We start from the raw sequence: 256,046 nt of genomic DNA, 5'->3' as shown, positions 1-256,046 counted from the left end.
CTTATTATTATCTAACATTTACTTTGGAATTGTGCAGGGGAGTGGAGGGCTAACTGCTAATTGTGCAGGGAATTAGACTTACGGAGGAAAAAATTTGATATTAGGCTCCAAGTGTATCACAATCAAGAGGTATTCCTCTCTCTGAGCAAATAACAGTCACTAGAAACTACAGCCTTTGCCTTTCACATCCCTACATTCTACACAATTCCCAGTGGGCCTTTACAATAAAGGTAATCGTTTGGTAAAAAATAACTTCCAATATCTTCATAAAATACAGTTCTTGAAAGTGCCTTGAATTATTACCTAATCCACACAAGGACACACACACGCAACACCTTGATTTCTGAGATAGAGACATCCTAAGCTTTCTAATTCTTGTGTTTCCTTGTAAATAGAGAAAGGGTTACAGGAGAATAGCTATCGCATGGTGTGTAATTATTAATACTCATTTCACTTCTTTTTTTTTTTTTTTTTTGAGACGGAGTCTCACTCTGTCACCAGGCTGGAGTGCAGTGGCACAATCTCGGCTCACCGCAACCTCTGCCTCCCAGGTTCAAGTGATTCTCCTGCCTCAGCCTCCCAAGTAGCTGGGATTACAAGCATGCGCCATCGCTCCCAGCTAATTTTTGTATTTTTAGTAGAGATGGGGTTTCACCATGTTGGCCAGGATGGTCTCGACCTCTTGACCTCTTGATCCGCCCGCCTCGGCTTCCCAAAGTGTTGAGATTACAGGCGTGAGCCACCGCACCCGGCCAACTCATTTCACTTCTAAGGAATCAACCTTTTACCTTTATTTGAAAATAAGACAGGCAGGGTGAGGCGGCTCACTTGCTCGTAATGCCAGCATTTTAGGAGGCTTGAGGCGGGAGGATCCCTTGAGCCAAGGAGTTAGAGACCAGCCTATGCAGCACAGTGAGACCCCTATCTCTATTTTATTAAAAAAAAAAAAAAAAAGTAGGCGGGAGTGGTGGTGCACACCTGTAGTCCCAGCTACTTGGAAGGCTGAGGTGGGAGAATCTCTTGAGACAAGGAGGTGGAGACCAGCCTATGCAGCATAGCGAGGCCCTGTTTCTATTTTATTTTCTTTTATTTTTTAAAAATTAGCTGGGCGTGGTGGTGCACACTTGTAGTTCCAGCTGCTTGGAAGGCTGAGGCGGGAGGATCTCTTGAGACCAGGAGGTCGAGGCTGCAGTGAGCAGTGATCATGCCACTGCACTTCAGCCTGAGCAACAGAGGGAGACCTTGTCTCTAACAACAACAACAAAAAACCCATAATGTTCTTATCGTGATTTTTATTTATTTCTTTTTAAATGGTCATGCAACGTAAATCATAGCACACACATTTTAAAATTATTATTATTAATTTTTTTTTGAGACGGAGTCTCGCTCTGCGCCCAGACTGGAGTGCAGCTCACTGCAGCCTCCCGGGTTCAAGCGATTCTTCCGCCTCAGCCTCCCGAGTAGCTGGGATTACAGGCACCCGCCATCATGCCCAGCTAATTTTTGTATTTTTGTAGAGACAGGGTTTCACCATGTTGGCCAGGCTGGTCTTGAACTGCAGAGATTACAGGTGTGAGCCACCGTGCCTGGCCTAAAATTAATTTTTTAAATCATGCGCTAATCATTGAGTTATTGAAAACCAAGTAAACCAGTTCTCTTCTAAACATTTCTCAAAAAAAGGCAATCCAGTTACGTCTGAGGAAACCTCAGTGTGGTTTCCTGTGGCTTTTCACATGGATTTGTAGTGGAGGGCTATATAGTCTCCAGAAGACACTGGCACACAGACATTTGTAATTAAAAGATAACTAGATAACATTGAACAAGCCTACTAAAGCAACGTGGTCTGGTAGGAGAATGTTTCCTTATAATTTGCTCACTTTCTATTATCTTGATGAACAAAATCCATACCAAATCTTGCAATTTCTTTCCATTAGCCAAGGAGGAAGATTTTGATTTCAGTAAAGAGATTATAGTGCGGATTCTAGGAGTGATACGGTGTTCATGACATTCTAAGTACAAAGAACATTTATATAAAGTACTCTGAGAGCAAATGTTATTAGAGTACTTTAAATACATTTAAAGCATGGGTTGCATATGTTATTATGCAGCTCTGCTTACTAAAATAGAATGTAATTTTATATATATAACCAATTGTGGCAGACACTGTTGCCAGCTCACCCGTTTCCCATGCCCCATCCTCATTCTCTTTTCTTCCTGACTAAAGAGGCTAGAAGAGCTAAATGCATGTTTTCCCAGGCTTCATTGCAGTAGAGGTGGCACTGTGACACTGTTCTGCAGATAAGATGTAAACAGAAGTCAGCTGGGATGGTTTCTGAGGGTGCTATACTTTTCCTATCAGAGAGGTTTGTTCTAGTTACTATTGCCGCATGAAAAACTATCCAAAACACCCATTCATTGTGGCAATAAAGGTCCGTTTTATTATACCCTTGGATCCTGTAGGTAAGAAATTCAGGCTTGGCCTGGTGGCTCACGCCTGTAATCCCAGCACTTTAGGAGGCCAAGGAGGGCGGATCACTTGAGGTTAGGAGTTCGAGACCAGCCTGGCCAACATGGCAAAACCCCGTCTCTACTAAAAATACAAAAAAATTAGCCAGGCACGGTGGTTTGTGCCTGTAATCCCAGCTACTCAGGAAGCTGAGGCAGGAGAATCACTTGAACCCAGGAGGCAAAGGTTGCAGTGAGCCAAGATAGCATCACTGCACTCCAGCCTGGGTGACAGAGACTCCGTCTTAAAAAAAAAAAAAAAAAAAAAATTCAGACAGGGCACACGGGTATGGATAGCTTATCTCTGCTCCACGGTGTCTGGAACCTCAGCTGGAAAGGCTCAAATGCTCAAGTATCATCTGAAGCAGGTCTAACAGAACTTCCTCCAGTGATGGGAATATGCCGTGTCTGTGCTTTCAAATATAATAGCTACATGCGGCTCTTGAGCACTTGAAATGTGGCCAGTATGACTGAGGAACTGAATTTTTACTTTAATTTAGTTTTAATGAAATTTAGATTTAAATAACCACATGTGGACAGCAGCTTCTGAATTGGACAGCACGGATCTGGAGGCTTTTTCAAAGCACATGTCTAGCACCTGGGCTGCAGTGACTCAAGGGCTGGGCTTAGTTGGCACTGTTGTTTGGAGCATTTCCACATGGCCGCTGAATTGCCCCTGTGGTTTGGGTTTCTTACAGCGTGGCAGTTGAGAGGAAGCAGAGCAGTTTCTGGAGAGTGAACTTTTTAAAAATTAAAACCATTTTTTAAAAGTTTTTTGTAGAGATAGGGTCTTGCTGTGTTGCCCAGGCTGGTCTCAAACTCCTGGCCTCAAACAATCCTCCTGCCTTCGCCTCCCAAAGCAGTGGGATTACAGGCATGAGCTACCATGCCTGGCCACCATGGAAGCTGCCACCATGGAAGCTGCATGGTCTTTTATGACCCAGTCTCATAAGTCACAATGCACCGCTTCCATTACACCCTAATGGTCAAAGTAACCACCAGCCAGATTCAAGGGGAGGGGACATAACCACCACCTCTCAAGGAGGAGTTTCAAAGAATTTGAGGCCATTTTAAAAATCACCACTGCATCACTTCTCTCTTCTTCCTGCCTTGAACATGGATCTCATAGCAGGAGCTGCAGCAGCTCCTGCTGAATAAACCATGAATAAAATGCAAGTTAATCACAGGGATAGGGGTTCTCACCAATGCTAGGCACTGCCTAGTTCTGGTCCACTTTGTAACCGACATTAAGTGTTCCATGACTTGCAGCTGAAGTATTTCCAGCAAAAACACTAATTTTACATCTTTTAAGGAAACCTGAACTTGATTTTCAAAAAAGCCAAAATAAATTTTTCCTGTAATCTAAAATATCAGGGCTTCTTTCTCATTATAAAACCTGGAAATGCTCATTATAGCAGATTTGGAACACATAGAAATAAAGAAGAAAATAGCAATCATCTTTAATCTCTCCACGCAGTGCTAACCATCTTGCTCCATTTCTTTCTGAATGAGTTTCTATCACACACGCAATTTTCTATCCTGCGGTTCACTTAACATTACATTTTTCCTATTTTCTCCTGACATTAAGCATTTGTCACAATCATCATTTTTAATGACTGCATTTATATTCCACTCTATGGATTTAGAATAATTTATTTAACCATTGCTGGGCATGTCAGTTGTTGAAAACGTTTCTGTATTAAAAACAAACATATTTAACAGACATTTTTATATGTAAATCTTTAGCTACCTCTCTATTTCCCTGGGCTAGATTCTATAAGCAAACTTAGCGGGTGGAAGAGAGGGAACGTTTTTGAAGGCTCGTAACATAATGACAATCCACTTTCCAGAGAGATTGTACTTTTTTACCTTCCCAGAGGATACGCACTGCAAAATCACTACATTTTTAGCCAGCATTGCCTACTAAAAAATTTTTTTTATCCTTGGCTAATTTGGTAGGTAAAATGATATCTGTTGTTTAATTTTTATTTCTTTGATTACATGTAGGATGAACAGAGTTTGACATGTTTGTCAGCTCGTTGTACTACTGTTTTTATAAATTTTTTATCTATGCCTTTTCTCCATGTTTCTCTTAGAGGTCTTTGTGTTTTGCTTCAATTTGTATGAGTATCTTGCATATTGTGCACCAGATATGTGGCTGAACAGAATCCTGGTCATAAACCTCACTCTAGAACTTGCCCAAACATTTTAAATATGTGATTTTGATGCCTAGAACCTTGATTTTCAATCTACTGTTTCACTTTATAAGGTCCTGACTAACTCCTGGGTTATCAATAAATGCTTTAAAAAAAAAAAAAAAAAGCAAGCCAGGTACAGTAGCACCTATAATCCTAGCACTTTGGGAGGCTGAGACGGGAGAGAGGATCATTTGAGGCCATGAGGTTGAGACCAGCCTGGGCAACATAGCGAGACCCCTGTCTCTACAAAAAAAATAAAAATATTAGCAGGGTGTAGTGGCAAGCACCTGTAGTCCCAGCTACTCAGGAAGTTTGAGGTGGGAGTATCCCTTGAGCCCAGGAGTTCCAAGCGGCAAGTGATCATTCCACAGCACTCCAGCCTGGGTGACAGAGCAAGACCTTTTCTCAAAAACAAACAAACAAACAAAAACAGTTCTAATAGTCTTTACTTAGGCCTCTGTCTTCTTGACCTTTCTGTCACATTTCACACTGTTTACTAATAACTACTTCAAATATTTCCTTTTGACTTTTAAGACTTTGCCCATTGTATCAACATTGGATGTCCCAACACGGCCCCCACTTCCTATCTCAGCTGCAGTGGAGCATACAAGAAAAATTATGAATTCAAAATTAGAGAATTTGTGTTTGGGTCTTGCCACCTGGTATTAGTTGGGTATGGCTGCTCTGAGTCAAAGCCCTCATCTTATAAATAATTAGAAGCAATAATTACGCTCAGAGTTGTGTGAGAATCAAATGAGGTGACGCCTGTGAAAACGCTCTATGAACCGTCAAGCCCCCCATAAATGTGAATATTTTCTTCCTTCCTCTCCCCCTCCCTCTTCCCCTCCTTCCCTACTCTCTCCTCCTCCTCTCCTCCTTCTCTTCCTTCTTTGCTTCTTACATCTGGCAGAAATTCAAGTATCATTTGATTCAGCTCAAGTAAAAATACATGTGAAATTGCTTTTAAACTACAAACAAGTATTATTAACACTCTCTTCTGTCAGATACAGTGTTGCCAACTCAGTCCTTTTCACCTTCAAAAAACCTCTCAGAATCCCATGCCTTGATGTTTTATATTATTATTTAATTATTAGTTTATTTAGCCTTCCGTGTGTTTATGTCCTAGCCTTTGTTGGATTCCAAGCTTTTTAAGAGCAGAAAGCATGTACCTTCACACGAGCTTTATAGTGCCTTGCAGTCAATCAGTATTGACTGATGGCTTTGCTAGGTCACTGCTTAATCCAATGAAAGAACACAGAATATTTGAGGAAGGGTAAGCGGCTCAGAGTGGCTGCTGTGGATGGTTCAGAGGTGAGAATCTAGAGAGGAGGCTGGTTGGTAGGCAGAGGCCAGATTACCAAGGGTCTTATATTAGGAAATCTGGAATTTTGCCTTTAACAGATGGGAAGATGTTGGGTGATTTTTCAGTTGGGAAATGACATTATTGGAATTCTGTTTGGAGCACATTTTATTTATCTCTAAATGCCCCAGAGCCTAGTACAGTACTTGATACTCAGGAATTGCCCTGCCAATGTGTGTTCAATTGCTAGACGTAGTTTTATCACCCAATGGAATATTCTTCAATTGTTTGGTTGTTCTGAAGAAGAAATACTTACTGTCTTTTAAGGAAGATATAGACCCTACCTGGAGACCAATACTTCTATCCACCTGGGAACAAAAGGAAAAGTTTTGGCCGGGCGCAGTGGTTCACGCCTGTCATCCCAACACTTTGGGAGGCTGAGGTGGATGAATCACTTGAGGCCAGGAGTTTGAGATCAGCCTGGCCAACATGGTAAAATCCCATCTCTACTAAAAATACAAAAATTAGCCAGCTGTTGTGGTGCACGCCTGTGGTTCCAGCTACTTGGGAGGCTGAGGCATGAGAATTGCTTGAACCCAGGAGACAGAGGTTGCAGAGAGCCGAGATCATGCCACTGCACTACAGCCTGGGTGACAGAACGAGACTGTCTCAAAAAAAAAAAAAGAAAAGAAAAAATAAAAGATTATGTGGCAAGGTATTAAGTCAAAAAAACTTTTGGTTTCTGAAAAAACTAAAACCTTTCTGTAGAAAATTCTACTGTGGTACCAGGAGGGTTGATTTCTCCCACCTTTCCTTGTTGTTAGCCTAGACAGCATCTATTCCCCTTTCTTCCAGCAACGGTTGCGATTTTTGTTTGAGAACCTATACCTCTCCCACTCTTCATCCATGAGCTTCCAGTGGAACTCTTGCCAAGGCAAAAGCCAGCAAAAGCATTGCATTCTCCTAACTACTGTGATGGGTTTAGGGATGGCTGATCAGAGCCAATAACCCAATTCTTGGACTTCTGTCTGAGGTCTTGGGATAAGGACTCTTTCCCATGAAATATGAACCTGGAAGTATTCATTGTTGAGGCTCCCAGGGCCATCTTAGTACCACAAGGAGAGAGCCTGTCAGAGAATGCAGCTAACCCAGGTAAAACCAAGAAAAACCAAGTCCTGGAAACAGCCTTTTGAGCAGCCCCTGAATTAACTTTACCTGGACTTTCAGCTACAGGCTGTCTTAGCATAGGTTCCTAAATAAGCAGAGCCCGAGGCAAAGGGCTTTGTGCTACCACTTTATTTTATTTATTTATTTATTTATTTATTTATTTTGCTCTGTCGCCCAGGCTGGAGTGCAATGGTACTATCTCGGCTCACTGCAACCTCCGCTTCCCGGGTTCAAGCGATTCTCCTGCCTCAGCCTCCTGAGTAGCTGGGATTACAGTCGCGCCACCACTCCCAACTAATTTTGTATTTTTAGTAGAGACAGAGTTTCGCCATGTTGGTCAGGCTGGTCTTGAACTCTTGATCTCAGGCGATCCACCTGCCTTGGCCTCCCAAAGTGCTGGGATTACAGGTGAGAGCCACTGCGCCCGACCTTATTTTATTTTTTTTGAGATGGGTCTTACTCTGTCCTCAATCAGGCTGGAGTGCAGTGGTATGATCTCAGCTTACTGCAACCTCTGCCTCCCAGGTTCAAGGGATTCTCCTGCCTCAGCCTCCCTAGTGGCTGGGATTACAGGTGCCCGCCACCATGCCCAGCTAATATTTGTATATTTAGAAGAGACGGGGTTTCACCATGTTGGCCAGGCTGGTCTCGAACTCCTAACCTCAGTTTGCTACCACTTTAATAGGGAGTGAAATCCCAGGAAGCAGGAGAGAGGGGCAAAGAGAGTAAAACAGCAAAGGAAGAGAACCTATTCCAGGTTGCACTATTAAACCAACTGCTGTTAAGTAAAATTGCTTGATTCCATGGATTAGTCCTCCAAGAAGCCCTATAAACTGTATCCCTTTATGTGAGAAAAGAAAGGGGAGAATTCATCCATTGGTTCCCATCTCCCTCTGGTCAAAGAATTTATGCCATGTTGCATAACTGTATTGTATGGGTGTGTGTCCCGTCTCTCCAAGAGGCCTGCATTGTCATAAGAGCCGGCCAGTAGCTTCTACTGCCCTGTGCCTACACCATCCACAGAATGCTTAGTAAATATTTGACTGAACTGACTTTTCATAAAGTTCAGCATTCTGCTGTTTGATCATTTGCATCCCAATGTGCTTTCCCCAATTTGTGCTGTTTTATTAACCTGTTAAATGTTATCATTTGAGTAGTACTTACACAATCGATTGCCAGCTGATTTTGCATACTCAGTGGCATTTGGATTCTAAAGCCAAATCATTATCCTTCTAGTCTCAATATGGTTAAAATAAAAAAGTGTTAAATGACATGCAAACTAGCTCCAAGAGATTTGACGTTGACCAACACAGGGATTCCAGAAACTAAGAATGGAGAGACCAAGGGGAAGGAAATAACTAAAGAACTCAGAGGAGAAAAAATTGATATATCAGTTAAGTAACAATTAAAGTTTTGGCTAACATAATTAATAAACTTGACTTGGTAGATATCGGTATTCTTATAGGACTTTCCACATTTAGACATTCTTTTCAACAACCTATGGACTAGTTTTAAAATTGCCTGTGTAATATGTAACCAAGAAAATTTACATAAATTCCCCCAAATAAAAACCTTATGACCCATACTGTTCATAGATCATTAAAGCTAGAAATTAACAACAAATATAGCAAAACATCTCTTTACTTGCATTTTTTTCTTTTTTCAGACAGAGTCTCACCCTATGCCCAGGCTGGAATGCAACGGTGTGATCACAATACTTTGGAAGGTTAAGGCAGGAGGATCGCTTGGGCCCAGGATTTTGAGACCAGCCTGGGCAACATGGTGTGACCCTGCCTTTACAAATATTTTTAAAAACTAAAAAACTAAAAAAAAAGAAACAGAGCTTATTAAATGATTGAGAGCATACTATGCACAACTACATTAAATTTACAATCCTTAGGGAAAATGTAAATCATCTAAATTGATTTAAGAAATAGTATCAAACCTAAATAGACCACGAATAATGGAAAAAAACTGGTTTAAGATCTACCTCCAAAAAGACACAAAGCCAAGGTGGTTTTATGGTAAGCTCTGCCAAAAAAATTCCTGTGTTTGAACTTTCAGAGCTTAGGGAAGCATGAAGGTCTTACAAACTCACTCTACGAGTTGGTATAACACTGATATCAAAGTGGACAATGATTTGAGCAACAACAGAAGATAAAACCAGGCACGGTGGCTCACGCCTATAATCCTAGCACTTTGGGAGGCCGAGACAGGCAGATGGCTTGAGCTCAGGAGTTTGAGACCAGCCTAGGAAACATAGCAAAACCCTGTCTCTGTAAAAAAAAAATACAAAAATTGGCTGGGTGTGGTGGTGCGCACCTGTAATCCCAGCTACTTGGGGGGCTGAGGCAGGAGGATCACTTGAACCTGGGAGGTCAAGGTTGCAGTGAACCAAGATCACACCATTGCACTTCAGCCTGGGTAACAAAGTGAGACCCTGTCTCAATCAATCAATCAATCAATCAATAACCAAAGCCTAAATTTGCTTATGAATACAGATTTTAAAATCCTAAATGAAATATTAGCAAATTGGATCAGTGTATTAAAAGTATAATGCAAGGATGGCTCAACATTAGGATATCTGTTAATGCAATTCACTATATTAATAAACCAAAAGGGAGGAATGACCTTTTCAACTGATGCAACCAAAAAAGCATTTAATGAAATCGAATACTCTTTCATGATTAAAAACAAAACAAAACTCTTTTTTTGTTTTGAAATAGAGAATGACATGTCTTTAACTTGATAAAGTATCCATCAGAAACCTATAGCAAAGGTTGTACTAATGGGGAAGTGTTAGAAACTTTTCTCTTTTTTTGAGATGGATTCTCACTCTATCACCCAGGCTGGAGTGCAGTGGCGTGATCTCGGCTCACTGCAGCCTCCACCTCACAGGTTCAGGCAATTCTCTTGCCTCAGCCTCCCAAGTAGCTGGGATTACAGGTGCCTGCCACCACGGCTGGCTAATTTTTGTATTTTAGTAGAGATGGGGTTTCACCATGTTGGCCAGGCTGGTCTCGAACTCCTTACCTCAAGTAATCTGCCCACCTCTGCCTCCCAAAGTGCTGGGATTACAGGTGTGAGCCACCATGCCCGGCCTAGAAACATCTTAAAGTCAGTATTGAGACAAGCAGGGTTGATACCATTGCCATTAGTCAGTATTGAGACAAACAGTGTTGGTACCATTGCCATTATTAAACAAGCCTGGAGTACCTAGCCATTTTAATAAGACAAGAAAAGGAAATAAGAGGTATACATTATAAGAGGATGAGGTGGGAGGATCACTTGAGCCTGAGAGGTCAAGGCTACAGTGAGCTGTGATTGCCCCACTTCCCTCAGTCTGGGTGACAGAACGAGACTTTGTCTCAAAATAATAAGAATAAAATATATATATATATATATATATATATTTTTTTTTTTTTTTTTTTTTTGAGACAGAGTCTTGCTCTGTTGCCCAGGCTGGAGTGCAGTGGCACAATCTCGGCTCACTGCAACCTCCATCTCCTGGGTTCAAGCAATTCTTCTGCCTAGGCCTCCCAAGTAGCTGGGATTACAGACACATACCACCATGCCCAGCTAATTTTTGTATTTTTAGTAGAGACGAGGTTTCACCATGTTGGCCAGGCTGGTCTCAAACTCCTTTCAGGTGATCTACCCACCTCAGCCTCCCAAAGTGGTGGGATTACAGGCATGAGCCACTGCACTCGGCCTAGAAGAATAATATTTTTTAATATGGCTGAATAATTTTGATGCATCTTGTACTTTGTGGCTGTTGGTGAGTTGGATTCATATAGATGGAGAAGATACTATGTACCAGGCATTGTTCTTCCTGCTTTACATTTAAATCTTCACAAAAACCCTATGAAGAAGATACCATAATTAATGCTATTTTATAGATGAGGGAACTGAGGCACAGTGGGGTATGCACTGGGCCTCATATAAAAGCACACAGCCGGTAAGTGGCAGACCTGAGATTTGAACCTCAACCATTTTGCTATAGAGCCTATGGCTTAACCACATGATATGATATCCTTGGAAGATAAGAAACCCACAGAAAAAGAGTAATCTCACCTTTATTAAAAGTAGGCTGAGTGCAGTGGCTCATACCTGCAATCCAGCCCTTGGGGAGGATGAGAGGGAGAATTGCTTGAGGCCAGGAGTTCGAGACCAGCCTGGGCAACACAATGAAGCCGTGTCTCTACAAATATATATTTTTAATCCATCTGGTTAGATAGATGGTAAGAACAAAAACAAGCAAACAAAAAACAGGTGTGGTGGCGTGCACTTGCAGTCACAGCTACTTGGGTGGCTGAGGTAGGAGGATCTACTGAGCCCAGGAATTCAAGTTTACAGTGAAGTATGATTGCACCACTGTACTCTAGCCTAGGTGACAGAGCAAGACCCTGCTGCTAAAAAGAAAAAAAGTAGGCCGGGCACGGTGGCTCACGCCTGTAATCCCAACACTTTGGGAGGCCGAGGCAGGCGGATCACGAGGTCAGGAGATTTGAGACCATCCTGGTTAACACGGTGAAACCCCGTTTCTACTAAAAATACAAAAACAAAATTAGCCAGGTGTGGTGGCGGGTGCCTGTAGTCCCAGCTACTTGAGAGGCTGAGGCGGGAGAATGGCGCGAACCCAGGAAGGGGAGCTTGCAGTGAGCAGAGATCATGCCACTGCACTCCAGCCTGGGCGACAGAGCGAGACTCTGTCTCAAAAAAAAAAAAAAAGAAAGAAAGAAAGTAGACAACATGTTTTGGTGCATAGGAGAAAGTAGTTACATTTGGCGAGGTGTAGCTCTGCGGGTGAGTGAAGTGACACTTCACTTTTGACTCCTCTCTTTATATGTTGCTTGGATTTTCCATAGTGGTCAGTTACCTTTGCAATTAAAAAGAAATTTTTTTTATTTTGTTTTTTTTTTGAGACAAGGTCTCACTCTGTCGCCCAGACTGGGGTGCAGTGGCATGATCACGGCTCACTGCAGCCTCAGCCTTCTGGGCTCAAGTGATCCTCCTGCCTCAGCCTCCTGAGTAACTGGGACTAGAGGTATGTCTAGTCCTCCATGCCTGGCTAATTTTTTTTTCTATATTGCCCAGGCTGGTTTGAACTCTTGGGCTCAAGCAATCCTCCCACCTTGGTCTCCCAAAGTGCTGAGATTATAGGTGTGAGCCACCATACCTGGCCTAAAATAAAATATTAAATACATTTTAACATTTATTATATTTATATATTATACATACTTTTTGTACAATTTGAATATATACATATATCATCTTTATATTTGGGGCTCACTTCTTTGTTTATGTAGTGTTTGTTTCCAAAAGCTTCCTTTATTATCTCTCACAAAAATGAGAACAGAATGTACACACCACACCTATCTGCCCTACATTCCAAAAGCATTAATTTATCACATTGGAAGAGATCTGTTTTGTTTTTTTTCTCTAGACCTCTTCTGTGAACAGAGATCTGATTTTTGTGCATTCTGAAATACCTATTTATTACAAGAACTCTGTAAATGGTTGGCTAAAATGGCTTTAATTCAATCCTAACATACTCCCTAATAGAGAGTTAGCCCTTTTGTCCTATTTCCCCACATCTGGATTCCCATTCCATAAGCATCGCTCACAGGACGACTCTACTGGGTGCAGGAGAATAGGAGGCTGAGTAAGCCCCAGGCTGGTGGGACAGACACTTCCCAAGCCAGAAACCCAGGAGTCTTCTGAGACACCCCCTTTTGCTCACTCCGTCCCTAATTTCAAGCTGCCACTGGACCCATCTGCTTGACCTGCTACCTATTGATCTTGTCCCTTCGCCACCCCGAGGCCATGAGCACCAGGTCCTCCTCCCTGGACCACCGCACCAGCTGCCTACTGGTTTCCCTGCCTTGACTCCTGCCTCCATTGCTAACACCTTCTCCACCCTACAAACAAGGGATGGATCTTTTAAAAATGCAAATCAAGCCTAGGCAACATAGCAGGATCCTGTCTCTACAAAAAACAAACACACAAACAAACAAACAAATATATATATATAAATTAACCAGGTGTGGTGGCGTGCACCTGTAGTTCCAGGTACTTGGAAGGCTGAGGCAAGAGGACCGCTTAAGCCCAGGGGTTTGAGGCTGCAGTGAGCTATGATCGCACCACTGCACTCCAGCTTGGGAGACAGAGGAAGACCCTGTATTAGAAAAAAAAAATGCAATCCAGGCGTGGAGGCTTATGCCTGTAATCCCAGCACTTTGGGAGGCTGAGGTGTGCGGATCACTTGAGGTCAGGAGTTTGAGGCCAGCCTGGCCAACATGGTGAAACCCTGTCTCTACTGAAAATACAAAAATTAGCCAGGTGTGGTGGTGCACACCTGTAGTCCCAGCTACTCAGGAGGCTGAGGCACGAGAATTGCTTGAACCCAGGAGGCAGATGTTGCAGTGAGCCAAGATGGTGCCACTGCACTCCAGCCTGAGCAATAGAGCAGACTCCTTCTCAAAAAAAAAAAAAAAAAAAAAAAAAAAAAAAAAAAATGCAAATCAGTCATGTTCCCGTCACCCTGCCCCCACTGGGGTGAACTCATCAGTGTCTCCCATGACTTTTAGGGTGAGGACCAAAGCCCTCACTGCAGTCTACAGACCCTCAAGGATCTGCTGCCTGCCTGCCTACCCAGCAGCAGGCCAGAGCTTGCCCAAGCTTCTTCCACCCTCTCTTACTTCCTCAAATACACCAGGTTCCCTCCCACTTCAGGGCCTTCTGCTAGTCCTGCTTGCAGCCTCTCACTCCTCTCACCTCATTCATCCCTACTGAGCTTAGCATTCAGCTTTTATTTCCCTTCTTCAGGGGAAGCTGCCCCAGTCCTATTACAGCAAACCCCCAGCTATTTGTTCCCATAGTTCCTATGCAGTTATTTATTCAGTAGCTGTCTCCACCACTGAGCAATGAAGTCCAAAGGGATAGGATCTGTGTCTACTTTGTTCCTTGCAGTATCCTGGGACCCCAGCACAGAGCCTGGTTCATACAGGACTTAATGAATGAGTGAGTGAATGAATGAATGAGTGATCCTGCTGTATTACGAGACAGATTGTGGCAGGGGCAACAGTTGCTGTGGGGTTTTGGGAGGCTGTCTTTTCCTGGGAGGTGGGGAAGGCAGGGCAGAGCCTAAAGAAGCCTTGAAGGGAGAGTGTTGCTTCATGGGCAGGGAAGGGAAAATGACATTCCAGACTCAGCCCCTACACAAGTGTGAGGCAGATTCCCATGGTTGTCAGGTCAGAGTAGGGAGAGGCAGAGATAAGGCTGCGATTGTGGGTGAGCTCAGCCTGGGAGGAGCTCTGCATACCAAAATAAGGACTGAACCTTGTGTAGGTAGTGGGGGAACCTGGGAAAGTGTGTTAGGCAATCTTTCCCCACCCCCTCCCTCTTTCCACCTCTCCCCTGCTTTCCTTCCTCCTGGAGATAGGGAGCAAGGTCTCCAGGGGCCAGGCAGGTGCTTCTGGTTGGAAAGGCCGTGACCAGGACTTGTTGGGTCCATTTGACTCACGGACTCCTTTCTTGGCCCTGTCCCCAGATGTATAGGGCAGAGCTAGAGTCGTAGAAAAAGGGAGGCACACTCCTCAGGGCCACCACACTCACCCAGCAGGGGTCTGGGAGCCCCTGAAGCACCCGGGACCCCAGCCTCAAAGGTGGATGCTGGAGGGAGGATTTGAGGGAGCAGGCACCCATCAGTGAGAATGACGAGTTGACGGCACGGCTGACAAGTGTCTGGGGGTGTGCCACCTCCCTGTGCCGCTTCTGAGCTGTTTGCTTTGCCTTGGTACACTTGAGGGGTTGGAAGTCCTCAGCCTTCAGAGCTCCAGGTTTGAGGCACAGACAGGTTCCACTTTGCCCAAAGCCAGGCAAAGGCTCCTCTCTCTGAGCAGAGGTTGCTGAGTCAAGGGGGTTCAGGGTGGCACTGCACTCAGGATTCGCAGCTGCCTTGACATCACCAGTGTCCCAGGTGAAGGCACAAACTCCTGGCCTGAGGTGAGGCTGAGGGAAACAACAGCCCACCAGGCTAGGCCAGCACTTCCCATGGGCTTAGACCCCTGCTTTCCTGCCTCCTCTGATATTTCAAATCTTTCAGGATTTCAAAACCATGGGACCTATTGGCTTCTAAGCTCCCCACTCTGCTCTTTGGGCTTAAATTGTGCTTTATCTCAACAGCATTCATTGAGTGCCAGTTCTGTGCAAAGCCCTGTGCTAATGTGCTAGCCTCTAGAGTCATAAAGATGAAAATTTTTCTTTTTTTAAAATAGAGAATAGTCAGTCTCACTTTGTTGCCCAGGCTGGTCTCGAACTCCTGGCTTCAACTGATCCTCCCACATTGGCCTCCCAAATACTGGGATTATAGGTGTGAGGCACCTTGCCCAGCCAATGAATACTTTATGATATGATCCCTGCTTTCAAGAGACTTACAGTCTAGTTAGGGAAATGGACACAAACAGACCCTTTCAGAACAATGTAAAGACCTCAGAAGAGGTCAAATTCTATTGGAATCCATCTGCTGTTTTTTTTTTTTTTTTTTGAGATGGAGTCTCACTCTGTCACCCAGGCTGAAGTGCAGTGGCACCATCTCGGCTCACTTTAACCTCCATCTCCGGGTTCAAGTGATTCTTCTGCCTCAGCCTCCCCAGTAGCTGGGACTACAGGCGCGTGCCACCATGCCCAGCTAATTTTTGTATTTTTAGTAGAGAAAGGGTTTCACCATGTTGGCCAGGCTGGTCTCAAACTCCTGACCTCAAGTGATCTACCCGCCTCAGCCTCCCAAAGTGCTGGGATTACAGGTGTGACTTTTTACTATCTGTAGGTAACTGCTATATATAATGCATGATCTATAATGCACGACCTAACATTTTGTCATCTTTGCAATCCTTGATTTTATTTTTTTTCCTGTAATATTTTGGGGTTTGAGATTATTTCATTTGGTTTGGCTACAAGGAAGCCTAGATGTGCTTCAGAGTCGCCTTGAAATTTCTTCTGCATTATCAACCAGCTCAATCTCCTCTGAATTAGACCTGCCTTCTCATCTGGGAAAGGCAGATCTTTAACAAGCGGCTGGAAGCTATTGAAGGAAGAAGCCAAGATGTGGTTTCTGAAGAGCAGGCAGGAGGGTCCCTGGCCATAAATATGTCCTTGATAAGGCCTGAAATCCCACTCTTAGAATTTTATTTTTTTGAAGTTGCACGAGCACCTGGGAAGAATACCGCCTTAAATCCTGACCACTTATCAACTCCGGGAAGATTTGTTTATAGCCAAGAGTTCCCACGATGGGCCGAGGAAGAGCAGGGGGCAGCCAGCTTTCCAGGCAGGCCCTAACATATTATCCAGATTTTGAGGTTGTTTTAGCTACCTGTTTGTAACAAACCACCACAAACACAATGGCTTAAAACAATGATTTATTGTTTCTCACAATGCTGTGCGTTGGCTAGTGCGACAGTTCTATTGGTCTCACCTGGGGTCACTCAGATGGCTACAGTCATTGTAGATTAACTGAACTTCATCAAGGTGCAGTGGTCTCAAGTTTATGAGAAGGTGATCACAGAAGCAGGAAGACCTGTGACCAGGCGTGGTGGCTCACGCCTGTAATCTCAGCACTTTGGGAGGCCGAGGTGGGTGGATCACTTGAGGTCAGTTTTCCACTTTCTTGTGCCCTTCTGCTTAAACAACCTTTGTGCTTCAGCAAATTAAGCACAAGTCCAATAAAATGTAGCTTGAAAACAAGTATCAGCAAATTAACGAAAATAACACACAAAGGGCAGCCTTGTCTTGCCATGGGAGGAGAAGATGCTTGTTTTTAAGGAAAGGTCTTGTCATTTAGGATGAATACGGAAGCAGGGTCAGGGAGAAGAGCACCTGCAGACCAAGACAAATGGAGAATTGAAGGGAAAAAACCCTGTAAAACAAAAAGTGCTGGCGATGCTGTCTCCTCCCCCAGCTCAAAGCTGTGTTAAGAGCTGAATGGGACAAGCTGGAGCCCCAGTGGGGAGATTTCTTTTTCAGGCTAGGCTGACCCACAGGGGCCATCACCCAATCACTTGGAAGTGAAACCAGTTTAGCCCAGCCTTCATACATTTCTTGAAGCAGTCTGTATTTTCCACGTTACTTCTAGCTCCCTGGGTGTGTGTGACCTCTTCCTTGTCACACTGAAGCCTCTTTGAGGGCGGTGTCTGGGGGGCCGGAGCTTGCAGTGAGCCGAGATCGTGCCACTGCACTCCAGCCTGGGTGACAGAGTGAGACTGTCTCAAAATAATAATAATAAATAATAAAAAAATTCAAAGCAACAAATATATTGTAAATGAGCTTACTAGTTTTTTGGGGGAGGGGTGAACATGGAGCGTTGGAAGGAGGAAGGAAATAAAAAAATGAAAAGATGATCTGAATACATCCCTGCCTTAGAGAGCTTCCAGGTAAGTCCCAGAGACTGACTTCAACACAGACCTGGGCTAATTACCCATTTCGCTCCTTGCCCTGGGGCCTATTGTTTTCCACAAATTGCGTCCCCACTTGAGACTCAGTCTTCTCTCCCTCATCGCCATGCAGTCATTTCAGCCCAGTTGCAGAACAGGAGAACATGAATGGAAAAACGATTGAGTCCACACTGTGGTGGCCTCGAGAGGTGATTCAAGATCTAACATTCTGAGTAGTTTCCAGACAGTTGAGGACAGCCCAGGCTGGGGTCCAGAGGTGGGAATCAGGCAGGAGGAGCAGGAGCAGCCAGAAGGCAGGATCAGCCAAAGCCCTTGAAGAATGCCAAAGGGCAAACTGCAGAAAGCGAGTTCAGGTGTCAGGTCCCAAAGGCGAGAGGAGGGCTGTAAGTGGGAGATGACCCAGGGGGCCCTGGAATGGAGTGGGAGCAGGTTGGGCCAGAAGTGGGAAAGCCATCACCTTCACTAGTGACTGGGAGAATTCCCAGAAGGACAGCAGAAGTGCCCACTGTGATGGCGTGGATGGGCTAGGTCAGCACAGGTGCTCAGGCCAGGACAGATGCTTCATCCCCGGCCACCCAGCCTTGGCCATGGTCCTCACAACCAAGCCCCACAAGGTAGCCCCAAGCCTGGGCAGAGAAGCCCTTGGCATGAATGCATCCTAAACTCTGCCCATCAGCCCTGATCCATGACAGAGTTTTTGTCCATCTGCTACAAACTGGAAAAAACAACAACAACAACAACAACAAAAATAAATGAGCTTTTAATAACGTTAATTGTTGTTTCTAGTTTAAATTCTGATACGATGGCTGTTTTACTTTTGGGGATAAGATAGTTTTTGTTTTATGAAGACATGGTGATGGGAGGTGATAGGGCTTTTTCTGGTTGTTTGAATTGCCTCACTAGGTCGGGAGCGGTGGCTCACGCCTGTAATCCTAGCATTTTTGGGAAGCCAAGGTGGGTGGATCACCTGAGGTCAGGAGTTCAAGACCAGCCTGGCCAACATACTGACACCCCATCTCTACTAAAACACAAAAATTGGCCAGGCATGGTGGCAGGTACCTGTAATCCCAGCTACTCGGGAGGCTAAGGCAGGAGAATCGCTTGAACCCGGAAGGCAAATGTTGCAGTGAGCTGAGATTGTGCCATTGTACTCCAGCCTGGGTGACAGAGATGGTGTCTCCCCCCAAAAAAAAAAAGGGGAATTGCCTCACTTGGCTAAATTTAAAGTTGACAATATTGGTTCCCAGATTTGAGGAAATTTTCTTTCTTTTTTTTTTTTTTTTTTTTTTGAGACAGAGTCTCACTCTGTTACCCAGGCTGGAGTACAGTAGCACAATCTCAGTTCACTGCAACCTCTGCCTCCCAGGTTCAAGCAATTCTCCTACCTCAGCCTCCTGAGTAGCTGGGATTACATGTGTGTGCCACCACGCCTGGCTAATTTTTGTATTTTTAGTAGAGACAGCGTTTCTCCATGTTGGTCAGGCTGGTTTCAAAATCCTGACTTCAGGTGATCTGCCTGCCTCGACCTCCCAAAGTGCTGGGGTTACAGGCGTGAGCCACCACATCCTGCCCAAAAAATTTTGATAAAGCATCAAATCCCAGTCTGGTCACCTCTGCTCTAAGAAACTAAGAAATCCTGTCCCTGAAACCCAGATCCTGGCTGCCAAAATAACACCATCATCCTCGCCATCAGCCACCACAAGGGCACTTACAGGGCATGCACTTTGAGCCAAGCTCAATCTACGCCTTTGTGTATGCTAATGAACTCCTTCCCTGTTTTGACCTCTTGCCCACTTACTGTCTGCCAGATATCTTGATTTGGCCCTCCCAGCTCTGAGCTCTGACAGATCCCACTGAATACCAGTTCCAATGGCTCCCTTGCTACAGGTTTCTGCAGGTCATATCATGAGATTAGTTGCTATCTTAAATGGAAGCACGTGAAAGTGCTTCTCCGCTAAGGTAGAAGGAACCTCCATTTCAAACTCTCTTTGTCACTGCTGCTAAATGTCCCTTTTCCCAATGCTGTTGGGAATCTGACCCATGGACTTCTACGGACCTTCAGCAAATATGTGTTCCCTGGACTCTGGCTGCCTACCTGGAGGCTGACTTTGCCTGGAACTTTGCCTGGAACTTCTCATACCTACTAACACCCAATTGCATCCTTCATTCTTTCCTAGCTTTATCCAAATGACAGTCAAGCTGCCTGGGGCTAAAGGGGATGATCTCTGAGTCCTGCATATAGATGGTGTATGAGATTTAAAGAAGGTGTGATTTAAAAAAAAAAGAAAGTGTGATTTGAGGGATGCTATTTATTTTATTTTACATAAAAAAGAAGAACCAGGATGCTGAAAATGAGGCTATTGATTATAAATAGGAAGAAAACGCTAGTCAGTTGAAATAGCCAGTATGGTCTTGGTCATTCATAAGGAAAGAATGGCCCCTGTCCTGGGAGCTGGCTTTAGAAGAACCCACTGTGGCAGAACTGGTCAAACCCTCCACCATCTAGTACCTATAGGCTTTCAATTTCCTGCCGATAAGGCACCAAGGTCTGCCTGAGACTTGACGTCTAAAAAGCTCATAATTGGCCAGATGCGGTGGCTCATGCCTGTAATCCCAACACTTTGGGAGGCTGAGGCAGGCAGATCACTTGAGGCCAGGAGTTCGAGACCAGCCTGGCCAACATGGAGAAACCCCGTCTCTACTAAAAATACAAAAATTAGCCGGGCATGGTGGCTGGAGCCCGTAATCCCAGCTACTCAGGTGGCTGAGGCTCAAGAATCCCTTGAACCTGGCAGGCGGAGGTTGCAGTAAGCCGAGATCAAGCCACTGTACTCCAGCCTAGGCGACAGAGTGAGACTCCGTCTCAATAAATAAATAAATACATAAATAGCCCACGATTAAGCCAGGCATGCTGTGGTCCCAGCTACTCAGGAGACTGAGGCAGGAGAATCCCTCGCGCCTAGGAGTTCAAGGATGCAGTGCACAATGATTATGCCTGTAAATAGCCCCAGCACTCCAGCCTGTGCAATATAGGAAGACCTCATCTCTAAAAAATAAGATAAAAGCCAAATAGCCCACAATGTGACTCACCAAAAGGTGTGTATTTAAGGCGTTGTCTGAAGTGCCTGGCTGAACCTATTGAAGCCCGAGGAAAAAGGAAAAATCAATAATACAGGCTCTGTCTTTATTGAAAATTTTGATATTTTGCTTCTCATGGATTTTTTGCGCTAATTTGGATGTTGAAAATATTGCATTAAAATATTATTTATCTAGAGTATTGGGTGTTTTAGGCACTCCCTTAAATTTTGTGCCTAAGGTGAGTGCCTCACTCTCCTGGTCATAGTCCTGGAGCAGTGATGTCTACAAAGACTAATAAGATTTACCTGTTACCAAGCTCCTACTCTAATAAACATACTTAACTCATTAGATTAGCTAGTTGATACCAGCCCCATCAGCTCACATACTTGCTTCCCTGGCCCTTGTTTATCCAGAAAGTGGAGTCCTGCCTCAAAGTTCTTAGCCAGTGGCCATGTCTGTACTCTTTGCTGCCAAACCCTTTCCAGACCCTTATACTGACTGCCTGGTTGGGCCTCCTACCGACACTGTCGACCCTCTGAACACTGTGCACAACCCTAGGAAGGAGCACTAGGTGCTGCCTAACTCTGGGTCCCCGACACTAACTCTCTGGCCCAACTAGACTCTTTCCCATTTATCTGCGTCTGAGTCTCCCCGGCCTCATTCCACCCTCCCAGAAGTTCTTCCTTTACTGCTTGCCTCCTGGTCAGGTCTTCCCTGAAAAAATACCCCACCTGTGTATGAATCTTTCTGGTTTCTGGGTCTCGTGCCTCCCCTAAGCAATGCAAACCTTGAGTCAAGTACTACGCTCTTGCCCCAGGCCTGGGATTGTTACGTTAATAACCACTGAGAGCATACCATGTACTACTGACCTGTGCTTTCCTTGTGTTAACCCACAGGCACCTCATCGTAACCTTATGAGTAGATACTATTGTCATCTCCATTTTACAAATGAGCAAACCAAAGCCCAGAGAGGCAAAGTTATTTGCCCAGGGTCACACAGCTAAGAAGTGGCAGAAATGGGCTACGAACTCAGTTTCTAGAGCCCAACTCTTAACTATCATGTTACCTAGCTTCTCCTTACAGTCTAAGAAGCCCTGCGTGGAAAGTTTGGAATCAGATGAGTCTCAAATTCAAATCCTGGATGTTCAGTGTATGAGCTTCATGGCTGTGGGGTGTCACTTTAGTTCTCCTGGTCTCAGCTCCCTCATCTTGCATGGCTTTGTAAGAAGTGACATTAGGCCCTCAGTACACAGTAGATACAACCATCTCCCCCAACCTTTCCTGCATGAAAACCCTAGCAACCACAAACATGCCGTGAGCAGGGCCTGAGGCACTTAATTCCACACTCTGGAAATGTCAGTAACCGTTGAAAAGAATAAAGCCAGTTCTATTTGTAAAGCATTTTACTGCCGATGGAGGAGGTGAAGTGCGTGCTGCGTTTGAAGGTTTGCAGCATGAACTCTAGAGGTCGGCTACCGAAGCTGAAGCCTGGATTCCAAAATCATGTGTGACTTTGGGCAAGTTTCTTTCTCTTTTTTCTTCCTTTTTTTTTTTTTTTTTTTTTTTGGAGACAGAGTCTTGCTCTGTCTCCCAGGCTGGAGTGCAGTGGCACAATCATGGCTCACTGCAGCCTTGACCTCCCAGGTTCAAGAGATCCTCCCACCTCAGCCTCCCAAGTAGGTGAGACTATAGGCATGCACAATCACACCTGGCTAACTTTTTTTTTTTTTTTCCAGAGATAGGGGTCTTGCTATGTTGCCAGGTCTTAAACTCCTGGGCTCAAGTGATCTCCCCAGCTTGGCCTCCCAAAGTGCTGGGATTACAGGCATGAGCCACCGTGTCCGGCCTGGGCAAGTTTCTTAAATTCCCTATTGCTTAGTTATCTCATCTTTAATGGAGGGACACTAATAGTAATAATAATGATAATAATCATAGCACCTACCTTGCATAGGGTTGTTGCTGATTATAGAGTTAATACACATGTAACACCCTTAGAATAGTGCCCTGAACACACAGTGAGCTCTTCAAAGTGGAAACTGATTGATCTCTAAGATAAGGGGAACTGGTATGTCACCACCATTTTGCAGTCCAGGAAACAAAGACACTGAGGGGTTGAAGGATTTGCTCAATAGCCCTCAGCTTTTGCAGAGTGGACCCCAAATTGAAATTCAGAACCTCTGGTTAGAGGGTTGCTGGCTCCTCCATTTCATCCAGGAGTTTTTTATTTCCATTTCTGACATGTCTGCAATTGGCTCTGATTCCCAAGCCACGGGTTTCCAACCTTATTAATGTGCTCCTGCAAAAGCCAGGCTCCTCCTCACAGGCTCTGCTGCTGTTTGGAGCAGGCCCGGGCTGCTGTGTACCTCACAGCTCCCCGACAAAGTGCTGCACAATGACGACCTTCGGTGGGGCAGACATTCACCTCCATCAGGCGCCTAATTATGCAAACCCTGAACATGAGACTGAAGAGGAGACTGGCCTGCCCAAGGATGATTGATGAGGCTGGCTGGTTTTATCTTCCCCATTGTATAGGCCAGAGGCTTCATGATGGGAGCAGCTCAGCTGCAGTATCTCGGTTGCTTTGTTGCAGGCGGTGGGGCAACGGAGGGTGAACTGGGTTAATAAAATGTGCTGGTGACTCACTCCTAGAAAAGAACCTGTGATGGATCATTAAGCTGTCTTGGAACTTATTTCAGGCCCACACCCGCAAGATGAACGCTCTCAATTTGTTTATCAGGTCTCCAACAATAGGCCACTATTCTTCCCCACAACTCAGTTACACAATCTTTCCCCTCGTGTCTTTCAGCCACCTACTGAAAATCTGTCTGTGCGCTGAGCACGCGCTCCCCATCCCTCTACCAAATGCCTGGCTGGCGCGTCATCCCCGGCTTTGATGGGTACATTCACTTCCCTAGCGCTGGCTTCCCCTAAGATGGAGGGACTTACCCTCCTGCCTGAGCCCTCATGCTGGCAGATTTGGTTCTTTCCATCTCCCTCTCCGCTGAAGTCTTCTCACCCTCACTGACTCCACTGCTGGATCTAGACCTCTGAATGGTCCATCCTAGTGCCTGTCCTGGCTCTCCCAATTCCCCTTTAATCCAAAGTTCTTGGGTTGATCCTTTTTAAAAAGAAATTATTTTATTCTTTAAAACTATATATAAATAATTCATGTTTATTATAGAAAAAAGAAATCACTTATAATCTTGCCACTCAGAAATAATCTCTGTTAACGTTTTTGTGGTGGGGCATGGTGGCTCACGCCTGTAATCCCAGCATTTTGGGAGGCCGAGGTGGGAGGACTGCTTGAGCCCAGGACTTCAAGACCAGCCTGGGCAACAAAATGAGACTCCATCTCTTCAAAAAATAAAATAAAAAATAAGCCAGGCATGGTGGTGTGCGTCTGTGGTCCCAGCTACTTAGGAGGCTGAGGTGGGAGGATTGCTTGAGCCTAGGAGGTCAAGGCTGCAGTGAGCTGTAATCGCACCACTGCACTCCAGCCTAGGTAACAGAGCAAGACCTGGTCTCAAACAACAACAACAACAGAAGCACGTTTTTCGGGTATAATCTCTTGGACCTCCCCTCATTCCAGAATTTACCTCTGTGCCCATCTTTGCTGGGACACTTCTGATAGGTGCCCCCGTGGTGTACTAGAAGTATGCAAATGTCACTTCAACTAGTTTTTTTTCTTTTAAAGTCAGTAAGATAGGTACCCGGCAAATGCCACTTCTTAGTGAGCATCTACTGCAGAATAAGGTGTATTTGCCAGCTTGCATGTGGATCTAGATTGTGGAATCACCTTCCTTGTGGCCTTTGCACATCTCCAAGTGAGAATGTCTTGCCTGCATTTTTGGAATAGCCTCCTCCTAGTTATGTGGCCTCCAGAGTGAGCAGAAAAAGATGCTAATGCATCGGATCACTCCTCTGATTGCAACCTTCCGTGGCTTTGCGTCCTGATTTGGGACAGACTCGGGCCACCTGCCTCCTGTGTCTCTTCAGGACGCGAGGCTTGTTTGCCTTTCCAGTTTCTTCACTTGCCTCCTTACTGGGGGTGTTCATGCTGTAGCCTCATCAGACAATTTGCTCTTCTTAGAATGGGGTGGCTCTTTGCACCCAAGGATCGTTGTACGGGCTGCTCCAGCTGCCTGGAGTCAGTTTTCCTTCCCCGTTTCTTGTCTGACTAGTATTCCTACGCTTCCTTCAAGGCTTAGTCCAAATATCATCTCCCCTAACTACCCTGCCCCGTCTTGTCTCCTGTCACTTATGCGCGTCTCCTCTGTGGAGACATAACAGGCCACTGTTAGACTTTGACTCATTAAAAATCTGTCATCTGTCTCCCTCACCAGACTATGAGCTACCTGAGGGCAGATATTGTATTTTTTCTTTTTTTAGACAGGGTCTCGCTCTGTCATCCAGGCTGGAGTGCAGTGGCACAATCACGGCTCACTGCAGCCTTAACCTCCTGGGCTCAAGTGATCCTCCTACCTCAGTCTCCCAAGTAGCTGGGATTACAGTCACACACCACCGCACCCAGCTAATTTTTTTATTTTTTGTAGAGACAGGATTTCGTCATGTTGCCCAGGCTGGTCTCAAACTCATGGGCTTAAGCGATCCACCCATCTTGGCCTCCCAAAGTGCTGGGATTATAGGCGTGAGCCACCATCCCTAGCTAATTTTTGCATTTTTTGTAGAGACAGGGTCTCACCATCTTGCCCAGGCTGGTCTTGAATTCCTGGGCTCAAGCAATTCACCTGCCTCGGACTCTCAAAGTGCTAGGATTACAGGCGTGAGCCACCACTAGGGATTGTATTTTTTAACACTTTTTTTTTCTTCAGCCAGTCACAAAAAATCTGGTCCACAATGCATATTGAGTTCAAGAGGATTTTTTTTTTAACTGACTAGAATAAAAGAATAAAAACTATACCCATAGCTGCTCAATGTTATTGTTGCTTAAGAGGTAAGCATTTTTATTAGATCCAGGTATAGAATAAATTTCAAAATTGACTCGGACAACAAGCTTGTACACACCTATGATCTTAATGCTTTACATTATGTAAATTACCTCATGTGAATTACTTAATTTAGTCCCATCTCAACCTCACAACAGCCGCCTGAGATAGGAGTAATTTTAAGTTATAGATTAGCCAGACTCAGGGATATATCAGGATCTTACAAATATCAAATAATAGGACCAGAAATTGAACCAAGATCAAAATTATGATCATTCTCTAAACCAAAATGATTAGGATTCAATTGTCTTTAAAGTTTTCTGGGGCCAGGCACAGTGGCTCACTCTGGGAGGCCGAGGCCGGTGGATCCCTTGAGCTCAGGAGTTTGAGATCAGCCTGAGCAGCATAGAGAGACCCCCGCCTCTACAAAAATATACAAAAATTGGCCGGGTGTGGTGGCATGGACCTGTATTCTCAGCTACTTGGGGGGCTGAGGTGGGAGGATCACTTGAGTCGGGGAGGCTGCAGTGAGCTGAGATTGAGCCACTGCACTCCAGCCTGGGTGACAGAGTGAGACTCTGTCTCAAAAATAAATAAATAAATAAATAAATAAATAAATAAATAAATATTTTTGGATGCAGAAATTTGTTTCCAAAAGGAATATCCCCAAACCGGGCCCCTTAGTCGCCTGGTTCCTCTTAATTTAGCAGCTGATTAATCACGGGTTCACATCCTTCTCAAAGGGTACTGGGTGTGGTGGCACATTCCTATAATCTCAGCTACTCGGGAGGCTGAGATGGGATGATTGCTTGAGCCCAGGAGTTTGTGCCCAGCTGGGCAACACAGTAAGACCCTGTCTCTTAAAAAAACTTAACTAGGGGACTTATGACTAAATCTTTTCCCTTCCTTCATCTCAGCTATGATAAACTTTCTCCAGTCATCTTTCCTCAACCAAACATTTTCTGCATAACTTGGAAAAGTGGTAGACTGTTACCCACAAACAAAGGACTGCTCATCCAGGTAGTATATGGGGTGCACTGATGTCTTGAAGATCTTAACAGAAGGACTCTGATACTGGATGTTCTTTATGTGTAGAAAAGTGCCTTGTTCTACTTAAAGTTCTCATTAACTCAAAAACATTTACAGAGGACTTAATAATCACAGATAATAACAGTAGCTAACATTTATTGAGGGCTTAGTATGTGAGAGGCACTGCTCTACCTGCTTTATGAATAGTAACTCATTTAATCCTCAACAACCCTCAGGCAGGAACTATTGTTAAGACAGTCTGTAGATGAGCAAACTGAGACAGAGAAGGCGAGTAACTTGCCCAAGGCCATGGAGCCTATGGTATATTGCCTCTCCCCCCATGCACAGGGCTGTCAGCCAGCTTAGGGTAGATGACACAGGCCCTGCCCTCATGGAGCTTAAGGGCTCGTGCAAGAGAGACATGGAACAAGGAACTTCGGTACTTGGTGCTGGGGACACATACAAGGTGATAAGAGGTATAAGAAAGAAATGTTGGGCCGGGTATGGTGGCTCACACCTGTAATCCCAGCACTTTGGGAGGCTGAGGAGGGCAGATTGCTTGAGGTCATGAGTTCGAGACCAGCCTGGCCAACATGGTGAAACCCCATCTCTAATAAAAATACAAAAAATTAGCTGGGTATGGTAGCACACACCTGTAGTCCTAGCTACTCAGGAGGCTGAGGCAGGAGAATCGCTTGAACCTGGGAGGCAGAGGTTGCAGTGAGCCGAGATTGCACCACTGCACTCCAGCCTGGGTGACAGAGTGAGACTCCATCTCAAAAAAAAAAAAAAAGTTGGACTGCTGGACTGCTAGCTGATGACTTCAGAGGAATCAGAGGAGGTGACATTTTAGCTGGATCCTAAAGGATAAGTAGGAGTTCGGTAGGCTGACAAGGGTGAGGTTTGTTGCAGAGAGTAACCTTTGCAAAGAGGATAAAACATGTAAAATGTGGAGGTGGAAGAAGAATAACTTGCTTGAAGAACAGTGAGAATTTCTGAGTGATTGTCTCCCAGGGTCCACAGGGGAAGCAGCAGGAAGAAGGCTGGAAAAGTAGGTTGGGCCAAATCATGGAGGGGCTAAAGGAACTGTACATTAGTTGGTGAGAAAGGAAGACTTACTGGAGATATTTAAACAGAGGAGCAGCATGATTACATTTGTGTTATACTTTGAGCAATGGGGAAGATGGACAGGTAGGTGAGAGTTTAAAAAGGAAACCAGAAAATCAATCAAAAGGCAGTTGGAGGCTCACACCTGTAATCCCAACACTTGGGAAGGCCAAGGCAGGAGGATCGCTGGGGTCCAGGAATTTGAGACCAGACTGGGCAACATAGTGAGACCCCATCTCTAAAAAAAGAAGTTAGCTGGTATAGTGGTGCATGCCTGTGGTCCCAGCTACTCAGGAGGCTGAGATGGGAGGATCGCTTGTGCCTGGGAGGTCGAGGCTACAGTGAGCCATGATCACACCAATGAATTCCAGCCTGGGTGACAGAGCAAAAGCCTATCTCAAAAATAAATAAATAAATAAATAAATTACAGTTCGAATTAGCTAAGAAACACATAGTCCCCCAAAGAAGGAATTGGTTGGCAAAGTATTTTAAGAAGCAGAATCAATAAAACTCAGTGACCCTAAAGCTTCTCACCTGGGCCTGTGTGAATGGGGAGGACATTAACCTTGGCAGGGAATAAAGGAGGAAGGGCTCATTTGTTCATCTATTTATTTGTTCAACAGACACTTGGTCAGAGCACAGGAACCTGCCTCAGGTACTGGGGCTACAGTGGCGATTCAGACACAGGCCTGCTCTTACAGAGCTCATAGCCTCATGAGCAAGGCAGACGAGTAAACACACTGATTACAAGGCAAAGTAGTGTGTGGGCCGCCCCCTGAGTCAGAGTCTAATGGTGACGTCTTGACATCTCGCCCTCGCTGGCATGGCCAGCCCTAGAGGCAGCACTGGTTCCTCTGGTCACTCTGCCACCCCCTCACTGAAGAGGTCCACTCTGGTTTCCGCAGGGCACAGGGGAAGAGCCTGATGTGGACATTTGGTGATGGCAGAACTGGAGCCAGGGCACAGCTTCTATGAAGGCAGGGCAAAAACTGGGCCTCCCAGTGGGTGAGCCACATCAGTGCCCACCTGGGAAATCCAAGAGCCAATGCTGGTAGAACTGGATAGAAACCCCTAATCAAGGCTATGGGGGGGAACAGAGCCAAGAGTTTATTTTTAATTTATTTTTATTGTTTTAGAGACAGGGTCTCACCCTGTTGCCCAGGTTTAAGTGCAGTGGTGCAATCGCAGCTCACTGCAGCCTCAAATTCCCAGGCTCAAGCGATCTTCCCACCTCAGCCTCCTAAGTAGCTGGGACCACAGGTGTGCACCACCACACTCAGCTAGTTTTAAATTTTTTTTGTAGAGACGGGGTCTCCCTATGTTGCCCAGGCTGGTCTTGAACTCCTGGGTTCAAGCGATCCTCCCAGCTCGGCCTCCCAGAGTGCTGGGATTAGAGGCATGAGCCACTGTGCTCAGCCAAGAACCAAGAGTTTAAAGCTGGGCAGATATGAGACAAGAACAAGCCAGAATATCCAGGGATGATTGCCCTAAACCCCAGGGAACTCGCTGTTTTTCCCTGATGGCTGGTATGCGCATGGTACTCGGGTTCTAGGGGCTGGTAAAGAGGGTCAGAAGTAGCCCTCTAACCAGTGCGCTGGTTTCTACATGCTGCAGAGAAGTGGCCCAGTCATCACATCCTTTTCCGTCCTCCCAGGTAACCCGCATCAGTTCATCTGGGTGTGCTGTGGATTGCAAGGCATGAAGATTGACTATCTGTAATTGTTTCTGCAGGAGGCAAGCTGCAGGAGACAGAGGGAGGTAGAGCGAGGGGCCAAGTACGCAGACAGCAGGGCCTGTGAGGAGAGGATTGTTCCCCACTCTCCCTCTCCAGTTTCCTCTCTTTAGAAAGAAAAAGGAATGGATAGGGTCAGCAGAATCTGGAGGCTGCGTTGAAGCTGCCCGTGCTTCTGAACGAAGCAGCCAGTGCTGCTCGACCATATGGGACACCCGTGGAATTCAGGGCCCCTCTCAGAACATTCAGGCCATGTGGACAAGGTCAGCCTCAGGGTGAGGGAAGTGGGTAGAGAAAAAGATAACAGGAAATGAACAAGAAAGGGAGCTGCAAAGAGAAAAAAGAGAGCAGGAGAGGAGTAAAGAGGTGAGGGCCCTGTTTCCTGTCCCTGGATTCTTACAGCTCTGCTCACAGCAGCTTCATTTTACACAGTGGCACCGACAGCTGATGTGGCCCCTTGGGGAGTCAGTAGTGGCAGGAGAAGGCTGGGTTGGGGACCAACTGGGTACGGCATGAGTTTCTGAACCTAGAGAACCTGAAGCCTGATGGTCCCTGATGGGAGATGACAATGGGTGGACTGAGCCACTGAGGGGAGGGAGGCGAGGTGGGAGGGAAGGGGGGTGCCATGGCAAGCATGTGAATGAGGACACTGGTGGCTGGAGTCCTGGGAGCACCGCAGTCTCCTTTTGGGGTTGATCGGAGCCCTTGGCAGCTTGGGCAGCAGCCATTCATTGCTGTCTTTTCATTTTATTAACTTTAATTTGTAACTGGGTTGATCAGCAACTGTTCTTCCTGGAGGGTGTAATTAGGGTTATAAATAAAGCCAAGTGGAGAGTTTGGACAACCAAGGGCTGTGCATTCTGTGCTATACTGAGCCCGGGGTCCCCCACGACACCCTCCCTGGAGGACGCCATTTTCCAGCAATAGGTTTATTGCCTCATTGACTCAAAGGGAAGGCTGAAGTTGCACAGAACCTCATACTTCATGATTTGGAAGGAGTCAGCTTTGGCAATCTTGATCTTCTAGAAATCAGCCATTTGGGGTATTTCCTGGTGGAGCCTTTTTAATTTAGAGCCCACAGCATTCAGTTGATCCCAGATGTCCCAGCTCTTCCTTGACACCATCTAGGTATAGTGCATGCTCCTCCCCACCTACCTCGTCCAGGCTGGACCCAAGGTCCCTCAGATCTGACTGCTTCTCTCCACCCCTACTGCCCAGGCTTTAGTTCAAGGACAACTCAGTTTCCCTCTGGATTATTCCTTGGTCCTCCTGGTCTCCCCATGGACCTCTCACTGTCTCCAAAGTAACCATCCTAAAGTACAAATATCTCCTTGTTATAGCGCTCCAGGACAACACCAAACAGTCAGCCCCTCACATCTCTTGCCTTTGCACATGCAATTTCCTTCTCTTTGAATTTGTGTCTCTCTCTTGCTCTTACACGTCCATCATTGCTGGGTCTGAAATTGGTCCTCTACCTCTTAAATCCTGTGTGTCAGTGTCATTCTGGATTTGGAGATGCATTTTGGACAGGGATCGTATCTCTGAATTTTTTTTCTCCAAGGTCTATCCCAGATAAGGCCCATATATAGATGTTCTAGGTGATAAGGTTCTAAATGTTCTACATGATAAAGCTGCTGCTGTATATGTGGCTAAGTGTTGAAACCAACACTGTCCAATAAAACTTTATGTGGCGATGGAAATGTCCTATATCTGCCATGTCCAATATGGTAGCCACTAACAACACGTGGCAATTGAGCATTTCAAATGTGACTATTGCAATGAAGGAACGAAATTAATTGTATTGAATTTTAACTTAAGTAATTTAAATTCAAATAGCCACATGTGGCTAGTGGCTACCATATTGGACAGCACAGGTTTGGCTTAAGCCAACTCGGAATAAGGGTTAGTTAACAAGACTTCCTGCCTGTATCAAATTCAGCACCTCACAGCTACTTTTCAATCTTTGAATAAAATAAATAGCAGTAACAACAATATTTAATCCAGGATTAAGTATTGTTTTGATAGCTCAGACTGGGGCAGTGTCACAGGCTTATCATCCCAGGCAAACTTTTGATAGTCCAGGGCAATTTCATCTGTTTAAAACATGCTGAGGCTGGTGGGATCTTGCCAGCAAATGCCTTCTAAAGACGGTGGAACATGTCCGGGTGTGGTGGCTCATGCCTGTAATCCCAGCACTTTGGGAGGCCGAGGCGGGTGGATCACTTGAGGTCAGGAATTTGAGACTAGCCTGGCCAACATGGTGAAACCCCATCTCTACTAAAAATACAAAAATTACCTGGGTATGGTGGTGCATGCCTGTAGTACCAGCTACTTGGGAGGCTGAGCCAGGAGAATCACTTGGACCTGGGAGTCAGAGGTTGCAGTACACTGAGATAGCACCGCTGCACCTGCACCTGCACCCCAGCCTGGGCAATAGAGTGAGGCCCTGTCTCAAAAAAAAAAAAAGAAGAAGAAGGAGGTGGAGCATGATGAACCCAGCTAAGTGAGCTGCTCCAGGCATGAGTAGTGGTATTCCCCAAGCAGGGGAGAATGGTTTCTTAGGTATCCTGAAATGTGAGAGAAACTATATCCCGAGAGTCTTACAGTGAAGATCTGAATTTATCCTAAAAAGGTTATTTATTGGCCCAGCCCTAAAAACTTTAAAACTGGGGTAGAAATAGGACTAGTTCAGCAGATGTGCAGTGCCAGGCTATTAGGTTTCCTTAACTCTTGCTCCAAGGGTAGATCCTTTCTTCTGCCTGTACTTTCTTGGCAATTAGCAATGTGTCTGAATACAAAAAGAAAGCTTAATCCTTTCTTTCTGGGCAGCTGCATCCTTTGAGTTAGGGAAGCCCAGAGCTCTCTGGTGACTGATGGCAGGGTGGAACAATGGGTCAGACAGGGAGGTGAGAGCAGGGGTGGGACACTGACAGCAAAAATACAAAGTTCTCCAGCTCCAGTGCCTACCCCAGTTATCAGCCTGTGCTAATGAAAAGTGAAGACTCAGGAAAAGAAACTCTCAGCTGCCTTGGCCTCTAGAAGAAATGGTTTTGATGGGGGTCGGGGGAGCAGCAGGCCGGGGAATAGGATGAGGCTGCCAGCATGGCAGTAGCTCTGTTTAAAAACACACTTGGCCAGGCGCATGGCTCACGTCTGTAATCCCAGCACTTTGGGAGGCTGAGGTGTGTCAATCACCTGAGGAGTTTGAGACCGGCCTGACCAACATGGTGAAACCCCGTCTCTACTAAAAATACAAAAATTAACCGGGTGTGGTGGCGTGTACCCGGCACTCAGGAGGCTGAGACAGGAGAATTGCTTGAACCTGGGAGGCAGAAGTTGCAGTGAGCTGAGATCGCATCACTGCACTCCAGCCTAAGCCACAGAGCTAGACTCCGTCTAAAAAAAACAAAAACACTCTCACAGGATGGGAAGAGCTAGCAAAAGGAAAATAATTACAGCATTTTAGCCAACACTGTATCTGCTTAAACTCACATATAAATAGATCCTTAAGCCCTTCTCTACTTGGCATAGCCACTTTAACCTCATCCATTAGCAGGGACTTTGAGGGGGCAGGAGTATGTTTTCTGGTGAAGCAAAGAACCACCCCCACAACCAAAGCACCGTACAAACTTACGAAAAAAACAAACAACAAAAAAAAAACAAACAAACAAAAAACCCCTGCTCAGTCCCTGGGGAAGAGAAAAGGCCAGGATATGGAACAGAGAGGGAAGGGCTGCATTCAAAATCCCGTCCTACCCATACATTGTAAAATGGTACAACCACTTTAGGAAACAGTTGGGTGGTTTCTTTAAAAGTGAAACATACACTTACCACGTGACCCAGCAATCCCTCTTCCAGTTACTAATGCGAGAGAAATGAACACATGCATCCACATGATGATTTATATACAAATGTTCATAGCTGCTTTATTCATAATAGCTGCCAACTGGAAACAACCCAGATGTCCAAACACAGGTGAATGGATACACAAACTATAACATATCCATATAATGGAATATATTACTCTGCAATAACAAGGAAAGAACTACGATAGACACAACAATATGAACGAATCTTGAAATCATTAGGCTGAGGGGGAAAAGTCAGAGGTAAGAGTAGAGTAGAAACTGTATGGTAACGTTTACGAAACATGCAAATCTGATCTGTCATGACGGAAAGCAGATTGGTGCTTGCCTGGGGCCAGGGAAGGGGCGTGACTGACTCAGAAGGGGCCACAGGGAACCTTTCAGGGTAACGGAAATGTTCTCTACCTTGGTTATTGTGGTAGGTATGCAAACATGCAACAGTGCACCTAAAATGGGCACATTTTGTTGTGCGTAAGTTAGACCTCAACAAAGTTGACTTAAGAAATAATTCCTTCCCGAAAGCCTGGCCTACGAGGTGCGGGCAAAGAGAGAGGCCTCCCTCAAGGCACTGGCGATACTGCCAAGCTGGAAAAACGGCTCGCTGGCAGCCTGGAAAAGGCCGTTCTCTGGCTCTTGATCCTTAAAAGGCTGGAATTTCTGGCTGAACAAGAAGGCCTGGGCCCAGTCCCCAGTGGGCAGCTTCTCCTCAGCTCTGGGCAGGGTGCCCGGCCACCCCTCACACAGGTGCTGGCTTGCTGCCCAAACACAGGACCAGGGGGCATGGGCAGGCCCCCACAGCCCTGCTGGGGGAAGAGGAGGAGACCAGCCCATAGCCAGCCCAGCCTCAGCCCCAGCAGCCTGTGGCTGGCAGGGCCTCTGCCTACACAGCAAGCTCTGAGTGGGGGGATGGGAGCAGCGCCCAGGCACCCACCCAGCTCCCCCAACCCAGAGTGTCACCAGGGACCTTTACCCTGAATGGGGATGGTTTTAACAGCCCCTAGAGAGGGTCAGGGCATCTGTGACAGGACAGGGTCTGAGCCCCGGACTTTCACCTCTCAGCCCAGTGCCCTTTTCCCCACACCAGCCCAAGCTCCCAGTGATTCGCTGGGGGAGGGATTTCTAACGGGGCTGGTTCTGAAGAAAAGCTCTCCAGGGCAGGGCCTGTGAAACCCAAGGACTGACTGCTGTGGGGGCTGGATAGCCTTTGGGGACAGAGGAGGGGAGAGGGTGGCGGAACCTAAACAGCTGCTTTGTCCTAGGGCAACCCAGCTTCCCAGGTGTGACCATCACCTCTGCCTCTGACCTGAGTCTCAGACCAGAGCCAGCTGAGGCCTGGGTGCTCCCTTCAGCCCCTTCTGGTTCTGCAATTCAAGGCCCAGTTAACCCCCTGTGGGGTCATAGAGAAGCTTGCAGAGGGTGGAGCCTGGGACCTGATTCTGCTCACCCTGGACTCTGGCACAGCCAGTGCCTTCTGGCAACAGGGACCCTCCGGGGTCCCAGGAGCCCTGGAACCTCCTCTGCTCCCTCTGGCTCTGGCTCTGGCTCTGTCTCCCGCCCCACCCCCTTCCCTGTTGCCACCTGCACCTGTTTTTCCGGCCTCGCTCAATCTCTCCAATCCACAGGCTGTTTGTTCCCAGGGGTCGCCTCCCCTTATCTCCCAGGCAGCTGTTGGCCATGGCCTGAAGGTACAGAATTCATTGTTAACTCTTCAGCTTCCCTCACACACTCCACCCCCAAAAACCATAGCAGCAAAGAGCACCAGGGAGAGCCCAGGGTTGGGGGCTTAGGTAGTCTGGGGTCTGGCCCTCCCTGCTGTGTGAACTTGCCTCATTGTGTGACCTTGAGCTGGTCACTTAACCCCTACATTTCTGTTTTCTCATTGGTAAAATGAGAGCATTTTACCTTATTACCCCAGCTCTGTACCTCTTCCCCCGCCACACACACACACTCACACACTCTTTCTCTCTGTCTGTCTCTCTGTTCTTAAAATGTAGGGCTATCAAATAACACTCATCCAATAATTATTAATTCAGGAGCTGATTTTTTTTTCTTTTTCAGACAGAGTCTTGCTCTTGTCCCCCAGGCTGGAGTGCAGTGGCGTGATCTTGGCTCACTGCAACCTCTGCCTCCCAGGTTCAAGCAATTCTCCTGCCTCAGTCTCCCAAGTAGCTGGGATTACAGGCACCTGCCACTACGCCCGGCTAATTTTTGTATTTTTAGTAAAGATGGGGTTTCCCCATGTTGGCCACGCTGGTCTCAAACTCCTGACCTCGTGATCTGCCTATCTTGGCCTCCCAAAGTGCTGGGATTACAGGCATGAGCCACCATACCCGGCCAGGAGCTGATTTTGTATGAAGCAAAACTAATCAGAGCTTCTGAGCAGCATGTCCTGGTTTTGTTTCATACAAAACAGAATCCTGAATTAGTAATTACTGAATAAATGTACATTTATCATGTTCCTCATTATAATTCCAGCAATGAAACTTGACATTTTAGTTAAGCCACTGTACCCTTCTCACAGATAAATGTTCTATTTTCTGTTAGGGTTTTATAAAGATAAAAAACAGCAACAGGTCTCTTTCTCTCTGCTCTTTTCGGATCTGGGGTGGGGCGTGGGGAGCCAGGAACAGGTGACCTTCCAGACCCCTTGTATTGCTGGGTTAGGAGGCTCACGTGTATTCCATTGGCGAATACACTAGTCAATCATTAGGCCCATTATCAGTCCCACCTACCAATGCCTGGCCCCTATCAAAGACCAGTACAGAATAGAAAAGGGCCAGCAGGACCGGGGTGGAAAACCCTGCTCCCATCACAAACCCTTCTGCCTCTGCCCGCCCAGCCCACAATGAACACCAGACTTCAGAGCTACTGCCAGTGGAAATGGGAAGGGACCACTTCTGCGAGCACTTTAGGATTTCTCCAAGGGATGAGAAAGACTGGTTAAGAGTTCAGGGGGGCACAGTGGCTCACACCTGTAATCCCAGCACTTTGGGAGACCGAGGCAGGAGGATCACCTGAGGCCAGGAGTTTGAGACCAGCCTGGCCAACAGGGTGAAACTCCGTCTCTACTAAAAATACAAAAATTAGCCGGGCATGGTGGCAGGGACCTGTAATCCCAGCTACTGGGGAGGCTGAGGCAGGAGAATCGCTGGAACCTGGGAGGCGGATGCTGCAGTGAGCCAAGATTGGGCCACTGCACTCCAGCCTGGGCGACAGAGTGAGACTCTGTCTCAAAAAAAAAAAAAGGCTGGGCACAGTGGCTCACGCCGGTTATCCCTGCACTTTGGGAGGCTGAGGCGGGTGGACCGTGAGGTCAAGAGATCAAGACCATTCTGGCCAACGTGGTGAAACCCTGTCTCTACTAAAAAAAAAAAAAAAAAAAAAAAAAAAAAAACTCTACTAAAAAACAAAAACAAAATACAAAAAATTAGCTGGGCATGGTGGCGTGTGCCTGTAGTCCCAGCTACTCAGGAGGCTGAGGCAGGAGAATCGCTTGAACCCGGGAGGCGGAGGTTGCAGTGAGCCGAGATTGCACCACTGCACTCTAGCCTGGGGCGAGACTCCGTCTCAAAAAAGAAAAAAAAAATCCATTCCCTACTGGACACTCTACCATGATGTCTTAGAGGTGCCTCAAATTCAATTTGTTTAACCAACCCATTATTCTCCCTCTGGGGATGGGAGAGATGCCCCTCTGGCTGAACCCCCAACCTATACATCTGACTGTCAATCACCCAGGCTCTGCCTTCTGACCCCTAACTCCCCTCAGCCCCTGTCAGGACTTCTAGGCCAGAGCTCCAGTTCCTAATGGTGTTTTCTCCTTCACCTCCCTCAGCCCAGGCCTCACCAGGGCCCTCATGGCTCATGGTGGGGGCCTCCCATCTTCCTACCCATCACCACACTGGAGCCAGGGGGCTTTTTCACATCACCTGTGACTGATCATCCGTAGCATTGGTCAAAACCTTCAGTGACTTCATGCAAAGACACAGCATGTGTGCGAGACAATGGGGAGAAAAACAGGGAGTAACTAAAGTTCTTGGGGGAAAGGTGGTGAACCATTGATCACTCCAGACCTTTAATTTCACAAATGAGAAATATAAGACTCAGAGACACAGAATACCCCACTCAAGGTCACCCAGCAAGGCAGAGGCAGATGGTATATTTGGGGGACAGTGACGCTCTGTCCCACCTGGCATGCTGTCCACCCCCCATGTCTCCACTGGGCACTGTACTCCAGCCACATGGAGCTTCTGTGTGCCCTAAACTTGAACACCTCTTTCACCCTACTTCCTTCTTCATGTAGGCATATCCTTCCTCTCCTCCCCACATCCACAGTCCTAGCCACCCGCCCAGGCCCAGCTCAAGTGCTGCCTCCTCCAGGAAGGCTTCCCTGAATGCCTGTGCTGACCTCCTCTGCATGCCTCCCCTCCCATCACTCAGCATTCTCAGGTTTGGTTAGAATCATTCTTGGGCATGTCCTCCAGGCGGGGTGGGACTTGTCTTACTCACCTTCGTATCTTCAAGAGCACCCTGCACAGTGCCTGGCCTGTCACAGGTGCTCAACAGGTATTTCTGGAAGGAATTATCATTACATTTATATTGTCGTTATGCATGTCTGGCACTGACAGTTGAGTCAGCCACTGTTCTCAGTGTACGAGTCAGAAGACATGTGTCTTCAAAACAGTCCCAATGATTAGCCCCATTTCACAGACGAGGAAACTCAGGCTCAAAGGAAATTGATTGCTTGCCTTGGGTCTCACTGCCAGAAGAAGGCAGAGTTGAAACTTGACCCCAAGTGCGGCTGATTCTAAAGCCTGTGACTCTTTTTTTTTCTAAAGACGGAGTCTTGCTGTGTTGCCCAGGCTGGAGTGCAGTGGCACGATCTCTGCTCACTTCAACCTCCGCCTCCTGAGTTCAAGCGATTCTCCTGCCTCAGCTTCCCAAGCAGCTGGATTACAGGTGCGTGCCACCATGCCCGGCTAATTTTTGTAATTTTAGTAGAGACGGGGTTTCACCATGTTGGCCAGGCTGGTCTCAAACTCCTGACCTCAGGTGATCTGCCTGCCTCTGCCTCCCAAAGTACTGGGATTACAGGTGTGAGCCTTATAGCATCTGGCCCAGCCAAGCCTATAACTCTTAATCTCTGTGTTCTCTCTGCAGCAGAGATGATAGCGCTCCTGGAGGCTGGCTGGGAAGCTGGTCAGGGTCCCGGGACTCTGCCACCCCCAACGGCCCTTGTAGCCTTGGGGAGTCCTGTGATCCAAGGCTGGAGGATTGAGTCCCCTCCAGGTCTCATAGCAGACGAATAGGAGGTTCACCCAGGCCTGTTTTGTCGTGGCCCCATTGAGGGGCCGCCCTCCTCTGTGGTTTAGAGCATGCCGTGGAATCCCTAGCACAGCCGGGTGACGAGCGTTCCCCGCTGGCCCCCTGCCACAGGAACACAAAGTACCTTTGCACATAACCTTTCTTTGTCCCCTGCTGGTGACGGCAAATAGGGCAGGCCCAGGGCAACGTGGTAAGGTGGCAGAAGTTTGTTTTGGACAGTGTTTGCAGTTTCTCTGTTCCCTTTCCACCAGGGGTTACCTCCTGCTGGCTGACCCCTTCCTGTGCTGCAGGCTGGAATATAGGGTTTAACCCTGTTATAACCCAGAGGAACGCAAAAGGAGGAACATCAGGCTTTATGGAGAGACTGGAAATGAACTGGAGGTTTTCCTTGCTCATGAAACCTGGCTCACCCTACAGGTAGTCCCAAAGAGAGCTTGTGATTTTCTTTCCCCTTTGGTCCCCCCACCCCTTCAGAGCTCTCTGGGAAGCTATGCTCTTTCACTGCTTTCCCTCCCCTGATCAGAGTCCCTGTGCCAAGGCTCCTGGATACTGGGGCTGGAAAACCTCCTGTCCCTTCCACCACTCCTGTGCCCTCCAGGGAAGGGGTCTGGGGTCTCGGGGCTCACCCCCACCTGTGTGCCAGCCCCGGTCCTAGGCCTGCACAGACATCAGCTCGCTGATCACTACCAGAACCTCAACTCTTCTCCTCATTTCATGAGGACACCGAGGCTCAGAGGCGTTCGTGATACTCAAGATCACACTGCCAGAGCCTGAGTTACTGGGATTTGAACTTTGGTCCGTGTGGCTGCAAAGCCCTTGCTGCTATGATTCTCTTTCCACTTGCTATAGCCCATGTCCCTCTGGGCAAGTCTGACACCCTAGCTGCCCTCAACTACCTGGCCCCATGGCGTCTGAGAGGGCGAGGGGAGCACAGGGACTGGGCACAGAGGCCAGTTGGGGTCAAGGCAAGGGGGCTGCCCAGCACAGTGGTTCTGCTCCAGAGGTGTAGTCAGACTGCCTGGGTTGGCTCATGCCTGGGTCTGTCATCGTGGGCAGCGTGACCAGCCTAAACCTCAGTTTTCTCTTTTGTCACCTATGTGCTAAAAATACCTATTTCTGGAGATTCTTGTGAGGATTAAATGAGATCTTCCAAGCCAAGTGCTTTGCATAGTGACGCAGGGTAGGTGCTCAAGAAAAGTTTGTTGTCTGCCTGTGGTCTGGGTGGGGGCAGGGTGGGGCTGCGACGGTGAAGAAATGACACAGAAACCCACAGGAAACTTCATCATCTAGATGGTACATGGATGGCACATTCAAGGGAAGTAACAAAACGAGAAGAAAAAACTTTTACATTTTGGCTGAGCAAAGGCAACAATATAATTACCATCATTTATAAAAACCGCCTCCCATTAATGTCTAATTCCCACAAAGCGCAACAATGATTATCTCATTAACTATGTGTCAGATTAACTTTGTTGCAGGTTTTATTTGATTAAAACAGTGAACTCACAACACATATGCTCATTCTTCATAGTCTGTGGTTTCTGGAGCATAGTCCTCTGTTGGCAACTTTTTCTAAATTAGAGGGCATGTTTCTGGGTAAGTTGTTTTTTTGAAATTTAGTTATCTGGAGTCCCAAAGCACCCAGGGTGGAGGGAAGGGCTCAGAGCTTCCTATTAGCTTCCACCTTTGGATTTGCTAAGGCCAGTGATGAAAGATGAATTATGTATCCATATTTTCGAGACTTTGGGGGCTGGGCTTGGGCTTGGGCCGGCCACCGTGGCTCATGCCTGTAATCCCTGCACTTTGGGAGGCCGAGACAGGTGCATCACATGAGGCCAGGTGTTCGAGACCAGCCTGGCCAACGTGGTGAAACCCTGTCTCTACTAAAAATACAAAAATTAGCCAGTCATGGTGGCAGCACCTGTAATCCCAGCTACTCAGGAGGCTGAGCCAGGAGAATCACTTGAACCCAGAAGGTGGAGGTTGCAGTGAGCCAAGATCATGCCACTGCACTCCAGCTTAGCCAACAGAGCAAAACTCTGTCTCAAAAAAAAAAAAAAAAGTCTTATTCGAATATTTTACTGTGTGCATTTGTATTACTTTTGTGACATATATAATTTTTTAATGTCTGGTAGTGGAAGATACTGTTTTTGTTCCCTCCCCCTCCCCCTGGCTCCGATACATTGAAAACTCGAAAGTTGTTATATCTTGGATTCTGTTTCCTCCATGAGGAGAAAAATTTGTTATCTGTCATATGCACTTAAGCACCTGATGTTTTTCTCATTTTCTGGTAGGTGGTGCAGACCCCCGTCCCCTCCTCCTCACCCCTACCTTAACAGGGAGAAGCTGCTTGTGGACAGCTCCCAGCTGCACAGGGAAATCGCTGAAGATTTCTAATAGGGAAGTGTCACACTTTGCCAACTCTGGAGAAGACAGAATAATTGGCTGGAATCGCAGACCAGATCAGTGGTACAAGAGAAGGCAGAAGCTCGGTGGGGAGGGGTTGGTTCCCCAGCAGTTGGCTGGGCATCTCCCACAATGCCAGACCAGTATCATTGTATCCTGAGGCTCGGGCCATTCCGTGGCCCCTGGTCATCCCCAGGAGCTGGAGTATGTGTCTGCTGCACTGTGGGAGAGCCCCTGCACCCACACTGAACCCAAGGGTGACCCTTTCCCTGAGATCAAGTGATGTAGGGGCTCAGGAAGAGCCCAGTTGCAGTGCTCAACTCCACCGGAAGGGAAGGGGAGGGAAGGGGGCAACAGAAAACCCTGTTGTCATGCCAGAAAAGGAAAGCTCGAGATCGTCTGGGAAAGGGTGTCCGCACTGTCCTTCTTCCCCAGGGCTGTGCAGACCGATGGTCTGCAGGTACAAGTACCAAGCAGAGAGGCCCTGCTCTGATTCATACTTAGCTCTCTGGGAGAGAGACAAGGGCAAGCTTGGATCCTGGAGGACCAGAGAGGGAAGCCCCTGACCTAGGAGCTAGGAAGGGGAGGGCATTTATTTGTTCTATCTGCTCCTGATCAAAATGTAGACTCCACATGTGGCCTGTGGAAACAGACCCCTCACCTCCAGCTCAAGGCTCCTGTGTACTGTCCTCCTCTAGTCCCTTCTCTGTGGTCTAGCTACTTTGCCTCAGCCACTGGGCATCAGATCTAGGCGGCATGGTCTAATAGAAATATAACCCGAGCCACACATAGAATATAATATTTTCTTTTTTCTTGTTTTTTTGAGATGGAGTCTTGCTCTGTCACCCAGGCTGGAGTGCAGTGGCGTGATCTCGGCTTACTGCTTGCTGCAACCTCTACCTCCTGGGTTCAAGCAATTCTCATGCCTCAGCCTCCCAAGTAGCTGGGATTACAGGCGTGTACCACCATGCCTGGCTAATTTTTTTATTTTTAGTAAAGATAGAGTTTCACCATGTTGGCCAGGCTGGTCTCAAACTCCTGACCTCAGGTGTTCCACCTGCCTCAGCCTCCCAAAGTGCTGGGATTATAGGCATGAGCCACTGCACCCAGCCAGAATATAATATTTTCTACTAGCCACATTTAAAACAAGGAAACAGGTAAAATTAATTTTTTGAATATATTTTGCTTAACCCAATATGTCTAGAATATTATAATTTCAACACGTAAACAATTTAAAAAGTAAAGAGATCTTTTATATTCTTTTTTCATACTAAATTTTCAAGATCTGATTGGTATGTAGTTTGCGCTTGTGGCACATCTCAGTGTGGACTAACTGTTCCAGTGCCCATGGGCACATGGCCATGGTTACCATATTGGAGAGTGCAGGTCTAGCACTTTCCTTGTGCCCTCCACTCCCCACAGGGGAGGTCGTAGGCCTCCTCAGAGGCCCCTGTCCAGACCCCTTTGCCTTTCCCTGACCCAGGAGCAAATCATCCTTTGGTCCGGGGTGCCCATTTATGTTTCCTTAGTGGACAGTGGGGAAGGCAAGAGTCCTGGACTGGGCATCAGAAGGCTCTGCCACTCAGCCTGCTGTGTGACCTGGAGCAAGTTATCTCCCCTCTCTGGGCACTGGCCTCATTCTCTGTCAGATGAATTTTCATTAGATTTGTGACTTTCAAACTGTGGAACCTGTTCTTCCAAGGCAATCTCATGCCGAACTCCCATGTATAAATCACAGGAGAGTGGAGCTGCTCAAGGCACTGTGAGCTGCTGCCTCCAGCTCCCAGCCTGGAGATCACTCAATGGCCAGGCCCTGGAGCACAGTGGGTGAAAACCTGGCACTATCAGTCTGCAACTCACATTTTCAGACCTAATTTTCTTTTTTTTTTTTTCTTTCTTTCTTTCTTTCTTTTTTTTTTTTTTTGTGACAGACTCTCGCTGTGTCGCCCAGGCTGGAATACAGTCTCAGCTCACTGCAACCTCCGCCCCCCTCCCAGTTCAAGCGATTCTCCTGCCTCAGCCTCCTGAATAGCTGGGACTACAGGTGCCTGCCATCATACCGGCTAATTTTTGTTTTAGTAGAGACAGGGTTTTGCCATGCTGGCCAGGCTGGTCTCAAACTCCTGACCTAAGGTGATCCACCTGCCTCTGCCTCCCAAAGTGCTGGGATTACAGGCATGAGCCACCGTCCCGGCCTCACATCTAATTTTCTAAACCTGCAAATGACACTGTAGGTTGCTTATGGGCCCGTGTACATAGTAAAAGTATGAAAACATGCATAGGAAATGCGCTGGTTTCAAGTTAGTGGTCTCCTCTGATGAGGGAGGAAGGAGGATGGGCTAGGGATGTCACTTCAGTTCTATTGCCAAAATTTAATTTTTTTATTGAAAGAGACCTAAAGAGAATAGAGTGAAATATTAACATGTGTCCAAATTTAGTGGTGGGTTTGTAGCTGAGATATTACTCTGTACTTTTCTGTATATTTGAAATCTTTTACAACTTTAATTTGAAACTTTAAGAAGGACAAATAAATATAATCTGATCTCACCTTAGGCATAGAATTTATTTATTTATTTATTTATTTATTTTAGACGGAGTCTCGCTCTGTCTCCCAGGCTGGAGTGCAGTGGCGCAATCTTGGCTCACTGCAACCTCCACCTCCCAGATTCGAGTGATTCTTCTGCCTCGGCCACCCAAGTAGCTGGGACTACAGGCACGTGCCACCAAGCCCGGCTGATTTTTATATTTTTAGTAGAGACGAGGTTTCACCATGTTGGTCAGGCTGGTCTCGAACTCCTGACCTTGTGATCAGCCCACCTTGGCCTCCCAAAGTGCTGGGATTACAGGCGTGAGCCACTGCATCCAGCCAGGCATAGAATATTTTTAAATGGTCAAGTAAAATGTAACTTTCCCTCCCCACAACACACTTGGTAATCCCTAAGACCCCCCCCCCCACCACCTCCCTGCTCTGGTAGTTCTGGAATGTAGGTGCTCAATTGACCAAGGGTCAGGAGTTCTGAGGAAGCAGACAGCAGCTGAGCAGTTATTCGGTAAGTATCGACTCTACCTTTGGGGTATCAGGTATGTGGGGGTCCCAGGGAATTGAGACCCAACCCTGGTTCAAGAGGAGCCTGAGACGGGTGAGACCTTTCATGGTTAACCTGGCCTCAGGGATGGCTGTGAGGGGCTGAGGGAGGAGGAGGGATCTGCACCTCTCTGGCTCCCATGCCCCCAGCCTGTGGTCTCTGGGTGGAGGGAGGCCCCTCCTCTCCATCACTCACTGCTCTTCCCTCTCCTATCGCAGCTTGACTCTCCAATGCACTGCGGATTGCCTTGGGCCCCTCTGGCCGAGTTTTGGGGGGCTCAGCTCACCCCTCTGAATGTGTGTGTGTTCTCCCCTGGGCTCCATTGCTGGTTCCTCCCAGTCACCGTTTCCCCCACATCCACTGATGAGGCCCCAAGCTCAGAAAGTTTAGGAGACCTGCCAGGGTCACCCTTCTGGGCTGGGCATGGCAGGAGGAGGGTTGTGGGAGCGCAGCCAGGTACCAAGTCCAGTGAGGTTATTTGACCCCAGCAAACAGGTCCTGCTGGTTTGCCATTTGGAGAGAGTTTGGCCCCAATTCTCATGGGCTGGTTAAATGGTAACTTGTCTTCAGTTGTTTGTGGAAATGTGACAGGGCACAGGATGTGAAATGTGACCAGCTAGGCCAGAAAAGCCGTGTGAGGCCCAGCTAGCTCTGGGCATTGGACAGCAAGCCATGCTTCCCTCCCCTCCCCTCCCCTCCCCTCTCCTCTCCTCTCTTTCGAGACAGAGTCTCACTCTGTCACCCAGGCTGGAGTGCAGTGTCGTGATCTTGGCTCACCATGACTTCTGCCTCCCAGGTTCAAGCAATTCTCCTGCCTCAGCCTCTTGAGTAGCTGGGATTACAGGCACCCGCCACCATGCCCAGCTAATTTTGTATTTTTAGTAGAAACAGGGATTTACCATGTTGGCCAGGCTGGTCTCAAACTCCTGACCTCAAGAGATCCACCCGCCTCAGCCTCCCAAAGTGTTGGGATTACAGGCATGAGCCACTGTGCCTGGCTCTTTTCTTTCTTTCTTTTTCTTTTCTTTTCTTCCTTTCTTTTTTCCCCCCAAGGTTTCACCCTGTTGCCCAGGCTGGAGTACAGTGGCATGATTACGGCTCACTATAACCCTGAACTCCCAGGCTCAGGTGATCCTCCGGCCTCAGCCTCAGCCTCCCAAGTACTAGAAGTACTAGGACTACAGACACATGCCACACCTGGCTAATTTTTTTTTCTTTTTTTTTTTTTGGAGACTGGGTCTGGCTATGCTGCCCAGGCTAAGCAATACTTATTTTCCTTATTTTTATTCTAATAAGATTCCAGAATCTTCCCATTTCACATGTCTTCCTAGCCAGATGAGTAAGAGCAAGGAGGAGTGGTGATGTTAATAACAGAGTGACACAGCCATTGAGGGCCTTTCATTGGCAGAGTTCTTAACCAAGAGCAGCTGTGCCCATTTTACAGGAGGAACAACTGAGACAAAGAGGAGTGAGGTCACTATGAGTCACTGGCCTTTCTGGCCTAACTCAGACTAGGCTCAATATGGCTAAGCCAAAGAGACAGAGCAGGCTGGGGGTGGGGATGGAAAGAAACTCTGGTTCTTCAAAGAGAGTTGACTGTCCTTGCTGGCCTTAGACATCTCACCCCTTCCCTTTATTCAGTGCCTGCCTGATTAGAGCTGGACATATAGGATCTCATCTGCTCCCACAACCACCATCTAAAATAGGCAGAGCAGGTTTTACTTGCCCTGTGTTACAGACAAGGAAACAGAGTTACAGACAAGGAAACAGAGTCAGCAAGATTAGGAGCCTTGTCCAGTTCCACAGTTGGTCAGGCCCAGGGAGACCAGGCCTCTGGACACCAGCTCAAGATGCAGGCTTATCTGCGATTCCCAAGCTTATACCAGGCCTGACTCTGTTTCCAGCGAAAGAACCCCAGGACATAATGTTTCTGAGCTGAGTGTTAGATGGATCAGGGGCTAAGGATTTGGGAGGACCTTTCTTGAAATTAACAGCTGCTTCGAGAGTGAGGCTTCCGACCAGCCCTTTCTTTATTTCATCTGGGCCTAGTTTGGCAGACCTCCACCCCCAGCCCACAATCCCAGGTGGACAGAGGTAGTTCTCTCCAGCTTTTGGAGACCTCGGGGAGGAAGAAGCCTCGATCACCCACTCCTAGACAGTGTGTGTGAGCCCTCAGGCACCCAGGGTGGGCAATGCTTCCCAGACAGAGAGGGCATGCAATGCAAGTGAGGTGTCCATTAGACAGACCCAGGGCACTCCAAACCCCATAGAGTGACTCACTTTCTTTCTTGGCACCCCCAAACGACCCTACCTTCCTCAGCAGGTCTTGTGAAGGTGCAGTGACACAATGTGCATGAAAGAGGCTCGAGCAGGGCCTGGTGCACAGTAGGTGCTCAACAGCTCCACCCCGCCGTGCCCCGGCCTCTCGCCACGGCTTCCTGTGCCCCTGTGCTGTGATTTCAGCCTCAGAGGAATGGAAGACCCCAGGATTTCCCCCAAGAGGGAGTCTGGCATCCTCGCCATCGTGGTTGGCCCCTGTGCTCACCCATTGAGGCCACTCAGTGCTGTGCTGGGGTGGGAGATTCTTTATTGAGGAATCTGCAGAGGTCAGGGGAAGGCAGGAGCCAGGCCGGCCAAGGACAGCTGCCCACAGCAGGCCACAGCTGGGGCCCTCCCCACACTGCATGCTGGCTTGTTTTTCATGCAAAACCATGTTATGTAAATCAGTGCTGGGTTGAGCACACTCAAGTCAGAGTCAAGAATTGGGCTCCTCACCGCCCATCCAGGGTGTCTGAAGGCCTAGGCCAGCATACTCATTATTCAGCCAGAGCAGGTGGCCGAGCCAGCTGGGCTCTTCCCCAAATACTTTCAGGGAGGGACACTAGGCCTAGGACCTGGGGTCCACAGCCCTGAGGGGAAGGGGCAGAGGATGCAGACTCGGAAAGCCCAGTACCTGGTGAGTAGGGAAGGGTCCTCCCAGATGGTTCCAACCTTTAGCCCAATTCCTCTGTCTCGGAGGCAAAGGGAAAGGACGTGGCTGATCCCTGCAGAGCCCAAGGCCAGCCACCATCCTTTCATGGAGCCAGGCAACTTCGAGAAGCCACTGAGGCTCCTTGTGCTCCTTGTGTGGGCACAAAGTGTGGACTCCTGGAGGGGGTCTTTGGACCTCTATCTCAGCAGGGACATTCCTCCTCCCCCCGCCTTCCAGACCTCCTGCTCCAGATGCCTGGCTTCTCCAGGGCACCCCGATGGGTGGCTCTGCCACCCCAGGACACTGGACTGGGGCCACCCTTACAGAACCGGTTCGAAGCCAAACAATGGCACGTCACAGTGCAGCTGAGCCGGAGGCCTCAGCAGGGTAAGCACGAGTGAGGCTGTGGCCAAGAGGGGCATAGGTGCCAGGGACTCAGAGGCGGGCGCACGCGAGTGCCAGCAAGCCCTCACTGCCTAACATGGCAGCCCATGGCTTCCTCTCTTCCCTGTGACCTGACCGCAGCTTTGAGGACAGCACTTGCCCTCCCCTCCCAGGCAGCAGGCCCCTTCCCTGGCCCCAGAGGTGAAGGAGAGTGACTTCCCTGGGGAGAGGAAGCAGAATGATGGCCTGCAGGCTTCCTGCCGCGGGAGGGGCACTTCAGGTCAGAATGGCCGCCTCAACCTCATGGAAGCCTCCCTCTGGACTGACGAGTGACCGCTGTTGTGGCGGGAGGTCCACCTTCCCGCAAAGGGAGCCAAGAGCCCAGAGGGGTCCCTTGGCCCAGGGAGGGTGGGACACAGACATCTGGGTGGAAGTTGGACAAAGTCTGGCAGAATGGGGCACCAGGGCACAGTAAGACCCTGGCTGGGACACCGAGTGGGGACAGTCCCCAGCAATTCCCTTGGAGATAAAGAGCCTGCGGCAGGTCCCAGACTCTGGCAGAGGACAGACGGGAGGGGACAAGCTGGTGGTGGGGGTGAGCTGGCTAGGCAGAAAGCTCTGTGGACACCTGAGGCCTCCTCCTGGAATTGCCCCAAGCCATGTGGCTAAGGCCTAGGGAGACCCTCACCATGTGGGGTGGGGTGGGGTGGGGGCCCCTAGCCAAAGCTGGGAAAGGGCAGGGCCTTCAGAGAGCCTCCTGGGGATGGCAGCAGAGAGGAAGCCCGCGAGGCCTTTCCGAGCTCCCCGCTGCCCGGCTCTACTCCTGCCCAGCACACCGTGGGTGGACTCCAACCTACAGCTTCACTGATCTCAGAAGGTCCCACCCTCTCCCGCCTTGTGCTTCTGACTGTTTATTTCCTGCAGAGGAGTCAGTGTTACTGCCACTGAGAACAGAGATGGCTCCACCCAGAGGGCCCGCCCGCAGGGCACAGGGGACCCTTGCCCGTACCCCCCGCACCCTGGCTCCATCCTAATGCGGGGATATGAGCTTGGGCCTGTGTCACAGCTGCTTCCTGGGCCTCTGAATCCTCATCCTTGAGCTGAGGGCGTGAGACCGGAAAATCCAAGCCACCATCCAGCCCCAATGTCTCCCCATCCCATGACTCTCTTCCCCAAATAACACGTCTCCCCAAATACCTCTCCTCCTCCCCAGTGAGAGGAGGTGCAGTCTGGTGGGGAGCAGGGGAGGTTGTTGGATAACTGTGCCTTCTCCTCCCCAAATCTCAGCCTCTCCTTCTGGATCCCACACCCAGGGGCCCGGCAGTCACGGGGCTCAGGGTGCTCCCCAGCCTTTTCAGGTTACCCATCCCTGCACAGTAGCCATGATTTCATTTCCTCCTCACTGCAAGGTAAAGATCGTTAGTTCTCTTTTATATGTGAAGAGACTTAGACTCAGACAGACCTTGTGTCTTGCTCAAAGTCACCCGGCCAGTCAGGGGTAGGGCTGGGTTTCGAACCCAGGGGCAGGCCCTCTCCGCCCCCGGCATCGGTGCAGAGCCCTGGGTCGCCCTCCTCCAATGTCGTTGTGGTGTGAACAGCCAGGCGCCTTCATTCAGGGCCTGACTCTGCAGCCGCCAGAGCCTGGTGATGTCAGCGTTGCCATGGAAACCCTTCCCCAGGCGTCGGGCAGGACCAGCCTCCCCAGCACAGTTTCCCTTTGTGTGGACTTTGCAATGCGTTGCCAAGGCAGTGGGGCCTGCTGGGCGGGTTGGCATGGGGTGGGGAAGGCAGACAAAAACCCACACTGCAACTGGCAGCTCACAACAGGGCCCACGGTGCTTGTGGGAGGGAGGGGCCGCAGGCTGGTGGCCTAAGGCGTGAGAGTCAGTGGGCGAAGGGTACCCATACCCCTGCTCAGGACCCCCGTCTGGCAACAGTCTTTTGGCGTCTTTAGTGCTATTTTGGGGTCCTGCTGCCTAAGAATCACCTGGGCCTGGGTGTTGTGAAAAAGGCAGACCTGCTGGGCTGGGGTGGAGAGGAGTCAGTAGTTTAAACAAACCCCCAAGGCAATTTGGGTATGCCACCAATTCTGAGGACACCTTCAGGGAAGAATGACATTTATTGAGCACCTAGCTATGCCAGGCAGGCCCTTCTGCCTATTTTCTTTCTTTCTTTCTTTTTTCTTTTTTTCAGACAGTCTCACTCTGTTCCCCAGGCTGGAGTGCAGAAGTGCAATCTCAGCTCACTGCAACCTCTGCCTCCCGGATTCAAGCAATTCTCCTGCCTCAGCCTCCCGAGTAGCTGGGACTACAGGTGTGTGCCACCACGCCTGGCTAATTTCTGTATTTTTAGTAGAGACAGGGTTTCACCATGTTGGCCAGGCTGGTCTCTAACTCCTGACCTCAAATGATCTGCCTGCCTCAGCCTCCCAAAGTGCTGGGATTACAAGCGTGAGCGACTGCACCCAGCCCCCTTCTGCTTATTTTCTCTTGTATTATAATCCTCACAGCAACCCTGAGTGGGAGAAGGGGACAGAAGAGAATTTTTTTTGTGGTTTTTAAAAAAAAATCCTCATTTCCCAGAGAAAGATGCTGAAACTCAGAGAGGTTAAATCTCTGCTTGCCCACGGTCACTTGGCTTAGACGTGGCTGAGTCCAGATTCTAACACTGTAGCCTCCTCGCCATCCAAGCTGGGCCTGTGGCCTGGCAGTGTTCGCTTCCTCCTCCTGCTGGTTTTCCAGGAAGAATCCTAAAGTACCTTTGGAGAGTGGGCCAGCTCTGTCCGAAGCCTCCCACGAGCTCCCGGATCTAAGAGAGGATTGAGCCAAGTGAGAATCTCCAAGCCCAGGCCCCTCCCCACACTGGCTGCCTGCAGAGGCTTAGAAAGCCTGCCCAGCCTAGTAAGGAAAACCAGTGCCCTGGCCAAAGTCTCTCCTGTCCTCCAGCCACCTCGGCCCTCCAGCCACACCCTCCTCTGTCCTGCAGGCTGCCCTGGCCTTCGTGCTCCCTGAAAGAGCTCCTGAAGCCTCTGCTTCCTCCCCCCGCCCAGGGATAGGTGGCCTCTGACCCAGTCCGTGGAGATGCCCCCTTCTTGGAAGTTTCCAGGAAGAGAAATTCGGTGACCTTTGCTGGTGATGTTGCAGAGCCTCCTCTTACAACCGACAGCCTTCCTGTGTCCACCCTCCACACTTCTGCTTTCTCCGAAGCCTGGTTCCTTAAGAACTGTCTCTCTCTTTCTTTCTTTTCTTTTTCTTTTTTTTGAGATGGAGTCTTGCTCTGTTGCCCAGCCTGGAGTGCAGTGGCACAATCTCTGCTCACTGCAAACTCCGCCTCCCAGGTTCAAGTGATTCTCCTGCCTCGGCCTCCCTAGTAGTTGGGGTTACAGGCGTGCACCACCACACCCAGATAATTTTTGTGTTTTTAGTACAGACAGGGTTTCACCATGTTGGCCAGGTTGGTCTCAAATTCCTGACCTTAGGTGATCTGCCTGCCTCAGCCTACCAAAGTGCTGGGATTACAGGTGTGAGCCACTGCACCTGGCCTCTCTCTTTCTTAACAACTTCTCTGTGGGCTGAAGGGGAAGGAAACCTACCCTTCAGCCCTGGGGCCCTATTTTGCCTGCTGACTCTGAAGCTGAGACTCTGCTTGATGCCACAGCCCCAGGATCCAGGCCCCTCCCTCTCCACCTGCATCTCCTTTATTTCTCATTTATTTATTTATTCATTTCTTTTGAGACAGGGTCTCGCTCAGTCACTTGGGCTGGAGTACTGTGGCACCATCACAGCTCACTGCAGCCTCAACCTCCCAGGCTCAAGCAATCCTCCTGTCTCAGCCTCCCAAGCAGCTGGGACCACAAGTGCCCACCACCAGGCCCAGCTAATTTGTAAATTGTTTTGTAGAGAGAGGGTCTCCCTATGTTTCCCAGGCTGGTCTCCAACCCTCAGGCTTGAGTGATCCTCCTGCCTTGGCCTCCCAAAATGTTGGAGTTACAGGCACCATGCCCAGCTGTGAATCTCCCTTACTGAGGTCAACAAATATTAGTGATCTCCACTGAGAGCTGGTGAGAGCTGACCTCATGCCAGGGATGCCAGGAATGGTTGGATGGTGAATGGTGTTGGGGTTCAGCTTGTGTTGGGCACACCTAAAGCCAGCCAGGGTTCCAGTCCCAATGATGACCAGGCCCTGCCTGTCCCTTCATTGAACAAGTATTTCCTGAAGTCTGTGCTATGTAATAGGAAGCGTTTTGTTTTTTTAAAGTCCCCAAACAAGCCAAGGATGGAGGAGAATTAATAAAAGCCAAACAACGGAATAACTGTGACCCCTGTGTCCCCATTGTAGAAGAGTACAACCTAGTCACAACCTAGTCATAGTTCATGTTTGACTTTGGGATGAAGAGGAGGCATACTCCTGAATGCTGACAATAGTCATCGCTAGCTGGTGGCCTTTTAGGTGACTTTTATATACATTTGCTGTGCTTTCCAAACTTTCTATGCTGTAAGATGGAATTTTTATAAGCAGAGGAGCCCCAGCAAGCCTGAGTATTTGTTGAGAGCCTCTTAAGGAAAGCTCGTCGTCTACAGCCTCTGGGTCTGGAGGATGGGGCAGAGGTCAGCTGGTCCTTGCCTTCTCCTCCCTACAGGGGCACACCCAGATCAGTCGATAAGTTCCCTGGCCCCACCTGTGCAGGCTGGGTGAGGCTGCCTGGGTGGAGAGCCCAGGCTCAGGGGGCCGCTGGAGACTGTGACCCCAGCCAGAGTCCATAACAACCACAGGACCAGAAGGCAATGAATGGGTAACATCCACCACAGGCCTCATAACCTCCTCCCTGGCCCAGCCAGGCTGGGAAGCAGAGGAGAAGAGATGGGGGTGCTGGTTGTCTCAAGGAGAGGGACACCAATGTGGAACAATAATGCCTCTTGCACAGGCTGTTGGGGGAATTAAATGTGATGACTGGCCCACAGGCCACAGAGGAGACGCTCAGTAAACATTGTTGGGCATGTGGATAAATGCACAAGCTGGCCGTGCTCCCTTATGGGGTTGGAAATCCTCTCCACACTGCAGAGTTGTAAAATATCCTCTCCTTTACGATCTGGGTGGGAAGCACTCTCTGTTCCTGAATTCCCCCACACAGGCTGCAGCAGGATGTCCATGGCTGAAGCAGCCACAACCACTCTGGATATCTGGCTCCCGAAGGTCTCTCGGTGCCCCGGGGCCCAGGCAGCCCCTGTTGGAAGTGCCACGTCCAGTCCTACCAGAGCCCAAGCTGTAGTCACAGAAACGAAAAGGATGATATCTTTGTAGGAAACTCAAACATTAAAAAGAATAAAAAATTAAAAAACTGTGAAGGCCAAAAGAAGTCCATCTGTGGGCTGCAATCTCTGCTCTAAATTTTAGCATTGATCTTACTGAAATAACACCTTTGCATTTTTATCAGGGCCTTTCTGTGGAATGATTTCCTCCAAAGAGAGAGACCCTAGTGGTGGGAAGCTCAGGCCCTTTGGCTGTGTCCAGGTCGCACTAGGCATCTGTGGGTCCTGTGCTGACTGACCAGCTGTGCTCCCCAGAATCCATCCTCAGGCACCAGTGGATCTGAGATTTTGGCAACAGTCCAAGGCATTGAGGTTTTGCCAGAAAATAAGGTAGAGGCCTCTCTGGAAGCAGAGGGCGTCAGCTATGCCCTGTGTTTGCAGAGATCATCTGCTACAAGGCTGTGGTTTGGGATTCTGGGGCAGGTGGAGTCCCAGAAACATCCTCTCCCCAGGCTAAGCAGATTAAGGTTTCCACCTGTTCTTCCCTTCAATAATCCCTGCATTTGATTCTCTAACCAAACAGGAACCAGGCCAGGTAGAGATGATCATGATTTCCATTTTGCAAATGAAGAAACTGAGGCTCAGCAAGTGACTTACCTGAGGTTGCACAGGGACTAAGTTCAAACCCTAAGAATTAGGACCATTTTATAGCAGATCTCCTAGAGGCCATAGGTATCTTATGATATTCTCCCCCAGGAGACTTTGTGGCTCTTGTGGCTAATGAAATTTCTTTCTCTTTGTAAACTTTATTTTTTAATCATTACGCAAACTTCATGTTAATATCTATTACAAGAACCCTCAAAGACCAAAAGATAATCCATAACCCATGAACGTCATTATATTGTATTTTCACATTCTACCCTCCAATCATCGTTCATAGGAAAATCCTTTCCCTTGCCTCTGAGATACACAGTTTTCAAATTTCTAAACTATAAAGGTGCATTTGTTTGTTTGTTTTGAGACAGGGTCTCACTCTGTTGCCCAGGCTGGAGTGCAATGACACCATCATGGCTCACTGTAGCCTCAGCCTTCTGGGTTGAAGCGATCCTCCCACTCAGCTTCCCAAGTAGCTGGGACTACAGGCACGCACCACCATGTCTGGCATTTAAAAAAACTTTTTTTGTGGGGGAGAGATGGGGATCTCACTGTGTTGCCCAGCTGGTCTCTAACTCCTGGATTCAAGCGATCCTCCAACCCAGGCCTCCCAAATTGCTGGGATTACCAGCATGAGCCACTGCACTGAGCACAAATGTGCCTCGTAGTTGATGTATACACACAATGTGCCTGCAAATGTATGCATTTTCTTTCTACCAAAACAAAAACCTGTCTTTGTAAATCAATTATGTGTCATATAATCAAGGAAACAGGATAGATCATTTTGTAGAGATGTAAGAAAATCATCAGTATGATTCGCTTCCCACTTCATTCACTTCCCTTTATATTCCCTGGCATTGACCAAGAGTTTAAAATAAAGACAATTCAGTATTTCCTAATCCCTGGCCAGCTGGCCACCTGGCCACCCCCACCCCAGGCACTTGGGCACTGGAACTAACTTTAATATAAATCAAAACAGCAAGAGGATGTGTGTAAGCCTCTGCTCTAGAAATTCCAAGGGGAAATGGGAAGGAGAGAAACTAATGCTTAATGAGCATCTGCTACGTGCCAGCCTTGTGCGATGGAATTGGAGGAGTGAGGAGGGCTTCTGTCTCCGGATTGTAAAGGAGAGGATGTTTCACAATTCTGAAGTCCGAGGGAGAAACGTTTCCAACTGAATTAAGATAGAAGAGCCGAACTTGCAGTGTTCCCTGGCCCCTGGTAATTAATTAATCAAAGTAAGGTTTTCTTTTCAAAAAGTGTCCTTAAATTGACTATCTCTTGTAAAGCTGGTTATTTTCAGATGTGCCATGTTCCTGTAGGCACCAGCTTCACCTCACACTGCCTCGGTCTGAGATTGTGCGCCTCAAATTGTATTGAGTCAGAATCACCTGGTGGGCTTGTTAAACTGCAGCTGGCTGGGCCCCACCCCCCAGAGATTCTGATTCAGCAGGTCTAAGGTGGGGTCTGAGATTTTGCATTTCTACAAGCTACCAGTGATGCTGATGCCACTGGTGCACTTTCGGATCACCTGAGGAGCTTTTTTTCAAAAAGGCTGGTGCCTGACTCCCACCCCCAGGATCTGATTTCACTGGCCTGGGTGCACCCTGGCATTAGGAATGCCATGGCTCCACAGGTGATTCTTATGTGCTGCCCAGCCTAACGGCCACTGCGTTTACCGAAAATAAGCCAGCAGACATGATGAGCCTTTCCTGAGCCTATGAGATTCCTTGGATTTCAGGGACAACTTCCTCAGTCTTCCCAGATCAGGGCCTGCCAGGCAGAGAGTCTCTGAGGGATGGAGGGAAGCTGTCCTATACGAGCCGTACTTCCACACCTGTATCTTTCATACCAAGTCAACTGGTTGCTAATGCTAGTGGGGAAAACCATGTGAACTGATTACTAAGATTTCTGGCTTCTCTGGCCAAGCTCCTGGACCACATGGCTGTTGCCAGTGCTCCCTCAGATGGCACACACTTGCTAGCTTGCACAGTCCCTATCACCCCCTAGTGTGTTACCCTCCTTGGCCTGAGACTCACTGATTTGAGCTACCTGGCGCCATTGATTGGTCCATCTTCCTGTTTGTGGTTGGGTGTGAATGGATAGGTGCTTTAGGAACGGGAACTCCGATCAGTACTTTCAAAGGAAGACAGGAGACACGGGGAAAGGACCCTGTGTGTGCTTTGAGGATGATGGTGAGCTCAGGCCCTGCTCTTAGCCTAGGAGGGGTGGGGGATGTTAGACTGAAACCCAAGAGACCTGTAATCTCACCCCAGCTCTGTTGCTAATTTGCAGAGTGACTTTAGGTAACTAATACCGTCTCTCTATGCCTCAGTTTCCTCATCTGCAAAATGATTGAGGGTAAGACGTGCTGGGCACCCGTGTCCTTCCTATTCTAGGAGCTGGAGAGAAAAGAGTCCAAGTCTTATAACTAAGAGTTGGGAGGAGGGGGACCCTGAAGCCTAGGGAGGGAGAGAGCTGGGCCCCAGGATGTGGGCTGGGAAGGAGGCACGGCTTGTGTCTGGTTTAACCACAGGCCCAGCCATCCCCAGCTCCTCAAAGCTGGACTCTGTGCCCCCACTCATGTGTGCAGGTGAAGCCTAATTCTTATACCAACTCTGATGCGAGGCGCTGTGGGTAGTGGTTGAACCCTGGACTCTGGAGCCGATGTGGCCCAGTCCTGTGACTCTGCCACTTCCTGGCTGTGTGGTCTCAGGCAGGTCACCAACCCCTCTGGAGTCTCAGTATCTCACATGTAGCATGGGCTAGTAATGGGTTGCTGTGGGGATCAAATGAGCTGCGCCTGGAAAGCATTTAGCTCTGTGTGTGGCAGATGCTCAGGGGTCACAATCATCATCATTAAGAGGAGGCACTCAAGTTGTACCTGGGGCCTCGTTTATGCCCCAAAATCTCAGCCCCAACCCCAAGATGTGTCTTTTTTTTTCTTTGAGACGGAGTCTGTCTCTGTTGCCCAGGCTGAAGTGCAGTGGCACGATCTCACTGTAACCTCTACCTCCTGGTGTCACACAATTCTCCTGTCTCAGCCTCCCGAGTAGCTGGGATTACAGGTGTGTGCCACCACTCCTGGCTAAGTTTTGTATTTTTAGTGGAGACAGGGTTTCACCATTTTGGCCAGGCTGGTCTCGAACTCCTGACCTCAGGTGATCCACCAGCCTTGCCCTCCCAAAGTGCTAGGATTATAGGCATGAGCCACCGCACCCAGCCCCAAGATATGGGTCTTGATAATAGGGATCCCACTGCCCTCCTAAATTCCTATGATTGAGCCCAGCTTCCTCGAAATAGGGGTCTGGCCCAGCCCAAGTTCACTGAATGGCTTTCAGACTCCCTACAGACCTGAGCTCTTGCAATCAGGTCGCCCTCTGCCCCTGCCCTAGTTTCCTCTGCCAGCTGCCACACTCAGGTGCCCTGAAGCATCTGGGACATGGAGTCAGACAGTATAATCTCGCCTAGCTGTGTGACCTTGGGCAGATTACTTAATCTCTCTGTGCTTTTGTAAAAGGGGAATAATAACCTCCACTACTAGATCCTAAGCTCCTCGAGGGAAGGGATGGTGTTTGCTTTATCCACCAGTGTATACCCGGCATCTAGACCAGTGCCTGGCACATAGTAGGTGCTCAAAAAATATTTGTTGGATCAATGAATGGGTGGCCTAAGGACTAAATTGAATAATATATGTGAAGCACAGTGCCAGGCACACAGTAGCCCCTAAATTAATGTTTCTTGGAACCGAACCTATCTGACTCCCTGAACTTCTGTATTTTCCTTTGTGCTTTCTTGTGGCCTACATGTTGGGACACATTCCAGGAACTTGGACCATGAATTGTTAAGACCTTGGTCATCACACTTGGCCCCTACAAATACCTCTCCATTTCAGCAATAGAGCCAGCCCCAGGGCCTGTCCAACAACCCTGGCCCACCTTATCTATCCTAACGAACTCAACAACCACGTGTGTGTGTACATCCATCCACCCATCCACTCACTCATTCATTCATTCAACACATTTTACTATCTCCGTACTTCCTCCCCAGGCTCCCCTAAAGCTATGGATTCCTACATATCATGGGTTACTGGATGTCTCCACCTGGGCCTGCCATGATGTTGTAAAAGGCCAAACCAGACCTTCCTTTTCTCATACCCACTTTTCCTCCAGGGCTCTCTAAGCTGATGGCGCCACTGCCAGCCTGGTCACCCAAAAGGGGAGCCCAAGAGTTGCCCATGATACCCCCAGATGGGCACCCAGGCCTGACTATTTATTTCCTATGTTCTTCTCAGATATTGTCCCTCCCAAACTTTTCTGCTCCATTAGCCTGGGGATCTCCAAGCTCTTTTTCCTGAGATTCTCTCTCCTCACTGCTCTATCCCCATTTCTCTCTCCCTCCTGTCTATCCTCTCAATGCTGCTCCCAGGAGGCTCCATTTCCTGCCCCCACCTTCAAGCCTCCCAATTGCTTTCTGTCCAACCTGTTGGCCTGTTCTGAAGATTCTCACAATCTGGGGGCCCTGCGACCTGCTCAGCCTCATCTCCTGCTCTCTGTCTCATATGTCATAAAGAGTCCCCTGACCAGTATCATTCCATGTCTCACCTCCAGGGCTTACTCCTTCTGCCTGGAATGCCTTTCTTTCCTCAGCTAACCCCTTTACTTGGCCAACCCTTACTCACCATTCAAAGCCAGTTCAATGTCACCTGCTCCAAGAAAACTTTTCAGACCACACCCAGCCTAGATTACAGACTCTTCAGCTCTGCTCCCATCTGACCCATGCCTGACTCCATCGTTGTAGTTACCACATTATTTCATAATTATCTGCTTATGTGTCTGGCTTCTGCATGCTTATTCATTGTTCTACCCTTCTGTGCACAGTGCCTGGCACAAAGTAACTCCCTTTGCAGATACTATTGCTTGGTAACAAATCACCCCATAATTTAGTGGCTTAAAAGTGCTATTTAATTTTGCTCATGGTTTTGTGGGTGTAGAATTTGGGAAGGTCTCAGCCAGTCAGTTCTTATTTGGGTTCTTCCATGGGCTGGAGTCACCCAAAGTCTCAAGGGGGTGCATGCAAATGGGCTTGGGTTCTGCCATGGCTGCATTGGATGCTGGCAATTGGCTGGGAGTTGGCCGGGCTTTCCACTGAGGTGTTACCTGTGGCCTCTTGAGCACGGCAATCTCAGGGTAATCAGACTTCCCCGGAACCAGCGTCCCAAAAAAGCCAGAAGGGAGATGCATAGGCTTTTCTAATCTAACCTTGAAAGTCAGGCAGTATTGCTTTTACCACATTCTATGTGTTACAAGTGAGTGGCTAAGGTCAGCCCAGATTCGAGGGGAGGGGACAGAAGCCCTGCCTTTCAATGGGAAGAGTGTTAAAAAAATTTGCAGACATGCTTTAAAACCACCAGAACCCTCAACACATGTTTGTTGCATGGATGCTTGAAGAGATGGATGCCAAATTGCTTCCCACCTATCCCTATCCTGTCCCATGAATACCTAGTTCTGTTTTTTTTTTTTTTTTTTTTTTGAGACGGAGTCTTGCTCTGTTGCCCAGGCTGGAGTACAGTGGTGCCTTCTTGGCTCACTGCAACTTCCACCTCCCAGGCTCAAGACGAGGTCTCATTATATTGCCTAGGCTGGTCTGGAACCCCTGGGCTCTAGCAGTTCTCCCACCTTGGCCTACCAAAGTGCTGCGATTACAGACGTGACCCACTGCATCCGGCCAATACTTCGTTCTTTTCTTCCTGCCTCTTTCTCCTGCACCACCGTGACTCCAGCACATTTGAGGGTTGGCAGAGTGGCCTGGTGGTAGAAGAACACAGGCTAGCAACCTATAGCTTCTGCCTCCATGTGCCTGCTGCCAGCTGGTGTGAGATGCTAAGACAAGTCCCTCTCCTGTCCTAGGCTTCAGTTTCCCTACCCAAATAATGAAGTGCTGGGCCAGATATTCTCTAAGATCCTCCCCACCTCCCACCTTCTGCTCTAACTTTAGGCGTCTCTATAATTCCTACTTGCTTTCTGAAAAGGCAGCTGGAAACACAGGCCAGCCCCATGCTGCAAAGCTGCCCCCAGCCATCATGTCTTTGGGAGTTAGCATCTTAATGACACAAGCACACACAGTACACTGTGGTGTGAGAAACTCAAATACTACAGAAGTATGCAGAGTAAAACGTGAAAGTCCCCACGACCTTCCTTTACGCCCTGCCTCCCTCCGAAGGTGACTGCCTCCATAGTTCAGCAATTGCCCCAGCAGCCTTTTATATACCTACTGTCCGGCAACGTGCAGCTTTCTCAGAAGGAGAAAGCTTTGCTGGGGATATGTGGTTCATTTTATCTTTTAACAAATAAAATCATACTGTTCATATTTCTGCAGCTCTTTTTCATGTAATTCTATGTCTAGGACACCTTTCCACCACGTCCCCCAGCCTTTTTTTTTTTTTTTTTTCTTTTTCTTTTTCCTTTTTTTGGTGGGGGGGAATGGAGTCTCACTCTTTCCCCCAGGCTGGAGTGAAGTGGCACAATCGCGGCTCACCGCAACCTCTGCCTCCCGGGTTCCGGCGATTCTCCTGCCTCAGCCTCCAGAGTAGTTGGATTACAGGCATTCGCCACCACGCCTGGCTGATTTTTGTATTTTTAGTAGAGACGGGGTTTCAGCATATTGGCCAGGCTGGTCTCGAACTCCTGAGCTCGGGTGATCTGCCTGCCTCGGCCTCCCAAAGTGCTGGGATTACAGGCGTGAGCCACCGCGCCCAGCCTTTTAAAAAAGATGCTCTATAATTTGAGATGGTATGGATGCTGCAAAGTTCATGTGACCATTCTCCACATTGTCAAATATTTTGGTAACTTCCCATTTTAGTTATTTTATACAATCTTGCAAAGGGCCGTGTTCAGTGCTCCACGGAATTGCAGGGCTGGGGGACACTCCATTCCTGCGTCCTAGAGAGCCTCTTTCAAGCAAGCTCTTTCAAGCAAGCAAGGAGTGCAAATCCTCCTGCCTGCAAATTGCGGGCTATGAGGCCTGAGCCAACTCACTGGAGCTCTCTGAGAACGGCTGTGACGAGCCGAGCTAACAATAGCCCTGCTTAGCAGCCCCGCGGCGGCTGACTTGGTGAGGCCCGCAGGCCCGCCCCAGCCCGCCCTCCCTCCGCCGTCCGGGCAGGAGGTGCAGGGGCAGCAGGGCCCGCCTGGCTCGCTGCGGCCGCTTATCAGAGCCGGCTGTGGCGCCGGTTACGTAACCGGGCGGCTAATGCTGTTTTACTTGTCGATGAAACCCAAATTAAAAGAGGAAATTATTGTCCTGATGCTCAACTCGCCTAATCCCCATCTGTCTCTTCTCTGGTCCCCCGCGCTGCCGAGCGCTCGCATCTAAAGGTCTTGAACGCGTTCCAGATTTCTAATTTCGTTTGCTTATGCAACCAAAAATATTATGGCCGCGTTTCCTGGGGGTGATGAAGTCTATATTCTGGGCTACAGGCACACTAAAAACGGCAGCGCCAGGGCCCAGCGCCGCTCGCGCGTGCACCACGCGCCGGCTTTTTTTGGTTCCTCCGAGGCGCGGGCAGCTCTGCAGCCGCGGGGGCCGCAGGAGGTGGGGGCTGGACCCGCCCGGAGCTCGGGAGGGCCCGGGATGGCCCCGGGGAGCGCAGGCCCCAGAGCCAGGAGGCAGGGGCCGAGCGAACAAGGGCCGGCCTGGGGCGCCCGGAGACGCGGGGGACCGTTCTGGTCGCAGCTGCCTGGGTGACCTCTTGGAACCTCAGCTTCCTCCTTGTTTTTTTTCTGATTCTGACTCTGATTCCTGTGTGCTGAATCCAGGCTGTAGTGAGCTGTGATCACACCACTGCATTCCAGCCTGGGTGGCAAAGGGAAGATCGAGAGAGAGAGAGAGAGAAATGAGGGAGACATCAACACCCTGGAATATTGTGTAGATGATTTTTTAAAAAAACAGGGTAGATCAAGATGTATTAACATGTATCAGATTGTTAAATTTCTTTAAGAAATAAAGTCATTGAAAAATAGAAAAATACAGAATATGGTTCAACTTGAGTTTTTAAAAATCCATGGGGTGGTGAGAAGCAAAACAGACTTCAGTGTTTTTACCCCACTTCTGTATTGTCTGAATCATCTGAAGAGACGCTGTTCATGTATTTCCTGCATAATTTTAAGTATCTGATTTTAATGGTATGAGGGACGGGATAGCAGGGGCCTTCCTGACCCTGTAATTCTCTGGAAGCAGTGGTCAGATCAGGAGTGGGACTGGCTGCAAGGCTTCTGCCCCCGACCCCCGACCCCAGGCTGGGGCTTCAGGATGCCTGACCACAGTGTTCTGAGGGCCTCTGACCATCAGGAGGCCACTGGAAGTCTTAGGGCTGAGGGAGGCATGGGTACTGGGCGTGGGAGGGCAAACACTGAGGGCAGAGCAAGGGCCCTGGAGTCAGAACCCAGGCTTCTAGTCCCTGGAGCATTGGCTCAAATGGCAGAGTCTCCCTTGTTCCTGCGGCTACTCTGGGTCTTGAGACTGGTGGCATCCTCTGCCCTGACAGCCAGGCCAGGACCAGTGCGAGGAGGAGCCAATGGACCCTGGCTGGCTCCGAGGCTGCGGGGCTGGGTGAGAGGCCTCACGTTAGCCAATTCTGGAGACGTGCCCCTTGACGTGGCTTCTCCGGGTGAGGCCAGGCTCCCTGTGGGCCCCAGATGCAGAGAGCCAGGATTGATTCCTAAGCCACGAGGTACCCCCCATCCCTGAGATAGGCCCAGCCTATTGCGTGGCCCTCATCAGCCAGACACTTGGAAACATCCGCACAGTTGCTGGAGAAGCAGCGAACAGGTCGCTTGAACACAGGGAGCCATCTCCCAGCACACCACAGACTTCCCCGGGTGCGCGCCGAGGAGCACGGATTCTGACAAGGTGTTACACCTTCAAATCAGGTTCTAATAGCCAAGAATTGCAGGAACCCCTGTGATGAACTAACTTAAGCAGGTTTCTTTACTTCAGGACTTCTCAGGACCTTTCCTATGCTTGGGTACATGATGAGTCTCCATGAAGGTGTAAAGAGTGCAACTTTTACTCGAAACCCACGGACTCAGGAGCCCTTTCCTTCCAGAGCATCTCACAGGGCTAGGGGGCTCCAAAACCACTGAGCCAGTGAAGGTGGGGAACAAGCACTGAGGGTGCAGGACCATTGCAGACAGAGTTTGGGAAAACTTAAGAGGAGGATGAGGCCTGGCGCAGTGGCTCACACCTGTAATCCCAGCACTTTGGGAAGCCGAGGCGGGTGGATCACGAGGTCAGAAGTTCGAGACCAGCATGGCCAACATGGTGAAATCCCATCTCTACTAAAAATACAAAAATTAGCCGGACGTGGTGGTGGGTGCCCGTAATCCCAGCTACTCGGGAGGCTGAGGCAGGAGAATCGCTTGAATCTGGGAGGTGGAGGTTGCAGTGAGCCAAGATTGCGCAACTGCATTCCAGCCTGGGTGACAGAGCAAGACTCTATCTTGGGAAAAAAAAAAAAAAAGAGGATGAGTAAGCACTGTCCTGCATCACTCAACAAGGGGGATACGTCCTGAGAAATGCGTCCTCAGGCAATTTCATCATTGTATGAACATCATAGAGTGCACTTACACAAACCCAGATGGTAGTATGGCCTACCACACACCCAGGCTACTGCTCCCAGGCTACACACTCGGAGAGCTTGTTACTGTACTGAATACTGTAGGCAATTGTGGCACAATGGTAAGTATTTGTGTATCTAAACATATCTATACATAGAAAAGGTAGAGTTAAAATACAGTATTATAATCTTGTGGGGCTGGGCACAGTGGCTCATGCCTGTACTCCCAGCACTTTGGGAGGTTGAGGCAGGTGGATCACTTGAGGTCAGGAGTTCAAGGCCAGCCTGAATAACATGGTGAAACCCCATCTCTACTAAAAATACAAAAAATTAGCTGGGTATGGTTGCAGGTGCCTGTAATGCCAGCTACTCAGGAGGCTGAGGCAGGAGAATCGCTTGAACCCGGGAGGCAGAGGTTGCAGTGAGCCGAGGTTGTGCCAGGGCACTCCAGGCTGGGCGACACAAGCAAGACTCTGTTTCAAAAATAATAATAATAATAACAATAATCGTATGGGCCCACTGCTTTAGCTGCAGTCTGTAGTTGACTGAAACGTTGTGAGGTGTATGACTGTATAAGAAGGTGTGAGAAAAGTGGAGGCCACCTCACCTGTGAGAGATTTGTTTAAAGACCAGTCCTACCAATAGAATGCAGGTGGGTAGCGGGTGGTGGAAGCCCGTCAACAGAGCAGGTGTGGGACTAACATTCATCTCTTTTCTCAGAGTTTGACACCTGGGCTTGTGCACATATGTGCACCTACCTGGGCACATACCCAAAGGTACACACACAAAAAGCTCACATACAAGCATGTGCTCACATGAAACACATACAAGCACACATGGAAGAACATATTTCCTCATGGGCACACTCACATACAGCAAAGCACACACCCATGCACACCCCCAGGTGTGTGCCCACACAGACCCACCTGCCAAGGCAAACCCATACAAAACACATGGAAACACAGATGGAGGCACGCATATCCACACACGTGAGCCGGAGCACGCACAGACATGCACTCAGCGCAGCACACATCAACACTCGCGTACACGCACTGGGGTGTGCATGTGGAAGACAGGTGCGGGCGCATGCTCAGAGCATGCACCTGCATCCACACACTACGCATTCACAAGCACAGCGTATCTAAGGCCATAACAGCTTCCCTGCCTCTTTGTGGAGGTGGGGCCAGTGGGGGTGGGAGTGACACTGTGTTTTAGAGGGAAGCTGAAGGACTCCCAAGCACGTTGAGTAAAGCAGTTCACAGAAGGCATATGTCCTTTGAGTATTTTTATCTTTAGCACTCATATGTCTAGCAGAGTCTGGGTGGCTCCATATTGCTACCAGGAAGGAGGACAAGTGGCTGGATTTGAAAGCAGATGGCCCCTGGGTGCAGAGGAAGGATACCCCTTGCTCCCTCCCCCGCCACACCACAGCGTTTCCTACCTCAACATATGGGGTCCCCCAAAGGCCTGTGCAAGCCACCTGCTTCCCACCAGGAAAACAGCTGGCAGAGCAGATTCCCCAGCCCCTAGCTGGGTGCCTGGAGAGAGGTTCTGACAGCCCCCATCCTCCAACCTACCCCCCGTCTCGGGAGCTCAGGTCTCCAGAGCACTTTGGGCCAGGACCATCAGTCTTGGGCCTGGGCTGTGACCCACTGTGGGGGGCTCTCTGCAACTGCCTCGAATGTGTGCATGGATGGTGTTTTCCCCTATCCCTGAGCTGGCAGGAGGTCTGGGCACGTGCCCTGGCCCTCTGGCTGGTCAAGGACAAGCTGATGGATTTCGAAAGCTATTTAATCCGTGGGTTCTGACGCACCCGGTTCACCACCAAGCGGGATCTAGTGCCCACAATCTGATGTCAGAGGGCGGGAATGGCCTTGGCCAGGCCTTGGCATGACTCCATCCCCCTGCCCACATGGCACTGTGGTGGAGCCGGCAGGGAGCAAGAGGCGCCCAGAGCCTTCGCCTCTTGAATCACAACCATTTGTTAGGCTCGCAAACATCAGCATGGCCTAGAAAATGAGGTAAAACAATAACAAGGAAAAATAATCAGGTGCTATTAAGGGAAAAGAGCAGATAAGCAAAACATTATAATCGTGTTTATTTGAGAACAGTAATAAATATATTTAGGCAGAGGGAAAAAACTGGAAAAACCAACAGTGACTATCTTTAGAAATGTACCATTCAACAAATATTTACTGAGTACCTGCTATTGGTCAGATTGTTGTAGGTGCTGGGCATATAGTAGTGAAGAGACAAAACCCTTTAAGAAGCTTATATTCTAGAGAGTTAACAGGCAATAAACAAAATATACAAGTTCAATATATAGTCAATTAGCCAGGCGCGGTGGCTCAGACCTGTAATCCCAGCACTTTGAGAGGCCGAGATGGGCAGATTGCTTGAGTCCAGGAGTTGGAGACCAGCCTGAGCAACATAATGAAATGCCATTTCTGCTAAAAATACAAAAATTAGCCGGGTGTGGTGGCTCATGCTTGTAGTCCCAGCTACTTGGGGGGCTGAGGTGAGAGAGTTACTCGATCCTGGGAGGTCAAGGCTGCCGTGAGCCGAGATCGAGCCACTGCACTCCAGCCTGGGTGACAGAGTGAGACCTTGTCTCAAAAAAAAAAAAAAGTTAGTTAAATGGTGTAAATGGTGTTAAGTATAAATGGTGTTAAGCACAATGGGGAAAGGCTGGTTTGGGTTTGGGAATTGTGGGTTGGGGACTGTAATTTTTAATAGATTCAATTTTTTAAGCTCAGTTCCAGTTTTACAGAAAAATTAAGAAGACAATATAGTTACCCCCAAACCCTCCCTCCTCCTGCACCCAGTTTCTCTCATCAGTGACAACTTACATTAGTATGGTACATTTGTTGTAATGAATGAACCAATATTGATACATTCTTCTTCTTCTTCTTCTTCTTCTTCTTCTTCTTCTTATTAGAGACAGAGTCTTGCTCTGTCTTTCTGTGTGGTGGTGAGGTAATGGCTCACTGCAGCCTCAACCTCCTAGGCCCAAGCCATCCTCCTGCCTCAGCCTCCAGAGTAGCTGGGACCACAGGTATGTACCACCACACCTAGCTAATTTTTGTATTTTTTGTAGAGATAGGGTTTTGTAGAGATAGGAGTTGCCCAGGCTGGTCTAGAATTCCTGGGCTCAAGCAATCATCTCGCCTTGGCCTCCCAGAGTGCTGGGATTATAGACATGAGCCACTGCACCAGGCCTTGATACACTATTATTTACCAAAGTCTATAGTTTATTTAGATTTTCTGGGTTTACCTAATGTCCTTTTTCTGTTCCAGGATCCCATCCAGGATCTCACATTCTATGTCACTGTCATTGTCATTGTCTTGCCTCCTGAGGCTCCTCTTGGCTGTGACCATTTCTCGGACTTTTATTTTGATGAAAATATTTTGATGACCCTGACAGTTTTGAGAAGTCCTGGTTTGGTGTCTTGGAGGATGCTGCTATATTGGAATTTGTTTCGTGTTTTTCTCATGTTTAGACAGGGGTTATGGGTTTTTGGGCGTCTGATCACAAAGCCGAGGTGCCGTTTTCATCATGTATCCTATCAGAGGTCCTATCAACTGGAGTTACAAAGATGCTGACTTTATGACGGGTAGCCACTGTGTTTCTGCACCGCAGAATGAGCCCCCTTCTCCCTTTCCACACTGTACTCTTTGGAAGGAAGTCACTACGTGCAGCCACACGTAAGGCCTGGGACTTATGCTTTCAGCCCCAGCTCATTTACGGTGAAATAGTGACATAAATTGGCCTGGTGTGGTGGCTCATGCCTGTAATCCCAGCACTTTGGGAGGCTGAGGCGAGCGGATCACCTGAGGTCAAGAGATGGAGACACTCCTGGCCAACATGGTGAAACCTTGTGTCTACTAAAAATACAAAAATTAGCTGGGCATGGTGGTAGGCGCCTGTAATCTCAGCTACTTGGGAGACTGAGGCAGGAGAATCGCTTGAACCCGGGAGGCGGAGGTTGCAGTGAGCTGGGATTGCGCCACTGCACTCCAGTCCGGCAACAGAGTGAGATCCTGTCTCAAAAAAAAAAAAAAAAAAAAAAAAAAAATCGACATAAATTATTTGAAATTCTTCTGCGTGGGTTTTTTTGTGTGTGTCTTCTCCCCCATTTATTAATTAATCCAAGCACCTATTTATAATGGACTCATGGATATTTATTTTTACATTTGGGTTATAATACTACTTCATTTTACTGCTCAATTGTTCCAGCATTTGGTTGTTGGGAACTCTTTCAGTCGGCTCCTTCATCCCTTTGATACCCTTCTCTCCAGCACCAATGTGGTTCTTTTCTTTTTGAGCCCTTCCTTACTCTCTGGCACTACATGATGCTCCTGTCCCAGTCCTGGAATCAGCCATCTCTCCCAGGAGCCCCGGATCCTTTCACTGGAGAATGAATGGTATTAGAAACCAAGGTACTAGGTGTGATCTTTTTGTTGTTGTTTTGAGACAGAGTTTTGCTCTTGTTGCCCAGGCTGGAGTCCAACGGTGTGATCTCAGCTCACTGCAACCTCGGCCTCCCGGGTTCAAGCGATTCTCCTGCCTCAGCCTCCTGAGTAGCTGGGATTATAGGCGCCCGCCACGATGCCCGGCTAATTTTTTTTTTTTTTGTACTTTTAGTAGAAACGGGGTTTTGCCATGTTGGCCAGGCTGGTCTTGAACTCCTGACCTCAGGTGATCCGCCCACCTCGGCCTCCCGAAGTGCTGGGAGTACAGGCATGAGCCACTGTGCCCAGCCTGATCTTTACTTTTTAACGTGGTGGTTAGTGAAGGCTCTTCTGAGAAGATAACACGTGAATGAAGATGTAAAGAAGGTGAGGGACAAACCATGGGGAGCTTCAAGGAGGGGACTTCAGGAAGAAGGGATACCCCTTGCTCCCTCCCCTGCCACCCCACAGCCTTCCCTCCTCCAACATACTGGGTCCCCCAGAGGCGTGCCCAAGCCACCTGCTTCCCACCGGAAAAATAGCCAGCAGGGCAGCAGGTGCAAAGGCCCCAAGGCCGACGCGTGCACTGCGTAGTCAAGGAACAGAGGCCAGTGAGGCTGGAGCAAATGGGCTGTGGAAAGAGATGGTGTAGGAGAGGTGGGGTAGGAGCAGATGATAGAGGGGCCACCCGACAGGACCTCGGCATTGCCTTAGACTGCAGGGGAAGCAGACAAGTGACACTATCAACTCACTTTTTAATCAAACCACTTTGGCTACCATGCTGGGGATAGCATGAAAGGGCAAGGGCCGATGCTATTTTAAGAATCTAATGAGTGATGATGTTGGCTTAGATTGGATGGTAGCAATGGAGGTTGGGTGAGGGGCTCAGTTTCTGAAGGCAGAGCCAACAAGCATTTTCTGACAGCTTGGATGCTGGGTGAGAGAGAGAGGGATGGTGCTAAGGTTTTGCCTGATCATTCGGAAGGAGGCAGTTGTGATTAGTCACACTGGGGGAAGACTGGAGGAGCTCACATGTTGGACACATTAAGTTTGAGATGCCCATCATCCATCCAAGCAGAGACGCTGAGTTTGTGGCCGTGTGTAGGTCTGGAGTTCAGGGGAGAGGGTGGGCTGGAGGGATAACAAGAGAACAGGCTCCCAGCTCAGCTCTGTTCCCCGACACAGATGTCTCCAGGCAATGGATTTACACCTGTGGGCTTAGGCTGAATCCAACACAGGACCTTGACCAAGGGGCCAGCCTGTAACTACATGGGGAGAGGGGCAGCTTTGAGAAAACCTGGCCCCAAGTCCCGGCAGGTGGAGCAAACGCTGCATGCGGCTCTTGGTCAGCTTCCCAAGGTCCCCCTGCCTTGCTCTGCATGGGGGTGCACCGCAAGCACCCAGGGCTCAGGTCGTGGAGAGGCCCCAGGATGAGGACTGGGCTTTCCCTCCATCTGAGCTGCTCTCCAGGCCAGAACTTGGGGGCCACATCTACTTTTTCTTCAGCTCCCAGCCTCTGGGTCCTGGCCAGTCATCAGAACTGCTAAGTGAAAAAAGGCACAAGGCCATATCCAGAGGGCAGCCTCTCTGACCTTTGGGAGGTGACAGCACCAGGTCACTGGACTCCTGAAACAGGAGGAATGGACAGGAGAGGAGGAGGGGGAGAAGGGGGTGAGGAAGGAGAGGCCAGTGGACAGGACAGGAGAGAAGGAGAGGGAGGAGGGGGGGAGGGTCCAGAGGTGAGGGGAGGTAGGAAGATGCTGGTGTCCTGGGCTGTGTCCTGGTCCCACAGCCTGGTGAAGGGGCAGCTGACAGCAGAGGTCCTTCTTGCCACCTACCTGTCTCTCGCATGCCACATCTAGTCCACCAGCCCATGCTGTGTCCACCAGCCATGCCGTGGGCTCCCCCTCTTCCCTCGCTGATGCCTCCACCCTCGTCCAGGCCATCCCTCTCTCTGACCTGTGCCTCTGGAAGAGCCTCCTCCCACTTCTGTCCTCTACAGTCTGTTCTCAGAGCAGCCAGAATGACCCTTCTCAAACAAAACCCAGATGAGGCCATCGCTTCAGAAACCCTCTCCCTTCCCCAGAGTGAAAGGCCCCCTCTCGGGCCACCGAGTCTGCCCTCTGGTCTGCAGTTCTCCCTTCAGTCCTCCCACAGCGGCCTCCCTGCCGCTCCTCCAGCAGCCCAAGCAGGCTCACAGCTGCCGCAGGGCCTCTGCACTTGCTGTGCCCTCCGCCCAGCCTGCTCTGCCCAGCAGGTGCCTTGCTCCTATGCTTCCTTCAGGTCAGCACTGAAGTCTCCTAAGAGAGGCCGCCCTGACCACCCAATCTGAAATAGACCCTTCCCACCACCGCCACTGTTCCCTTCCCCAGCTTACTTTTTCTTAAGACTTATACCACTTTATATGTACATAAATATATATATATATATATATATATTTTTTTTTTTTAGATAAGGTCTCCCTCTGTTGCCCAGGCTGGAGTGCAATGGTGCGATCTTAGCTCACTGTAACCTCCACCTCCCAGGTTCAAGCAATTCTCGTGCCTCAGCCTCCTGAGTAGCTGGGATTACAGGTGTGGGCCACCACACCCGGCTAATTTTTGTATTTTTAGTAGAGACGGGGCTTAGCCATGTTGGCCAGGCTTATATAAGTATTAACTCTTCCCCACTGGAGTAGAAGCTCCCTGAGGACCAGGCATTTGTTTTGTCCACCAATGAATCCCAGCACCTGGAACAAGCTCCAGCAGGTGTGGGCTCCATGGATACCTTGGAATGAATGCATGGCCATGCCTCACCTTCTACGGTTCCCTAGGGCTGGCTCAGGGAAATTGGTTGGGCTTGGCTGTCCTCCTCAGGCCCAACCAATTTGGCTCTCAGAAGTTCTTAGAACAAAGCGGAACCTATCACACGAAAGATGGGAAGGACACCAGGCGCAGTGGCCCATGCCTGTAATCTTAGCACTTTGGGAGGCCAAGGTGGGCAGATCACTTGAGGCCAGGAGTTCGAGACCAGCCTGGCCGACATGGTGAAACCCTGTCCATACTTAAAATACAAAAAATTAGTTAAGCATTGTAACGCGTACCTGTAATCCCAGCTACTCTGGAAGCTGAGGCAGAGATTGCAGTGAGCCGAGATCGTGCCATTGCACTCCAGCCTCAGCGACAAAGTGAGACTCTGTCTTAAAAAAAAAAAAAAGAAAGAAAAAAGAAACATGGGAACATGGGAAGGAAATTCACCAAAACCTCTGCGAGCGAATGACTCCTTTCTCCCAAATCTGTAATTCCACCATGTCTTCCCCAATCCATTCCTCACACCTTCCTGATGCCTCCTCTTCCCCCGTTCCCCAGAGCCTGCTATGCCCCAGGTCCTTCCAGGACACCTCTTTTATTTTTATTTTTTAATTTTTGAGATAGAGTGTTGGTCTGTTGCCAGGCTGGAGTGCAATGGCGTGATCTCGGCTCACTGCAACCTCCATCTCCCAGGTTTAAGCGATTCTCATGCCTCAGACTCCCAAGTAGCTGGGATTACAGGTGCCCACCACCACACTCAGCTAATTTTTGTATTTTAGTAGAGATGAGGTTTTGCCATATTGGCCAGGCTGGTCTTGAACTCCTGGCCTCAAGTGATCCACCTGCCTCGGCCTCCCAAAGTGCTGGGATTACAGGCGTGAGCCACCGCACCCAACCCAGGACACCTCTTAAACATCTCTCCTCTCTCCGGCCCACTGCCTCAGTGCTTATCAGCAAACCCCATTGGTCTCAGGGTTTGCCCTCATCACCACAAGGCAGTTTTCACAGAGATCCAGAATGATCTTGCTAAAAAAGCACGTCTGATCTGCTCACTCCCAGGCTTAACCCCCTTCATTGGCCCTCAGGATTAGGTCCAGAGTCCAGAGCCATCTGCCCCTGCCCTGTCTCCACGCTCCTGCTCCCTCCTGGGCTCCTCCTGCTGACAGCCTCCTGTCTGACTCAGCCGCATACCTGCCGCCAGCCCCTCGTGCCCACAGCACCTGCTCCTCCTCTCTCAGCCCTCTTCTTACTTGATTGTGATTCATTGTGTTACTGCCATCCAGACTGCCCATTTCGAGTTCCCGCGTGCAGCCTGCCTGGACAGGGGCCTTAGCCTCTGCCCTGAGTCCCGGTTGCATGGAAAGTCCTCTGGTCTCAGCTTGGATGTTTGTGGGTGAGGAGCAGCTGCGGTGGGTAAGGGGTGGCTGATGAGGATCACGGGGTGTGCTGAGACTCCCTGGTCCTTCCCTCAGGGACGCCACTGCTGACGCCACTTGTTCCCAGGCTCTAGAAGAACTGGGTCTCTCTCTTGTCCAGGATCTGCCAGGGAAGAGGCTCTTAGGCTCTCATCTGTTGAATGGTTGAATGGGTGACTCTAAACAGTAGCTGTAAATAATGTCCATCTTTTTTTTTTTTTTTGAGACGGGGGCAAACTTTGTCACCCAGGCCGGAGTGCAGTGGTGCAATGGCTGATTTCAACCTCAACCTCCCAGGTTCAAGTGATCCTCCCGCCTCAGCCTCAAAGTAGCTGAGACCACAGATTGCATCACCACATCTGGCTAATTTTCCTTTCTTTCTTTCTTTCTTTCTTTTTTTGGATATAGAGTCTCGCTCTATCTCCCAGGCTGGAGTGCAATGGCGTGATCTTGGCTTACTGCAACCTCTACCAAGTAGCTGGGATTACAGGTGCCCATCATATCCGGCCAATTTTTGTATTTTTGTGGAGAGAGGGTTTCACCATGTTGGCCAGGCTGGTCTCGAACTCCTGGTTTCAAGTGATCCGCCCACCTCGGCCTCCCAAAGTGCTGGGATTACAGGCATGAGCCACTATCATTTTTTTAAAAAAATAGAACGGAAAGCAAAAACTTACCTTGAAAAATCATTCTTACTGAAATGTATCTTCCAAAGCTGAGCAGACACACACCCAGGCCCCGCCATCCCTGCCCTAGGTATTCACCCAACAGAAATGCATTCATATGTTCACAATACACAGGAACTAGAATGTTCATAGTGGCACTATTCACCATAGCCAGGAACTGGAACCTCCCCAAATGTCCATTAGCAGTAACATGGGTGAATACATTTTAACAGAGTCACACAATGGCATGCTACCAGCAATGGGGACGAACAGCCCTTGACTGCCTGTGAGAGTACTGACAAACCTCACAAACATAATATGGAGCAAAAGAAACCAGACGCAAAACGGCACCCACTGTATGGCTCCATCTACACACAGTTCAGAAGCAGGCCAGAGTGCCTGCGGCCTGAGTTAGGAGAGAGGATGGACTTGGGAATAGTAGGTGGAAGGGGTCTCAAGGGGCTTCTGGGTGCCGGTGAGGTGCTGTTTTTTAATTTGGGTGCTGGTTGCACGGGTATGCAAAGCATGTGCAAATTCTTTCAGTTGTACACTTTGATTTGTGCAGTGTTCTGTGTGTGTGCTTAACTTCAATTTTAAAAAGTCTTAAAAATAAAAGTCGTGTCTCCTGGAGCAGGTTAAATCCACCTCCCTTTTCTGTCCAAGGGCAGGGGGAGAGCAGGTGGCTGGCCTCCCTGAGGCACAACCATGTGTCCCCTCATGGATGCCTTCCCAGCCTGAGACTCCTGAAGCCCCAGCCTCAGGGATTTTCTTTCCACTAAGCTCTGGTAAGTCCCACCATCACAGACCTGGCCTGTGTCGGCTCCAGAAGCAGGACCAGTGTTAGCTGCAGCCTGGCCCTCACTGGCTGGGTTACTCCGGGCCTCCCTTGCCATCGGCCACCCCCAGGCTTGGTGCGGAGGTGCAGGCCGCCTGGGTCCTCGGGTTGTGTCCGGTGGCCTCCCTCCACCTTCTTGCCGCTGGTGGGAGGTGGGAGTGGGGCTTGGAGGTGGGGAGGTGGGGCTGTCGGTGCTCCAGGGTCCCCGCAGAGGGCAGGGAAGCCCTGGACCTGGTCTGACCTTGCGCGCTAGCCCCAGAGGTCGCCGCGCTCTGCTGTCGGGGTTCAGATGCCCGCAGTCGGGCCGGGGAGGGCAGTAATCAAGCCGGCCCGGCGGCTGGCGAGGGGCGCGGGTCCAGCGCGCTGCCCTCTGCCGCCGCCCTGAGCGGTTATTTATAACCGCGGGTCGCGTTACCTCCTGACCTTAAGCTGGGGCGGGCGATCCGCAGCGATTAGCATCTATCTCCTCCCCGCCGCCTGCTGCGAACAAACACCCCTCTGTGCGCCCTCCCCCGCCCGCCCCGCGGGAGGCCCTGCAGGAAGCAGGATGTTGACCCGGAGCCTCCCTGAGCTCCTGCGGCGGCCCCGCCACGTGTGAGTGGCGGGCGGTGGAGTGCGGGTTGGGGGGAAGGGGGGAGCAGGAGCTACTCGTGTTTGATGGCTTCCCGAGTTGCCAATGTCCTGGTCTATTCTGAGTGACCGCCTTATTTACAATATAGGGCTCCTCAGCCTGTGTCTGCTTAAAGGGGTGCCCTCTCCCAAGCCAGTGGGGACCAGCCAGCCCTGGTTGGGGCAGCACCTGCACAGGTGGTCCCAGAATCACAGGCTGCAAACCGCATCCTCCATCAGCCAGGCCGTCGTTGCTCGATGGCAGCTGAAGGCCAGAGGGGAAGGTGGCTGCGTCGGGGTCCCACAGCCATCCACGGCAGACCCCGGCTCCTGCCTGATGGTTTTTCCCATCGGCTCCCAGAACTCTTGATTCTGGTCTGGAGAAGCCTCATGAAAGGAGGCTGGGGTCGCAAGATTGGCCCATTCATTCAACACATTTTTATTTTATGTATTTATTTTTGAGACAGGGTCTTGCTCTGTCAACCCAGGCTGGAGTGCAGTGGTGGGATCAAAGCTCACTGCAGCCTCAAACTCCCAGGCTCAAGTGAGCCTCCTGCCTCAGCCTGAGTAGCTAGGACTGCAGGTATGTGCCACCACGCCCAGCTAATTGTAAAAATTTTTGTAGAGGTCTTGCTATGTTGCCCAAGCTGGTCTCGAACTTCTGGCCTCAAGCAATCCTCCTGCCTTGGCCTCCCAAAATGTTGGGATTACAGGCATGAGCCACTGCACGCCTGGACCATTCAAAACTTTTTTTTTTTTTTTTGGGGGGGGGTCGGAGTCTTGCTCTGTCGCCCATTCTGGAGTGCAGTGGTGTGATCTCGGCTCACTGCAAGCTCCGCGTCCTGGGTTCAAGCAATTCTCCTGCCTCAGCCTCCCGAGTAGCTGGGACTACAGGTGCCCGCCACCATGCCTGGCTAATTTTTGTATTTTTAGTAGAGATGGGGTTTCACCATATTGGCCAGGCTGGTCTCGAACTCCTGACCTTGTGATCCATCCACCTTGGCCTCCCAAAGTGCTAGGATTACAGGCATGAGCCACCGTGCCCAGCCTCAACAGCTTTTTTTTAAGGTACCTACTAGGTGCCAGGCACCTTTCCAGGCAAAAATCCTTATGCTGTGGAGCTGACAGTCCAAGGGAAAGAGTTCTTCCCTGGAGCCTGGGGCCCCATGATGGAGCCACAGTCTAGGCAGTTGCTGAGGGCCCTGATGTGTGAGTCCTAGGGAGGGAGACTGAGGCAGGGAGTGGGAGGGCCAGGCTTGTGGTGCCTTGTGGGACTGCAGCTTGCGCTGGGTATTTGCTGAGCAAGGCCAAGGCTATGTGAGACACTAACATCCTGAGCCTGTGAACGCTTAGGCCCAACAGTGGGTGTGCCCCCTGCCCAGCTTCAAATGACCTTGCACCCAGGGCGGAGGGTGAAAATCTCACCCAGTCTTGGGAGTCATCCTGGAAGAACTCATGGAAGAGGACCCACTGAGTCAGGACGTTTGAGGAGCACATTGAGGGCGGAGGGAGCCTGGGCTGCCCGCCTTTCTGCCACGCTCTCAGGCACTTGGAGGCACTTGGGAGGAGTGTGCCTGTGTGATGTGACCAGCCTCTGACCACTCCTTGCCCTCTCTGGGCCTCAGTTTCCACAAATGAGCAGTGAAGGGGTTGGCCGAGATGAGGCGTTTCAAGTCTGGCTGCCTGTGCCTCTGATCTAGAGACCCCCCCAGGCCAGAGACCCTCCCACCAGAGCCTGGCTCAGGCCGGGTGCATCTGCCTGATGAAGCCCAAGAGGCTGGGCCACGGTGGACCAGGAGTAGCTGTGGCTGTGGGTAGCTGGTGGTGCCCAACAGCGCACACCAGCGTATGAGGGAGTGGCACATGCAGATACGTGTGGGAGTCTGGTGTGCTGGGTGTGCCTCAGTGGGTAGGTGGCTGCCCAGGGGAGTGTGTGCTTGGCATGTGTTTATGAGGAGTGTAAGGAGTGTCTGCAGCAAGTGTGTAGGGAGTGGGCCACATGTGTGTAGGTCAGGTATGTATAGTTGGGGTGTGGGCGGATATCGGAGGAGTGTCTTAGTGGTCAGGGGGAGGCTTGAGGCAGGGGAGGAAGGCCTGGAGGGGCCCCTCCCTCACTCTGCAAACCCCCCTCTGGCTACATGGTCAGCCTGTGGCCGATGCGCCCTGACCAGTCAATGAACTCAAGGTCTGGAAGAGTCAGCGGCTTTTCCAACCTCTTTGCCAAATGGGATGTCAGCATGGGGGCAGGGGCGGTGGGGGTGCGGGTGCGGGCTGGGGAAGGTGGCAATGACTTCATGACCAGACTGCTGAGCAGCTGGGGAGGGGGGCAGGGCGCCGGAGGCCGGCTGGGTGGGGGATCCACTCTGGGTGGGGAGGCAGCCCAGGCTCATGCTTCCTCAGGACCCCTGGATTCCCTTTGTGGGGAAGACCTGCTGGAGGGTCTGCAGGGGGCTCCCTTGGACTGAGAACCCTCCAGGGACTGTTGCATGGGGTCCCAATAAGCTAACAACAGCCCAGGAAGGTAAGGCCTCTTGTCCCTATTTGCCAGATGAGGAAACTGAGGCTGGGAGGGGCAGCCACGCAGCTAGAGTGAATGGTGAACTGGAGTAGGAACATGGGTGGGCGCGTTTCCCACACTGCCCCACAGTGACACAGTGAGGGCAGGGACAGCCTTTAAAATCCGATCCTCCACGAACACCTTGAATCCTCAAACCTCAATCCATCCAAAAGGGGCTCCGTCTTAGGGAGGCCCTCCGCACACTTCTCTACAATTCGGGGGGCCATCGGCCGCAATAACCACATAGTGGGGCCACTACAAGTCAACAGAAGCAGACCCTCTCTCCAAAAACACAGGAGACCCTGTCTCCAACACAGACTAGGCCTAGTTCCGACTTCCAGAATGCCGTGGTCCAGCCCCGGCATTGCTGACTCACAGGGTCAGGATGGCGTTGCTCCTCTGTGGGGCTGGAGGGGCCCCAGATCACAGACCTGGGGGTGAGTGTGAGCACTGTCTTCGTACCCAGAAGCTGAGGTCAGCTTTTGGGCTGCTCTTTCTTCAGCCATTTACTAGTTTCCCATCGTAATAATAACTACCCCTACCTAAGCTTTATAGCTCAGCAAGGACTTTCACAAACATTCTGTCACTCACACCATCCTTGCACCAGCCCTGTGATGAGGAGTTAATATGCCCATTTTATAGAACAAGAAGCTGAAGCTCAAGGAAGGAGGTTCTGGGACTCATCTCGGATCCCATGGCCAGGAAGCGGCGGCCACTCTGGAATTCCTGACCCTGCCCAGACCAGCACCTTCCACAGCAGAGACCCCCTCCAAGGAGCGGGCGACGTGTGACTTCCCCATGGGTGGACTCTGGGCTGCAGCGATCGGCTAGCGGTGCCATCTTTAGTCTGGGAGCTGTGTGAAGCCTGCTCCCCACCTTCCCCCTCCTGCAAATATTGGGGGAGGGGCACGGAGGAGAGGAAAATAGAAGCAAAAGTGGCAGTGATGGGTGCATGAGAGATTGGGAGATACGTGCTGGGGAGGGGTTCCCCGGAGCAGAGCTGGCTGCCCTTGGCACTGGGCCCAGGCGGAGGAGTAGCAGGACCAACAGTTCCTGGAGCACAAGTCCATCAACAAGTGCCCAGTGCCAGCCATCGCCATGTTCTCATCTGCCCGCAGCAAAATGAGAAAAATAAGGACAATATAGTGAGGTTTTACTAAAGCTAGGTTTACTCAATCCAAAAAACTGTCCTTTTATCTGAGCTTTGTATTTTCAATTGTGTGTGTGTCTGTGTGTGTCTGTGTGTCTGTGTGTGTGTGAGCACAAAAGGACCTTTCCTTTGATATTTCCTTTTAATGACCTCAAACTCAGCAAAATAAAAAAAACTGGTGACTAGCCGGTGTGGTGGCTCATGCCTGAAATCCCAGTACTTTGGGAGGCCGAGGTGGACAGATCGCTTAAGGCCAGTAGTCTGAGACCAGCCTGGCCAACATGGTGAAACCCCATCTCTACTAAAAATACAGAAATTAGCTGGGTGTGGTGGCGGACGCCTGTAATTCCAGCTACTCGAGAGGCTGAGGCACAGGAATGGCTTAAACCTAGGAGGCGGGGGTTGCAGTGAGCTGAGATGGCACCACTGCACTCCAGCCTGAGTGACACAGCAAGGCTCTGTCTCAAAAACAAAAATTACGTCAGATCCTAAATTTTTTTATTTTTTTTAAATGTTAGTGATGTGAGAAATCCGAAAGGCTGGGACCCACTGAGCTAGCTTGTACGTGGCTCTCAGTGAAACCTGGCACGGGGGGCGAAGTTTTTTAATTGAGGGATGAATCTAAACAGCTGGAAGCTTCTCCCGGGGGGAGGAGGGGCTGGGTTCTTGCCCAGACTCAGCCCCTGAGGCCCCAGCCTAGGCATCCCCAGGAAACCTGAGCAGAAGGAACATTCACGTAACTGTACTGGGAATTCTGAGAAGGGCCTAGGGGCCAGTTCCCCATGCCACACACCCTCTGCTCATCCCTGACCGGGAGCCGCGAGGAAATGTTCCCTTAAACCCCACCTCGGCCTCCCCCAGCACCCCCAAGGCTGGTTCCAAAATAGTCCAGGCCCTTGGAGGAGACATCATGGGTCGGGCTGGCTGCCTGTACCCTGAGAGGACATGGCAATAATGCCGTGGCCGAATATAGAGGGACAGTAGACACTGACAGGGGCCCTGGGGCCTGGGAGCTTCGCAGGCTCCACGGTGCCTGCTCCACCCCCATCCCTTCTGAGCCCTGCACCCCCTAACCTGGACAGCTGGGAGGCTGGCGCCCCTCTCCTGGCCCAGCCCGGCCCACCTGGGGACAGGTCCTAACAAGCCCAGGCAGAACAGGAGGCCGGCCTAGGAGGGCCCAGGGCCTGGGCTGGGCATGAGCTTGGGGCCACCTCTCTCTAGGGACTCAAAGCATTTTATAAGCTTAACTTCCCACAGGACATCCCGAGATCAGGAGACCGAGAGGAACCGGGGTGTCTGCTGCAGAGCCACTCCTGCTCTCTGTTCTCAGCTTCCGAAGGAGAACAGGGCCATAAAGCTGGGGTGTGGGAGGCTGAGAGGAGGGCAGGAAGCCAGGCCAAACCCCAATAAACTGCTGGTTGAATCAAATCACAAATAATTAGTCCCGATGGCCAAGGTTGCCTCCACCCTCCTCTCCTGGGAATTAAAAGTCAAAGGGCAGAGCTGCTGACGCAGATGTCAGGGGAGACATGAGGCTTGGAACAGCTGGGACTCAGCTCCCAGGCTCCACTGCCCCAGGTCACAGGCCCCGGTTGCCCTGGACACGGCGTCCCCCCAGGCGGGCCCCTAGAGCTGCATTGCCAACTCAGGGAAGGGGGCTCTGCTCCCTCACCCTTCCCCTGGCGCTACGTCAACAGAACTAGATTCAAGGTTAATCAGGCTGCCCTGAAAACTGTTGCCAGATGACGGCCTGGAAGAAGCAGTTGCCAGCTTCTCTCCCTCCCACCCCTGTAAGAGGAGGAAGAGATCTCTGCCTCCCTGTCGAGGGGGAGCCTGGCTCCCTGAAACCCACTGCGCCCCTTCCCCTAGGTCGGCCTTGCCACAGGCACACCCTGGACGGCTGCACCAGGCCTGCGCGCCAGCGGTGACCCCCAGTGGTCAGTGCAGGACTTGAACCTGAGCCGTGGGCATGGCTGCTGCAGACTCATCACTGCAGCCTCAGACCACAGCCAGTGACTTGGGAAGCCTTGCCGTGTGAGTGGTTTGGGAATTTGATCTTGGTAAGGCTGTTGTTGGCGTTTAGAGGTACTTCGTAGGTGCTGATTTTTCCTAATTGAACTGTGGCTGGATCTTGGCCTAAAGGTCCCACTGTCAGCAAATCCGTGTCCACATGCCTAAGAATGAATTCATCATCTTCTAGCCCTAAACCGGCTCCTCCTCCTGACTTCCCTATTTCTATTAATAGCACTGCCACCCTCCAAACCTCCGAGTCATCTTCAGCCGCTCCCCACACTGGGCGGGGTGCCTGATTTTGCCCCTCCTCCCTCCTCAGGTCACCCTTGCATCTCTCTCCTGGACACTCGTAGCCTCTCACCTGCGTCACTGCCATCCTCAACGATGCTGCTGGGTCAGACCTGGGCACCCACCCCTCTTCCACTTACTGGCCTCGCGACCCTGGGCAAGTTACTTAAACTCTCTGAGTCTCAGCTTCCTCAGCTGTAATGTGAGGCTAATAATCACAGCCCCTCTCTCATAGGGCATTGCATGAATTAAATGATAGGCTGGGTGTGGTGGCTCATGCCTGTAATCCCAGCACTTTGGGAGGCCCCAGTGGGAGGATCACCTGAGGTCAGGAGTTCCACACCAGCCTGGCCAACATAGTGAAACCCCGTCTCTACTAGAAATACAAAAATTAGCCATGCCTGTAGTCCTAGCTACTCCGGAGACTGAGGCAGGAGAATCGCTTGAACCCAGGAGGTGGAGGTTGCAGTGAGCTATGTACCACTGCACTCCAGTTTGGGCGACAGAGCCAGACTCCATCTCAAAAATAAATAAATAAATAAATAAGAATTAAATGATAGAATGGACATGAAGACCCTATCATGTAAGAAATGCTCAACGGGTGTGGATTATTAGAAATCATCCAGTGCAATGCTCCCATTTTATAAGCAGGGAAACTGAGGCCCAGGTGTCTTTACAACATGCGACAAAGCCAGGGACTTGGAAGTTCCTGAAATCTTGAAGCTCTTCCACTCCCCTCCTCCACCATCATGGCATTCTAGAACTCAGAACAAAAGGCCAGCTCTTGAGTCCTCTGGGCCCCTTCCTCTGCTTTCAGGGGCAGGTATGCTTGGGTAAGTGTGGTGGTCACTCAGTCACAGGAAGTATGTTCTGGGATGGGACAACCACAGCTGGTATCCAGCCGGCTGAGTCAGGGCCACCCATCTGCAAGGTGATGAGTGAGGCTCGGCACGTGGGCTGGCACAGCTGCCCGCCTCAGGGCACACGGAGCATGCTCACATGGCAGCTGTCCAAAAAGGGCAGACGTCTCTGCCTTTGGCAATCCCGCCCTCACCTCCCTCTCCCCACACACACTGCATCCCAGTCACAGGGTGATCACACAGGGGTCAGAGGAAGGAGGGCAGGCTGATTCAGCCTCTTCCCATCTGGTTCTGCTTCCCTATGGGCAGGTGTCCTTAATATTCTGTCCATGAATGAGCACCTGGCACCCACAAACTCCTTGAAATTGAAGGTAGGAGCCTTGTTCCAGGATGAGGGTCATATAGCTGTCATCAGATTTCAAAAGGGATTTTACTCCCAAAAAGGCAACAGGAAGAAAAGCAAGTGGGCTGGGCGTGGTGGCTCATGCCTATAATCCCAGCACTTTGGGAAGCCGAGGCAGGTGGATCACCTGAGGTCAGGAGTTCGAGACCAGCCTGGCCAACATGTTGAAACCCCACCTCTACTAAAAATACAAAAATTAGCCAGGCATGGTGGCACGAGCCTGTAAACCCAGCGTCTTGGGAGGCTAAGGCAGGAGAATCAATTGAACCTGGGAGGCAGAAGTTGCAGTGAGCCGAGATCATGCCACTGCACTCCAGCCTGGGCAACACAGTGAGACTCTGTCTCGCAAAAAAAAAAAAAGAAAAGAAAAGCAAGTGGACAGGCTTTAGAATCGGATGATCCAGGTTCAAACAAGGGCCCATCCTAGAGTCCTTGGCACTTACTGTCTACGACAATGGTTCTCAAGTAGGGACGATTTTGCCCCCTAGGAACATGTCTGGAGAAATTGGGTATGCTACTGGCGTTTAGGGGGCAGAGGCCAAGGATGCTGCTACGTATCCTATAATGCACAGGGCAAGCCACATAGCAAAGAAGCACCCAGCCTCACATGTCAGTACTAGTGAGGTTGAGAACCGCTGGTTGAGGTGTCCTGTCAAATGAGGAAATCTGTGCCCCACAGCCGCCTTGGGGATTAAGGGAGGCAATGGATGAGGAACCCAGGACTGGGCCCAGCACACACTCCACAGCTGCATGGGATTCTCCTCTCCTAAGGACTTTTTGGCCTGGGACATGGTAGCTAGCAGGCAGAGGTGGAGTAGGCACATATTTTGGCTTTCACGAGAGAACTTTCTGAAATGATCTTGATGCTCCTGCCCCACCCAGCTCATGGCAGAGTTTCTCTAGAACAATCCCATGCTCATTTATCAACAAGGAAAACCTAGGCACGGTGGCTCACACCTGTAATCCCAGCACTTTGGGAAGCCAAGATAGGAGGATCACTTGAGCTCAGGAGTTTGAGACCAGCCTGGGCAACATGGCGAAACACTGATTCTGCAAAAAATAAAAAAAAATTAGCTGGGTGTGGTGGTGCATGCCTGTAGTCCCAGCTGCCTGGAGGGCTGATGTAGGTGGATAGCTCGAGCCTGGGAGGTTGAGGCTGCAGTGAACTATGATTGTGTCACTGCGCTCCAGCCTGGGTGACAGAGGGGAGACCCTGTCCCAAGAAAAAAAAAAAAAAGAAAGAAAGAAAGAAAGAAAAAGTGGGCTCTGGAAGGAGCCAGCCACCGTTGCCCCCTGGGCACTCACCGTCTCACCCCTCGGGCTCCAACAGGGTTCCATGTGACCCATTCCCGAGGGGAGAGGAGACTGCAGAAAGGATGGGAGGCAAAGCACCTCCTTCAAGCTCCAGGGAGGCAGGAGGATTTGTTTAGGAGCGGCCCTCTGCAGAGGCAGGGGCATGGCTGAGAACACCTTGGGAGGTGGTGTGAAGCTGAGTCCAGGAGCCGCCAGCCCTCCCTGCCACTCAGCTCAGCGGTCACTTGGGTAGCTTCAGCCTCAACAGCCGTGGGGTCAAGTGTCTCCTCTACAAAAATAATTCCCAAATAAGTCACTGCCCTCACCCCTGGGACTGGCTGGTGCACCCAAATTGGAGTCGCCACCCGGCCCCCTTGAGCATTGCCTTGCTGGCTGATCCAACAGAGGCGGAATTAGCTGATGAGGCTATCACAGTGGGAGGGAACTGACCTGAGGCCGCCTGGAGAGATGGGACCCCGATGGCCCTTTCTGGCACTACTCACTTGTTGGGTCTGGGGGATTAAAACACACTCCCCCTCTCTGGGTCTCAGTTTAACAGGGAGGAGACCACCACCTTCCAAACTTCAGTGACAGCGTCAGGCTGGGGGTGGCGCTGGGCCTCCTGCGTCTGTGTCTGGAGACGCAGCTGACTCCCTGACAAGCCCAGACATGCAGCTGTTCCTGCAGAGGAAGCAGCAGGAACGGGGGAAGGGCAGAGCGCTGAGGGAGGGGCAAGAGGGACCCAAGGACACCAGAGCGACCGTGTGCAGCGAAGCGAGTATGAGCAGAGTCCCAATCTCCAGGTCCCTTCTCCGGGGAAGCACTTTTGTCTTTATTGGAAATTTCCTCCCATGTGACATCTGACCTCTACCTTCTCTTCTACAGATGAGCTCTGCTGCCAGTCCCAGAGGGCTGAGACACTGTGACTGCCCACCTGTCCCCAGGTGCCCCTTCTACATAGCCCCATCCCTTCCCAGGGATGCTCAGTGGCTGCGGCCACCCTTGCTTTCTGCCACTCAGCCCTTGCAGGGGCTCCAAACCCCAAGAGGGGCAGTCTGGGCTGGGGCTCCTGGACTCCCTAAGGCATTATCCCATCCCGCAAGTGCCGGGCAGGGCCCTCTTTCCTTCGGACCCGAAGGCTCCTGCTCACCAGAGGTTCCACCCAGGGACTCTCACCTCTCCAGCCACTCCAACTCCCCTCTGGCTTTCCTGTCGTTTCCTGATGCCACAAACCTTCTGACATCCTCCCTCTTCCCCAGTGAATTTCTTCCCCAGGCCCTTCCCTTCCTCAACCGGCTTCATACTGGACATTCCCAGCTGGTAGGATCTGCCTGTGGCTCTGCACAGGAGGCTGGGCGAGGGTGGAGAAGGCTGGGGGAGCTGTCTCCCATGACCCCAGTGGAGGCGAGAGACAGAAGCTGCATCTGGGACCTGTCGGCTGCAGTTTTGGGCATTCATACCCACCTGAGTATCCTGGAACAGCCCTGAACCTGGGCATCAAACTCCCCAGGCTTGAGAATGGTGAACACTACTATTAGGCGCCCCTTCCTCCAGGCCTATGCCGACTCCCCTGTGCCCATGGAAGCCGTGTAGTCCATGCTGGCTCTGGCTCATGTGGGTGTCCCAACAGAGTGAGGCCGAGGCGGCAAGGGCCCTTTACTCTGTGCACTCCCAGCTCCCCATCCCAGCCAGGGCAGCCTCGACCCTCCTGCCGCCTCACTGTGCCATGTGTCAGTTGGCTGGGATCATGCTCTTCCCCCTCCTCCATCAAGAGGATCCGACAGCATCTTGCAGCTAACACTGGGGCGTAGGAGTGAGGGAAACAAACATGGTACCCACTCTTCTGCCCTAATGTTTAGAATCATGGGGCAGAAAAGCATCCTAGAACTCATCTAGCCTAACTGTCATTTTACAGAAAACAGGACAGAGAGAAAATGACCAGCCTAAAGCTCATGGCTACTCAGGGCAGCTGGGAAGGGGGTCTGGTTTCCCAGCATGGAGCCCACAGTGTCTGGATATGCTGGAACACGGCACGTCCCCCTGAGAGTTAGCTGCAGAGGTGGTGTGTGGGAGAGGAGGCTGGAGAATAGGCTTGGAGGTTTCGTCCAGGCACACAGATTCTCTCCCACTAATCCTCAGCCCCTCCTTTTCTCCCTTTCAGCAGCAGTTATAAAATCCAGGAAATAAATGTGGATTGATGGCCTACAAAGGGCTTAGTTAGTGCTGTGACCTGCTGAGTTATGTAACTGCTATTTATTATCGGCCTTGGATGAAGTTTCCATTGAAGCAACTCACTAAGCTGATTCCATGACATTTCTTTTAGCCTTGTTCAGAAGCAGCAGCCGCAGAAATTCTTCTGAAACCTCAAAGACTAGAAATTGATAGCGTGGATGCTTTTAAAGATTCCCTTCTTTCATCCTTTTTTTACTTTTTCTTTTTCTTTTTTATTTTTTTGAGATGGAGTCTCGCTCTGTCACCCAGGCTAGAGTGTGGTGGTGTGATCTCAGCTCACTGCAACCTCTGCCTTCCAGGTTCAAGTGATCCTCCTGCCTCAACCTCCCAGAATAGCTGGCATTACAGGTGTGCACCACCACACCTGGCTAATTTTTGTATTTTTAGTAGAGACGGGGTTTCACCACGTTGGCCAGGCTGGTCTCGAACTGCTGACCTCAGGTGATCCGCCTGCCTCGGAGTCCTAAAGTGCTGGGATTACAGGCGTGAGCCACCGCGCCCGGCCCCTTCTTTCATTTGGGTCAATGTTTCTCTCATCCATATCAACTGTGTTCACCTCAGCAACGGTTCCAGGCTTTAGGTGCTTGGGTCCCTGGGCTATGGGCTGCATGGTGGGGGCTGAGAGAAGCTGTTTTCCCTGCCCCTGGCAAAGGAAAGGGGTTGAGAAGAACCCAAGGCTATGAGAATCTGGAGCAGCCAGTGGCAAATGCACAGAATGAAGTCAAGATTCTAGTCCAACCTCTGCTGCCACTCTCGGTCTCAGGTTGATTATTAGTAAAGTGAACTGCTTCCCTCAGCTCTACAACTTGACCCTCCGTAGTGCAGCACCTTCCTTGGTCTGGCTTGCTGTCATGCAGGGGTCGCCAGCCCAGTGAGGATGAAGAGGAGGGCTGAGGGGCTGGTAGGCTCTAGGTGCTGGCAAGCGGAAGGGAGGAAGGGTAACACTAACATGGCGCCACCGTGTGTTCAAAAGGGAGCAGAGCTTGGTCTCTCCCCAGCAAGGCAGCTTTCCTCTCCCCAACCCCTTTCCTGCTCTGGAAGTGGGTGGTGGCGGAAAGCCAAGGATCCTCCTAATTCATCTTCACCTCTCAGCCATTCACCTTAGTTGCCAAAGGGGCCCTTGGGAGAAGCTCCCGGAAGGCTCTAATGCCATCCTAAAGTAGACTTTTGGAGACTTCCAAAAGGTTCAAGAAGGAATAGACCCAAAGGAAGTCTAGGACCCAGAGAACTCAACAGTGTCTCTCTTCCTAATTAAGACACATTCCTCCCATTCATGGAAATGTTCAACCCGATGCCTCCTGGAGATGAACTGGTGCGCCAAACAAAGCAGTTTGTACGAAGTGCTGCAGGCTACATGATTCCCTCCATTAAGGATCTGGGCACATTTGTGAATATTGGGATCTGGCTGGGCATGAAGGCTGCTAGTCCACACAACCCAAGTTGCATTGGAAGAGACGGCCCACCCTCAAAGGATGTCACCTTCAACATAGCCTTACAGGGCATCCAAGCCAAGTCCGTGCTTGTCCCCAAGGACAACTACAACTGGGGACTCAGAGAGATGAGATGACTTTTGAAGGAGCAGTGATATGGAGGGACTAGAATCTACAGTTCTTTTCCTTCTTTTTAAAATAGGTTTTGCTATGTTGCCGAGGCAGGTCTCAAACTCCTGGGTTTAAGCAATCCTCCTGCCTTGGCCTCCCAAAGTGCTGGGATTACAGGCGTGAGGCACCATGCCTGGCCTTACTTTTTACTTCTTATTTTATTTTTTCGAGACGGGATCTTGCTCTGTCGCCCAGGCTGGAGTACAGTGGCATGATTTTGGTTCACTGCAGCCTCAACCTCCTGGGCTCAAACAATCCTCCCACCTCAGCCTCCTGAGTAGCTGAAACTACAGGTGCGTGACACTATGCCCAGCACATTTTTTAATTTTTTTTTTGTAGAAATGGGGGTCTCACTTTGTTGCCCAGGCTGGTCTTGAACTCCTAAGCTCAGGCGATCCTCCTGCCTTAGCCTCCCAAACTGCTGGGATTATAGGCATAAGCCAGCCACTGAGCCTGGCCCCAAAACCCACAGTTCTTTACCATGACTTGGTTTTTGAGTTGCTCACTTCCAGCTCACATCTTAACACACCAGAGGGGTCTTTGGGAAGAAATGGCTGTCACTGTGGGGTCCCAGAAACATGGCTTTAATATGGGTGGGAAGGTCTGATAAACCCTCAATCGAGCGAAGCCCAGGACTGGGACTTTAAATCAGTCAAGCCCTGCCTAGAGGCATCTGCCCAGTTTCTGCTCTTCTCCAGCTAGGCTCCTTTAGGAAGGATGTTTGAGATGTCTGTAAGAACCACATGCCAGATTTCTGCTCCTAGTCCTTATGAACAGCCCCAGGCAAACTCTCCAAGACAGAAATGTAGACGGCATACACAGTAAAAGCCTGCTTGCTCAGAAGCATATCAGGCCAAAATGCACCAACAGGCAAACAGCTGAAAATGCTCTCCTGAATTTGGAACTTAAACCCATTGTCACTGGTCTGGGGCTGGCCAAAGGCAGGGGAAAGTCAGCTTGATGAAAAAGAACAGCAGGAAAATAAATCGAGGCCTCTGTGGGGGAAGGATACAAGTATCTGTTAACTGTTGAGTAATACGTCTTTACGTGATCTCATTGGTTCTTTCCAACAATCCTGTGAATGAGAGACCATTATGACAATACAACTGATGAGGAAATTCAAGTTTCTGAAACACCATTCCACTCTCTTTGGTTATCTCTGTACCTGAGACGTCCTACAAAAAAATCTTAATCCCACTTCATATTAAAGCCACGTTTCAGGAACCCCAAGGTGACAGCCCTTTCTCCCAAAGACCCCTCTGGTGTGATATATGAGCCAGAATTTTGCATTCTTGCTTAGAAGGAGTGAAGCTAAGCTTTTTAATCATGTAGAAAAGCATACGACCATCCTTGCCACTGTTCCACACCATTGTACATCTGATGACACTAATATCTCATTTGGTCTTTTATCTGCTCTACCCACTTATATGCAGTGACTGTGAGTTTAATTATTGTCATAAAGCATTATGAGCAACAGATACTGAATAAATGTTTTGAGGACATCTGAAAATGTGAAATTTACCACTCTTCCATGCTTCAATATGCCCCTCAATGTGCCTGCATAGGAATGAAATTAACTCTTAGATGCAAAAGAGAGTATGAATTATCTTGTGTTTAATTTTCACGGAATACTCCTTTTCCTTAAAATGGGGGGGGGGGGGGGTGGGACAACAGAGAACAGTATTCCCCAAAAGGTCCAATAGGCCCAAGCGATCCCTGCTTCCTAACACAGTTCTGTTAAGACAGACATGGCCTGGAACACTGGTAAATAGAATAGAGATAAGACTATTCTGCATTCAACAGGACTTGCAGGCAGTTTTTCTTTTTATCACATTACAAAGTAGATACCGTACCTACATCATTTGTTCAACTACTGCTTCTAATATGCAGCCACAACACTTGATCATGTCACCATTTCCGCATCTGCTTTCCTTGACTAGCCCAGTCTCCTTGAGAGTGTCATAGTCATCTTCAGACACCTGGCATCTAGGAACTTCAAGTCTGCTACTGAGTGCCTAGCAGGGCCAGGTGGCAAGAACCCTTGGGGTGTTACTCTTCTGACAGTAAGGAAACTGTGAGTGAAGGGGCACAAAACTGGGAAACAGGAGACCCAGGATTCAAACCCAAGTCTCCTGATTTGAGATGTGGCACTTGCCCCAACACACCTGCAGTAGCCTCCAGTGTTCAGTTGTTGTACCGCCCACTGAGGGAGCCTTTACTTGTCTCAGTCGGACCTCTTTACCAATGGGCAAGGCCACACCCGTGGTTAGGCCACTGGATCATCTGAAAGCCGTAACACTCTAAAAAGGGGGTTTCCATGAAGATCAACTGTGAATTTATGGGCTAAATACTTCAGAAAAAACTATCAGATGTTATGCAAATGCAAGCTAGGCATGATAACAACTAAATGGTTATGGCTTTTTCTAGAAAAAAAAAATCAGGAAATAGCCCTGACACATGAATACAGACTAATGGGAAATAAAATATTTCCTTTAAGCTTTTAATGTAGCAATTAACTTCCCACCTCCCTTCCCAAAGCACTGGGATGACAGGTGTGAGCCACCGTGCCCAGCCTGAGTTCCTCTTGGGCAGATGTTCCCAATGGGAGGATCAGAATCACCTGGTAATTGTTTCCCCATGTTCCCCAATAGAGTCTGATATTCTTGAGAGGAGAGAAAAAGAAAAAAATGTTTATTCTGTGAATAGCTCCTGGGGTGATTCTGGCCATGCCTCTCTCTCCCAGCTTAGCTGAGAACTGCAGCTTCTAAGTGAAGTCGCTGTCCCCATGGAGCCGGGGCTTATTTGGTCCACTTCTCCTTTGGTGGTCTCCTTCTCCTTTGGTGCTTCAAATCAAATTATAACTTTTTGTTTTGGAGACGGGCTCAACCTCCCCAGGGCTCAGGTGATCCTCCTACCTCAGCCTCCCAAGTAGCTGGGACTACAAGTCCACACCACCATACTCAGCTAATTTTTAAAATTTTTTGTAGAGATGGGGTCTCACCATGTTGCCCAGGCTGGTCTTGAACTCCCGGCCTCAAGTGATCTGCCTGCCTCAGCCTCCCAAAGTGCTGAAATAACAGGTGTGAGCCACTGCACCCAGCTCCGTAACTCCTTCATGTCTGTGGGTGGGAGTGAATGTTCTGTGGTTAAAAGCAAGGAGCTAAACTATCTGGCTTCTTTTGTACAGTGTCATTCTGATAAACTGGAAATTCTAATTAATCCAATCCTACCCACCGGCTCTCTGGGCCTCATGAGGGACTGGGCGACCATGGACTCACAAGCAGGAGTGGTCCTTACCTGTACAGACAACAACCAGGCAAATCAGAGCCAGGGCCACAGAACCAGGGAGGGTCAGAGCTAGGATTTTTTTAGATTACCTGACTAAGCCACCCTGCGTTTTAACACATGAGAAAACAAAGGTCCAAATACATTAGAGTTGCATGCTTCAACCTCTGCTAAGTATCACACTTACCTACTACTCTTTACAAACGCCTGGGCCTGGACCCCACAGAAGGGTCCAATTCCACAGCCCTGTGTGGGGGACTCTGGGATACTATGTTAAAGTGATTTGCTAGGGTCACAGCCTGGGTTATACAGCCTTCTTTCACACCATATACCACTATGTCTTTCTAAACAAAATGAGTTTAAAGCAAAGTTGTATCAATTACCCAATATTTAAGGCATTCTGAGAAGTCCCCTAACTATAAAACCTTTCCTAATAAATTGGCTGCTGCTGAAGATTAAGTCCAGGCCCCTTGTGATCTCCAGGCTTTCATGCCTACACTGAGTCTGAGGGATCGGGGGCTGGTTAAGGAAGAGCCTGGGGGCTGAAGCAGTCTCTCTCTGCTAGTCTGAAAGATAGTTCTTCCACAAGGGGGACACTGCAGACTACAGTTCCAGTGATGAGGCTGGTGCTCCTGCCCTGTTCCCCAGGGACTAAGGGGCAGGCAGGGTAAGGTCCTATAAAGACTAGGAATGAGCCGGCCTAGTCACTGTATTCTAGGACATCCAACCTCACTGAACAGATGACTATGCCTTCATCGAGTGAACAGTCCTATTAACATGCCAACTGGGGCAACTTTTGCTATCACGTTAAAACCCCACGTTTCTTGAAGGCACAAACAAAACACACTGGATGAGACTAAATCTCACTGCACTGAATCTGGAGTCACATTGTGCTGCCACATGATCAGTTTTATAATCATTCTTCCTTCCCGAGTCTTGCCCAAGCAAATGGATCACAAATAAGCACACTGCGTTAAAATTACATTACAACCTGCCTCTTATTATTGAATAATTTGGCAAATAGTATGCCTTAGTATCATGTGTGGGCTGTTACTCAGGGATCCCACATTTCTCCTAAGCCCTCTTGTCTATTCTCGTATCTCACCTGAACATGTGAGCCAAGCTGACCAGCATGAGTGTTCCCCACTGCTCACCTTTAGCTGGTGCCAAATGGCAACAGTCCTGACCCTCAGGAATGACATGTGTGATGGGGAAGATTATTGGACTTGCAAATAAAAACCAAGTTCAGATCCCCAGGAACGGTAAAAACAAAACAAAACACACTAGACCTCATACATGTTCATATACATATTTATATATAATTCATGTACAAAGTTACATTCCGAACCCCAGGGATTCCATAATAGAAATAAATAGTGAAATAACTACATTGCTAAATGAGCTCTTTGCTCATAGAAATGAAGGTCAGCCTCTAAGAGACAGCAAGTGGGACATTCTAGAACCCATTTTTCAGATTATAGAGGCAAGTAAAATTCTGATAGAATGTCTTGGACAAAAAACGAATTTGGAACATAAAATGGTTAAGATATATTCAAATAGAGAAATGTATGACAAAATTAATAAAACTTAATCTTTTAAGAGAAAAGACAGACATTTAGTGTTACAGAATAGCATAACCCTGTTAGAAAAGCATTTATGATTTCCACATTTAATTTTCTCTTCTACTCTTCCCATGTTACAAAGTGGGACCAAATGAGTCCCTTTCTGAACATGATCAATTAAGAAGAGCCCTAAATCTGGTTGAGTCCTTTGGTAATGGTCATAATACTCACAAGGAAATAAATATTCAGTTCCATGGCATTTGCAAGACACATGTTCTTTAGGACAGTTAATATTATGAGACATCTGTTTTATCTTGTTACTAAGGCAGCCTATGTTAAAAGGGTCTAGTCTCAAATGTAGGAAGACCTTTACAAGAAATGAACAATACAGTAACTGAAAGAATTGATTTTAACCTTTTCTATGCAAGCACAATCTGAAAAGTTATGTGCTGCATATTGTGCTCAAAATGTTGTATACTCTCCACAAGCTGCAATTAAGAGATTCATTCCTATTTTTAAAATTTAGATCCACATGGGTTAGAGAAAAATACTCTCAAAAGTGAGTTCCTAGAGAATATTATCTCTTTGCCTCACAGAGATTTTAACCTGCATTTAAGAGTAAGTGTTAGGTTGAGGCATATGATATTGTCGCTTCTGCAGATCAGCAATGGTTGAACATTGGCAATTTCATATGGTTCAACCTTGCACATGACCCAAGTGTAAAGAAAGGAGAAACCTTCAAGTATCCCTTATTTCTTCCAATAGGGGTACACTTTTTTTGTACGGTGAGATCAACCCAAAGTACTCAAGCCTCTTCCCTCCCTTGATGTGGTAGCTACAGGCAGTTACATTCCTTTGCTGCTTGTGAGAAGCTTACATTTTGGCATTTTCTTCCAAAAGTTACCACGTTGACCAAAGTAAACATTACAAGAATATGAACTTGTTACTGGGGGAAAGGGGAAGTGAAGCAATCTGTAGAAAATATTTAACCGAAATTACAAACATAAGGACAAGCCTTTAAAGCAAATTATACAGGCATTTTTGTCCTCTCTCTGGTCCCTGCAGTTAATTAACAGGGCCACAGATAATCTGACATCTTTAGATAAAACAACTACACACCTATATTACTTAAGTTAAAGCCAGTAAGTTCAAAAAAAGCAATTACAACCATTTTACATGTTTGTATTTTTCATCTTTAACTCCTGATTTCCTAAATTACATTCAGTCATACAAACATGGCTGAACAACAGCAAATGGGATCTGACTCTGGGATGTTTACTTCTTGGGATTAAAATTCCCAAACACTTTGGTGTCTCTTTCTTGTGAATCTATACAACATTTCCAATAAATGTTTAATAATGATTTTTTAAAAGATATTGCCAAAAATGGCTCAGATTTAAGATGAAATAAAAACATAGCAAACAAGCTATGGAAAAGTAGCCTACGTTTTGGTGTCCTGCAAAAAAGTGACTAAGTAGCTCAAGCAAAAAAATTACTCTTTTAATACAGCTTTTACCAAAACAGTTTTAATACATGAGTGGCTACAATTTTATTGTGTACACAATGTGCTTATAGTCACATGTGGCCCAATGGATCCAAATGCCTCCTCTGGCTCATGAAATCCCATATACTTCACAATCTAGCCTAATCATGTATATGCATAAAAGCCACTGGTATACTTTTTACAGACATCTTTGTATAATAGTCCAGAAAAAAAAAATCAGTGGTACTTAAGAATGCTTAGACAATTTGACATCTACGTTTGCTTTCTTTTCTTTTCAGTAGTCCTTCTGATGATTGGGGGCCTTTATCCCATAGGTTTATACTGTTAAAACAGTACATAAGATTACATTTAGCTTTGCTTTGGCCCGGCGTGGGGGCTCATGCCTGTAATTCAAGCACTTTGGGAGGCCAAGGCGGGTGGATCATCTGAGGTCAGGAGTTTGAGACCAGCCTGGCCAATGTGGTGAAACCCTGTTTCCACTAAAAATACAAAAATTAGCTGGGCAGGGTGGCACACACCTGTAATCCCAGCTACTTGGGAGGCTGAGGCAGGAGAACTACTTGAACCTGGGAGTTGGAGGTTGCAGTGAGCTGAGATCGTGCCATTGCATTCCAGCCTGGGCAACAGTGTCAGACTCCATCTCAAAAAAAAAAAAATCATATTTAGCTTTGCCTAGAGTAATAGATAAAAAAGGGTAAATCACACATTTTCAAGAAGGTTGAGAGGGAAAAAATTGCAGCATCATGGTTTTAAAAAACTTATTAAGCAAGAAAATCAGTGAAATCCAGACTTTAATCTATTTTTTGCTTGTTTCTCTGTTTTGAGACAGGGTCTTGCTCCATTACCCAGGCTGGAGTGCAGTGGTGCTATCAAGGCTCACTGCAACCTCCACCTCCTGGGCCCAGGTCATTCTCCCACCTCAGCCTCCCAAGTAGCTGGGACTACAGGTACGTGCCACCACACCCAGCTAATTTATTTTGGGTTTTTTTTGGTAGAGACAGGGTTTCGCCATGTTGCCCAGGCTGGTCTTGAACTCCTGGGCTCAAGCAATCCACCTGCCTCAGCCTCCTAAAGTGTTGGGATTACAGGCGTGAGCCACCATGCCCAACCTATTTTTTTTTTTAAATGGGCATTGTGAATGAAAATACGTAATGTCAACCTTTACTTTATCTTAGGTTTGTCTTCTTCCCCTTCATAGTTTTCCCCTTTGAGGATAACTCTTCAAGCTCAAAAGGGCACAAAAGCTAAAATGTTATTCACGTACAAAATACCAAGTATATAGCTGTTCTGCAGTTTGATACAGAACAAAAGAAAATAACTTTTCTAATTAAATCCCTCATTCTGTACTTAGGCCAGACTCCATCCCCACTACAGTTTTACTTGTATTAACAGGTTAAGAGCAATCTAGGAACATTTGGCAAACAAGTACATTTTTCACATGGAAAAAACTCAATCAACATCACCATTCTCTAGTACAAGAAATACAAAACACATTTCCTTTAAAAAATCCTCCCAGTGCTGAAGTATCTTCTAAGCTTCCCAGAGTATGTTCTAAGCTTTATAAATAGTAAATCTTTCAGACATGTCAGTATGAAAATGAGACTGGTCTCAAAAAAAACCCATCAGAATATTCAGTGAAGTAGGCCTCATAAACTTTAGAGCTCTAATAAGTCAGAAACAGGAAACGTTTATTTAAATAGTGTAGTCTTAATTTCTTTAATATAAAACCCCCCCCAAATCTGATGAAAACAAAGTTTTATATACCATATAAACAAGATTTGTCAGATTTGAAAGTGAAAGTTAAAGTAATTTACAGTTAGCTTTTAACCCTCTCGGGACATTTAGATACATCCTGATAATCCATCTTATATTAGTGTGTGTCAATTTTACAATACACTGGGGAAAACTCGGCTATTGTATTTAATGGTACAGTTTCATTTATCAAGTGTTTCCCATTAATTCCATTATTAGTGACAGCTAACAAGTGACCCCATCAAATGAAGTGAATGACATTAGACTGTGGCAGAGTAAACCACATCTGGATTGCTTTCTATAATTCACCAGTTTGCAGGAAGTAAACATTCTTTGATTTGTTCATAATATACTGAAGTTACCTATAACACTGGTGCAGTAACACAGCTAGTTCCTCTGTATTGTTATGGTAGAACAGATTTTGTAATATAAAGTTAACAGGAAAAAATGCTCACACATTATGTGGTGAAACTTATCTCACAAAAGAGCATTAAATAAAAGGATAGAGGGAAAATAAACCATGCAGAAGAGACGGCTTCCCCATCTCCACCTGTTTCCCATGGGCTCACTCACTGCCATACATCACTTGCCACACTATCAAGTGACTCCTTTCTGCTTTGGTGACAGAAGGTTCAAGTGGAAGATCCTCTCCAAGAAGTTCTGATTCTCCACCTTCATCACCTAGTGAATGATAAGAAGACTCAAGTTAGGCTGAGCACAGAAAATATAGAACGATGTGAGTCAGATGTAAAGCTCGTGGTTAGTCCATGAACAAGATGCCCAAAACTTGTCTGACTTTCACTGGAGAGTAAACAGTAAAAAAAATACTATGAGTCAGAATCCTCACCCATATTCACCCAAGCCACTGTTTGACTTCAGAAAAGGTTAATTCATTTTTCAGACTGTATTTATAAAATCGAGTTCACTATACTACGTTGAAAAGCTATCCCAATATGTCTGCATACCGATGGTACCAGACACGGAAAGCTAAGAAGGCAATTCTGTGTTCATCCAAAATGAAGAGTCTACTCTTACTTATTTCAAACTAAGAACTGAGAATAGTGTTATAAAATGCGTGAGCACAGGTACAGAGCAAACTAACTAAGCCCAAATAACTCACACTTATTATCAATGACAGGTATAATGTTCTCCAATTTGAAGATAATTGACACAAGCATATGGAAATTAAAATAATTAGCCTGCAGTACTGCAGATGGCAGATTCACCAGCTACTGGGTTTTTCTTCCAATGATTTTCAAGTTTAGGATAGGTTACGAATTAACAGTGTATAATGGAAAAGAAGAAACAAAGAGGTTGGGGTAGCAGCCAAGATACAGGTTCTTCTGCATCGCGGCTGAGAGAATGTGATCCATGGTGTCCTGATCAGGCACTGGCTTCCAAGGCCCAGTCTGGGGTATACCACACTCCTCTCCATAAGACCCAGTGCAGGGCATACCATAATTCTCGATACAAGCTTGCATCAATTGTATTTGTTGTCACAGAGCAGGGTTATTTTGGCACAACCCAGTGAAAAGCTGTCTAGTGGGATGGATTCTTCAACAGAATCCTAAAAACATACACACCACAGGACTTAAAGATATATTCCACTGATCTAACAGAATTTTGTAATGTGCCCCATGTGAATTTCAGCTGGACAAAAGAAAATATTGATACTGTTGACTAGAAACAACAGAAGAGAAAAAACCCTAAATATCTGCATTTTTCTCTGCAGGCCAAACTTTCCCTTACCCAGCCCTGTAATGGCCTTTTCACAGCAATATCATACTAGAGAGAGGAGAACACTCAGTTCAAACTCCCATCTCTGAACTGAAACATAACCAGGTGGTTAGAAGGTAAAAAAAATTAAGTTTGGCTCTTAAATTTTAAAAAATTTCAATGAAAAAAATTAACTGGCTGAGACAAAAGGCTGTCAGCATTTCTTTCTGAGTTGTTTTGAAGATTTTACTTGTACGAAAATTATCCTGTCTGCTAGGGTCTCTACAGCCTAAGTTTTAAGTTTAAATCATTAAAAATATGGGACTGTTAGAATCAATTTCTCACTGTTAAAATATTACAGGAAATGAAAAAGGAAATGGACCCCCAAAAAAGATCAAATTCGATTTTTTACAACAGTATAATCACTATTAAAATTAGCCTATGCTAAAGACAAGTCTGTTTTTCAGGCTGGAAATAACTAGAGATACTGCCAAACCTGGTTAAGCAATTTTTGTTCTATTTTCAGGATCCACAATGGAAGGAATTTTTAGTGGAAATGGAAAAACCATATAGAGATTTTATTAACAAACTCCTCAGTACGGTTCCAACTGTCATACTGCACTCCAAGACAAAGTTACAAAGAGCACCCCAGCCAAGTGGAGTCCCTAACAATTCCTCTCATAAAAGGGAATTCAACAATAGTCAATTATTCAAAACACTTTGAAATGACTCCATTCCTGCTGACATCCCTGGAATCAATTTCTAAAGTTAACACTAACAGCCTTCCCCTCTTAAAAGTGTCAACAAACTTTTTGCATCAGATATTGGTGACACTAAATCACATTTGTCACATTGTCATTTAAATGACCCTAATTTTTTTTTATTCCTTTACAGAATTCATATCTAAAGTATTTGTTACTGATCCACAACATTATTATATTCTCTCAAACTACCTAGTGCCTTATGTCTGGGAACTTTTTGAAGCACTGAGATTTTAAGCGAGTCCAAAGGATCAATTTATTTATAGCAAATAAGCTAGGTGCGGTGCCTCATGCCTGTAATCCCAGCACTTTGGGAGGCTGAGGCAGATGGACTGTTTGAGGCCAGGAGTTTGAGACCAGCCTGGCCAACATGGTGAAACCCCATCTCTACTAAAAATACAAAAATTAACCAGGCGTGGTGGCACATGCCTGAAATCCCAGCTACTCAGGAGTCTGAGGCATGAGAATTGCTTGAAACCGGGAGGTGGAGGTTGCAGTGAGCCAAGATTGTGCCACTGCACTCCAGCCTGGGCGACAGAGTGTGAGACTCTGTCTCAAAGAAGAAAAATTATAGCAAATAAATAAGCTTATATTTGTACAGTGTCTTACAACTTACAAAGCACTACTCTTTCACGAGCATCAGTTCTCCATGTTTTCTTTGTACCTCTCTGGCCATTCCTTCTCAGATCCCTGCATAAGCTCTAATGATCTTTAAATGGAGTATGAATTCAGGGTTCTATCCTGGAACATTTCCTTTTTCTTTCTTTTCTTTTTTTGAGATGGAGTCTCACTCTGTCACCCAGGCTGGAGTGCAGTGGTGTGATCTCAGCTCACTGCAACCTCCACCTCCCGGGTTCAAGCGATTCTCCTGCCTCAGCCTCCTGAATAGCTGGGATTACAGGTACGCGGCATCACGCTCAGCTAATTTTTGTATTTTTATTAGAGACTGGGTTTAGCCACTGGAACCTTTTCTTTTAGCTCCTTGGGTGAACTCACCAACCCTCATGGCTTTTAGTACCACTCCATGCTGACAGCCCCCAAATCCCTCCCTCCTAAGATAGAGGACCTGTATATTCAGAAGCCCAGTGGAAATTTCCCACCTAAATCACCACTATGCTCTTCAAGATCAACATGATCAGCACTGGACTCCTCTTTCCGTCCCTCCAGACCTGCTTCTCCTATTGACAGTCCTGAGCTCTGTGGCCCATTCCCTCCTTCCCCACATTCCCATCATTCTTCTTATCTGTTCACACTGTTACTACCTTTCTTGGGCATTCACTTGTTCCCAACTCATTTCCCTAGGTCTAGTCTTGAACCTTCAGTCCATCCTTCACACAACTCTAATCACATTGCTCCTATAGTTCTCTTTTGCTTGAAAGATAAAGTACAATCTTCTTAATCTGGTATGTAAAGGCCTCCCATACTCCAGTCCCTCCCTCCCTTTTGACAAGAAATTCATACTTTCTTCTACTCATAGTTTTTCTTCCATTAAGATGGTTTCATATCTCTAAACCTTTGGCCAAGCTATTCTCTTACCTCGGAGTGCCAACCCCTGGTCCTCCCCACCCCATTCCCCAACCTGACCCTTTGCGCTAAGACTATGCAGTGCTGAGTCAACTCAAGCATCATTTCTTGACTTCCTTCTCTCCCTACCCTTGGAAAGAACTGACTACTCACCACCAGAGCATCAATAACATTTTAATTTATTAACATGTCTCTATCTCTGCACTGTTCTATAATCTATTAGACGAAGGCTTTGTCTGATTTGTTTCTGTATCTCCAGTTTAAGAATGACAGGTACACAGTAGGTGCTCAATTAATGTTTGTTAGGTGAGAAAATGAACAAATGAAGTTATTTAAGAAATATTTTTATTTCTCCATTTTGACAGAAAACCGAGGCTCTAAGAGGTTGAATGACTTGTCCAAGGCCTTCTGACCCTAAATCTTATGCTTTTCACATAAAACTTCACATTGACCACATCCTGCTATTTCTAATGCTCCTTTCAAACAAATACATTTTGGTATGAAAAGAAATACCAAGGGCCAGGTGCGGTGGCTCGGGCTTGTAATCCCAGCTGGGAAGCCGAGGCAGGCGGATCACTTGAGGTCAGGAGTTTGAGAATAGCCTGGCCAACATGGTGAAACCTTGTCTCTACTAAAAATACAAAAACTAGCCAGGTGTGGTGGTGCATGTCTGTAATTCCAGCTACCTGGGAGGCTGAAGCAGGAGAATCACTTGAACCTGGAGGCAGAGATTACAGTGAGCTGAGATCATGCCACTGTACTCCAGCCTGGGTGACAGAGTGAGACTTCATCTCAAAAAAAAAAAAAAAAAAAAAGAAATACCAAAAAGAAAAAAACAAAAAACAAAAACCCACAAAATCCTTTCGTATGTAGAGAGCTCAAAGAGAACCTCTTATAAATCATTATCAGAGTGGTTTCTTATTTACTTTGGGAGAAAACCCAAGTCATAGCACATAGTGCAAACTGGGCACCCAGAACCAATGACATACCCATTCGGAAGTCGATGTAGCCCTCTCCTCCACTGATGACAAGCATAGACTTCAAGGGCGTCTGACTACCAGGCTCCTGTGCAGATGGCCCTGCTTTGTCACCTGTCAGATCCGTGCCACTACTGCTACTTTGTGGGCTGATGACTTGACCTGTTTTATGCAGAAACAAAAGTGAATATTACTTATCACAGAAGGGAGGCTGTTTTTTTTTTTTAAATATTTTTAGAGTTAAACAAAAAGGTAAATATATTCTAATAACCAAATACTGGGGAAGCTAGAAGGCTCTGCATGATCAGAAAACATTTACATGAAGGTTTTAAGAACCCGATTTGAGGCCAGGCATGGTGGCTCACGCCTTTGAGAGGCCGAAGTGGGAGAATCACTTGAGGCCAGGAGATTGGGACCAGCCTGGCAAATATAGTAAGGCCTCATCTCTACAAAAAAAGTTAGCCGGGAATGATGGTGTGCGCCTGTAATCCTGGCTTCTTGGGAGGTTGAGGCAGAAAGATCACTTGAGCCCAGGAGTTCAATGTTGCAGTGAGCTGTGATGCGCCACTGTACTCCAGCCTAGGCAATAGAGCAAGACCTTGTCTCTAAAAAATAAACAAACAAACAAACAAAAACCGATTTGAAAATCTAAGTAAAGCAATTTTGTAACAAAGCAGGAATAGGCCCCAAATCCAATATGAGATATATGCGTGGCAAGGTGGATCTTAGCTGCCTGCTTCAAACCACTTTTTTTTTTGAGATGGAGTCTTGCTCTGTCACCCAGGCTGGAGTGCAGTGGCACAATCTTGGCTCACTGCAACCTCCGCCTCCCGGGTTCAAGCGATTCACCTGCCTCAGCCTCCTGAGTGGCTGGGACTACAGGCACGTGCCACCATGTCCAGCTTTTTGTACTTTCAGTAGAGACAGGGTTTCACCGTGTTAGCCAGGATGGTCTCAATCTCCTGACCTCATGATCTGCCTGCCTCGGCCTCCCAAAATGCTGGGATTACAGGCGTGAGCCACCGCACCCGGCCCAAATTACTTTATTTATTTATTTATTTATTTTTGAGACAGAGTTTCGCTCTTGTTGCCCAGGTTGGACTGCAATGGTGCGATCTCGGCTCACTACAACCTCCGCCTCTGGGGTTCAAACGACTCTCTTGCCTCAGCCTCCCGAGTAGTTGCGATTACAGGTGCCCGCCACCACGCCGGGCTAATTTTTCTATTTTAGTAGAGATGGGGTTTCACCATGTTGGTCAGGCTGGTCTCAAACTCCTGACCTCACGTGATCCACCCACCTAGGCCTCCCAAAGTGCTGGGATTACAGGCATGAGACACTGTGCCCGGTCTCTTAAAAATTTTTAATGAAGTCTTGCTATGTTTGCCCAGGCTGGTCTCAAACTCCTGGGCTCAAGTGATCCTCCTGCCTTGACTTCCAAGTTGTGGAATTACAGGTGTGAGCCACCATGCACAGCCTACCTGCTTCAAACTATTATAGTCTAAATCTTTTGATCTGAGAGACAGTGGAAAAGGTCTCTCCCTTGAAAAGGAATGTGCTTATTTGTGTGAGACTGAGAAAAGTCTTCAACTTAAGCCCTATGAGTTTGCATAGTCATAATTAACATTTAAATTTATTTCAAATCTATGGCTTTCCTCTCATATTTAAGTACAGGTTATTTTTAATTTAGATTATGCAAACAAAATTACTAGTAAATGTGCTGTTTGTTCTAAAGCTTAAGTTCTAAGGTAGAATCGTTGAGTGTGAAACAATAGAAAGAGAGAAACCTTTAAATATTATTCACACTATGAACAAATGAGCAATCTCTAAGCCATCCCTCTTAGCAAGATTTAATTGTGGGATATTTTTTTCCTTGTCAGAATCTGCTGTCCTTTGGTCAAACTACACAGACTGCACCTCCAGGAGCTAGCTGGACAGTCATTAATGCGACACACTGTAACAAAATTAATGTATGTTGAAAGTGGATAGGATAGTCTGACGTATCCCCACAGGGATTCATTCATGCATTACTCAACTATACTTTGGAAGAAATCAAGCATGCCAGAAATGACTTCTGTTGGTAGACGAGTCAGTTCTGCCACAGAAGCAAGAGCACAGTGGTATTACTGATAAGGCCAACCAGAATGGTTTAATCTTTAGGGCCAACTGGCCTCACAACAACCATGTTGCTAATTCCACTTTTAGATTTATACCCAACAAAAAATTCTTGCACATGCACACAAGAAGGTCTGCTTCAGTATTATTTTTAATAGTGAAAAAAGTGAGGGAAGAAGCCTAGAGGTCCATCAACAGAAGAATGAATAAAATGTAGCACTTTTATTCCATTATAATACCAGTTAAATGAATAAACTAGATTTTTATGTATGAACATTGATAAATCTCAAAAAACGAGAAGCAAGTTGTAGAAGCATACATATAAAACACAACATTTAACATGTAAAGTCCAAAACCACAAAACAATCATACATTGTTTATAAATACATTCAAACATAGTAAGAATACAAAAACGGGGCCAAGAGGATTTGCATCGACTTCAAGATAGCGGTTACCAATGGAGAGGAAAAGGAGAGGAGAATGGGATTAGAGAGGGATACAAAGGAGATTTAAAGGGAACTCTGTGATATTTCATTTTTTTTAAGCAAGAGAAACACTGTTACCAGCAATCCCATTTCTAGGAAGGAAATGACTATACAAATATATAAAATGTACAAATGAGGTTTCAGAAAGCTCATTATCACTGTTGTTAAGAATAACTGAATAATTGCTTAGGGTACCATATGCCAGCCGTTGCCCCATGTACATATAATCATTTAATCTTTGGAAGACGCTTAGGAAAATAAGTATGATGAGTAATTTGACGTGTTAGCTCGATACCCAGATACTTGGTCAAACACCAGTCTAGATATCATTGTGAGTCTTTTTCAGATGTGATTAACATTTAAAACAATAGACTTTGAGTAAAGCAGATTACACGCCACAGTGTGGGTGGGCCTCATCTAACCAGCTGAAAGCCTTAGAAGAAAAAGACTGAAAGATCCCGAGGAAAGAGAAATGTTGCCTCCAGACTGCTTTCAGATTTGGACTGCAACATCCACTCTTCCCAGGGTCTCCAGCCCGCCAGCCTGCCCTGCAGATTTCAGACCTGCCAGTCCCCACAATTGTGTGACCCAATTTCTTACAGTATCTCTCTCTTCACACACATATACACATGCATCCTATTGGTTCTGTTTCTCTGGAGAACCCTGACTAATATACTACATCACACAGTTAGCTGGTGGGGCAAAGTCAGATTTGAACTTCGTCTAGCTCCTAAACTTGCCTCTTATGGGAAAAAAAAATTCAAAAGATATGTCCTGCTTACAGATGGTCAGTGACATCACTTTAGTATTGTCAATGGATAATTTGTCATTTTTCACTGGACATCATCACTTCCACCTTTTTTCTGGGTGGTGTTTTATAGCTCCCAGTAGCATTTTCATTAATTTTCGTAACAAATGAAGTAGGCAGAGCAGATATTAATCACATCTACCTAGGAGTGAGGAAATGAGTCTCTGAGGTTAAGTGACTTGCTCGAGGTTAGTGGCAGAGACACAGGGCCCAGAGCCCCAGGCCTCCTAGTCCACTGCTTTTTCCTATTAAGCTGCTAAAGGTACCAGAGTGCATTCTCTCTTCCTCCATGCAGCCTTGATGATAGAAGCTTCTTTCTAGTGATTTCTCTTATTAGGTCAAGACCATTTTTGGCAATCCACGATGATAAAATAATACTACTGCTTTTCAAAAGTAAGCAAGTCTCCTAAAGAAAAATCAACAAATTTATCTTTGGGGGTGGGAGAGATATTTCAAAATAACTTCATTCAAGTATCCCTATAGCACCTTACTCACACCTCCATTACAGAACTTCCTTCATATATATTGAAATTACCTGCAATTCGAGTACTTAGCCTTAGACTATTAGGTAGTGGAACCAAGAGATGACAGAAGAGAGACAATTATATGGAACATCTCAACAGAATAATTTAACATACCTGGGACTGCCACAAAGAATTTCACAGCATCCCGGTGCCCATGGAAGCAAAGCTGTGCATGTGCCATTGAACAATAGGGTATAAATGTCCCTGGAGTCACTTTATCGCTGTTTTCATCACCATAAACACGGATTACACTTCCAGGACGATTTCCTGGTACACCTGAGGTTTTATTTGCTGCAACAGAAAAACCAAATACCAAATATTTTCCCCTAGAAAACAGTAATGAATGTAAGAGGTTACTGGTTAATCCTTATGATATTATCTAAAAGCTACAGCCAGTTGAGATAAAACAAGGATGGCAATGCCAATTCAAGACAAAGCTGGGAAAAAAAGAGATACAGCATGCTAGTTACTTTTAAGTACCTCAGTAAATGGAGTAGGGGATTTTGCCAGTCTAGCAATAAGTAAGCTTATTTTTTAAACACATCTATTCATTTAAAAAATAATTTTAGTTAAAAAAAAATTTGAATCTTAGTTGTTTTGTTTTTAATGCCCATGTTAGAAAACTAACCATTATACAGTTTAAAGTAAATGGGTATATTTGCAAATAAAGTCTTTCTTTATAGTTTATCTTCTGATTTTTCTCCCTCGCAGTAAGAATATTTCCCTTGAGGGGGTTGGTAAAAAGCTGTGCTTACAAGAATCCAGCCACTACAATAGAGCAGCTTTTATTGATACCAGACTGATGGTGTGCTGCGTACTGTAAAAGACCAGACTCACAAAACATCCCCATTCCATGGGCAAGTAAGTAAATGAAAGAAATATGATCGGTAACAAGAGTAAACGATGTAAATTAATGACAGCTTTAAGAGATGTTTCATGTTTATACTGGAAGGAAAACAAAGTCTGAAAGAAAGTTCAGCTGCAACAAAAGATGATAAATAGACTAAGCTGCTGAGCAGTTTGGTGGCCATGTAACAAACATTAAAAAAAAAAAAAAAAGACACCTGCTGGGATGCAGTGACTGCAAGTGGATAACATTTAGGAACATTCAAGAGGGTATTCTAGAGGAGTGGTAACAGCCTTACAGTGGCTATTAGAAGCCAGGAAGAAGAGTTTGGTTCAGAATCTGCACTTACCCCTCAGCCCCAGTAAACGTCCCTGGTGGAGGATTACGGCTAAAGTGAGAAAGGAGGAAAGGGGACATGGAGAGGTGCATGACAGGGAGGAGAGAATTACTGTGAGCCACCACTCTCAGCATCTTCTATCTGGTAAACCTGGTGCTCAAAGCCCCTAACGAAAATAACAAGATCCCACTTGGCATAGTACCAAGTAATACATAAAGTTCTTCCCAAGGCTTCTATCAGAATCTCTGCTCAAAAAGGAAAATCTGATTTATGGTGTTTTTTTTTTTAAATAATAAAGCAATTTTAGTGAATCTGAATCAAAACACTAAGAACTCAATGTGCAGCATTTCCTAAATGCTAAAATTTCTCCTTTATTTCTCGCTCTGTGTGTTTTAAAAAACAAATTCTGTTCCATTAACTATGCTAAAATGAAGCTCTTACAAATAACTGAAATGAACTCTAGGGGATCCTGGAATCTCTTAGGATATAAGGAGAGGTCTAAATATGATTTATAAGTAACTGCAGAAAAGACAGGTGGGATTGAAACCTTGCTTTCTTTTAAAGGCTTCTGAAATACCTTCTAGTCTTTCTCCCTCCTCTGGCCTGAAAAAAGGTAGGGTGATTTTGAAGTGTATATTTATTAATGTATTTTATAGACTTACAGTATTTGCTTTTAAACCATTCCCTGCCATGAATTTTGCAACACAAAAACATTTACTTAATGGATGATTAATGTAATGGAACATCATATGAGAAACACACAAGGTATATTTTATTCATAAAAACAATAAATCACATTCTTTTAAAATAGAAGATAGACGGAAAGGCTTGCTGAACTCCTGAGAAACTTCTTCCAAACTTTTTTTAAACCACGAATAAGACAAATGGAATATACTAAACTATCTGCTAAGGAGATATGAAAAACTAGGATGAATGCTAGGTAGTGTTTTTGGATAATGGTATAATAAGGCTTAAGAAAAATGGACTTTAACTTTTATTTCAAAGATGAAATAGGACTGTGATTCCTGAACTGTGAAAATGTTTTCACAATGAAAAACTTTTAATTATGAGTATTGGTCTTGATACATGAAAACTTATTTTCCTAGAATTTATAAGTTGCATTGAGTGAAGTAACAATAGCTAGATCTTTGCCATCACTGATTTTCTGAGCTAACACAGATTTGAATTTCAGACATAACTATTTCCTATAATTCTCCTATTTGTCCCATGGCAGTTGTCTAAAAATATACTTACTTTCTGTCAATGGGATGGAGATAATGACACCATTTCCTGTCCCCACCCACAAACGATTACAAGACACCATAAGAGCTGTGATTCTCACAAAAGAGAAGCCCAGTTTTCCAGTACCTGTAAAGAAAGGAGGGAACACGTTATTGAGAAACTGAAGCAGACAGTGTGTTACATTCGAAGTTCCTTAGAAGTAGCAGGATTACCAAAAAAAAAAAAAAAAAAAAAAAGAAAGAAGTAGTAGCAGGATTGATACAACACAGAGGAAATGTGACTAGAGCTAGATGGATGTTTCCTGAAGGTTCACATCAAAGTAAGCTCTTACTGGGGCTTATTGTCTATCTGACAATTCAGGGTTAATGGAAAAAGAAAAGCCTAAAAGTGGGTAACATAACATCATTAGTTAGAAGAAAAGTACACAGGAAATAGGGTACATCAGGAACTGTGACACAGGATTTACTTAGAGAACTGTAAAACCAAACCAACACATAAAACAAAAATCCCCAACAGAAAACAGTGAAACTGGCAGGGCACAGTGGCTCACTCCTGTAGATCCTACAAGGTGGGATGACTGCTTGATCCCAGGAGTTTGAGACCAACCTGGGCAACAGACCTCATCTCTACAAAAAAGTACAAAAATTAGCCAGGCATGGTGGCACATGCCTGTAGTCCCAGCTATGTGGGAGGCTGAGGTGGGAGGGTCACTTGAGCACAGGAGTTTGAGGCTGCTGTGAACTGTGATCCCATCACTGCACTCCAGCCTGTGCAACAGACCAAGACTTTGTCTCTAAAAACAAACAAACCCAGATAAATCAAGTGTCCTTTGATCTTATAAGCTGAAAAAGTTCTGGTTTCCCTTAAGTTTTCTTTGCATAGATAAAAATCTTTGTAAACAAAATCTATACTTTCCCCATCATTTATATACTTAAGTTCTAAAGCAGTTTAAACATTTTAAGTATTATACACAAATAATTTAGGGAGAATAAATGCATTTTTGTATTTCAAGTTAATTTTTACAACTGATCTTATTTTCAGTGACTTGAAAGACAAATTTATTGAACAGGTAATACATTTAAGAAAGACAATATTAGTACTCATAAGTTCTACTTACAAGAACTGAGGGCATGATCGCTGAATCACAGTGTTAGAGGGAGGCTTAATTACCATTCAGCCTAACCTAGGAATCTTTAACCTCCAGTCAAAGTATATCCCTGAAATTAGTTTGTGTTTGCATGTGTATACATTCTAGGGAGAAGGTACATAGCTAGAAATAAGGTTTTCTGAGGGCAGTAACTCTAAATGGTTGAAAACCACTGATCCAGTTCAATCATTTTTATGAAAGGAATCCTTTATGACATTCCTAATCATCATTATAACACTAGGTCAAGTGCTAAAGACAGAGCAGGGAACAAGACAATGATGGTCCCTGATCTTCATGGGGCTTAGGGTCTGTAGGGGAGAGATTATAAACAAGAATCACATAATACCGGTGTGATCACAATAATGACAAGCCCATGAAGAAAAAGTATGACAGGACCTAAATGGTCTCTCCCGATTATGACAGGTAGGCTATGACCTGAAAGCTAAGTAAGTAAAAAGGGACAAAGAAGAACTTCCCAGGTAGATGATACAGCAGTACATGTGAGGACCCTGAAATGGGAAGGAGCTTGCTGAGCTGTGGGTCGGTATGAGCAAGGAGAGTGTTTAAGAACATGTAAGGTCTCCTGGTCATGTCACCTCACCTAAAGGCAACAGTGGAGGTGTGTCAAGGTAATATCTGCACCTTCGTTACTAGGCAGAGAACAGACTGGGGTGGCAACAGGCAGCCCAGTTAGGAGGCCTGGGGGTAAAAGGATAGTGGTAGAGATAAAGAAGTAACTGATTTAATACAGTTTTAGAGGCAGACTTGACAGTTCCCGGTGACAGATTAGATGTGGGAAATAAGAGGAGTCCAAAATGATCCCAACTTTCCGTCAAGAACAATAAGGGGCCAGGTGCATTGGCTCATGCCTGTAACACCAGCACTTTGGGAGGCTGAGGTGGGCCAATCACTTGAGCCCAGGAGTTTAAGGCCAGCCTGGGCAACATAGTGAAACCCCATTTCTACAGGGAAAAAAAAAAAAAAAAAGTAGCCAAGCATGATGGTGCAGGCCTGTCCAGCTACTGGGGAGGCTGAGGTGGGAGGATCACTTGAGCCCAGGAAGTCAAAGCTGCAGTGAGCCGTGATGGTGCCACTGCACTCCAGCCTAAGTGACAGAGTGAGACCCTGCCTTGAAAAAAAGAAAAAAAAAAAAAAAAAAAAAGAACAAGGTAGATTGAAACATCTGTCTGACACTTTCAGTGATAAAAGTTCACTACTCCTGAGGTAACTTAATTCATTGGTTCTACCCAGCATTTTAGACTATTTAAAAATAAAAACAAGGACTGGGTGAGATGGCATGTGCCTACCTACAGTCCCAGCTACTCCAGAGGCTGAGGTGAGAGGATCGCTTGAGCCCAGGAGTTCAAGGCTATAGTGTGCTATGACTGCACCTGTGCATAGCCACTGCACTCCATCCTGGGCAACAAAGCAAGACCCCATTTCAATAAACAAATAGATAGATAAAATAAAACACCCTCTTCGATTGGTAAAGATAAAACGCGTTGGAAGCTTACCTAACATTTTGCTTACATAAGGCTCAATGTCCACATCCTGTAGATGTTGATAAGTGTGTGCATGATAGAGACGGAGCGTAGAATCCAAGCGAATGGAGACCCACACGCCATCCCCCACCCACGCAAGCTGTCGCACTTGGCTCTCCTTCCTGGGATGTGCATCAAAAGATTTCTAGGAGAGATTGTCCAATCACAAAGTTACTTTTGCTACATAGAATTTCATATTTAAAACTGTGCTAATTTGCACAAGTTAGCAGACTATTAAAAGAGAAGCCCAAATATTATATATTAAACATGATTACTCTTATATACACAATTGTTTTCATCCTAGAACGCAAAAAATAAAGAACTAAGAACAGGATATTGGACTTGAGCACTATATAGGATATCACCTTATAACAGCAATACTAGCACATCCACACTATGTAACAGTGTTCAACGGACAGTTTTTTTTATTTTTTTATTTTTTATTTTTGAGACAGAGTCTTTACTCTTGTCGCCCAGGCTGGAGTGCAATGGCGCAATCTCGGCTCACTGCAACCTCCCCTTCCTGGGTTCAGGCGGTTCTCCTTCCTCAGCCTCCTGAGTAGTGGGATTACAGGCGCATACCACCACGCCGGGCTAATTTTTGTATTTTTAGTAAAGACAGGCTTTCATCATGTTGGCCAGGCTGGTCTCAAACTCCTGACCTCAAGTGATCTGCCCACCTTGGCCTTCCAAAGTGCTGGGATTACAAGCATGAGCCACCGCACCTGGCCTAACAGAAAGATTTTATCTCCGGATTTTGTGTTGTTGCAGAGCCACTGTGTTGAAATAAGGTCACAATTAATCAGGCTGGGCGCTGGTGGCTCACACCTCTAATCCCAGCACTTTGGAAGGCCGAGGTGTGAGGATCTCGAGCATAGGAGTTTGAGATCAGCCTGGGAAACACGGTGACACCCCAACTCTACTATAAATACAAAAATTAGCTGGGAATAGTGGTGCATGCCTGTATTCCCAGCTACTTGGGAGGCTGAGGTGGGAGGACTACTTGAGCCCAGGAGTTTGAGGCCAGTCTGGGCAACATAGCAAGACCCCGTCTCTACAAATAAATTAAAGAAAAATTAGCCAGGTATAATGTTGTGTGCCTGTGATCTCAGCTACTTGGGAGGCTGAGGCAGGAGGCCTGCGAGAGCCCAGGAGTTTGAGGCTGCAGTGAGCTATGATTGCGCCCCTGCACTCTATCCTGGGTGACAGAGTGAGACCTTGTCTCAAAACAAATAAACAAAAATACCAGAATATAATTAAACTAAAAGGAACCCACACTGCTGTATATGTGTGTGAGGTACAGGCTGAGCATTCCCAATCCAAAAATCTGAAATCTGAAATGTTTTAAAATCTGAAAGTGTTTTAAGTGCTGATATGATAGCATAAGTCACCCTGAACACAGTATTATTTTTTACTGCACTAATGGTATATCATATTTTTCACTGTTATAAAGTATACAGGAAACATAAATAAATTTTATGTTTAGACTTTGGGTTCCATGCCCAAGATATTTCATTATTTATGTATATGCAAATATTCCAAATCTGAAAAAAATCCAAAATCTGAAACACTTCTGGTCTCAAGCATTTTCAATAAGGGATATTCAACCTGTGTGTGGATAGATGGATGGATGGATGGATGGATGGATGGATAGACAGCTAGACAGCTAGCTAATTAGATAGATATAAACAGATATACAGATGATAGATAGATAGATAGATAGATAGATAGACAGACAGACAGACAGACAGATAGATAGAATTGATATAACAAACAAACACCAAACGGTTAACTTTGAGACTTCTAGGGAAAGAAATGTGATTTGGGGGAGGGTGAAGGAGAGCTTTCACCTTAAAATTTCCTGTATGTTTTTCTTTTCCCCTAAACATTTAGAATGTATTTATGTATTGTGACAAAAAAACAAACAAAACAAAACTGTAAGAAAACAATGCTAGGCCGGACGCGGTGGCTCATGCCTGTAATCCCAGCACTTTGGGAGGCCAAGGTGGGCGGATCACGAGGTTGGGAGTTCGAGACCAGCCTGGCCAACATGGTGAAACCCCGTCTCTACTAAAAATACAAAAAAAATTAGTCGGCTGTGGTGGTGGGAGCCTGTAATCTCAGCTACTTTGGAGGCTGAGGCAGCAGAATTGCTTGAACCTGGGAGACGGAAGTTGCAGTGAGCCAAGAACGTGCCAATGCACTCCAGCCTGGGTGACAGAGGAAGACTCTTGTCTCGGACAAAAGAAAAAAGAAAACGATGCTAGGAGGTTAGGAGGTTTTCATTTTTACAACAAATTCCCAGTGCAATGTTATTTCTGTCTGGGACACATATGTGGATACGCCTGGATTACACATGGGGAGGACAAGGAGGAATCCTCTTCTCAAACAATCCTCATATAACTAAACATAAAAAGAACCATGTATTCAAACAAAAACACATACATATCTCTGGATATATACACAGACACACATTTAAACATTCACGTATGAATCCTCTTTCCTTTTTTAAAAAGCCACTTCCTACCCTCACAGTCAAAAGTGGCAAGAAAGTTAAGTAACACAGAAAGCTAAGATATTCAAATACATTACTCAAGTGCCCTAAAACACACAGATCCAGAAACAATTTCTAAAGAAGCTGAAAATAATTATAGTCTAATAGTCTTCGGATAATACAAATTCAATAAATACAGAAAACATAGGCTAATAACTTGCCTCTATTTTCATGGCCTTTGGTTGCACCACATAGATTTTGTTCCTATAGCCACACCAGACTTTGTCATGTACCACAGTCATGCAACGGATGGAATGATGAGGCCGTCCAAGGTCTAAGAGGTGATAGTTTGACAAATCCCACTGCCCGTCTTTAAAAGAAATAAAAGGTTATAGTAAATGCATACCACCTGTTACTCAATTTCAACACAAGAAACATTTTATTTGTTGTATAATTAAATTTACTGAGGAAGCACTCAAAGTACCATGTACTAAGTATACCTTTTATTTGCAGCCTGGGTTCTTTTATTCCATAAGCTGCAAAGTTGGAAGAGACCCTCAAAGGTCATCTGCTTCAAAGTGCCACCCAGTACCTAGACCCCCTTTAAAACATGCTCACAAAAGCAGTGATGTGATGATAAATCAGTTACAAGTTATCTGTTTATCATAATATTTTTCGAATTAGAATGGACTTAAGGTTATTTTGGGAATAACGTCTCTCACTCATGTGAATTTTGATGTATTTTCTTGGGTAGAAGTTGAGGGCAACTCATTGCTAACACTTTAGGAATTACGCATACTACTACATTTTCAGTGATACTAGAAATATGAAGGAGAACCAGTCACCAGAACCTCGTTTTGCTTTGTTAGCTTTTGTGAGCACACTGCCTCACAAAGCAGCCATTCTATTTTCAGACAGCTTTAATTGAAAAATATTACCCACACCTAGCTAAAGTCTGTCTTTTTGTATGTAATCACCCATTCGTCTGCAGTCTTGCAGAGTGGAAACAAAAGAATAAATCCAGTACAAACTTCTTCGTTACAGCCCTATGTCTTCTCTTTTCAAAACCAAGTATCTTTGGCATGTGCTCTGTACCTACCACAGTTTATAGACCCTTCGTCCTAACTCTGTTTTGTTGATGTCCATTGAATATGCTGTCTTTATCTAGCCTAGTAGAGCAGGATTATCACCAGCCTTGTCTTTGAGGCTTAAGGCATTAAACTCATACTGAGTTTATAGTCAACCTTTAGGTAATTCTCACTCTTCAGACATGTTTCCCCATCTTGCTCTTCTGAACTCAAATGCAGGACTTTACATTGACACTTACCAAATGCATTTTACTTGTCTTATTCTGTCAATATTATTTTGAATTCAATTTACCAAAATATTCATTGTTTCATTTTTTTTCTAGGCTTTTCCACTTATTAGCTGAGTGGCCATGAAAAAGTTACCAAAATGCTCTGTGTTTCAGTTTCCTCATCTATAAAATGAGGATGACCATGGAACTTTCTTAATAATTTACTGTGAAGATTAAACATAGATAAAGGGCTGAAAAAGGTAAAATGGAGCCCTCTCGCTCTTTGATGATATGGAGTCATTAACCAGCAATTTTCAAGTACCAATCAATTACAAAAGCACCTAACTGTCATCTACTCCACATTTCCCCAGCCCAGAAAGATAGGAGATTTTGGGAAAAGCCTTTCTAAAATCCAAATTCAGGGTATCTATGTTTCATAATACTTCCTAGATATACCAATCAAGTGGGTAGAAAATGATGTATCATTTTTGGTTGACACAAGTACCAAGGAGTTATGGAGGAATACATACTAAATTCTCTCAACTTAATTCATTCAAGGTAGGGTTTCTGATACCACCACCCCTCTATAGATGAAACAATGGTTTTAAAGGGGGAAAATATAAATAAGCTGACATGAAAATGATTAAACCTTACCCAATTAAAATTCTTTAAAAAAAGGTCCAAATGTTAAGTGGACACAAATTATTTTTAAAACACAGGACATTAAAAAAACACCAAGTTTCTCCAAATTGCATAAGTATATGAATGAAAAATAAATGCCTCCCTATCACATTATTTAAAAGTACCGGCCGGGCACGGTGGCTCACGCCTGTAATTCCAGCACTTTGGGAAGCCAAGGCGGGCAGATCACGAGGTCAGGAGATCGAGACCATCCTGGCTAACACAGTGAAACCCTGTCTCTACTGAAAATACAAAAAAATTAGCCGGGCGTGGTGGCAGGTGCCTGTAGTCCAGCTACTCGGAAGGCTGAGGCAGGAGAATGGTGTGAACCCAGGAGGGGGAGCTTGCAGTGAGCTGAGATCGCGCCACTGCACTCCAGCCTGGGTGACAGAGCGAGACTCCATCTCAAAAAATAAAATAAAATAAAATAAAAGTACCATAAAATGCCCATTGTGGTAAACATATTTTCCCTAAGGTATCTGTTAATGTATACCTCCATGCACGCACTAATATATTTACTGATGTTGTGTATTGTTAGTATTTATTCTTTATCCTGAGTATCATTTCTTTAAAACATAAACCAATCTACTTAAAAATGCTTTGCAAAGCAACAAATTAGTGTCCATGTTATATACACATCACCACTCACCCACTCCTCTGTGAAAGATTGCAAGGGTGCCATCAGCCAAGGCTACTAACACGATTCCCTTCACGTGTCTGCAAACAGGAAAGGGGAGTTCAGAACTCTCCATTCAGGAATACAGAAGGGACCACATGCTACTGAACTAGTTCAGGGCCTCACAAAGGGCCAATCTGTGATGAGTTAAGGAGCTGACAGCAGAATATAAATGAACACACCGCTTTCTTCACTGTGCATGTTCTGCTATGAAAAAATGTCAGCTGAACTAAATAAACAGTATGAATGGTATCTCAGTTGTTTCACTTTCTGGCCCAAGCTTCTCCTCTCATCACAGACAATCAACACAAACTCCAAAGACCAGAGACATGCACCTTGAGTGGAACCAACAGAGTCAGCCCTGTGGGCTCAGAGATAAACTGTCTGATTTTTGATAGTGAACACATAGAAAAGAACTAGTAAATCAATGCCCCAATCAACATATTCACAAGCCATAAAGAATATTCTAAAATAAACATAAATTAATAGGTATTGGTTATTTCTTGCAGTGTTAAAGAAATCGCAGTATGGTGAGGACTCAAGCAAGTTTTCCTTTCTACTTCATTTTCTATTATACAGTTTCATTCTCACTTAACTTCTCTAGTTCCATAAAAAGGGTTAAAAAAACAAACAAATTGGATACTAATTTAGTCGTGAAACATGTATTAGCTTTCAAAGTCTTAAAATCTAGTTTATACCAAAATGCATAGTTTTAACAAGAAGAATTTCCAAAATAAAACTTACACAATACTGAGAATCGAATCTTTAAGTTTAATGGAATGGAGACATTTCCTCCACTGGGCTACAGATGAATGGACATACAAACTGCAAGAACAAAGTCAACACTGGTAAGGCATAGAGAACATCAAGACATTGCATATATCTAACAATGATCACGAAGTTCATTCAGAAGGAAAGAAGAGTAACATATAAATTTTAGGAAAAGGTGCTGCAGCTTTTGTGCAATGGTCAGAAAAGAAAAATGAGAGTGAGGGTAGGCCTAAGGTAAAGAAATAGGCTGCTGAGCAAAGAGAAACATATGAAGACTGAAAAGCAGGAACTAGTGCAATGCACAGTCAGTGTCACACACTTGGTCCTTGGGCAAAACTCTTTTTTTGAATTGCCTTACCTCTCTACTACACTGACCTATAACTTTTGGATGACAGAGTGGCCCACACAGGCAGTGGCAAACTATGGCCTACAGGCCAGATCCAGTCTGCCACCTGTTTTAATCCAGCTTGCAAGCTAAGAATACTTTTTACATTTTTAAAGGTGTGTGTGTGGGGAAATCAGGGGTATTTTGTGACAGGGGAGATTTATATGAAATTCAAACTTCAGTGCCCATAATGCTCCACTGGAAGACAGTTACACTAAGTGTGCCAACTCTTCACTTTATAGTATTGGACTCATATGAAAAAGACGTACTACAGGTTGAGTAACCCTTATTTGAAATGCTTGGGACCAGAGGTGTTTGGATTTCTGACTTTTTCAGATTTTAGAATGTTTACATTATACATAACAGTTGAGTATTCCTAATTCAAAAATCCAAAATGCTCCAATGAGCATTACCTGCTAGCGTCATAACAGTGGTCAAAGAGTTTTAAATTTTGGATTAGAGATTCTCAACAGTAATCTTGCTTAACCTTTGTAAATGCACAATTTTGTAAAACTCTCCACACAACTGGAAAGTGAACAAACCATATAATATTAGTTATCATCATCTGACTTTGCAGATTGTGATTTGTTTTACCTATCTTAGTAAAAAAATCACTAAAAGTTGGGATTGGGCCTTCCTGCAGCGAAAATGTTGGTTTAATCCCCGTTTTCCTGCCCACATTCTAGCCTACATAAATTAAATATTCTCTGTCTTTGTGCTGTTCAGGATCTTCTATTTCTGGAGTACCTCGATTTTAAAATTTTACATACCTCTTCTTCCAAGAATATTATAGAAAGGGAACATTCTGTGACAAAGAAACATATGGCTTACTATTCAGAACGAGTGCAAGTCCAGTTTATGTGGTAGTTGCAACATAACATCAAATTGTGTGTATATATAAAATTCTTTGCATTAATCCACACTTTTTGTATTTGTTTACCATATTTTACTTATCTTCTGATTTCAAAAGCAAAAGTAAAACAATAAACATATTCTAATGTTAAAAGTGTTGACACCTACCAGCCATTTTGAGCTCCAAGCCACATAGTTGGTAAAAGACTACTCATTTTCTGGGCTTCTTCTCTCACCAGGTCTTGTTCATTTGGCAGTACTGATATTTGATCTTTATATGCATCTGAGTCATTGCTGGAAAGGGAGGACAAAAGGAAAGAAATCTGAGTATACTTAACTATAGTTATAGTTTTCAGGGACTGAATACATCTATATTTAAGTTTGTTCATTTGTTTATTATTTATTTATTTTTTAGAGATAGGGTATCACTCTGTCACCCGGGCTGGAGTACAGTGGCACAATCAGGGCTCACTGCAGCCTTGACCTCTCAGGCTCAAGTGATCTTTCCATCTCAGCCTCCTGAATAACAGGGACTAGAGGCACACACACACTCGCACCTGGCTTAAACTTTTAGTTAAAAAAAAAAAAAAGAAACCACCAAAATTTCAGAAAAGCCAAAGTCAAAAGCTTACATCACATATTTCAACAATTGTACCAGAAATAACATTAACAAACTAGGAAGCCCAAGGAGCAGAAAAGATAATAAGACATGGTAATGAAATACAGCAGTTAATATTCAGACAATTACTATGGCTGTCTCTTATTTTGGGTTTTGTCATAGTTTCTTCTCAGGTGAGAGAGAAGGGAAGGATACACACATACAAAAAGGAGGGAGAAATATAAAGAATTACCTAAAATAAATTAATAAACTGAAATATGTTTAATATTCTATCACAAAACCTTTCCTTTGAATTGTCAGGGCATATTTAGTAAAAGATATATAACCAGGCTATCAAATTCAAACACGACTTATTCTTAAATTAATAATTCAGGCCAGGTGTGGTGGCTCACGCCTATAATCCCAGCACTTTGGGAGGGTGAGGTGGGCGGATTTCTTGAGGCCAGGAGTTCAAGACCAGCCTAGCCAACATGATGAAACCCCATCTCTACTAAAAATACAAAAATTAGCTGGGTGTGGCAGCACATGCCTGCAATCCCAGCTACTTGTGAGGCTAAGGCAGGAGAATCGCTTGAACCCGGAAGGCGGAGGTTGCAGTGAGCTGAGATTGCGCTGCTGCACTCCAGCCTGGGTGACAGGGTGAGATTCCATCTCCAAAAAAAAAAAAAGAATTAAATGTTAACCCATTTATGCCGGAGGTTGCAAATTTTTTTGGTAAAAAATCAGACCTTAGTGATGACCTTGAGCAGTAGGATATGAATAACTCCCACAAGCTTAGCATTCCAATAATGGACCACTAGGCATAAGTGGGTTATTAATTAATCTTTCTTACTTTATACACTAAGAATATTAAACTTTAAAAAGGATCTAGTTTAAAGAGACTCTCATCTAGAGGGGATCTAGAAAAGGCAGGAAAGAAAATGAAATAATTCACTAAATGGGCCTAGATTAACCAACCCTTTAACAGAAGAGCCTAAAACAAATAGTTTTCTTTGGTTTGTTTGTTTTCTGAGACAGAGTCTTGCTCTGTTTCCCAGGCAGCAGTGCAGTAGTAAGATCATGGCTCACTGTAGCCTCCAGCTCCCAGGGCTCAAGCAATCCTCCCACCTCAGCCTCCTGAGTAGCTGGGACCACAGGTGCACACTACCACACCCAGCTAATCATTAAGTTTTTTGTAGAGATGAGGGTCTCACTATGTTGCTCAGGTTGGTCTTGAACTCCTGGACTCAAGCAATTCTCCTGCTCAGCCTCCCAAAGTGCTGGGATTATAGGCATGAGCCACTGGAACTATCTGAATTGTTTTTTAATAAAATATTTGCATGAAAACTAAATTCAAAAAGGTCATCCACACCCATGTGGGAAACTTATACAATAGCAGATTTAAACAATGGCCAATTTTGCTGATAACTGGAGTGAAAATTAGAGTAGGGATGGGATTAAAATGACAAAGAATTACTAATAGAATGGAAGACAGTAAGTACAAAAAAAAAGAAAAAAAAAAAAAAAAAAAAACAGACCAGAGGAGAAAATGAACAGAAAGATTTTGACTAATATATAGTCACACACCTGGTAAAACCATTTTGGAAAATGATGGACAGCATATATGGTGGTGGTTCCACAAGATTATACTACTATATTTTTATAGTACCTTGTGCATGTTTACATACACAAATACTTATCGTTATGTTCCAATTATCTACAGTATTCAGTACAGTAACATGCTGTACAGGTTTCTAGCCTAGGAGCAATGGGTTATACCATATGGCCTAGGTGTGTGATAAGCCATACCATCTAGATTTGTGTAAATGCACTCTATGATGTTCACCCAATGATGAATCACCTAATGACACATTTCTCAGAACGCATCCCCATTGTTGACTGATGCATGATTATACTTTTATAGGTAAGATTTTTTTTTAAATTGGAAGGTGTATGGAAGAAATGGGGAGGAATATCCAGTGAGAATGATGGAGAGGGAATACATGAAGTTATCACAAGAATAGGTATCTTTTAATCCACCACAGTGACACTAATTAGTGGAAATCTTTTGACTGTTTGAGATTATTTTGGTTCCTTTTATTTGTGCACTTCACCCAGTTTCCTAAGTTGATGACCCATTATTATACCTCGACTGATACACTGGGGAGAGGTCTTCTGGGATCTGAACTCCCAAAGGATCTGTAAAGACATGCTCTGTGTAGACGCCAGTTTGGGAGATGTCCACTGTGTCTTCAGCTGACCCCGCATTCCCTTCTGTAGCTTCAGTTGCTTCTTCTGCTGTTGGAACATTTTCATCAACCTCACTATTTTCTGCTTCCACTTCTACAAAGTAAATAAAACACTATTCCGAGTCTGGGCTTTTCTCCTCCAATTATTTCCCCACACAAACCCCTGCTACAGAATTCCATTCCATCTACCCACTCCTTCACACTGTATCATGAAATTAAGAATTCTTGATTCCATTTAACAGTCATTACAGCATACTTTTTTTTTTTTTTTTTTTTGAGATGGAGTCTTGCTCTGTTGCCCAGGCTGGAGTGCAGTGGCGCGATCTCGGCTCACTGCAAGCTCCACTTCCCAGGTTCACGCCATTCTCCTGCCTCAGCCTCCCGAGTAGCTGGGACTACAGGCACCCGCCACCACGCCCGGCTAATTTTTTGTATTTTTTAGTAGAGACGGGGTTTCACTGTGTTAGCCAGAATGGTCTTGATCTCCTGACCTCGTGATCCACCCGCCTTGGCCTCCCAGAGTGCGGGGATTACAGGTGTGAGCCACCGTGCCCGGCCTACAGCATCTTCTTTCAAGTTCTTTCAACCTTGTTACTTAAGATCTAAATTAAGTCCATAATGAGGCATCTGAGGGTAGCCTTAGACTCTATACAGATGGCAGGTAAAGAGAATGGATATACCTGGTGGTTTATCCATCACTGGAGAAGCACCATTGGTACTAGGGGAAGTGGCAGCTCCTGTCACACCTTCTGCAGAACAACCAACCACTGTGATGCCTCCTAACAGGCTGTCTGTCTCTGCTGAGCTGTTGCTTGTCATGCTTCCACATAAAGATGCTTTGTCTACCTGACCAGATTCTGAAAGATCTTCTCCTGCAGGGTAGTCTGTTTCTCGTGCACCTGAAAAATAAATCTTCTTGTAACAGCAAAGTAAACTTCTATAAATAACATTTTTTTTACTAAAACAATTACAGGTTTGAAATGAGAGTTATGCAGGTGAGATGTACAGCTAGTTGAATACAGGTAGCACTAAATTTACATAAACAAATCTTCACAATATGGGAAGGTAACTTTAAAAATTAAGAAAATACTTCTATTAACACAAGTGCAAATAAACAAAAAAATGTCAGAAAATAAACTTTTTTTTTTTTTTTGAGACAGAGTCTTACTCTGTCGCCCAGGCTGGAGTACAGTGGCATGATTCAGCTCACTGCAACCTCCGCCTCCTGGGCTTAAGTGATTCTCCTGCCTCAGCCTCCTGAGTAGCTGGGACTACCAGTGTGAGCCACCACGCCTGGCTAATTTTTGTATTTTTGATAGAGACAGGGTTTCGGTATGTTGGTCAGGCTAGTCTTGAACTCCTGGCCTCAAGGGATCCACCAACCTCAAACAAGTCCTGGGATTACAGGTGCAAGCCACCACGCCTAGCCAGCTTCTGTTCTTAGCGAGCTCCTCAGCAGCCACAGGTTAAAAACAATCTAATCATATCTGACGTCAGCCAAAAAAAAAATTCTTTTAAATCATCAAGGCTACTGCTACTACTTGAAGTATAAGCTTCTATCCATTACTGTTAAAAATTAAATACCCCAAGTATATAGGGTGACTTAGATATTAGTAAAACATTAAAAACTAAGCATTTATAATATAAAAATATTTACAATATAAAAATAAATCTCATTTTTTAATTTAGAAAATTGTTTTATTTATATCACACTAAAAACTTTTATTGCAGTAAAAATAATATATATATATAAACAAAATTTGCCACTTTAACCATTTAAAAGTGTACAATTCAGTGGCACTAATATTTACAATATTGGCATTAATATTTATAACACTGTGTAGCCATCACCATTATTATTATTATTTTTTTTGGCGACAAAGTTTCACTCTTGTTGCCCAGGCTGGTGTGCAATGGCACAGTCTTGGCTCACTGCAACCTCCGCCTCCCAGGTTCAAGCAATTCTCCTGTCTCAGCCTCCCAAGTAGCTGCGATTACAAGCGCCTGCCACTGCACTTGGCTAATTTTTGTATTTTTAGTAGAGACGGGGTTTTACCATGTTGGCCAGGCTGGTCTCGAACTCCTGACCTCAGGTGATCCGCCCACCTCAGCCTCCCAAAGTGTCGGGATTACAGGCGTAAGCCACCATGCCAGGTCCTTTTTTTTTTTTTTTTTTTTTTTTTTTTTAAACACAGGGTCTTACTCCCGTTGCCCAGGTGGGTGTGTAGTGGTGCAATCATAGCTCATTGCAGTCTTGACCTTCCAGGCTCAAGTTATCCTCCCGCCTCATTTTTTGTTTTTTTGTGGAAATGAGGTCTCACTATATTGCCCAGACTGGTCTCGAACTTCTGGGCTCAAGTGATCGTCCCACCTTGGCCTCTGACAGTGCTGGGATTATGAGTGTGAACCTCCATGCCCGGCCTATTTCTAAAGCTTTCCCATCACCTCACACAGAAACTCTATGTTTTTATGAATGTGCCTATTCTAGATATCTCATATAAGTGGAATCATATAATATTTGTCCTTTTGTGTCCGACTTATTTCCTTTGGCATAGTGTTTCCAAGGTTCATCTGTGTTATAACATGTGTCAGAACTTCTACCTAGAGGATAATATATTGTACTCTTAAAAATTTGTTAAGAGGGCTGGGCATCCCAGTACTTTGGGAGGCCAAGGCAGGCAGATCACTTGAGCCCAGGAGTTCCAGACCAGCTTGGGCAACATGGTGAAACCCTGCCTACAAAAAGTACAAACTTAGCCAGGTGTGGTAGTGTGCGCCTGTGGTCCCAGCTACTTGGGAGGCTGAGCTGGGATGATCACTTGAGCCTGGGAGGTCAGGCTGCAATGAGTTGTGACTGCACCACTGCAATCCAGCCTGGGCAACAGAGTGAGGCCCTGTCTCAAAACCAAAACAAAAATGTGTTAAGAGGGTAGATCTCAGGCTGGGTTCAGTGGCTCATGCCTGTAATCCCAGCACTTTGGGAGGATGAAGCGGGTGGATCACCTGAGGTCAGGAGTTCAAGACTAACCTGACTGCCAGGGGTGGTGGGTCACGCCTGTAATCTCAGCACTTTGGGAGACCGAGGCGGGCAGATCACGAGGTCTAGGAGTTCGAGACCAATCTGGCCAATATGGTGACACCCCGTTTCTACCAAAAATACAAAAATTAGCCGGGTGTAGTGGCTCATGCCTGTAGTCCCAGCTACTTGGGAGGCTAAGGCAAAAGAATAGCTTGAACCCAGGAGGTAGAGGTTGCAGTAAGCCGAGACGGTGCCACTGCACTCCAGTGTGAGTGACAGAGTAAGACTCCATCTCAAAAACAAAAACAAAAACAAAAAAAAAGACTAGCCTGACCAACATGGTGAAACCCCATCTCTAGTAAAAATGCAAACAATTAGCCAGGCGTGGTGGCAGGTGCCTGTAATTCCAGCTACTCGGGAGGCTGAGGCAGGAGAATCACTTGAACCCAGAAGGTGGAGGTGGCAGTGAGCCGAGATCATGCCATTGCACTCCAGCCTGGGTGACAGAGTAAGACTCTGTCTCAAAAAAAAAAAAAAAAAGAGTAGATCTCATATTAAGTGTTCCACAATAAAATATAAAATATAAAAAAGAACTTCATTCCTTTTTATGGCTGAATAATATTCCAACATATGGATATATCACATACACTTCTTTAATTTTTAAACTAATGTTTTAACATCACATAATGTTTAATCCAAAACTTTAGAAGATCTTTCCTTATTAATTAATCCAAACAGTCCTCTGGCTCCCAGTTATTTTCTCATATTCCCGTTGTTTTATTTTCTTCACAGTATTCTTCACTACCTGAAAATATCTTCTTTATTCAATGGTTTCCAGTTTGTTTTTTAATCTTCCCTAACTAGAACATAAGCTTCATGACAGCAAAGTACAGAACTGCATCTTCAGCTGCTACATCAGTGCCCAGCAGGTAGGTGGTATGGATGGAGGGGAGGGCAGAGAAACGCATGACTCACTCTTACCTGGCACACTTGCAATGCACAGAACATGAGAGTTGCAAACAGTGAAACTGTCTAGGATGTTGCCAGGTTGAACAGCATCAATAATAAGAACTTTTGTAGCCGAATGAGTGCTGGTACAGATCCAAACTAGACTGGATAATTCTTCTTGATTTTTTAACTCCTTCTGCTGTTCCTGTATAGACAAAGGAGGAAAAATGTTTAAAACAATATGTATGTGCAAATATTCACAAGGTGGTGCTGTTACAGTAAAAGGCAATACTATTTCAAATTTATTTCCAGATTATTTGGAAGGGTAAAAATACAACCACTGATGTGGTTTGGCTGCATCCCTACCCAAAACTCAACTTGAATTGTATCTCCCCGAATTCTCACATGTTGTGAGAGGGACCCAGGGGGAGGTAATCTAATCATGGGGGCCAGTCTTTCCGATGCTATTCTCGTAATAGTGAATAAGTCTCACGAGATCTGATCTTTATTAGGGGTTTTCACTTTTGCTTCTTCCTCATTTTCTCTTGCTGCCACCATGTAAGAAGTGCCTTTCATCTCCTGTCATGATTCTGAGGCCTCCCCAGAGGTTACCTATGTAAGCCCAATTAAACCTCTTTTTCCTTCCCAGTCTTGGGTATGTGTTTATCAGCAGTGTGAATACAGACTAATACAACCACCTATCAATATTAATTAGTAGATGAAAAACTAGCAGTTAGGCTGGCACAGTGGCTCACGTCTGTAATCCCAGCACTTTGGGAGGCTGAGGTGGGAGGACCGCTTGAGGCCAGGAGTTTGAGACTAGCCTGGTCAACATAGTGAAACCATCGTCTCTACAAAAAATAAAAGACTTAGCCAGGTGTGGTGGTGTGGGTGTGTAGTCCCAGCTACTTGGGTGGCTGAGGTGGACAGATCACTTGAGTCCAGGAGGTTAACACTGCAGTGAGCCATGATCATGCCACTGCACTCCAGCCTATGTGGTAGAGCGAGACTCTGTCTCTAAACAGCAACACAAAACTAACAGGTAAAGCAGAAAAATGATAAAATGTTCCATTATCTTGATCACTGTAGTGATTACATAGGTGTACACATGTGTCAAAACTCTGACCTATACCCATTTCAAGTGCACACTTTATTGCATGTAAATTATACCTCAATAAAATTGATTTTAAAAGGGTGCTGACGGACAGTAAGCCAGGGCATAGTAATCCCAGTTAGAAGTTGGACCCAGAGGCAAATTTTGGATGAAAGAGTTAAACTCATAGTCTCATAAACCAGGTCAAATGTTAGTACACGCACTTACCTTAAGTTCCTGATCTAACTTATCTAAACTACTCTGAGAGGCACTTCGCTGTTTACTGCCTTCTGTATCCAAACCAGCAACATCCTTGTAAAATACACTTGCTCCAACAACAGAACCACCATCTCTGGTCTTCCCACCAGATAAATTGACTCCAACAGCACACCACAGCTTCTCAGGTGAAAAAGAAAACAATATTAAGTCTAGAAATGTTTAGAATTTTCATGTTTTCTTAAAATAACTAATGGTTGTAAATACAGGTCTTTAATATAACCTAAAATTATAAAATGAATAATAACCTCACCATAGAAGTAATACTTATACTTTTTTGGTTTTAGAAAAAAACTACCCAGAGTTTAGAAAACATCTCCTTTTAATTCACAATGAACTTACCTTCATTGATGTATCTTTTTCATCTAGAGGTCTGAGATAGACAGGCACAGGTAAATTTTTCATCTTATTTTCACCTTGACCATTGGTTACCTAATAATGGTGGAAGGAGGAGCAAAAAAGGCACATTAGTAAGCCTCATCAAAAGTGAACTTCTTACAGGTCCACTGAGACATGAACAAGCACTGCTGTTATTTACTCCTTGAAATCAAGTTCAGGTTTTTTGTTTTTTTGTTTTTTTTTTTTCTTTCGAGACAGGGTCACTCTATTGCTCAGGCTAGAGTGCAGTGGCTTGATCACGGCTCACTGCAGCCTCAATCTGCTGGGCTTAAGCGGTCCCCTCCCATCTCAGCCTCCAAGGTAGCTGGGACTACAGGCACAGGCCACCACACCCAGCTAATTTTTTTAATTTTTTGTAGAGACAAGGTCATGCTATGTTGCCTAGGCTGGTCTCAAACTTCCTGAGCTCAAGCCATCCTCCACCTTGGCCTCCCAAAGTGTTAGGATTATAGGCATGAGCCAATAACAGGCACCATGAGCCAATGACAGGCATCAGCCAATTTTGCCATTCTTATTTGAAAAACAGAAAAATCAAGTTGAGCAATTCAATAAACAGGATACAATGGGAGCTCAAAAAGAGGCTCTAATTCACACATATGCACACACGTGCACATGCATATGTGTTTGTACATGAACATGTGAGTCTTTTGGGGTAGGAATTATGGAGTAGACAGATAAAGTTCCTGAAGACCTGAACTTAATTTTAAATGAACAGTTTGAAAAGTTCCATGCCAATGATTTTTTCAACAATGATGCTGGTTTTTTAAAAAATGAAATCTTCAAATATTAAACCAGAATTGCTCTGGTTACAGCAGAGCGGGTACCTCAAACTCCATGCACTTAGCCACGCTTTATTGACTCCTCCCCTCCTCACAGACTCAGAGCATTTCATTTGAGTTCTACAGCTCTAGAAAACAGCCTGAAAACCACCACCCTCCACGCTTAAATGTGTGCCCAGTCCATGCGGCTGAGATGAGCAGGGCTGGGATGCGTACAGTGAATCCTTCATGCCCAGGCACACTCAACTCGCCCTCTTCTTTCCTGCTGGATGCTCTTACCACATGTGCATATTACCTGTTTGTACTTCTGAGGCAGACTCCAGCCAAAAGCCTGCACTCTACCGTCTTCCTTCTGAACATGTGCTTTTACCTGACGATACTGCTCTCTCTTTTGCTCTCTGCGTGAGGCTAAACTAGCTTCAGTTCTAAAAGGAAAAAAGATTTTCCTAATTACATGAATGCATTTAATTATGTTTATCCCCAGTTTTATCTCTCCTCTGTCACTAAAACAGCAAAAACAACAAAAATTTACATGATTTCAAATTAGTTTATTTCAACTATAACAGCTGCTTAAAAAGTGTTATAATAGGCCGGGCACGGTGGCTCATGCCTGTAATCCCAACACTTTGGGAGGCCGAGGAGGGCAGATAGCCTGAGGTCAGGAGTTCGAGAGCAGCCTGGCCAACATGGTAAAACCCCGTCTCTGCTAAAAATACAAAAATTAGCCAGGCACAGTAGTGCGGACCTATAATCCCAGCTACTCGGGAGGCTGAGGCAGGAGAATCATTTGAACCCGGTGGAGGTTGCAGTGAGCTAAGATGGTGCCACTGCACTCCGCCTGGGGGACAAGAGCAAAACCTCATCTCAAAAAACAAACAAACAAAGTGTTATACTAAAGCTGGTCTTTTTAAGTTTGTGCAGTGAATTCAGTGCCTAAGCTTTAACAGGTTAGCAAGCAGCTTTGTTACATTAAATTGAATCATCAGCCACCAAATTTATATCAGGTTTCAGATGCTGGCCATATGAAAGGGGAAAATTCTTAAGTATGTTTGGCTTTTTTTTTGTTGTTGTTGTTCATTCAACAAATATTTACTGAGAATATCCTAATGCCAGAAAACGTGCTAGAAGTGATTTAAAACTTGAGTAAATCAATATCTGCTTAGGAAGATTGATATAGGTTAGATTTTAGATCCCATTAACTTGTTTCAGAAGATAAAAATGCAAACTGATTTGGTAAACTTTGGAGTTATAAGGTAAAATATTATTAAAATGATTTTGAAAATAATTTGCCATTATTTTGGCCATTTAAATTTTCATAGGATGAGCTGCTATGTATATATACCACAGTTAACATATCTACCTATATGTCAGATACTTCACAGTTAACTGTATAATTGGATCCAATAACCTCTGAGATAGGTTATCAGATTAATTTTACAGACAGAGAAACTGGGGGCTCTGAAAGGTTAATTTGCCCAAGTGTTTGTACCTAATGAGCAGTAAAGTCAGGATGGAAAACCAAGTCCTCAGACACCAACAGAAATGTTCAAACATTTAGGATAAAGGCTCATTTATCTCTAAAAGCCATTCACATTTCTATTAATAGGTATTTATCAATGTTATCATACCAGCAAAAATGAGGCATTTAAAAAAAATCCTTCTCTTTTATAAAAACTGAAAAGCAGTTTTCATAAAAACTGTTGACTACAAGTAATTTACTTAAAGATAGCCAAGTTACAGAAATGATTTTTTTTTTTTTTTTTTTTTTAAGATGGAGTCTCACTTTGTCACCCAGGCTAGAGCAGTGGCACGATCTCAGCTCACTGCAACCCCACCTCCTGGGTTCAAGCGATTCTTCTGCCTCAGCCTCCCAAGTAGCTGGGATTACAGCCACACACCACCACGCCCAGCTAATTTTTGTATTTTTAGTAGAGATGGGGTTTCACCATATTGGCCAGACTGGTCTCGAACTCCTGACCTTGTGATCTGCCCGCCTCGGCCTCCCAAAGTGCTGGGATTACAGGTGTGAGCCACCTTGCCCGGCCCAGAAATGATTTTTTTACAGATTTACCTGAATCCTTATAGCTGATAAAAGGCCAAGAATATTCTGAACCACTAACTTAATTTAGAATATAATGATTAACTTGGAAAAGACTTACTCTTCACTAAGGAAATCAAAGGCTTTGGACTTATCCCCAGGGAGCTGAGATAAGGTGCTGCTTCTTTTCTTGACGGATGGAGTAACATGAGACGTGGGTGCATTGTACTTCAGATTAACAGGTGGTTCAGGCTTCTTAGTCGTGTTACTTGAGGAGCTGAAAAGTCGGCTGAAACTAAAAGAAGAAAGTATGTCTGTGTGTCACATGTACTGTGAGAAACAATCCTTGATTTTCCACAAACTTTTATGTTGAAGAAAATTTCAGAGTACTTTTACAAGGCAATGAGTTAGAAACTGGCAAAAACAGTTTTTGTAGTCACACGCTGCAGCCTTAGCAGTAACTCATAGCCAAACTCAGACATTCAGTGAAGAGAAACTATTGCTTAGAATGGCGGGTGCCTGTTCTTTAACTAGCAATTTGCATAATGAAAGCAAGAAGCTCTTAAGTAGAGGAAACTTCTCCTACTGAATAAATATATACTTTTTTGGTTTTTTTGCTAGCTCCTACTTGGTGCAAGGTAAGAGCGATTGTTAAACTGCAAGGTTATGGCTGTGTGATGTGAATGGAAGCTTAGTATGCCAGTTCTAAAAACAGCTTATTATAATCAAGTACTGGAACACATATTACCATGTTAACACACATTTTATACATTTTCTGATTAAGCTCAATTTAAATAACTACTTTCAGGTCTATTTCTTTTTTAACTGACACTTCCATTAAATAGCAGATTCACCAAAAATGGGTAAGTTTTAATCACAGTAAACACATAGTACTTCTAGCACAAACATAACTCAAGCTCAATACATACACAATACTACTCAAACCCTACAAACACTAAATTTCTCATCTTCACTTTGTAAAGTTTCTTACAATCACAAAACCAGCCAATAAGAAACTTATTTAACGGGGATCCAGGTCATTTTCAAGTCTCTAAATAATTCCCCATTATTTAAATTTGGCAGAGGATTGCAACAAATACACAATCAACATGATGCAGCTTACGATATCATATTTTTTGTCCTTGAGAAGAGCCTTACCGAGTTGGCACACTATATATTTAAAAAAAAAAAGTTCAGTTTAGCTACTTAACCATTACCCCTAGTTTAAAAAAAAAATGAAGGAAAGAAAATGGACATAAAATCATTCTTGGAAATAAATTTTGACTGTAATTTTCTTGTCTCGTGTGCTGTCTAACATCTTTGTTTTTCAATACTTACAACTGCCAAATGCTTGACCTTTTTTTTTCCTGCATGGCTGGATTTTCTCGTGATGCCCTACATTCAAAAAGAAAAGAAAAGAAATATTTATCAGTGAGGTTTTCTACCTTTCTTTCTGAAGAACAAGAGACCCAAGAAGTTCATGGGATACACAGAGGAGAGTCAACAATTAAATTCAATAAATACTGTAGTTACTTTGACCTACCATGCGTCAGTCAATCTGCTAAAGATTGACTTTAATTCTACTAAGAAAAATAAAATATCTTCCCTCCCTCAAAGAGCTTAGTCTACCGACAGAGGATTATAATACATGCTAGACAGATAGCCAACATACCTGAATGATATTTAAAATTTTTTGTTGAAAAGATACCCTCTAACTTTCCCTTTTATTAAAATATTGTCTTGTAAATTCCCATCTTTACATAAAAGTCTCTATCATCTATACTTGGAGCTCTCACAAAATAGCTTGAAACTTTGGCGTTCTGAGGGGTCATTTTTCACAAGACTAAAACTTTTCCATCACTGGAAAGATGACCACAGCAGGGAAGAGGATAAACTGGATTGACAGGTGATTCAACAATATTTCAAAAAATAAGATATTCCAAATTGATTTATAAGGTGGTAGGGATTCTGTCATCATAATCAGAGCTCTCTTTTCACTACTTTTTTGTTATGAACTAAATTAAAAACATTCTTTACTTCAGTAGTTAAAAGTAAGCTACTATTTCCTTTAATTTGTTGACTACCACTTGGCTGCTAGAGTTAAAAACAGCAATGGAAAGTGAAGTCCGGCTGGGCAGAGTGGCTCACACCTGTAATCCCAGCACTTTGGGAGGCCGAGGCGGGCGGATCACTTGAGGTCAAAAGTTCGAGACCAGCCTGACCAACATGGCGAAACCCTGTCTCTACTAAAAAATACAAAAATTAGCTGGGCATGGTAGCGCACACCTGGAAACCCAGCTACCAGGGAGGCCAAGGCAGAAGAACTGCTTGAACCCAGGGGGTGGAGGTTGCAGTGAGCCGAGATCATACCTCTGCACTCCAGCCTGGGCACAGAGCAAGACTCCATCTCAATAAACGAATAAATAAATAAATAAAGTCCACTTTCAGTTTTTTGAATATTTACTTATTATTTATTCGATATCCACTAAATACTGCAGTTAAGAACATACACTTTTTAGTGGGTTAGTTTCCTTGTCTAATAAATATAGATTAGAATACTGATCTTCCTTATGGGCAGTTATAAGCAATTACAATTACAGCAAATTTTAAAATGATATGTTAAAACACTTAATTCTAATATAACATTGGTAAAGGGTACATAAACTGTGAAATAAATGATGTAATCCTAAGGAAGTAAAAGTTGGCAATTAGAGAATGTGTTCATAAACTTAAAAACAACATGTCAATGCATACTATTATTGGTAAATCTGATATGACAATCCAAACTCAAAAATATGGGTAAATTAGGGGGCAGCTCATTTACAAGCTTTTCGGGAGTTCTTTCTAAATTCAAGAAACACTATTACTGAGACTATGACCATTAGATGGCAGCATCGGGTGAGATTTAAGAGCCAACTGACTGAAAGATACCAATGGAAGGGTGTACTTGGCATGAACAGTTAGAAAAGAGAAAGAAATCAAGCAAGAGTATTTTACAGAAAGACACTGAGTCAAAATAATTTATTTTCCTGTGTTGCATATGAAATTGTGATCTTTTCCTGACATTACTGGGGAAGTAGTATTGATTTCTATACTTGAAAAATGACCATCATTCCTAAGTAATAATAATTGCCTTTTAGAGGTCATGGTAACATCCTCTAAGATCCCTTACTGGCCCCAAAAGCACCTCCTTTGATCACATTCTGTTGCTAATTCTGAGTATTACTTTAGAAAGTCTCTCCTAGTAAACAGAGAAAGGGGCTTGGATCTCACGGGGCAGGACTTTAGTTCCAAATGAAGGAATATTCAAACCTACAAAATAATAGTAGGAAAATAATGGAGTGCTTGTCATACAAACCGAATCATCTCTGTCCATCGAACAGCTTCTTGAAGCTCCATCAATCTCTCTTTATACTGGTTTCGCTCCATGAGAACACGGGCCATTTCTACTCTAGTAAACCGTTTTCTCTGGGCTGTGGGAATATCACTCTATAATGACAAGAAAATGACATATCATTCTGGAAGCTTATAAATGTCTTGGTGGTTTATCTCAGAGTTATGCAAAATCTTTCAGTTTTTAAGCATTCCTTAATTTTTAATCTAGTAGATCATTTAAAGAAAAATGGCCTTATAAAAACAAAATCAACAAAGAGTTTTTTTTTTAATATATTTTTTGAGACAGGGTCTTGATCTGTTGCCCACCCTGAAGTGCAGTGAAATCATAGCTCACTGCAGCCTCGAACTTCTGGGTTAAAGCAATCTGCCACCACAGCCTCCCGAGTAGCTTGGACTACAGGTACATGCCAACACGCCTGACTAATTTTTAAATTTTTTTGTAGAGACAGGGTCTCATTATGTTGCCCAGGCTCGTCTTGAAATACTGGACTCTAGTGGTGCTCCTGCCTCAGCTTCCCAAAGTGTTGGGACTACAGGTGTAAGCCACTGTGCCCAGCCAACAAAGACATTTAAGTAATCACTCATGACTACAAAGATAAAAGGCAGCAATTTAATTTCTGAATATATACACACATATTTGAACATATTATAAAGAAATCATAAAGAGTAGTGTGGGTCTGTTCTCATAGTTCTTAAAAATATATAAAAAATAAAGCTAAAAAATAAAAAGAACAGTAGGGGGCTGGACGCAGTGACTCACACCTGTAGTCGCAGCCCTTTGGGAGTCTGAGGTGGGTAGAATGCTTGAGCTTAGTTTGAGACCAGCCTGGGCAACATAGTAAAACCCTGTAGCCAGGAGTGGTGGCACACACCTGTAGTCCCAGCTACTTGGGAAGCTGAGGTAGGAGGATTGCTTGAGCTGGGAGGTCAAGCTGCAGTGAGCCATGACCATACCACTGCAGTCCAACCTGGGCAAGAGAGTACAATCCTGTCTTTAAAAAACAAAATAACAACAACAAAAAAAAACAGTAGGGCCAGGCACGATGGTCCACGCCTATAATCCTAGCACTTTGGGAGTATCACTTTGAGCCCAGGAATTTGAGACCAGCCTTGGCAATGTGGTGTGAGATCCCACCTCTACAGAAAATAAAAAATTAGCCACGTATGGGGTGGCACAAAACTTTGGTCCCAGCTACTCAGGAGGCTGAAGTTAAAAAAAAAAAAAAAAAAAAAAAAAAGCATAGAATTGCTTGAGGCCAAGAGTTCAAGGCCAGCCTAGGCAACATAGTGAGACCCTGGCTCTACAAAAAATAAATGTTGCTCTAACATTATTTTAATTCATGCTCTGTAACAATCATCACTTAGAAAATAGTTATGTTAGTTCCATTTATCTCAAATTACCAAACCACATACTCTCCCGAGACCAGCATTAAGGGTAAACTTATTGCCTAGTTACCAAGGTACTCAACTATAAGAGTCGCTAAAATACCAACATAAATGCAAACAGATGGAAACAATTGTATTAGCCAGAATTACTCTTAGACAGAATATGTGAATATAGAGTAAGCATAGGGGTAAGACCTCAAGGGAACATGGCTCAAGCCAACGTCCTATAGGCTTTCATTATCCACATTTTGGATCAAAGCTGAAAGGTTTGGGACAGTAAGAAAGACGCTAAGCTTAGCCCTTAGCAGTCCTCCTCCTTTATTGTTCTGTTATAGAACCTGGGCCTCTCCTTTCAATAAAGTTAAACAACAAATGATAAAGATCTTAAGTTTATAACACAGCAAGCCCACTAGTGGGTATGTACTCTGGAAAGGCTACTGCTCCTGCCCACCTGGAGACTTGTACTGTAATGTTTGTAACAACAGCATTGTAAAAAGCTGAGACAAACTAAATATTCCTTAGCAGGAAAATAAATACATAAATTGTGACTATTCATTCAATGGGATATCATAAAGTAGTGAATATGAATGATAACTACAGCACTGTACTACATGGATGAATCTCAAAAACATGCCACTGAGGAAAAGAAGCTGGTCTCCAAGACTAAATATAGCGTGAAACACAAAAAAGGAAAAATTAAACCATATATACATATGTGATATGATAAAAATTTTTTTTTTAAGTTAAGCAAATGATAAATATAGGATAGCAGCTTTCTCTGCAGGGGAGGAACACAGAATAGTTCAATGTCTAGTAATGTTCTAATTATCAGATTGGGTGGTAGGTTCACAATGTTAATTTATTATGATTCATAATCTGCATGTCTTACATGTTTTTGTGTGTATCATTACATAAGATATTAAAAAACAGAGATTGAAGGGGCACCAAGTGATCATTCTGTCCAAAACAACCACATATCTTTGGTCTGACCTTTGACCTGCAAACATTTGTTATAAGAATGATTATGAGGCTGGGCTGGGTGGCTCACACCTGTAATCTCAGCACTTTGGGAGGCTGACCAGGGTGGATTACCTAAAGCCAGGAATTAGAGACCAGCCTGGCCAACAAGGCAAAATCCCGCCTTTACTAAGAATACAAAAAATTAGCCAAATTAGACTCGTAGTCCCAGCTCCTCGGGAGACTGAGGCAAAAGAATGGCTTGAACCTGGGAGGTGGAAGTTGTAGTGAGCTGAGATCGCACCACTGCACTCCAGCCTCGGTGACAGACTGAGACTCTGTCTCAAAAAAAAAAAAAGACTAGGAGTATGCTAAGGATATTAGCAAGAAGCTCATATTTATTCTTTTGTACTTACGTTCACAACAATATGAACTAATTGACTAGTACTAAAGTTCTAGACTTCATCTTTTTAATACTGTTAAATAATTTTTATTATTAAGCTTTCATATTTCTAAATCAAAATTTGAAACAAAACAACAATAACAACAACCAAAAACCCCAAAATGTCCCAGTTGGTCCTCAAATTTGAACATGCAAATACAGGTAGAGCACAGAGGCACAGAGGGAAAATGAGCACACTGCATGGAACTAGAAAGCTCAGCATCTGGATACCATGTAGAAGCATGAGCTATCCTATTCATGACCATAAACATGTTTCCTGACTTTTAAAAATCTTTATAGTATTATATCCAAAGCTTACTTAGGAAGATCTTCCCGAAATACCAAAACATGGTAAGGTAAGAAAAGAAGTCCAAAATTGTAAACCTACATCATCGTCATCTTTTGCTTTTTGCCTTGCATCTTCAGCTTCTGCCCGAGCTCTAGTGGGGAAAAAAACAAAACAAAACATGTTATTTGAATTGAGCTCATCTTTTCAAAAAAATAAGAGTAGTTCAACAATTTTAACTACCACTAAAGGATTATTTTTCTTTTCCCAAACAGGGTATTTAGCCACCTTCATTTGGTGGAGTATCATCATATCATAGCATTGTTCAGAAATAAACAGGTATTAAAGAAAGTGGGATAAAAAAATAATGTTTTAAATTTCCTTATTATCAAAACAAAGATGTTTGAACAGTCTCTAACTCTTTTTGCATCATTACAGACATAAAAAATAACAATATTTAGGCCGGGTGCAGTGGCTCACGCCTGTAATCCCAGCACTTTGGGAGGCCGAGGCAGGTGGGTCACCTGAGGTCAGGAGTTCAAGACCAGCTTGGCCAACATGGCGAAACCCTGTCTCTACTAGCAGTACAAAAATTAGCTGTGTGTGGTGGCAGGCACCTGTAATCTCAGCTACTCAGAAGGCTGAGGCAAGAGAATCGCTTGAACTCAGGAGGCAGAGGTTGCAGTGAGCCAAGGCCTTGCCACTTCACTCCAGCCTGGGCAACAGGAGTGAGACCCCGTCTCAAAAAAACAAAAAACAAAAGACAATAATATTTAGATGACAGGCTAGCAACTGGAGGGGCCTGCTCACAGCAGAGGCAATGGGCTGGGGCACTTTGCCCTCTCCCAGGCAGCTCTTGGCCTTCCAGGCTTGAGTGGACAGAAGGTCTCAGTCTCAGGGTTACATCTGTAACCCTTTGTGGCATAACCGGCAAAGAGTTTGGTTTAGAACAACACAGTTAAAACTTACTTCCTAAGCTCTTCCTCCAATTCTCTGTTCTTTTCCTCTAGTTTCAGTTTGGCTTGCTTCACAGCCTCCAATTCCCCTTGCAGCACATCTTTCTCACAGGTCAGTTCATCCACTTTTGCTATCAAATCATTCTTCACTATGTTCAAAGCATTTCTAAGAAACACATATTTCAAGTGCATCATTACAAATAAATATTCTTTCCATCTTTCAGCTATTCCTTTGTAGACTAAACTGTACAACCATAAAGATGAATAATTTAATACTTCAAGACATTCTATCCGATGTTGTTTGTAGATAAATGCAAAAAGAACACAAAGCAACAGTCTAAGGTTTTACTCATTTATCAAATGAATAAAACAAGACAGACTATCAATTACTAAAAAGTGAGAAGATTAAATTTTAAAAATAGCATTCAAAAGGTTACTATTGTTAATAATTCCTCAGAATATATTACCCAATCAATAAAGTAAAATTATTTCTTGATGTTACCTTTAATAAATAATGAGAAAACAGTTTAAACTGGAAAGTTAAGACAGTCTACGCTGAAGAAAAAAACCTGAGATCCAGTTCCTTTGGGTATAGTGGGTATAGGACCTTATTATAACTGCATTCTGTCTTGGATATACACAGATGTTCCAAAGTTGCTCTGACACAGCAAACTGACAAAGGAACCCAGTCAGCTTTTCCACATGACTGGGGATCTGTCCCACTAAATGTGTCTGAGGGGTTAAGACTCCACAAATTGCACCCAAGAATGCACAGCTATGGAAGACAGCTCTGAAGAGGAAGGCTGAGTATACATCAAAATATTTGTGTGGAAATAAAAGAAACCCCAGGAGAAGAGATAAGAAAACAGACAAATGTTAAGGGAGGGAGCAAAAAAAGTGTAAAACCAGGACAAATCTAGAAGATTAAGAAAAACGCATGGATACTTATAAAGTGAAAAGGAGATGACAATCTGTGTTTCTACAAAAAAACAGGGCAAGGGAACATATCTAACAGGGCAATGTAGGTCCCAGCATTGGGGGTGGGGTGGTGTGTGTGTGTGTGTGTGTGTGTGTGTGTAACATATCTAACAGGGCAATGTAGGTCCCAGCATTGGGGGTGGGGTGGTGTGTGTGTGTGTGTGTGTGTGTGTGTGTGTGTATGTGTGTGTGTGTGTCTGTGTGTCTGTGTGTGGGGAACATATCTAACAGGGCAATGTAGGTCCCAGCATTGGGGTGTGTGTGTGTGTGTGTGTGTGTGTGTGTGTGTGTGTGTGTGTGTGTGTGTGTGTGTGTGTGTGTGTGTGTGTGTGTGTGTGTGTGTGTGTGTGTGTGTGTGTGTGTGTGTGTGTGTGTGTGTGTGTGTGTACACTCAGAGTTGGGGAACGAGATGGGACAGGGAGATTCCATTAGTATTACGTTAAAATGATGAAGTGTCATTGACTTGGACAAGAAGAAAATTCTTTATCTTCCATATATACTTACTTGGTTTCCAACAGTTGTGTATTTTCTAATATAAGATTCTCAACTTCCCGACCCATTCCTATCAAAAGAAAAAAGATAAAGACTTTGAAAATAAATGCATCAATAATTATATACATTTAAAATATAAGCTATAGTCACAAGTTTTATTTTAGAAATTTTATCTGTCCTTTATTAATTTTATTTTGTCTATAATTTCCTTTGATGGACCTACTTTAATAGATTATAAAATTATAAATAATTATTCATTACGAACAAGGCTAAAGATTTTGTTGGCCAATTTCTTTTTTAAATTTGCATCGGCTTGCTAGGGAATGAGGCCAATTTTCAATATCTGTTAGTCTATATTTCTCATAGACAATATTTCAAAAGGATCAAGACTTTTCTGCCAAATATTCTAATATTCCAACATTATATAGGGTAAAAAAGAACAGCTTTAATATGGATCGAAATTGTTTCTAAATCACATCTGACCTTGTAGGCTTTTGCCTAAAAATTAGACCTTATTAATAGAGAACAGGCAAAAACAAGGCTAAAGAAAGATAGAACCCCAAGGCAGATGAAACCTTACCAAAGAAATTATGGTCTTAAAGCCCATGCATTCCATGTAAAGCAAAAACAAAGAACAAGAAATGTTTTACGTAAGAAACAGCATGAAAACAGATTATTAATCTATAAAGTTTTATACATGATATGAAAAACATCTGGACTCACAATGTTATGATTTAATGCATAATGATGTGCAAAAGACAGAAATAAAGATGATTTCCTTCATTCATAAGGATGCTGATATACCTAAAAAATGCTTTATCAATTCTTTCTCACAATAAAATTAACTATAATTAGATTGAAAATCTTCAATTAACAATACAAACTTTCCTTCAAAGTGCCACCTATAAAATAATAATGTTCAGTTATCACTTGAGTGAATGTCTTCGATCGTGTTTGGCATTTTAATGACTACTGTGAGATAAGCATGTAGAGCATCCAATGCAAGATCCAACGGAGTGGTCTTTAGGGAGAAGAAAGCTATTAATTTGCTTTTCCTAAGAAACTGAAGAAATGAAATAACACACTAGGGAATATCACTCAAAAAACAAAAAATCAAAGCAAAACAAAACAAAACAAAACCCACCAGTCACTCATCTTCAAGGAATTGTGAGCTAATAATGTTGGAAAATCACATACAATGGAAGAAGTAATAATCATAACCCAAGTAAACAGGAAAGAAATCTTTCTAAAGAAAACTACATAAGACAAAGGAGTTAACATGTCCTTTTATTTTAAAAAAGGTAATTTTCCAAATGATTTAAAAATTACTTAAAACAAATACAGCCAAACTAGGAATGCTACATATTCTGTGCACCTGGACTCATATTTTGTCTATATTCTAATTTTCTCAAAGATCAGGGTACTTACACCAGAAAGAATTAAATATCAGAAATAGACTAATCATCTACCTATGTATTACCCACAAACTGAAACCAAACAAAACAAAATAAAAGTCCCAAAAAAGTTTCCAAATTCTAACTCCAAAATGATCTTTGGCAAGATATTTGCTTTAAACACTAACGCTAACTTTTTCTTCCTTTGTAGATACAATGGCTGGGAATGTTAACTTTTTAATAAAGTTATAGAGACAGAAGAAATAAGAATGTAGACTGGTTGAAAAAAGTTTATATAGTAACTATGTTCGCTATAAACTCTCAAGCACTTAGATAAGCGTGAAAGCTGAAAATATATGAAAGGCAAAAAAATAGTTGAGCAGAAAAAAATGATGAGAAAGCATTAGATGAGAACAGCAGCCAAGAACACCTATTAAAAAAGCAGTAATATTAAAATATTCAAAATCATACACACCAGAATATTCCCCTAGGTAAGCAGCCCAAGAGAAAAATGAATGAGAATCTCAATTAGATTGTTTTCAGAAAGCAAGAACTAAACTCATTTACTTTAAAATGAGAGAGAGGAAACAAAGAAATTGACAAGATGTAGAGAAACCATTAACTAAACACAATGAAGTGTAAATATTTATAAAAAGGAAAAAAATTGAAATGTGTGCTACAGGAAGAACAAATCCTATAATATAGTTTCTAAAGTTTACATTAGCCATGAAGCCAGTAGACAAGACAGATATTCTGTAAACTGGAGGGTATACAGGACATTTTTGAAAAGGTACAAAGTCCTCAGTGGGCTTAGAAAATTCACTGTATGATCCATATATTATCCTACTTGGCTTGCATGTCTTTGGGCGCATGAATATACTGCCACTGCGTCCTCACCATCACCTAAATGTGACTCAGTCTGTCCCACCATAATATGTTGTGAATTTCCTTGTACTGTACTTTTATTGTTGGTCTTTTTGCATCAATGATACAACAGCAACAACATTTTTGAATTATCGTTAAAAGATTAACTGGCAATGTACAGAGCTTACTCTTAAGGGAAAACACTACAAAAAGTCATGAGGATACCAAATGGAAACACATGATGGTGACTTGAGTCTGCATGAGACCCGGATGAAGTAGAAATAAAGCCTTTCCGAGATGGCAAAAATAAATGAATAAAGTTTACATTAAATGTACACATTCCCAATGAAGAATTATCTTAACATATGATGTATAAATTGAATATATAACCAATAGGATTATCTAAAATTTCATTTTGAAATGATCAATAACTCTTTATAAGAAAAACATAAAGTGGCCTCATTTCTATTCAAGACTTAAATGAAGCACAAACTTAGGTCTAATACATTTGAAAACTTTACTTATTAAAAACAAACAAAAAAAATAAAAAACTGCCTGGCAGTTTTTAAAATCACAGAAGTTTCATTTGGATTTTAACACTGATTCTCCAGCTAGGTCCATAGATGAGCTTCAGAGTTAATATGGTAATCCCTTGAGAAGATGCACAAGTTTATCTAGTTCTACATGTGTGTTTTTCCAAAGGTACATTGCTCTCTTACAAATTCACCTGTAAAGAATATTTAATCCCAAAAGGAGAAGAATCACCAATTTTGAGGTGAAACAAAACCGTCAGAACTATTTGACAATCCCATTCACTCAGTTGCTATGTGCTAAATATGCAACAGTGAACAAAGACACAGTTGTCTCAGCCACATTGAGCTTATAGTCTGTCCAGGGAGACAGGTACCTAAAAAATAACAGTGAAGTATGAAGAGTGGTATAATAAAATGCAGTGCCACGGGAATGCATTTCAGGGAAAACTAAGCTTTAATTAGGGGATCAAGGCAGAATTCCTGGAGGATGTATCACTTAAGCAAGAAAAGAAAAGAAAAGAAAAGAAAAAAAAAATATATATATATGTATGTATACACACACACATTTAGGAGAGGGAACAAACAAGCCTTGGTGATTGGCTGTGAGGGAAAGTGAGAGGTGCAGGATGGAGAGCTATTCATTCACTAAAACAGTGCCTGTTGGTCCAAGAGCAGCCTTGGGGGACAGAACAATATAGATAACAAACTGAGCTTTATACATGTCAAACATAAAGCCCTCCAAGTCATCTTAGGGGTGTCTAGCATGCAATTAGGAAATAATAGTCTTGGGCTCTAGAAAAAGATCTGGGAAGGAGATAAAAACTTGGGAGTAATTAGCCATGAAAACCAAGAAACAATGACAGCAAACATGATTTCTCAAACAAAGTATCAGGCCTAGGACAGGAGCGCTGATACCTGAAAGATGAGCAAAGGAAGCGGATCCTGTTAAGATGACTGAAAAGGTAAGAGTTGAGACAGGAAAGGACACAGGCAAGTTGATATCACAGAAACCCAGTAAAGAGAGTTTTAAATAAGAAAGTTGAGGGATGAGACACCAATCAAGAGAAAGGACAAATTGTTGAGATTCTTTTAAATTAGTAAAATCAGAAAAAGGTTGCGCTGGCATGATGGTGCATGCCTGTAGTCCCAGCTACTTGGGAGGCTATAGGCAAGAGGATTCCTTGAGCCTAGGAGTTCCAGGACAGCCTACACAACGTCGTGAGATCTCGCCTCAAAAAAAAACAGTAATCTAAGTACTGAGTCCATATATAATGATTCAAATTTGTTATCACTGAATTACACAGAAGAGAAGCCAAGGACTTTTTTTTTTTTTTTGAGACGGAGTTTTGCTCTGTCACCCAGGCTAGAGTGCAGTGGTGCAATCTTGGCTCTCCGCAACCTCCACCTCCCAGGTTCAAGCAATTCTCCTGCCTTGGCCTCCCAAGTAGCTGGGATTACAGGTGCACGCCACAATGCCCAGCTAATTTTTGTAGTTTTAGTAGAGATGGGGTTTCACCAAGCTGGCCAGGCTGATCTCGAACTCTTGACCTCAGGTGATCTGCCCACCTCGGTCTCCCAAAGAACTGGGATTACTGGCATGAGCCACCGTGCCCAGCTAGGAACATTTTTATTTACCATCTTTGACCAAAAATATTCATAAGTAACTAAACTTACAGTAATATATTAAAATATTCTAATCTGGACTATTCTAGAGATAAATGTATCAACATCTACAAAATGGAAAAGATAGTTTGTAGTCTCTTATCTACCAAAGCATCAGGATATTACTTTTAATTGATTTAAAAGACAACAGATATTTCTAAGTACTATGGGGCTTCTAAATACTTCATAAAAAAAGAAAGTTTGGGGCCACCAACCTTAAACATTTTATCACTTATTACTGCATTATGAGGTAACACAGTGTACAAATTATATTCAGAAGTACTTCATTCTTGTTAATACAAACAGACAGCATAAAGGAATTTTGTGGGGTGATGTATATTGATTCTGGTGAATTTTACTGCACTGAATATACATTTTAAAATTCTTCTAACATTTTTTCATCTGCTCCTCAATTTTGCCAGGGAGTTAGTTTCTTAAACCAATTATGTCTTAAAAGAAACTTTTCAGGTATAATTTGATGTCAACTAAAATTAAAACATAAAATTAAATATAAAAATGGAGTATTCCTTAAGAATTAAACTTTCAGGCCGGACGCGGTGGCTCACGCCTGTAATCCCAGCACTTTGGGAGGCCAAGACAGGCGAATCACGAGGTCAGGAGTTTGAGACCAGCCTGGCCAGTATAGTAAAACCCCGTCTCTACTAAAAATACAAAAATTAGTCAGGCATGGTGGTATGTGCCTTTAGTCCCAGCTACTCAGGAGGCTGAGGCAGGAGAATCACTTGAACCAGGGAGGCAGAGGTTGTGGTGAGCCAAGATCGCGCCACTGCACTCCAGCCTGGGCAAAAGAGTGAGACTATATCTCAAAAAAAAAAAAAAAAAAAAAAAAAAAAAAAGAATTAAAACTTTCTTAGCCCTCCATGAGAAACGCAATTCATTCAATTTCTTCCAAAGTTTTACTTAAACTTTAATGGTGACAATCCCTTTCTGTCTAACTATATGTACTTAAAATACTTGCACTCTCTCTTACTAGATACTTATTTATTTATTTATCTATTTATTTATTTTTATGAGACAGGATCTGGCTCGGTCACCCAGGCTGGAGTGCAGTGGTGCAACCTAGGCTCACTGCAACCTCTGCCTCCCGGGTTCAAGCCATCCTCACACCTCAGCCTCCCAAGTAGCTGGAACTACTGGCATACTCCACCATGCCTGGCTAATTTTGATATTTTTTGCCATGTTGCCCAGGCTGGTCTCAAACTCCTGAGCTTAAGCGATCCACTTGCCTTGGCCTCCCAAAGTGTTGGGATTACAGGCATGAGCCACTGCAACCGGCCTAGATAGACATTTAGATAGAACTTGTGTTTTCCTTCAAAAACACTTTACAATGTCAAGGACATAACCGGCAATCAATAAATTTAACATAAAATAATGCAAGCAATGTCACTGCACTCCAAAGTCATAACAATTAACAAACGAAACCTTCTGAGAACAGTGTAGTCTGTACTATCATTCTACCAATAGATACAAATTTTTTTAGCTTAGTATCTCCAAAGGTATATATTTTTAATTCCATTTTTAATTTCTATAGGGTCCTAAGTTATAAGGAAGGTATACCAAAACTAATTCATAGGAGCCAGAACCTTGCACTGAAAGGAACTTCAGAGATCATCTAGGGCAGGGGTTGGCAAACTCTTTCTATAAAGGGCCAGACAGTAAATATTTTAGGCTTTAGGTTTCAGTTGCCTACTCAACTCTGCTGTTGGTAGGCAAAGGCAACCACAGACAATAAGTAAATGGTGGTGGCTGTGTTCCAATAAAACTTTATTTACACACACACACACACACACAAGGAGTCAGCTGTATTTGGCCCATAAGCGGCAGTTTGCCAGATTCCTGAACTAGGGTCCAGCTCCTTCATTTTACACACAAAGAAATTAAGGTCCAAAAAGGTTAAGACACTTGGCAAAGGTCAGCAGGCAAATAGTCTAAGAGCCAAATGCAATATTCTTTTCAAACCATGTATTCTTCTAGAACACAAACTTTAAAATGATTATATTTACCATAGGGCTAAAACATAATATACTCTGAGAAAACTTAGAAAAATCAAGTGTTATAATTTCTTATTTAATTAAAGTCAACAGAATATAATGAAATTTATGTAAGCCAGGGGATAACTAGGCATCAATCCATACACACACACATACACACACACACACACACACACACACACACACATATCACAATGTTCTTATGTGTAGTTATCTGTTTTGGAATACAGCAGGAGTTCAATAAATTGTGTTGTATGAATTCAAAACATGAATTTAAATGCAATTCAGTTTTAAGCATACCCATATGCAAAGGTGCTTTCATTTAAAACTTTCATGATCACAAAGAATATGTTCCCAATAATTACCTAAAAGGGCAATAACCCTGTACCACTGAGCAGTTGGGGACATTTTAAAGGACTTTTCAATTAAATCATTTAAAAAATCAATTTTAAAAACAGTATGATATTTCTTCAGATGAGCTATCATACCTAGTAAATCTGCTCCTTCATCCACATCTCCTATTAGGCCTGAGCCAGCAGAAGACAGTTCTTCAAAGAGAGATTCTGTATTGCGATCAAAAGCTTTGTTCTCTATGCCTTTGGTGGGAGTGCTATGCAACAAGAACAACAAAACCAAATCAACAAATGACAAAGACTTTTTTGACACTGTAAAATGAATACAATAGGCTAAGCTACATAGGACTTCCTTACCTATAATTTACGTTTACTAGAAAATATAACTTAAAAAGATTTCTCAAAGGCTTCCTAAGAAATTCTCACTAAGCTCCATGGAAATAGCTGGTGAAGCAATTATAGAATGTTTTTGTTGTGTGATCCCAGCAAACACAAGCAATAATGGCAGCTCCTCTGCTCTATACTAGGTGCTGGTCTCAGTGCTTCCCATAGATTACCTATGTCACAAGAAGGCAATTATGTATGTAAAAGATGGTTAGAGTAGCATTTCTCATAGTGGCAAAAACTGAAATGACCTAAATGACTGTTAACAGGGGATGGATGAGGTAAGTTATACACATATAAAATTAAAATTTTTACCTTTAAGGTTAAAAACATAAATAGAGCTTTATAAACTAAAGAAACCCATTATACAAAGGTTTTGTTTTTTTTTTAATCAAGTTGCAAAACAGTGTATATACTATATGCCCTATTTTGCAGGGGTGTATAGGGGAATGGGGAAGTGTATATGTTTGTGCCTGAATACTATTATTAATAGAAAAAACTCTGTAGACCATTTCCAGTTAAATATGGTGGAAAGAACATAGTCATTTATCACCTAATAACTCAGAAGCTCAGCTAAAATGAAAGTTAAGAAATTAAAAAGGTATACACCCAAAAGGACAAAGAGAATAGAAAAAGAAACTATAGCAGATGAAATGTGAACAAAATTCTGTAAGATGGAAAACAGATGGGCAAACAGTAGAAAGTGATTTAATAGACCAGAGAAAACTGAAACCTAAGCCACTGGGGTTTAGGGAGGAGGTCAATATGCTGCCAGAACCCGAAAGGCCTAGGACTTGAAGGCACCAGCAACCACAGGGAGGGCATGCAGGGAGGAACATGAAACAGAAGGACAGGATTAAAAAAACTGTACAAAAGGCAGTACAGGACCTAGACACAATCCTCCAGAACAGTGAGACCTCCCTTCTCTTGGCACAGCTCCCTAATAATGGAAGCCAAGTTTAAATGTTATAGGCAGGAAAGTGGAGAATCAGCATTATTTACTTAAGTATGAATAAAATAGCCACAGAGTACCAGATGTCTAAAGAAGGCCTCTATTTTAAAAGAAAGGGCCCAAAACAAAGAGGATGTGACAGAGACACTAAGAGCAAAAAAAGACAATGCAGGCAGCAGCAACAAAAAAAAAAACAAAGCACTTAATTTTCTTCAGAATAAATGTTGCATTCGTAAAATAGCAAGATGGTATAAAAAGTACCAACCAAGAAAAAGAATTTGGAAAAAAAAAAAAAAAGAATGAGGGTTTAAAAAAAATCTGCCAGCAATTAGTACAAAATAAAAGAGACAGGAAAGAGGGGAGAAAATAAATTATGACAGTCACTCCAGGATGTTCAATGCACACCTAAGAGGTGTTCCAGAACGAGAGCAGAAGAAACAGCAATAACAAGAAAGAGAGAAAATTTCCCAGAACTGGAAGATAGGAATGTTCAGATGAAAAGACTTACTTCATATAAGAAGATACAAAAAAGACCCCTACACCAAGCACAGCATCATTAATTTTTTAAAAATCAAGAAAGTGACAATCTTAAAAGATTTCAGAGTATATAAAAATGAGCAAGAACTCAAATAACAACACCCTGAACTCAACATGAAAATGAAGTAATGTCTTTGCAATTCTGATGGGAAAAAAATCTCCCAACCCATAGTTCTTTATCTAGCCAAACTATCAAGTATGTCTTCTTATGAAATTTGTAACATTCAAGTTCATAGTGCTCAAAAAAAAAAAAAAAATTTACTTGTCATGCACCCTTTGCCTGGAAACCTAGTAAGGATATGTTCCATCAAAACAAAGGCATAAATCAAGAAGCAGGATGATGTGGCATCCAGGAAACAAAAGATACAACAGAGGAGAAAGGTGAAAAGAATTCCAGGGATGATAGTGAGGGCATATTCCAGAACCAGAACAAATATGACAGCAGTCTCAATTGGAGAATGGGAATAGGAGGCTGCAGGAGAGTGAGCCCTAGGAAACAGACAGGTTTTGTGTTTGGTCATACTGGGGACTTTTACATTTATGAATTGCATAGTGTCTGCCAATGATTTAATAACAGGTCCACAGAAACATAAGGAAAAGAAACAAAATAACCCAAGGCTTTATTAATTTCAGAAGAACAAAAAGTTGTAAAAGAAATGAAACGGGCCATAGCGGTGGCTCACGCCTGTAATCCCAGCACTGGGAGGCCAAGGCGGGTGGATCATGAGGTCAGGAGTTTGAGACCAGCCTGATCAACATGGTGAAACCCCGTCTCTACTAAAAATACAAAAATTAGCCAGGCATGGTGGCGCACACCTGTAATCCCAATTAGGATGCTGAGGGAGGAGAATTGCTTGAACCTGAGAGGCAGAGGTTGCAGTGAGCCAAGATCACACCACTGCACTCCAGCCTGGGTGACAGAGCGAGACTCCGTCTTGGAGGAGGGAAAAAAATAAAAAAGGAAACGAAATGTAATTATACTGTATTCTGTGGCTAAGTAGAATTACAGATTAATTTTATATAGTCATACTGATATAAATAATTAATTTAACTAACAGAATTTGAAATATAATATTAGGAGGATGAAAGGATGGTGGTTTAGGCATTATATCCTCATCTACTATAGAAAGCCAACAGCTAGCATCACAGCCTTTTTCAACCAGGGTTCCTTATTTGATCTACAAAATACAGAAAAGGATTTAAGTGAGTATCTTCTCCATTCTCCCAAGGTAAGTACATACCTAGAGTCCTATTCTAGACGCACAGGAGCATAGCTAATTCATTATATACAAGAGATGCCTTAGGGCATTAGGACCGCATTTTCTCACAGAATCTCAGCTGAAAAAGGGAGGGATGAAGGAGGGATGTTATTTTAGATACCTGAAGACAAACAGCATAAGAGAGAGCTAAGAAGTGATAGAGTTGTGCACCCTTTACCCAGAAAGCTAGTAAGGATATGCTCTGTCAAAACAAAGGCATAAATCAAGAAGCAGGGTGATGTAGGATCCAGGAAAAAGAGTGGCAACAGAATGAGAACCTGTCTGAGAGAGACAGAGAGACAGAGGGTTCTGGATTTGAATCCCAGGTCCACCTCTTGCTAGCTTGGTAATCTGGGACAAGCTACTTTGAACAAGTTCTAAGTCTCTTTATTTATAAAATAAGGATAAAAAGATCTACCTCATAAGGTTGTAATTAGGATCAAATTATATAAAATCATGATAAAACAATATTACTTCACATTTATTGAATGGGGCATTTTGCAATGATTTATCATATATTGATTCATTTAATCCTCACAACCATCTGAGGTATTAACACAATGCTGTTTTATAGATGAGAAAACATATCTAAGATTCAAATCCAAGACAGGATTTGAACCCACGCAGTCTTACTCTAGGGTCTATGCTTTTAACCACTACAGCGTACTGACTGCACAATGCTTAACAGAGATCAATAAATGGCTTGTATTTTTATAGTCATTAATTAATTAAAGGATAAACTTTATGGAAGAAATGAAAAGAAAGGCAGTAGCTCCTGTCTGACATTCTTGAGCATGAATGTATTTTGGATAATCCTGATTAAGATGATATCTAATCTCCCAGCACTTTGGGAGGCTGAGGCAGGCGGATCACTGGTGCTCAGGAGTTCAAGACCAGCCTGGCCAACGTGGTAAAACCCCATCTCTACTAAAAATACAAAAAGTAGCCCAGTGTGTGCCTGTAGTCCCAGCTACTTGGGAGGCTGAGGTGGGAGAATCGCTTGAACCCGGGGGAGGGGGTGGGGGTGGAAGTGGGGTGAAGGTTGCAGTGAGCTGAGATAGCACCACTGCATCCAGCCTAGGCGACAGAGCGAGGCTGCATCTCAAAAAAAAAAGATGAGATCTAACCATTTTCTTCCTACCACTAAACAGCCTTCCCATGTAAAATGATACTAAAATGAGACTAATTTCTTCCAATAATGAGATTACAGTTCTCAAGATGGAAGTACATTCTCTCTTCCTGATCTGGGGGAAGGTACAAAAGTTTGTTCAAACTTTTTTGTTTTGTTTTTTAAATTACACTTATTTAGCATATGTACACATAAAAAAGAAATCACCTTCTGAACCCACCCAGCAGCAGGAAACATGCACAAACTCCAGGTAAGGGCTAGACGGAGGGGCCTTGGCCCCAAGTTAGTGTCTGGGACAATGCAATCTTGTGAGTAACAAGCCCCAGTCAGGAGGGGGCTGGACTCAAGTGTCCGGCAGGCTGGAGTCCCCGGCTGCTGGCCCTAAAATAAGCATGCTCCATAGCCAAAGGTCTGTTTCACGCCCTCAAAGTAGCACCACTGCCAGCCCTGCCATGTCCACTCTGTTACTTCCTTCACTCCTGCTTCTTGGTTTCTTCAAGTTACAGAAAGTATGGGATATGTCTTGGCTGTCTTTTTTCCCCTATCTGCTATAGTTTGAATGCGTCCCCTACAAAATGCAGCTGTTGCCAATGTGATGGTATTAAGATGGGGCCTTCAAGAGGTGATTAGGCCATAAGGGCTTCTCCCTTATAAATAGGATTGGGGTCCTTATAGAATAATGAGGCTTTATCTAGCGTTCAGGGCTCACTTGTCCTTCTTCTATGTGAGGACACACAGTTCCTCCCCTCCAGAGGATGCAGCAACAAGGCATCAACTTGAAAGCAAAGAGCAGCCCTCACCAGACACCTGACCCTGCCAGCACCTTGATCTTGGCCTTCCTAGCCTCCAGAACTGTGAGAAAATTAATTTCTGTTCTTTAAAAATTGGCCAGGTGCAGTGGCTCACGCCTGTAATCTCAGCACTTTGGGAGGCCAAGGCAGGCTCATCACCTCAGGAGTTTGAGACCAGCCTGGCCAACATGGCAAAACCCCGTCTCTACTAAAAATACAAAAAAAAATTAGCTAGGCGTGGTGGTGGGTGCCTATAATCCCAGCTACTCGGAAGGCTGAGGCAGGAGAATCACTTGAACCTGGGAGGCAGAGGTTGCAGTGAGCTGAGACTGCACCACTGCACTCCAGCCTGGGCTACAGAGCGAGACTCCGTCTCAAAAAAATAAACAAGGCTGGGCGCAGTGGCTCACGACTGTAATCCCAGGACTTTGGGAGGCCGAGATGGGTGGATCACCTGAGGTTGGGAGTTCGAGAGCAGCCTGACCAATATGGAGAAACCCCGTCTCTACTAAAAATACAAAATAAGCCAGGCGTGGTGGCACATGCCTGTAATCCCAGCAACTAAGGAGGCTGAGGCAGGAGAATTGCTTGAACCTGGGAGGCGGAGGTTGTGGTGAGCCGAGATTGCACCATTGCACTCCAGCCTGTGCAACAAGAGCGAAACTCCGCCTCAAAAAAATAAACAAATAAATAAACAAATAAATAAATATACAAATTACCCACTCTGGTATTTTGCTATAGCAGTACAAAATAGACTAAGACACCATCCTTCCTGCTCATACACCTAATTTGTGATCCTGCAAAGATAACATTTAACAAAAAATTTAAACCATGTACAGCGTCCAGTTTCAAGAATAGGAATTAGAATATAATACTAACATTTCTTCAACAAAACATCTGAATCCATTTTGTCCAGAGACTGGAGAACAGTGTTTATGGGAGTTGGGGGTGGGGGGGCTGCAGAATATGTCTTCATCTAACATTTATGTTACCTTGAACCTTTATATCCACTGAGATCTTTGTCCATATCCAGTTCAGGAGTAGATTCGATGATTGCTTGAACTTCTGACTTTTCTTCATTTTCAGCAGAGCCTTAAAAAAGGACATGATGAAATAAACAATACATATATTACATAGTACCCCAATAGAAAAATCCTGTTGTTTTATGGTTGTAAATGTTCAAATGTTCATTTGAACATTTTTTTAAAATGTGCAAGACTGGCTTTTAGGAAATACAGCATTATACAATATATCACATAGTCAGTTAACAGATCGTATCAAAAACTAATAAGCAACCAAAGAAAGTTTTCCTTTGTGTTTCGTGGAACACACGGTACAATGTATCCAAGGCCCTGCTTTCATTCTTATTTAAAAGATGGAATTTAAAGAAACTAAAGACAAAGACTAAACTAAGATAGGGGACAGAAAAGAACTGTCTTCCCGTCTTTTAGGCTCTGTGACCTCCTGGCCCCCAGCTCCCGGCCCCAATAGTTTCTCTCCAAGACTATTTAAACATTACCACTTTTAAGCTTATTTACAATTGAATACAATTAAGTGCAGTCTTATCTCAGTATCCATGGGGGATTGATTCCAGAACCCACCACAATACCAAAATCCATGGATGCTCAGGTCCCTTATATAAAATGGGATTGTATTTGCATATAACTTATCAATATCCTCCCATATACTTTAAATCATCTCTAGATTATTTATAATACGTAATACAATGTAAACGCTATGTAAATAATTGTCATACTGTACTGTTTAGGGGATAATAAGAAAAAAGTATGTACATGTTTAGTACAGGCACAGCTATCATTTTTTTTTTCAAATATTTTCAATCTACAGATGCAGAACCACAGATATAGAGGGCCAACTATATCTGCCTATTTTATAAATACAAACCAGGCAACACCCACAAAGACATATTTTCTCATACCCACATTATCCAGGTTTACTGAATACTTTCCTAGTAAGTAAAGAACTAGGGTCACTCACCAGTAGATACATTTCTAGTTTCCTGGGCTACCTGTACTTCAATGTGTTTGCTTATCTCTGACTTATTTGGCGCATCTGTAACCTTCACAAATCCTTCGTTTTCTTCCTTTAAGGGAGTATCAGTAGGAATTGTTGCCACATCTGAATTAGCTGTTGATGCTGGAGTGGTAGCTTTAGATCCGCCTTGGCTAACATCAGAAAGCTCATCCTACAAATAAAAATAATTTAAAATAAAATTTTAAATGACGAATTTACTCTAAACCACATTAAATGGGTTGAGAAATCAATCTACCAAAGAAAGTTCTATTTTTTTTCTCAAAATAAAGGCAATAAAGAGCCACTGATTACCGGTAAGTACTCTCTTTAGACCCTCTGCAAATAATCGCGAAATATTTAAGTAAACTGTATTTTTTCAGATGAGATTTTTCTAAACAGAAAATTTGAAAATAAAAGAATTATTAGCAATAAAACTATACATTAATGTCAACATCATTCTTAATGGCAATTGCAATATTGTACAATCACTTGGTAATAAAGACCTACTTTAGAACATTTAGAACACATACTCTGTAATAGCTGCTCTAAAACAAAAGTAGAATAACCAAACTCTTAACCTCGGGGTATCTTTGTAAAGTGTGGTATTAAAATATCCTGCATCTAAATCATTCGAAGTGCTTAAAGTGCTTGTTAAAACGCCATGGCTCACACCTGTAATCCCAACACTTTGGGAGGCCGAGGCAGGCGGATCACGAGGTCAGGAGTTCGAGATCAGCCTGGCCAACATGGTGAAACCCCATCTCTACTAAAAATATAAAAAGTAGCTAGGCGTGGGGGCAGGCGCCTATAATCCCAGCTACTTGGGAGGCTGAGGCAGGAGAATCACTTGAACCTGGGAGGCGGAGGTTGCAGTGAGCTGAGATCACGCCACTGCACTCCCACCTCAGCAACAGAGCTAGACTCCATCTCAAAAAAAAAAAAAAAAGCGGGGGGAGGGGGCAGATTCCAGCCACGCACATGCCTATAATTCCAGCTGAGGCGGGAGGATCCCTTGAGCCCAACAAGACCCTGTCTCTTTGAAAAAAGAGAAAAGAGCAGGGAGTAGGGAGGGGTAGACAGTCTAAGTCCAACTCTAGACTTAATGCACCAAACTTTGGGAAGTGAGAATAGGTCATCTATATTTTAACAAGCAATCCAGGTGAGTTACATACTCATTGAAATTTGATTACTATTATAGGATCTACAGATAGGTTTCAAGAGGTATATGCAAATTGAAATTGTATGCAAAAATTTGTGTACAATGTATTTCTCTGGGAAAAGAATTATAGCTTTTATCAGATATTCAAAGGGGTTTGCAGCTCCAAAATAATTATAAACAATTGTCCAGTGGCTATCAAGAATGAAGCAGTTCTTTTGGAGCACCCAGGTTTTAAGAAAAGAGAAACTGACAGAAAGTTTACGGCCACCACCACTAATAATAATAATAATAATAACAATAGGCCGGGTGCAGTGGCTCACGCCTGTAATCCCAACACTTTGGGAGGCCAAGGCAGGCGGATCACCTGAGGTCGAGAGTTCGAGACCAGCCTGACAAACATGGAGAAACCATGTCTCTACTAAAAATACAAAAAATTAGCTGGGCATGGTGGCGCATGCCTGCAATTCCAGCTACTCAGGAGGCTGAGGCAGGAGAAACACTTGAACCCGGGAGGCAGAGGTTGCGGTGAGCTGAGATCGCATCCAGTCTGGGCAATAAGAGTGAAACTCCATCTCAAAATAATAATAATAATAATAATAATAATAATAAATCAGGGTTAGGGTAAATTAAGTGAATTTATCATTCACTAAATGTATGACCTTGGGTAAGTAATGTATTCTTTCTAAACCTTTGTTTTATTATCTGTAAAATATAGATAACAGTATCTACTTCTTAAGATTCTTATTAAGTTATTCTACATTATGGCTTAGCAATGTGTTTCACACACACTAAGAATTTAAAATATTAACTATTATTATAATAGTAACTATTTGTATAATTCTAAATACATAATTATATATTTTTATAATTTATAACTATAATAGTAACTATTAGTATAATTATAAATACATAATTATATATTTTTATAATTTATATTTATAATATTTTAATTATAAATTATATATACTATATATAATTCCCTTAAGGGAGTATCAGCAGGAATTATTGCCACATTGATTTAGCTATTGATGCTGAAGTGGTAGCTTAGATCCACCTTGGCTAACATCAGAAAGTTCAACCTACAAATAAAAGTAATTTAAAAGAAATTTTAATTGAGTAATTTATTCTAAAGTACTTTAAAAACTGGTTAAGAAATAAACTTGCCCAGAGAAAGTTATAATTTTTTAAAAGGCAATAAAGAGTCACTGATTATCAATAAATAATCTCTCTAGCTCCTCTGCAAATAATTGGGAAATATTTAAGTAAATCGTATTTTTCCAGGCGTACATGAGATTCTTCTTTTTTTTTTCTATGACAGAGTCTCATTCTTGTCACCCAAGCTGGAGTGCAGTGGCATAATCTCAGCTCAATGCAACCTCCACCTCCCAGGCTCAAGCAATTCTTGTGCCTCAGTCCCCTGAGCACCTACGATTACAGGCGTGCGTCACCATGCCCCACTAATTTTTTGTATTTTTGGTACAGACGGGGTTTTGCCATGCTGCCCAGGCTGGTCTCAAAGGCCTGGCCTCAAGCGATCCGCCAGCCTCAGCCTCCCAAAGTGCTGGGATTACAGGCGTGAGCCATTGCGCCCAGCCGATTTTTCTAAATGGAAAATTTGAAAATAAAATATGAAAGGCATTAGCAGCCAAGCTCGGTGGCTCACGCCTGAAATCCCAACATTTTGGGAGGCCCAGGCAGGCGGATCACCTGAGATCAGGAGTTTGAGACCAGCCTGGCCAACATGGCGAAACCCCTAATCTACTAAAAATACAAAAATTAGGCGTGGTGGCAGGTGCCTGTAATTCCAGCTACCCGGGAGGCAGAGGTTGCAGTGAGCTGAGATCGCACCAATGCACTCCAGCCTGGGGGATAGAGCGAGACTCTCTCCAAAAAAGGAAAAGCATTAGTGATAAAATTACACACTGATGTCAACATCATTTTAATGGCAGTTGCAATACTGTATCACTATTAATTACAGTATATTGTACATATTAATTATAATATATTGTACAATATATTTTACACAACATATAAAAATAGAATAGTACATCCATGTTAAGAGTACAATACTTTGGCCAAGCGTGGTGGCTCATGCCTGTAATCCCAGCACTTTGGGAGGACGAGGCAGGCAGATCACCTGAGGTCAAGAGTTCGAGACAAGCCTGGCCAACATGGAGAAACTCCGTCTCTAAATCAGCCAGGCGTGGTGGCACACGTCTGTAATCCCAGCTATTAGCGAGGCTGAGGCAGGAGAATCACTTGAACCCAGGAGGCAAAGGTTGCAGTGAGCCGAGATTGCACCACTGCACTCCAGTCTGGGCAACAAGAGCAAGACTCTGTCTCAAAAAAAAAAAAAAAAAAAAAGAGCACAATACTTCCATGTATGCCTGTAATCCCAGCTACTTCGGAGGCTGAGGCACAAGAATTGCTTGAATGGCCTGGGCAACCCAGCAAGATCCCATCACATAAAACAATAATAATGTATTGTACACTTAAAATTTTTAGAGGGTAGATCTCATATTAAATGTTCTTACCACAATAAAATAAAAAAGGCTGAGGCAGGAGAATCGCTTGAACCCAGGAGGCAGAGGTTTCAGTGCGGCAAGATCGCGCCACTGCACTCCAGCTTGGGCAACAGAACAAGACTTCATCTCAAAAAAAAAAAAAAAAAAAATTGGCCAGGTGCAGTGGCTCACACCTGTAATCCCAGCACTTTGGGAGGCCGAGATAGGTGGACTAGTTGAGGTCAGGAGTTCCAGACCAGCTTGGCCAACATGGGGAAACCCCGTCTCTACTAAAAATACAAAAATTAGCCAGGCATGGTGGCACATGCCTGTAATCCCAGGTACTCTGGAGGCTGAGGCAGGAGAATTGTTGAACCTAGGAGACGGAGGTTGCAGTGAGCCAAGATTATGCCACCGCACTCCAGTCTGGTGACAGGGTGAGACCCCGTCTCAAAAAAAAAAAAAAAAAATGCTATTTTCTTGAACTGGTAACTGGCACCCAATATAAAAGTATCTGATAGAAACCTACTAATTCCAGCAAATTCATTTGTTTGGAGTTGAGTCAAAAAGATTGACAGTATTAATAATAATAAAAAAAAAAACTGACAGTATTTAATACCTCTGGAGCCAAAGAGGTTAATAGTGAAAACAACTACAAGTCCCTCTGAGCACCATTTGCATTGTCTTTGCTTTGATGTATACTCGATTAAAAAATAAGTAGTATTTGGCTGGACATGGTCGGCTCATGCCTGTAATCCCAGCACTTTGAGAGGTTGAGGTGGGCATATCACTTGAGCCCAGGAGTTTGAGACCAGCCTGGGAAACCTGGTGAAACACTATCTCTACTAAAAATGCCAAAAATTAGCCCAGCATGGTGGTGCACGCCTGTAGTCCCAGTTACGAGGAAGGCTAAAGCATGAGAATCGCTTGAACCCAGGAGGCGGAGGCTGCAGTGAGCTCAGATTGCACCCATGTTATCATGTACATGAATTCTCATTCTTTAAAAGTTTCAAACGTAACACACATTAAAAAATACAAAATAAACAGTCTGTATTTCTGATAAACAGTGATGAAAGCACGTAAAACCCAGTAAGACGGCGGATTCAGAAAGCCCTAGAGAATATTGAGTTCATCTATATGAGAAAGTGATATGCCTTTGAAAACATGTCAAAAATAAATAATTTGAGGTCAATCTTGGAATTCTCATTTACCTCTTATAGAGAAATTATTTCTTCTTCCTCCTTATTATTCCAGTCCCCTACTCCCCACAAAAGGCAGGTTATTTTCACCTTCGAAAAAATTGTATTTAGTAATTTAAAAGTTCACAACATATGAAGTGTGGCAAAGACCTACTTTCCAAATTCATTTGTGGATCTGGGAGCATGAAATAAAATAACCAGGAGACAATCTAGATATCGTGGGGTGAAAAGAAAAAAAAAAAAAAAAAGAAATAACCAGGAGAGAGCTGAACCTAAAACAGGAAAGGGACCATGATACCTCAGCAATCCCAAGGTTTCAGGCTACAAGGAAGTGATTAATTAGGATCTACTTAGAAGAAAATTATGTTTTAAATTTACCCTAGGCTATCCAAATAACATGAGATTTGCTTATATGTAACTTACTTCCCTTTTATACTTACCACATAAAAATATTTTACACTCTTTAAAATAGCCCAGTGTGTGGGCTATATTTCTGACAACTAGATCCCAGAGATATAGCATGAGAGCTGAGAAGGGAAAAGCTCTGATTTTAGGGGTTGAGCCCTTTTCTTTTTCTTTTCTTTTTTTTTTTTTTTTTTTTTTTTGTGAGACGGAGTTTCGCTCTTGTTGCCCAGGCTGTAGTGCAATGGCGCAATCTCGGCACACCGCAACCTCTGCCTCCCGGGTTCAAGTGATTCTCCTGCCTCAGCCTCCCGAGTAGCTGGGATTACAGGCATGTGCCACCATGCCCAGCTAATTTTGTATTTTTAGTAGAGACGGGGTTTCTCCTTGTTGGTCAGGCTGGTCTCGAACTCTGGCCAACATGGTGAAAACTCATCTCTACTAAAAATACAAAAATTAGCTGGGTGTAGTGGCATATGCCTGTAGTCCCAGTTACCTGGGCGGCTGAGGCACAAGAATCACTTGAATCCAGAAGGGGGAAGAGGTTGCAGTGAGCCAAGATCATACCACTGCACTCCAGCCTGGGCAACAGAGCAAGACCTTGTCTCAAAAAAAAAAAAAAAAAAAAAAAAAAAATCATCGACCTGTTAAAAATTAAAATATACTACTTTTGGTCAACAGTACACTCATAAGATAATATGATCATGTGCCACATCTGCATAATGACGTTTTGGTCAATAATAGACAGCATACAACATACATAGTGGTGGTCCCATAAGATTAAAATGAAGCTGAAAAATTCCTGTTGCCCAGTGATGCTGCAACTGTCATAATATCCCAGTGCAATGCACTAGTGTGTTAACAAAACTATTGTACTGCCAGGTGTATAAAAGTATAGTACATACAATTCTATACAGTACATAATACTTGATAATGATAAACAATTATGTTACTGGTTTATGTATTTACTAAAATTTTCATTGTTATTTTAAAGTATACTACTCCTTCTACTTAAAAATAATAATAAAGTTAACTATAAAACAGCCTCAGGTAGGTCCTTCAGGAAGTACTCTAGAAGAAGGCACTGTCATCATAGGAGGTGATAGCTCCATGTGTGTCATTGCTCCTGAAAACTTTCCAGTGGGACAAGATGTGGAGGTGGAAGATACTGACATTGATGATCCTGACCCTGTGTAGGCCAAGGCTAATAATATGTGTGTGTCTTGGTTTTTAACAAAAAAGTTTAAAAAGCAAAAAAAAAAAAAAAATTGTTTTTAAATAGATAAAAGCTTATAGAATAAGGATATAAAGAAAATATTTTCATAGAGCTATACAATGTGTTTGTGTTTTAAGCTAAACATTATTACAAAAAAGTCAAAAAGTAAAAAAATTTAAAGTTTATAAAGTAAATAAGTTATAGTAAGCTAAGGTTAATTTATTATTGAAGAAAAAAATTAAATAAATGTAGTATAGTTTAAGTGGACAGCATTTTATAAAGTCTACAATAACGTCCAGTAATACTCTAGGCCTTCATATTCACTCACTGCTTACTCACTGACTCACCAAGAGCATTTGCAGTCCTGCAAACTCCATCCATGGTAAGTGCCCTATAGAGGTAAACCATTTTAAATATTTCATATTGTATTTTTACTGTATCTTTTCTATGTTTAGGTACACAAAATAGTTACCACTGTGTTACAACTGCCTACAGTATTCAGTACATGCCGCACAGGTTGCAGCCTAAGAGCAACAGGCCATACCATATAGTTTAGGTGTGTAGTAAGCTATACCGTCTAGGTTTGTGTAAATTCACTCTATGATGTTCCTACAACAAAATCACCTAAGTACACATTTCTCAGAATGTATCTCTGTTGTTAAGCGACACATGACTATGTATGCAAACAAGGGAAAATTCTTACGAGGTCCTAATTGAAAAGCATTTATTATGAATCATTCAACATAAAGTTCCAGGGGAGTTGCATGCTGTTATTTCACATTCAATCTGTGGCTTCTTGAGACTGCAAATTCCTATTTTATATTAGACTTTCCAGGTCACTTGCCAGGTTGTGCTGTTTTGACTAATACTCTTGACTGCAAATGACCACTAGCCTATCAAATCCTATTGTCTGACATCATTAAGATATCTTTTTCAATGGCATGAGTGGTGTCAAACATGGAGACTTACACAGTCATCAAGTCTCTTTCTAACATATTTATTTTATAGCCCCATTTTCCCCTTTAGAGCCTTTAGGGAACTGCCACATCATAGGTGTACATGTCACTAGAGAATGTTCACAAAAAGCTAGTACAAGATTTGGAAATGCATATAAAAGAATGGCATGTCTGTGCATATTTAAATTGTGCTTTGAAAAAAAATAGATGTAACACAAATGGCCAAGAAGCATATAAAATGATGATCAACACCACTAATCATTGGAGAAATGCAAATCAAAACCACAATGAGATATCATCACTTGGCCCCCATCAGGATGACCACTATCAGAAAAAGAGGATGTGAATACATTAGACACTTGTGCATTGCTAGTGGGATTGTAAAATGATGCAACCACTCTGGAAAACAGTATGAAAGTTCCTAAAAACATTAAAAATAGAACTACCATATCATCCAGCAATCTCACTTCTGGGTATGTATTCATAAAAGCATTATTCATAACAGCCATAAGGTGAAACCAACCCAAATGTCCATTAACAAATAAATAAACAAAATATGGTGTACACATACAATCAAATAAATGTTAGCCTTAAAAAGGAAGGGAATTCTGTCACATGCTATAACATGAATGAACCTTGAGGACATTATGCTAAATGAAATAAGCCAGTCTCAAAAAGACAAACACTACATAATTCTATTTATGTGCGGTATTTAATATGTGACATCGAATTCATAGAAACATAAAGTAAAATGGTAGTTTCCGGGGGCTAGAGTAGTTGGAAAGGAAGTTATTATTTAATGAGTGTAGAGTTTTAGATTTGCAAGATGAAAAAGCTCTGGTGCTGTTTTACAATAATATGAATATACATAACACTATTGAACTGTATACTTACACTATTGAACTATATACTCAAAAATGGTTAAAATGGTCATTTTTTTTCTCCCAGTGGAGACCACATCAGAGGTCATAAGATGGTAATTTTTATGTGTTTTTACCACACACACAAAATAAATGTCATTACTTTCAGTTTCACTTGAGATACTGCAGTAAAAGCAATCTGGTCTTTGTGCCATTCTCTTATGGGTTTTAGATATCAGGCTAAAAGTCTGTAAGCTCTTCAAAATATTTTCGGTTGTTCCATTTACCAAATGCACCATGTGCTTAGTGCTATATAGAATATATATGTCATGGATTATCTGGCATTGCAGCATAACTATTTTATAACAGACTATAAACTATGTTTACAACTAGAGAAAATGAATTATTCCATTCAGTTCAACTTACAGACACTACATGCCAATGTAGTGTTTTCCTGAGTAGCCTAACTTCTGAAATAAGCCATATAAAGGCAAGCAACTCTGCTACGTGTTTGTCTCTTGGATTTGAGGGTTTTAAGCCAAATGAAAATAAAGACAAAACTACAAACAAGTAACTAGCCCCACACAGGATCCCTCACTATTAACACAATTATACTTTTATACCTACATTTCTTTCTCCCCAAGTAAAAGTAAGTCTCTAAAGCATTGGTTCTTAAAACTCTTTTGATTTACAGCTATGTGGCATAAAAGAGTTACAAAATGGTGTGTACATACATTCTTCTGGAGAGTTTCAAATAATTTGACTCCTAAGAGTCTGTGATCCAAAGGAAATACTAAAAACCTTAACTCTAGATACTCACATTTAGGTAAAATCCATCTAAGTGTAAATAGAATGGTAGCTTCAAGAGAATTCAAATTATTAAAGGAAAGGTATGAATGTCCTAACTCTGAGTATATTTCGAAGGAAGAGGATACTGTTTCACTGTTGATGCTAGAGGGCTTCCATGGACCCAGGTCAACCCCTGACCTAGCACGTAGGAGAAAGTCACAGATATCCTGTTATCCCCAGTGCCCAGCATATCAAGCCTGACATGTAGCAGGCTTTATTTTATTTATTTATTTATGTTGAGATGGAGTCTCACTGTGTTGCCCAGGCTGGAGGGCAGTGGTACCATCTTAGCTCACTGCAACCTCCACCTACCGGGTTCAAGCAATTCTCCTGCCTCAGCCTCCTAAGTACCTGGGATTACAGGTGTCTGCCACCACGCCTGGCTGATTTTTGTATTTTTAGTAGAGACAAGGTTTCACCATATTGGCCATGCTGGTCTTGAACTCCTACTCCTGACCAAGTGATCCACCTGCCTCGGCAGAGTGCTGGGATTTCAGGCATGAGCCATTGCACCTGGCCCGTAGTAGGCTCTTAACAGATGTTTGATGAATAAAGCTGGATGGTGCCCTGACTGGAGATGAAGAACTCTATTAAACTAAGGAAGCAGTCCACTGTAAGATGACACACTAGGCCACATTCAGGACACATACAAGTTACATACATTATGCCCTGAAGAAGGTATTTCTGGAAAGTATACCATTGCATAGAGCTGGATAAATGCAAACAGGCTGAATTTCACAGAATTTACTTATATTTTCTTTCCTTTATTTAAAAATGCTTACTTTGGGGAAGGAATAAATTACAGATTGCAGTAAAGCCCTGACAACCACTACAGTGGAAATAATTTTCTTTTATATTTCAGTGAATCACAACAATAGTCTTCCAAGCTGAGCATCTGATGTCTTGAGAATAGCAGTTGAGGAAGTAATCAATAGTTAATCACTTTAGTATACTTTTTGCAAAATGTTAAGAAGCACCATTCTCACCTCCTGTTCTACAGCCTTCTGAGGTTCGGGACTATTGCTGACCTAGGAACAGAGAAGATTATAAAAGAGAAAAAAATTATGTGTTTACTAGGTTTTAACACAGCTGTAACTTTGGCTTGTACTATCTCCCAGGATACAAGATTCATCTATTATCTACTGTGTTTAAAATGAGGGTCTGGAAGCTTTGTTTTGTTTTGACTTAAGCTGACCTTAACACTCTAGTTTAAGTAATATCATGGTTCGGAAGCCACCACTTGGATCCGTGTCTTATACTTATCAACATGCAGCTCATTATTTAACCTTTTTTTCTACTTACACCACTTTATGAAATCTTCCTGATGCTTATTCCAGTCCCTTTAACTATTTAACATACTAATAATCCAGTGCAGCATACTCAGAAATGTTTATCACACCTCCTTCTATCATTTCTGAATTAGTTAGATAACACTAATGATCAAAGGATCACCAAAATCCAAATCCTTTCTCTTTTTTTTTTTTTTTTTGAGACAGGGTCTCACTCCTGTCGCCCAGGCTGGAGTGCAGTGACACGATCACGGCTTGTTACAGCCTCAACTTCGCAGGATTCAGGTGATTCTCCCACCTCAGCCTCCCAAGTAGCTGGGACTACAGGTGTACCCCACCATGCCTGGATAAATTTTTATATTTTTAGTAGAGATTTGGTATCACCTTGTTGCCCAGGCTGGTCCTGAACTCCTGGGCTCAAGTGATCCATCTTCCTTGGCCTCCCAAAGTGCTGGGATTACAGGCATGAGCCATGTGCCCAGTCCCAAATCCTTTTTCATAAAAATCAATTTATTCATATTCTTTATTTCTATCTATACATTTTCCCTCTATGAGACGGATGTGTTTCTCTTAAATACAAAGCAACAGTTTTAAATACTCTTAGTCTGGAAATTCATCAAAGTCTTTTTGAAAGGCTGCTAGCTCTCAGTTATGCCCTTAAAAATACACAGATTAGGCCGGCCGCAGTGGCACACACCTGTAATCCCAGCACTTTGGGAGGCTAAGGCAGGTAGATCACCTGAGGTCGGGAGTCCGAGACCAGCCTGACCAACATGGAGAAACCTTGTCTCTACTAAAAATACAAAACTAGCCGGGGGTGGTGGCAGGCTCCTGTAATCCCAGCTGCTCTGGAGGCTGAGGCAGGAGAATCGCTTGAACCCAGGAGGCAGAGGTTGCAGTGAGCCGAGATCACGCCATTGCGCTACAGCCTGGGCAACAAGAGTGAAACTCCATCTCAAAAAAAAAATAAAAAATACAAAATACACAGATTAGCAAGGCATGATTCACTTTGTAGGAATCAGACTGCCTCTTCTTTAATAGATGTGGGCTTTTTTTCCCCTAGCTTTATTGAGATATAACCGACAAATACAGTATACAGTTGAGGTGATTTTTTAAATACACATTGTGAAACAATCACCACAGTCAAGCCAATAAACATATCTAGCACGTCATACTTTTTTTTGGTGGTAAGAGCACTTAATGTTTATTTATAAGATCTTTGATTCTAGATTCTCATCATCTTTAATCATTCTCTTCATCAAAAACTAGGTAAAAACTTGGGTAGCTCTCTCTATATAAAAGTAGAAAGATTGTCAAGCTATGTCATTAAATGAAAAAAAAAAAAAAGCAAGCAGCAGGAAAACACTTATAAACCCACTTATCTTAAAAAGACATTATATCTATGTGCACCTGTAAAGAAAAAGGCCAAGGATACATCAACTATTTACAATGACTGGGGGAAAAAATGAAATTTAGGGTTGAAGAAACTTCCCATTCCTACTCTATATTCTTCAGTATTACTAAAAATTGTGAAACTGAATTAATGTAATTTTTTAGACACAGGATCTTGCGATATTGCCCAGGCTGAAGTGCCGTGGCTATTCACAGGCACCATTACAGTGAACTGCAACCTGGAATTCCTGGCTTCAAGCAGTCTTCTCACCTCAGTCTCCCGAGTAGTAAAATAACTTTTTAAAATAAATTATAAAGGCCTCCTTTAGAAAATATTTGGACCTCTGAGCACCTTAACAACATTTCTAGTACATGGCATTGTGCCTAACACAGTGAGCACCAATAAATTTTTTTGAGTGAAAAAGGTAATTTTTTCAGTAGAAAATATGTTAAACAACTTCTCCTATTCTAAAAGTCTGTTTAAACAGTAAACATAAATATTAATAAATACCTATGTGCCAATTACCTCAGATGAAGTCACATTTAAAATACAAGCTTTAAACACCGCCATTTTGAAAGCGCTGCTTATTTACATCTTTACCAGTTTCTATTCTCAACATACATTAATAGGCATCTTGGTCAACATACAACACAATAGAATCTTTACCCTTTTTTTCCTTCCAAACCCTAACAGTAACCTATGGGTGGTTCCTAAAGTCATCACATGAAGATATATGTGAGGAAAAAAGCTTATAAGCAAAAATTGAGTTTATAGAACAAATTCCTTATCCACTGTCATAAACAAAAACAATATGAAATATTACAACACATAATCCATTTTTTCTTAAAACTCTACTTTTATTTTACCCTAGTATGCACACTAATACAAAATTCTATAAAGGAGGTATAAACTAATGGAAAAACCCAAACCAGAAATAAATGAATGAATAATGCCTAGATCTTGGTTCCTAAATATGCTTCTCCCAAAAAATGTGCCAGAACTCCTTTGAGAAGTAGTCCAATTTTTAAGAGTGGGGCAGGAAAAATACAACAGCTTAGAGCATCTTACGATGCCAATAAGGAAGAAAGCATTCAAAAAAGGATGGGGTATGTCAAAAGAGCACAGGAGCCAACCTGAAAGAGCTCTCAATGTCCAAAGCTAGAAAAATTTGAGAAACCAAAGAAATGATAGGTTTGCATAGCCCACAGAATAATATATGTATATATCCCTTGAATTCAAACTGGACTGGAGGGAAGGAGGGAAGAAGACAACTCCCCCTGATAGAAGAATTCCAATTAATAAATGTAGAATGAAGAAAATAGAAAATAACTATTAGCAATATTTTACTAATAATTGTTGTAGGCAAAATCCACTGTGGATGCTAAAATCAGTGAATGAAAGTTTGAGCAGAAACAGGGTATCTGCATAGTCTCAAAGTATATCCACACCGAGATACTAGATTCTGTTATATTCTTGCCAAAAATACATAACCTCAATCTAATAATGAGAAATCAGAGAAGCCCAAAGGGAGAGACATTCTACAAAACAACTAACCAGTACTCTTCAAAAGTCTCAAGGTCATGAAAGACAAGACTGAGGAACTTACACACTGGGAAGACTGGCAAGACATAATGTACAAATGCAATGTGGAAGCCAGGTGTGCTGGCTCATGCCTATAATCCCTGCACTTTGGCAGGCTGAGACAGGAGGACTACCTGAGGCCAGGAGTTTGAGACCAACCTGGGCAACATAGTGAGGCCCTGTCTGTAATAAAAATTTTTTTAAAAAAAAGCAATATGAGATCCTGGGCTGGATTCTGGAAGGGAAAAAGGATATTAGTGGAAAAACTGGTAAAACTCGAATACAGGTTTACCTAACAGTATTGTACCAACGTTAATTTCATAGCTTTGATGATTGTATTATCGTTAGTTAACATCAGGGGATGCTGCGTGAAGGGTATATGGAACTCTGCACTATTTTTGCAACTTTTCTGTAAGTCTAAAATTACTTCAAAAAAGTTATTTAAAACTGCAAACTTTAACTTTGTAAATTACATATGTATTTTATAATAGGAATTGTAAATAACAATAGGTATGATTCAACTACTATAGAGATTAAAGCTTGTGGAAACTAAAGAAATAGGAACAATTTCAGAACTTAACCACAAATGGAGGAGGATGGAAAATTCTCTCAACAAGAATGCTGGCTCTGTTAGACATTTCCTGTTCTGCATGCTAAGCACATCCCCTGAAGAATGCAGCACACATTGACTGGCTTTACATACCAAACTCTGCTAACAAGAGCTTCTCACAGCAGTTTACTAAAGTATCACAAGTCATGCGATTTTATGAGAACTCTCTAAAATTTTCACAAGTAGGTGTCTATCCAATTGGTTTAGTTAGTTAAAATTGCTTTTCTCAGATCTAAAGTTCACATTCTACTAATAATCAACAACCAAGGATGCTCTTCAAAGAAAAAAATACTTTTTTGGAGTACATATGTATACACATGCATACATGTGTATGCATGCTCTATGCCAGCCATATAATTTTCATGCTGCTTTCTAGGCCTTGGTTGGTTATTTACCACAGTATTATTTGTAACAGCAAAAGACTAGGAAAAATGAAGCTGTCCCAGCAACGAAGGAGATCTGAATTGCAGCTGGGATATGTGATCCCTTCCCCTCTGCCCTTCTTCTAGGATTCTGATATATCAATTATCTTTCTTCACTCCCTTGTCTTCAATTTTTCTCTCTATTGAACCCTTCTTGTAAGCATAGCAACAACCCAGTCTCTCTCATTCTATACTTTTCGCTCTGCTCTGCCAATCTCCACCTCAAGTTATCCTTTTTCTCTCCTCCCACCACAATCACCATTTTGAGTATCTACACATGTTATTTCCTCTTTTTATGATTTACAGTTACTCCTGTTACTGGTCCTACAACTTAAACTGCTCAAATCTACACCTATAAATTTACAAATTCAGTCCTCATTCTACTTGACTTCCTCACACCAGCTGACCCTGCTGACATCTTCTTCCATTCTAAAACTCCCTTTGTGCCTTGACTTTCAGTGCTCAAGTCTCTTACGGTCTCTCTTTTCTGCCACTACAGCCCTCCACTAATGCCCTTCTTTTCCCATGCATCTTCTTTCTTCTCCACTCCAGCCCCCTTTCCCCCTACCACACACAGATGCTGCCTTCCTCACCTGCCCAGGCTCTGACACTCTATACCTGGGACCTCTCCTTGGGGAGGCTCTCATCATCCTGTTCAGGGTCTTGTACCCCCAAGCCTGGCTGCCATCCTGCAGGGATGTCCTTAATGCTGCTGGGGCCCTGACTCTCTACACCAGGCTACCCCATATGGATTACCCTCGTAACTTTGCTTAGGTTATGATAACAACCCCACCCCTGCTCCTAAGCACCATGAAAAACCTTACCTTCCTCTGCCCTGCCTGGTGGCTTTAGAACTGAATTGTGCAGAAAGGAAAGAGAAACGGAAGATGAAGCAATACTATATCGCCTTAATAATTAAGCTTTATAGTAAATCTTAATACCTGGTAGGGCAAGTTCTTGTACTTACTGTTCTTCAGGACTGTCTTGGTTATACCTGGCCTTTTGTTTTCCAATTCCTTCTTTATTTGTAGCTTCTTTGTGACTATAATTCAGTAAGATTAACTGTCTCACCTTAACATTTTGTCCATTCTCAGCCTTAGCCCATGACTATTACTATTATTATTCATTATTTTTCTTGAGACAAGGACTTACTCTGTCACCCAGGCTGGAGTGCAGTGGCATGATCATGGCTCACTATAGCCTCAGCCTCCCAGGCTCAAGTTGATCCTCCTGCCTGTGCCTCCTGAGTAGCAGCGACTAGAGGTGCACACCACCATGCCCAGCTGATTTTTAAATATTTTGTAGAGACAGAGTTGCTTGACACTGGAGGAATAAATTTTTAAAATACATAAAAAATAGGCCAGGCGCGGTGGCTCACGCCTGTAGTCCCAGGACTTTGGGAGGCTGAGGCAGACGGATCACTTGAGGTCAAGAGCCTGGCCAACATGGCAAAACCTCATCTCTACTAAAAATACAAAAATTAGCCAGGCACGGTGGTGGACATCTATAATCCCAGCTACTTGGAAGGCTGAGGCAGGAGAATCACTTGAACCCAGAAGGTGGAGGTTGCAGTGAGCTGAGATTGCACCATTGCACTCCAGCCTGGGGGACGAAGCTAGACTCCATCTCAAAAAAAAAAAAAATTATATATATATAAAAATATATATATAAATAAAATAAATATAGTATATGTGTTTTTATATATATATATATATAGTGTGTGTGTGTGTGTGTGTGTGTGTGTGTGTGTGTGTGTGTGTATAAACATTTTTTTAAAAAAAGGAAAAAGAGACGGAGTCCCACTACGTTGCCCAGGCTGGTTTTGAACTCCTGGACTCAAGTGATCCTCCTGCCTTGGCCTCCCAAAGTACTCAGACTACAGGCACGAGCCACGTGTCCAGCCTATAGCACTTTTATAATATGCTCTTTAACACAACAGCTTTGATAATTTAATATAAGGAGTTTCTTTTCATCAATTTCACTAGAAGTTCCCCAGTACGAAATTTCTGTTAATGAAGCAATACAAAACTCCTCTGCTTTCTTCTTGAACTGATCTCTAAACTCGATTTGAGGACAATCAACAGGGTGTTAGTCTCTAGGGTGTTAGTGAGACTACATGTAAACTGTGGTATTTGGACTGGCCTTGAATTAGGGTATTTTTACTAGTGGTAATCTAGGCAAGGTAAAGCATATATATGTGAGGAAAACTATAAAGAAAAGCAATAGATGCAGAGGTCTAGAGTCCAGGGAAGGGATATGAGTTGTAGATTCAAATTTGTGAGCACTGATGCATAGATGGCATTTACAGACATGGAATTTGATCTACCCAGATTAAGTAAAAAGAAGAGCTGACGAGTACCCCAACATTTAGAGGTCCAAAAGCAGAAGAGAAACCAGCAATGGAGAAAGAATGGTGAAGAAAATCAGTGTGTGTTTGCCATGGGGAATCCTGGAAGAAAACGGAAGGAAGTATTTCAAGAAGCTGAATATATTCAAATATATAAATGCTACTAAAAGGTAAGATGAGGACTGAGAATTTTCCATTGTATTTGGAACGATGGATTCTTTTGGCATCCTTGACAGAAGGCATGTTGGTGCAGTAGGTAGGACTGAAAGTCTGAGTGTGATGAAGAGAAAACCACCACTTAAACATGCTGAAGTGCTTCCCCACGTCAGGGCCTTCACAATTGCCATCTCATCTTTCTCAACACGTACTGCTCCAGACCTTTCCATGCACCTGCACATCCCCATATCAGGATGCAAGTCATTTTCCAGAGGCTTTCTCTCACACCCTAAAATGAGTACCCATCCTTACTAATTACTCTTTAGCTTACCTTGCTTTAACAATACTTGAAGTTCTATTATTTCATTTATTTGTTTACTTGTTTGTCGATCTCCGTGAGATTGGGATAAATCAAGAATATGTACAAATATTTCTTTTTAAGAACTTGTACATTTTTCTAGGTGCATCATTCCTAGAAAATCTATTAGATTATTTACAACCTCACTCACCACAGGTCTCTCACAGTGAGAAATTTGTAATACACCAACAAAGAAGGGCCATAACTTTACAATCACTGGCAAATCCCCTTATCTGCTGCTCTTCTGCCACAAAGTTTTCTGTCATTCTCTCATAGGACATTTTCACCTTAACCTTACTTCACAGAAAAATTGTGGTAGTAAAACTAATGTTAATTATAAATTTACACCTTCCATTTTTTCATAATGAAGTCAAAACATGCCCTAAGATGGCTAGGTCATCCTCAATCTCAGGGGAAATGATATTTTAAATTAGAGTCTAGTCCAATTCCTGTTATACACAGAAACCAAAATGACAGGGCATGTGACATACCTGTGGCATAGCCCACAAGTGAATCCTAAACCCCTGACTTCTAGCCCTGGTAAAGTAGAAAGTTATCTAGTGAACGACAAGGGCTTAGGTTAAAAATAAAATACTGTACATCCCAACTAGTAACATGATTTACAAACTAGACTTTTGCCATTTTGTAAGCACCACCCCATTCCTGGAAATCCTTATCCATTGAGTCTTTATCTCATTCAGTGGCTCCAGTTCCAGACCAAGTAGAGAGAGACAGGGTTTTGTTTTAGAAACTCTCTGGCGAGTACTTGCCTTATACTAAGGCAAGTCCTCCTCTAGGGAGGACACGAGAAACTCCTCTGCTTAAGTCTCTACAAATAATTTGTTAATCGGTTTATCACTTGTCAGTAAAGTTCTGGCATAGCCTATCAGTGGATTAAAAAATAAAGAGAATTATAATAATCTCTTAAGGCGCACTTTTGGGTAGTATTAAAATATAGTTACCATATGGGATACTTTTTTTTGTACTAAAAGTATCACTCCTACTTAATTTTGTTTTGGGAAAGCACACATAGCAAGTAGGCAATTGAGAGATGAGTGTTTTGGAAAATCTATTAAACCTACAGGAAGGCTAAAAGACCCACTGTGGTACAGGAGTAAAGAGAGAGAGAGTTGCAGCCAGGCGCAGTGGCTCACGCCTGTAATTCCAGCACTTTGGGAGGCTGAGGCGGGTGGATCGCCTAAGGTCAGGAGTTCGAGGTCAGCCTAATCAACATGGTGAAACTCCGTCTCTATTAAAAATACAAAAATTAGCCAGGTGTGGTGGTGGGTGCTGTAATCCCAGCTACCTGGGAGGCTGAGACAGGAGAATGCTTGAACCCAGGAGGAGGTTGCAGTGAGCCAAGGTTGCAGTGAGCCGAGATCTCACCACTGCACTCCAGCCTGAGCGACACAGCAAGACTCTGTCTCCAAAAAAAAAAAAAAAGAGAGAGAGAGAGAGTTGCCCAGTAACATCACTGTGGGCTAATACTGAGCACTATTAGCTTCTAACAAATTGGGGCAAGAAGGGAGAAAAGGTAAGGTAACCCCTATTGTTAAAAATGCTTTTCAGTGGGAGAAAAGCTATCAAATATTTATCAACTGCTTACTGTTTCAAAGGTCAATAGAATGATTCTGAATGCCTCTACATTCTAGAGTTGAGAGAAAGACCACTTATATTGTCCCCAAAGATTCTTTCTAACATCTAAAACAAATCATTCACTCAACAAACATGTTCTGAGTACCTATAATGTGCTAGGCACTTTTCCAAGTGCTAGGGGGATACAGCAGTAAATAAACCTCATAGAATTTATGTTCTTAGGGAAGAGTCTAGAGGCAACTAAATACAGTAAATGACAGTATTTTAGAAGCATTGTTAAGAGCTATCTTTACATGCTTAGACTATGATAAGTATTATGGAGAAAAATAAAGCAGGAAAAGGAAATAAGATACATGTAACTCATTTCTATTCATTGCAGGTGGCCTGTTTCATGATGAGTAGATTTTATAAGGTAACAAAAGATCTTTTATAATCAATATTATGAATATTTCATTTTAAAAGATATAGAACTTCAAATATTCTTAAAAGTTAATTATTAGCTTATATCCACTCTTAGCATATATTATTGTTTATACTTATCACTTATTCGATGACAAGTTCTTGGTCAAGAACATATCTATAATTAATTTACACCACGTCTTTTTAGCTAAACATAATGCATTTTTGTAGACTGCTCTATGAAGTGGTTTTAAAGAAGGAACAGTGTGTTTGTTTTGTTTTGTTTTTCTGTAAGTGAAACCCTACTAAATTGGAAAGCCTCTAACATGAACCAAGACATTCTGGTAATAGCGATTTTCAATTCTAATATAATTAGGTTCACTAGTCACCCTACTTCTAAACTCATATAGCCTAAATCAAATAGAAATTAATGTTTGTCATTAGTATACTAATCAAGATGATATAATGCTTCACTTTTTTTCCTATATAATTTGAAATAAAATAGTAAAAAACACACTCTTTGGGAAGAGCTCATTTCCAATTTAAAAAACCAATTTTACAAACTAAATGTATACAAACAATTACATTTTACTATACTGTGGTCGCCTAGCACTTCAATTAGGATAAGAAAGTTTATGAAATATAAACTGACACAATTTCAGCAGCATAAAGCTTACCTTCAGGCTGGTATGAGAACGTGGTTGACTTAATTCCTGAAATTTCCATTGCTCAGATCCAGGGGTCTCTCCTCCTTTCTGAGCATCAGGTGTAAGCAATCCATCTCCAGCAGGTAATGGGAAAATTCCTAATGATATAGGACGTTCTTTTCTATTTGAAGAGGGGAGAAAAAATTTGACATTCACTTATTTTGACTTTTTATTTGCCATGACTATAAGTAATAAGCCTGGACTGCCACTGTTTTACAACCGTCACTCAAAAATGACACTGTCTGCCCATCTGAATAAAACAGACTTACCAAAGAGGAAGGACAGTCTCAGTTTAGTTAGCTTCAGGAAATTAGCCTCAAGAAATCAACTAAGAAAAGTGGTAAGAAAGGTTAAGGAAATCTTAAAAGTTACTGATGAGTTCCTTGCCCAAGAAGCAGTCAGTGGTCTAGTGTGGTCTGGAGAAGAGCTGCTGCTGAGTTTTTAACCATACATAGCTTAGCCCTAGGGAACTTGCAACCTCCTTCTTTGGAAGTGAGTCCAACCCATTTCTAGACTTCCCACATCCTCTCGCTAATCCCTGGATGTTTACTGAAGCTTCTTCAGGGTATGCCTTTCCTGCCTAGAGGAAAATCAATATATTATCTAAATCAGGGCTACCTATTAAATGATGAAAAGAACTCAAAGTATCTTTCTCCCCACCACCCAAGTACGAAAGCTCTGTTTTTCTACAGAACCACTATATGAGTTCCTTTCAAGCACAGTACATATGAGAAAACCATTGTCAGTTTTTTCCAAATAAGGCCAAATAATTCTATAAAAGATTACTGAATTTCCAATGCTCTGTGAGAAGTTTCAATGAACAAGAGTTACAATTTTAATACTAACAGAATTTCAACAAGAAACACATCCTTTGTTGATGCACAGAAGATTCCAAATCGAAGAGCTTTTAGAGGGTGGAAACAAGCCTACTAACCGGTCATCCTGGGTCATTAACTCAAAAGTGTAGAAACTTGAAAGAAATGAGACACTAAAGGTTTGGTGCCTCCTGGAATTCATACCTCTACCGGTAAGAATATAAGTTAGAATAGAAACAATGAGGTTATTAATAAAAGTGGGAAAATTTCAGTTTTGCTAAGTAAGTCTTTAATTCTGTAGTTCATTTTTATTCCAAGAAACTTCAGCCACTTTTGAAATGTGTCTTCACTTAATACAAAGGGTGTGTTCTTCCATTCCTAACAATCTAAAAGGACTAGTAAAACTGTCCCAATGCCTTCTTAAAAATGAGGTGAAGCAAAGGGGTTGAGAGACTACATTTAGTCAAAGTTGTATGCACAAGGAAATAAAATTTAAAAACAGAACTTTGATTTAGGGAGAAAATTCAAAAGCAGGAAGGCAGTATAATAAGAGGGTAGTTTTTCTTTGTTTGTTTGTTTGTTTGAGTCTTGCTGTGTTGCCCAGACTGAAGTACAGTGGGACGATATCGGCTCACTGCAAGCTCTGCCTCCCAGGTTCAAGCAATTCTCCTGCCTCAGCCTCCCAAGTAGCTAGGATTACAGGCATGTACCACCACGTCTGCCTAATTTTTGTATTTTTAGTAGAGACGAGGTTTCACCATGTTGGCCAGGCTGGTCTTGAACTCCTGACCTCATGTGATCTGCCTGCTTCGGCCTCCCAAAGTGCTGGGATTACAGGTGTGAGCCACCGCACCTGGCCAAGAGGGTAAATTTTAATACCAAATCTAAGTTTGTGACTATGAGCTGCCGGGACAAACAAATGACAAAAATTAAAGTGACTAGTCAGCTATCATGTTTACACCAGTTATTCCCAAATGCTGTTCAGCAACAAAGTTTTTATAATAAGTCCATGAAAAAAGAGGCATTATTTATTATTTCCTTAGTGCATAGATAATATAGTACATATTGTACACATACACATTCCCATATACTAAAAGAACCCTGTTCTTTTTTGAAAATGACTGACCCTTATTTTAAATTACATCTTTTCTTCTTTGATTTTAAAATGCCCTTTCTTTCATTAAATGATGGTGACAGTGATAAGTAGCTAGATTTCCTTTTCATATTCATTCTGGACAAAATAAAAAGTTGTCAATCTGATGTTTTCCCCCCCTTTTTTGTGAACTGAAAATCCAAGAGGACTAAGAGCTACTAGCTGACTTTTATTTATTTTCTAACATACCTTAATGAGTTAAGCAAAAGGTGACTAGGAATTTAATGACTGAATATAATGGAAAGCTCTCTAACTCAAAATGCAAAGACAACCAGGAAGATGATATACAGACTTCATAAGACTCCCTCACACTAATAGAAATCAAAATATAAGCCAGTCATTAGAATTATTATCCTATATGAATGACAACACATTCATTTTCACACATATCAAATATTGAAAAAGTTTAAAACTATTGGGGGAAGGAGTCTTCTATGAATCCAAATTTTACTTTCCAAAAAGTAAACAAAATCAGTTGACAAAATCTACAATCAACAGTCAACAAAATCTACAACCAAATTGCAAGTAGAATTCCCACCTTTTTAATTTGCTTTTATCAATCATTCAGAAACTACTCTACAGGGAGGGGACATCTCTTCAGAGACTGACAGCTATCTGTCAAGTGGGTCAATGATGCTCTAGGTTACAATGTTCTAACTCTGAAAAAATAATCACTACGTACTCCTCCCCTTACTTTACTTACAAATTACATATAGTTGGGGTAAGGGAGAGAAGGACGCATAATTAGGCAAGTTCATGAGAATCCTACTTTTGAAAAGAAACCCTGAAAGGTAAACATTAGTCCGGTACTATGTTGGCATGCATTAAATGCTTCAAACTCACAGAAGAAGGAAAAAAATGAGATACACGTGGAAAACTATCAAGTGGCAGATTTACACCCGCAGACCGAAACATCTGCTATTACTTGTCTAGAGAACAAAGCTATCACCAACTATCAGAATTCTTTTTTCTTAATTGCCCTACTTCCATATATCCATTTTTGAGTTGGTTATTAAATGTTAGCTTATGTATATAAATAATTTTACAACTACATTTCTGGAACAGCTTTTTGGCTATATTCACGTTTGATACAACTAATTAGTAAAATCTACTTTATATATAAAGGCAGATAAAAGAAAAAGTACATTTGTTGAACACTCACCACGTGGTGGGTACTGAGCTAGATGACTTATTTACATTATCTCATTTAATCCTTATCAAGAAACGGGGATTATTTTTCCAATTTTCAGAGTAGAAAAAGTGATGCTCAGAGATTTTAGGCACTAGTAATTGGCAGAGTTTTGATTCAAAGCCAGTACTGTTCAATTCCAAGCCCTTTGCTTTCCTTGGAACTTCCTACTTGGAACTACCAACTTTTTGACAATTTAATCTTAATATCGAAGACTTTTATATGTTTATTTAATCAGATCAGTAGCCATTTTTGTGGTAAAGAACTTTAAAATTTTAATTATAAGGTATTTTAGCTGTAACTAAAACAATTTCTGCTAAAAATGGACACATATAAGTAACTATGAAAATTATTTACTCGAGTAATTTACCATATATCTTACAACTATAATTAAATACAAAATAACAAAATCACTTGATTTTTAAAACCACCCAATGGGGTAAGTCCCATCAGGAGAGAAAACTTAGGCAGAGAGATTAAGCAACTTGCCAAAGCTCCTACGGCCACGTGCAATAGAGCATTTGCACCCAGGCAGTTCAACTCCAAAGCCTTGTTGTACCCACTTGCAGGTGCCGCACAGCAGCTCACGGCACTGCCCTCTCAAATGAAGCCTAAACCCAAGACCTCCCCTTAACATTAGTCTTATATTAATATTCTACATATTCTTAAGTTCAGTTGCTTTTAATTTCTTCAAAGCCTAAATATACAGATACATGTACACAAATATTTTATGTACTAATATATATACAAGTAGTAAGATTATTCCCAATTTTTATAAATCAGGAAAGAAAATAAAAGACCAAGTATCTAGTTTTAAATCATCGATGAAATTTAATTTCTGGGCTTTCAACTAATATTAAACTTGAACTGACCTATGAATAAAAAGAAACACATTGAAGGAAGTTACTACTTTAATCCTTCTTAATTTATCTAAATCTACAATTAGGGTTTAAATATTTTATAAACATTTAAATAATAAATAAAAACTATATACTATGAACTTTCATTTAAAACCATGCACAAAGCAGAAATCTAAACAAATCAGAGAGTGCTAGTCTGATGGTTTAGAAAACAAAAGAAACCACAACCTTAAGCCTCTGAAATACAGAAGATGGCTCTTACAGGGTGTAAGTAGAGTGAGCAACAGTAAAGCTACAGAGATTAATGACTACCCCCACAAGCAGGCATGGATATTTGTCACCCAAGACTACAAAGAAAAGAAAGGGCAACATCTGACAAAACAATAGTGAATAGGCTTTGTAAAGCTTTCACAACTTTGATGTGTAAATAATGGGGAAGAAAGGCATTCCTTAACCTAAAAGTCTTAAATTTTTTCACTTTAAAACATATTTTGTTTTAGGAGGAAAATATTTAAATTGTCAGTTCCCATGAGCTATTATCAAAAATTACAAAAATGATACCTGAACCTCTATCATTCAAAGGATAATTAAAACAAAATAAACTTACGGCCTGTATCTAACTGACTGCAAGTCCAAGCATAAAAGATATTTGTCCCTAAATGCTCAGAAGCTAAATGCAGAGGTTGTATAAACTTGGAGGTGGTGCTCTAATCTTGCTCTCCTTTTACTTTGAACATTCTGCTTAAAACAAGACCACATTGACCTTGTACTTGTATGTAAGTACACTATGAAAATCCTTTTCTTTAGTTAGTGGTTTCCAAACATAAAGCTATAATCCTAACTGATGGTCTATAAATTACTATAAATTAGAATCAAAAATCCTAGCTTCAGGCCATTTTCCATTGTTTCAATCTGCAACAGAAATGGTTACAAAGCAGACCCGTGGAGCTAAAAATTTAAGAAAAACCAGCTAAGCAGGGGCTTCTAAGAGAGATGGGAGTACCTGAGTATCCTTGGTAGGTTCTGCGTCAGAGCTGGCACACCGGTAGAAATAGAAAAGTGCACAAGCAGCAAAACAGAGAGAGATACTAAGATAGCAGAATTAATGACCACCGCCCCGCCAACAAAGCCAAACACAAACAGCAGCATGCATCCAGGACTCATGGCGCTGTGCTGGCATGGTGAAACACCCGAACCAGGAGGCCTACACGGGGGCCAAAGGGGTATCTTTGTAGTGAGGATCTGTCATTCAGCTTGCTGCCACAAAAACAATGCCATCAGCAGCAGCTTTCCACTCCATCCTGCAGCAGCTCCCAAGCGATGACGTCATTCCGTTCTCCCCACCTCATAACCATAGAGCTGCTGCTCCTAGCATTTATGCAGCAACCCCAAGCGACAGCCAGCCTATTAACTATTTTCCCCTCCACTAAGAGTCCTGGCTTAGCTCATTGGCTACAATGCCTGAAGATCTACATAATTTATTCACACTCCTACATCAAACAGATGGCTAGCTAACCCTTTCAAACATGCCTCTCTGTAACAAAAAGGACTTCAAACCAATTACATGGGAGAAATAAAATATTTCAGCATTCCCACAAATTACAAAATTTTAAACCTAGTATAATCTCCATCAAGTATCAGAAAACAATCTAAATACTCAACGTGCTGCTTATATCGATGGCTCATAATTTATCTTTTTAATGGTAAAAACCGTTTCTACTTTTCTGTGCTATTCTCTCCTGCAGCATTCCAACCACAGTGGAGAGCTTTTTCAATCAGCCTAACTATTGTTCCAGGATTAAAGAACAGAGAAAAACAAAAACAAACATATTATTTATTTTACTTTTTCTCAAGGCAAAATATATAACAAAGCTTACCTAATTCTACTATGAGCTGTGGATTCCAGTTGATCACTCCCTGAGAGCTGATGAAGTTTTGTTCTTTCTAAATGTTCCATATAATTATGGATCATCTATTTTAAAGAAAGAAAAAAATACACAATATTTAAGGCTAAAACCTGGAATAAAATCATAGTGTTATAACAAGGAAAACATTTTGGTACAATTTTCTTATTTATCAGACTACTCGATTCCAAGTAAGAGAATATTAAGGAATGAAAAAAATTTTAATGGAAAGTAATATGCAAATGCTTACATTTAAGGATGCTGGTGTCCACAAAAGTAGCTAATATCTTGCTTAGGATGGCAAAAAAAAAAAAAAAAAAACCCACATTTTTTTACAATATGTGATGCTATTAAAATAATATTGATATAAAGAACACAAATTAGTAAACAGACACTGGGAAAGAAGTCATAAAAGACCATCGGTTAAAAATAATAGATGGCATTTGAGAAAGCCATTCACTAAAATGAGACACAACAAAGAAATTACTGTGAAACTTCTGAAGAAACCATATCCTTATGTGCTGATCTCTTCCATTTTAAAAGGAATTAACAGAATAAAGATCACTTTCAATTTAATTATTTAATACCAAGAAAAGTTTCTTCTTTCTGTATATTTAGTTGAAAGAATGTTAAGATACTTTCTCCTTTGACTGTTACTGGTATCATTACTTGGTATAATCATCTATTATAACAGCAGCAAATTAATACAAATGAAAAAAATTAGAATACTTTTTGAGTCTTAAATAAGGAATCATATGATAGACAAGCTGAATATGAAAGTAAAAACTTCAAGAATATAAAGTACATAAACTGCCAAGAACTTCTAATGTCCTATTTGATTCTTGATAATATATAGTTTCACTTTTAAAAAGCCTAAATTTGGAATTAAGACATAAAATCAAAAGGCCTTTGCTAGAGATACTAACATGATATGAATAAGAAAAAAATGAATTTTAAAAAACAAGAAATAGTGTGTTAGTATTTAAAGGGTGTAAATATTAAGAGGCAAGCAAAGGTTGATGTCTTTCTTGGGAATATTACTTGAATTCTTTTTTTTTTTAATGTCCCTTCTCACCATTCCTAAGGAATATTACTTGAATTCTTAACACTGTACATAGAGTAGCTTCGGAAGTCACTAAACTTTAGCTGTATTAAGATGCATTTCAATCTCTTTATAACTTAAAATATGTACTGTAGCATATTAAGTAACCAAATAAAATTTTTAAAAAGTTTAAATTCACTTTACAAAGCATGCTTTTGTTGTAGAAATTTTATTTGGCATGTACAAATATTAGGAAATGTAAGTTAATTTTAAGATGTTATTTATCATCAAATAAACAAAAAGCTGAACTCTGATGCATGAAATAAAACAAATTAACCAGACTGTTCCCCAATGAAGACTAGTCCAAACAACAAATGTTATTCACAAAGAATGAAAACAGAATCACATGAATATAGTATCTTAAAAATTTTTAATTGACATACTTTTTATTTTAAATTTATAGATTTTACCACCATTTACAAAACAGTTTTGGAGAAATACACCTTTCATCTATCAGCAAGTCAGAAATAATGAGCTTCCTTGTGTCAGGAAGAATTTTCAGGAACAAAAATCAAACTGAAACTAATATAACAAAGTGACTGTCAGGCTTAATCAATCTCAATTTAAATTTTCAAAAGGTTTTAGAAGGCCTAAATTAAGGCTTTGCAGTGGCTCATGACTGTAATCCCAGCACTTTGGGAGGTAGGAGGATTGCTTGAGGCCAGGAATTTGAGATCAGCCTGGGCAACACAGCAAGACACCAGCTCTAGAAAAAAAAACTAGAACAACTAGCAGGCACTCACCTGTAGTCCCTACTGCTCAGGAGGCAGAAGTGGGAGAACTGCTTGGACCCAGAAGTTCAAGGCTGCAGTGAGCTATGATCATGCCACTGCACTCCAGCCTGGGCAACAGAATGAGACCCCTCAAAAAAAAAAAACACTTTAAAAATAAAAGAGGTCAGGTGCAGTAGCTAATGCCTGTAATCCCAGCACTTTGGGAGGCTGAGGTGGGAGGACTGCTTGAGCCCAGGAGTTTGAGACCAACCTGAGCAACACAGGGAGACCCTGTCTCTACAGAAAATTTTTAAAAAATTAGCTGGGTATCTTGGGATGCGCCTGTAGTACCAGCTACTTGGGAGGCTGAGGTGGGAGGATCGTTTGAGCAAGGGAGATCAAAACTGCAGCGAACCATGAGTCTCACTCTGTCGCCCAGGCTGGAGTACAGTGGCGTGATCTCGGCTTATTGCAATCTCTGCCTCCCACATTCAAGCGATTCTGCCTCCCAAGTAGCTGGGTACTACAGGTGCCCGCCACCACACCCAGCTAATTTCTGTATTTTTAGTACAGACGAGGTTTTACCATGTTGGCCAGGCTGGTCTCGAACTCCTGACCTCAAGTGATCCACCCGCCTCGGCCTCCCAAAGTGTTGGGATTACAGGTGTGAGCCACAGCGCCCAGCCGTGAATTCTTATATACACTAGATAGTAAAGTAATTGTATGTACGGGATTGATTTGTTCAAATGGTGGACCTAAGTTTCTTTAAGCATTCAGATGAAGAAAACAAACTTACCCCAGATTGCTTTATAGTAACCTATGAACTCAATATAGAAAAAGAATGACAAGCAAAATGCAAAAATAGTTCTCCCCCAATAGCCATTCTACAGATTGATTCTCTATTATCTTATTCTAAACTTTCTTTTAATGACTAGTCCAATGTAATTACAGATATAGTATTCTGACATTCCAAAATTATCTATATAATGAAACCAATTCTAACTCGACCAAACTAGCACTTTAAAGGAAAGAACTGACAACCAAAAATGACTGAGGGGGAAAAGAAAAGAGAGAACAATAACAACAAAATGGCAGCTATTATTTATTGAGCACCAATTATATGTCAGTCAGTGCAGTTACAGCCATTTTTTCTCCATTTAATCCTCACCATATCATGATTTCATAGGTAAACTCCAAGTTGATTGTCTGGTCAATGACTAACTTTTCAAGTTGTCACTAGCTTTGGGGCCAGAACTCTGGCCTGCCTGACTCAGTCATCTGAGTTATTAAGAATCACAGGACTCAGGCTACCTTTGTACTTAATTCTCTGAGCAGGCAATGAGCCCATTGTCCTTTCTTCCTCATACCCACAAGAAAATCCCATACCCTAAAGCATTTCCTGATGTCTGGAATAAAATGATATGCACTATAGTCAATAAACATACAAAAAAAGAACAAAAATTATACATAAAAATTTAAATATTAATAAGGCTCACAGTATCACTCAGGTTAAAAAAAAAAAAAAAGTGAGTGGGAGGGAGCACCAGTGTTGTTAGACAGAAAAGAGAAGTGAGAAAGTAAAATAGGACACGCTTCAGATAATCTATTCCTGGGTCCACCAGGTCCATTGCTTCTGGTCTCAGAACTGCAATTCTCAATTTTCTCAGGTATGCATATTAATTCACACATTCAGGAGTCAATTCAGCAATAAACAACTGAAGAGAGAGAGAAAAAGAGAGGAAGGAAGAAAGGAAAGAACGAAGGGAGGGAGGAAAGGAAAGGAATAGAAAGGGAAGGAAAGAAAGAAAGAAGAAAGGAAGGAAGAGAATTTAAAAATAAAAAAAAAAAGAAAAGAAAAAGAAAGAAGGGACGGAGGGAGGGAAAAGAAAAATGTCTAGTGGAACTAAAGGTGTTAGTGTGTTTTTGTTTTCATTTTGTGACGGAGTCTTGCTCTGTCACCCAGGCTGGAGTGCAGTGGCACGATCTCAACTCACTGCAACCTCCGCCTCCTGGGTTCAAGTGATTCTCCTGACTCAGCCTCCCAAGTAGCTGGGATTACAGGTGCCTGCCACCATGCCCAGCTAATTTTTGTATTTTTAGTAGAGATGGGGTTTCACCATATTGGCCAGGCTGGTCTTAAACTCCTGACCTCAGATAATCCCCCCACCTCGGCTCCCAAAGTGCTGGGATAACAGGTGTGAGCCACCGCACCCGGCCAAGGTGTTAGTGTTATTAAAAGTTCAGGAAGACTGGGTGCTGTGGCTCACACATGTAATCCCAGCACTTCGGAAGGCCGGGACGGGCAGATCACTTGAGGCCAGGAGTTTAAGACCAGCCTGGACAACATGGTGAAACCCAGTCTCTACTAAAAATACAAAAAGTAGCCAAGCGTGGTGGCATGTGCCTATAGTCCCAGCTATTCAGGAGGCTGAGGTGGGAGAATCACATGAACCCTGGAGGTGGAGGTTGCAGTGGGCCGAGATCACGCCACTGCACTCCAGCCTGGGCAACAGAACAAGACTCCCTCTTAAAAAAAAATTCAGGCAATAGAATCTGACAAACCTGGCTTCAAATCTAGTCACTAACTAGCCTAGAATTTGGGGCAAATCATTTTATAGACTCTTTCTAAACCTCAATCTGTAAAATGGGAATGGATGAGAATTTGGTCAGGGGATAAAATGAGAATGCATTCAAACACTCCCTGATGTGAGACTCTCCCAAGATTCCAAAGGGCTAAAGTTTTTGGTGATTAGCATACACATGTGGGCCCGAGTGCTTCAAAATTGTCCTTTATATTTCTTTCACTACCCTCTTTAAGGAATGTCTTCTTTTAAGCAAATTCAGTAATGTATACAAAAATTTGATTTAAGAATAGTTGACTATTTAAATTTAAGAATAGTTATTCTTAAATCAAATAAAAAAAAAGCCACGGTAGGTTTCCCTTAAGCAACAATGAATGTGTTTCATAAAAGTGCTAAACAACTATTAAAAGATATTATCTTCTTTGGAAATAATAGTGAAAAGGTTAAGGTTAAACCCCTTCAGGCTTCCTTTCCCTGAATGTTTTCAGAGTTTATGTTTTAAGGGTGCCTAGTTCTTTGGCTTTAGATAGCTATTTATAATTGCTAATTGAATGACATCTCTAGAACAGATGTATAAACAGAAAAAATTGTGGGCTAGAGCAGAACAGACCCACATTTCAAAGCAGCCCTATCTATGTTACATAAACCTTCCTTCCTTGAGGCAAAACAAAATATAGGGAGCCTATCAGGTCAGAGGATAGAAGCTGCTCATAACTGAGGGAGGAGATCTATGAAAAGAGCTTTTGGGCGGCGTGGGAAATCTGCCTTGGTTACTGGACAGACCTAGCTCTCTGACTTGGTAATCAAAATTTTTCCTGAGATCTTTTTTTCTTCCTAGGCTATCTTTTCCTCAAGGAATAGAAATAGACAAAAAAAAAAAAAAAAGTGTATGTTTTCATTTAAAATTAGTATGTCAGGCTTTTTTATAGAAGCTTATCTTCACCTTTATTAAATATATGGAAAAAATATGAAATTTCACTTTACAGTTATTTTTAAAGAATGTATATATTTTAGGCCAGGCATGGTAGCTCACGCCTGTAATCCCAGCTCTTTGGGAGGCCAAGGTGGGTGGATGACCTGAGGTCAGGAGTTCGAGATCAGGCTGGCCAACATGGTGAAATCCCATCGCTATGAAAAATGCAAAAATTAGCCGAGCGTGGTGGTGCACTCCTGTAATCCCAGCTACTTGGGAGGCTGAGGTGGGAGAATTACTTGAACCTGGGAGGCAGAGGCTGCAGTGAGCCAAGATCACTCCAGCCTGGGCGACAGAGCAAGACCCCATCTCAAAAAACAAAAAAAAGTATGTATTTTATATTTTATACTTTAATATATCATAATTTAATAATTTTCAATTATTAAAAAAGATTAGAGCTTCATTTTAAAAACAAAAGCATTGTTTATTATTTATCACTATCAATTACTTCCCCCAAATATATTTATAATATATTTATAAAATTATAAATTATAAATTTATAAATTCTAATGGATACAGTGGCTCACACCTATAATCCCAGCACTTTGGGAGGCCAAGGTAGGAGATCACTTGAGCCCAGGAGTTCCAGACCAGCCTGGGCAACATAGTGAGACCTTATCTCTACAAAAAATAAAAATAAATAAACATTTTAAAAATTGGCGTGCACTGGCCAGGAGTGGTGGCTCACGCCTGTAATCCCAGCACTTTGGGAGGCCAAGGCAGATGGATCACAAGGTCAGAAATTTGAGACCAGCCTGACCAACATGGGAAAACCCCACCTCTACTAAAATAACAAAAATTAGCCAGGCGTGGTGGCACGCTCCTGTAATCCCAGCTACTCAGGAGGCTGAGGCAGGAGAATCGCTTGAACCCAGGAGGCGGAGGTTGCAGTGAGCTGAGATCAAGCCACTGTACTCCAGCCTGGGCGACAGAACGAGACTCCATCTCAAAAAAAAAAAAAAAATTAGCATGCACGTGTGTGGTCCCAGCTACTTGGGAAGCTGAGGTGGGAGGACTGCTTGAGCCCAGGAGGTTGAGGCTGCAGTACGCTATGACCGTGCCATTGCACTCCAGCCTGGGAAACAGAGTGAGACCCTAATTAAAAAAAAAATATATATATATATATATATACACACATATATATAAAAAATATGTATTATAATTATCAGCTTTAATAAGTACTACTTAAGCAAACAGTACATAGAGTACATTGTTTAGGCACTGAAATGAATGATGTGAAAATCAGTAATAGGCCTTTTAGCAACCTTAATATCTTAATATCCACCAAATGTCATTAAATCTTAATATCCACTAAAATTAAACCTTAATGTCTAACAAATGTCATTAAAATGTGAGGGCTTTTTTTTTTTTTTTGGAGACAGGGTCTGTTGCCCAGGCTGGAGTGCAGTGGCACAATATTGGCTCACTGTATCCCCTACCTCCTGGGCTCAAGTGATCCTCCCACTTCAGCCTCCTGAATAGCTGGGACTACAGGCGCAGGCCACCATGCCTGGCTATTTTTGTATATATTTTTTTTGGTAGAGTTGGGGTTTCACCATGTTGCCCAGGCTGGTCTCAAACTCCTGGGCTCAAGTGATCTGCTCACCTTGGCCTCCCAAAGTGCTGGGATTACAGGCATGAGCCACTGCTCCCAGCCAAAATGTGGGGTTTTTTTTTTTTAGACAGAGTCTCGCTCTGTTGCCCAGGCTGGAGTGCAGTGGCATGATCTTGGCTCACTGCAAGCTCCGCCTCCCGGGTTCACACCATTCTCCTGCCTCAGCCTCCCGAGTAGCTGGGACTACAGGCTCCCGCCACGACGCCTGGCTAATTTTTTGTATTTTTAGTAGAGACGGGGTTTCACCGTGTTAGCCAGGATGGTCTCAATCTCCTGACCTCATGATCCACACGCCTCGGCCTCCCAAAGTGCTGGGATTACAGGTGTGAGCCACCGCACCTGGCCAAATGTGGGTATTTTTTACACACTGAAAAAGCTGCTGTATAACCTGCTCCTGTCTTCCCTGAGCTCTATGGTTCCAGCCCGTCATGGACCATCCTTTCCATCTACTACTGGATATCAATTCTGTGATACTTCATGCTTTGAGTATGGTTATTAAGCTAAGATTGTAATAATCAAATCTCACGTGTCAAGGCTAACAGGGAAAAATTCTACACCCTAACCCAAGAAAGTGCTAACCACATTATTCAAATGCAATGTGTGGTGGGGTTTTCTGTTCCTTAAAAGCAATGGCTAGTATTAAAACATTTTTTTAAATAAATAAATAAATAAATAAACAGCAACGTCCAGGCACACTGGCTCACACCTGTAATGCCAGCACTTTGGGAGGCCGAGGTGGGTGGATTGCCTGAGGTCAGGAGCTCAAGCCCAGCCTGGCCAACATGGAGAAACCTCGTCTCTACTATATTAAAAATACAAAAGTTAGCCGGGTATGGTGGCACACACCTGTAATCCCAGATACTTGGGAGGCTGAGGGAGGAGAATCGCTTGAACCCAGGAGATGGAGGTTGCAGTGAGCCGAGATTGCGCCACTGCACTACAGCTTGGGCAACAGAGCAAGACTCTCCCTCTCACACACCCACACAAGCAACAACCGAATACAGCTACAATATAATAATGTAAGTACAATCTTTGTAGCATTAATATGCTTACTGTACACATAATACAATCTGTGTGGATATTCTCCAAAACATGATTTTAAATTGTTTTATGATTATAGATTATAAAGGTTTTTATACTCTTCTAAAGAAAAACAACAACATAGTTTCTACCAGACGCAGGATAAGAGATCACACAAACTAGGGAGAAAAAACAAACAAAAAAACGGGCTAAGACTGGAACCATATGTATCATGGGAAATATACGACTAGCAAGGGGAAAGAGAGAGGAATTATTTTTTTCATGTAACAAATACTGTATAAAACTATAAAAATTATATTTATTTGGGTATGTGAACCCCAGACTGACCATGACATACAAAAATAATTTTCACATTAAGATAATAGAAACAAAAGCAACATGAAAGGCTGACAGGGAATCATAAAAAGCTTAAAAAACCCTCAAGTACATTTTCTAATTTCCTTTGAGGAGACTGTGCTGAAACTGTTAATTTAAAATACTGAAAACTCATGCAAAAAACCTACTTTTGAGTTATTTTAACACATTATAATTTGTGCTTATATTATTTGTTATGAACTTAATGCAAATAAGTCCTTTACAATGGATAATAAGTGTAGAGACCCTTTACCAATAACTTACCAATCCATAATTTCCAAACTCATAAAAAAACAAATCAGTTCTCTCATCTTAGCATCACAGAGACTTCATTATGTGCACATAGGTTTTTGCTTAGCCAGCCAAGGAGAGAAGTACTATAGCTGCCTTAAATAACTAAATTATTCTGTAGCATACTAATTCACCCCATGAAAAGCTAATTCCAAGAAAAGTTGACATTTGGTAACTAGGTAAATGCCACATGAAATTTAATGTTTTCTTGAAAGAATCCCCAAGAATTATTCTTTTTAAAAAAATTCTGATTTTCAAAGAAAAATTAAGACATATTTTCTAAGGTTCATTTCTTTGTCTCAATAATAGCATGGTAATGAAAAACCTAGAAACCCACCTCAGTGTGTCTTTGATGTAATGCATTATATTCCTTCTTCAGTTCTGCTTCTCTTTCTTCAAGTCTGCTAACTGAAATTAAGACACATACACTTGATCAAAACAAAATAAGAAATTTACTTGAAAAAGTACATGTTAAACTCAGAATGGGCTATCCATAATCCTTAGCAACTTTCAGACTCAGTGTTCCATATGCAAGTCTTCACAAAGCAGTGACCTCATTTCATCATCCTTAATAATGAAAACTTTCAGATGAGCGGAATACATTAGATTGGTTCTCTAATATTCCTCTATTTATCAGGTCATCCCCCTAAACAGTTTTTTTTTTTTTAACATAATACAGAATTAACTCTTTCAAAAACACAAATCACCTTATCAAAGTTTTAAACTGGGATTAGGGCCCAAATAATGTATTTCCAACACTACTCAAGCTCTTTAGCACTGGCAGTTTGTGAAAGTTGATTGTTTATAAGTACTTTTTCTGCTTCAGGTCTCTTCAATTTCATGGACTCATCTTCTTTTATTTAGCTCCCTCTGCTGATGGGTTTTGTGAGTGGCACTGACTTGAGGTAGTGCTCAGAGTACAACTTCAGGATATTAAAAAAAAAAAAAAAAGTTTTATTAATAGATCCTGAGATACAGAATGTCAGGACAGGATTCCACAGGAAAGAATAACTGATAGCAAAGAGGAATGATTCAGGGAGGAGGTGGTGTCCACACAGAACCACAAAGGAAGAAATTACAGTACTCAAGACAGATGGTAATGAGAGCATTCCTGACACTGTTACCACAAAGAAGGGAACACAAAACCATGCCAGTGGTGAGGCAGAGGGTGGTGGTGAGGCAGAGGGGAGACTGGCCAGTCTGGAGGAGCCCATACTTGGCTAAGGAGCAGTGGGAGACAGTCTGGGGAGAAATAAAGCTGGTGCTAGAAGAGTTTGTCAAGGTACTCATTTAGTCTGTTGGGAAGCCTCAGCATAGTTGAAAATGTTCCCTGGGTTTAAGGGTCAGCCGGCTGCAAACAGGCAAGGCTGTGTGTAATCTACAACTGGTGACTGTGGAGGACAGCTGTAGAAGGAACTAGTATGAACTAATACTCTGACAGCAGATAAACGAATGTTTTATATGCCTCCTAGTATTAACACACCAGACATCAAACAAAACATACCTGGTGCTGCCCAGAAAATTCATTTTGGGTTTGTGTACCTTTACTTGCCATAATTTGTTTAAATATCTTGAAAATATGTGATTAGGAAAACTGTAGCTGTCTTTGTTTTGATTTGTTTCTAATTCAAGCCTATGTGTCGCTGGCTCATTACATTTGCACCAGAGAGCAAACACACACTACAGTACCCACGGAGCACATTTTATCATGCCACACAAGTGTTGAGTACATCTGCTGCTCATCTTATCCTGCGGCTGAAAGCGATAATAAGCAAACTTATTATGCAGATGTGTTGTGACAAAATAATAGACGCTAAAACCATAAATTAATTGTTTTAATAAAATTTAATTCTATGATTTTTATTTAAAAACAGGAAATCCAAGCAAATTATGGATATTTAATAATTTCAAAATAAACATTTTCTACTACTTGTCATTTAAACTGATCAAAAGCTTAAAGGAATTCTGAGACTACTGGACAAAACATATCTATTTTCAATTGTTCATCTTTTTGAATCATTATTTTCTTGATAATGTGCAACAAAAACAAAAATTGGATGCTGAGGCTAAAATAAAATCCAACTATCATTCATAATCCTCAATTTCAAATTTGTGCTCAATAGTAGAGCCTTATTATTCTTGTCAGCTGATATAAATGCATAAATAAATTTGTATCACCAACACCACCACTACTAATAGCAGCCAACAATATCAAGTGCTTATTATGTACCATACAGTCCTAAGAACTGCATATAAACTAACTTATTTGAGCCTAACATTAACCTTACGATGAAAGTATTATTACTACATCCACGGTAGAGATGAGGAAACTGAAGCAAATAGGAGCTAAGTAACTTGCCCAAAGTCACACAGATAGAAAATGGCAAAGCAAGGATTCCTCTCAGAATCTGGCTCCAGAATCTGTGTTCTTAATTACCATGCTATACTGCTTCTCAGAAAATACTCCTTTTAATCTGTTTTGTATACTGGAGTTTACTTTAAGATTTCACTTTGGGCAGAGGGAGTATGCTTCAAACAAAAAACTCCTCTGTTCTTACAGGAACAACCCATTCACAGATACTTTGACACAAAGGCATCACACTGCCAAGCAAAATGTGTACCCAAGTCAGGGAGATGCACATTAAAACCAAAATGCAACACCACCATGCTTCTGAATGGCTACAATGAAAAACACAATACACCAAGTGCCAGTATGGATGTGGAACTACTGGAACTTTCATAAACTGTGGTGTATGGTTTCATACACCATAACTTGGTATGCCCAATTTAAGAACGGTTTGGCAAGATTTAGCTAAGTTGAATGTTTGCCAACCCTATGACAAAACAATGTCATTGCTAGAAAGCCTATATATATGTCCACCCAAAGGTATTTAAAACAATGTTCAAAGAAGCACAATCTGAAAACAACCCAACTGTCCATCAAGAGTAGAATGGATAAATATTCATGTACTGGAATACTGTACAATGTGAATAAACAAATTATTGCCAAACACAACATCACAGACCAATAGCACAAATATGATGTTGAAGGAAAGAAGCAGAAACAAAAGAATACAAAATTCAAAGACATAACACAAAACTAATCTGAAATGTTAGAAGTCAGGATAGTAGTTACCTCTGGGGAGGAATTAGTGACCTGATGTATTTATGTCTGTATAGCCCCAGCCCACCTCAGTTCAAACACAATGTGCATCCATTCACACAGGCACTTTCCTCTGCTTGAATACTCATTCTTCCTTATGTTATCCTACAACGGCTATGAATTCAACATGTAGAACGGGATTTAAACAAACTATTCAGAATAACAAACAAGCTTTATTGCTCTGACTTTAGCATTCTCAGGGAGAGAACAAAAATGTTACCGAATAGACTGGATAAAGAAAATGTGATGGCTCACGCCTGTAGTCCCAGCACTTTGAGAGCCGAGGTGGGCGGATCACAAGGTCAGAAGTTCGAGAACAGCCTGGCCAACATGGTGAAACCCCATCTCTACTAAAAATACAAAAACTAGCTGGGCGTGGTGGTGCATGCCTGTAATTCCAGCTACTTGGGAGGCTGAGGCAGGAGAATCGCTTGAACCCAGGAGGCGGAGGTTGCAGTGAGACAAGATTGCGCCACTGCAACTCCAGCCTGGCGACAGAGTGTGACTCCGTCTCAAAAAACAAACAAACAAACAAAAAACCAGAATCTTACCACTTTTACCACCTTCATCACTCTCACCTTGACCCAAGACATCATCTCTTGCTTAGGTTATTACAATAATAATCCTGGTCTCCTGACTAGTTTCTCTACTTAGTCTTGTTCCCTACATTCTCAAAATAGAGATGGAATCAAACAGTGACTAACCGCTCAAAACTTCAAAGCTTCCGATCTCATTTTTAAAAGGAAAAAAAAAATTCTTACAATGATCTGTAAGACTTTTCTGGATCTGATTGTCAAGTCACAACACTCTTTGCTCCCCATCCCCACAGAGAACTCTTATCTACTGACCTGTTAAGGACTGAATTGTGCTCCCTCACCCGCCAAATTCATAGGTTGAAGCTCTACCTTCCAATATGACTGCATTTGGGGGATAGGGCCTTTAAGAAGATAATTAAGGGCCGGGCGAGGTGGCTCACACCTGTAATCCCAGCACTTTGGGAGGCCGAGGCAGGTGGATTACCTGGGCAAGAGTTCGAGACCAGCCTGGCCAACATGGTGAAACCCCATTTCTACTAAAAATACAAAAATTAGCCAGGCGTTACGGCAAATAGCAGTAATCCCAGCTACTCGGGAGGCTGAGGCAGGAGGATCGCTTGAATCTGGGAGATGGAGGTTGCCGTGAGCTGAGATTGCACCACTGCACTCCAGCCTCGGTGACAGAGCGGGACTCTGTCTTTTTTTTTTTTTTTTTTAAAAAAAAGACAGAAGAAGGTAGGTAATTAAGGTTGAATGAGATCATTAGGGTGGGGCCCTGATTCAACAGGGCTGGTATCCTTGTAACAGCAAGAGATAGGCAAAAGGCCATATTAGGACACAGAGGTAAAGCAGCCACCTGCAAGCCAAGGAGAAAGGCCTCAGGAGAAACCAAATCTGCTTGTACCATGGATCTCAGATTTGCAGCCTCCAGACTGTGAGAAATAAATTTCTGCTATTGAAGCCACCCAGTCTGTAATATTTTGTTATGGAAGCCCTGGCTGACTTGTACCATTAAGCAAACCTCAGAGAAAAGCTTTTTTTTTTTTTTTCTCTCCTTGAGATAGAGTCTCACTCTGTCCCCAGGCTGGAGTGCAACAGCGCAATCTCGGCTCACTGCAACCTCCACCTCCCTGGTTGAAGCGATTCTCCTGCCTCAGCCTCCCTGAGTAGCTGGGACTATAGGCGTGCACTACCACATCCAGCTAATTTTTGTATTTTTAGTAGAGATGGGGTTTCACCATGTTGGTCAGGATGGTCTCGATCTCCTGACCTCGTGATCCGCCCACCTCAGCCTCCCAAAGTGCTAGGATTACAGGCGTGAGCCACCGCACCCCACCGAGAGAAGCTTTTATATAAGATGTTTGTCAACTGACTTGGTCAGAGAGCTGGGTTTATACCTTACAGAACAAAACATTATAATCCCACAAAACAAAGTCAGGTCCTGATTGATTTTATGCCAGTTTCCTAATCAATTTGTTTGCATTGCTTTGTGTCAAATGTACACCACTTAATAGTGAGATTAGGCCAGGAGCGGTGGCTCAAACCTGTAATGCCAGCACTGTGGGAGGCCAAGGCGGGCAGATCACCTGAGGTCAGGAGTTCGAGACCAGCCTGGCCAACATGGTGAAACCCCTCTACTAATAATACAAAAATTAGCTGGGCATGGTGGTGCACGCCTGTAATCCTAGCTACTCGGAAGGCTGAGGCAGGAGAATCACTTTAACCTGGGAGGTGGAGGTTGCAGTGTGCTGAGATCGCAATATTGTACTCTAGTCTGGGCAACAAGAGCGAAAACTCTGTCTCAAAAAAAAAAAAAAAAAAAAGGCTTGTGGGAAGGAGACATATAACACAATATACCACTAGTTTTGGGAGATTTCCAATATTTATCTAAATGAATATGACCATTGTTCACATAAGCTTAGGTTCATCCATAAAAATTCCTTAAAGTTCTAGTAATCATTTTGTTCTCCTTAAGCATTTTGAATTATTTCTATCATTAATTCCTTCAGCCTCCATTCACAGCTTTCTAACCCATCAGGGTTACTTTTTGCTAAATTTACTTCCATTTGGCAATACAGTCTTACTTTTACCTCAAAAATAACATTTGATAAACTATCAATCCATTCTCTAACCATCTCTTTCAAAAGGTGAAATGGTTATATTTACTAATCTCATATAAATAATATACATACATATCTTTTTTTTTATTTAATAGCAACCATTTATCACAGAAAAAGGGCATTTAGCACATGCAAACTACCTGGAGTTACAGATGACCTGTCCCTTTTAATTTTTTTTAATAGACTATTTTTAGAGCCGTTTTAGGGTCACAGCAGAATTGAATGAAAGTACAGAGAATTTCCATGTATTTGCAGCCACCCTACACACGCAACCTCCCCTACCATCAACAACCAGAATCAGAGTGGTATACCTTTTACAATCGATGAACCTACACTGAAACATGCTTATCACCCAAAATGTATCAATTACATTAGGGTACACTCTTAGTGTTGTATACTTTACAGCTTTTGACGAAAATATGACATGTGACCACCATTACAGTATCAAACAAAATAAGTTCACTGCCTTAAAAATCCTCTGTGCTCCACCTATTCATCCCTCCCTACCATCTCCCAAACCTTGGCAATCAATGATCTTTTTACTGTCTCCATAGTTTTGCCTTTTCCAGAATGTCACATAGTTGGAATCATATAGCACCTAGCCTTTTCAGATTGGCTTCTTTCACTTAGTAATATGCATTTGAGGTTACGCCATATCTTTTGTTTGTTTTTGAGACAGTGTCTTGCTCTTTCACCCAGGCTGGAGTGTAGTGGCATGATCTCAGCTCACTGCAACCTCCGCCTGCCAGGTTCGAGCAATTCTCGTGCCTCAGCCTTCTGAGTAGCTGGGACTACAGGCACCCACCACCATGCCTGGCTAATTTTTGTATTTTAGTAGACACAGGGTTTTGCCACGTTGGCCAGGCTGGTCTCGAACTCCTGACCTCAGGAGATCCACCTGCCTCCGCCTCTCAAAGTGCTGGGATTACAGGCGTGAGCCACCACACACAACCTACTCCACGTCTTTTCCTGGACAAACACTTTATTTCTTTTCAGCACTACTAATATTCCATTGTCTAGATTACCATAGTTTATGCCTGTTATTTTCATAAGAGCTAAGCTAAAGGTCTTAAAATTACAGGTCTCAAACTTTTACTATCTCTTTCACACACAAAATTTCATGTTTTTAATGCACAAAAAGTGGTATTTTAAGATATTTTCAACTTACTGTTACATATTAGAAACTTGTATGCTGGCCGGGCACAGTGGCTCACGCCTGTAATCCCAGTACTTTGGGAAGCCGAGGCGAGCGTATCACCTGAGGTCAGGAGTTCAAGACCAGCCTGGCCAACATGGCAAAACCCCACATCTCTACAAAAAATACAAAAAAATTCAGCTGGACGTGGTGGTGCATGCCTGTAATCTCAGCTACTTGGGAGGCTGAGGCAGGAGGATCGTTTGAACCTGGGAGGTGGAGGTTGCAGTGAGCCAAAACTGTGCCACTATACTCCAGCCTGGGCCACAGGGCGAGACTACATCTCAAAAAAAAAAAAAAAAAAAAAAAAATGTATGCTGATGACGTCTATCTTTTCGCTAAGTTTTTGATACAAAATAAATCATAAAGTATACTTAAATTAACCTCTGTCTCAGCTTTTCATATAAATGTATTTTGTCTGTAACCTGTTAAATAACAGGCAAAATACTGAATTTTGCAACATCTAAAATAAAAGCAGGCCAGGGCCAGGCGTAGTGGCTCACACCTGTAATCCCAGCACTTTGGGAGACCAAGGTGGGTGGATCACCTGAGGTCAGGAGTTGGAGACCAGCCTGGCCAACATGGTGAAATCCTGTCTCTACTAAAAACAAAAAATAGCTGGGTGTGGTGGCACATGCCTGTAATCCCAGCTACTTGGGAGGCTGAGGCAAGAGAATTGCTTGAACCTGGGAGGTGGAGGTTGCACTGAGCCAAGATCATGCCACTGCACTCCAGCCTGGGCAACAGAGCCAGACTCCATCTCAAAAATAAAAAAATAAATAAATAAATAAGTAAATAAGTAAAAAAAATAATAATAAAATGGAATTTAAAAAAAATAAAGTAAAAGCAGACAAAAAATAAAAAAGGGTTAAAATATCTACATAAATTAGACGTAAGTATTATCCTCTAGCATAAGTATCATATCCACTTCCATCTTCCTCTCCACTCCAGTAGAAGAGTAAATTAGAGCCTGTTCACCTCAGCCTACTTACTTAAGGCCCTTAACTAATTCATTTATCTTTCCCATTAAAATTAAACAGAAGGTTTATCATTCTGCTTAGTTATATTCAGATGTGTCACTGATAGCTAATTATACAAATAAAACAAGATGACTAATATACTACCTACTCCTAGTAGGCAACCACAGCATGTAAAGACGGTTCAAACATTAAGTTATCTACGTACCCATTCATGAGGAACTAAATGAGTCAAGATGCCAAGAGGAAATCCAATGAATATCTTCCCAAAGTGGTTATTCATTATACTCAGCTCTTTAAAACTATATTACTACAGACTTTCAGATAGCAAAGTTATAATTTTGGTTGTTTCTAGCTCTAGCAGGATATATAGGCAATTGAAATGGGGGTGGAGGGTATCCCATAAAAGAATATTATTCGGTTATGAAAAGGAAGGAAGTACCGACACATGCTACAACATGAATGAACCTTTATGCTAGGTGAAAGAAGCCAGTCACAAAAGACCATATATTGTATGATCCTATTATTATGAAATGTCCAGAACAGGCAAATCTATACAGACAAAAATTAGATTAGTGGTTTTCAGGGACAAGGGGAAGCAGAAAAGCAGGAGTAAGTTTAACAGGTATGAGGGGGTGGTTCTTCTTGGGGTGATAGAAATGTTCTGGAATTAGTGGTGGCAGTTGTACAACCTTGAAAATTGTACTAAAAACCACTGAATTGTACACTTCAAAATGGTGAATTTTGGCCGGGTGCGGTGGCTCAGGCCTATAATCCCAGCACTTTGGGAGGCCAAGGCGGACAGATCATCTGAGATCAGGAGTTCGAGACCAGCCTGGCCAACATGATGAAACCCCGTCTCTACTAAAAATACAAAAAATTAGCTGGGCATGGTGGCAGGTGCCTGTAATCCTAGCTTCTCAGGAGGCTGAGGTGGGAAAATTGCTTGAATCTGGGAGGCGAAGGTTGCAGTGAGCTGAGATCGCACCATTGCACTCCAGCCTGGGCAATTAGAACAAAATTCCATCTCAAAAAATATATATATAAAGAAATAAAATAAAATGGTGGATTTTATGATATATGAATTAGATTTCAATTTTTAATTTAATTTTATTTTTAAATAGAGACAGGGTCTCGCTATTTTGCCCAGGCTGGTTATGAACTCCTGGGCTCAAGTAATCCTCCTGCCTCAGCCTCCCAAATTCCTGGAATTATAGGCACAAGCCACCAGGCCCAGCCTGGATTTCAATTTTAAAAAGAGTCATTTGAAACCTATCCCTTAACACAAGTATGAGGAAATTATGTCTTAATTTAATAACCTATATTTTAAAGAAAAAGTCAAATGGTAAGGGATCAAAAAGAAAATCTCAACATTTATGCTATAAGAGAAGGACATTTCATTAAAATGTCCTTCTCTTCTCCTCCTCAGATAATTCACAGTAGAAAGAATAGGCAGATGGTTGCTAAGCCTTAGGCAGAATCATTCCTTTGCCTCAACACTTGCGCAAAATAACATACTAATGGCCCTACTAAGGCTGTTAAGCTGAGGCAAAGACTGGCCAGATGTTAACCAAAACAGTTTCCTCTTTTGCTTGGGCAAATAGCTAGGCTATCCATCTCAGCCCCTGCAGGTAGCCTCTGACTGACTTATAGCCAATGAAGTAGTAGTAAAAGTGATGTGTGCTACTCCTAGGCCTGGTCCAGTAAAAACCCTCCACACACGATGCTCCATGCCCTTTACCCTTCCTCCAACTTAATGCAGGTAAGACAAACTTAGAAGCTATAAAGGGGGAAATGCCCATGTCTCCACAAAAGCCACCCACTTATCTGAAACATCCACTTTTTAAACTTTACGTAAGCAAGAAATAACATTTGAGTCATTAACATACAATTTTTGTGGCTAGTTTGCTATAGCAACTACAGTTAGCTTAACATATATCAGCTTATAAACATGTATTAAAATCCTCTTAAAAGTTAGCATTCCAAATTATCAAAGGTATGTTACCCCATTATGCTTTTTTTTTTTTTTTTTCTTGAGACAGGGTCTTGTTCTGTTTCCCAGGCTGGAGTGCAATGGCACAATCACAGCTCACTGCAGCCTTGACTTCCTGGGCTCAAGCAATCCTCCAGGCTCAAGTGATCCTCCCAAGCAGTTGGCACTATAGACGTGTGCCACCAGGCCAAGATAATTTTTTGATTTTTTGTAGAGACAAGGTCTCACTATGTTGCCCAGGCTGGTCTCGAACTCCTGGTCTCAAGCACTCCTCCCGCCTCAGCTTTCCAAAATACTGAGATTACAGGTGTGAGCCATTGTCTCCAGTCCCCATTATGTTTTAAGAATAGTTTACTTCGGCTACTCAGGAGGCTGAGACAGGAGAATTGCTTGAACCCAGGAGACACAGGCTGCAGTGAGCCAAGATCATGCCATTGCACTCCAGGCTGGGCGACACAGTGAGACTCCGTCTCGAAAAAAAAAAAAAAAGACCAGGTGCGGCGGCTCACGCCTGTAATCCCAGCACTTTGGGAGGCCAAGGCAGGCAGATCACGAGGTCAGGAGATGGAGACCATCCTGGTTAACATGGTGAAACCCCGAGATCAAGACCATCCTGGCCAACATGGTGAAACCCCATCTCTACTAAAATACAAAAAATTAGCCAGGTATGGTGGCACACTCCTGTAGTCCCAGCTACTAGGGAGGCTGAGGCGGGGGAATCGTTTGAACCTGGGAGGTGGGGGCTGCAGTGAGCCGAGACTACACCACTGCGCTCTAGCCTGGCGACAGAGCAAGAGTCTGTCTCAAAAAAAAAAAAAAGGATAGTTTACGTCTGTTATTATAAATGATTTTCTGAATGTTTTTCTGGTGGTATATTCTCTCCTGCCTAACACCTACAGCAAGAACCTGAACAGAAACTGTTTTATGACTTTGTGTATTTCATGTTTTCTTTACCTATACTGTGATCCTAAATTTTATTATTATCCTTGTAGGTACTTACAATATAAATCATCTAACACAAAGATCATATATAATTGATCATATAATACATAGAAAATATACACACATACACCAAGATCAAATAATACAAATTCAGAACCTTTCTTTTCTGAAAATACTTACAATAACTCAGTACAACATATCCAATGAACTCAGCTTACTCAAGGCCTAAGTCCCATAAGATGGTATAAACACTTTTGAGAAGTCATTTAAAAGTGTGGAAGAGCCATCTCTTTAAAGTCCTGAATGCCACTAAGGAATCAGTTAAAGGGAAAAGAAAAGGAAGTAGAAGGGAAGGGGAAAGCAAGAAAGAAAAGCCCACCTGGCAAGGACTATAGACATCCTCGAAAGCCTCAAGTACCATGAAGTTAACCTATACCTATATTGTTGCATTCCATTTGAAGTGTATTAAAAGGTCATTTCTTGTTTAATAGTTATCACATAAACCTAAACTTCAAAACGATCTCAGGGAAAATTCTAAAACCTTGTCATTTTACTCATCGAAACTAGCTCCAAGCCGAGATTAACTGGAAATAAACAAGATTCTGTTCATCCTATCACAAAACAACTGATAAGTAACTGCCATTTTTAAAATTGCTAATTTTCTGGGGAGTTAAAAAAAAAAAAGGCAAATCATGTTATCTAAAAAGAAAAAAAGGTGAGGGGGCAAGAAAAAAGAACAATCAAAAGACAAATCCAAAATTTCCCCTTAATAATAATGAATGGAGATACTTCAGCCTCATTTTGAGCGCTCTTTCTATCCATCTTTCCAAAAAGCAAGAGGATAAGATTAAGGCAGGAAGAGCCACCTGCTCTGCCGGCTCAAAATCAGAGCTTACCTCCTGAGATTGATGGCCTTTGCCAAGTTTGGAACACCTTCCATCTCTGTTGTCTTCTGCCCCATCAGACTGCTGATAGGCCTACGGGGGGAAGAAAGAGAAACAGACCTGCTAGAATGCCATATCCAACTCATTATTTGCCTTCTCAAAAGGAATCATCAGTTTTTACTGTTCCTGGAAGGCAGACAGTCCAACTGTTGCTGGGCCTCAGAAGATTGACATGTGGTCTTTCAGAAACTTCTCCTTGAACAATTTAGCATCAGAAGTCCCAACAGGTAAGCAAGGCTGACTTAAGAGCAAAGGAATCTCAGACAACCACATCAAAACAGTAATAACAACCTCTCCTCACCAACTAAGTCCTTTACCATGTCTCTCAACTTCAAAAAATTTTCAGATATGATGTTATTAATCAATGACACAATGTGAAATTATACATATTTTAAAGCTACCATGAATCAACGATCATATTCTCAAAACAGAGTAGGATAACTTCAAAGAATCCCAGCGGTAGAAACTTCTAGTGATCTGACAGTTCCCTGTCTTGAAGACGTTACCTAAGCCATCCACAACAAAGTTGATGATTCTCCTACCTAAAGTCTCTATGTAGGGACAGTCCACGCTTAACCTCTGCACATATTCCTGTGTATCACCCTCATGGCCAAGAAATACTTCCTCATGACCAACCAAAGCCAAAAAATTCATTTTCTCTCACTTAATCTTCCAAAATAACAGACAAACAGCTTGCTATACTCCTTATCCATCCCTTTATATGTTTGAAAGAATAATCAAATTATTCGTATTTTCCCTGTTCTCTAAGCAAATCACCAGAAATCCTTTAACTCTTACTCAAAAACTTAATTTTCTGATGCCTTTAGTTCTAGATATTAATTATAAATTACAACTTTAAGGTTCTCAATAGACAACACTAGACTACAAAAATGAAAGAGCCCAAATACAAATAATAAAACATAAAACAGCTAAAGACCACAAGTATTACCTAATGAAGCAGAAGTAATGTTAGTGTTTGCAAAAACTATCTTGTGCCTAATTTTCTACTTTCCCGCTCATATGTAGGCTCTAAATAAGAAATAGCTGATATATATTGTTTATTAAATATATAGATATTCTTAGTATTGCAAAGAACTAGATTCTGATTAAACAGACTAAAAGTAGCTTTCTAAATAACTTGTCATTCTTTTTTAAACTAAAAGATATAATTCAAATTCCTAAAGCTGCCTCATTAAAAAAATACTTTCAACAAAAACACATATCATCATTAAAATATATATATAAATCTTCGTAATCTACTTTTATCATTCTTAAAATTATGTAGAAGGAATTGCCTATTGACATAGAACTAAAGTGGAAAAAGTGTCCTATCACAGTATTATTCAATTTTTTCCAAATACTAACATTCATTGCTAATCACAAAGCACAGTAAAGGACCTGATAAAGTTTTGTACAAGCCTGAACGTATTTTTTTAGGTGATTTGAAAAACAGCAACAGAAAATATTTAGGCTCTCTCAAATATTAACTTTGATATGAAATGACACTTGGCAACTTTAAAATGGTTTATGTGCTGTGAAAATTCTTAATTTTTCATTCACCTTGTGTTGAAGATCTGTTTTAAGCCTTATTTAATTCCTTTAAATAAATTTAATTAATTAAATAAAATTTAAACATTCCTTTAAAATAAAAATTATGTTATTGTTCATGTTAATATCTCCCCCAACTTTCTATCTAGTGGAGTGCTTATTCTTACGACCAAGAAATAAGAAGTGTTTTCCTTCTAATAATAATGTTTCAAAGTGAAGGCTTGCAGGTATTTTACTAGACTGAGATCTTGACACAAGATGTAAAAAGCAAAGGAATGTTATATGGGGGATGAAAAGGGTAGAAAGGTCAAAGTATAAGGATCTAACATATTTGACTTCAGTGCCAACAACATTTTTCCATTTAATTCAAAAAGATGAATTTTCATTTAAAGGAAGGAAGGGCGGAATTAAAGAAGAGTCTAAATATAATAGCTTAAAATCACAGCCATGGGTGCAGTGGCATGCACCTGTAATCTGAGTTACTCGGGAGGGCTGAGGTGGGAGGATCACTTAAACACAGGAATTAGACCCTCATCTCTTAAAAAAAAAAACCTGTACTCCCCAAAAAAACATGGCCACCAAATTAAGAAGTAACCACTAAAAAAAAAATCACTGTTATCTAAATCTTTTCAGCTTCTCCACAAAAGGCAATGGCTCTATACTCAGGGAAAAATAAGCTGTAAATCCAAGGAGCCTGAGGGCAACAGAAGCTTCCTAAGAGAGAATCAAATAATAAATGATTCTATATCAGCTCTGTGTGCTAATATGCTGTAAATAATGTTCAAATTCATAAGTTATGACAAGCAAAATGGAATTTACTACTAACCCTTACTTCTCCAATTCTATTCACATTAGAAATGGCCAAACTATTATATGCCAAGAAGCACTAAAATTCCTTTACCTACTTCCTTAAATATATTCTAAGAAAACTACCAATAGAAGGGAAAACTTGTAGATGTAAAAAAATATTTACTGCAATATGATTCAGTATACCAGAAAAAATGACCAACCAACCAACAGAAGTTTTTGGTTTTTGTATTTTAAATTTCTTACATTTATTTTACCCTGATTCACCTCTTCATTCCACAAAGGATTTGAGACAGTTTACAATAGAGCATAATATATTAATTATACATGTATAAAACGTGGATCAAGAAAAAAAACAATTTAAATATGCCAACCAGGTAAGGAACAAACTAATTGTTATGGTTGCATTTCAACGTTTGTTCTGTTTCTGGGCTGCCATGGTAAAAAACACAGTGGCCATTAAATAATTCTCATTAGAGGAAAAAATAAAGCACAGTCCTCAGGGAAAACAAAAATTGTTAATAGATGGCATAGCTTCTGGATGGTGGGTTTATGTGGACATAAAAATAATAATGAAGATTATACAACAAGGAAAAATACTTATGATAACGTTAAGGAAAAGATACAAAATTAAATATACACCCTAACCGCAATGATATAAAAATATAATATATATGGGAAAAAGACTAGTAGGCCATACGCATAATCTTCCCCTTCCTCCCCCCACTAAACTATGATTTCTTTGACCACAAGGACCATATCATACTCTTGTGTACCACAACCATACCTAGGCAGAATGCGAGGCATACTGGACTAGTTTAATATTTTCAACTGTATTAAAATATCTATACTTGCTTGACTCAAATTTTAGATAATATTTGGCTTACAAGATAGAAATACACAACATACAACAGAGACAATAAATATAAAAAGTACTTTCTGACAAAGACCTATTACTGCCACACTATGAATGGCAAAGTTGATTACACTCCTTACACACTTGAAAAGCAACAAGGCTTTCTCAATTCACAACTTCCTTATTCCACACAATATCGATTACAGACTCATCCTTAAGATTCATAAGATATTAACAGGAAGTATTATTGCTACTCCAGATAAGGAATAATATACAGCATTTTAAAAAATCCTTTATTCATGTTGGAAAAAGTAAAAAAATATTTCTTATATTCATTTAGATTTCGAAAAGTAATCAGAAATCTCCAAATTCAAACATGACCAAAAATTGTTAAAAAACGTATTATAGACTCAACTTTTCAACATTGTTAAATCATGCAACATGATAGATTCCATACTATCAAAAGCTGTAAAGTGTGTCTTTTAATTCAGTTCCTATTTCTTTACTTTTTCTTGCTTCTCAAATAGCAAATAACTTTAACCAAAATTTCCCCTTTTAACAAAGGAAGTAGTCTTTAGAGCAGAACTTGAATTTTTATTGTGGCTATTTTTTAAAAGGGATATGTGCCCCTAAAATATGTTCATGAGAATTGACAAACTCAGTCTTTTAAAATTAAAGACACTAATACACTGTATAAACACAAAAACTAGAAAAGGCATCCAGCACTCAAACAAATGGCACTCAACAAAAAAATTGCATCCACCTCTCCTCCGACTACAGGTACTGCCAACAGTTATCTCAGTGCCCCTAAATAAATGTTTATTTTAAATTAAATGTTGGGTTACATTTACTTTGTCACAAAATTCATATTTTCTTTTTTTGTTTTAGATGGAGTCTTGCTTTGTTGCCCAGGCTAGAGTGCAGTGGCGTGATCTTGGCTCAATGCAACCTCCGCCTCCCAGGTTCAAGCAATTCTCCTGCCTCAGCCTTCCAAGTAGCTGGGATTACAGGCATGCGCCACCTGTAAAAATTAGCCACACCTGGCTAATTTTTGTATTTTTAGTAGAGACGGAGTTTCACCCTTTTGGCCAGGCTGGTCTTGAACTCCTGACCTGAGGTGATACGCCTGCCTCGGCCTCCCAAAGTGCTGGGATTACAGGCGTCAGCCACCGCGCCTGGTCTCATATTTTATTTAAAAAACAAAAAATCAGGCTGGGTGTCATGGTTCATGCCTGTAATCCCAGCACTTTGGGAGGCCGAGGTGGGCATATCACCTGAGGTCAGGAGTTCAAGACCAGCCTGGCCAAAAGGGTGAAACTCCACCTCTACTAAAAATACAAAAATTAGCCAGGTGTGGTGGCACGCACCTGAAGTCCCAGCTACTCAAGAGGCTGAGGCAGAAAGAATCGCTTGAACCTGGGAGGCGGAAGTTGCAGTGAGCCAAGATCGCACCACTGCACTCCAACCTGGGCGACAGAGCGAGACTCTGTCTCAAAAAAAAAAATAACATCAGTCACATTAAGATTAGATAGCCCAGATCATCTGTTTTCTATTATACAAAACAAGAATTAATGAACTCCTGACATAACATTTATTTCAATTTGTTTTCATCTTTTAAAAAGCACTCATTCCCAATCTTGGTTTTCTAATAGTATAGGGAACTAATGATACTTAAAGATTACTTCCTACATCACCTTTTTAAAAAATAAGAAGTTTTTAGGCTGGCACAGTGGCTAATGCCTGTAATTCTAACATGAGGGAGATCAAAGCAAACAGATTGTTGAGCCTAGGAGTTTGAGACCAGCCTGGGCAACATGGCAAAACCTTGGCTCTACAAAAAATACAAAACTTCGGCCGGGCGCGGTGGCTCATGCCTGTAATCCCAGCGCTTTGGGAGGCAGAAGTGGGTGGATCACCAGAGGTCAGGAGTTCGAGGCCAGCCTGGCTAACACGGTGAAACCCCGTCTCTACTGAAAAAATGCAAAAATTTGCCGGGCATGGTGGTGGGCGCCTGTAGTTCCAGCTACTCGGGAGGCTGAGGCAGGAGAATGGCGTGAACCCAGGAGGCGGAGCTTGCAGTGAGCCAAGATCACGCCACTGCACTCCAGCCTGGGCAACAGAGCAAGACTCCGTCTCAAAAAAAAAAAAAAAACAATTAGCCACGTGTGGTGGCATGCGCTTGTAGTCTCAGCTACTCAGGGCTGAGGTGAGAGTACTGCTTGAGCCTGGGAGGTTGAGGCTACAGTGAGCCATGATCACACCACTGCATTCCAGCCTGGGCAATAGGGCTGGAATGTCTCAAAAAAATTAAGAAATAAGTAATTTTTAAAATTAAAAATAAGAAGCTTTGATTCATATTGGAGATTTAAAAAAAAAAAAAGCTAAGGTGGTAAAGTGAAAAAACAGTCAAATAATTTCCCCCCAGAAAAACTGGGGGAATGTTTAAGTGTGGTAAAATAAAAACTATGAAGAAAATTTAAGATACACTTAGAATTCATATTACACCAGTTAAAGCTTAGAAAAAAACAAAAGGAAGAGAAAGGAAAACAATTCACTAGAAAAGAGAAAAAGACTCCAATTTCAAAAACAGGAGAAGGGAGTAAGTTCCAAAGCATTAATAAAAGATTACTCAGGCCGGGCATGGTGGCTCACGCCTGTAATCCCAACACTTTGGGAGGCCGAGGTGGGCGGATCACAAGGTCAGGAGTTCGAGACCAGCCTGGCCAATATGGTGAAACCGTCTCTACTAAAAATACAAAAATTAGGCTGGGCACGGTGGCTCACGCCTGTAATTCCAGCACTTTGGGAGGCCGAGGCGGGTGGATCACGAGGTCAGGAGATCGAGACCATTCTGGCTAACATGGTGAAACCCCGTCTCTACTAAAAATACAAAAAATTAGCCAGGCGTGGTGGCGGGTGCCTGTAGTCCCAGCTACTCGGGAGGCTGAGGCAGGAGAATGGCGTGAACCCGGGAGGCAGAGCTTGCAGTGAGCCGAGATCACACCACTGCAGTCCAGACTGGGCGACAGAGCGAGACTCTGTCTCAAAAAAAAAAAAAAAAAAAAAAAAAAAAAAACCACAAAAATTAGCCGAGCGTGGTGGTGCATGCCTGTAATCCCAGCTACTCGGGAGGCTGAGGCAGGAGAACTGCTTGAACCCAGGAGGCAGAGTGAACTGAGATAGTGCCACTGCACTCCAGTCTGGGTGACAAAGCAAGGGTCCAGCTCAAAAAATAACTCAGTTCATAGAAAAAGATTTTGTGTTATCAACTTTGTGCATCTGAACGGTCAATTTTGATTAACCACAGTTCGTAAGTTCCTTAATTGTTCTTTATACAGCAAGCTTTATTTCAGAAAGGAACAGTAGACTCCCAGGGGAGAAATTCTTTGGAGGATAATATATTCATAACAAAAATAAAGTTTTTAGATCAAATTAAGCTCAAGACCATATCTAATACTTGATGAAGAATTTCTTCCTCCCTTCTCTAGAGTATTGTCAATTATTTTTAAATGATCTCATTTTTATAAAGTCTTTGAATTAAAATGGAAAACATAATTAATGCTTTTGGAGAGAGGAATGAGAAGATGGATACCACAGAATATGACAATTCCAAAAAATGTATGACTCTCTGGACTGGATAACAAATCTGGGACAATGAAAAAAAAATTGACATACTCAAATAGTCCCCTAAACTGATCACTTCCCTTAATTAAGAAACCACTAGGCCGGGCACAGTGGTTCATGCCTGTAATCCCAGCACTTTGGGAGGCCGAGGCAGGTGGATCAACTGAGGTCAGGAGTTCAAGACCAGCCTGGCCAACATAGCGAAACCCCGTCTCTCCAAATATACAAAAATTAGCCAGGCATAATGACGGGTGCCTGTAATCCCAGCTACTCAGGAGGCTGAGGCAGGAAAATCGCTTGAACCTGGGAGGCGGAGGTTGCAGTGAGCCAGTATCACGCCATTGCACTCCAGCCTGGGCAACAGAGCCATACTCCATCTCAAAAAAAAAAAAAAAAAAAAAAGAAGAAGAAGAAAAGAAACCACTATATTTTGTTTACATTTACTAGAAAGGAACAGGAAACAGATTTTTTAAATTTAGTAATAAAAGGGCTAATGTATGTGAAATAATTAGTAATTCATTCCACTTAAGATACTTTTGTGAAAAAAAGAAGCAGTATCTTCTGCTTCTTTTTTGAGTGTGAGACATTTTAAAGGTACTTTGATATCAAAAATGCAATTTCAAGTATAAGGTAATTCTTCCTCTAATCACAGAAGCCAATTACTTAATGCACAAAAGGATTTTAGACAAGGAATTCCTTTCCAAGTCAAAAAAGGAATTCTGGTCGAGCACAGTGGCTTACACCTGTAATCCCAGCATTTGGGGGGCCAAGGTGCAAGGATCACTTGAGACCAGGAGTTCGAGACCAGCTTGAACAACATAACAAGACCCCATCTCTACAAAAAATTTTAAAATTAGCCAGGCATGGTGGCTCATGCCTGTAGTTCCAGCTATTTGGGAGGCTAAGGTGGGAGGATCACTTGAGCCTGGGAGTTCAAGGATGCAGTGAGCTATGATGGTGTCACTGTACTCCAGCCTGGGACACAGAGCCAGACTCGGTCTCTGAGAAAAAAAGAAAAAGATCCAGCACTTTAGGAGGCCGAGGCAGGTGGATCACGAGGTCAGGAGATTGAGACCATCCTGGCTAACACAGTGAAGCCCTGTCTCTACTAAAAATACAAAAAATTAGCCGGGGGTGATGGCAGGCACCCATAATCCCAGCTACTAGGAAGGCTGAGGCAGGAGAATCACTTGAATCCAGGAGGCGGAGGTTGCAGTGAGCCGAGATCGCGCCACTGCACTCCAGCCTGGGCGACAGAGCAAGACTCCATCTCAAAAAAAAAGGAAAAGAAAAAAGAAAAAAAAATTTTTTTTCAGGCTGGGCAAGGTGGCTCATGACTGTAATGCCAGCACTTTGGCAGGCTGAGGTGGGCGGACTGCTTTGAGCTCAGGAGTTCAAGACCAGCCTGGGCAACATGGCGAAACCCTGTCTCTACAAAAAATACAAAAATTAGCCAGGTATGGTGGCTTGTGACTGTAGTCTCAGCTACTCAGGAGGCTGAGGCTAGAAGATCGATTGAGCCCAGGAAGCATAAGTCGCAGTGAACAGGGATCCTGCCACTGCACACGTTAGAGTGAGATCCGGTTTCAATAAATAATAATTTCTTATTGAAAACTTGGTACCCAGGCTGGGCGTGGTGGCTCACACCTGTAATCCCAGTACTTTGGGAGGCCGAGGCAGGCAGATCACCTGAGGTTGGGAGCTCAAGACAAGCCTGGCCAACAAGGTGAAACTCCACCTCTACTAAAAATGCAAAAATTAGCCAGGCATGGTGGTGCATGCCTGTAGTCCCAGCTACTTGGGAGGCTGAGGCAGGAGAATCACTTGACCCCAGGAGGTTGCAGTGAGCCGAGGTCACGCCACTGCACTCCAGCCTGGGAGATAGAACAAGACTCTGTCTCAAAAAAATAAAGACAGAAAGAAAACTTGGTACCCTGCAGATATCAACAAGAAAATACATAAAACAATGAAAGGTAGGCTGAGTCTGTCAACTGTGTCTTTAGTGTTTGGTTCTAAAAGATTATATAATCCCTTCATGCTAGGCATAGTGGCTCATGTCTGAAATCCCAGCAATTTGAAGCCCAGAAGTGCGAGACCAGCCTGGGCAACATAATGAGATCTTGTCTCTATCTATCTACCTTATCTATCTATCTATCTATCTATCTATCTATGAATCATCTATCTATCTATCTATCTATCTATCTATCTATCACCTATCTATCTAGCTAGCTAGCTATTTCTTTGAGACAGTTTCACTCTTGTTGCCCAGGCCGAGTGCAATGGTTTGATCTCGGCTCACTGCAACCTCCGCCTCCCGGGGTCAAGTGATTCTCCTGCCTCAGCCTCCCGAGGAGCTGGGATTACAGGCAAGTGCCACCATGCCTGGCTAATTTTGTATTTTCAGTAGAGATGGGGTTCTCCACGTTGGTCAGGCTAGTCTCAAACTCCTGACCTCAGGTGATTCACCCGCCTCGACCTCCCAAAGTGCTGGGATTACAGGCGTGAGCCACCGTGCCTAGCCTTGTCTCTATTTAAAAAAAAGTAAAATCAAATTAGGATTTAAATATTACCTCCAATAGTTAAATTTTCTTTCTTGAACAGAAAAGGCTCAACTCTTGAAATGTACCAAAAGCTTGCAATTGCCACAAGACCATTTCTCCAGATGAATGGTATTCATAGTAATGTGACCCCAGTACTATACCTATTAGTGGATGCCCTGTGGAGTCCATCATGCAGTCCTCTAAGACTTCAAATTTTTTTATTCTTTTGAGACAGGGTCTCACTCTCTTACCCAGCCTGGAGTGTAGTGGTGCAATCTCAGCTCACTGCAACCTCCACCTCCCAAGCTCAAGCGATCCTCCCACCTCAGCCTCCCAAATAGCTGGGACTATGGGTGCGCACCATCATACCCAGCTAATTTTTGTATTTTTGATAGAGACGGGGTTTCACCATGTTGCCCAGGCTGGTCTCGAACCCCTGAGCTCAAGCAATCTGCACGCCTCAGCAGCCTCCCAAAGTGCTGGGATTACAAGTGTGAATCACCGCGCCAGGCCTCGTTTTCTTAATTTTTTTATTATAAAGACAGGATCTTGCTATCTTGCTCAGGCTGGTCTCAAACTCCAAGGCTCAAGCAATCCTCCCACCTTCACCTCCCAAAGTGTTGGGATTACAGCCGTGAACCACCACACCCAGCAAACCTCAAATTTCTATGGTAGAAATCATAGAAGTCACTCGATGTATTCAATGGTAACAAAAGTATCCAACAACTCTGGGTATCCACAAGCCTAAAAACACAAAGCATGACACATGGCTCATTTTCTCTTGCTCAGGTTGGCTTCTGTTACCAAACATCCATTGGCCCTCTTCTAGGACATCTGCTTAATAGCCACTTGAGTTCTTGAATTCTAGAATGCTTGAACTCCAGATTTCCAGTGGTTTTAATTTAGCTCTATTCTGTCTTTCCAGAGTACTAGAGAGAACAGTCAGTTCTCACACACGCCCCAAGACTGCTGGCGAAGGCATTCCATCATGAATGGTTGTACCTTTATAGCTGGTGTCACTATGTAGCCTTAATGAGTAATGTAGATAGAGTAGCTGCCTGGCCATCCTTTGCTCCCTAGGATTCTGAAAGTTTACAATGCTGGGAGAAAAGCAGAGAATTGTCTGCCTACCTATATCAGACATGAAAATAGGCCATAAAGTTTCTCACCTTTTTTTTTTTTTTTTCTAATTTTGACTTAATTAGGTCTGTTTTTATTAGCCAAAGGGGAAAATCATCCTTGAGGTTGGAAACAATAATTTTAAAAACCAAGAAAATATGAAATTATATTAAAAATAAAATGATTCTGAAAAATGAAGTTCTATTCCCCCAAATGGCCCCATTTTTCCATTAAAAAAAGGAGCAAAAAAGAGGATTCAGTACTTTTTTTTCTCTAGTATCTAATTACATGCTTAGGTAATTTTTAAATACATACTTCAAAGCTGTAAGTTTATCTTAGATTTTTACATTTCAAAGCAAAACAGAAAAAGTGGAGCTTTGTGTACTTCATCAAAATTAGCGGAAATGATCCACACACACACACTTGCATAATGGTTACAGCATAATGCAAACTACAAACAAAGGCTGAGATCTAAATTGAAGTGAGTCTGATGGATATATCTGGTTTAGTCACCTCTGCACACACGGGTACCATGTAAAAATGTGAATAAAAAAGAACTAACCCTAGGTCCTAGGTCTCACTCTTGAGTCTGGGATGACAATTCCAAGTTTGTATTTAGAACCTTAGTCGAATTTCAGGATGAGTCATTGCACCATTACAGCCAATTCTTTTTTTTTTTTTTTCTGGGGGGTGGGGGGACACAGTTTCATTCTGTTGCTCAAGCTGGGGTGCAGTGGCACCATCTTGGCTCACTGCAGCCTCCGCCTCCCAGATTCAAATGGTTCTCGTGCCTCAGCCTCCTAAGTAGCTGGGATTACAGGCATGCACAACCATGCCCAGCTAATTTTTGTATTTTTAGTAGAGACGAGGTTTCACCATGTTGACCAGGCTGGTCTTGAACTCCTGAACTCAAGTGATCCTCCTACCTCGGCCTCCCAAAGTGCTGGGATTACAGGCGTGAGCCACCACGTGTGGCCAAGCCCAGTCTTTAGTGTACTTATGAGAAGAAAGGTTTTACTTACTCTGGTCAGCATAGTTTTTCGCTTTCAGCTCAAGTTGTCTTGTTTGAGATTCTAAAGATTCCACTCGGGTCTGTAAGTCCTTTTTTTCCTGTTCTTGAGAGTCTTCAAATTCAATGAATTTCTAATAAAGAAGAACAATATAAATTTAATCAGAGAAATTAAACTTTACATTTTCAACTCCTGTATTTCTTGGAATCAATAATCACAATTAGGTATTAACTACTTAGATCTCAGAATTATGACCTTGGGTTGATTTTTAGTTTTTCTATAAAAATTAAGTTTTAAAAAACTCCCAAATATAGAAGAAAAAAATAACAAAATAATTAAGATGTTTCCACTTCATATTATAGGCATTCCATATGATATACATATCTTACTACAAATATATAAACCCTTTTGTATACTTGCATATGCATCTTGACTTCCAGACAATTTAAAAATCTATAACATGTACAATAGAGAACAAAAGAATGATGGAATAATCAATAAATATTTGTTAAGTGGTTGTGTGATTAATAGTCATAGATTCACCTGAACCATGGAGTTTAAATTCCTAAGAAAAGGACATGTTCTAGGAATAACTCCACCACTCAAATCTAACTTACCAAACCTGTTCTCATCAAGGATAGTAACACTAAGTGCAATCATTAAATCTCAGTCTTCTTCTTGATTGTTATACCAGCAACATCTGACAAGTGATCCTCTCTCCTTAAAAATTTTTTTTTTTTTTTAATTTGGCTACCGGGATGTTTTCTTGTTTGCTGCTCGTTCTTGGTCTTCTTTGGTAGTACCTCCTTTTCTCCCCAACTTCTTAACATTGGCATGCTCCGTCCTTGGACACATCTTCTCTTCCTTGTTTACACTTATTCCCTAGTGATCACATCCAGTTTCATGGCTTTAAGTACAAACCATATGCTGACAACTTCTGAATTTCTATCTCTAGCCCAGACCTGAATTCCAGATTTGTATGTCCAACTGCCTACTAGAAAACTTCAATTGGATGTCTAAAAAGCATCTTAAGGCTGGGTGTGGTGGCTCACGCCTATAATCCTAGCACTTTGGGAGGCTGAGGAGAGCAGATCACGTGGTCAGGAGTTCAAGACCAACCTGGCCAACATGCTGAAACCCTGTCTCCACTAAAACTACAAAAATTATCTGGGCATGGTGGCACGTTCCTGTAATCCCAGCCACTCGGGAGGCTAAGGCAGGAGAGTTGCTTGAACCGGGACCCGGGAGGTGGAAGTTGCAGTGAGCCAAGATCGCACCACTGCACTCCAGCCTGGGCTACAGGCTCAAAAAATTTAAAAAAGCATCTTAAATTCTTAAATTTAGCATGTGAAAACTTGCTCCTTTCCTGGTCTTCTCTAGCTCATTAAATTACTGTGGTCAGTTGCTCAGGACCAAAACTCTGGAGTCAGCTTTGACTCTTCTGTTTCTCTAGTACCTCACATATCCAATCCATCAGCAAATCTACCTTCAGATCTGACCGCTTTTCATCATTTCCACCACCATCCTGGTGTGTGCCACCATCATCTAATGCCTGGATTACTGCAACAGTGAAAGTCTCCTAATTAGTCTCCTTACTTCCACCCTAATCCTCTACAATATATTCTAGGTGATCTAGGAGGATTCTTTAAAAAGTAAGTCAGCCAGCCTGGCCAACATGGTGAAATTTGGTCTCTACTAAAAATACAAAAATTAGCTGGGCGTGGTGGCAGGCTCCTGTAATCCCAGTTACTGAGGAGACTGAGGCAGGAGAATCGCTTGAACCCAGGAGACGAAGGTTACAGTAAGCTGAGATCGTGCCACTAAACTCCAGCCTGGGTGACAGAACAAGACCCCCTCTCAAAAAAAAAGTAGGCCAGGAGCAGTGGCTCATGCCTGTAATCCCAGCACTTTGGGAGGCTGAGGAGAGCAGATCACCTGAGGTCAGGAGCTCAAGACCAGCCTGACCAACATGGAGAAACCCCGTCTCTACTAAAAATATAAAATTAGCTGGGTCTGGGGCACATGCCTGTAATCCCAGCTACTTGGGAGGCTGAGGCAGGAGAATTGCTTGAACTCAGGAGGCGGAGGTTGCGGTGAGCTGAGATCACACCATTGCACTCCAGCCTGGGCAACAAGAGCAAAACCCTGTCTCAAAAAAAAAAAAAAAAAAAAAAAAAGTAAAAACAATTTACTCCTCTGCTTAAAACACTCTAGTGGTTTAAATTCTTTACCATAGCCTCTAAGGATCTACACAACATGCTTCCACCATTCTCTTACTTCTTTGCCATCATCCCCTACTTCTCTTCCTACCCTCTTCTCCTTCCCATTCTCGGATTCAAGCCTCCATGCAGTTCCTCAAACACTTCAAGCCTCAGCACTTGCTTCCTACTACCTAGAATTCTCTTCTTCCAGATATCCAAACAGCTTGCTCTCTACTTCCTTCACATCTTTGTTCAAACCTCACCTTCTTGGTGAAGCCTTCTTTGGCCAACCTATTTAAAACTGTGATACCAGGCCAGGCATGGTGGCTCACGCCTGTAATCCTAGCACTTTGGAAGGCCAAGACAGGTGGATCACTTAAGGTCAGGAGTTTGAGACCAGCCTGGCCAACATGGTGAAATCCCATCTCTACTAAAAATACAAAAATTAGCCAGGCATGGTGGCGCACGCCTGTAATCCCAGCTACTCGGGAGGTTGAGGCAGGAGAATTGCTTGAACCCAGGAGGTGGAGGTTGCAGTGAGCCTAGATTGTGCCACAGCAGTGCATTCTGGCCTGGGCAACAGAGCAAGACTGTCTCAAAAAACAAAAACAAAAACAAAAAAAACTGTGATACCTACTCCCTATCTCTCCTCCCTGTTTACTTTCTTTAGAGTACTTAACCTCATTCAACGTGCTATTTTAGTAATTAATGTTACTTATTACTTGTCTGTCCTCACTAGAATGTGGGTTCCATGAAGTCAGGGATTTTTGTTTTGTTCACTGCTGTATACCCAGTACAAAGAATGATGATAGCAGCACATAGCAGTTTCTCAAATATTTGTTAAACAAATGAATAAATGAAGAAAATTTTCCAAGTTAAAAAAACTGAAACCCTTATAGAAAAATGTATAATTCACAAAAAACTTAGGTATCACTACAATATATCCTAGTTTTAACGTGAAATTGTCAGTCTATTACCTATTTTAACTGTCCTCAAACTTTTCAATCACTGCAGAGGACACTGGGTTTTTTTTTTTTTTTTGGTCTACACACATTACGTTCCTTTGGGGAACTTTCTCTCTCCAGTTTCATGCTAATTATATTCAGTCCATGTAATTTGATTGGTGATGACTCCATCTCCCTAGGGGTGGGCACATGACTTGAACCAGACTGGATCAGAGTCCTCTCTGGGACATCTGCCAGTTCTTAAACTCTAAAAACCTAGCAGGCCTAGGCTGCAGACTGACATCTTTTTCCAGCATAGAGAAGAGCAGACCTGAGACTAAAGCCAATATAGAGAAAAAGAGCAAAGGGGAGAAAAACTTTAATTAAAGATACTATTTGTACCCAGGATTCCTGGAGCCAGAATTTTCCCAGTGTTTTTTGTTCTTTTCAGTTACAAAATCCAATAAATTCCTTTTTTACATAAGCTTGAGTTGGTTTTTCTTTTCTTTTCTTTTCTTTTTCTTTTTTGAGACTCAGTTTTGCTGTGTCCCCCAGGCTGGAGTGCGCTGGTACCATCTCAGCTCACTGTAACCTCTGGCTCCCGAGTTCAAGTGATTCTCCTGCCTCAGCTTCCCACACAGCTGGGATTACAGGTGCCTGCCACCGCACCCGGCTAATTTTTGCATATTTTTAGTAGAGACGGGGTTTCACCATGTTGGCCAGGCCAGTCTCGAACTCCTGACCTCAAGTGTTCCACCCACCTCGGCCTCCCAAAGTGCTGAGATTACAAGCGTGAGCCACCACACCCAGACTCTTTTTTATTTATTTATTTATTTATTTATTTGTTTATTTATTTAAGATGTAGGTCTCACTATGTTGCCAGGCTGGTCTACAACTGCTGAACTGCTGGCCTCAGACTCCTGGGCTCAAGCAACCCTCCTGCCTCAGCCTCCAGAGTAGCTGGAACTACATGTGTGAGCCACCATGTTTAACTTTCCTGATCTTTGAAGCCTGAAACCTACAAACTCTATAACATTAGTTCTTAATCATGAGGGGGTCCAAAGACCAAGTTGGAAATTTGATCCATCTATGAACCATATTTCCCCAGAAAAAACGCCCCCGCCCATGTCAAATGCCACCTATTTTTTTCAGAGGGCTGAGAGACACTGTAGTTCCTTCCACAAACCCCAAGTTTAGCACCTCTACGCTATACTTTTCTATGAAAACATTTCATATTTGTGGGACTTCTGGGGAAATCAAGTCATTGTTTATTTTTCCGAATATTCAAGATGACCATATATAGGAAAAGTAAAGGTTATAGTAAATATAGGAAAAGAGGCAAACTAATAAATCATTCATTCATTCAAGAAACATCTACTGACTACTTACTACGTACCAGGCACAGGGAACATGATTATGAGTATCCAACTAGCCCTGCCTTCCAAGTGTTCATTGGCTAGAACTGAATGCAAGCAGATGATATAAGGTTACATTAAATAGAAAAGCAGAAACTATGAAGTCTGAGTAAGTTATTTCAACATTTTGCCTTGATATATAAGCAAAGACTAAGAATTAATAGGAAAACGTAATTATTTTTTGGCCTGCTTTGAAAATGATGCTCCCTTGGCTAACTTAACTACTATATCTGGGAAAGTAACCAAAAAAAAATTTTTTTTTGGAGATGGAGTCTTGCTCTGTCACCCAGGCTGGAGTGCAGTGGTGCCATCTCAGCTAACTGCAACCTCCATCTCCTGGCTTCAAGCAATACTCCTGCCTCAGCCTCTGAGTAGCTGGGACTACAGGCATGGGCTACCATGCCCAGCTAATATTTTTGTATTTTTAGTAGAGATGGGGTTTCACCACATTGGCCAGGATGGTCTCGAACTCCTGACCTCAAGCGATCTGCCTGTCTTGGCCTCCCAAAGTGCTGGGATTACAGGCATGAGTCACTGCACCCAGTCCAGAAATTCTTATATTAGGCACCGCTTGTGTTACGGATAAAATGCTGTTTTAAAGAACATACAGCATTATGTTTACCAAGTAACACTTAAGATGCTGTGCTATCAAACTGCTAACAAAAAATTTTACCACTATTTTGCTTTTTATTTATTTATTTATTTACTTTTTGAGACAGAGTCTGGCTCTGTTGCCCAGGCTGGAGTGCAGTGGCATGATCTTGGCTCACTGCAGCCTCCGCCTCCCAGGTTCAAGCAATTCTCGTGTCTCAGCCTCCCGAGTAGCTGGGATTACAGGCATGAGCCACCATGCCTGGCTAATTTTGGTATTTTTAGTAGAGATGTGGTTTCACCTTGTTGGCAAGTCTGGTCTCCAACTCCTGACCTCAGGTGAACCCAGCACTTTGGGAAGCCGAGCTGGGATTACAGGCATAAGCCACCGCATCCAGCCCAGAAATTCTTATCTTAGGCACCTTTTGTGCTATGGATAAAATGCTATTTTAAAAAACATACAGCATTATGAAGATGCTGTGCTACTAAACTGCTACCAAAAATTTTTACCACTATTTTGCTTATTTACAACTCCTTTCTGCCTAATAGGAGACACCTAATAAGGCACACACAGTTTCACATCTGCTTTGTTGCTTAGCGACCAAGTTCAGCTTCAGAAGATGGATACCACAGAATACGACAATTCCAAAAAGACCTACCTTTTTGGAATGATTCAAGCTTCAGAATTTTTCACGTTTTATTATGACTACTGAGGCTTTTTATCTATATCACTTTAAATAAATATGGCAGACAGAAAAGAGATTTTTTTTTAAGTGATGTGACAGGTCTTGGAGTGGCAAGGCTATTATCTCCAAAGAGAAATCTCGTTTCTTTAGTTTCCTTTCACAGGAAAGTACGAGCAGTAATAAAAATATTCCAAAGCAAATACATACTTTGAGTTATTTCCTTCAAACAAATTAAAACAGATAAACTTAGAGATTACAAAATGGAATGTTGTCTTTCACAAACATGTGCACATTTTCTCCTTTCTTGTTCTAAGCAGATCTTAAACTTCTTGGAATCATAAGCTCTTTTGAGTATATTGTGAAAACAGATCTTATACCCAGAAAGATAAATATGTAAAACTCAAAGCTATATACATTTATCAGTGCATCTTCAAGTTCTAAAAGAAATCAAGGAGGATTTTTCCCCATTTATAAACATCGTTGATATCGATTTTGTAAAAATAATTTTTTATCCTCTTGGAAATCCCATCTTTTTTTTTTTTTTTTTTTTTTTTTGAGACAGAGAGTCTCACTCTGTCGCCCATGCTGGAGTGCAGTGGTGCAATCTCAGCTCACTGCAACCTCCACCTCTTGGTGGAGCCTCTGGAGTAGCTTCAGCCTCTGAGTTCAAGCTTCAGCCTCTCGTGCTTCAGCCTCTGGAGTAGCTGTAATTACAGGCATGAGTCACCACACTCAGCTAATTTTTGTATTTTTGGTAGAGACAGGGTTTCAGTATGTTGGGTGGGCTGGTCTCAAACTCCTGACCTCAGGTGATCTGCCTGCCTCGGCCTCCCAAAGTGCTGGGATTACAGGTGTGAGCCACCACACCCGGCCGAAAATCCCAATTTTAAATGTGTATTAAGTCTTGGTTTTGAAACGTACAGCTGCCATCCTCATTTAAAATGCTAATCACAGCCATGTGCAGTGGCTCATTCCTGTAATCCTAGCACTTTGGGAGGCCGAGGTGGGCAGACTGCCAGAGCTTAGGAGTCTGAGACCAGCCTGAGCAACATGGTGAGACCCCATCTCTACTGAAAACACGATTAAAAAAAAAAAATTAGCCAGGCATGGTGGCATGCACCTGTAGTCATAGCTACTCAGGAGGCTGAGGCACAAGAATCGCTTGAACTCAGGAGGTGGAGGCTGCAATGAGCCGACATCCCACCACTTCACTCCTGCCTGGGTGATGGAGCAAGACTCTGTCTCCAAAAATTACAGGCTCATGCCTATAATCCCAGCACTTTGGGAGGCCAAGGTGGGTGGTCAGGAGTTCAAGACTAGCCTGGCCAAGATAGTGAAACTCAGTCTCTACTAAAAATACAAGTTAGCTGGGCGTGGCGGCAGGTGTGTGTAATCCCAGCTACTTGGGAGGCTGAGGTAGGAAAATTGCTTGAACCCAGGTGGCAGAAGTTGCAGTGAGCCAAGATGGCGCCACTGCACTCCAGCCTGGGTGACAGAGTGAAACTCTGTCTCAAAAAATAAATAAAATAATAAAATAAAAAATAAAATGCTAGTCACTAATATGCAACAAAAATAAATGTTCCTCAGTTCTGATAAGACATCCCTAATAGCTCACACAGGGCACTGAAAGCTGAGTAGGATAAATGTAATACTAACTTTCAAAGAATAATCAAGAATCAAGAAAAAGTAACAAGTGACTGGAAGTTTCTAAATTGCTATCCAAGAAAAACATCCATCAAATAGTCTAGTTTTGGGCCATTGTTTTGAGAAATATCCCTGATAATATAGGTAACCTCATGAACAGAAGTTGCTGTAGGGTAGAATAGCTCAGAAAGCAGAACACTCATAATTACAAAAATACTTCAGAAATGGCATAGCTCTATATAGCAATTAGCAATCATGTGAAAGTGGGAAACACTGATATAAGAATTTATGAATGAGAAAATGGGAATAGAAACAGAGACGGTGTCATGAAATTCAAACAGATGCCAAAATACAGCTCTTGGCAGAAAAAGGTTTGGATTCATGGTCCTAGTAAGAGTCCTCTTTTTTCCTGGATGAAGGCTGGAAGTATAGCATAAGGGAAGTAATGAGAATAGCTTCTTTCTCTCTATACCTAACCTTTTCATACTATCAACAAAATACTTAGGCAATGAGTGGCATGGGTTACACTAAAAAGAAAGTTCTCAGGGCTTTCTGCTTCCCTTCTATGTTCAGAGATCTTAGTTGGGCTGGTAGCACATGAGTTCTGCTGAACCTCATTACTAGGTTTGTATAGTACAAGCATGGCTGACCTTTACTGTTTAATTTAATTTTTAATTTTCATTTACTTATTTTTTAGAGACAAGGTGTTGTTCTGCCATCTAGGCTGGAAGTGAAGTGGAACAATCACAGCTCACTGCAGCCTCGACTTCCTGGGCTCAAGTGATCCTCCCACCTCAGCCTTCTGAGTAGCTGGGACTACAGGCATGTGCCACTATACCCAGCTAAATTTTTTTTATTTCTTATTTTTAGTAGAGACAAGGTCTCACCATGTTGCCCAGCCTGGTCTCGAATTCCTGAGCTCAAGCGATCCTCCTGCCTAAGCCTCCCAAAGTGCTGGGATTACAGGCATGAGCGACCACGCCTGGCCCTCATCCTCTTTTTAAAGTCTTCTTGATTTACTTCAAAGAAACATGTCTGCCTTCTACTTCTATAATTTCCACTTAACACACTAACTGAGATAACATAAAAATAGGAAACATCCCAGTCCGTCACTTTGTAGTCAAAGAAAAACTTGTCATAGTTAAGAGACTAGGAAAAAGCTGTTGTAATAGTTAAGCCACACACCTATTCACAATGCCTATTCTCCAAATGTTAGGCAGTTAGGCAGCATGACGATATTTACTACAAACTAGGTAATGTCATTCATAAGATTTATTCTTAGATAAAATAACATGTTAAATATAAAACTAAAACTCTTTGCCCACCCATCCAATAGGAGTACTCACTGTATAAGAGCCATCAAAGACGTATCATAAACATTTACAGTGTAACACGCTAAGTGCTATAATGAAAGCAGAGAGGAAGAAGTGACTAAATCTCCTTTAAAAAAGGGAAGTCGGGGCTGGGCACAGTTGCTCACGCCTGTAATCTCAGTACTTTGGGAGGCCAAAGTGGGCAGATCACAAGGTCAGGAGATCGAGACCATCCTGGCTAACACGGTGAAACCTTGTCTCTACTAAAAATACAAAAAAAATTAGCCGGACGTGGTGGCGGGCGCCTGTAGTCCCAGCTATTCAGGAGGCTGAGGTAGGAGAATGGCATGAACCTGGTCAGCGGAGCTTGCAGTGAGCCGAGATCGTGCCACTGCACTCCAGCCTGGGTGACAGAGTGAGACTCCGTCTCGAAAAAAAAAAAAATGGGAGGTGGGCACAGTTGCTCACGCCTGTAATCCCAGCACTTTGGGAGGCCGAGGCGTGTGGGTCATGTGGTCAAGAGATGGAGACCACTCTGGCCAACACGGTACAACCCCTCATCTACTAAAAATACTAAAATTAGCCAGGTGAGGTGGCACCCGCCTGTAGTCCCAGCTACTCGGGAGGCTGAGGCAGGAGAATCGCTTGAACCTGGTAGGCAGAGGCTGCGGTGAGCACGATCGGACCACTGCACTCCAGCCTGAGCAACAGAGGGAGATTCTGTCTCAAAAACAAAACAAAAAACACACACACACACACAAAAAATAGAAGTTGGGCCAGGCACAGTGGCTCATGCCTATAATCCCAGCACTTTGGGAGGCCGAGGCAGGTGGACCACCTGAGGTCAGAAGTTCGAGACCAGCCTAGCCAACATAGTGAAGCCCTGTCTCTACTAAAAATACAAAAATTAGCTGGGCCTGGTGGTGGGCGCCTGTAATCTCAGCTACTTGGAAGGCTGAGGCAGGAGAATCACTTGAACCCAAGAGGTAGAGGTTGCAGTGAGCTGAGATTGTGCCATTGCACTCCAGCCTGGGCAACAAGAGTGAAACTCTCTCTCAAAAAAACAAAAAAAAGAAGTCGACAGGTACACCGAAATCTCGGAAATCACCACTAAAGAATTTATCCATGTAACCAAAAACTATCTGTTCCCCAAAAAATATTGAAATAAAATTATATATATATGTGTATATCTACTTATTATATGTATATATATACACTTTATTTTATATATATATATATATATATATATATATACACACACACTTTTTTTTTTTGATATGGAGTCTCGCTCTGTGACCCAGGCTGGAGTGCAGTGGCATGATCTTGGCTCCCTGCAACCTCTGCCTACCAGATTCAAGCAATTCTCCCTGCCTCAGCCTCCCGAGTGGGTGGGATTACAGGCGCCCACCACCATGCCCAGCTAATTTTTTGTACTTTTAGTAGAGACAAGGTTTCACCATGTTGGCCAGGCTGGTCTTGAACTCCTGACCTCAGGTGATCCACCTGCCTTAGCCTCCCAAAGTGCTGGATTACAGGCGTGAGCCACCGTGCCCGGCCATATATACTATTTTTTTAAAAAGAGAGAAGTCATTTTAGCTTACTCTAAAAGGAATGGTTTGCCTAAAACCTTTACTGAGATAAAGACATTACAGGCAGAGGTCACAGCACATGCAAAGGTCTAAAAATCATGGCATGCCCAGGTAACTACAATTCACCATTAAATTTTGAGTCGACGTAAAGGTAAACTATAAACCAAAGAATAAGTTAAGAATCTCTCTGATTCACAAAGCGAGTAAAAAGACAAGTAAGATTCCACTTGGCCAGGCGGGGTGGCTCACGCCTGTAATCCCAGCACTTTTGGGAGGCTGAGGCGGGCAGATCATGAGGTCAGGAGTTCAAGACCAGCCTGGCCAACATGGCGAAACCCCATCTCTACTAAAAATACAAAAATTAGCCAGGCGTGGTGGCAGGTGCCTGTAATCTCAGCTACTGGGGAGGCTGAGACAGGAGAATTGCTTGAACCTGGGAGGCGGAGGTTGCAGTGAGCCGAGTCCAGCCTGGGCAACAGAGCAAGACTCCATCTCAAAAAAAAGATTACATTCATCCATCCATCTTTTCAAAACACAACTGGAGCCCCCATTGTTTTAAATATTCCAAGGTACTGGGAAATGTAGTAAGTTACTAGAGAGCCCTATGTTCTATTGATTGAAATTTAACAGAAGATGAAAGGTCTTAATCATGGGTAATTACATTTTATAAAAAAGATCGATTTACAAAAGATCTTTCATAATTCAACAGTCATCTAATTGAGGTTAAGGCTGATAAGAGATTGCTGATATTTCTGTTACTGCCTAGGTAATACCAACATAGGATAACAGCACAACATTGGTTTACAGCTCAGTCAGGCTTGCATACAACATGATTTCTGAAGACTTTCTGAAATGAGAAGGTAACATTTCAAACTCTGAATATGAAATGAAACTTTTAAAAATCACATAGTTCAAGTCTGCATATAATGTAACCACAATGAAATTACATATGTGAACAAGAAAAAGCACAGGCCAGGCATGGTGGCTCACGCTTGTATAATCCCAGCACTTTGGGAGGCCAAGGAGGGCTGATCACTCAAGCTCAGGAGTTCGACATCAGCCTGGGCAACATGACTCTGTCTCCACGAAACCCTGTCTCCACGAAAAATAGTAGTGTAGTGGTGTGCACCTGTAGTCCCAGCTACTCAGAGGCTGAGGTGGGAGGGGATCACCAAGCCCAGGAGGCAGAGGTTGCAGTGAGCTGAGAGTGAGCCACTGCACTCCAGCCTGGGCGACGGATCAAGACCCTGTATACAAAAAAAAAAAAAAGGAAATGAATGCTCATAAAAAGTCTAGGATATTCATTACTGATTTAATGTGATTTAATTGCTTGCCAGTGGCATGACTTTATAAAGTTGGTCACCCTCTACTACGCTTGGCAAACCTTAGAATAATCACGATACGGTTAGGCCAACAGCAAAATCGTGGCAGGAGAGGGGCAGGGGTTTTTTTTGTTTGTTTTTTTGTTTTTGTTGTTGTTGTTTTTTGCATATTATAAAACCATATTAGCCCTGGAAATTCCAGCGAGCCCCCTCACCACAATCATTTGTCAGATCACTCAGGTATGTTGGTATAAAACGCACATACTCTTCCCCTTTTCTGTTTTTCTCACACACACACACACTTTTTTTTTAAGGGCTGGGGGATTAAGGGCCTGTGAATGAGCTTTTTCAGCATGTATAATAACACATCTTCACTAAATACCCCTCTTCCCTTTCAATAACTAATAGGCCAGTAACAACATTAAAGTGACTTCAGACAACTCTCCTGGGAGCAACTAGACACCGTTAAAAAAAAAAAAATCAGTGGACAATACAGACTTATGTCAGGATCTAAAAAGAGTAAGCTTTGCGATGAAACAAAATGCTTTCAAATCCAGATGGCTTATAGGGACTATTTCGCCCCACTGTTCTGGGGAAAAACAAATGAATACTTTGAAAAGACAAGCTCCCAAAGTTAAAAAAGAAAAAAAAAAAAAATCCCTAGAGGTTGTTGCTTGTTGGAGTAAAGATGCAGAAGAGAAAAGAAAAAGAATAGCCATTTAAATACTTTGACTATAGTACTTGTCTAAAAAATAGTATCAAATAAAAGGCTGGCTTATTGTTAAGTGTCCATCAAGATATTATATTAATTAGTTAAATGTAATTGTTTTTAAATGTAATTTCTTTTAAGAAATAAGACAGGATTGAAGACCATATTAAATAACACTCAAGGGATATAATCCCTTCCAAGTCCAAAATGTGGAAAATTTTTTAACACAAATGATTTGGTTTATTCTACAATACATGTCAAGTGGGGAAAAAAAGAACCATCATATATAAAGAGAAACTTGAGACGTATTGAACCAAGTATAAATGTATAGACTCTCTTGTTTAGATACTGATTGAAAACAACCAACTACAAAACTACATTTATGAGACAATTAGGGAAATGTGAACACTTATTAAGTATTCAATATTATTAAAGAGTAATTGTTTATAAGTTTTAGATATGTTAATGGTGTTGTGGTTATATTTGTTAAACAGCCCTACTTCCTAAAGATACAATGATATAGTCTTTGGTCTGCCTTAATATTATGGTGAAAAATTGGCTTGGCCAGGCACAGTGGCTCGTGCCTGTAATCTCAGTGCTTTGGGAGGCCAAGGTGGGAGGATCACTTGAGGCCGAGAGTTTGAGAACAGCCTGGGGAACATAGAGAGACCCTTGTCTCTACAAAAAAAAAAAAAAGAAAAAAGAAAAAAAGAAAAAGAAAAATTTAGCTGGACGTGGTGGCAGACACCTGTAGTTCTAGCTACTCAGGAAGCTAAACTGGAAGGACTGCTTTAGCCCAGGAGTTCTAAGCTGCAGTGAGCTATGATCACACAGAGCTACAGAGCAAGCAAATGTCTCTTAAAAAATTTTTTTTTCTAAAGAAAAAATATTGGCATTTTGTTGGTAACTGCTGAAGTTGAATGATGGGTATATGGGAGTTCAAATATATTCTACTATTCTCGGTAATCATCAATGTTTAGATATTTCTGTAAAAAAAAAAAAAAAAAGTTGGCCAGGCATAGTGGCTCATGCTTGTAATCCCAGCACTTTGGGAGGCTGAGGTGGACAGATTGCTTGAGCTCAGGAGTTCGAGACAAGCCTAGGCAAAATAGCAAAACCCTCTTTTTAAAAAAACAAAAATAAATTATTGGAATAAAAGTATCAGTGGTGTTTAACATGAAAAAAGTTTGTCCTGCCATTAAAAAGCAAATATGCAGAAAGGGGCATGTACAAAGACATTCATTGAAGGGCTATTTGTAACAGTTCACAATTGGAAGATAAATGTCTATCAACAGACAGTAGATAAGAAAATTATAATAGATCTGACCGGGCACGGTGGCTCACACCTGTACTCCCGGCACTTTGGGAGGCCGAGGCAGGTGGATCACAAAGTCAGGAGATCGAGACCGTCCTGGCTAACACGGTGAAACCCCGTCTCTACTAAAAAAATAGAAAAAAATTAGCCAGGCATGGTGGCGGGTGCCTGTAGTCCCTGCTACTCGGGAGGCTGAGGCAGGAGAATGGCGTGAACCCGAGAGACAGAGCTCATAGTGAGCCGAGATTGCACCACTGCACTCCAGCCTGGGCGACAGAGCAAGACTCTGTCTCAAAAAAAAAAAAAGAAAAGAAAATTATAATAGATCCATACTATGGAAAGTATGTATAGAAAACTGGTGTGGTGTGTGATGGTGGGACTGAAAACAGGAGGGTTGAGTGGAAGTCTAAAATCACTAGTTAGTAATATCCCTAGTAGGTAGACAGTCCCCACACCAGACTGGCCAGGTGGCCTTCCTTGCTCACCCACATGGGAAATAAGAGGTTTGTTTTCTGAATAAACTCAACCAGAAATTTTAGACTAGGAACATTTTAGGCACAGCCAGGCAGGTGCCAAATGACAAGTGGAATTACATGAAGGTCTAAAGTCTACGTACTAAACAGTAATAGGGCCTCCTTCCTGCCTTCACCCAGGTTGCAATAATGTAAATATCTAGGCTTACCTACCACTCCACCAGCCACCCCTCAAAGAGACTATCCTTCTCTGGAAAAACTCAAGTGTCTCTACAAAAGGACCATGGGATATTGAAATCTGGGTTGCCAAGAGGCAGTAAACTGTATCCAGGCACACAAAGCTTCCAACCCTCCTTTTTTACTGTCTCACTTTTAAAACATAAAGGATAATTAAGAATGATAAGGCACTTTAAGTTCTAGCCTGAAAGAGAGAAACCAAAACTATAAGAAATAAAAATGGGACTCTGACGAAACAGACAAAGCAGGAAACAAATGAAAACTATAATTAATATACTCAGAGACCAAAGAAAAGTCATTGCTCCCATGAAACCAGAATAGTATGCTATTTTTAAAAGTAGTGAGGAGGGAAACAAAACAGGAAAGAGCACTTGGAAATTATTAAAGTATGAACTGACGAATCCAGCACTTTTTGTCTTTCTTATATACAAACTATACCGTACGGTAACCAAACAGTTGATGAGGGGAAGTTTCCTTTACAAGAAAATTTAGCTGATAAATGTTGAAGGAATAACTGGATTGAAATAGCACCATTTCCCAACCCCTAATGATATAATAAGGAATATCCAGTTTTCCAGGTTGTCTCATAAATGTTTTTACACTCACGATCCAAACAAGGTTCATACATTACATTTGGATAATATATCTCTTAAGTCTCTTTTAAACTCTGGATTCCCCAAGTAATGATCCTTTTCACCTAAGTGATGATCCTATAATGGAATACTATAAAACCATTAAAAATATATAGCTATGTACTTCCAGACATAGTTTGTTGCCAGTTATCAATGAATGAAACTGAATAGGCAATTCACAGAGAAGTAGAATCACCAGTAAATGTAAAACATGCTCAAGCACACTAGTGATCTGACAAAAGCAAATTAAAATAAGAAGTGGTGGCCAGGCTGGGCGCGGTGGCTGACGCCTGTAATCCCAGCACTTTGGGAGGCCGAGGCGCATGGATCACGAGGTCAGGAGATCGAGACCATCCTGGCTAACACTGTGAAACCCCGTCTCTACTAAAAATACATAAAAAATTAGCTGGGCGTGGTGGTGGGCACCTGTAGTCCCAGCTACCAGGAGGCTGAGGCAGGAGAATGGCAGGAACCCAGGAGATGGAGCTTGCAGTGAGCCGAGAACTCACCATTGCACTCCAGCCTGGGGGACAGAGTGAGACTCCGTCTTTAAAAAAAAAAAAAAAAAAAAAAGTGGCAGCCAGGCACGGTGGCTCACGCCTGTAATCCCAACACTTTGGGAGACCGAAGGGGCGGATCATGAGGTCAGGAGTTCAAGACCAGCCTGACCAACATGGTGAAATCCCATCTCACTTGATCTTAGCCAAAGGCCGAGAAATGATGAAACCCCTTCTCTACTGAAAATACAAAAATTAGCCAGGCATGGTGGTGCGCACCTGTAGTTCCAGCTACTCGGGAGGCTGAGGCAGACGAATCACTTGAATCTGGGAGGTGGAGGCTGCAGTGAGCCAAGATCGTGCCACTGCACTCCAGCCTGGGCGACAGAGTGAGACTCCGTCTCCAAAAAAAGAAAAAAATGTGTGTGTATATATATATGTATAGTGATATATATAGTGATATATATAGTGATATATATAGTGATATAGATATAAAAATATATATAGTGACATATATAGTGATATATATATGGTGATATATATATATATATAAAGTGGTTTCACACCTGTAATCCCAGAACTTTGGGAGGCTGAGGTGGGTGGATCACTTGAGGTTAGGAGCTCGAGACCGGCCTGGTCAACATGGTAAAACCCTGACTCTACTGAAAACACAAAAATTAGCCAGACATGGAGGAGGCATGCACTTGTAATCCCAACTACTTGGGAGGCTGAGGCAGCAGAACTGCTTGAACCCAGGAGGCGGAGGTTGCAGTGAGCCAAGATTGCTCCACTGCACTCCAGCCTGGGTGACAGAGCGAGACTCTGTCTCAAAAAAAAAAAACAAAAAAAAAAGAAAGAAAGAAAGAAGTGGTTTCAACCACATCAGACAGGCAACAGAAACCAAAAAGTCTGATAGTGCCAAGTTTTGGCAAAGATACAAGAAAATAAGTCTTTTATACTACTGATAGGAATATAAATCACTGCACTCCTTTGACAAGCAATGTTACCATATCTAGTTAATTTTACAAATACATATCCTAAAACCTGGCATCCTATTTCTAAAATATATACTTTGAGAAGATCTTACACATGCACCGAATGTTACTGCAACAACATTTGTAATATATAATGTGGTAATGAAGAATGGATAGTGGTATATTCATGTCATCGATAGAATATAGCAGTTAAAAGGAAAGAATTAGATGCATATGTATATCAACATGGACAGATCAACAGGTAAAAAAAATAAAATGCAAGATTATACAAGAATGTAACAGTGTGATATTGTGAAATTCATATTTGGTCTCTGACCCAGTTTCCTAACATATAATTCCTAAAATCCTTAGAATCTCCAGAGAGATGTCTTTTTGTATGTTAATGGGTAGATTCATGGCTGGCAGTCCCTACGTAGCTTAAGGATGGGAGCTGGTCATTGGAAAGACCAAAAGCATAATTAGAGGGTTAGGACTTTCAGCCCACCCCACACAACCTCCAGGAGGGGAAAGGGGCTGAAGGTGAAGTTGATCACCAGTGACCAATGGTTTCATACCTACGTAGTGACGCCTCCATAAAAACTCAAAAGAACAAGGTTGAGAAATCTTCCAGATAGCTGAACACATGGAGGTTCCTGCAGGGTGACATGTACAGGGAGGGCATGGAAGCTCTGCACCACTACCCCCATACCTTGCTTTACGCATCTTTTCATCTGCATCCTTTGTAACAGTAAACATAAGTGTTTCCCCAGGTTCTGCGAACCACTCAGCAAATCAACTGAACCTGAGGAGGGGGTTGCCCCAGTTTATAGCCAGTTGGAGACTGTACTGGACACAGAGGATTCATCAAAAATAAAAGACAGTAGCTGGGCAAGGTGGCACATGACTGTAATCCCAGTGATTCGGAGGCTGAGGCAGGAAGACAGCTTGCACCCAGGAATTCAAGATCAGCCTGGGCAACACAGCAAGACCTTCATCTCATAAAGAAAAAAAATTATGGTATCTATATTATATACACACACACATATACATATATATGTACATATATATATGGCAGGTTGGTCAGAAGCACAGGTAAAATAACCTGAGGCTTGAGATTGGCATAAGTGTTGTCGGCAGTCTTGGGGACTGAGCCCTCAAACTGTGGGATCTGACACTATCTCCAAGTAGACAGTGTCAGTATTAAGTTAGATGACACCTAGCTGGTGCCTGATGCAGAACTGATTGCTTGCTGGTAGGGAAAACCACTCCCATATTTTTTAGTTGTTTGCTTTTTAAGATAGGGTCTCACTCTGTTGCCTGGGTTGGAGTGCAGGTGACACGATCCCAGCTCACTGCAACCTTGACCTTCAGGGCTCACTGCAACCTCGAACTTCAGGGCTCAAGCAATCCTCCTGTCTCAGCCTTCCAAGTAGTTGGGACTATAGGCACATGCCATCATGCTCAGCTAATTTTTGTATTTTTTGTAGAGACAGGGTTTCATCATGTTGCTCAGGCTGGTTTCAAACTCCTGGGTTCAAGCAATCCACCTGCCTCAGCCTCCCAAGGCGCTGGGATTACAGGCATGAGCCACCGCACCTGCCCTCCCCCACATATTTGGTCACAGAAGTCTTCTGTGTTATGTGTGGTTTTTTTTTTCAGGTCTGAGAATGTGCCAGTGTTGTAACAAGGTTCAAGGGTGGCATATCTCACACACCTGCATGAACACCCAATCACCATGCTCATGAACTACAAAAGCAGCGGACTGATTGTTTTTGGTGTGAGAGCAGAAGACAGATAGTTCACGGGTTTTTTTTCCACTCTTAAGCAATGGTTTCTGAATTAGAGGGAAGGGTGAGACAGTTATAATCACAAACACCCTGAGTGATTTTTTTTCCAAACACACAGGCCCTGCCTAGCAGCACTTCTTCCAACCAGTCTCACAAGCCTGTGAGGGTAAATGGGTTTTTACTTATTTATTTTTTTATTTTTTTGAGACGGAGTTTCGCTCTTGTTGCCCAGGTTGGAGTGCAGTGGTGCGATCTCCGCTCACTGCAACGTCTGCCTCCAGGGTTCGACCGATTCTCCTAACTCAGCCTCCCCAGTAGCTGAGATTACAGGCATCTGCCGGCCAGACTAATTTTCTGTATTTTTAGTAGAGACGGGGTTTCTCTGGGTTGCCAGGCTGGTCTGAACTTCTGACCTCAGGTGATCCGCCCACCTCGGCCTCCCAAGGTGCTGGGATTACAGGCATGAGCCACCGTGCCCGGCCGGATGGGTTTACAGAATTGGTTACTTTGGGCCAGGCACAGTGGCTCACGCCAGTAATCCCAGCAACTTGGGAGGCCAAGGCGGGTGGAACACAAGGTCAGGAGATCAAGACCATCCTGACCAACATGGAGAAACCCCGTCTCCACTAAAAATACAAAATCAGCCAGGCGTGATGGCGCATTCCTGTAATCCCAGCTACTTGGGCGGCTGAGGCAGGAGAATCGCTTGAACCCAGGAGGCGGAGGTTGCAGTGAGCCGAGATAGCGCCATTGCACTCCAGCCTGGGCAATAAGAGCAAAACTCTGTCTCAAAAAAAAAGGAAAAAAATACAGTGAAATAGTAGTATGTTCAAAGTAACTTGTGACGTCATCTCAGCACGCAAAAAGTTTCAGATTTTGAAGCATTTCAGATTTCAGATTTTCAGACTAGGAATGCTCTACCTGTGTTATGATGTTTGCTACATCAGCCAAGTGATGCCTTACTAACTTTGTTACACAGTTATGTGCTTCTGTAGGTATATGGCCAACATCTTATATTTCTGACTTTAATTTACAGATCTTCAATCCTGACACTGTGGTTTTTGCTTCAACATTTGACTCTGTTATGAAAATATTCTTCTATTATTTAAAAAAAAAAAAAAACCCACTAGAAATTGTTATCTTAAAAAAGACCTGGCCAGGCGCAGTGGCTCACGCCTGTAATCCCAGCACTTTGGGAGGCCGAGGCAGGTGGATCACCTGAAGTCAGGACTTCAAGACCAGCCTGGCCAAAAAGACAAAACCTTGTCTTTACCAAAAATAAAAAAATTAGCCAGGCATTGTGGAAGGCACCTGTAACTCCAGCTACTCAGGAGCCTGAGGCAAGACAATCACTAGAACCCGGGAGGCGGGAGTTGCAATGAGCCGAGATGTGCCACTGCACTCCAGCCTGAGCAACAGAGTGAGACTGTCTCCAAAAAAATAAAAATAAAATAAGGGTAAATAAGCACTTTGCCCTTAAATGTTTCTTCAGTAAGCCAAGATAACAAACTTTAATGCTTGAGACATTTAATTTGGCTGCGGAGAAGTCTGTTTAATTTCTGGCCCTTGGCTAGGTTACGGATGGTTAAAACTGAGCCAATTACGGACTGAATTCCTATCCCAAGATAAAAGTATTTTTTAAAGAGTTAAAACTAGGGTCGGGCACAGTGGCTCACACCTATAATCCCAGCACTTTGGGAGGCCAAGGTGGGCAGACTGCTTGAGCCCAGAAGTTTCAGACCAGCCTGGGCAACATGTGAGATCCTGTCTCTACAAAAATTACAAAAATTAGCTGGACATGGTGGTGTCTGGCTTGATGCCTATAATACTGGTGACAGTACCTACAGTACCTGCTACTTGGGAGGCTGAGGTGGAAGGATCACATGAGACTGAAGTCAAGGCTGCAGTGAGCCATAATCATGCCACTGCACTCCAGTCTAGGACAGAGAGACCCTGCCTTCAAAAAAAAATGGCCAGGTGCAGTGGCTCACATCTGTAATCTGGTACTTTGGGAGGCCAAGGCGGGAGGATCAACTGAGGTTGGGAGTTCGAGACCAGCCTGACCAACATGGAGAAACCCTCTCTCTACTAAAAATACAAAATTAGCCAGGCATGGTGGCCCATGCCTGTAATCCCAGCTACTTGGGAGGCTGAGGCAAGAGAATCGCTTGAACTCAGCGGGGCAGAGGTTGCGGTGAGCCAAGATTGTGCCATTGTACTCCAGCCTGGGCAACAAGAGCAAAACTCCGTCTAAAAAAAAAAAAAAGTTAAAACTAAACAAAGCCAAAAATGAGTGTGTAATTTCTGCCAAATGTGTCCAAATTACATCAAACAAGTTCAAGTGGACTATTTTCACAGAGGAACCATAGGCAATCGTCTTTTTAAAAGTGACCCTTATGGGGCTGGGCACGGTGGCTCATGCCTGTAATCCTAGCATTCAGGGAGGCCAAGGCAGGCAGATCACGAGGTCAAGAGATCAAGACCATCCTGGCCAACATGGTGAAACACCGTCTCTACTAAAAATACAAAAATTAGCTGGGCTTGGTGGCGCACACCTGTAGTCCCAGCTACTTGGGAGGCTGAGGCAGGAGAACTGCTCAAACACAGGAGGCAGACGTTACAGTGAGCCGAGATCGCACTACTGCACTCCAGCCTGAGTGACACAGTGAGATTCTGTCTCAAAAAAAAAAAAAAATTACCTTTCTGGTTTGATCCTACACTTTCAAAAAACTGCTTAACCTTTAAAAAGGTATTTGTTTTGCCATCATCTGATGCCTGGCAAAAAATAAAAATAGAAAACAAACAAAAAAAGGTATTTGTTTCTGACAGGTAGCAGTAACAAAATGTGGCTAGGCTAGAACAGGTAACTGAAAGAAAATTCAAATAGAGGAGTGCATAATTAAAACTGGAAATTTGATTTATACCATAATAGTCTTTTTTTTAGGGGGGGGCGGGGGAGAGACAGAGTTTCACTATTGTTGCCCAGGCTGAAGTGCAATGGTGCAACCTCAGCTCACTGCAACCTCCGCCTCCCAGGTTTAAGCAATTCTCCTGTCTCAGCCTCCGGAGTAGCTGGGATTATAGGCACCCGCCACCATGCCTGGCTAATTTTTTGTATTTTTAGTAGAGATGGGGTTTCACCATGTTGGCCAGGCTGGTCTCAAACTCCTGACCTCAGGTGATCTGCCCTCCTTGGCCTCCCAAAGTGCTGGGATTACAGGCATAAGACAGCACACCTGGCCTATACCATAATAGTCTAGCACAGGCTTTTAACCAATATGGATTTCCATGCCCCCAAAAATAATTGTTTATTTTTCTTTAGAACAAATGTTTTCTTCAGAAATAAATATTGTTTTACTAACCATTTTATCTGTTACTCTAAGGTACCACTGAATCCTGATTAGAAAGGTCTAACATGGGCCACACACAGTGGCTCACATTTGTAATCCTAGCATTTTGGGAGGCCAAGGTGGGCGAACTGCCTGAGCTCAGGAATTTGATACCAGGCTGAGCAACATGGTGAAACCCCATCTCTAAAATACAAAAAACACAAAATACTAAAATACAAAAAATTAGCCAGGCATGGTGGCACACGCCTGTAGTCCCAGCTACTTGGAAGGCTGAGGCACGAGAATCGCTTGAACCTAAGGGCCAGAGGTTACAGTGAGCCAAGACCACGACTCTTCACTCCAGCCTGGGTGACAGCATGAGACTCTGTCTGCAAAAAAAAAAAAAAAAAAAAAAAAAGAAAAAAAGTAGAAATGTCTAACATAAGAGAAGAAACAAAGAGTTAAAATTAAGTTTTGGCACTTAATCTTCATTTGTATGGAAATTTTTTTTTTTTTTTTTGAGGTGGAGTCTCGCTCTGTCACCCAAGGCTGCAGTGCAGTGGCATGATCTTCATTCACTGCAACCTCCACCTCCTGGGTTCAAGCGATTCTCCCACCTCAGCCTCCCCAGTAGCTGAGATTACAGGTGTGCACCACCACACCTGGCTAATTTTTTGTATTTTTAGTAGAGATGGGGTTTTACCACGTTGGCCAGGCTGGTCTCAAACCCCTGACCTCAAATAATCTGCCCATCTCGGCCTCCCAATGTGCTGAGATTACAGGCATGAGCCACTGCACCTGGCATTATTAATATTATCACTATTATTTTTAGAGATGGGGTCTCGCTATGTTGCCCAGCTGGCCTTGAATCCTGGGCTCAATCTCTTGAGTAGCTGGGACTTCAGGCGTGTGTTGCTATACCCGGCTTGAATTCCTACAACACTTCTGAAAGTAACTCCAATGATCTTAACATTTAGATTTTTTAAATGCATAAATATTTATAGAATAGTATGTATAAGACAACGTAGGTAAAGTGTCTGAAATAATGCTGAAATAATTATACCCAGGAGAAGTCATGGTTTTTCTGTATATGCAAAAGTGAAAGGACTTATTGAAAAACTTTTTGGAAGTTTTAGCATAACTTGGCACCAGAAGGAGGAACGATAATTTGAATGCACAAAGAGAACTTTAAATGGTTAGTCTTAGCAATTTGACCTTTAGCATATTCATCCATCCAACCAACAAATTTCTGTTAATTATCTACTGCATCCTAGTTGGTGGGAGAATAAAAGCAATAGGTTAGTTTGACACAGCACTGAAAGTGCTACAAGAGGGCAGGAGGACTGCAAGCTGTGGAAGGATATAAAATGTGCCCAATCCACACTCGGGTGTTAAGGCTTTCCAGAATTGAAACCTGAAAGATAAATAAAATAAGGCAACAGAAAAGAGAAAGTGAGTGCCAAGCAAAGGGACAGCTTTTAGGAAGGCCTGGAGAGAGAATATTTTTTACAAACCAAATTCAAAATGTTCACTATGGCTCAAAAAGAAACAGATGAGACTGACAAGATTGGGGCAGCCAGATCACAAGGTCTTGTATGTTAGGAACTTAAGTCATTTTCAAGAGCTTTAGAAAGAGCAACTGGCCAGGCACGGTGCCTCACATCTGTATTCTCAGCATTTTGAGAAGCTGAAGTGAGACGACCACTTGAGCCCAGGAATCTGAGAAAAAGCCACTAAGGGCTTGTGGAATGATCTGATCAGATTTCCATTTTGGAGAGAATGGGCAGTTTATAGGTTGGCCATACTGGAAGCAGAAAAATCAGTTATGGACTAGTTTTAGTTGTCCATTCATCTCTTCAGAAAAATTTCCCTGGCACTTTCTACGTGCTAGCTACTGGGATATAGTGGTGAATGCCAAACTTCCAGGTCTATGGAGTTTGCATTCAGGGTGAGCAATATTGGTGTCCTGTACCAGAGTAGTATAAATGGATTTAGAAAGTAATGAGATTCCACCAATATTTAAAAGTTGAAAACAAAAGAAAGTAGCAATGGGAATGAGGAAGAGTTAGGGATGGTAATCTGATTTCTGGCCAGGTAGATGGTGGTATCCTTCATGAAGATAGGGAACAAAAGAGAACCAGGTTTGGGAAATAAGTTCAGTTTTGGACACGTTGGGAGATATTCATGCCCAATAAACAATCATAAGATGAATCTGAAACTCCAGAGAGAGATTTGGCCTTAAGGTAGGCTATTAGTTCCATGAGAGAAGGACCTTGTCTGTTTTACTCACCACTGTATGTCCAATGGGCACAGTATCATGCACATAGTTGGCACTCAATGAAAGTATCTGTAAGGCCAGGCGTGGTGGCTTACGCCTGTAATTCTAGCACTTTGGGAGTCCGAGGTGGACGGATCACCCAAGGTCGCGAGATCAAGACCAGTCTGACCAACATGAAGAAACACCATCTCTACTAAAACTACAAAACTAGCCAGGTGTGGTGGCGCTTGCTTGTAATCCCAGCTACTCCAGAGGCTGAGACAGGAGAATTGCTTAAACCCGGGAGGTGGAGGTGATAGCGAGGCGAGTTCACGCCATTGCACTCCAGCCTGGGTAACAAGAGCGAAACTCCATCTCAAAAATAAATAAATAGGTTGGGTGCGGTGGCTCACGCCTGTAATCCCAGCACTTTGGGAGGCCGAGACGGGCAGATCACGAAGTCAGGAGATCGAGACCAACCTGACTAACATGGTTAAACCCCGTCTCTACTAAAAACACAAAAAAATTAGCCGGAAGTGGTGGCGGGCGCCTGTAGTCCCAGCTACTCGGGAGGCTGAGGCAGGAGAATGGTGTGAACTGGGGAGGCGGAGCTTGCAGTGAGCCGAGATGGCACCACTGCACTCCAGCCTAGGTGACTGAGCGAGACTCTGTCTCAAAAATAAATAGATAAATAAATAAATAAATAAATAAATAAATAAAATCTGTTAGATGAGTAGGTTAAACATTTTGTAATAATCAACAAATGGTAAATTGAACCCCTGGGAATAGAAATTCTTAGAAAGAATGCCCAGGCGCACAACATTCATCTGAGTAAGAAGAATCCACAGAATGGTCACGTAGGTAAGAGGAATTTCAAAGTCAAACGAACTAAATATAATGTTTCTCAAAGGAAGAAGGAGCCAAAAAACACTGCTGAGACATCAAGTATGAGAAGGAATAAGATAGAAAACAAGAAAGGCATTTATGAGAGCTAACTTTTCTGAATGTTCAAGAATAATGAGTAGGAGACACTCTGAATATGTATCTAAAGTTTCAGACCTAAACAATTATCTTATGAGATGAAATGAATTATTTGCTGAAAGAGCAGCTTAACCTTTTTTTCTTCCCTTTTCTTCCCCAGTAGCTTGAAAAAACACTTAAAGCTTGGCCGGGCGCGGTGGCTCAAGCCTGTAATCCCAGCACTTTGGGAGGCCGAGGCGGGCGGATCACGAGGTCAGGAGATTGAGACCATCCTGGCTAACACGGTGAAACCCCGTCTCTACTAAAAATACAAAAAAATTAGCTGGGCGTGGTGGCAGGCGCCTGTAGTCCCAGCTACTCAGGAGGCTGAGGCAGGAGAATGGCGTGAACCCGGGAGATGGAGCTTGCAGTGAGCCGAGATTGCGCCACTGCACTCCAGCCTGGGCGGCAGAGCAGGCTGTCTCAAAAAAAAAAAGAAAAAACACTTAAAGCTTAACCTTTATTAACTCGTTTGTTCCATCTAAAGTGCCTACCTCTTCACTGCTGCTTGCTTGGTTAAAAAAAATAAAATTATGGCCGGGCGCAGTGGTTCATGTCTATAATACCAGTACTTTGGGAAGCAGAGGCAGGAGGATCACTTGAGGCCAGGAGTTCAAGTGCCCATCCTGGGCAACATAGCAAGACCCCCATCTCTATATATACACACACACACACACACACTAGCTGGGCATGATGGCATACACCTGTAGTCCCAGCTACTCAGGAGGTTGAGGCAAAAGAATCACTTGAACCCAGGAATTCGAGGCTGCAGTGAGCTATGATCACTCCACTGCACATCAGCCTGGGTGACAGAGCAAGAACGTGTCTCAAAATAAATAGATAAGAAAAATAAAATTAAAAAAAATTTTTTAAGTAAAATAAAGTACCTGCCACTCTAGTCTTTATCCCATCACCCTGTTTATTTCCTGCATGGCATCTATCACGATTTGTAATTAACTGGTTTGCTTATTGTTTATTGCAATGTAAACTCCAAGACAAGATGGGCTACCTTCCTTGTCTGTTTCATTAGTGGCTACATCCCCAGGGCTTAGAACAGTGCCTTGTTCTGCCAGGCGCGGTGGCTCATGCCTGTCATCCCAGCACTTTGGGAGGCCAAGGGAGGTGGATCACTTGAGGTCAGGAATTTGAGACCAGCCTGGCCAACATGGTGAAACCCTGTCTCTACCAAAAATACAAAAATTAGCCAGGTGTGGTGGTGGGTGCCTGTAATCCAAGCTGCTCAGGAAGCTAGGGTGGGAAAATCACTTGAACCTGGGAGGCGGAGGTTGCAGTGATCCGAGATCAAGCCACTGCACTCCAGTCTGGGCAATAGAGCAAGACTCTGTCTTAATTTAAAAAAATAAAAATAAAAAAGTCCAGGTGCAGTGGCTCACGCCTGTAATCCTAGCACTTTGGGAGGCTGAGGTGGGCAGATCACAAGGTCAGGAGTTCAAGACCAGCCTGGCCAATATGGTGAAGCCCCATCTCTACTAAAAATACAAAAATTAGCTGAGCATGACGGTGCACGCCTGTAGTCCCAGCTACTTGGAAGGCTGAGGCAGAAGAATCGCTTGAACCCGGGAGGCGGAGGTTGCAGTGAGCCTAGATCCCGCCACTGCACTCTAGCCTGGGCAAGAGTGAGACTCCATCTCAAAAAAAAAAAAAAAAAAACAGAAAAAGAACAGAGCCTGGCTCAATAAATATTTGTTCTTTCTAAGCATCTATGTTTCTGTTTATCTTTCCACCTACTTGGGGGAATGGGATAAGGTAGAACTAGAAAATCATAAAGTTCCTGTCCAGCTCTTTAAAAGAAACTGCAGGAAGGCCGGACGCAGTGGCTCACACCTGCAATCCTAGCACCTTGGGAGGCCGAGGTGGCAGATCATTTGAGGCCAGGAGTTTGAGACCAGCCTGGGCAACACAGTTTGACCCCCATCCCTACCCAAAAAAATTAATTAATTTAATTAAACTGCAGGAAGAACAAGAGAAAACACACTTTAAAGGGCAATAATACTCAGACACGGTGGCTCACGCCTGTAATCCCAGCACTTTGGGAGGCCAAGGTGGGCAGATCACAAGGTTAGGAGTTTGAGACCAGCCTGGCCAATATGGTAAAACCCCATCTCTACTAAAACTACAAAAATTAGCTGGGCATGGTGGCACGTGCCTGTACTCTCAGCTACTCGGGAGGCTGAGGCAGGAGAATTGCTTGAACCCGGGAGGTGGAGGTTGCAGTGAGCCAAGATCACGCCATTGCACTCCAGCCTGGGCGACAGCAAGACTCCATCAAAAAAAAGGTTTAAAAAAAAAAAAAAGGCAATAATAGATGTCGCATGTGGTTCACAACTATAATCTCAGTTACTTGGGAGGCTAAGGTAGGGGGATAGCTTGAGCCCAGGAGGTTGAGGCTACAGTGAGCTCTGATTGCAACACTGCTCTCCAGCCTGGGCAATAGCATGAGACACTGTCTCAAAAAAAAAAGGGAGGGGGGCAGTAATAGAATCCAGAATCATAAAAATTCTAGGCCTATATCCCAGAGGAAATCTTATCAGCAGGTAAAAGAATTTCTCAGGCTCTATAACCCTGGCAGAGCAGGTAAACATGTCAGAAACAAGATATCCTGGAAATACATGATTTAAAATAAAAATAAATATAAAAATAAAAAGATGGCCATGGGGCGGTGGCTGGTGCTGGTTATCCCAGCATTTTGGGAGGCTGAGGTAGGCAGGTCACCTGAGGTTGCAAGTTCAAGACCAGCATGGTCAACATGGCGAAACCCCGTCTCTACTAAAAATACAAAAATTAGCTGGGTGTGGTGGCAGGCACCTGTAGTTCCAGCTACTCAGAAGGCTGAGGCACAAGAATCACTTGAGCCCAGGAGGCAGAGGTTGTGGTGAGATGAAACTGCACCACTACACTCCGGCCTGGGTGACAAAGCAAAAGATTGTCTCAAAAAAAAAAAATAGTTACTAGCAAAAATATTAAATGTAGGGTCTGTTTCTGTATTTCTGTATCTCAAAGTTTCAAAAAGGGGAAAAATAATTTGTTTTCTTTTTGAGACAGGGTCTTGCTCTGTCACCCAGAGCAAGTGGTGCTGTGTGCCAGAGTGCAGTCGCATAATCAGGGGTCACTGCAACCTCGACCTCCTGGGCTCAAGGGATCCTCCCACCTCAGGGTCTCAAGTAGCTGGAGCCACAGGTGCATACCAACACACCCGGCTAATTTTTCTATTTTTTGTAAAGATACGGTCTCACTACGTTGCCCAGGCTGTTCTGGAACTCTGGGGCTCAAGCTATCCTCCTTCCTTGGCCTCCCAAACTGCTAAGATTATAAGCATGAACCACTGTGCCTGGTCCATAATAGTTTTTATGTGGTAATTTTATTTATTTATTTTTATTTTTATTTTTTTTGAGACAAAGTTTCGCTCTTGTTGCCCAGGCTAGAGTGCAATGGCATGATCTCGGCTCACTGCAACCTCTACCTCCCAGGTTCAAGCGATTCTCCTGCCTCAGCCTCCTGAGTAGCTGGGATTACAGGTGTGCACCACCAAGCCCAGCTACTTTTATATTTTTAGTAGAGACAGGGTTTCTCCATGTTGGTCAGGCTGGTCTTGAACTCCTGACCTCAGGTGATCCACCCGCCTCAGACTCCCAAAGTGCTAAGATTATAGGCATGAGCCACCACGCCTGGCCAATGTGATAATTTTAAAACAAAATTAGCCAATTTTAATTCCATTTTGTAGATTTCACATTTAAATTTCTTTTTCTTTTTGAGATGGAGTCTTGCTCTGTCGCCTAGACTGGAGTGCAGTGGCACGATCTCAGCTCACCACAACCTCCACCTCCCAGGTTCAAGTGATTCTCCTGCCTCAGCCTCCAGAGTAGCTGGGATTACAGGCACATGCCACCATGCCCAGCTAATTTTTGTATTTTTAGTAGAGACGGGGTTTCACCATGTTGGTCAGGCTGGTCTCGAACTCCTGACCTCATGATCTGCCCACCTCGGCCTTCCAAAGTGCTGGGATTACAGGCATGAGCCACTGTGTCCGGCCTCAAATCTAAACTTCATATAGAAAAGTAACTAAAATGCAAACACTTCCTCCCAGATGAGTTTCATTAATTCATTATAAACATATTAAGAAGCTAGTTAGCTATATAATAACTGACATATACCGTGCTCTTAAAAATTAATTCAAATTAATATTAGATGATATTACAAAGCTTCTTTTTATTCTTTTTTTTTTGACAGAGTCTCACTGTGTTGCCCAGGCTGGAGCACAGTGGCATGAACACATCTTACCTCAGCCTTGACTTCCTAGGCTGGTGCGATCCTCCTGCCTCAGCCCCCCAAGTAGCTGGGACTATAGGCACACACCATCACACCACGCTAATTTTTATATTTTTTGTAGAGACAAGGTTTTGCCATGTTACCCAGACTGATCTTCAACTCATGAGCTCAAGTGTTCCGCCCACCTCAGCCTCCCAAAGTGCTGGGATTACAGGCATTAGCTACTACACCCGGCCTTGGAAATGTTCTCAGACGTAAATAATATTGTGGTTATATGGCAGAATATTCTCATTTTTTAGGAGATAAGTATGTTAAATACTGAGAGGCTAAGTATCATAATGTCTGTAATTTAAATATGTTAAGTACTGAGGGCAAAGTATGTCTGCAATTTAAAATGGTTCAGCATTAAATATGTGTATGTGTGTATATGTGTTTCCACACCCACACATCCACATATACAGACAGATAAATAAAACAACAACTACTGAATCTATATAGTGGGTATACAAATGACAAATGTACTTTCCGTTTTTCTATATGTTTGAAAGTTTACCTAATAAAAAGTTGGGAGGGGTGGTGGTGGATTTACTGAAAAAGTTTACTAACCTTTAAAAAAAAACAACCCTAGCTGGATGCGGTGGCTCACGCTTGTAATCCCAGCACTTTGGGAGGCCGAGGCAGGCAGATCACTTGAGCTCACAAATTCGAGACCAGCCTGGGCAACATGGTGAAACCCGTCTTTACAAAATATCAAAAATTAGCTGGGCGTGGCGGTGTACACCTGTAGTCCCATCTACTTGGGAGGCTGAGATGGAAGGATGGCTTGAGCCCAAGAGGCAACGGTTGCAGTGAGCCAAGATCGCACCACTGCACTCCAACCTGGGCCAGACCTTGTCTCGAAAAAAATAACATAAAATAAAATTCTATACCCTCAACTCGGTACTTCTCTATTACATTAATATATAAATTCCCATGGTTCACTTCAAACATTTTTGGGTGTGCCTATTATGCCAAACTACTGAACGCTGTAATTCTTAAGAAAATAAAACACAGTATGGCCGGGCGGGTGGCTCATGCCTGTAATCCCACCACTTTGGGAGGCCGAGGCGGGCAGATCACGAGGTCAGATTGAGACCATCCTGGCTAACGTGGTGAAACCCCATCTCTACTAAAAATACAAAAAATTAGCCAGGTGTGGTGGTGGGCGCCTGTAGTCCCAGCTACACGGGAGGCTGAGGCAGGAGAATTGCTTGAATCCAGGAGGCGGAGGTTGCAGTGAGCCGAGATCCCGCCACTGCACTCCAGCCAGGGTGACAGAGCAAGACTCCGTCTCAAAAAAAAAAAAAAAAGGAAAGAAAAGAGAAAACAGTGCTATGTTCAAAGCAATAATTAAATATCACTGGTCAAGATTTCAAAGTATAAAACAGAACTTATATATACCCATTTCCAAATAACAGCTTTTTAAATACATATAACATTACATACATTATTAAACTGGTCTATGCAGATATTTCTGACTACAACCTAATAATTTATTTAGATAACAGCTGTATTTATTGAGTGCAGAGCAGAGCAAAATAACTTGGGTAGGTTCTAATATCAGTTCTCCTGGGAAGCAAAGTTCTGTACAACATAAATAAGCAGCATGTAGTTAAAGGTAAGGTAAAGATTTCAAGAAGCAGGAATCCTGTACTCTCTCAAGCACAGAATTGGATGTGTGACTTATGGCACACACTTCAGCAATCCAGTGAATAGTCAATCTACTAATCTACCCTCTGAACCAGTTTGGTACTATACCCAGTTTGGTGTCCTCTTTTGTGATTTTGTTTTTTGTTTTTTCTTTTGAAGACACAGTCTCACTCTGTAGCTCAGGCTGGAGTGCAATGGCGAGATATTGGCTCACTACAACCTCCACCTCCCAGGTACAAGTGATTTTCCTTCCTCTGCCTCCGGAGTAGCTTGGATTACAGGCGTTCGCCACCATGCCCAGTTAATTTTTGTGTTTTTAGTAGAGACGGGGTTTCACCATGTTGGTCAGGGCTGGTCTTGAACTCCTGACCTCAGGTAATCCACCACCTCGGCCTCCCAAAGTGCTGAAATTACAGGCGTGAGCCACCATGCGTAGCATTCTTTTGTGATTTTTAACTAAATAAAAATACGAGTGTCACTGCAGCAGGGACACATAACGGTATCTCATTTAGATATTCACATTCAGAAATCTCAAATTTAAAAAAAGGTGTCTTAATCCAGAGCTAGTCTTTGTCTTTAAAAAAATGTCTTAGGAGCTTAAGTAATAATTAACTAACAAATTACTATTTCATAAAGCAACAACCATACCCCTTCCCATGCCACTCCCGCCAGAAAACAAACATAGATTGTTCATTTCAGAAAGTGTCTGAATGACTAGGTGCAGGGGCATATCTCTATCTACTCTGGCTAGGGGCAGTGTGAACATTATTCGAATCGTTAACCATGGCCAGGTGTGGTGGCTCACACCTACAATCCCAACACTTTGGGAGGCAGAGGTAAGAAAATGTCTTGAGGCCAGGAATTCAAGACAAGCCTGGGCAACACAGTGTGACCCCATCTCTACAACAACAACAAAAAAAAAGGCCGGACGCAGTGGCTCACACCTGTAATCCTAGCACTTTGGGAGGCTGGGGCAGGCAGATGACTTGAGGTCAAGAGATCGAGACCATCCTGGCCAACATGGTGAAACCCCATCTCCACTAAAAATACAAAAATTAGCTGGGTGTGATGGTGCGTGCCTGTAGTCCCAGCTACTCAGAAGGCTGAAGCAGGAGAATCGCTTGAACCCAGGTGGTGGAGGTTGCAGCGAGCCAAGACACTCCACTGCACTCCAGACTGGCGACAGAGCAAGACTCTGTCTCAACAAAAAAAAAAAAAAAAAAAACTTTGGCAGGATCCACAAGGCAGGAGGATCACTTGAGCCCAGGAGTTCCAGACCAGACTGGGCAACATAGTGAGTCCAGCCTGCATAACATAACGAGACCCTGTTTCTACAAAAAAAATTAAAAATTAGCCAGGCATGGTGGCGCATGCCTATAGTCACAGCTGCTCAGAGGCTGAGGAAGTGGGATCTACTTGAGCTCTGGAGGTCAAGGCTGCTGTGGGCCATGATAGCACAACTGCACTCCAGCCTGGACCTCATCTCTAAAAAAAAAAAAAGAAAAAAAAAAAAAAAAAACCCAACCAAAGGAAAAAAATCACAAAAACAAACGGTTCAGAAAAAAAAATGGTATTTATAAAAATATGAAAAAATTTTGGCCGCTGCAGGGCGTGGTGGCTCACACCCGTAATCCCAGGACTTTGGGAGGCCGAGGCCGGCGGATCACCTGAGGTTGGGAGTTCGAGACCAGCCTGACCAACATGGAGAAACCCCATCTTTACTACAAATACAAAATTAGCTGGCCATGGTGGCACATGCCTGTAATCCCAGCTACTCAGGAGGCTGAGGCAGGAGAATCCTTTGTATCTGGGAGGCGGAGGTTGCAGTGAGCTGAGATCACGCCATTGCACTCCAGCCTGGGCAACAAATGCGAAATGCCGTATCAAAAAAAAAAAAAAAGAAAGAAAAGAAAAAGAAAACAGGTTGGCCGGGCACAGTGGCTCACACCTGTAATCCCAGCACTTTGGGAGGCCAAGGCAGGTGGATCACCTGAGGTTAGGAGTTCAATACCAGCCTGGACAACATGGTGAAACCCCACCTCTATTAAAAATACAAAAGTTAGCAGGGCGTGGTTGTGAGCACCTGTAGTCCCAGCTACTCAGGAGGATGAGGCAGAAGAACTGCTTGAACCCAGGAGGCAGAGGTTGCAGTGAGCCAAGATCGCGCCACCACACTCCAGCGTGGGTGGCAAAGCAAGACTCTGTCTCAAAAAAAAAAACAACAACAAAAGAAAATAGGTTGGGTGCAGTGGCTCACACCTGTAATCACACCACTTTGGGAGGCTGAGGTGCGAGGAACGTCTGAGCCCAAATGTTCAAGATCAGCCTGGGCAACATGAGAAACCCATTTCTACAAAAAATACAAAAATTAGCCAGGCATGGCGGCATGATCCTGTAGTCCCAGCTATTTGGAAAGTTGAGATGGGAAGATCACTTGAACCCAGGAGGCAGAGGTCACAGTGAGCCAGGATCACACCACTGCACTCTGGCCTGGGCAACAGAGTGAGATCTCGTCTCAATCAGTCAATCAATCAAAAGATCTATAAAAATATTAAAGTATGTGTTTTTTAGGCCAGGTGCAGTGGCTCACGCTTATAATCCCAGCACTCTGGGAGGCCAAGGCAGGGGGATCACCTGAGGTCAAGAGTTCGAGACCAGCCTGGACAACATGGTGAAACCCCTTCTCTATTAAAACTACAAAAATTAGCTGGGTGTGCTGGCGCGTGCCTGTAATCCCAAACTACTAGGGAGGCTGAGGCTGGAGAATCGCTTGAACCCGGGAGGTGGGAGTTACAGTGATCTGAGATCGCACCACTGCACTCCAGCCTGGGTGACAGCACAAGACTCTGTCTCAAAAATAATTTTTTTAAAAAATGGGCCAGGCATGGTGGCTCATGCCTGTAATCCCAGCACTTTGGTAGGCCAAGGTGGGCAGATCATGAGGTCAGGAGTTCAAGACCAGCCTGGCTAACATGGTGAAACCCCATCTCTACTAAAAATACAAAAAGTAGCTGGGTGTGGTGGCTCATGCCTATAATCCCAGCTACTCAGAAGGCTGAGACAGGAGAATTGCTTGAACCCAGAAGGCAGAGGTTGCAGTAAGCCAAGATCGTGCCTCTGCACCCCAGCCTGGGCAACAGAGTGTGAAACTCAGTCTCAAAAATAAATAAAATTAAAAAATAAAATATCAAGTGTGGACCAAGTGTGGTGGCTCATGCCTGTAATCCCAGCACTTTGGGAGGTCAAGGTAGATGGATCACTTGAGGTCAGGAGTTTTACACCACCCTGGCCAACATGGTGAAACCCTGTCTCTACTGAAAATACAAAAATTAGCTGAGTGTAGTGGTGCACACCTGTAATCCCAGCTACTCAGGCAGCTGAGACAGGAGAATTGCTTGAACCTGGGAGGCAGAGGTTGCAATGAGCTGGGATCATGCCACTGCACTCCAGCCTGGGTGACAGTGAGACTCTGTCTCAAAAAAAAAAAATTTATGAATGAATGAGAACACTAAAACAAGAGCAATGAGTGTCAATACCTATTTTCCTGCCCATGAGTCTTATGGGTCCCATGTTCATACACTTCCAAAGACAAGAAGTGTCAAAAGTCTCCATTTAAACAAAAATCATTTTGTTACTGCTTTAAGTGCTGATTCCGTGGAAACAAGTTAGAAAATTCTCAGTAGTGTCTCTCACCTCTGCATTCAGTCATCCTATTGTTTTGTTTTTTTGGTAAGAAACAGGGTCTTGCCCTGTTGTCAAGGCTGGAGTGCCATGGCCATGATAACTCACTGCAGTCTCAAACTCCTGGGCTCAAGTGATCCTCCTGCCTTAGCCTCCTGAGTAGCTAGGACTACAGGCTCGCACCATCACACCCAACTAATTTTTTTTATGGTTTTTGGGGAAGAAGGGTCTCACTACGTTGCCCAGGCTCGAACTCGTCCTTTTTTTTTTTTTTTTTTTTTTTTAAAGCAAAAGGCCACAAAAAAGCAGACACAAAATCACATAATCCATTCCCAGTAAAGATATTCTCTCTTCAGCCCATTCTCTCCATGTATGAGTCTATCTCAAAAAGGAGGGAAGGGGCCAGGCATGGTGGTTCACAGTGGCAATCCCAGCACTTTAGGAGGCCGAGGCGGGCGGATCACCTGAGGTCAGGAGTTCGAGACCAGCCTGACCAACATGGAGAAACCCCAACTCCACTAAAAATACAAAATTAGCCAGGTGTGGTGACGCATGCCTGTAATCCCAGCTACTTGAGAGGCTGAGGCAGGAGAACTGTTTGAACCCAGGAGGCGGAGGTTGCAGTGAGCCGAGATCGCACCATTGCACTCTAGCCTGGGCAACAGAGGAAACTCCATCTCAAAAAAAAAGAAAAGAAAAGAAAAAGAAAAGGAAGGAAGACGGTGCCTCTTTGTTTTTATGTGTAATCTCCCTCTACTGAATGATGCTAAATGAGCTCTCACTTTGAGAATAACAGTGATGACATACAAGACCCACAGAATCACTGAGAACTAAATTCCTAAAGGTTCTTTAAACTCGTATGTCTACTTTTCAGAAGTTTCTTTTTTTTTCTTTTCTTTTGAGAGGGAGTCTCACTCTACTGCCCAGGCTGGAGTACAGTGGCACGATCCCAGCTCACTGCAACCTCCATCTCCCGGGTTCAAGCAATTCTTCTGCTTCAGCCTCCCCAGTAGCTGGGATTACAGGCGCCCACCACCACACCCGGATAATTTTTGTATTTTTAGTACAGACAGGGTTTCATCATGTTGGCGAGGCTGGTCTCACACTCCTGACCTCAAGTGATCCGTCTGCCTCGGCCTCCCAAAGTGCTGGGACTATAGATGTGAGCCACCACACCTGGCCCTTTTTTAAAAATTACAGCAAATCATGGCTGTATTAAAAGAATCAGAAGTTGCAGAAAAACCCTAACATACCCAGTTATAACCTCTCTCTCCAGATCATTTTGTATCCAGATTTTTATTTTAAAAAATCACTGGGCTGGGCACAGTGGCTCACCCCTGTAAGTCCCAACACTTTGGCAGGATCCACAAGGCAGGAGGATCACTTGAGCCCAGGAGTTCCAGACCAGACTGGGCAACATAGTGAGACCCTGTCTCTGTAAAAAATTTAATTAGCCCAGTGTGGTAATGCATGTCTGTGGTCCTAGCTACTCAGAAGGCTGAGGCAAGAGGATCACTTGAGCCCAAGAGACTGAGGCTGCAGTGAACCGTGACTGTGCCACTACACCCCAGCCTAGGCGATTGAGACTCTGTCTCCAAAAAGAATTTAAATTTAAAAGCCACTGATTTTAAAATAAATTATTCAATAGGTTCACAGGGCTTATTCTGGATAGAGTCAACAGGATGTTCTGGTTGAAAAAGTGAAATTGAAACAGAGTAGAAAGTGAGGAGCTAGCTATGTAAAATTCTAAGGAGAGCATTCTAAAGCATGGGCAAAGGCATCAGACGGGTCTTGGTTAAAGAATGGAGAGGTGTGTCGCAGGCAGCCCAAAGGAGAGAGTGATGGGCGATAAGATGACAGATTTCTTGATTAGCATCTGAAAGCAGTCCAAATCTATCTAAAATTAGCCCTTCTTTAGGTTGTTTTTAAAGAATCCCTAAAACAGCAGACTAGCTCCACAATAGAAATTCAAATAAAAGCAAAGGAAAAAGTCAGAAGGTATTCAAAATATGTCCTATCAATATAAAGATTAAATTTTTGATGCCTTGCTGAGAATTCCTGCAAGCAAGAGATCATAGCACCTCATACATTCCTAAAACATTCTATCTACATACCCACCTAAGTTTCCACACAGGTGCTCAGAATTTACTTTACTCTCTCTGGTGATGGATAATTTCCATGCTTTCAAATCACTTTTGCTGTAAATACCCTGAGGCACTTACTTTTGCTACAATAGACTCTTGGTCTCCACATTAAAGACACAAACAGGCCGGCACGGTGGCTCACGCCTGTAATCCCAGCACTCTGGGAGGCTGAGGCCGGCAGATCACGAGGTCAGGAGATTGAGATTATCCTAGCTAAAATGGTGAAACCCCGTCTCTACCAAAAATACAAAAAAATTAGCCAGGCGTGGTGGCACGCGCTTGTAATCCCAGCTACTCAAGAGGCTGAGGCAGGAGAATCGCTTGAACCCGGGAGGCGGAGGTTGCAGTGAGCCGAGATTGTGCCACTGCACTCCAGCCTGGGTGACAGAGCAAGACTCCGTCTCAAAAAAAAAAAAAAAAAAAAAGGCGCAAACAAAGCACTCACAGAAAACTAAACACAGAATTCACTCTACATATTGGCCAAAGGGAGACAATTTCTGGATACTGAGCAACACACAATTTATGATCTTACGTGAAAACTGATGGCCGGGCGTGGTGGCTCACACCTGTAATCCCAGCACTTTGGGAGGCTGAGGCGAGTGGATTGCCTGAGCTCAGGAGTTCGAGACCAACCTGGGCAACAAGGCGAAACCCCGTCTCTACTAAAAAGCAAAAAATATATATATATTAGCTGGGCAGGGTGGCATGTGCCTATAGTCCCAGCTACTCGGGCGGCTGAGGCAGAAGAATTGCTTGAACCCGGGAGGCAGTGAGCCGAGATCGTGCCACTGCACTCCAGCCTGGCAACAGAGAGAGACTCCGTCTCAAAAAAAAAAAAAAAAAAAAAAGAAAAGAAAACTGATAACAAGGTGTGTTTATCTTTGTGGCCTGGGAGTTGGCTCATTTAGCATTTCATAAATGTTCTCTGTTCTCAGGTCATGACCCTTTGCTCAATGGTTTCACTATGGAGAATTTATAGATGTAACTGAAAAAATATAAACTACAAATAAATTCATTGGATAACCTATTTTTTTTAGAGTCATTTACTTAAGAAATTAATATGGAACCCAGAGTCTAGCAGTCGGGCAGTTTTGTTTTCTGATTCTGCAACCTGTGGCAGATGGTTTTCTTGGCACGTGTGACCTTGGCATTTTGCCCATATTTACACGGACTGACAGAAGTTTAAGGCTGGAGGGAGCATTTATTTTACGTGAGGTAAAAGGTCATGTCAGGCTTGCTTGTCACCTGTGCGTACATGTGGTTAATTCCCAGTCACTTCCATGTATATCCACAAACTGGCAAGGGGCTATATGACCATGAAGCAGCAAGTAGCACTTGACCTCTGTTCTATAAAGAGTGCTAACAAACAAGCGGAAATTGTGATCCTATCATTATTTGGTTTTTCATCCCTTCCTTCCCTATATGAAAGGAAAAGCTCTTGAAATAGTCCACTCTGGCAGGGTGCGGTGGCTCACGCCTGTAATCCCAGCACTGGGATGGTCAGCCCGAGGCCAAAGTGGGCAGATCACTTGAGGCCAGGAGTTCAAGACCATCCTAGGCACCACGGAGAAATCCTGTCTCTACAAAAAACAAAAATTAGCGGGGAGTGTTGTCCTAGCTACTTAGGAAGCTGAGGCACAAGAATCGCTTGAACCCGGGAGGCAGAGGCTCACCGGGAGGCAGAGGCTGCAGTGAGCCAAGATCACTCCACTGCACTCCACCCGGGGCGACAGAGTGAGACTACGTCTCAAAAAAAAAAAAAAAAAAAAAAAAAGTCAATTTTGTTTGGCAAATTCAATAGCATTCCTTTGAGAAAATTGGATCCCACAATCACAACTAAAAATCATCACTACAGTCAAGCTTTTAAAAAAGGAAAAGAACTATTTAACCAGATGCAAAGGTATACGTGACAAAACAAAAAAAAATTTAATGGTGTTACTATTCAGTGTTAGGAAATGAGCTACAAATCTCACATCCTAAAAACTCTTCAAGTCTTTTTGAAAAATACTATGTCATTCCTTCAATAATTAGTTATTTCGCCTCCTTTGATCACCATGTATTTAACCAGGTGTGCTAAGTGCTTGAGAAACAAAAATAGGACACATCACCTGCCTTCGATAAGGTCCACAGAAATAACGCCAATGCAGGCTGAAAGCTAAACTCCTTGTCAGTCTCAAGAAGCCAAGGACCTATCACTTGCACCCTAGAACTCCAAAAGGTTCACAGAGTCGAGGTGAGAGCGCCCAGGTCACTGCTCGGGTGCTAGACTTAACAGGTGGCCAAATGCACGTATAAACAGCAGTCTGAGAAGGAAACTCAGACGGAAAAAGTGTTGCCAACTGTCACCTACATCTTCCCAATCCCGCCCCCCAATCCTTTTTATAAATAAATGGAGGTTTTTTAAGGGAACTGTCCAAGGTTACAACCTGATACGGAGGAATGCTTTGGTTTGGGATACCAACGAAATTGTTTATATATTTATTGAGTACTGCCACACAACATCTAAAAGTTGACAAAGTGTCAACCAAGGCACATAGAACATAAAATAAGACCTCTTTCTCAACAAGATTAAAACGTCAAGAAGAAACTGACCGAAAGAGGGAGATCTCTAACTTCCCAAAGCAAGGCAACCCCCTGGAAAGGTACTGGAACTAGCGGAAGTTATATATCCAGGGCAGAAGTGTCCCCCTCCCCAAGGGTAAAACTTTGAACCGCCATCTGACTATCCCACGGTGGTCGGAAACTTCCCTCAACAAGAAGCAACCAGACACCCAACAATCTCCGCCCCTGGCTAACCCCAGGTGTCCTCAGGCCAGGCTGTCGCTTCCTCCCCGGGCCCTGCCTCCTCCATCTCGCTCCCTTCCCAGGACACTCAGTAGCCGGCCTCGGCTTCCAACGCCAGCCTGGCTCCCGGGGTACCTGGAGGCCGCCGGGCTCGGTCCCGGGGGGCATCGGCCTCAGGCCCGCCCTCCAGGAGGCCCGTCGCGCCTCTCATCCCCGACCGGGCCGCGATCCCCGCCCCGGCCGCCCCTGGAGACGAATCCCGCGGCCCCCGCCCTGCCGCCGGCCTCACCTCCTCAGCGTGCTTGCGCAGCGCCTTCTCCCGCTCGTACTGGGTGATGAGCTGCTCGTTGTCGTCCCGCAGCAGCTCCAGCTCCACCTGGTGCTCCTGGTCCTGCGCGAACACCGAGTCCAGGTTCTCCAGCACAGCCACCACCAGCGGCATCAGCTCCTTGACCACCTCCTCGTCGTAGCGCCCGATGAGCCGCTCGAACTCGCGGTAGATGGAGCCGGCCAGGCCGGACACCCGCTCCGACATCACGGCCCCGGAGCCGCCGGGCTCCTCCTGATACACCACACCGTCCTCCAGCTCCATGGTGGCAAGCGGACGGGCGGGCGGCCCGGGGCGTCGCCGGCAGAGGGGCGGCACCTGCCCGCACGGGACGGGCCCGACTCGGGCTGGGACGGGTATTAGGGCTGGAGCCCGGGCCGGGGCTGGGGCTGGGCCCGGCGGGGTGGGGGCCGGGGCCGGAGGAGGGGAGGGGTGGCGTAGGCGCTCTCACCCCAACCGCCGCTGCACCAACTGCCGGGGCGGCCCGGCCGCGCGCGCCATACGTCATCCGCGGGGCGGGGCCGGCGCCGCGTCGGCCAGATGGGCGGGGCGCCGCGGGAGGCCAGGCGCGGCTGGGGGCGGGGCCATGCGTCTTCGGGCGCCGGCGGAGGAAGCCATGGCGTCAACACCCGGCGCCGCCGGGAAGGTGCGGGCGCCAATGGGAAAGACTGCGGTCGGCGTGTGGAAAGTAGTGTCCATCCACGGCGGGATTCGCGGGGCGGGTCCCAGGGGAAAGGGAGGGGTTCGGGAAGAGTGACGAGGTAACTTAGCTGGCATTTCTATGGCTTTTTAAAGCTCACAAAGCACCTACTCACTTCATCCCCACAACAGGCGTAAAGCGGTAGATGTTTGGACCTCGTTTCACAGACAAAGAAACTAGGCCCAGGAAAATGGTGTTGCTCTCAAGGTCACGCAGCTACAACGGGAAATGGGCTGAGCCGGGACTCAAACCGATTCTCCAGATTGAGAATTCTAGGCTCCGAAAAAAATTGGAAACAGAAAGGGAGGGAAAAAAACCATAACCAGGGTCTGCCTAAGTGGAAAGGTGGTCTCGAATAGAATAGAACTGTTTTGTGCTATGGAAGAGCAAGGGTGAGATGAGGGGAAATGGGAGTGACTGCTAATAGGTATGGGATTTCCTTTTGCGATAATAAAAATGTTCTAAAAATGTATTATAGTGATGAATACACAACTCTAAATATGCTAAAAGATATTCAACTTTACACGTTAAGTGAGTGAATCATATGGCGTGTGAATTATATCTCAAGTTACTAAAAAATAAACAGGAAGGGTGATGATAGCACTCTGGAGAAGGGTGAAACTGGAACGTTACATGTGGCACTTTCCCAAATAGTGTGTCTACTACTTCTGGCCAACTTGGGACGGGGACATTTCCAGGCTCCAGCCACCCTCCTCTCCTCAAGTCTTGAAGTGGGGCGGAAAGGGTAAGTGGGAGGTTGGGGAGCAGAGGAGGAAAGGGGTGGAGTCACTGGAGTGAATAAGTCCCATGACAAGTGAGGTTTCTGCCGCCTGGGAGAGTGTCACGTGTGGGGAATGACACAACGCCCACACCTAGAGCGGGCTGAGTCAAGGATCGCTTCCCGGTGTGCTCATCTAACGTCCGCAAATGGGACGGAAGACACTCTGAAAAGTCCCTTCTCTCTGTCTCAGGTGACTCAGCTCTCCATCCCGACTCGTTTAAGAAGACGGGGAGGAAAGGCAGGATAAACATAGGTTTGGGGGAGAATTGGCCACCCACCGGGATCATAACTACCCTTAGCTTGGGGTTTACAAGTTTAAGTACTTCCCACCAAGTATGAAGTAGTCCCCTAAAGTTTCCTACGCATGACCCACCTGGAGACCCACAAAAACAATATGAAGGTTGGGCAAGAGCAAACCTATAGATTTGGAAGGACAAAGATGAAAATACTAAGTCTTACGAAGTGCCAGATGGGACTGAATTTGCGGCCTGTGTTTTTTCCCGTTCTCACCCTCACCCCACATTCACCCTTATGGCATTTAGATATTTGGGTAGTAGGAATGCCGACCAGCTGGTTGGCTGTGAGCCCCAAATGCCCCTTCTCTTCTTAACCTTTCATATTTGAAAACTAGAAAAAGTCTTGATCTGAATCTCTCCTCTTTTATTTTCTTTTCCTGAGGGCTGTCACTCACCTGGTCTACCTATATGCATGCCTCTCTTTTCCTGGGGGATCAGAAGAGCCAAAAAACATAGGGCAAGGCTTTACTTTTTCTTTCCACAATATTATCATACACATAAGAAAATTTAAAGAAAAAAGTATCAGCCGGGCGTGGTGACTCATGCCTGTAATCCCAGCACTTTGGGAGGCCGAGGCGGGTGGATCACGAGGTCAGGAGTTCAAGGCCAGCCTGAACAACATGGTGAAACCCCGTTTCCACTAAAAAATACAAAAATTAGTCGGGCATGGTGGTGCACACCTGTAATCCCAGCTACTCAGGAGGCTGAGGCAGAAGAATTGCTTGAACCTGGGAGGTGGAGGTTGCAGTGAGCAGAGATCACGCCATTGCACTCCAGCCTGGGCGACAGAGTGAGACTCCATCTCAAAAAGAAAAAAGAAAAAAGTATCGATTTTTCAAGTATGAGATTTTAATTGTCATTCCTAATAAGTATACTTCTTTAGGTATAAGTTCAACATAGAAAGATACACACCTGTGTCTTGATTTTAAGCTTCTGCTAGTTATCAGAGATAATATTTAGTTAAAATAAAATTCAGCTAAATAACCATCAACTGATGAATGGATAAAATGTGACATATATATACAATGGACTATTATTTGGCAATAAAAAGAAAGTCGTTGGATGGGAGGGGAGTAGGCGTGGTGGCTCGCGCCTGTAATCTCAGCACTTTGGGAGGTTCGAGGCAAGAGGATGGCTTGTGCCATGAGTTGGAGACCAGCCTGGGCAACACAGTGAGACCTTCATCCCTGACAAAAAAAAAAAAAAAAATTTTTTTGGCCAGGCACGGTGGCTCACACCTGTAATCCCAGCACTTTGGGAGGTCGAGGCGGGCAGATCACCTGAGGTCAGAGGTCAGATGTTCAAGATCAGCCTGACCAACATGGAGAAACCCTGTCTCTACTAAAAATACAAAATTAGCCAGGCATGGTGGCCCGCACCTGTATGCTTAGCTACTCAGGAGGCTGAGGCAGGAGAATTGCCTCCGGGAGGCGGAGGTTGTGGTGAGCCAAGATCGAGCCATTGCACTCCAGCCTGGGCAACAAGAGCAAAACTCCATCTCAAAAAAAAAAAAGAATAGAATAGAAAACAAAAATTTTAAGTACATGCCATGACATAGCTGAATCTTTTTTTTTTTTTGAGACGGAATTTCGCTCTTGTTGCCTAAGCTGGAGTGCAATGGTGCAATCTCAGCTCACCGAAACCTCCGCCTCCCGAGTTCAAGCGATTCTCCTGCCTCAGCCTCCCAAGTAGCTGGGATTACAGGTGTGCACCACCACACCCGGCTAATTTTTTGTATTTTTAGTAGAAACAGGGTTTCACTATGTTAGCCAGGCTGATCTCAAACTCCTGACCTCAGGTGATCCACCCACCTTTGCCTCCCAAAGTGCTGGGATTACAGGCATGAGCCACCATGCCCAGAGACATAGCTGAATCTTGAAAAAGCTAAGTGAAAGAAGTCAGTCACAAAGGACCACATATTGTACAATTCCATTCGTATGAAATGTGAATTTAGTGATTGGCTAGGTCTGAGGGGCATGAAAGGGTGAGATGAGGGGAAATGGGAGTGCCTGCTAATAGGTATGGGGTTTCTTTTTAGGATAATGAAAATGTTCTAAAAATTGATTATAATGATGAATACACAACTCTGAAAATATGCTAAAAGACATTCAACTTTACACATTAAATGAGTGAATTATATGGTATGTGAATTATATCTCAAGCTATTAAAAAAATGAATGAGGTAAAAGTTATGGCTGGCGGGGCGTGGTGGTTCATGCCTGTAATCCCAGCACTTTGGAAGGCCAAGGCGAGCAGATCACTTGAGGTCAGGAGTTCGAGACCAGCTGACCAACATGGTGAAACCCCATCTCTACTAAAAATACAAAAATTAGCTGGGCATGGTGGTGTGCACCTGTAATCCCAGCTACTCGGGAGGCTGAGGCAGGAGAATCGCTTGAACCGGGAGGCAGAGGTTGCAGTGAGCTGAGATCATGCCATTGCACTCCAGCCTGGGCCATAGACCGAGACTCCATCTCAAATAAATAAATAAATAAATAAAATATATGGCTATAATGATTTTTATAGTAGACCCAATGAAAGCACATCCCTCAGTATGATTGAGGTGAAACAAACGTGTTGAAATTAGGAACCTTGTATTCTAGTATGGACTGGTCATTTTGAACAACTTAGGCCATAAACAAAAGAGCAAGTAGTTACTGATTACCCACTTAGTGACAGTCACAAGGATAAGGGCTGTAAACTTCAGCTTATTCATCCATATGATGAAGGGGTTTATTAGAAAATCTGTCCCAGCACTTTGGGAGGCTGAGGTGGGAGGATCAGTTGAGGGTAGGAGTTTGAGAGAAGCCTGGGCAACATAGCCAGACCATTTCTGAAAATAAAAATGAAAAATAAAGCCCAGGTTGTGCTGGTGCAGGCCTGTAGTCCCAGCTACTACTTGGGAGGCTAAGCCATAAGGATCACTTGAGCCCAGGAGGTTGAGGCTACAGTGAGCTGTGATGGCACAACTGCACTCCAGCCTGGGCAACAGAGCAAGACCACAACTCCATAAAGAAAGAAAGAAAGAGGAAGAGAGAGAGAGAAAGAAAAAAAAGAAAGGGAAAGAAAGAAAGAGAAAGAAAGAAAAGAAAAATCTGTAAAGGCGTTGTTTTGTTGTTTTGTTTTGTTTTTTTGAGACGAAGTCTCTCTCTTGTCCTCCAGGCTGAAGTGCAATGGCACGATCTTGGCTCACTGCAACCTCTGCCTCCCGGGTTCAAGTGATTCTCCTGCCTTGGCCTCCCGAGTAGCTGGGATTACAGGCGCCTGCCACCATACCTGGCTAATTTTTATATTTTTAGTAGAGATGGGTTTTCACTGTGTTGTCCAGGCTGGTCTCAAACTCCCGACCTCAGGTGACCTGCCCACCTCGGCATCCCAGAGTGCTGGGATTACAGGTGTGAGTCACCATAACTAGCCCCCCCGCCTTTTTTTTTTTTTTTTGAGATGGAGTCTCACTCTGTCGCCAGGCTGGAGTGCAGTGGTGCGATCTCAGCTCACTGCAACCTCCATCTCCCGGGTTCAAACGATTCTCCTGCCTCAGCCTCCCAAGTAGCTGGGGTTGCAGACATGTGCTACCATGTCCAGCTAATTTTTGTATTTTTAGTAGAGATGGGATTTCACCATGTTACAGGCCAGAATGGTCTCGATCTCCTGACCTTGTGATCCGCCCGCCTTGACCTCCCAAAGTGCTGGAATTACAGGCGTGAGCCACCGCACCTGGCCTGTAAAGGGTTTTTGCAGTTCTAAAATCCTATGATTCTCTTGTATAATAGGTTGTAATGACAGACAGGAGACAGGGTCTTGATATTGAGTCCCGTTAGTGAACTCCTACTTATGTAAGCAGTACTACTACCTCCTATATTCAATTGGCTGGATAGATTCCCAACTTCCACCCCTGACCCGCAATGAGAGTATCAATAACTAACAGTTGTTAAGGAAAAATAGGTCATCTTGTGGACTTTAGAGTAAAGTGTTTACTTTTGATTCCTACAGGGAAGGAAATTCCATTTCAAGAGATTCCTTGGCCTTGCAAAAATAGTGAGGACAGTCACGGGGGCAGCAGAGGGGAGCAGTTAATGAGGGCAGGAAGGGAGGAGTTTCTTCCTAAGCATAATAACTATAATCACTGGAAGGCTGAAATTACTAGTCCTGTTGTTTGTCCAGCCTTCTGGAACATATACAGTTATTTCTATGTGAATCAATTTCTCTGGTTTCACAAATGACATTTTCCCACCTGCAAGGAGAGAGTCACTGAAAAAGGAAGAGAAGATAGGGTTCCCCAGGCACAAGGCCCTCTGGTCATGGCAGTGTGAAATGATAAGTAATTCATCACTGGGTACAAACTAACACATGTTTGGTGAGGCAGTCTAGCTATGGAATTCCAGGCTCAGAATGAAAAGCACCAGGGTATTTTTCTGAGTCCTCAGTTTTTCCTTTGAAAGCCTTTCATTTTGAGACGGAGTCTCGCTCTGTCACCCAGGCTGGAGTGCAGTGGCGCAATCTTGGCTCACTGCAACCTCTGCCTTCCTGGTTCAAGCAATTCCCCTACCTCAGCCTCCCGAGTAGCTGGGACTACAGGTGCACGCCACCATACCCAGCTAATTTTTTTTTTGTATTTTTACTAGAGATGGGGTTTCACCATGTTGGCCAGACTCATCACAAACTCCTAACCTCAGGCAATCCGCCCCCCTTGGCCTCTCAAAGTGTTGGGATTACAGGCGTGAGCCACTGCCCTCAGCCTTTTCTTTCTTTCTTTTTTTTTTTTTTGAGACAGAGTTTCACTCTGTCACCCAGGCTGGAGTGCAGTGGCAAGATCTCAGCTCAGTGCAAGCTCCACCTCCCAGGTTCAGGTGATTCTCATGCCTCAGCCTCCTGAGTAGCTAGGATTATGGGTGCATGCCACCATCCCCAGCTAATTTTTATATTTTTAGTAGACATGGGGTTCTGTCATGTTGGCCAGGCTGGTCTTGAACTCCAAGCCTCAAGTGATCCACTGGCCTCAGCCTCCCAAAGTGCTGGGATTACAGAAGTGATCCACCATGCCTGGCCAAAGCCTTTTTTTTTTTTTAAGAGACAGGGTCTCACTCTGTCACCGAAGCTGGAGTACAGTGGCACGATCGCTGCTCACTGAAGCCTTGACCTCCCAGGCTCAAGGGATCCTTCCACCTCAGCCTACCAACTACAAATACGCCACCACCCCGGCTAATTTATTTTTTTACTTTTTATTGAGACAAGGTCTGGCTCTGTTGCCCTGGCTGGTCTCAAACTCCTGGGCTCAAGTGATCCTCCCACCTCAGCCTCCCAAAGTGCTGGGATTACAGGAGTGAGCCACTATGCCTGTCCTTGAAAGCCTTTTTAATGTGCCAAAACAAGATGGGTAAATGTATCCAGGTTGAAGTTAGAAGGCCTCTAGACAATAACTATTCTGTTTTACTCCCTTTTCCCCAAGAGCTTTGGATTCACTGGAATTGCCTCTAAGAAGAGGCTGTACACATGGTTGAAGCAGAAATCCCGGTATTGAGGCTATTTTTGATGGGGCCAAGAAATGTTGGTCATATTTGTGTGCAGGTCTATTTTCTCTCTCCACTTTTTCTGACTTGGGCTGAGTGGATGAAGAGGAGGCCCACCACCACCTCTCAGTATACTTTGTACACACAGAGTTGCATTCATCTGGGAATAAAAGACATATTTTCAAAACAGTAGGTTTGATACAGGACAGGCAAGCTCCCAAATTGGGGCTTAGCCAGGGAGGGTTGTTGGCTTCCTCCAGGAAAGAATTCAAGAGCAAGCTGGTGGTATTAAACAGCAACTTGTATTGAAGTGGTAGTGTATAGCAGCAGCAGAGGTACTGTTCCTAGCAAGCAGGGATACCCCATAGTCAGTGTGCCCAGAATAGCATCTCAGAGGCAGTTCTGCACTCATATTTATACCCACTTATAATCATATGCAAAATAGGGGGCAGTTTATGCAGACTTTCTAGGAAAAGGGTTGTAACTTCTGGGTTGTTGGGTCATTGCCATGGAAATGGGTGGTAACGTCTGGGTGTTGCCATGGCAATGGTAAACTGACAGGGCACGCTGGTGGGTGTGTCTTATAGAAAGCTGCTTCTGCCCTGGGGGTTTTTAAGCTAGTCCTCAGTTTGGTCCAGTGTCCAACCCCTGCCTCTGGAGTCCAGTCCCTGCCTCCTACCTCAGGTTGCTTGGGGTTTTCCCTCCCAATTATACAAGGAATGCATACTCACTATAGAAAATTTGCTAAATATGGGCCAGGCACAGTGGCTCACGCCTGTGATCCCAGCACTTTGGGAGGCCGAGGCAGGCGGATCATGAAGTAAAGAGCTCAAGACCATCCTGGCCAACATGGTGAAACCCTGTCTCTACTAAAAATACAAAAAGTAGCTGGGGATGGTGGCGCACGCCTGTAGTCCCAGTTACTCAGAAGGCTGAGGCACGAGAATCGCTTGAATCTGGGAGGCGGAGGTTGCAGTGAGCCAAGATCGCACCACTGCACTCCAGCCTGGCGACAGAGCCAGACTCCGTCTCAAAAAAAAAAAAAGAGAGAGAAGAAAATTTGCTAAATATGGCCAGGCGCGGTGGCTCACACTTGTAATCCCAGCATTTTGGGAGGCTGAGGTGGGCGGATCACGAGGTCAGGTCAAGACCAGCCTGGCCAACATGGTGAAACCCCATCTCTACTAAAAATACAAAAATGAGCCGGGCGTGGTGGCAGGTACCTGTAATCCCGGCTAC

At 43.6% G+C, this 256,046-nt stretch overlaps 1 protein-coding gene and 1 non-coding gene across 12 annotated transcripts; both read right to left on the bottom strand.

Annotated features, from left to right (window-relative positions):
• Window positions 1-90,806: 90,806 nt before the first annotated feature.
• On the bottom strand, window positions 90,807-248,032 carry SPAG9 (sperm associated antigen 9). 11 transcript variants are annotated; one of them, XM_054460062.2, is made up of 31 exons: window positions 247,482-248,032; window positions 207,685-207,805; window positions 184,636-184,706; window positions 175,601-175,695; window positions 169,677-169,827; window positions 159,835-159,876; window positions 149,668-149,875; window positions 148,662-148,761; window positions 142,753-142,874; window positions 135,812-135,869; window positions 134,343-134,495; window positions 133,476-133,527; window positions 130,265-130,395; window positions 128,245-128,301; window positions 127,028-127,201; window positions 125,164-125,293; window positions 124,033-124,122; window positions 123,643-123,810; window positions 122,355-122,526; window positions 119,035-119,253; window positions 118,253-118,448; window positions 115,676-115,801; window positions 114,244-114,324; window positions 113,473-113,540; window positions 111,067-111,215; window positions 108,325-108,496; window positions 105,676-105,789; window positions 104,434-104,472; window positions 103,352-103,528; window positions 99,320-99,469; window positions 90,807-95,010 (listed from the first exon to the last, which is right to left on the bottom strand). In XM_054460062.2, exons 1-31 carry the CDS (start codon window positions 247,782-247,784, stop codon window positions 94,895-94,897), a joined length of 4,005 nt encoding a protein of 1,334 aa, XP_054316037.1. In that variant the 5' UTR covers window positions 247,785-248,032; the 3' UTR covers window positions 90,807-94,894. The 11 variants fall into 11 exon arrangements, with proteins under 11 accessions (XP_054316037.1, XP_054316040.1, XP_054316038.1 ...); XM_054460065.2 differs by having other exon boundaries at window positions 118,253-118,403; XM_054460063.2 differs by lacking the exon at window positions 104,434-104,472.
• LOC129018534 (small nucleolar RNA U13) lies at window positions 225,868-225,972 on the bottom strand. Its single transcript, XR_008495353.1, has one exon. It is a non-coding gene; the product is annotated as a small nucleolar RNA U13 (small nucleolar RNA).
• Window positions 248,033-256,046: the final 8,014 nt, after the last annotated feature.

The sequence above is a fragment of the Pongo pygmaeus genome, chromosome 19, assembly GCF_028885625.2.
Source record: "Pongo pygmaeus isolate AG05252 chromosome 19, NHGRI_mPonPyg2-v2.0_pri, whole genome shotgun sequence".
Classification (NCBI taxonomy): domain Eukaryota; kingdom Metazoa; phylum Chordata; class Mammalia; order Primates; family Hominidae; genus Pongo; species Pongo pygmaeus.
This window is presented reverse-complemented; position numbering and strand designations above follow the sequence as displayed.

Coding starts and splice junctions, on each gene's coding strand:
- SPAG9 (XM_054460062.2), bottom strand. CDS start 247,784: ATGGAGCTGGAGGACGGTGTGGTGTATCAGGAGGAGCCCGGCGGCTCC. Junction 130,396..133,475: donor AAGCAAAAGATGACGATGAT/GTAGGTTTACAA, acceptor TTGTCATTATAG/AGTGATATTCCCACAGCCCA. Junction 123,811..124,032: donor AAAAAGATACATCAATGAAG/GTAAGTTCATTG, acceptor TCACCTGAGAAG/CTGTGGTGTGCTGTTGGAGT.